The sequence below is a fragment of the Martes martes genome (assembly GCF_963455335.1).
Source record: "Martes martes genome assembly, chromosome: 1".
Taxonomy (NCBI): domain Eukaryota; kingdom Metazoa; phylum Chordata; class Mammalia; order Carnivora; family Mustelidae; genus Martes; species Martes martes.
Window position 1 is genome coordinate 215,689,746 of NC_137888.1, and position 273,949 is coordinate 215,963,694.

The 273,949-nt window shown below is 62.6% G+C and overlaps 9 protein-coding genes and 1 long non-coding RNA gene across 13 annotated transcripts; 6 read left to right on the top strand and 4 right to left on the bottom strand.

Moving 5' to 3' along the window:
• The first annotated feature begins 1,719 nt into the window (after positions 1 to 1,719).
• DIRAS1 (DIRAS family GTPase 1) lies at positions 1,720 to 9,344 on the top strand. The gene is made up of 2 exons (XM_080817629.1): positions 1,720 to 1,839; positions 6,135 to 9,344. The coding sequence occupies exon 2, from the start codon at positions 6,207 to 6,209 to the stop codon at positions 6,801 to 6,803; it is 597 nt and encodes a 198-aa protein (XP_080673755.1). The 5' UTR covers positions 1,720 to 1,839; positions 6,135 to 6,206; the 3' UTR covers positions 6,804 to 9,344.
• Positions 9,345 to 12,382: 3,038 nt separating this feature from the next.
• GNG7 (G protein subunit gamma 7) lies at positions 12,383 to 125,409 on the top strand. 2 transcript variants are annotated; one of them, XM_080802873.1, is made up of 5 exons: positions 12,383 to 12,469; positions 42,521 to 42,600; positions 43,155 to 43,212; positions 122,525 to 122,641; positions 125,269 to 125,409. In XM_080802873.1, exons 4-5 carry the CDS (start codon positions 122,561 to 122,563, stop codon positions 125,392 to 125,394), a joined length of 207 nt encoding a protein of 68 aa, XP_080658999.1. In that variant the 5' UTR covers positions 12,383 to 12,469; positions 42,521 to 42,600; positions 43,155 to 43,212; positions 122,525 to 122,560; the 3' UTR covers positions 125,395 to 125,409. The 2 variants fall into 2 exon arrangements, with proteins under 2 accessions (XP_080658999.1, XP_080658998.1); XM_080802872.1 differs by lacking the exon at positions 42,521 to 42,600 and having other exon boundaries at positions 12,398 to 12,469.
• LOC308354983 (uncharacterized protein) lies at positions 42,319 to 46,594 on the bottom strand (the record flags this gene model as incomplete). The annotated part of the gene is made up of 5 exons (XM_080822907.1): positions 42,319 to 43,749; positions 44,305 to 44,378; positions 45,081 to 46,190; positions 46,389 to 46,447; positions 46,507 to 46,594. 5 exons carry the CDS (start codon positions 46,592 to 46,594, stop codon positions 43,626 to 43,628), a joined length of 1,455 nt encoding a protein of 484 aa, XP_080679033.1. The 3' UTR covers positions 42,319 to 43,625.
• A 26,824-nt stretch (positions 125,410 to 152,233) lies between the features above and the next one.
• Positions 152,234 to 155,788, bottom strand: GADD45B (growth arrest and DNA damage inducible beta). The gene is made up of 4 exons (XM_080821122.1): positions 154,025 to 155,788; positions 153,814 to 153,915; positions 153,215 to 153,437; positions 152,234 to 152,958 (listed from the first exon to the last, which is right to left on the bottom strand). The coding sequence occupies exons 1-4, from the start codon at positions 154,066 to 154,068 to the stop codon at positions 152,845 to 152,847; spliced, it is 483 nt and encodes a 160-aa protein (XP_080677248.1). The 5' UTR covers positions 154,069 to 155,788; the 3' UTR covers positions 152,234 to 152,844.
• Positions 155,789 to 160,459: 4,671 nt separating this feature from the next.
• LOC308348979 lies at positions 160,460 to 163,876 on the top strand. Its single transcript, XR_013967405.1, has 3 exons — positions 160,460 to 161,199; positions 161,370 to 161,449; positions 162,209 to 163,876. It is a non-coding gene; the product is annotated as an uncharacterized lncRNA (long non-coding RNA).
• Positions 163,877 to 170,747: 6,871 nt separating this feature from the next.
• LMNB2 (lamin B2) lies at positions 170,748 to 190,337 on the top strand (the record flags this gene model as incomplete). The annotated part of the gene is made up of 12 exons (XM_080815491.1): positions 170,748 to 171,050; positions 177,571 to 177,707; positions 182,341 to 182,497; positions 182,747 to 182,872; positions 184,906 to 185,076; positions 185,169 to 185,294; positions 185,591 to 185,811; positions 185,936 to 186,230; positions 186,313 to 186,420; positions 186,910 to 187,029; positions 187,284 to 187,397; positions 188,033 to 190,337. 12 exons carry the CDS (start codon positions 170,748 to 170,750, stop codon positions 188,072 to 188,074), a joined length of 1,920 nt encoding a protein of 639 aa, XP_080671617.1. The 3' UTR covers positions 188,075 to 190,337.
• Positions 190,338 to 190,487: 150 nt separating this feature from the next.
• TIMM13 (translocase of inner mitochondrial membrane 13) lies at positions 190,488 to 191,282 on the top strand. Its single transcript, XM_080815504.1, has 3 exons — positions 190,488 to 190,804; positions 190,890 to 190,958; positions 191,106 to 191,282. Exons 1-3 carry the CDS (start codon positions 190,685 to 190,687, stop codon positions 191,202 to 191,204), a joined length of 288 nt encoding a protein of 95 aa, XP_080671630.1. The 5' UTR covers positions 190,488 to 190,684; the 3' UTR covers positions 191,205 to 191,282.
• A 242-nt stretch (positions 191,283 to 191,524) lies between these two features.
• TMPRSS9 (transmembrane serine protease 9) lies at positions 191,525 to 218,990 on the bottom strand (the record flags this gene model as incomplete). The annotated part of the gene is made up of 18 exons (XM_080815480.1): positions 191,525 to 192,138; positions 192,490 to 192,626; positions 192,721 to 192,986; positions 193,487 to 193,658; positions 196,426 to 196,825; positions 199,243 to 199,379; positions 199,812 to 200,083; positions 200,540 to 200,711; positions 202,269 to 202,587; positions 203,207 to 203,343; positions 205,533 to 205,807; positions 208,180 to 208,351; positions 210,541 to 210,654; positions 211,496 to 211,533; positions 212,368 to 212,547; positions 212,654 to 212,721; positions 215,780 to 215,907; positions 218,849 to 218,990. 18 exons carry the CDS (start codon positions 218,988 to 218,990, stop codon positions 191,977 to 191,979), a joined length of 3,291 nt encoding a protein of 1,096 aa, XP_080671606.1. The 3' UTR covers positions 191,525 to 191,976.
• A 20,351-nt stretch (positions 218,991 to 239,341) lies between these two features.
• SPPL2B (signal peptide peptidase like 2B) lies at positions 239,342 to 254,760 on the bottom strand. 3 transcript variants are annotated; one of them, XM_080830301.1, is made up of 15 exons: positions 254,636 to 254,760; positions 249,457 to 249,576; positions 248,658 to 248,840; positions 248,184 to 248,273; positions 247,490 to 247,629; positions 247,090 to 247,232; positions 246,742 to 246,838; positions 245,919 to 246,035; positions 244,734 to 244,815; positions 243,953 to 244,027; positions 243,810 to 243,872; positions 243,619 to 243,718; positions 243,342 to 243,419; positions 242,072 to 242,232; positions 239,342 to 241,045 (listed from the first exon to the last, which is right to left on the bottom strand). In XM_080830301.1, the coding sequence occupies exons 1-15, from the start codon at positions 254,696 to 254,698 to the stop codon at positions 240,800 to 240,802; spliced, it is 1,758 nt and encodes a 585-aa protein (XP_080686427.1). In that variant the 5' UTR covers positions 254,699 to 254,760; the 3' UTR covers positions 239,342 to 240,799. The 3 variants fall into 3 exon arrangements, with proteins under 3 accessions (XP_080686427.1, XP_080686428.1, XP_080686429.1); XM_080830302.1 differs by having other exon boundaries at positions 247,490 to 247,633; XM_080830303.1 differs by having other exon boundaries at positions 239,676 to 241,045; positions 242,038 to 242,232.
• A 76-nt stretch (positions 254,761 to 254,836) lies between these two features.
• Positions 254,837 to 259,694, top strand: LSM7 (LSM7 homolog, U6 small nuclear RNA and mRNA degradation associated). Its single transcript, XM_080816501.1, has 4 exons — positions 254,837 to 254,859; positions 254,943 to 255,033; positions 258,091 to 258,162; positions 259,408 to 259,694. Exons 1-4 carry the CDS (start codon positions 254,854 to 254,856, stop codon positions 259,548 to 259,550), a joined length of 312 nt encoding a protein of 103 aa, XP_080672627.1. The 5' UTR covers positions 254,837 to 254,853; the 3' UTR covers positions 259,551 to 259,694.
• Positions 259,695 to 273,949: the final 14,255 nt, after the last annotated feature.

The following is a 273,949-nucleotide window of genomic DNA, read 5'->3' on the forward strand; positions in this document are numbered from 1 at the left end:
TAAACAGCCACCACAGTTGGCAGGCCCCTCCCTGCAGGGACCAGCTGGGCCTCGATCTGAGCACGGTCAGGCCCACACGGCGGCTGACAAGCTGGAACAGGGTCTCCATCTCGGCGCCATAGACAGCTTGGGCTGTCTCTCCCGGTGCAGGCTGGGAGCCGCGTTCCGGCTGGGGGCGGGGCTGCAGGATCTGCAGTGCCCCCCCCCCCAGCCCCCAAGCGGTGCTGATGCTGCCTGCCGGTCTGGGGACACGTTTGAGATCCACGGCCTGGCTCCGGGTCTTTCCTCCCAGCACCACCGACACCAGACTGACCCGGGCACGGTGCCAGTGGGGAGGGGGTTGGGGGAGGTGAGCGGCATCCCTGGACCCTGCCCCCGGGATGCCAGGAGCACCCCGGTCTTGGCCACCACAAGTATCCGCTGACAAATGTCCCAGAGTCACCCAAGGGTGAGGCCCACTGCCCTAGGATGCATGGCAGCTCGCCTGGTGAGGGGAGAGAGACGACCTGTCAGCGTGAAATGCGGTGTCAGCGGACAGCAAATGCCCCAAAGACAGAAGAAGCAAAGCGAAGGGACAGAGCCAAGGAAAATGCAAACGGTTTTCAGCGGCCCCTGGGGGCCACACTGGAGTCCCACGAAGATGGGGAAAGAGCTTTTCTGGTGGGGCGGGGGGGGGGGCAGCCGGGGCAAAGGCCGTGAGTCTTCCTGCAAGTCGTGGTCCTTTTTTTCCTGACCGCTCACCGCCGCCCTGACAGTCTGCGAAGATGCCCAAGCATCATAGATAGGGCTTTGTCCTGCCCGCGGTGAAGACTTCAGTGAGCCCCTCCTCGAGAGGCGATGGTAACAGCAGCACCTTGTACTTAGGGACGAACCCCAGGCTGCCTCCATCTGGCTCAGCAGGTGGCTTCAGTGAAGGGCTCACGTCTTTCCCCCAGGGCTGGGGGCCGGCTCCTGCAGAGGCCGGCAGGCAAAACTCAGGCTTGGGAATGCCAGCCTATTCATTTTCCAAGGCAAACTGGGTCTGGACAAATGATTTTCTTATTTTCAAATGTTGGAGCCAAACTTAAAAACAAAGTGGCCCACATCTGCTAGAGACCATGACCCTTGGCCTCTGCTTTGCCCAAATGGTCGCATTAATCCTGGGAGCACGGAGAGGGAGCAGAGAATGCAACCCAGCCGTCTTCCTACCCCCACAGCACCGCCGGGAGTGTGTGTGGGGGGGGGGGGTAAGCAAGGCCAGCGTGGTTCCCCCATCCCAGAGCTTTGGGGCAGGGAGAAGTCCCAAAGGCTGCCAGGCCAGATGAAGACTTGGGACTTTGCCCACAAACAGTTGTCCCTTGTAGCAGAGGTGACTTCTGCAGGACATGATAGTCGGCCAGGGTTAGGCAGAAGGCTGGGTGGTGGCTTCAGACCCCATGGACCTGAGTTCCAGCCCCAACGAGCTATAGGCAAGGGTCACCTGCTATCCTACTTTGGGGTGCTCCAGTGGGGGCTTGGGTCCCTGGACAGAGTGCAGAGGGGACTCAGGCCTGTCCTCCTCCGGCTCACAAGGCCAAGAGCCTGGCCCAGGAGCTATAAATAGCAGCCGCAGAGTGGAGCTGCCGCCTGTGCCCACGCTCCTACGCATGAGTCAGCCTGGCCTGGCCTGGGCAGGCGCCTGGAGGAGCCGGAGAGCTGGCCAGAGGCTGGGGGCCCGGCCCAAGTGCAGCCTGGCCACTCAGACCAAGGCAGGCAGGCCACTGGAATGGGAGGGAGTGGGGCTGTTGCCTCAGGGCACCTGTGTGCCTCGCAGCCCCTCGAAGATGGACGACACCCTGATTGCTCCCTGCAACCCGAAAGGTGAGGCGACATTCACAGATGGGGAAACTGAGGCTCAGAAGGGCACTTGGCTGGGACTTGGCAACCCAGACCAGAAGTTATTATCTATCGATCGAGCTGTCTCTGTGTCTGGTTGAGGGCACCCCGAGATGAGGGGCTGGGGCCAGACCGTCCTCTGAGGTGCCCCCATGGGACCAGTGACAGGACAGAGCAGGAGGGACGTGTGCCCAGGGAATAGTTCCAAGCAGCCTGCAGGGACCAGGAGGAGAGCTCGGGTGAGAAGCTGGATTTGACCCGGAGGCGAAAGGGAGCCAAGGCAGCATTAGATGCCCATGGCGGAGGCTGGGCACTGGGTGCTGGGGGGCAGGAGGGCTGGAGGGGTGGCCCTGGGAGACCAGGAAGGAGGCAGGCGGGGCTGTCTAGGTGGGAGAGGCCCGTGGGTGAAGTGCAGGGCTGGGTCGGGGAGAAATGGGGACCACCAAGCCCCGGAAGCAGGACTAAGCTCAGGGCCCAGCTCCGGGGGAGGCAGGGGGTCTTGGGGGCAGTGCCCGGGTGTCCAAGGGAACAGGAGGCGGCCACCTCAGTCAGAGACATGGAGGTGGGGGGCTGGTGAGAATCGAGACGCTAAGGGCCGACCCTCTGCTCACACATGACGGGGAGCTCACCACCTAACAAAGACCGTTTATCCTCCGATTGCTCTGACCCCAGAAAGTCCCTTCTTGCGGGACCTTGTGCCAGCCTACCCCCATCAAGGAGCGTCTTATTCCAACAGGCTTTCGGGAGCCTGGGGCTGTCTCACGCCCACCCCTAATCCCACTGATGCGCCAAAAGTCCAGTCTCCTCCGAGATGAGCCTCTGCCTCCCTCTAGTCCTTCAAGAGGGAGTGGCGGTATCTTGTAGCCTTAAACGTGGGCACGCAGACACTTCAAACAAACAGGCACTTCCCAAAGGCAAACATCCATTCTCAGAGACAACTCCTATCGGGGGAAGATAGATATTTTCCTACCCCAAACCCCAAACCCAGCCCCCCGGCCGCATTGTTCACCCCCACCTTCAAATGCTGGCCCAGACTTAGAACTGTGCTCTCCCCCTGCGGCGGCTGCCTTGGGGGCACCAACCCATTCCTAGTGCTGTCCTCTCCCACCCTTGCCAAGGGTGAGCGTCTAGGATGGGGGAGTGGTGGCCGGCCGCACTCCCGTGGCCTGCGAGGCCCCGGGGCCACCGCTGCGTCTCTTCATCCATTGATCATGTCTTCATCCCAGCAAAGCCCCCGCGCCACTGGGGGACCCTGGCTGGCCCAGACCCCACCAGCGCCCGGGCCCTCAGCTGCAGTCCCGCCAGCAGAGCCTTCCCTTTGCTCCCCAGGGTGACCCTGGGGCGCGGGGCTCCCCAAGAGGCAGTCAGACCCCACCCCGTCCCCCGCCCCCGTCCTGGCGACCCCCTGGGGCGCGGGCAGGAGCGCGTGTGCGCGGGGCGGGGGTCGACGCGGGGGTGACCTTGGCCGGGCGCGGGTCCCCCGGGAGGGGCGGAGCGCGGCGCCCGGCGGGCGGGGACGGGCGGGGACGGGCGCGGGCGCGGCGGCGGCGGCGGCGGCGGCTCGGGCGGGCGGGCGGCGGGCGCGCGGGGGGCGGCGGCGCCCGAGCGGACACGAGCCGGCCAGCAAGCAGCCGCGGCGGCGCCGCAGGACGAGCGCCCAGGTAGGCGGCCGGGGCGGGGGACGGGGCTCCGGGCCCTGCCGCACCCCACCCGCGAGGCCCGCGGGGCCCTCTCCCCGCGCGCCCCTCCTTTGTCCGAGCCCCACCCTCGCGGCCGCGGGGCCAGGCCCTCCCGCTCCCGGCGCCCCCCGCCCCGCCCCGCCCCGCCCGCCCGGACCCCCTCCCCAGTCCGCGGAGCCCCGGCCGCGCCGCGCTCGGCGCGCCCACCTTGGACAGCTCCCCCCGGGCGCCCTCCCGCCCCCGCGGTCCCGGCTGCGCGCCCCTCCGCCAAGCCAGCCCCTCCCCCAGGCCCGCCGCAGCCCCCTCCGGGTGGGTCGGTCCCGCTCAGTCGGAGCCCCCTCCGTGAGGGGTCAGGGGGGTCCTGGGCCCGTCTTCCCGCCGAGCACCCGCTCAGCCTCCTGCCTCTGGGCCGAGCCGAGCCCCTCACCCAGGAACCCCTCCCTTGGCCCTTCCCCCACCGCTGAGAGCCTCCGCTGGCCCAGGGGAGCCGGGGGCCGGTCCCCTGAGTGTGCCTCCCCTCCCTCAGGCCCCCTGCCACCCAGCCCCTCATTAGGCGGGTAGTCCCTAGGTCAGACCCCTCCCCCACTCAGTTAAGCAGCGTGTGAGTGTGTGCGTGTGTGTCCTGTGCCCTCCCCTGGGTGGAGGCCTGCTCTCCAGGCCCGGGGAGGGTCAGGTTGGGCTACCTTGCGTAGGAGGAGGACCCTGGGCTGTGTAGCCAGCCGGGGCCCAAGTCAAGTCCTCTGCTCTGCCACCTCCCTGCTCCGTGACCTTGAGCTGAGGCCTCCCCCCTCGGAGCCTCAGAGCCTGCGACCCCCTACCCCCACCCCGCAGGAAGTGAGGGTGGGAGTCAAGCAGCACCAGGTAGGTGCCTGGCATGGACCTGGGGGTTAGGGAATGGGGGCTCCTAGTCCAGGGACTGACGCCCCAGCAGGGCCCCTCCTGGAGGACGTCCTGATGGGCCTGGAGTCCTGCCTGGGGGTCTGGGTCCCCGGCCAGCCGTGGTGGTGCCTGGCTGCCCACCCTTGTGCCCCCTCTCAGGGTGCCCACCCAGGGAAGGGCGGTGCCTGCGGAGGGGGCCGGCACCCCTCCCCACCCCCCCACCCCAGCTTCCTCCCAGTGCTGAGAGTTGCCATGCGTGTCACCAAGGTGCCTAGTGATGTACAAGGAGTCGGTACTGGTAAGCGTGGCCGCGTGTGCCTGGCGCTCAAGTGGGGGTGAGTCCGCTGTTCCTTGGATCGTCCTGTCTGCCTCTGGGAAACCTGGTGCTTTGGTCGCTTCAGAACCTGCCTTCACACCCCACGGCCAGCCAAGTGCTTATACCCTGAGCCCTCGTGATGATGGTCACGATGGTCCCTCTTTACTGAGGGCCCCCGGGTGCCAGGAGCCCAGCTCTGGGCTTTCTCCGGCTTCTACATCGCTTGTCCCAGCTACTTGTGGAGCAGGCGCTGTGCCAAAACCCAGGCTCGGGGACCCCGACCCACCTGCCCTGGTTCTCACCTTCAGCTTCACACCGCCGAGTCTTATACCCCACACAAACCCGAGGGAGGCGACCTAGTCCAGGCGCAACCTCCTGTCTCCTCCCTCCCACTGTGGACCTACCTCCATAGAGGTGGCCAGGAAGGACACAGATGCTGGAGACAGGCCTTCTGCTGTCCCACCCCAAGCCCAGGCCTCTTCCCCCACCTGCAGCGTTTCAGGAACTGCTATGCTGTGTGACCTCGGGAGGCCACCGGACCTCTCTGAGTACAGGTGCAGAGAGAGAGGCTAGGAGGGTGTCCTTTAGGAAGGTTTGTTCCTCCAGAAACTAGCAGACCTTGAACCAGAGCCGTGGCAGGACAGACTGGTTTGGGGGCACAGTGCAGGAAGTGGGGACCTTTCTCGTTGGGTCCAGCCTTCATTGTCTCACCTCTGACCTGGGCTGCTGTCAGAAATCAGTACCCTGATGTGCAAATTATGGCTTTTGGACTTCCAGTATCACGATCGCACTTATGGGGTGAGAGAGGGGAGGAGGCATATGTACGGTGCGAGTTCCCAGGGCCGTGGCTTGTCCCTTCTGGGCCCAAGAGGACAGGCATGCTAAAGACGCCCCACCACGTGGCCCCCGTGAGGTTCAAGAACCTCTGGGCTGAGGGAAAAACAGGAAACCTGGGGTTGCTGGAGAGAGGCACCATTTCACAGAGGAGAACGCTGAGGCTCAGGGTGGCAATGCCTAGTCTTGCCCAGGTCACAGACCAGGTCCGCTGGCTTCCAAGAGCCCATGGGCACAGTGGGAAGAGAAGGAGAAGGCAGTGCAGCCTGGGAGGGAGGCATGCAGGTGAGGAAAGGAGTTAGTGCCCTGCACAATGGCATCTCTACTCCCCTTCCAGCCCAGAGCCCCCGGGGAACGAGCCTGGGCCCCAGATTCTGTCGGGGCAGGGAAGCAAGCAAAGGGGGCTGGCTCCAGGGCAGAATTGCGAAGTCAGCCAGATCAACCAGAGGGTTCTCCACAGGACGCAGGAGAGATGCCTTGTCCCCTGAGAAGCTGCACCCCTGCCCCGCTGGGGCCCAGAGCTGTCCCCTCTTGCCTGTGGCCTTTTGTGCCTGACACTCCTCTCTGTACAGGGTCGGTCTGGGGTTCTAGCAGCTGGCACGAGCCCTCCCGGCCCTGCCTGACCCCCTGCCACCGCGTGGAAGATGCCTGAACAGAGCAACGACTACCGAGTGGTGGTGTTCGGGGCGGGCGGCGTGGGCAAGAGCTCGCTGGTGCTGCGCTTCGTGAAGGGCACCTTCCGGGACACCTACATCCCCACCATCGAGGACACCTACCGGCAGGTGATCAGCTGCGACAAGAGCGTGTGCACGCTGCAGATCACCGACACCACGGGCAGCCACCAGTTCCCGGCCATGCAGCGGCTGTCCATCTCCAAGGGCCACGCCTTCATCCTGGTCTACTCCATCACCAGCAAACAGTCGCTGGAGGAGCTGGGGCCCATCTACAAGCTCATCGTGCAGATCAAGGGCAGCGTCGAGGACATCCCCGTCATGCTGGTGGGCAACAAGTGCGACGAGACGCAGCGGGAGGTGGACACCCGCGAGGCGCAGGCCGTGGCCCAGGAGTGGAAGTGCGCCTTCATGGAGACGTCGGCCAAGATGAACTACAACGTCAAGGAGCTTTTCCAGGAGCTGCTCACGCTGGAGACTCGCCGGAACATGAGCCTGAACATCGACGGCAAGCGCTCCAGCAAACAGAAGAGGACAGACCGCGTCAAGGGCAAATGCGTCCTCATGTGAGCCCAGAACGCCCGCCACCAGCCGGCCCATGCCTCCCCCACCGCCCCTGCTCCTCCTCCTCCCCCTCCCCCTCCGCTCCGGCCTCCCTCCGGTCCTCCCGGCCTCCTCCCCACCTTCTCTCTCCCTCTCATCTCTTCCACTTCTCTTCCTTCACCCAACACCTCCGTGGGGGAAACCGAGGCCCCGGTGAGCCCGCGGCAGGTCTGGGGCTCCAACCTGGCCCTGCCGCATGGCTCTGCCTCCCACCCCCGCCCCCCCAGGCCTGTCTGCACCCCTCAAAGCCAAGTGCTGGAGGTGGCCCCCTGGATCCGCACATGAGAAAATGGGGAAGCTGCCTGTCCCCGCTGGGGCCGAGGATGCCGGGTGTCCCCTGTCTCTGCCCGTCTCTGTCTCTTTCCCGTGGGTGCCCCGAGCCAGACCTGTGTCTCCCCCATCAGATCACTGTGACCTTGCTGGGGAGGGGAATGCACATGAACCTAAGAGTTTGCTCTCCCCTTTTTGGTGTTTGACACACGCTGCCCCTGCTCCACTCCCCGTGACCTCTGGCCTGTGCCCCCACCCCAGGTCCCGGATCAGTCCTCACCCCTGTCCCCACAGCCTCGGTGAGGGGGAGAGGCTTGCGGGATGGGTCTCAGGCCACCAGGCAATAACCACAGAGCCTGCCACGGTGCCGGGCCAGCCTGGAACCCCACTCCTTGCCCTGCCTGGGGGGACCCGGGGTGCAGGCAGGGGAGCCTGGGACTGGCCCATGGCCACAACACAACTCAAGGGGACCATCCAGCGTGAACATGGGGGCCTCCCCAGAGATTGGCACAGCCTGTCACCTACGAGCCTCAGGCAGGGGTGCTGGGGAGTGCTGGGGAGGGGTCCCCAGGACGCCATCCAGGGTCAGGCAGCTGGACCCAGCACCAGCAGGGTCAGAGGGAATCCAGGCAGAGCTCTGCCCAGCCCACTGCCTCCCGCCAACTGTGCCCCAGAGAGGGGGGCTCTGCCCGGGAAGGTGTGTGTCTATGAGATTCTGAGTGCTCTCTGAGAGTGTCCGGATAACCACGCGCGTGGGACCCTGATGTGTGGGGCCAGCGTGAAGGGGAGCTGCAGGCCTGGGGTGCGGAGGTGACCACGGGCTGGTGTGTTTGTGCCACGTGGTATGCACAGGGAGATGGCTTGTGTCTAAGATGTGTCTAAGTGTGCACGTGTGTGTGTGTGTGTGTGTGTGTCTGTCATTTGGATGGTACGTCTATGTCCCGGTCTCTATGTGATAGTGGTGTAGGCTCTATGTAGGGGTGGGCAGTGTGGTGTGGACAGGACTTGTGTCGACTTTGTGTCGATGCGAACCTTCGTACCAGCATTCAGTGGGATTGTAAGTGGTCGTACTTCGGGAGTGGGTGACGTGATTTCTAGGACCACATCTGTAAGCCTGTTTGTTCCGTCTGAGGAACGCTAAGCACGTTCGACTTGGTAGCGAGGTTGCTCTCAGCTCCAACTCTGTATCGTCAGCTGGTGGCGCCTACCAAGACATCACAACACCCACCGCCAGGAACTGCACGCGTCGGTCGTCTCTGCTCCTGTGGGTCGGGAGCGCAGGCACGGCTTCCCTGAGACTTCCGCTTGGATCTCCGCGGCTGCGATCCCCGTGCGGGCTGGCCGCGGTCTCATCGGAAGGCCTGACCGGGGACCGGTCTGCTCCCAAGCTCTTGCGGCTGTCAGCGGCATTCCGTTTCCTGCAGTTTCAGGCCCGAGGGGCTCTGCTGCTCACTAGACGCCCCCGAGCGCCACCCGCGGCCCCTTGCCACCTGGGTCTCTCCCGGGGGTTGCTCACAGCGCTGGACGTCCTGGGGTGTGACGGGGCTGCGTGTGCTTGCTTGTGTGTTCTTAGGCGGGTGGGGACTGCCCTGCGTGTGTGCATGTGCGAGAAAGGCCATGTCGCAGTACGGTGACCACACAGGGACTGTTTGTGGGTCCATTTTAGTAGCTGTGCGTTTGGTCCTGTCTGTGTTTGTGTGACCCCGCAAATGTTTACTGGGCACGCTGTGTAGAGAGGGAGGGAGTGTGTGTGTGCAAGTGTGTGTGTCACCGCCTGGCACGGGGACGGCTCCGTGGAAGAGCTGGCAGCAACCTGCCTGAGCACAGCTGAGCCCCCCACCCTGCGGCGGGTCCAGGGCCCACCAGCAACTGGTGTTGCTCCCTTCCCCACCCTGGGAGCGTTTCCTGGGCCTTGCTGGGCAGGGGTCTGCAGCCCTTTCTCAGGGACACACCCTGATAGCACAATCTCCCTGGGGCCCCGCCCACCTCCAGGCCTCTCCCCCCGCCCCAGGCCATGGTCCCCTGGGGAGAAGGGGCTCCTGCAGCAGGAGGGGCCTAAGAGCCCGTCCTGCCTGGGCATCCCTGGTTCTGGGGACCCTGCCAGGCCATGCTTGCTGTGACTCCACCCCTGCCCCTTCCCCCCCCCCCCGCATGTGGGTGCCCCCTGCCCCCCATTGTGGGGTCTGTGTAGCATTTGCTCTAGAAATAGTCTTCCTGCAATAAAGAAGTGGATCCTGCATCTCCTGTCAGTGCCCTTTCTTTGGCTTCAGGGAGGGCAGCCCACCAGCTGCAGAAGAGAAACACGAAGGAGAGGGAGGTGAGGGGCGGGGGTGGGAGTAAGGGATGGGGGTGGGGAGGAGGTGGGGGTGGGAGTAAGGGATGGGGGTGGGGGAAGGGGACAAAAAGCTGCTATGGGAAGAGGCTGAACAGATCAGCACTTCTGGTGGCCCCCGCGACAGGCGAGCTCACGGGCCCTGCTGGATCCCATTAGCACAGTCAGATGCCAGATGCCAGGAATGAACAGGAGCTGCGAGCCTCCTTTAACTTGGGGAGGAACCTGTAGGGCCTCAGCTTCCCCATGGGCTAAATGGTGGCTTGGGGCAGAGTTTGCAAACTTAAAAGCAGGGGCAGGATGAGGGTGAGGAGAGTGAGGCACTCACCAAGGGCACAAAACTTAAATGGGGGACACCGAAAACTCAGCCATCGAGACATATTTTAAAGCAATAATTAGTGCAAAGGAAAACATGGTGAAAAAATATATATATATTTTAAGATTTTATTTATTTCTTTGAGAGAGAGGGAGAAACTGACTTGCTGCTGAGCAGGGAGCCCGATGCGGGACTCGGTCCCAGGCCCCTGAGATCATGACCTGAGCCGAAGGCAGATGCTTCACCAACTGAGCCACGCAGGCGCCCCCCAAATACTAGTATTTTATTTATTTATTTATTTTTTAAAGATTTTATTTATTTGACATGGAGAGAGAGATCACAAGTAGGCAGAGAGGCAGGCGGAGAGAAAGGAAGGGAAGCAGGCTCCCCACTGAGCAGAGAGCCTGATGCAGCTCGATCCCAGGACCCTGAGATCATGACCTGAGCTGAAGGCAGAGGCTTAACCCACTGAGCCACCCAGGCGCCCCAATATACTAGTATTTTAAATAAAGAGGATCTGACAAGGCCTGGGGGAGGCGAAGGAGGCAGTCGGCCTGAGTACAGCCCTGGGTCTAGTCTTCCTGTCGCATTTTGGTATTTTGTTCATCCTCGATTATTTCTGTATTTATCTTGAATTTTTTAAATATTGTATTCACATAGTATTTACCTTGATAGCAAGGTTTTCTGGGTTTTTTGGTTTCGTTTCGTTTTGTTTTTTTATTGGGGCCCCTTTAGGTTTGGGATTTGAGAAAAGTACCCTTCTTGTCTCACCACAGTCCTGGTTCTGGTCTGTCTTTGGGGCCACACGAGGATGTCCTTGGTGACCTATGCTCAGTCACTTGGCCCAGCCAGCCCAGGTATGGCCAGACCTTCTGAGTTTTCAAGAGGGCCTGGAAATCTAGATTCTTTTTTGGTGAAATGTCCTTATTTTTATTTTATTTTTTTTTAAGATTTTTATTTATTTATTTGACAGAGATCACAGGTAGGCAGAGAGGCAGAGAGAGAGGAAGGGAAGCAGGGTCCCCACTGAGCAGAGAGCCCGATGCGGGGCTCAATCCCAAGACCCTGGGATCATTATGACCTGAGCCGAAGGCAGAGGCTTTAACCCACTGAGCCACCCAGGTGCCCCGGAATGTCCTTATTTTTATTTATTTATTTATTTATTTATTTTTTTAAAGATTTTATTTATTTATTTGACAGGCAGAGATCACAAGCAGGCAGAGAGGCAGGCAGAGAGAGAGGAAGGGAAGCAGGCTCCCTGCTGAGCAGAGAGCCCGATGCGGGGCTCGATCCCAGGACCCTGGGATCATGACCTGAGCCGAAGGCAGAGGCTTTAACCCACTGAGCCACCCAGGTGCCCCGGAATGTCCTTATTTTTAAATGGTAGCAATGGATTTACATTTCTAAAGGATTTGGGGGCCATATCCCACCTGTGGACCAGCAGTTTCTGACCCTTATTTAGGTAACAATTCCATCTTTATGAAAAGATGGGGGCTGGGGAGTGAGATGCTGGCTCCCAGGCTCCTGGTTCTCTCTGTGCACTGCAGGGGATTACAGGGATGATGGGAGCCCTGGGGCTGCTCAGCTGGGAGGCCAGAGGCTCAGATCACAGAGTATCAGTACACTGCACGAAGTTCTAGGAGTCCCGGCATCTGGTGGCTTCATCTTCTTATAAGAAATCCTCCCCTCCCTGACTGTCTGTGCTCTTGGAGACATACCATACATTTTCCAACATCACCAGGGGAGCTTTTTAAAGATATGCATTCCAGGGCTCCATGGGATTCTGGATCATTCAGTCTGGGTGGGGGCCAAGGAACATGCTTTTTCACTTTTCTAAATCATTTTTTAAAAGATTTTATTTATTCATGAGAGAGAGCATGAGCAGAGGCGGGAGACAGAGAGTGGAAGTAGCAGACTCCCCACTGAGCAAGGAGCCAGATATGGGGCAGATCCCAAGACCCTGAGATCATGACCTAAGCCAAAGGCAGAGGCTTAACCCACTGAGCCACCCAGGCGCCCCATGAACCTGGTTTTCTTAGATCCAGGCCCAGGAATTAGGAAATTGAGAAACGCTGGAAATTATGAGACAGGCTTGGGCAAATGACCTTGGTTTTAACCTCTCTGAGACTCAATTACCACCTCTGTAAAATGGGGACAATGTAATTTCACCTCTTAGCCTTATGCAGAAGGTTCAAAATAATGGGGAAGTTATTACCGCCCCGCAGGTCAAGCGATCTATGAGGAAAGGATATAAATCTCCCGAAAGTGAGGCCCAGGAGCCAGGCTTTTGGATTCCAATCGCGAATCGCCTCACACCCCACTGACGTCACCGAGTCACCTCTGGAAATCCGCTCGTCACTGGCGGCGGAGTCCACCACAGAGGGCCTATTTGCATATCAGCATAGCTCCGCCCCCCCTCAACGCGGTCCTCGCTCGCGGGTGGCTAGCGGCGCTGCCACTCATCGCTCCGCCCCCTGGCCCCGCCCACGCCGCGAGCCCCGCCCCCTCGCCTGGGTGCAGCCTACCCCGCTGCCTGCCCCATGCCCCGCCCCGGCCGGAGCCTCCCGCCGCCGGGGCTCCTGATTGGCCGCGCTGGCTGCCAGTGCCCGTCCCCCGCGCTCCGGCCCCGCCCCGCGGAGGAGAGGGCGCTTGCCGGCGAGGCTGCGGGTTCGGCTGCGCGGCGGGGCTGAGGCGGCCGCGGCGGCCGGAGTGCAGGTGAGGGCGCGTGCAGCCGTGGGCCGGGCCGGGGTCGGCCGCCCCCGCCTCGGGCCGGGGGAGCGGGGGCGCGGCCCGGGAGGAGAGCAGGCCGGGGCGGCCGGGGGAAGGCGCCCCGGGAGGGCTCCGATTTGGCTGCGGACCGAGTTGGGGGTCGGAGTCAGTGAGGAAGGGGCTGGGGCCGGGAGTCCGGTCCAGTGTTGGGGGTCGCGGTCAGTGAGGAAGGGGCTGTGGGGGGTCCGGTCCAGAGTTGGGGGTCGCGGTCAGCGAGGAAGGGGCTGTGGGGGGTCCGGTCCAGAGTTGGGGGTCGCGGTCAGCGAGGAAGGGGCTGTGGGGGGTCCGGCCCAGAGTTGGGGGTCGCGGTCAGCGAGGAAGGGGCTGTGGGGGGTCCGCCGGAGTTGGGGGTCGCGGTCAGCGAGGAAGGGGCTGTGGGGGGGTCCGTCGGAGTTGGGGGTCGGAGTCAGCGAGGAAGGGGCTGTGGGGGCGTCCGGTCCAGAGTTGGGGGTCGTGGTCAGCGAGGAAGGGGCTGTGGGGGGTCCGCCGGAGTTGGGGGTCGCGGTCAGTAAGGAAAGGGCTGTGGCCCGCAGGTCCGCTGGAGTTGGGGTTCCCGGTCAGCGAGGAAGGGGCTGTGGGGGGGTCCGCCAGAGTTAGGGGTCGCCATCAGTGAGGAAGGCTGTGGCCCGCGGGTCCGTTGGTGTTGGGGGTCCTGGTCAGTGAGGAAGAGGCTGGGTCCAGGGTCTGGTCTAGAGTTGGGGGTCGCCATCAGTGAGGAAGGGGCTGTGGCTGCAGGTCTGGTCCAGAGTTGAGGGTCACGGTCAGTGAAGGAGGGGCTGTGGCGGGGGTGGGGGGTGCCAGGGATCGGGGCAGGGGGAGGGGGTCCGCTGGAGTTGTGGATCGTGGTCAGCGAGGAAGGGGCTGAGTCCAGGGTCGGGTCCAGAGTTGGGGGTCGCCGTCAGTGAAGGAGGGGCTGTGGCGGGGGGAGGATGGTGGGGGAGGGGTTCCGCTGGAGTTGGGCACCCCCGTCAGTGAGGAAGGGGCCCGGGCTGGGGATCCAGACTGGAGTTGGGGGTCAGAGTCAGGGAGGAGGGGGCTGGGACTGTAGTTGGGGTCTGAGTCAGATTGGGGTGAAGGTCCGGGGAGGGTGGGGGTGAGTTGAAAGTGGAGGTTAGCTGGGAAGGGAGCTGCGTTGGGAGTTGGGGGTCACGGGCGGGTGGGGAGGAGAGAGGTGTGCAGCCAGGGGTGGAGCTGGGGACCCCAGGGGAGTGACTGAGGCCACCCCAGGGAGGGGGAGCAGAGAAAGGGGGCACAGTGCTTGGGAGGGCCAGGCCCCTCTCCGCCGGGGTCTCAGGGCCACGGAGATGGAGGGCTCTGAAACCTGGTGCTGGGGTTTTGGGGGAGGACGACAAGTCAGGAGGAAGTGCGGGGTCTTGGTTAGAAGTCAGTTACGAGGATTGTGGAGGCTTTGGGGGCCTAACCATTTGGTGCAGGACGGGGTTAGGCAGAAACCCCTGGGCGCCCGTGAGCTGGAGGACAGGGGGGTCCGACATACTTTGGGAGGTCAGCTTCTAGGTCGCAGGGTGTAAGCAGAACGGGTCGTGGCGGTGACTGAGTTTTTCAGGGATTTCTGGGCTCAGGAACGAGGAACCAAGGTGGGAGTTTTGGGGATGATGGTATTGAGGGGTGTGGGTGGCACTTTATGTTTTGGGGCGAGCAGGGGCTGCTGGGGGCTGGAAGGTGGGCGGGAGACGACGGGCATGATGAACAGCAGCTCGAGGGCCACGACTGTTACTAGGTGTCCAGATGCAGGGATGCCCAGTTCACAGACTTGCAGGGTCACGGGCTGAGGTCTTGCGGAAACAAAGGGTGTGGTGGCCTGCGCACGGCCGGCTGGAGCCTCCGGCCCCCTGGGAGTTTACTTTGCTGCCCCGCGAAACGGAGCCGGGCGGGAGTCGGAAGGCAGTAGCAGGCCCCTCACAGGACTGCTGGGGGTCAGACGAGGGAATGCACGCACCCAGCGCCCTCCTGGCACATGGCAGGGGGACGTGAGACGCTGATAATAATGTTCTATATTAAGGGGTTTTTTGGGAGGGGGAAGGTGGGTGGGTAGAATTACTGGGTTGTCACAGAGGGAGGGGCAGGGGAGGGAAGGCATCAGCCGGAGCTTGACTGCAGTGCTTTAGCCTTGGGGTACGCAGAGCACCCCTGGGGCTTTAAAAAAGAATCTCTGGGGGGGAGAAAGTCCCTATCATTAAAAGTAAGGAAAATGTAGAAAGGAGGAAGGGTCTGAAACTAGGAGATTCTGAAGGTTTGTCCAGAAACGGCACATCTGCTTAAGAGAAGGTTGCATGCACGGGTCATTGTGATTTCGGTGTACCCCCGGAGCCATTCCAGCGTGTGCCCCAAAGGGGACCACCGGGCCGCAGTTACATGCTTGTTGCATGTATGTGCTCCGACAGCCGGTGCTCACATGACGGACCCGGGTCTCCACCCGGCGCTGCTGACGTTGGGGTCGGGTCACAGTCTGTGGGGCGTCCTGGGCACTGGGGCAGGCTGAGCAGCCTCCCTGGCCTCACCCACTCCGTGCCAGCAGCCCCCAAATTCATGACGGCCACAGCCGTCCGCGGACACTGCCCGGCGCCTCCTCGGTGCAGAGTCATCCCCGGAGAGACCCCCTGTTCTAGGCAAAACGAGGTTATGTTCCCTTTCGCAGACCACATCTCCCCTTTGATCCTTAGAAATGCGGCCGCTTATACCTGGGGTGGCTCTGTAAGTCATCGGGCGCCCGGGATCTGAGAGGAAAAATGCTTTCCGAGGATCTCAGCAGCGCTGGCTTCTCTCTCGGTGGGTCTCCCGTGTGGCTTCTGAACTCGCATGACGGGGGTCGCACGCACGGGATGAACCGCTAAGTCACAAGCCCTGGGAGATGCCGAGGTTTCGGGGTTGTTTCCCCGTTTTTAACCCATCGCGCGAGGCTTGCAGAGATGCCGAGGTCGTGTGGGCGATTCCTGGTCTTACTTAGAAAGGGTCCTGTGACCGATGCCGTTCTCTGCCCTCGTCTGCTGCCCGGGGCCTGGGTTTGCAGGGAAGGACGACGGAGTATGAATTACCCAACACGGGCTCAGCTTCGCGTTTACTGAATGGGCGCGTTGTTTTTGTACGCCGTGTAGTAGAGTAAAAAGCTGCTTCTTCTGTTCAAGGTGTTGTTACAAATGTTCTCATTTGCATCTGGAAACCAAGAAGAGTCCTTAACATGGCACTTACTAGGTCATTCCCGTTCTCGAAGCCCTTTGTAGTTTCCTACAAAAGGGCGGTTGTGTGTGGCCTCCAGGACTCTGGAAGTTTCTGGAGCTTTCTAGAGAGGACGGTTACCAGGACAGTTGCACGATTGCTGGGTACTGATACAGAGTTACCCCCGCCCTCCTCTGTGCCCCACAGTAGTGGCCAGCAGGTGACTGCCCACCGGGACCTCTGTTCAGGAAGGTTTCTCTGGCGCCCACCGGACGCCCGCGTGCCCGGGTCCGTCGTGGCTGGCGTCTGCGGTTCCGGGGGCCTCCCCGCGCTTCCCGCTGTCCTGGTCCACAGTTCGGGACCTGGCCTTTCATTGCTTCTCTCTCGTGCCGCCTTCAGCCTGGCCTCTCTCTCTCCAGGCTCCAGAGGAAAGCCATGGCGTATGTCACCCAGCACACCTTGGGGACCAGTTGGGGGAGCTGCAAAGGCGGAGTGGCCTGTCCTCGGGGGCTGGGGGGGTGGTGGCGGCCCCCACCCTCCTCGTCCACCCTGCCAGCTGGCACGCAGGGCGGCTTTGGGCAGCTCTGAGACTCTTCCAGAAACGGCTACTACTTTTCCTTGAGAACCTTGCAGAGGGGAGGATCTTACTGCTTTTCATTCTTTTCAATAGAAGTGCAATTTCCGTGTCGTAAGATTCAGCCATTTTAAGCATAGAGTTCAGTTTTGGGGGGAAGTCACAGAGTTCAGTTTTGGGGGGCAGGTTACGGAGCTGTGCAGCCAACCGCATGAACCTTTGGAGCCTTCCATCACTCATACAGGATCCCTATAACCATTAACCATCACTCCCTGATCTCCCCTCCCTGGGCCCCTTCTCATCCACAGAGGGCCCTGGTCTGGGCGTGTCACACGCGTGGACTCACACCCCGTGTGGCCTTCTATGTCTGGGTCCCTCCCTGAGCGCCGTGGGCTTGGGGTCAGCTCCCGGGGCCGCGCGTGGGGGCCTCGCTCCTGTTCCTGGGTGAGTAATAGCCCGCCCTGCGAATGGACACACTTGCTGTCCTGCTCCCCCTGGCTGGACTCTGGGTTGCCCCCCCCCCATTTTGGCAGTGGACAATCGAGCTGCTATTTAAGTGGCTCTTTCCCGGCACTTGGTGCCCTGTTGAACTGAAGCTTGGAGGCAGCCTGGGGGCAGCCCTCCAGGTCCTGCCCGTCTCTTTTCCACTTGAGTTAAGTGCTTCGTGGTCTCCGGCTGCCACGCATCCTAGCAGGTGGGTGGCCTTGCGGCCGGCCCAGGTGGGCAGCTCCATCCGCCAGAACCCGCTCCGTGAGGCACGGTGTGTACGTCATGGCCCTGCCTCCTCTTCCAACTCATCACCCACTTGACAGAATCGAAATGCCCCAAGCGGCCTGGGTGGCGCCACGGGAGTTGGTCCCCCCTCACCTTTCCCCAGTGACCTTCACTTCGCCTGCAGAAACCCGCCCCTCCTGCCCCTCCCTGTCCCCCGCTCAGCACAGGCCCCCTTTCCTGGATGGTGCGGTTTGCTGTCTCCTTTGTCTGAAGCCTGCCTTCCTTCCTTCCTCTCCCCAACAAAGGCTGCTTGTGTGCCTATTTTAAGCGTCAGAGCGGGTGCCAGGCGCCGGGAGTGCCACGTGAATGAGATGCTTGTGTGCATGCGTGGGGAGGCGTGGAGACGGGGGACCCAGGGCCATTCTGTCCCTGGCCTGGCTCTCTGAGTGGGGGTCCCTGGGGATGGTGGAGACAGGCCCAGGCCTGGGTATCCTGTGAGATCCGCAGGTGCTGCGAGAAGGGAAGCCTTCCGGGGGTGGAGAGGTGGGGACCCTGTGTGTAGGACTGGCCAGGGATGAGCTTCGCGCCGACAGGTTTGCTGGGGGACAGGTAGGGGTGCAGAGTACCCCTCGTGCAAACCCCAAGGCGGGGCGGAATCTTCGATGTCGTTTCACTCGGGGTCTCCCCTGTGGCACTGCTAACACTTGGGTCGGCTTCCTCCCTATGCGGCCATCCTAGGCACTGCTGGGGGCCGAGCAGCCTCCCTGAACCCACCCCCTCCATGCCAGGAGCACCCCCAGTCATGACAGACACAGGTGTCCCCAGACGCTGCCCAGTGTCCCCTGGGGACACAACCACCCCCAGTTGGGAATATTTCAAATAAGATTTTATGAATCTGTGATTGCATTAAAGTGAAAAGGTATGCTTGGGTTTTTTTTTCATAGACTGTTTTTAAGAGCAGTTTCGGGTTCATAACAACATTGAGCAGAAGGGATTTCGCTTATTCCCCGGGTCCCCCCTGCCAGGCTCCTGCATTATCAACGTCCGCATGAAAGCGGGACATTTGTGACAGTCAGTGAACCTACACAGACACGTCATGACCCCCAGTGTCTGTAGGTGACATTGAGACTCGCTGTTGGTATGGTCTGCGGGTTTGGGCAGATGTATCAAGTCACGTGTCCACCATTATGGTGTCACACAGGGTAGTTTCACGGCCCTAAACAATCTTCTGTGCCCCAGCAACTCGTCCCTCCCACGTCGGCCCTTCTCTTTTTCTGGCAAAGTGGTAAGAGCGGCTTCATAACCCTGAGTACCTGCTGGGAAAGACGTGACTCTAGGCCGTGGCGTTTTCCGTGAATTAGTCGTCCCTGTTCTCCCTCCAAGAAATTGTACTGTGGGAGGGAAATGGGGTTCGAGCCTCATATGTCATTGTACACGTCCGACTAGCCACATTCCAAAAAACAAAATAGGTGAAACCAATTTTAATGAGACACTTTACATAACCTGTTATATCCAAAATACTGGCGTTTGTGTGTGTTGTCGGTGTGACGAAGGTGTGGGTGAGCTCTAACCCCTTTCTTTCATGTGAAGTCTTCAAGATCCGGTGTGCACTTTGCACCTCCGGAGTTGGACATCTCATGACGAGCCCCATTTCCGGTGCTCAGGGCCCCATACTGGACCTCACAGGTGTCGGAAGTGACTCGGGAAGTTTTAGGAGAAGACCTCTAAAGGCATATGAGTGTAGCTTAGCATTTGGACGTGTGGGTGGTTTTTAGAGCTGCTGAGTGTGTGCGGTTGAGAATACGGATTGAAAGTCTCAGAAAGTCTCAGAAGGCTCAGAAGAGCCCCCTAGACGGTCCAGTTCGGGAGATGGCAAACCATGGCCCTCGGGCCAAAGCCAGCTCACTGTCTGTTTCCATGCGGTTTTTACACTTGAAGTGGTTTCAAAAAAAAAAAAGAAACTCAAAGGAAGCGTACTGTATCACGATGTTTGAAAATCATAGGATTCGGGTTTTACTGTCTACCGATAAAGTTTTATTGTCACGGAGGCACACACGTTCATTGACATGTTGCCTACAGTGACTTTCAGGCTACAGCATCGGAGACCGTGTAGCTTGCAAAGCCAAGAATACCGGTGCTCCGGCCCCTCCAGAAGAAGTCAGTCCGCCTTGCTGGTCTAACGGGCGGACTATAGATGAGGAAATGGGCCTGGTTTTGTGGGTTCGTGGCGGTGCTGGGACTTGAACTTGGGATCTCATAGTTCAGCTTTATCCTTTCCTTTTAGCCCCAGTCTTGGGAGAGCAGATGACGCTTCACACCAGAGAGTTGCCTCTGATGCGGTCTTGCTGGGAGCTCGTACCCCCGTAGCCTCCTGGTTGAGCAGAGGTTAATGATTTGGGGACAGACGCGTAGGGTGATTTTTTCCCCATAACAGCGTGCCATACTTAGTGAGACTGATTATTTATTTTCTTTAGTGTCACGAGACATAACAGCCAATCTTAGAAATAACGGCCTCTTGGATTTGATGAACCGTGGCGTCCGAGAGCTCCAAATAGAACCCATTTGAAAATACCGGTTATGTTTATTATCACGTTGCTTAAAGACGCACGAGCGTAAAACTGCATATAGATGTCCCGTGCTCAGGGCTTTTAGCTATAAACCGAAAAAGCGTATCGAGTGCGTGAAACAGCGCAGCGAAGCAGTGGTCTTCCAAACACGCATTCAGACGGACAGTTTTGACGTCAGGCAGGGGGCGGTTGTTTTAGAACGATGTCCAGGAGTGACAGTTTGCCCGGAGCCAGGCTTGAACACCCAGCCGGTCACAGTGAATTTCGTCATCTGGAGCCAAGGACGGGTCTCTGTTCCACGCCCGCCGAACTCAGAAACGCCTGGGTCTTCCGGCTGGACACTGCCAAGCGTTCCTTCTTCAGGTAGGCTGAGTTTTAAATATTCGAGGCCAGGGGGAGAGACGGAGGTTTGTTTTGTTTTCTTTCCCTTTGTCTCTTGCTGTTCTGGGAAAGCGCGGGTGTTTCGGTTGGCAGCGAGAGGCCGCCGGGAGGAAATGGGGCTGGGGGGGCTTTGTGGGTGGCCGGACGTTCCCTGTTGTTGGAGGAACAGATTGGTGCCCCATCTTCTCTCTCTCTCTGCGTCTCACGGAAGGGTTCCAGGGGCCCCTCAGCTCTGCGTAAAGGAAACAAAGGCAAGCCCACAGCCTTCACGGGCCTCTGACCACTGTCTGTGGGTTTGGGGCTCAGGAGGACAGGGGACCTTGGCCCCAGCCTTGTCCGGTCCCCGCCCCTCTCAGCGGCCAGTCCCCTCCCGAGAAGTGGGCCAGGTGAGGGTCCGAGGGGGCCTCTGAGAGAGATCGCACGCTGAGTTCTGAGACTTGGTTTTTTTTCCTTCGATAACATTTTCACTCTGGGCTAATTTTAGGTGTCAGAAAAGTCGCGAAGGCGGTGCGGTGAGTTCCCACGTGCCCCTCAGACCGCCGCGCTAGCTAGCGTCCTGTCTTCCCCTGGCACCTGCGCTGCCCGCGGAAGTTAACCTGTGCTCGTTGCTGTTCGCCGAAGCCCACGCTTTGTCCGGATTTCACCGCATTCCCTCTCACGTCCTTCCCTGCCCTGGGACCCCACGTGGCACTCGGCCCTCGGGGCTGAGACAGCCTCTCTGACCTTCCTTGCCTCTCATGCCTGGACAGTCTTGAGGACACCTGGTTAGGAATTTTGCACAGCGACCCCCAGTCTGGGTTTGTCTGATGTGTCCTCGTGGTCAGACCAGGGTTATGGGTTTTGGGGCGGAGCGCACAGTGGTGAGGACCCCCTCGGCACATCACACCAGTGGTCCCTGATGCCCGCAGAACATCATTGACGGTGTTGACCTTGGCCCCCAGTCACAGGTCGTGTCTGCCCACCTACCAGGTGCTCAGAGGCCTGGATGCACATCCTTCTACCCTCCCTTCCTCGTGCTGAGGGAACCCCGGGGTCTGAGACACCTCGCTCTCCCATACTGGGTTCCCTGCCCTCTGTCCTGCCAGCTGTGCCGTCCGTCCTCACCGCCTGGCCTCAAGTGCCTCCGGGGCCCTCCCGCACCCACTGCAGGCTGTGCCAGAGATCATCTGGGGGAGTTAGAAATCATCGTCTCACGTCTGTGGCCATGGACGCTGCAGGGAGCTGGGGAGAGCCCTCCCCCTTCTGATCTGAGACTCGTGGGTCCCACCTGCCCCAGACCCGTGCATTGGGTCCCACTGCCCGTGAATGAGACAGGTGTAAGCGGGCCCTGAGCGTTTGTCGCAGCTCTGCGCGAGTGCCCCGTTTTAGTAAAAGGAAGGGGAGCTTTAGATCTGGGGGCAGAGTTGGGACCCATGCGGCCCAAGGCCAGAAACTGCCTTGTGGCCCTGGTTCTCCCACCTTCCCAGCTGGTCAGCCTGCGCCCAAAGGGACACCGTGGGTCTCATTCACATGTTGATGCGGCTTCTGGGGAAGCCAAGGATTGCTGGAAAGCAGGCTCTTTTGTGGGGAGGTGTTCGGGTGTCCTTTGAAAGTGGAGCTGGGCAGCGGCGGGGGGAGCTGCCCTGCAGGGAGGATGGGGTTCCCTCCAGCCACCCGTGCAGCCGCCCGAGGCAGTGAGCTGCCCGGCTGCACCGAGGCCTTTGGCTCAGCGGCCCCGTGATGCTCAGCCACCGACCACAGGACGGTGCCAGGTGCTGGGGGTGTGGCCGTCCCCTGCCGTGCCCCCTGCCTCCAGGGGAGGGGACCTGTCAGCTGTGGAGCATCTGTCACACACCAGACATCGTCCCCATTTACTTCTCCCTCCACCTCTGCTCAGTGCAGCTGCAGACTCCCACCTCGCTCCCCGTACCCATTTCTTTCTTTCTTTTTTTTTAGGATCTTTTTTTCTTTGTTTGTTTTTAAAGATTTTATTTATTTATTTGACAGAGATCACAAGTAGGCAGAGAGGCAGGCGGAGAGAAAGGGGGAAGCAGGCTCGCCGCTGAGCAGAGAGCCCGATGCGGGGCTCGATCCCAGGACCCTGGGATCATGACCTGAGCCGAAGGCAGAGGCTTAACCCACTGAGCCACCCACGCGCTCCCTCGCACCCATTTCTACCCGAATTACCCATAACATCAAATTCACCATCTTAACCATTTCTTTCTCTCTTTTTAAAAACATATTTATTTATTTATTTTAGAGAGAAAGCACTGGGAGCTGAGGGCAGGAGAAGGGCAGAGGGAGGGAAACTCAAGGAGACACCCCCGCCCTCCCAGGAGCCCGACACACAGCGCTCAGTCCCACAGCCCTGAGGTCATGACCTGAGCTGAAAGCAAGAGTCGGACACTTAACCGGCCGAGTCAGCCACGCGTCCCCTTAACCGTCTCTAAGCGCACTGCTCCACGGCGTGAAGCACACTCACCCCGCCTACAGCCACCCCCACCCTCCGTCTCCAGAACCTTCCATCTCCCCACGCGGAGGCTCTGTCCCCACGAAGCACGGACCCCCCAGCCCCGCCCCGGGCTCCCAGCGCCCACGAGCCCCCTTCCCATCCGCGGAGGTGCTCGTGCAGACCCGCAGAATCGCGCGCCCCGCGGGCTTCCGTGTCTGGGCCGTCCCTGAGCGTCGTCGTGGGCTCGGGGTCGGTCCACGTTCGTATCTTCTGGCCCAGCGGCCTTCCGTTGTCTGAATACATCGCGTTGTCTGTCCTGGGCTGGCGTCTGCTTCGGGCTGTGGCGCGTGGGATGCCGTGGACGTGTTCGGGCTTCGGTGCGGACAGACCCTTCCAGCTGCTGCGCAGACGCGGGAGCGGCATCCCGGGCCGGGCCGTCCCCTGTCAGGAAGCCGGTCCAGGGCGCTTCTGTGCCTGCTGGGGCTTCTGTCCCTTCGCGGCTGCTCTCCCCGCTCAGCCCTGGGGCAGGATTCGAGTTCCTCTGGCCGATTCCATTCAGCGGCTCCCCTCCCCCATCCTCGTTTCTGCCTCGGAGCCTCGGTTGGCGGGTCCCCGCCCAGCCCGCCCGGGGCAGCCTTCTCGGCGCGGCTGAATTTTCTCCCCGGCGCCCCCGGGGTCTCGGCCCCGTTTCCCTGGCCTGGAATGCCCTGGACAGCCGGCCCCACCGTCGCTGTCCGCCTGCCCCTCATGGGGCCGCCTCTCTGCCTCGCCCCTGCTCTCACCTACCCACCCTGCGTCCAGTGTTCTCCAGAGCCCGACACTCGGAGCCTGCTGGACTCCCAGCCACCCCTGTCTGCAGTCACCAGGGGGCCCGGCCCCGTGTCCTTTACACCGCGCTTCCGTTTTGTTGGTTGGTTTTGTTGGCTGGCGTCTCCCTCCGTCCCCCCTTCTCCTGCTCCGGGTCAAGGTGACTTGTGGGCTGTTCTCGTCTCGCTCCCCGCCGTATGTAGCGATTTCCGTCCTGGGCTGCACTGACCCCCAGAGCAACTCCCCAAGGTGCCCGTCTGGGGTCCTGTCTTCCGAGGAGTATGCCGAGGTTCAGAATGGGGGACCCCAGCCCCAGGGCTCCCCCACTTCGTAGCTCTTCCTGATTGCCCCGCCTGCATCTTGAGTAGGATTTTCGTGTCTCGGGGATGGACTGCCACACTTTCCGCTGGTGTGGAGCCGGCTCCCGGGTACCGGGTTCCTGGTAGCAAAAATAATTGGTCATCTCGGTGTTCGGCCAACTCTCGATCTCAGGATCTTGAGTTCAAGCCCCATATTGAGCATGGAGCCTACTTAAAATAAACATTGTAAACAGATTTAAAAATTACTGGTCTCACGTGAGAAGTGCTCACTGTGGTTTAGCCCTCAGGGAAATGCAGATCAGAACCACAGCGAGACAGCACGTCACCCCACCAGGACGGCCAGAATCCAACAGAGGGTACTGGCGAGCGTTGTCAAGGACGGGGAGAACTTGGGGCCCCCACAGGGCTGGGGAAGCACGAGGGGGCGGCTGCTCCAAGACGTTTGGGTGGTTCCTGAGAAAAGTTAAACGTGGGGCGTCCATCGGACGCAGCGAATCCACTCCCGGGTGTCCACCCGAGAGAAATGGCAGCCTGTGTCCACCCCAGAACCAGGCCACCGCGTTCATAGCAGCCGGACTCACAACAGCCTCCGAGTGGAAACAACCCAAGGGTCCGTTGACAGACAAAGGGATACACACAGTGGTTCCCCCGCACATGGGAGCGTCCCCCGGCCACGGGCAGGAGCAAGGCACCCCGGGGACGGACCCCGAGCCCACGACGCTCAGGGAGGGAACCAGACGTAGAAGGCCACACGGGGTGTGAGTCCACGCGTGTGTCACGTCCAGACCAGGCTCCTCCACAGACGAGAAGGGGGCTCAGGGGGCCGGGGGCTGGGAAGGGGTGGGGAGTGACACTGATGGGGACAAGGTTTCCTTTTGGGGTGATGGAATGTTCTGGAACTAGCTAGAGGTGATGGTTGCACAACTCTGTGAATATACCAGATACCACAGAAACGTACACTTTGGTTAACATCATAAATTTTCTATCGTGTGTATTTTATCAACCCCTCCCAAAACACCTCTTGGTCTAAGTGGTCATATTTCAGAGTAGGTGACCATCGAGGCCTGGAGGGGAATGGCCCTGTGTTCTTCCGAGAGCCCCTCCCCTCCCTCCGCCTTAGGTCGCGCACGGTGGAGCTGTGAGCCCAGACACATTCTCATTTCAAGTTCCTTGTGAGTCTGGCACAAGGACGTGAATTCCTCTGTGTCTGGGGCTGCTGAGCCATCACACCCTTGACTTTGGTCTTGTCAACCCTGGGCCTGAAGCAGCCGCGTGTGCAGCTCAGGTTGGGGGGGCAGGAAGGCGCTCTCGGGTCTCTGGGAGAAGGCGGTGAATAAGGTTGAGGTGTGGCCCCGCTGAGGAAGAGGTGAAAGTCTGGGAATTATGAGACTTTCTGGAACCTTCCGGAACGTGGAGGGCATTATGGCATCCTGAGGCTTCGGGGTTGGTGTCGCTGTTCGGCCCTGGGTGCCTCTGTCCCCGTGTGATTGGAATCTCTCTGTTTCTGATTCCACGCAGGCACAAAGGAGTCACCCCCAGGATGGTCCGCAGGGCTGGGCGGGTGTGGTGGTCACCGTTCTGTTCACATCCCGACTACGCATCTTTGATACTAACAACCGCACTGCAGGCATCAGGCCCGTTCCTGGTGGCCAGGGGGCAGAAGCCACCGTGGCTGGACTCATTTGGGAACAGACAGACTGTCTTGGGAAGCCTGGTTGTTGAAGAAGGTGTGGCCGAGGCTGGGTAGCCCCGGGCCAAATACAGGATTGGGATTCTGTTGTGGCGGGTGTGGACCTGACACCAGAGGCCACTCTGGGAGCTGAGGCTCCTAGCAGGGAGCCCCCACGAAACCGGGTGGGGTCAGAGGGTAAGTGCGGAGGGAGCTACTTGCTGTCGTGGCCCCTGCCAGGCTGGATTCCTCTCTCTCTGTGTTGCAGAAGGGGAAACTGAGGCACAGGCATTTCATCCTCCACCCCCCACCCCAGGTCAGGGCTCTGGTGGGAGCAGAGGAAGGAGTTGGTCTCGCTTCCGCACGACAGGTGATGTGGGGTGTGCCGAGTGTGGCCAGGTTGCCGGAGGCCCCCAATGGACAGCCCACCAGGCGGTGACCGTGCCATGCCCGGGTGGGTGCGTTCCATGGTTTCTCCATTATCACGGTTCCGCCTCCGTGCCTGAGCCCAGCAGGGGATGGAGCACGGCTGAGACACGCACGGCCACGGGCCCACCAGGGCCCGGCCCTCTGGTGCCTCACATCCAGTGCACATGTGCGTTTTGCTGTGACCACGTTGGGGTCAGCCGCAGCCACCACCCCCTCTCCACACAGAGCCACACACAAGGGACTGGACCCCAGGCTCCCTGTTTTCCAAGGGCTGCTGACCCTGCCACCAGCACCCTCACAGAGGCCCTGGTGGTCAGATGCTAGAGGCCGAGAATTAGGAATTCGGGATGCGACAAGGGGGTCGTGGTGTCCTGGAGATGGTTTGTGGACAGTGGCACCAGCAGGCCACACTGGGTTGTGTGGCGGGTGGCGTACTGTCTCCACTCTTGCTCTAGGAGCAGGCCGCCAGGCTGTCCCTCACCATGGACACTTTGCGGGACTCGGGGCTAAGCCAGCGGGGCTAACCCCATGCTGGGGCCCCTTATACCCCCAGCCCCCAGAAAAATTAGAAAGAGCCGAAGCATTCGTTGAGTTTCTCCTCCATGCCGGACGCCCTCATGGCCACCGAGGTTGTCGATCTAACCCTTAAACCGGGACGGCCCCTCCCAGAGGACGATCCAGCCCCGAGTACCCACAGTACTGGGGCGACAGACCCTGCGTCACACCTTCCAGGTGTGTGCCCTCGTCCCCAGCACCCCGGATCGGAAAGCAGGCATACGGCCTGCCATCGGTCATAGGACGAGGACACAGGGACTGCAGTGTCGAAGAAAAACCCAACCAACTCCCAAGCCCTCGCCAGCTTTCTGGGGGCTCTCCCTCTGCGATTCCTCGCCTGCCAATGGGAGAGCGAGAACACAGCTGCCCATGGTGGCCATGAGACGAGATGGCTGCGAGCGCCGCTGTGTGCCCCCCGGCTCTGCAGGGTTTGAGGCGGCTTGTTAACCTTACGGATGGGATCCCCTCTCTGCACTCCGGCCCTCCGCCCGGTCCTTCTCCAGATGTGCTGCCCGGGGCCAGGGTCTCCCCTCAGCGCTGCTGACGCTGGGGGGTCTCAAGCTGAGCAGCATCCCTAGCCCCCACCCACTCGATGCTCGTAGCCCCCGCCCCGGGTGTGACCACCCTGGCTGTGCGGGGACACCGCTCACAGTGTCCCCTGGGGGCAGGACTGCCCCTCGTTGTCTGGAAAGGGATCAAAGCCAGAGGAAACCTGTTTGAGATTCGGGGGCTGCCGTGGGCTGTGTGGTTGACAGAGGGACCCTCGGGGCTCGCAGCCGGGCCTAGACTGCTCGGAGCCTCAAGGCGAGTCCTGTCTCCAGGCAATCCTCCCGGCCGTTCCCTAGGGAAACTCTCTGTAGCGCCCATGCAAATGTAATTAAGCGCCGGTTTTCCCTCTGTGGTGATGACACAGATTTGGCGCTGTAATAAAGATGAAGGGGTCCCTTTAGATCTGAGGGCCAGACCGAGCAGCGGCGCCCCATCCCTCTCCCCGCACTGCTGAATCAGGGCAGGTCACTCTGGGGGGTATCCTGGGCACTGGGGGAGCCGAGCAGCATCCCTGGTCCCCCCCCTTCGATGACAGGAGCATCGCATCGTGACAACCGCAGACGTCCCCGGACATGGCCTAATGTCCCCTGGGGGCAGAATTGTCCCACTTCTGCCACTGAGAGCTGTGTGCAAGGAATACGTGTTTTTCCTGTTTGTCTCATGCCCTGTAGGACCCTGGGGAAGCACTTCTCCAGGGGTTCTTCACACATCGAGACCCGCGCAGGAACCCGTTCAGGTCACGGCTGTCCTTCAGAGCTGTCCTCGGGAGTGGGGCCGTGCACTCTGTGTTTTCTGGTCTCTAAGCAGCCTGGTCTGGGACGTAATGCTCCCCCCTTCTTCACCTCTGAGCAACCTCTCCTCCTCCTCCTCCTTGCCCGCCAGCGTTTCCTGGTCTTTGCAGTTACCGGTTTTCACTGGGCAGCGCTGAACAGGACATATTCCTCCCTTCCTCGGGGTCCCTGAGCCCTGGCATTCCATGAAAGCCACACTCGGTTTTCTGTGACGGCTCAGGGGTTTAATTACCGCCCCCCACCCCCGGAGCGGAGAGAACCTTTAGTTTCCACAGTGCATCTTTCCCCGAGAATGTGATCTGTTTTGGTTCATTTACGAACACATCCAACTGTTAGGGTGGTTGGCACAGTTGGAAATATGTTTGAAGAATATAAAGCAGTTTGCAACCCCATCGCCTTTCCCATGTGTTAAAACATTACCAATCCCAAGTGTGTCAAAATCTGGATTTTTTTGTCTATTCTAGTCTCTGCCGGAGCGGGAGGCGTTGCAGCAGTTCCGTTTTAAGAAAAGTAGTACGATATATATAATGTATAGTGTTATTTCCTGAATCAGTTTTTCTCTTTGGTGGGATACAACAGAACGGCTTTCCGACTCCGTAATGTGCAAAAGCCGCCTGATGGCGTATGGGCTGCTGAGCGCACAACTCCGGGTTAGGGGCGTCAGCGGAGGAAATCTGTTTTCTTCACCACCCCCGGATTTCACGTCGAAGCAGGTGTCCTCCGCGTGACCATCACCTTGGGAGAATTTGTAGTTCTAGCTGCTGCCGCTGCGAGCGCTTCCGAGAGTGGGCCGCGCTGCCCTGGTGCTTGCAGATACACAAATTTGTAGGTTTCAGATAAATGTCAGATTTTTAAAAAAAAAAAAATTTTTTAAATTTCAGATTTTTATCCTTTGTTCCCCCGAAGGTTTTGTTTTAGAGAGAGAGTGTGTGCCTGTGTGGCTGGCGGGAGGAGGGGCAGAGGACGAGAAGGTCAAGCAGACGCCCCACTGAGCGTGCAGCCTGACTTGGAGCTCAGTGCCGCCCCCCGTGAGAGCGTGACCAGAGCCAAAATCACGGGTCGGACACCCAACTGACAGAGCCACCCGGGCGCCCCCGCGTTTTTATCTTTTGAGGGTAGATCTGAATCTGGCAGACAGCCCGTATTTATCTGCTACTGCTGTGTGAGAAGTCACTCCAGGCTCAGCGGCCGAAATGTTCACCGTCTCCCCGTTTCCGTGGGTCAGGGATCCCAGTGCGGCGCAGCTGGCTCTCCGTTCAGGGTCTCTCAGGCCACAATCAGACTGTCGGCCTGGGCCGTGGACTTGTCTCTGCTGGGACAGGCTCTGTCTCCAGGGCCACGCATGGGGCTGCTGACGTGGTGACGTTTCTTGTCGGCCGCTCCCTGGAGGCCACTCCACGTTTTTTCGGCTGCTGGAGGTTGGAAGCGAGCCACAGGTCCCGCCTCCACTCAGGGGCAGGAGCCAGGAGTTGGGGGTCACCGGGAGACCGCCCGAGAGCCTTCCGCCCAGCCGGAGGTCCCTCAGGGGTGGGTACGGTGGACGGCCCGGCAGGAACAGGCTGATCTGGGTGGAGTGGGAGATGTCATTGCTAAGTTGTGGGACCGTACTTCCCAGGTACGAGACTTTCGCTCTCTCCGGAGGTGATTTCCGAGGATACTTGCGGGAATGTCATGAGATGGCATATCGCTTTGGAATAGCTTCCCAGGGTGGCTGTTTGAAGGGAAGAACCAATGACTTAATTCTGTCACGTGGGTTAATTACCCACCGTATATCACCTTGCTGGGATCACCTCGTTTGTTAGTGGGGAATTAGAGACCAGCCTTTGTGCACAAAGGAGGTGAGGACGGAACGAGAGAGAGGGAGCCATATTCCTGGATCTGGAGTCCCTCAGGTATGGCCTGCATCGGGGCATGCTGCTCACCAGCTGTGTGACTTTGACAAGTCACTTAACCTCTCTGAGCCCTCATCTTGTCAGCAACATGGAGATGTTAAACCTTAGGTTACAGGGTTGTTCTAAGGATTAGGGACTATGTATAGAAAGTCTGATAAAGGGCCGCCTGGGTGGCTCAGTGGGTTAAAGCCTCTGCCTTCGGCTCAGGTCATGATCTCAGGGTCCTGGGATCAAGTCCCGCATCAGGCTCTCTGCTCAGCAGGGAGCCTGCCTCCCCCTCTCTCTGTGCCTGCCTCTCTGCCTACTTGTGATTTCTGTCAAATAAATAAATAAAATCTTAAAAAAAAAAAGAAATTCTGATAAATGCAATATGGTATCCTAGGTGGGCTTCTAGAACAGATAAGAGACATCAGTGGAAAAACTCGTGACATCTGAGTAAACCGTGGGCTGGTTGATAGTAGCGCAGCGGTGCTGTTGTCCTGATTGTAACACGTGTGCCTTGGTTGTATGAGTTGTTAGCACTGAGGGAAGCCGGTGAGGGACGCAGGAACCATCTGTACTGTCTTGACAACTCCCTGCAAATCTGAACATGTTCCAAAGTTGAAAAGTTTATTGAAAAACACAGTTAAGATTTTATTTTTCACCTTTATTATAGGTGAGCAGAAATACAAAATAATACCAGCGTTGACGAGGATGTGGACAGGAGGGTGGTATAAACACGCAGTTGTCTCTGTCACAATAACTTAGTAGCGTATTTTCAAGAACCTTAAAAATATTTAATGCTCTCTGATTCCATAATGCCCTCTCTAGAAATGTAGACTAAGAAAGTAATTAGAGATGGGCATAACGAGGTTCCCTTTAGCGTTACTTGTAAAGCAGAAATTGGGAACAGTGTAAATGCCCAAGTAGTAAGGAACTTGGTTCATCAGTAAATGATACTAACTTGATGTAAATATAGGACAGTCATTTAAAAAAACCCTGTTTTTAAAGAACACTTAGGAAGTGGCAGTGATTGGGTCCTGTGGGTGGCTCAGTCAGTTGGGTGTCGGACCTTAGCTCCCGTCACGATCCTGGGGCTTGGGATTGAGCTCCCCGCGGCCTGCTCCGTGGGGAGCCTGGTTCCCCTCTCCCTCTGCTCCTCCTCCCCTCTCGTCCCGCTTTCTTGCTCTTTATCTCTCAAATAAATAAATAAAACCTTTTTTAAAAAAGGAAGAAAAGAAAAGGCCTATGATAGAATGTAAAATAAAAGTAGCAGAGAAAAAAATTCCTTTTTTTTTTTTTTTAAATTAAGAAGCTACTTACTGAGGCCAAAAGCTCAGAGTTAAAAGCTTCAGGTTTGCTTTTCTAGAAAGTTTGTGGCCAGTACGCGGCAAGTTATGTGTGCAGCTGTTGTGTGTAGTGCCGGCTTTTGCGGGGGGCACTCGGCTCTTGTGTGGTGGCCGGTGGGACCGCCTGCTCACCGACCGCCTGTGGTTGTACCACTGGGTAGCGGATTCCTGGAGCTGAACTTCACACAGACTCCGTCTCCACATGGACTCGATTTCCACGGAACAGTCTTTTTTTTTTTTTTTTAAGATTTTATTTATGTATTTGACAGACAGAGATCACAAGGAGGCAGAGAGGCAGGCGGAGAGAGAGGAGGAAGCAGGCTCCCTGCTGAGTGGGGAGCCCAACATGAGGCTTGATCCCAAGAGCCTGGAATCATGACCTGAGGCCCCCAGGCGCCCCTGGGACGGACTTGAAAACGTGGGTTGGGCTGTGCCCTTGAATGGAAATCTGTCCTCATGTTTCCTGTGGAGGAGTCCGTAGGTGCCAGTTCGTTTCATTTCATGGCTTGGGTGCCATCTCCTATCCCCAGCTGTACCTCTTCCTGTCTTACGTATTGGCCCGCGTTGATGGTTGCCTTTGTTTTTCCTCCTTATCGTGAGGCTTTCTCAGGGTTCTCCTTTCTCTGGGGAAGTGATCTTTAACCTATCACTTCCTCGGTGGGAGTTTCTTTAAATTATATTTTCCGCGCATCTGGGTTTCTCGACCTGGGCACTATTGACCTCTTGGTCTAGATAATTAATGTAATCAAATCCCCAGTTAGTAGAAGTAATTTTTGAATGATCAATTATGCTCGTGGTAAATAAAATTTCAAATTATAGGTAAGGGCATAAAACAAAGAATAAACCTCCCACCCCTCAGTCCTACTCACCGTTTAACTACTAACAGTTCTGGTGTTTTCTTCTAGAATATTTTTCCCTTTGCATCTCCAAGTACATGTACAAATGTATGTTTTCAAGAAAATGTAGCTCAGATGGCTTGTGCTGGCTGATGTACTGGTCTGCAGTGCTTGGTGCCCACCAGTGTCTTGGGGCTCTTACAGAGTTAGCGTGTATAGGTCTGGGTGTCTGATGAGCATTACTCCCTCCCTGTCCATCAGGGGCTCACCCCTTTGGCACTGTGGACGTTGGGGCTGAGTCATTGTTTGTGGGCCATCCTGGGCTCTGTGGAGGTTGAGCAACATCCCTGGCCTTACCCTTTCCCTGCCATGAGCACTGCCAGTGTCTCCAATGGGGAGATCCACGGGGTTACACCAGACCTCTCCCTTCGTGAACTTTAGAGTTAAACCTGAGTTTGAATTCTTCCTTTTCCTCTTACTGGCTTTTGGCAACATTCTGTGTTTTGTTTAACTTAAAAGAAAAACCCCAAACAAACAACATTTTCCTAAACAAACTAGAAAAGGAGTCATCCCGGACCTTGCGGCCTTATTGGTGTGAGGGTAAAGTGACATCACGATCCCCAGGGCCCCAGCTCAGAGGGCGGCTGCAGGCACTGTTACCACTCGGGCGTGGTGCCCACCAGTGCAGTTTCAAGGCCCTCCTTGGCTGGGAGGCTGCTGGGGGCTGGGATCTTGGTGCCCCTCTGTGCCACAAAGAGCTGGTCTCATGTCCCCCAAGAGCTCCCTGCCTTCTAACCATTTTTGCCTTTGCTCTCCTACTTGGGTCTGCTGGTTCACAGACTAAACCCTGTCCTCACGCTTGGGAGCTTGACCATTCCAGCACTTTCTGAGGACAGGTCTACTGGGTTTGGAAGACATGTTGAGCCTTTAACAGCAAGTTATAAGGCAGTCGTGAACATTCTGCTGTGTGTTACAGCAACGCACCTAGTTTGCACTTTGCAAACCTTTCTTTAAAATAAACTTCCCTGGAGTAGTTTTGAATTTACAGAAAAGTTGCAAAAATAACAGAGTTCCATGTAGCCCACACCCAGGGTCCCCTGATATTAGCATCGTGCATCAGTGCGGTGCATTCGGCACAATTATTGAACCAATATCAACACATTATGATTAACCAAAGTCCATGCTTAGATTTCCTTATTTTTTCCCATCTCCCAGAAAATGTCCCCTTTCTGCCCCAGGACCCCACATGACATTTAGTTGTCACATTTTCTTAGGCCCTTTTGGGCTGAGACAGTTTCTCTGACTTTCCTTGTCTGTCTGGTGTTCACTCGCAGTCCGACTCGGGTTGTGGTTTTGGGTAAGAATGCACAGAGGGGCTCGTGCCGTCCGTGGTGTTGACCTCGATTCTCTGGCTGAGCCAGACCCCAGAGGCTTTAACCTTTGGATTACTGCCAACATTTAAAAATCAGGAGATTTTGTAATGAAAGACCCCCCAGCTCTTCAGGGCGCTCGGAAGAGCCGACGACATCCGGCCGCTTCCCACGTGGTGACAGAGCGAACCAGGTGTCGTCCCCGCAAGACCCCACGCTGTCAGCACCTGCCTGCCCTGGGGCCCGTCTCACACGTGTGACCCCAGGATGGGCCGCTGGAGCACGGCACACTCCACCCCCCACCCCCGCCGTGGCCCTCCTCCCTTGGGGGGGACGTCCCCGTGACAGCTCACTCCCACACACAGCCCCGCGGAGGCAGCTGTAAGTCGGAAAAGCGTGGTGGAACGCAGGGGAGGGAAAGTCACCCGGGAGCGCTTTGTGGTCCGCGTGAAGGACACGGCTGGCCGCTGCTGGCCCTGTGGGGCTCAGAGCTGCTGGCATCTGGGGCAGATGCAGAGGTGGCCTCGGGCTTCAGGGTCGACCACGCCTGGGTCTCTGGGTCAGGGTTGCTGCACTGGAGTTCTGGTTTTCTGGCCCCCCCGAGCCCCCCTGGTTCATTCAGCCTCCGAGTGTTGGCTGGAGTCAGGTCCAGTGCGTCCGTGACTTGACTTTCAGAGACCAAGCAGTTGAATCTGGGGACACTTTTCATGCTCACGGCGTTGAGTGGGTGGGGCCAGGGATGGCGCCCAGCCCTCCAGAGTGCCCACCCCCCAGAGTGACCTGCCCTCAGTGCCCACAGTGCTGGAGGGGGGAAAGCGTGGAGCAAGGTGACCTTCAGATTCCAGAACATTCAGTGGGTCTCAGCCCCGGGACGCAGAGCCGTGCTGAGGCAGCTGGTGCTCCAGGAAGATGAGCTTATCCTCACTCAGCACGTTTTACCCTCTGGAGGCCGCAGGGCTGACCTGCAGAGTTAGGCGAGCAGCAGAGCTCAGAGCAGAAGCCTCCCCTGCGTCCCATGTGACAGCAGGGCCGAGGTGACAGCACCACCCACACAATGCGGCCTCGAAGGCAGACGGGCTGGCGTGCTGCCCGCGGCCACTCACCCGACAGTCCCCGCACACCTACGATGACGCGCACTCCCGGGAAGGTGGATCGGGAGGGGCAGGCCCTCTTCTGGCCTCCGAGGGGAGCACGGGGCAGGCCCCCCAGGCCGGAACCAAGCAGAAGCAGGCCGGGTTTGCTCCACTTCCCGGGAGGCTGCCTGTGTTGCGTGCGTTCCTTCCGCGGAACATTCCCTGCGCACGTAGACTGACAGTCTGCACGGGAAGCCGTGCGGGGCCTTGAAGCCGTGAGGTAGGGTCTCTCCGTGTCTGCAGACTCTCTGGGGCCCGAGGGTAGGTATTTTCAGCTTTGCAGGCCAGCGGTCTTGCTTGCAGTTACCGGGTTCTGCCTTCGTAGGTACGGGTGTGCCATAGATGGTGTATAAGTGAATGGACATGGCTGTGTTTGAATAAAACTTTATTGACAGAGCACGCGGTGGGCCGGATTTGGCCTCCCATCCCTGATAGAGCAGCATGGCCTCCTTCCCAGCTCAGAGACCTCTCTTTATTAAAAGTGGTATTTGACACGTGACTCCCTTTCTTCTTCTCAGGCAGGTTTCATCTCCTCTCCGAGCCTCTGTTTCCCCATCTGTAGAATGGGGATAATTACACTCCTTATGGGTTGTGTGTAGGTTGTTAGGTATTGTAGGATGGTGGTTCTCATCTGGGGTGATTCTGCTGATGGGGGACGCCAGGTGATGTCTGGGGACGTCTGTGGTCGTCACGACTGGGGGTGCTCCTGGCATGGAGGGGGTGGGGCCAGGGCTGTTGCTTGGCCCCCACAGCACCTGGGACGCCCCTGCAGAGAATGAACCAGCCCTGAATGTCTGTGGGCCCAAGAAGGGAGAGACCCTGGTGCAGAGGGAAGTGTCTAATAAGGTCACTTGCGAAGACCAGGACGCCACGATCTCTTAGTTCTCTTTCTTCTGGTCAGGCACCACTTTCTTCACAGGCTCCCTCTGATTTTCCAGAATTCTCCATCCGTAAAACCTTTGCCCTCCTCCAGGCCCCGGGCGCTGGGTGCACACTCAGCAGGCCTCCTGAGTGAACGTGGCACGGGGCCCGGGTCGGCCGCGATGATGTCGATGATGTCGCAGAGACTTGCTCCAGCCAGGCCCTGTGGTGTCTCTGCTGTGGCTGCCCCAGGGCGGCGGGGGCGGGGCGGGGGTAGGGGGACGGGGGCGGGGACCGCTCAGCCACCTGTCTTCCGCCGCCCCCTGTTCCTGTCATCAGAGCACGCTTCCCCTGTTGATTAGCATATCCTGTTTTTAGCGTCTTTCTCTTGTAGGTTTTATATAATCGTGTCATTATTAGGTGCTGTCACAGGGAGTTCATGTGCCCTCAGTCCCACTCCGAAGCATTCCCGGCAGCAGCAGCTAATTGCCCGTTGTCACTCACTTCTGTTCTCTCTTTCAGTAAACTTTCGTTTTAGAAGAGTTTGAGATCCCCAGAGCGATGGGGCAGGCAGCGCAGAGTTCCCGCAGGCCCGCACCCAGGTTCCCCTCGGCGCCGTCCTCCCCCCGGTGCGGGACGTTTGTCACAGGTAGAGACCCAGGTGTGGCGTTGCTAACTGAACTCCATACCTCCGATTGCTCGACTTTCCCCCTAATTCTCTTCTTCTGCCCCAGAACCTCATCCAGGACCCCACGTGACGCTCCCGTGTCAAGTCTCAGGCCCCGCTGGGCTGTGGCAGTTTCTCAGACCTTCCATGCACACGAACCGTGTCCCGCTCCGGGGTGGGGGACGGGGGTGGCGTCCTGCGCACTGTTACCATTGACGATTTTGCTCACCAGGTCTGGACGCTCTGGGTGCCCTTTGCAGCCAAGGCTTAGCCAGTCGATAAAAGTGAGGTACTTACGACCAGGTCGGGGGATGGATTTTTCTCAAGGTGATGGGAAAGCAACCGCCCTCTTAGGAACTTAAAAGGGGCAGCTCTGCATCTGTGAGTGCTCTGTGTTGAGGGACGGTCCGAGACCATTTTCTGGGTGACGGTCTGGGGCGGCGTGGAGCTTCTCCGTGTGACCCACGCAGGGTCTAGTTTCGGGGTGAGATCGGGACCCTCTCCACAGTGGTGCCTGACCATGAGTATCCATGGCTGAAGTAGTGCCGTGTTTTAACAGACCGTCTTCTGTGCCGGGGGTCGCAAGCGGCAGCCTATGGGCTGGACCCAGGCCTCCTGCTTTTGTAAATAAAGTTTTATTGGCACACGGCCGCACCTGTTTGTCTACTGGGGCCAGGTCAAGTCGATAGAGAATGACAGAGAACACCTGCCTCCCAACGCCAAAAGTACTGACCATCTGGCCCTTTGCGGGAGTGCTTTGCTGGGCCCTGGTCTTGTCAACAAAGCTGGCACCTCAAGTTCTGAGTGATGAAGAAGTTGTGGCGTGTGACTTCTCTGCCACGTCTTACGGAACGCACAAGCTCCCATGAGAGCACAGTTGTGCGCTACTAACAGTGTTGGATGCTGATGGAAACATCTTATAGATGTTCAGCTGTTTATTTTTTTAAAGGATTTTATTCATTTATTTGAGAGAGAAAGAGCACAAGCAGGGGGGGCTGCAGGCAGAGGGAACAGGAGAATCAGGCTCCCCACAGAGCAGGGAACCTGATGCGGGGCTCGATCCCAGGACCCTGGGATCATGACCTGAGCCGAAGGCAGACACTTCACCGACGGAGCCCCCCGGGCACCCCCAGATTTTCTGCTGTTTAATCTGGAAAGCGCTCGTGGAGTAGGTGCTCCCATCATCTCTGTGTCACAGATTTGGAAACTGAGGCACAGGGGAGGCCATGAGCTGGGAGTCAGGGCAGACAGTGCACCAGAGCGCTGCCTCTTGGATGTGAGAATATGTGTCCCCACCCACCCCCTTCCATGGGACTGTCAGCATTTTAATTCCGAGAGGAAAAAGAAATCTGTTTCTACATATTGTCTTTTCTCTCTCTTTTTTGGTCAGACATTGGTCCTCTCCCAAATCAACCGCCTGTCTCTCCGTATTACAATTCCAGATGGGGGTTTGATGACCTCGCACAGGGGAGCAGTCCCGCCCCCTGTCCGGGGACATCTGCGGCATCATATCCGGGGGCTCCTGGCATCGAGGGAGTGGGGGACAGGGACGCTGCTCGACCCCCACTGCACCCAGGACACCCCTGCAGAGAATGACCCGGCCGTGGCAGCTGTGCCAGATTCTGGGGGGAGAAGACCTTGTATTAATTACTTGGGAAAAAAATTGACTCCGATTCCTGCCCACATATGAGAGCAGAGTAGACCCCGATGGTCCCAGTGGGAACCAGGTGACCCCCAGCCTGGGCCATGTGGGGGAGGCGGAGAGGACCTCCCAGTCGCCATGGACCCGAGATCACAAGGCAGAAGCACTCCCTGTGCCTTCTGCCTTCTCGTACTTGGCTCCTGGAGACCTTTAGCCCTGGGGCCAAGCAAACTGGACCGCGAGCCCTGTCTGGTCAGGGGTGCGACAGCGCCTGCCCAGGGTCTGTCCTGGTGGAGCCTGCCATCAGCCGTGTCACCTCCCCTCTGGGTGCCTCCCCACCGTTCGGGCCCCCAGGCTTCTCCTCCCCCTTCATTTGCAATCAGAGCCTCGTCAGGGTGACAAATTTAGATGGTTGCTGTGGTGACGGGAGAAGGCTGGGCTGATCGCTGCGGTGCCTGAAGGACAGCCCGGCATTGGCACGTGCAGCCTCCGGGCAGGCAAGCAGGCCGGCGCTCCTGCCGCACCCCCGGGGTCATCAGTGGGGGGCGTCCGTGTGGGGTGTCGAGGGCCCGATGCCCCGGTCCCACCCACTCATTTCCCAGACAAGTGAACTGTATCCCAGGCAGGGGGAGATCTGTCCTCCGCCCTCTGCCTCTGCAGGGTTGGGGCAGCCCATCTCGACAGGGGGCTTGGGGGCCGCCTGGGGATATGGAGCTCCTCAGGACTGGGGTGCTCTCGGCCTTGAGCCGGCGGGCTCGTGGGGTGCTGCTTGATGCCCCCGCACAGCGCCTGGGAGGCCCCACAGGGAGTCAGCCTTGCCGCGGGGAGACGGAGAGACCCTGCTTCCGAGGGGAGGAGGTAAAGGCGGTGGCTTTGTTCCGTTCCAGAAACTTGATGCCGCCATTTACATTGTGATAATTCGTGAAGTCCCAAGGATTTCATTTTCTCAGCCCTGTTGTTAGGCGGCTTTCCCCTCGCTGAAGTTGTCGTGTCCCACTGGGGTCCTGTGTCTCCCCAGGTGACCGGGCCGATAGATGCTGGGGGAACAAGAAAATGAAAAGTCGCGTGCTGCTCAGCGCTTAGAAACCTGTGACGGGGCGCCTGGGTGGCCCAGTGGGTTAAAGCCTCTGCCTTCGGCTCAGGTCATGGTCTCAGGGTCCTGGGATCGAGCCCCGCATCGGGCTCTCTGCTCGGCGGGGAGCCTGCTTCCCCCTCTCTCTCTGCCTGCCTCTCTGCCTACTTGTGACCTCTGTCTGTCAGATAAATAAATAAAATCTTTAAAAAAAAAAAGAAAAGAAAAGAAACCTGCGACGGCTGACTGGACGTCTGGGTGAAGACGTCCGGTGAGTCGGTGCTGACGGCGGGGCCCGTTGGTGTCACGGCCCTGGCATTAGACCCTGAGGGTGTCAGGGCCGCTGGGTGTGCTGGGCAGCGATGTCTGCTTGGTGCGTCTTATAGAAATCAGCTCATCGCCGGCCACAATATGCTCTCGGTTGGCCAAACGGGATTTGGGGGTAATCCGAGGGAGGTGCCGCGGGACTGATTGTATTAGGGCTCTGATCCGCTCTGGTCCCCCTCCTGGGGCGCGGGCGCAGGTGGAGGTTAATCCCGGCTGATCCTCCCGGAACTGAATCGTTAACACCCCTCGAAAGAGCTTTGGGGGAAAAAGTAGGAAATGTGTTTGGCCGGGACTGACCCACCTTCTCTCCGGGTCTGGTTCTAAGGGCTTGTCGGAGGGATCCCTGGGGACGTGTGAGCACTCAGCATCCATCTGGTCTGAGATGGGCTCCCTCTCCCCTCCCGGAATTCTAATTTGTGTCTTCAAGACCCTCTCTTAAAAGACTGCCTTTTAGTGTAGCATTAGGTTTATGGAAAAACCGAGCGGAAAACGGAGTTCCCGCACAGCCCGCGCGCCCTCCTCTTCTCCCCATGGCCGACTTGCGTGGTGTGGCCGCTTTGTTGTCATCGATGAGCCAATGTTGATACGTGACCGTGACCGTTAACCCAAGTCCTAGGTGACCTTCCTGCACGGTCTTTGCCTCACCCCGCCCTCCCCGGGACACAGAACAGGGTTCTACCCAAAAAGGGATTTACCCCCCAAGGGGGGACGGGGCCCTCGGGGGGGCAGCGGCTCAGGAGCTACTGTGTCCAGCTGGGCACAGAACCTCACATAGAAGCTTCTGGAAGCTGTGGTGCAGGCTGTTGAGCAGAGCTCCTCCTCCTTCCCTGCAGGGGCTCTGTGGTCGTGTCCCGGGTTGTCCCGGCATCGAGCGGGTGGGACAGGCTGCTCAGTACCCCCACAGCGCCCAGGATGCCCCTCCCCCCCAGAGAATGACCCGCCAGGGCAGGGGGGGGACCCTGAATTCTAGAGGGAGGGACAGTAGCGTTTGCACACAGCAGGGCTGTGCCAGCGCTCTGGAGAAGTCCCTCTGGTCGAGCTCTGATGGAGCGAAGTGGGTTGCGACGGGCCTTCCTCCCAGAGCAGCCGTCCTGTGCCGGCTGGGACTGGGTCCTCGGTCCCATAACCCGGAGATGCTGATGATGGGCTCTGAGGGGTGCAGCCCACCACGACTCCTTGCTCAGGGGCCGCCGTGTCATCCCCCCTCGCATCCGGTTCTCGGCCCTGCTTCTGACAGTTTCAAATCTCCAGAGTTGGCAGCTAAGGGTCCCCCTGCCCGTGTCCCCCACTCACCGTTTGGAGGCTCCAGAACAACAGAGGCCGTAGGAACCACCGGGAAAGTACTGGTGGGAGCTCTGGGAGCACCCTGGGCTCGTGACCCGCGTGCTTCGTTTTCCCTCTGCCATTGACAAAGGGTGTCACCGAGAGCGAGGCTGCACGACGAGACTCACTCCAGCCACGCCTGCGCTCACCGGCCCCTGTGCGGGTCCCACAGCCCGCGGCGGGGTTCCGGCCTCTCCCATGTCATAGGCGAGCCCAGGGGGGACCTGGCCCATGTCACCGGGCTCTCTGGCGGCCACCTGGTCTCCCCCGGCTCCCTGGGCTCTGCAGGCCTTCCCTCAGCACCGACTGGGGGTCAGGAAACCCTGGGGTCATGGCACACGTGCTGTGTTCAAGGCGTGCGGCGAAGCGCGGTGGCCGGCAGAACAGGTGCGGCCCCTGCATGGCGGGGTCTGGCCTCTCCCGGACGCTGGACCGGACCCTGCGATGCTGGCGATGCTAGCGGGCCTGGGGGCTCCTCAGGGGCTGGGGACGGTGTCCTGGGGTTAGTGCGTAACCGGCTGCACCATCCGCCACACGACCTTGCAGATATCCTAAGCCACTGAAATGGACACTTGAAAAGGGTGAATGAAGGTCACGGTCGGTGAGTTCGATCTCCACGGAAAAGAGAGGAAAAGAGAAAGGAAGGGTGTGGACAAGAGGAAGGTCCCAGGTCGTAGAGCGCTGTCCAGGACAAATGTCCTCCCGACGCGGCCACCCCGACGGCCACGGCCACCGTTGGAAACTGCCTGTTTCCAGGTGTGACTTCTCTCTCCCTCGGCACCGGGCCCTTTCCTCTAGAGCTTCCTCTGTGTGTCTGAGGTCTGCATCCTGCACCTGCCCGGCCGTGCCTCGGGCTGGGGTCTGCGTGGGGTCGGCAGGCTCTGCCGTCATTCTCTTCACGTTTGGCATTAACTTTTGAGCGAGGGATCTCCGTTTCCCTTGGCTGCCAGCCCTGCACATTCCGAAGCCGGTCCTGCTGCTGGGTCCCAGCTCCTCGTCCCACTGCTGGCCGACCTGGAGGGCTTGTGGTTCCCTCTGGTGGGAGAGTGAAAGTCCAGCACTTTGGCCTGGGTGAAGGTCACGGGCACGGCCAGGCGCCAGCGGCTGCATCTCGCAGCCTGCGGTTTCGTGGGCCCTGGGTCAGAGCTGCAGGGGTGCGTTGCTCAAGCTGGCCAGGGCCAAGCGCAGCCAAGGTGGGGACATCTGTGTGGCAGATGTTCAAGTGCGGGGCTGGTGTTCCGGGGCTGAGGGTGGGGAGGTTTGCAGGGGGGTATATGAGAAGGCTTAGGATTCAGGCCACCATGTTCACAGCGCCAGGAGGTGGGGACACCCAAGTGTCCCGTCAGTAATGTGTCCCCCATGCACTGCCCCGGGTTGGACCCCGAGCCCACGACGGTCAGGGAGGGAACCAGATACAGGAGGCCCCACGGGGTGTGAGTCCACGTGTGTGACACGTCCAGACCAGGCCCCTCCACCGACGGGAAGGGGGCTCGCGGGGGCCGGGGGCTGGGGGGGCTGGGGGGTGACGGCTGACGGGGACGGGGCTGCTTTGGGGATGATGGAAAGCCCTGAAGTGGCTAGTGGTGATGGTTGCACAACTCTGAAAATATTAAGAAGCACTTTATTGTGCAGCCTCTGTGCAGGGGGAGAAGCCTGTCTCAGAAAGACAGTCTAGAAAATGATGCTTGCCTATCCCTTGGCCGGTCGCGTCAGCGTCCCCTGGTTGTGCAAGGAGTCACCCTGGGCGCAGCTGGGCACAGGGTGCCCGGCACCCCTTCTGCACTAGGTCTGCAACTTCTTGTGTCTTTAATTGATTCAGAAATGAAACCTTGAAGGATCACGTGCATAGATGGCCCCTGCAGGGCTGAGGCAAGTCTCAGCCTCCGGGTCGGGGGCACTGGCCATGCAGGACACCCTCTGGCACGGCCTCCAGGCGGCAGCAGCCTTCCCGCCCCACGAGCTTAGGGTTGCAGCCGCGCCCGCGGGCCGAGGTGTTTCTGAGCCCATGGCGCCACCTGCAGGCGACGGTGGGGATCTCAGTTCTCCATCCCAGCCCCTGGTTGACAACAAAGTGGCCGGGACTCCTGGAAAGGGAACCAGCCTTTAAATCTTTGCATTGAGTCGTTTTTAAAAAAATATTTATTTATGTGAGAGAGAGAAAGAGCATGAGGGGAAGGGGCAGAGGGAGAGAGAGAGTTCCAAGCCGACTCCTCTCTCAGTGCAGAGCCTGACACGGGACTCAGTCCCACCACCCCAAAGTCATGACCTGATCTGAAACTGAGTCGGATGCTTAACCAGCTGAGCCACCCAGGTGCCCCAGAATTGAGTTATTTTTAAATAACATTTTAATTTCATTTAATTTTATTTTATTTTTAAGGTTTTATTTGTTTATTTGACAGAGAGATCACAAGTAGGCAGAGAGGCAGGCAGAGAGAGAGGGGGAAGCAGGCTCCCTGCTGAGCAGAGAGCCCGACGCGGGGCTTGATCCCAGGACCCTGGGATCATGACCTGAGCCAAAGGCAGAGGCTCAACCCACTGAGCCACCCAGGCGCCTCAATAACATTTTAATTTTAAAATGATTTTAGATTTTCGGGAGAGTTTCAACGAGAGCTCCTGTGTGCCCACTGCCCAGTCTCCCCAATGTGGCCGCGCCTTCCGATCCACGGTGCGTTTGTGGCGACTGCGCACCCACAGACCCAGCTCCACTCCACTCACTTTCAGCAGTTTGCTCCCAGTGTCTGTCTCCTGCCCTGGGACCCCGTCCCGGACCCCACCTTGCATTGGCTCCGTGTATCTCCTTAGGCCGACCCCAGTGAGTTAGGGGGTGCCCAGGGGCGGGGCTTGACTCCCTTCCCACCTCTTCCTCGCAGAGTGACCGTGAGGGTCAAGCGATGTGGCCGAACATCTTTACAGAGCACGAAAGGTCACGCGATCACCCGACCCTTCCGTCCACTGAGTTTGGGAGCCTTTGGAAAATTCAGCAGGGACGACCTTGCAAACTTCTCTCAGACCTTTCTGGCAAATTGCCTTCTTACGTCCCACTTCTACACCGGGAGGCCTGGCCCTGAGGCTGGCAGGGCAGCCGAAAGACAGGCCCCCCAGAGGGGTCTTCAGGGCGGTCTGACCTTGAGCGCGAGACCCTTCTCCATTGCTGCCCCCGGGGGGACACCTGTGTCAGAGCAAATGTTGCCCCACTGAAGGGCTCTGTTTTTCTTCCAGGGAGCGGACGTGCGGTTCCTGAGCCTCGGCGGTGAAGACAGCTCAGCCCCGGGCACAGGTCAGTGTGCGATGTTTCCTTCTCCGCCATCGGCGTGAACACGGGTTCAGTTGGCCGTTCTGGGCCTGGGCAAGAGGGAGGGGCTTGGCTTGGTGTGGAAGGTGGCGTGTCCCGAGCCACTGCCAGGAGCAGAGCCGAGTCCCCGGACGTAACGGGGCCCTCAAACCTGGCGCCCGTCCTGGCGACTGGGAGGCACTGCGCGGCCTCAGGAGGCCTCTGTGCTGAGATCCTGCTGTCTGAGCTCGGGCCCGCCGGCTGCTGGTCTCATTCCCCACGGGTGTTGAGTGGCTTTTACCCTTCACTGAGCCGAGGGAGGCTACAGCGGCCTGCGGTGGCCCCAGGCTCCCCTTCCGCCCGCCCACGAAGGGCTCTGCTGCTGCCGTGCGGTGTTCTCCGTCCGGTGGTCTTCAGAGTCAACTTGGGTGTCCAGCAGGAATTCTGACGGAGCTTTGATCGCTGTTGTGTTTCATTCGCCGGCACGTTTGAGGGCCGTTGGAACGTTGGATGGGTATCTTTATAATGCTGGACGTTCCCAAACTGTGTGCGCGCGTGTTTAAATGAGAAAACGTTAGAAGAGGAGGCAGACCCTGGAGAAGCACATCCCATAGGTCTGTCTCCGTGCAGTTTCTAGAAAAAGCCCATCTGCAGGGACAGGAAGGTGCTTGCTGGCCACCAGGGCCTGAGGTGGAAATAGGGACTTGCTGTGGGTGTGCGCCGGGAACTGCGTGGGGGTGGTGGGGCGGCTGGTGCCCTCGCCAGGGACTCCTGGCCTTGTGTGCTCCCAGCGGGCAGGTTCTAGGGCCTGTAACGTGCACCTCAGTAAGGCACAGGGAATGTGGTTTGGCTTTGCTCAGGAGAGACGCCGTCCTTGGGGACAGAGGCCGGGAGCCCTGATGGGAGCCCCGGGCCGGGTGTGACGTGCGGGTACCCAGCGGGTCCCCTACAGATGATCTTCCGTGTGGCGCCCGTGTCAGAGTTGCCAGACAGAGGGGTGTCTGGAGACCGCCAGCAGCCGGCTGGGTGGAGGTGGACGGACGTCCCGTAGAAGGGACAATGCAGGCAAAGGAGAAGCAAGGCCGCTAGAGCCCCCACCTGGTGACGGCGTGCCGGCGTCTCGGTGAGCTTTCTCCCCCGTCCTTCTGTGAGTTCCGTCCACACGCGTGATTCTGGATAAATAGGATTTGCTCTTTAACGTGCTCCTTCTGCCTGATGGGCCGCTTTCCTTGTCAGGAAGCCTGCGTTTCCCTAACCTCTCCTGACACCGGCTCAGCATCTCACATCACAGGCAAATGGTTAGTCACTCCTTTTAAAATAACTTTACAGTTATTACAGTTACTTAATTGGTTTGTGGGGGTATTTATTTTCCTCTTTTTTTCTCTCTCTCTTTTTACATTCTGCGATGAATGTGTTCGCGCAAACGTTGTGCGTCCTGGGCCGGCTGTCGTCGGGGGGTGAACTCCCGCACGTGCGTGTGAGAGAGGGAGAGGATCGGGGTGCCCTGGTTTCCCCTTCCGACGGCCGCTTGCCCTCCGCCAGTGCCCGGTCTCCAGGGCCGTCTCCCCGGCCGTCTGAGCAGCCAGGCGGTGCTGCTGGTCAGGCTGCGGGATTTCTGCATTCCCCCAGCCGTGCGGGTCTGTCCCCATCATTGGTGACGTTCTTCAGCTCTTCCCACAGGGTGTTTGAGCTCTCTGTCTTTCTCTGCATGGACACGGGCTGGTGTCCGTCACCCCCGCTGTGAATACTTCTCTGAGCCGGTCATTCCCCTGTCCTCGCCGTGGGCTTTCTCCTACTGACCGAGGACACTGGCGCTCGCCTTTGGGCTTTCTTTGGTGTTCCCCCAAATTTCAAGATGCTAGAGAGCGACTCACCTGCGTTTTGTTCCGATGGCATCTCTTACACTTCAGTCCCCGAACCGGACTCACTGATGGGTCTGACCCCCGCCGTGCGGGCTGGGGTGGGGGACGCTGCGCAGCGTGGCGAGGGGCGGGCGCTGGTGGAGGGGCGCCGGGTGGCTCGGTGAGCCGGTGCACGGTGGGCGGGCCTGGCAGGGGGTCTCCGGCAGGGACTCCTCGGAGGGGGAATACCAGGCTTTTCCTGGCTCGGCTGTAACTCACTGGTCCCTCGCGGACCACCTCCTGCTTGTCAGGCGCCGCAGGAGGTGTCTGTGGCAGACAGACGAGCAGAGCCCGGCCAGGGCTTCCCACCTCCAAGCAGCCGGGTGTCGCTGAGCGAAGGCCACCGCCGTCTTCCCTGGTGGCAGAACCAGCCGACCGGCACGTGCCAGAGCCATTTGGTGAGCAGGAGTTTGGGGGCGTTGGCTCCTGGGGTGCCGGGCAGGGGTTTCGGCCGAGCTGCTGCAGTTCCCCCTGGCGGCCACGAGGGGGCAGAGAAGGCCCGCGGGCCGGGCTTGAGCCCGGTGTGCGTGGAGGTGGGGCAGGTGCTGCAGGGAGAGGCGGGGCCCGCGGGCGCCTGGGGTGTTTCCAGCCCTCTGCTCCTCCGTCCTGGAGTGCCGCGACCACCCTGCCCCGTCCTCCAGGATGTTTCAGCCCCGAGAGTCCCCTGGTCACCCTGTCCCAGGCCCCTTCACCCCCCCCCCCACAGATCCCAAACCTCCCGGATTGGGACCAGCATCTGATGGCCCCTTCCACTGGGGGGAGGGAAGCGCTGACTTTGCGACCTTGGGGGGGCGCAGGGGGCCTGGACCTGGGCGCGACCCTGGGGTCAGAGCAGAGGCCGTGGCACCAAGGCGAAGGCCCGGGATGGGGGTGGGCAGCCCGGCCGCAGCAGCCCCACTCGGAGACTGAGTCTTGCTTCTGGATCCGTCCCTCCTCCCTCTTCTGGAGCGGGGGCTGCTGGCTCCCGCCCCCGCAGCCCTTCCTTCGGGCTTTACCTGGACAGCGCCAGTCCTCAGAAGCCCCCAGGGTCTCCAGGGCGTGGACTCTGGCCGTGTCGCCCTGCAGCCCTGCAGCCCGTGTGGCCTAGCATCGGTCCCTGTCACACCTTCTCGCGCAGTCACCTGGGAGCTTGCTGCCTGGGTACAGGGAAGCCCTCCCACAGGCGTCGTCCCCCCCTCAGCAGGGGTTTCTGGGTGAGTGCCTGGGCCAGGCCCGTGGCCCAGGCAGTGACCAGAACAGGCGAAAGCCTTGGCTCCCGCAGAGCTGACGTCCTAGCAGGACCTGGGGGCCCACTGCGAGTTCCCCCGCCTCAGCTCTGCTGACATCAGGCCGGTCACTCTCTGGGGTCAGTGTCCCACGCGTTGTGGCGGGGGCGGTCCCGTCGGCCCCACCTACTCACCGCCAGGAGCTCCTCCCTCCACGGTGAAAGCAACCACAGATGTCCCCAGAGTTGGCCCGGGGTCCCCTGGGGGCAGGACGAGGACCATGTCCTAATGGCTTCTGTCACACTGTGTCTGTAACGGGGATCCTGGCCACTGGGTGGATGTTCCGGCTGCCTGGATGCTCCGGGGGCTGATGCTCGCCTCCCGGAACAGCCAGCCAGCGCTCCTCCAGCCTGGCAGCTGCCCGGCACAACTCAGACGCCCCGTCCCCCGAGGGCACTGGCCTTTCACCCTGGGAGTCACCTGGGCTCCGGCGTTCCAGCCCTCACGGTGCTAGCCACGTGGATGAGACGTCGTCTTTGAGCTGAATCCGGTGCCCAGGGCTGCGATTTCCAGCACGGTGGGCACGAACTCCCGGCAGCCCTGAGCCCCTGAAATGGGGTCACCGGGGAAATGAGATTCCGGGTATGTTAGGTTACATCTATGATTCTTCACTAAGGGCGATGCTGCCCCCCGGGGACACTGGGCAGTGTCTGGGGACATCTGTGGTCGTCATACGGCAGGTGCAGCTCCGAGCCGGTGGGGCCAGGGATGCTGCCCAGCCCCCACCGTGCCTGGTGCTGGGGGAGGGGGAGGACATGCACTTTCCAGGCGTCTTGCTCCCGGCAGAGCGTGCAGAAGAGCTCCGTGACCTTCAACAGCGGAGTGCTGTTCTGAGGGCTCCTTGCTCTCCTGGGAGCTGCGCAGCGCCTGCTGAAAGCTCGGCCGAGCCTTTTGTCTCCGGATCGGCCCTCATGTGGAGCAAAGTCCGGCCCGGCCCACCCGGCAGAGCGCGCTGCTCTCCCCCGGCTCAGCTCCCCGCTTCAGGTCTGTCCCGGGCATGTGGAAATGCTCGGCATTATCGGTTTTTCTGTGGACAAGCTGTTCTCCTGCAGGAACTGCCAAGATCAACAGTCAGAACCTTCAGACCTTCTGCTTGGGAAAGGTCACGGGGCTGCCGCCGCCTTCCCGACAGAAAACACGTACAGAACACCCGTGACCGGGGGCCCCCGCGGCAGCCCACAGTGCCCGAAACCCTCTCCCTGCAGGCGCTCACCCAGGGGCCACGTGGCCACATCGTAGAAGGTCTGTGGCCGTCATGACCAGGTGGGTGGGGCCAGGGAGGCTGCTTGGCCCCCCCCACAGCACCCAGGATGTCCTCCCGAGAGTGACCTGCCTCACAGTCCACCAGGATGAGAGGAGGAATCCCCGCTGCCTGAGAGTCTAGTTCCCGAGGGGGAGTCAAGGTCACACCGTCTTGTCCACATGCACCACTGCCTGGTTTCCACCCACGCCGTCTCCTGGACCCTGTGGGCCAGGGTGTGCTGGAAAGTTCTGTCTCACGGGCTGGCTAGTGCTACCGCCACCTGAATTTACCGCTGGACAGTCAGGACCCCGGCGGGTTCATGTGTAGGATTGCTGGAGCAGGGGCCCCCTCACTGGGGCCGCTAGAACTGGAGCAGTCTGGTGGCCACACAGGGGCGGAGACCACACCTCTGTGGGCGCAGGGATGTTGCTGGGCAACTGCTCACACAGTCAGCCTCCCTCGGGCAGGGCATGGCGCACGTGCGCCTGTCGTGGTCACCCAGCCGCAGCCTCTTGACTCAAAACACAGGGTGACCGTCACGTATGACAGGAAGGTGGGGGCGGGCAGGACAGGAGCCGTGTGGTGGGCAGCGGGGTCCCTGCGTCTTTCCAGGGCCCACTCTCCGCCTGATTCCCTTGGCGCTGGTGGATGGGAACCTCCTCATTTCCTTCCCCCCTCTTCATGCTTTTAGTCCACAAACATCTGTGTGCCAGGGCCCCTCCAGGCGGACCTGCTTGTAGCTGCTTGCAGAAGCCCCGGTGCAGGAAAGAGAACACAGCGTCCACGGGACAGAGCGGGTACGCAGGACAGGGCTCAGGCATCGCCTGGAGAGGGCCTGCTGGGGTGTGCTCAGCAGCGGGAGGCAGGGAGAGGGACTCGGGGCGCCCGAGAGCTCCTGACGGGGCACCCAGTGCAGGTCCGTGGTCGTTGGGGGCCTGCCTCTAACGGTCACAGACGGAATCACCGGTGGTCTCTAATCGTCATCGGTGCCCCCGTGTGCCGATAACCGGAGGGGAGGCCTTTGGAGGGTGATGCTGTGGTCTCTAGTAGGGACCCGTCTTGGTCTTCGGGCGCGATTCCTGGCTCGCCGCTCCCCAGACTTGTGACTGTCTGAGTGAGAGGAGTGTCCCCTGTATGTGACTGACCGTGACAGTGACCAGGAAACCCCGGGACGCTCTGTCCCCCTGTTTCACAGAGCGTGTGACGGGCGACCGCACTCACACAGCACAGGCCGATCGGCTCCTGATCCTGCAGGTCAGCGGTGTAGACACTATTGCAGCTGCCGTATCCAGAGCCTCACCAGGCTCGGCCAGAGCCAAGCGCTCATCGAGGCGCAGCGGAAAAAGAAGCCGCCTCCACCATCACTCCGGCTGTCGGCAGGATTCAGCTTCTTCGTGTCGCTGGTGGCCAGCCAGGGGCCACCCTGAGCTCTTAGAGGCCGCTCTCGGGTCCTGTCCTAGCCGTGTGGTCTCCTCCACTGGCCTCCTCACACTCCCAGCCTCTCGCTTCAGGGAGGTCCCTGACCCTTTGACGGGCTCGCCCGATGAGGTCAGGCCCACCCAGGTGCGTCCCTTTTTGATTAACTCGGAGTCGACCGATGTGGAGGCTTAATTCTGTCGTTCAGACTCCTTCTTCCACACAAATCGTCTACACAAGGCATGGCATCTCATCCTGTTCCCAGGCCCCGTCCACATCCAGGGTTAGTCCACATGGCGCACTCAGCAAGGAGCAGGGGTCCTGTCGGCCACAAAGGGGAGGCAGGGAGCAGAGTCCCTCGAGACACAGCCAGGCCTGAGCCCCGCCAGGCGGTGTCTTCATCCTCCTCCTCCCACTTCCAGCCCCTCCTTGCCGGGGGTGTGGCCGGGACTCCAGAGGGTCAGGGCTGGGGGGAGCGGAGGGGTTTGGGGAACGCACGGCCCATCTTGTCCCAGTTACACCTAAATGGACGCAGGACTCCACCCAGTTTTTTAAAAACCTGTATTTTGAAATAATTACAGATTTCTAGGAAGTTGCAAGCTCTCCCACGGCACGGTCCCGTGTGCCCTCTGTCCCGTTGCCCCGGTGGGGCAGCTCTGGTCACTAGAGTGCAAAACCAGGCATTCAGCACAGGGACCGTGTGGGCCGCGGTTCCCTAACGTTTGCCGCACGTGCAAATTCAGCCCCGCCCCGCTGAGGAGCGTGCAGGACCATCAGGCCCGTACGGTGGATGGAGCTCCTCTCGCGCGTGTGCAGACGGTGGGGGGGGGGGTGTGCCTCAGTGGCACCGCGTGCCCCGCCCAGTGTTCCAGGCCGTGCCCTCCTCCCCCCTCCCACTCTGGGGGGCCTCGTCTGCCCCTCTTCAGGCAGCCGGCCCCTGCGGTGGGTCCGTTTGCAGAAGGGGAGAAGCCCTCGTGGGTCAGGGGGCTCAGGTTCGAATCCAGGTGCGCCTCCCGGAGGCACGCACAGCCCGGCAGCTCCCCGGACCTTTCTGAGCGTGGAGGCCTGGCCCCGAGCCCGCTGCCGGCCCGGCATCCTCAGGACGGCCGCAAGTGACTGCGAGAGACTCTAGGTCCTTCCAGGGGATTGACCCTGTCATCCCCCCCGTCTGTCCTGCCCAACCGCCGGTGACCGACGACGATAGCCCGGCTTGAACGAAGCCTTCCTCCGCCTCCCCCGGAGTCCTCAGCTGTGTGCTCCACGCCTCGCAGAGTCTGCCGCGTAGGAGCTGCTCCGTGGTGCGGGGCTGGGTTTCTCCCTCCTCCCAGTACCGACCGTGGCCGTGTGGGCCTCGTCTTCCAGGATGGTGCCCCAGCTGGGTGCCCGCTGCTGTCCGTGCCCCGTCTGATCCCTGCTCCTTGGGTGCAGGGAACCTGGGAATAGACTGGATGCCACTCTCACCGTTAGGCTGATGTGAAACGGCAAAAGGGATTTTGCAGATACGGGAAGACCCCTAATCGGTTGACTCTGGGTTCATCAGAAGAGATGGTACCTGGGTGGGCCTGGCCTAATCAGGCCAGCTCTTTTTTTTTTTTTCTAAAGATTTTATTTATTAATTTGACAGACAGAGATCACAAGTAGGCAGAGAGGCAGGCAGAGAGAGAGGAGGAAGCAGGCTCCCCGCTGAGCAGAAAGCCCGACGCAGGGCTCGATCCCAGGACCCTGGGATCACGACCTGAGCCGAAGGCAGAGGCTTTAACCCACTGAGCCACCCAGGTGCCCCAGGCCAGCTCTTGAAAGAGACCAGAAGCTTATCCTGAGTACTGAGGTTCATGGGTGCGGGGGGCTGAAGGACGGGGACGGGGAGTTCGTGTTGACCAGGGGTTCGGGTGTGCAAAATGAGAAAGTTGTAGACGTCCATGGCACATGGACACAGATATCTTAATGCTAATGAGCGCTACTTGTAGAAACGGGTGAGATGGTTGTGTGCTTGTTACCAGAAGAGAGAGACAGACAGAGCAGCGGCAGGAGCAGACACTGTCGCCTCGGAGCGAGCATTCGTGTCGTGAGTGCTTGGAGCAGTGCCCGTCCGGGAGCCAGCTCGGGGGCGGGGGGGGCGCATCCCGCCGCGGCACGTGCGAGCTCAGCCCCGCCAGCAAGCCCATGAGTGGAGGGCCCCGTGGTGTCCGTGTCTCAGATGACAAAACGGTGGCAGAGGGGCTGAGTGACTTGCCCAGGGCCACGTGGTCGTGTTCAGGTCCACTGCGTCCATCCCCGGGGCTGGATCAGAGGCTCCTGCGGGTCAGGCATCTTGGTGGACCGCTCGCGGGTTCTTAGTGCGTGAGCGGACGAAGGAGGGAAGGCTCTGGCCTGGTCCTCACCTGACCCAGCCCCGAGAGGGGAGTCAGACCGGGTCTGGTGACATGTCGGGGACAGTGGACAGAGCCGGGGAGGAGTAATGATCACATGCGGCTTCCTCGGCAGAGTCGTCACCGGAGCTGAGCTCTGAGCTCATTAGCTTCCTGGAGCGCAACATGCTGTCCCCGGCTCCTGACTCATGTTCCCGCTCGTCCAGACCTCTGCTCCTGGCCGAGGCGGGCTCTCAGAGCTGGGCGCCCTCCGGCCCACGTGAGGCTCACAGAGCCAGAAGCAGCTGAGGGACAGAGACCGAGGCCTGGCAGTGCTCCCGGTGGATGTTTCTGGCACCGGGCTGCCTGCTGTGGGCATGAGGACAGGCACACGGAGTTCGCGGGCAGCACCCGGGGTGCGGGCTGGGGTCACACCGGCTGGTCCCCCTGGCAAACCATTAACCAGGCCTCCTGGGTCCCGGTGCCATGGGGTGGAGCCAGCTGGCTCCCTGGGCACTGCGGACACCGGCCCGCGCCTTGGGCACTATGGGTGGGGATCAGGCAGGATCCTGGCCCCACCCACTTGCTGCCAGGAGCTCCCCCCACCCCAGTCATGACAGCCACAGATGTCCCTATGTCACCCAGTGTCCCCTGGGGTAGGACTGCCCTGGGCGAGACCCTAATTGAGCAAACTGATGGTGACAGTCCTGCTAGAGAGTGAGAGCAGGTGCTCAGGGAGGCCTTCCTGGAGGAGGTGGTGATGTCTGAGTTGAGGTAGGTGATGCCCTGGAGCTGACTGGGGGCGGGAGACCTTCCAGGTGCACAGCAGTGGGTGCTGGTGCCGGGACTGGGGGCACCAGCTGAGGGAGGGGAGGCAAGGGGGCCAGCAGCAGAGCCCGCGCGTCATCCCGAGGGTTCCAGGCCCTCCCGTGGCAGCGACGAGCTGCCCTTGTTTTCCAGATTAGGAAACCAGAGAAGGCGAGGGTGCCCGGTCCCCCCGACCCAGCGGTGGTGGGTAGAGTCCCCGTGGGCTTCAGGCCGGCCGGGGGCTGGGGGTGGGGTGGGTGCTAGAGCCAGGCCCAGGAAGCTCAGCCCCTCCCAGCTCCGAGACCCTCAGTCAGGCAGGCATCTGCCCCCACCCTGTTTCCCTTTGGTGCAGCTGGGTGACAACCGCCCTGACACCCAGGGTCGTTGCTAGGAGTCGAGGGAACCAGCTCCCCAGGCCGGGGCTCTGGGTGAATGGGCAACAGCACGTCCCTTAGCCTGTGGTCAGCAGACGTGACCTCCCCAGGCCCTTCCTCTTTGGACTCTGCCTCCCGAGTTCGTCCGGCTTCTCAGGATCCGAGGAGACGTGGGCACTGAGGGAGAGGCCCCAGGCCCTTCGGCAGGTGGGTGGTGCGAGCCCTGGACCCGGTTCCCATCCTCGTGCTCTTCCCTCTAACGGAGGATGAGAAAGAAGGGGCGGAACCACGTGCACAGAGTGCGCCCCTGCCCGAGAGCCGCGCCCCTGCCTGAGGGCTGCGCCCCCACCAGAGTAACGAGCAGGGTCCACCCTCAGGGGGCCCGGCCTGTGTCCACGAGGGAGGACTGCAGCCGGGCAGTCGTCCGTGTCCCCAACTGACCTTGTTTTCCTGTGCTCAGGGCAGGAACGGCCCGGCCCACGGAGTGGACCTCTCCAGGCCTGGGAACACCTGGGACACGGGCGGGCCGGGCCGGGCTGGCGGAAGGGGGCTCTGGGTTCCCTGGCCCGCCGCCTGCGTTCCCCTTCCTGGCTCCTGCAGGGAAGGCTGGCAGAGGTGGCCTCCGCACCCTTCAGGAAGACCAGCCGCTCTGCCGCCTCCGGGAGGGAGCCCAGCGGAGATGGCGGCTGGGATAGTCACCTGCACCACGAGGCCGCCAGGGCCACGGCGTCTATGCACCGGCCGTGTGGCACCGCGCGCGCCAAAACCTGGACAGAGACGGCCTCCTGAGCGTTTGGAGCACCTTCTTTCTTTCTTTGGTAGTAAAATACACATAAAATTCATGACCTTAACCTTTTCTAAGCACACAGCTCGGTGGCAGGACACACACTCACACCCCCAACCTCCGTCTCCAGAACTTTCCATCCCCCACACGGAGACTCCCTCCCCACGACGCACGGACTCCCCACCCCTGCCCCAGCCCCGGCTCCCACCCCCTCCTCTCTGTCAGTGGGGTCCTGTGGGATGTGTCCTTCTGGGTCTGGCTGCTCTCCCTGAGCCTGGTGTCCTCAGGGTCCCTCCACGTGGTGGCAGGGTCAGGGTCCCCCCCTCTTGCTGAGGCTGCACCGTGTTCCCGCACATGGACCAACCACACTCACCTGTCAGTGGACACATGAGTCGTTTCCACCTTTTTATTGGCTGTTGTGAATTGTGCTGCTGGGAACCCGGGGGTGCGAATGCCTGTTTGAGTCCCCGCTTTCACTTCTTTTTTTTTTTTAAGATTTTATTTATTAATTTGACAGAGAGAGACACAGCGAGCGAGGGAACACAAGCAGGGGGAGTGGGAGAGGGAGAAGCAGGCTCCCCGCTGAGCAGGGAGCCCGATGTGGGGCTCGATCCCAGAACCCTGAGACCATGACCTGAGCTAAAGGCAGATGCTTAATGACTGAGCCACCCAGGTGTCCCCCCGCTTTCACTTTTTTTTGGGGAAAAATGATCCTGTTTGTCTTGGTTTGACAGCCCACCCTAGCCAGCAGCTCCCCTGCCCGCCCCTCGAGACGCAGGGAAGCCCAGTCAGAGCTGCCGAAACCAAGATGTGGCTTCTCCTTCCCCGACCCTCGTTTGCACTCCCACACCCCTAGGAAGGAAAATAGACATTTTGCCCAAATAAAGATGCCCTGGGGTGCAGGTTCCCAAGGTGCATGTGGTGTAGAACGAGAATGACGTCTCCCTCCCCTGTGCTCTCGGCCTCCCTGCCTGGAAGCAACCATTGCCGAGTTCTGGGTCTTCTCTGGACGTGCTCTGCCTCCCAGGCACCTTTTCTGACCCTGAGTTTTGCAGGGTGAAGTCACGCACCCCTCAGGAGCACTAACGTGAAGCTACTAAAAGGCGTGGCTCCAGTGGGGGGGAGGAGGGGCTGTCCGGTGGCCGGGCCTGTGTCGGGCCTGTGTCGCGCCTGTGTCGGGCCTGTGTCGGGCCTGTGTCGCGCCTGTGTCGGGCCCGTGTCGGCCGGGCTCCGGGTGCGCTCTCCTGCCAGGTGCCGGAGCCGCCGAGGGCCCGCCCATCAGCGCCCAGGCCGGGCCTCTGCACGGTGGGCGTTTGATGAGATGACGCGCTCCCGCGTCAGGGGCTGGATGTTTGGGTCCCCCAAATTCCTGCCGTACCAGCGGGCTGGTCTGGGAGGGGATCGGTGTTAGGCGAGGTCACGAGGGTGGGGCCCCGCGGGGGCTTCAGCCTCCTGGTAAGGGGAAGGGGAGCCATCAGGGCGCTCTGTCCCAGACACAGCAAGGGGGGGTGCGTCCCCACCAGGGCCCGACCTGCGGCCCCATGATCTCAGACTTCCCGCCTCCCGAACCCTGAGAAGTGATGCCTGCGCGCTAGGGTGCCCTGTCTGTGCGATTCTGGCAGAGCGGCCAGAGTGCACTAATACAGCCCATCAGAATATTTTTCTAAAAAAAAGAAAAGAAAGAGAAAGACAGCCTGCAAAAGGCACCACTGGCGGTCACCTGAGGCAGGGGTCCCCTTCAGATCCTCACAGCGCCGGGGCCTCCTCCTAGGGAGACCCGACCGCCCCTTGCCTCCCGCACAGCCTCCCTGATGGAGGCTGGTTTCAGTGGTCTCTGGTGCCAGCGGTTTCTGGCACGCGGGGCCAGTGGAGCTGCCTCCTGTGGGCAAAAGGGGAGATCAGAGAGGCACGTGCCGGTGTCCTGGGGTCACTGTAACTAGACTAGAGACCAGGGGCCTGAGAACCACGGGACCTCTTTCTCCCACATTCTGGGGTCAGAAGTCTGAGGTCGAGGTGTGGCGGGGCCCTGCTCCCGCCAGTCTCCAGGGGGGCGTCCTTCCTGCCTCTCCCAGCTCCGGGGTGGGGGTGGGGGCAGCACCGTGGGGCTTGTGGCCGTGCCCCTGCAGCCTTGGCCTCTCCCTGTGCGTCTCTCCTCTTTTGATAAGGACGCCACTGCTCGGGTCAGGGCCCCCCCAATCCTGCATGGTCTCATTTTAACATAACCAGTCAGACCCACAGAGACTGTCTGTCTCTTCCAATAAGGTCACTACAGAGCCTGCTCCCACGGACGGGGCCGCCTGAACCACGACTGTGATCTCAGGGTCCTGGAGCCGGGAGGTCTGAGATCAGGGTGTCTCCCGAGGCTGCTCTCCTGGCCTCCCTTCCCCGTGTCCTCACCGGGCTGTCCCTCTGTGCGCGTCTGTGTCTCACCCTGCCCTTCTACAAGAGTCCAGTCAGCCTGGACTCGGGCCACCCTTGTGACCTCATTTAAATTAATCACATCTTTAAAGGCCGCGTCTCCAAGTACGGTCCCAGTGGGGGTTCGGGCTTCAACGTGGGAATCTGGGGACACCGGGGACATGCTGTTCAATCCACCGTGGGAGGTGGGGGCTGACTGAGCTCAGGCCTCCATCAGGGAGGCTGTGCGGGAGGCAAGGGGGGGTCGGGTCTCCCTAGGAGGAGGCCCCGGCGCTCGGCAGAGCGGCACAGAGGGGTGTCTGTGTGCGAGTCACTTAGCCGAGCTGTGGTCTGACCTTCGGGGCACCCTGCCAGGAGTGGAGGCTCCACCCCCATCCTTCACCCCCTTTTTTTAAAAAAAGATTTTACTTATTTATTTGACAGAGAGAGAGATTGCAAGCAGGCAGAGAGGCAGGCAGAGAGGGAGGGGGAAGCAGGCTCCCGGCCGAGCAGGGAGCCCGATGTGGGGCTTGATCCCAGGACCCTGAGACCATGACCCGAGCCAAAGGCAGAGGCTTTAACCCACAGAGCCCCCCAGGCACCCCTTCATCACGATCCCTTTTATAAACGAAGGTGGGCACAGCAGGGAGAGGTTGCCCAGGGGTGCAGAGCACCCCGAGCGCGGCCCACGACCTCCACCCCGCAGGTGGGTTCTGTGCCCAGCGCCGGCTTCCCAGCCGGGGGTGCCAACAGCCTGAGGAAGTCCCCAGGGCCCCCGAGGTGGTAGGCACCAAGGGCCTGGGAGCCCTCCGACCCCTGGGACGTCCCCTCGAAATCTCTGCTTTTGCTTTCATTTATTTTTTGTTAAAAGGTTTTTCTTTTTAAGCAGCTTCTGCACACAGCACGGGCTCTAAACCGCAGCCCCGAGATCCAGACTGCGCGCTCTCCCAACCCAGCTGGCCAGGTGCCCCTTTTTGTTTGCTTTTAACGGCTCAAAAGTGTCGCGTTCTTGCTTGCGAGCTCTCTCATCTGATTGGACGGAAAACGATTTGGACTTTTCCCTTCTGTGGATCATGTTGATCTGGTGGCTCAGAGGCCCCTTGGGGTGGGCCCGGCTCTGGGGTGCCGGAGGGGGGCGGGGGAGCCTCGTAACTGTCTGTGGCCGGATCACAGGGCGGGGCAGCGAGAGCGAGACCCAGCGTGTGTGGATGAAACGGGGCAGCGTCCAGGAGCCAAAGTACAGGCCTGTGAGCTCTGTGTTCTTAATTCTACCGGCTTAAAAAGAATGTTTTTATAACAGCTTTGTTGAGACATAATTCACTCACTGTTCGGGTCACCCTTTTCAAGTGTATGATTGGGTGGGTTTTAGTACATTTACATGGTTGTGCAACCATTTCATTATCTCATTCCAGAACATTCCATCACGGCAGAGGGAAACCCTGCCCCCATCAGCAGTCCTTCCCCCTCTGTCCCCAGCCCCCAGCCCCCACGAGTCCCTTCCCATCCGTGGAGGGGCCTGGTCTGGACGTGTCGAACGCGTGAACTCACATCCCACGTGGCCTCCTGTGTCTGGTCCCTTCCCTGAGCGTCCTGGGCTCGGGGCCGTCCCGGGGCGGCGCGTGGTTCTCTGCCCCGGCTTCAGGACGGAGATTCTCAAACTCTCACGTCCTGAGGGCTCCAAGGAGGTTTGTTTTATGCAGGTTTTGTTCGTTGGAAGTCACTGGACAAGGAATCAAAGCTGAGAAGTGATTTAAATATTTATTAATTCACTTAGAATAAGAAAGTGCTAAGTGACTATTTTTCAAACAAAAAGTAACTGTGGTTTGCAAAACAAGCAGATTTGGTGTGAAAGTGGCAAGGGGAACCCCAGAGTTGGGCCTGACCTGGGAGGAGACCACGGAGCAGGACGGCCACACCCAGTGCGGTCCTGGCGGCAAAGGGCACGGGGGGGGGGGGGGGGACCCAGTGGCTCCTGCGTCAAGCGTGGCCAAGCTGCTCCCTGGGAGAGAAGATGCTCCCGTGGGGGGCACCCCGGGGGGGGGGGTGGACGGGACTCTTGCTACTGTCTTTGCAACTTCTCTGCAAATCCCAAATTATTCCAGACGGAAACTTTGTTTGAAAACATGGGGCAAACACAAAGAAACAAACATGGGACAGAATGAGGGGAAGTGGGGTTGAGGGCTGTGGCCTCAGTGAGGGGAGGGTGGGGGACGTCCGCCCCGGGACCGGGCGTCCCCACAGGAGGACCCGGAGGGCAGAAGAGGGAACCAGAGGCCATGCAAGTCGGCGAGTCCTGACCCAACGCCAGCCACATACCAGAGACAGTCGTGGTTGCTGGACCTGGGATGGCGGGGGTGGGGGGGGCGGGGGCGGGGATCCAGGGAGGTCTCTAAGGAGGGGACGTCCATGCAGACCCCGAGGGACAGGGAGGAGCACTGGAGGCAGAAGGGGGACTGAGCCGGGTCTGGCTGGGCGGGAACGGTCATGAGACTCACAGCCAGGTGCCCTGGGGATGGCCCTCCGCTGGGGCTGGTCCCTGCTTTTGACAGGCTGACGGGGGGCCAAGGCTCCCAGCCCCCAAGACAGGGTCAGGGCCGCCACGCGGGGGGTCAGCTCTGCCTCCCTGGAGGAGCCCAGTTCCTGGTCTAGGCCAGCGGCTCTCAGCGAAAGTCATTTCTGCCCGGGGGACACACTGCTGAGGGAGACCCTGTGTTAATTATCTAGAAAAAACTTGAGTCCAGTCCCTGCCCACTCTGGACACGGGTGTAGCGCTGGGCTTGGGCTCAGGTGGGACTCCAGGTCGCTTTTTGCCGGGAAGTTCAGGTGTCCCCCTCACAGGTGTCCATCTGCCCAAGCCAGCACGCGGAGTGTCCCAGGAGCACCCCAGAAACTCCCTCACCTACCAGCCGTGCTACCGGTCACAGACCCTACCACGGGGAATGCGGACTGTTAGACGGGGTGGCCCTCCGCGCGCAGGGGTCCGGCCCGCCGGGTCAGCCACGTGGTGGCAGTCAGGAGAGGGGTGGGCTCCCCGCGCAGGGCCCTCTGGCCATCTGTGAGCACCCGCCTCCGGTCCTCCCCCTGGGGCGAGACCCTGCTGCCGGCCTTGGCCACTGTCCGCTTTACTTCCCAGGCTTCTGTGTGTGTGTGCTGCCCTGGGCTGACCAGAAGGAGGTTGGGAATACTGTCCCGTCACAGGTCATGGCTCTGGGGCTCGGCTTCACGCCACTGGCTGTGAGAGAACCCTGGGGCCGATGTCAGCAGAGCCCTGTCCCCCCAGACAGGCCCTGTCCCCCGGGAGCCTCTGCCCGGCCGCTGTGGGCTTGCCCCTTCTCTCCCCTTCCCAGCCAGGATGGTCCTGATGTGTAGGTGGCACACATGATCTGAGTTTAGGGGAGAGACGCTGGGCTCACCCTGGTTTGTACCCTCTGACCTCTGGGCCTTTGCCCTGGTGTGTAGTGTGAGCAGGGATCAGACTCAATTCTTCCCAAACACTGAATGCAGGGCGTCTGCCTCTCAGCACCGTGGACGTCCAGGGCCGTCCTGGATACTATCCCCAACTCCACCCACTGGATCCCAGGGGCACCCCCAGTGTGACAACCACCGATGTCCCCTGGGGATCGTTAGTCCAGATGAGAGCTGCCCCTGGTCCCGGCCCTTTGACAAGGGGAGTCAGGGAGCCCCGCCCTCGGGGCCCGGCTGGGTCGCTTTCCCAGCACCGGCCGCAATGCCAGGAAGGCTGCTGGACCCAGGAGCCTCTGCGGGCTCTTGGCCGGGGCGCAGGGGGCTGGGAGCTCTGCTTTCCAGGGACCGGGCAGCCAGAAACGTGTCTGTGTCGAGAGCTCCGCGCACTCCAGCCTAGGACCCGGGACGTCCCCTGGCTCCTCGCTGTGCTCCTCAACCACGTCCCCTTCCGTGCAGGGCCCTGAAGGTGGTTCTGACCGGCCACTCCCAAAGTCGTGTCCAACACCAGATGGACCCAGGGGGTCTCGTGGGGGTGGTTCTGCCTCCAGGACACAGGGTGATGGAGGGACATCTGGGGCCATCACATCTGGGAACCGGGGGTGGTCCTGGCATTGAGGGGTGGGGCCACGGGAGCTGCTCAGCCCCCACAGTGCCCAGGACGCCCCCCAGAGAACGCCCCCGCGCAGGGGCCTTCTGCCAGCCCGTCACGGGGTGATGCTGGGATGTCGGCGGAGGCCCCCTCCGCTCTGGGGTGGGTGGGGAGTCACGGGGACACGGGTTCACTTGCTGTCCGCAGGAATACCCTCTGGTCTGGTGTGGGCCGGAGCTCCTGCACCACCTGTGTGAGCAGGGACCCCCGGTGAGCAGTGGGGGGGGGGCAGGCCAGTGTGAGCAGGGAGCCTGTGGGAGCGGGGGTGGGGGCGGGGGGCGTGTGAGCGGGGGAGGGGCTTGTGAGCAGCGGCCCCAGGCGAATGGGGAGCCCGTGAGAGTGGGAAGCAGCTGTCCTCTGCAGGAGTGGGGTGGGGGGCATGGCGCTGACACCTGTGACGTTTTCTCGGGGCCCTCCCACAGCAGCCGAGGAACCTGTTGGCATCCGTCTGGCAGGATGTCAGCAGGCTGCGCTCTGGCCCTGGCCTCCGTGGCCGCGTGCCTGGGGCTTCCAGGAAGCTCGCCTACACCCAGGAGGGAGCGGGGCGGGGGTGGGGGGAGGGCGCCCTTTCCAGCAAGCTCCGGGCGGGGCTGGGGACAGGCTGGGAGGTCAGCTCCTGCCCATCTGTCCCAGTACCCAGAAGCGGCCGTAGGTCCCACTTCCCGGCCACCATCTAGGCCGGCTGAGTCAGGGCCGTGTCACATGGAGGAAAGAAAGGCCGGCTCCGCGGCAGCCCCAGAAGCTTCGTCAGGTCACGTGACTCCCCCGGCAGCGTGCCCCCCTCCCGATCTCCTGAGGACGAGAGCCAGACGCCTCACAGTGTCCGCTCACCCCCCTGCCTTCCCAGACATTTGCAAGAGCAAGCCCCGTGGGCCACCCTCCTTCCAAATACCCACACCCCTGCCCCTCGTCTTTAGGATCTGTGGTCTGAGGCATGTCCCTTTCCAGCCAGACCTCTTTTCTTCGGCTCATCTCAGAAGCCCCCCTCCCCTCTGCGCCCGGTCCTTCTGAGCTGCCCTGCTTCTCCCCCGGTGCCACCAGGTGAAACCGTCTGTTTTCCGTGATGACTTGTGCGTGTGTCTGCCCTGTCTAGGACGTCAGGTCCGTTCAGCTTTGCGTAGATCGGGGATACGAACCTTATCCGTAAAGGGCCCGCTAGTGAATATTTTCAGCTCTGTGGGCCAGACCGTCTCTGTCGAGACTACTCAGTTGTGCCCTTGGAAATGAACGGGCCGTGTGCCAAATAAAACTTTATTTACAAAGACACGCGGTTTGCCTCCCTCTGAGTCAGAGGGTTTCCCGCAGGGACCCGTCGTGATCCCACCACATGCGACGCTGAGTTGTCTTCGAGGCAAACTTTCAAACTTGAGGATTTCTGTCAGATGATTCTGGAACGTAAAGTCCTTGGGGGTCAATGGGATCCCTTCACGCAGGGGGCTCCCCCGGGGCCATGTTTGATGACGTGTGTGGCTGTCACGACGGGGGACATTGAAGGAGTGGGGGCCAGGGCTGCTGCTCGGCACCCCCCAGTGCCCGGGACGCCCCGCAGGGAACAGCTGCCCCCACGTCAGCGGAGCCGGTGGGGGGGAGCCCTGCGTTCACGCACCCTGGGCTGAAGCGCGCGGCGGCTTCCGTGGTGCTCACGTGTGGGGCGGCCCACCTGCGGCACGGTCTCGCCCGCCAGCACCTTCCGGGTTCTCTTACAACGACCCCCAGCCCGTCACAGCCACCAGACTGTGCGTGATGCCGTGACAACAGCGGGGGAAACCGAGGCTCAGAGCCAGGCCCGCAGCCCCGTGCTCTCTCCGGCTCCTTTTCCTCAGCGTGGGGGTCCGCTCACGGGTCTTCGCCCCCAGAACGCTCCTGTCACGTTGTGTCCACTCAGGGCAGCCCCTGAGCTGGCGCCGGTGACCCCGCCGCGCAGACCTCAGCAGGGCCCTGCCTGCCTGGCGTAACCACATTCCAGGGTGCCCTGTAAGGGTGGGGGGCAGGAGGCACCCATCTCTCGAGGGTCTGCGTGCGGCCAGGCCCGTGCCGCCATGAGGCAAGGCGGTGCGCCTCGGCTCACGGGCCACAGGAGAGGGCTGGCCGCCGTGGAGGCCGGTTTGCGGGTAAGCACGGGGTTACCCGCTGACCCAGCAGGTCCGGTCCTGCGTCCACACCCAAGGGGAAAAAACAGGTGCACAGATGGAAGCCTGCACACGCGTGTGCAACAGCAGCACAGGGCCCTGGCCCTACCCCCTTGAGGCCAGGGACAGCCGTGAGGCGGGAATGACCCCAGTGTCCCCTACGTGCGGCTCCAGGGACGGACCCCGAGCCCACGACACGCAGGGAGGGAACCAGACACAGGAGGCCCCACGGGGTGTGAGTCCACGCGTGTGACACACCCAGACCAGGCTCCTCCACGGACGGGAAGGGGGCTCGTGGGGGCTGGGGAGGGGGTGGGGAGTGATGGCGGATGGGGACGAGTTTCCTTTTGGGGAGATGGAATGTTCGGGAACTAGATAGAGATGTGGGTTGCACAGATACCACAGCGTACGATGGTAGCTTTTCTGTTACGTGTGTTTTAACCCCCCCAGAACCTTGTGCAGGGGCCCCCAGAACCATCTGGTGCCGTGTGACCCGGCTTGTGTGCAATCCTTCCCACCTCCCTGGCTCTCGCCGGCTCCCAGTCTCCCAGGCCTGGTTCTCTCACCTCCCGGGGGGCCCTGGGGTGTGCCCGGGGGGACATGGCTCCGCAGGTGGTCTTTGTGCCACTGCTTTAGAAGTCACTGCGCCCACAGCCTTCTGCCCGCCCGGCGGTGCCCTTGGCGGGAGTCTCAGTCCAGTAGCGGAACCCCCTCCCCCCGCCCAGATCTGCGATCTGAGTTCACCGGCCTAGCCCAGGGTCTCAGCACTACAGGGCAGCTCATTCACTCTCTGGGGGGCATCCTGGGCACTGTGGGGGTTCAGCAGCATCCCTGGCCCCACCCCCTCGAGGCCAGGAACAGCCCCGGGTTTCCACAGACATTGTCCCATGTCCCCAGGGGGCAGGAGCACCCCAGACTGGGCCCAGGCTTCGAAGCAGACCCAACCTGGGGGAGGGGAGGCCCCGTACCCACAGCCCACAGATGGGGTCCATGGCCTACCAAAGGGTGCTGATTTTAATTTCTTTTAAAATCAGTGAACAGGGGGGCACCTGGGTGGGTCGGCCAGTTGGGCGTCTGCCTTTGGCTCAGGTCATGATCTCAGGGTCTCGGGATGGAGCCCCACATCGGGTCCCTGCTCGGCGGGGAGCCTGCTTCTCCCTCTGTGCCACCCCACCCCCGGCTCATGCTCTCTCTTGCTCTCAAATAAATAAAATCTTTAAAAATATAATAAAATCAGTGAACGGAAGGTGACTAACGTATTAGTAAACGTTTAGTAACAAACGCAGCCTGGTTTACATTCACCTTTACACAGCTGGAGTTCTAGAACATCAAGTACTCTATCGCCATGTGGTAGGAGGGGCTACAAAGGCAAGCGTGACACCCCCCGCCAAAGCTCCCACATGTTTCTGCGTCCATGTGCAGGTGGGAGGGGGAGGAGCCCGCTTAAGGACCTTGAAAACAAAATCCAGAAGCGGACTTTTGGGGCAACAGGTGAGCCCTCCTGGTGGGCTGTCCCTCCTGGGAGAAACCCGCCTCCACGCCTTTCCCCGTGGACCTAGCGAGTGCCTGTGCTCCTGTCCCAGGCACAGAGGCCTCTGCCCGGGCCTCGCCTTGCCGGGGGGCCAAGCAGGAGGGGTCCCCTCTGGCCCTCATTCCTGTGCTCTCCCAACACCACCCAGTCCTGATGGGGGGCTCCTCACAGCGGGGAGGACAGGGGGCTGCCTGGATAGTTACTGCTTCAAAGAAGGGACGTTTGGTTCCAATCAAAAAACCAGCAATCACCTATCCCAGAATTTCGGACCGAGATGACTGCACCCGGGGGGTCACGGGGCCCCGTGTGGAGGCATCTGTGGTCGTCACGATCGGGGTGCTCCTGGCATCCAGGGGCTGTGGACCAGGGATGCTCCGCCGCCCACAGTGCCCGGGACGCCCCCGGAAGAGAGTCACTCGCCCTAATGTCAGCAGTGCCAGGATGGGGAGACCCTGCATTCCTTATTTTGGGAAAATAAGTCCCTGCTCACACTAGACACGTAACAAACCCGAGGGGTCCCACCGTAGAAACCAGAGTCCGAGTCACCCCCACCGAGCGTACACAGCGTCCTGGGACCTCAGGAGTCCGATGGTCACAGAGCGCAGTCTCCTGGGGTCCGCGGAAGCCCTGACCCGGGGGTCTCCCCCTGCCGCAAACAAGTGCAGGCTTTGTGTGGCCTCCCCCTTCATTCAGTGGCCCCAGGAGGCCCTGGACCCCCACACCTGGGTCCCTTGACACGCTACGGTCCTGTGCCGCCGTGGCCGCCAGGTGGCAGCACAGCCCACCCCACCGCTCGTGCTTCTGGCTCCGGGTTCCTGCAGCCCAGAAACACCGCAGTCTAGACACCCGCCGGCGGAATTCCTGTCCCCTTGAGTCAGTCTGTGCAGAGACGTGCGTGATCCCGATTCCCAGTCATCATCTCCCACGGCATTGTCGGGGCTCCCGCCAGGGGCCAGCTCACTGGACGGAGTGGCTTCCTCTGGGACTGGGCGGGGGGCCGGCAGGGAAAGGGGACCCGCCCTGCGTTGCTTTCACACCAGCATGAAATGCCACCAGAGCCTGGGATGTCTTGGGCCGGCCGCCTGCCTGGCTCTGGCTTTGAGCGTCTGTCTTCTGCTGCCTTTTGGGAACGAGAGTCTGGCCGAGCGCTCAGGAGACAGGTGTGCACACCCTGGGCCCCCTGTCTCGGTCTCCTGGGGTGGCTGTCACCAGTGCTAATGCTGAAACAATGGAAACGTATTCTCTCCCAGCTCTGGGGCCAGAGGTGTCGCACGGCTGGTTCCTGCTGAGGGAGAGCCTTTCCCGGCCTCCCCCGCCTCACACCAGCGTGCCACTGGTCATCTCGGCATGCCCTGGCCCATAGAAGCATCCCCCCGTCTTGGCCCCGTCTTCACAGGGCTTCTCCCTGCCTGTCTGGGTCCACATGTCCCCTTTTTATAAGGGCACCCGGCATTGCTTTGGATGCACCCGACTCCAGAGTGACCTCACCTTAACTAAGTATGCCTGTGACCACCCCATTTCCAGATAATTCCCCATTCAGGGCTGGGAAGGAGCACCGTGGCACCTCCGGCTTGCTGTCTGGGGGCCGGAAGCCCACCGGGGCCGAGCAGCGGGAGAGGGCCGGGTGCAGGGCGGACGCAGACCTGGCTGGCGACGGGGACTGAGCCAGGCGGGGCCCGGGGGACAGTCCCGCCCGTGCCATCTGCAGAACAAATCCTTTTCTACGAAAGTGCTGACCTGCGTCCCTGAAGCCCCACCGGTGGCAGCGCGGCCAAAAGCTCCCCGAGGGGGCCCTGCCGAGTCGTGGGCCGGCCCGTGGCCTCCTCCCCTCCCCTCCCCTCGCAGCAGGGCCGTTCCCGCACGTGTCCAGAGGGACGCGGACCCGCACCAGCACAGCGCCTCCTGCTGCACGTGTTTGGGGGGCCTAAGGCTGAGCGGAGGTGGACATTCACTGAAAACCTGCCCTCCCGGCAGCAGAGGCTTTGTCACGAGCTCGTGTCATCGTCAGGGAAACGGGCTGAGAAGAGTAACGCAGGGGCCCCCCACCCACTCCCCTCCACCTCGGGACCAACAGACAACGCCTCATTTCCTTCCGGGTTGTGCCGGCCCTTTCCTGGTCCGGGGCCGGGGCCGCGTGTGGCCGGTGGGCCCTTGCCCCGGCGCACAGCCTGAGGCCACAGTGAGAACCTCAGGGATCAAGTAAATAGCAATTTAACGTGAAAGAGAACTTTCGTGTTAACGTCAACTCACTCATTCCAGCTTGTCCGAACGTGATTTTTTTTAAAGATTTTATTTATTTATTTCGCAGACAGAGATCATAAGCAGGCAGAGAGGCAGGCAGAGAGAGAGGAGGAAGCAGGCTCCCCACTGAGCAGAGAGCCCGATGCGGGGCTTGATCCCAGGACCCTGAGATCGTGACCTAAGCCGAAGTCAGAGGCTTAACCCACTGAGCCACCCAGGCGCCCCTCGAATGTGATTTTATGTGAAAGTAGACGTTTTAACAGAACACTGTCGGTTATTTGCATTAATAATTCAACGTCCTCGCCAACATCCAGGACGAACCCGATCAGAGTGAGGACCAAGTGTGGGTGGGAGCGGGCGGCCTGGCCCTCCCTCGCGGCTCAGGCTTCAGCGTGGCTCTCAGCCCACGGTGACCGTCCTGCCGGGATGCCGAATGCCAGCATTTCATTCGTGCTGGATTTGGTGCATTCACTCTTATCTTTTGCAGCAGAGCATTAAAACACACGCTCCCTCCACGGCTGGGTCTTGGCGTCCCTCTAGTTTCACGGCCGGGTCTCATCGCTGCCTGCAGGATCCGCACGGCCGTCACCCGAGGGTGGGCAGACGCCTGTCGGACACACGCGCACCTCCACGCCGAGCGGCTGCACCTCAGGGACGCCGGGTGGGCGCGGGGCGCAACTCCAGGCCTGCTCAGGGCCCTGGTGGGACGGCGGAGCCACAGACAGAGCCCGCTGGCCCTGCAGCTCGGGGCCTAGGAGGTCCCCAGAGAAGCTGCAGGTCTCCGCAAGGAAGGACGCACACACGTGTGTTCCCAGCGGCACAGCTCACAAGAGCCGGAACGGGGAGACAGTCACCGTACCACCACGCACGACACGTGCACCTGCACACGGGAGCGTCCCGGCCGCCACCAGCAGGAGCGAGGCCCACACGCGCGGCCCTGAGGACGGCCCCTGAGGCCACGATGCACAGGGAGGGAACCAGACACGGGAGGCCCCACGGGGTGTGAGTCCATGCGTGTGACACACCCAGACCAGGCCCCTCCACGGACGCGAAGGGGGCTCGTGGGGCTGGGGAAGGGAATGCAGGTGGGGACGGGGCTGCTTTTGGGGCGATGGAATGTTCTGGAACTGGTAGAGGTGTTGGTTGCACAACTCTGTGAATGTAGTCAGTGCCACTGAGATGTTCCCTGTAAAATGGCTCGTTTTATTTCATGCGACTCTCATCTGAATTTCTTTAAAAATCAGGCTGGGGCGCCTGGGTGGATGTTAGCATCTGACTCGTGATCTCGGCATAGGTCTTGATCTCAGGGTCGTGAGTTCGATCCCCATGTTGGGCTCCACACTGGGTGTGGAGCTTACTTAAAAAAATAAATAAATAAAAATTTAAAAAGTTCTTACGTCGGGAGAACGAAGTGTGGCTTTCGATCAGGCACGCGGATTTCGGTGTGTTCACAGGCCTGCGGGCATCTGACGGCGGCCTTGGTGCTGGCCGAGACCGTGCCCCAAACCGCAGACCCAGGGCCGCCATGGGCTGCACTTTTGCTCACCCCAGGAGGGACTGTGGGGCTCCCCATCACGGCTCTCTGCAGGAGAAGGAGATGCTGGGGGCGGCCTGGAGCTCCTGGGCCGGGAAGGCAGATGGAAACGCGGGGAGCTCTGCCAGGGTCCCGGCCCTGGGATTCTGGGGTGTGTGCAAGACAGCACAGGTGTGCCTGCCCCTGGGGACACCCGAGCCTGCTGCCTGTCTCGCATCACAGACCGAGATCTCGTGCTGTACCCTTGGCTCCCACGGCGCCCGCCCGTCCGTGCGCCTCTGCCAGGATCTCCATCTCCGTGCCCCTGTGTGCATGCGTGTGCGTGCGTGTGTGTGCGTGCGCGTGCGAGTGTGTGCGTGTGTGCACCTGCAGAAAGCCTGCCCGGCCTCGTCTGCCGTCCCAGCCTCGCGCCCTCCGTGCCGGCGTCGGGGTTTCTGTTTCTCCCAGGCAGCCCGTGTGTGGGCGGGGCCTGAGCCGAATCTCATTAGGCTCCTGTTTCAGTTTTCCTCCCCCTTAGCAGCCGTCCTCAGCCCCACCCACCCGCCACCTGCAGATCGCTCTGACTCCCTGCGGTTTGCTCTGTGTCACGGAGCGCCCTCCGCCAGGCTGTGCCTGACCTTTCTTCTCAAATGCCATCGGAGCTGTAAGCCCCCTCCGGGAGGCGTCCCACACCCCCCCACCAGCTTTCCGGGTGCTCTCTGGCCACTCGCTCTGAGGGAGCTGGTCGTGCTGCTGTCGGCCACGGCTCTGGGTTTTGCTAACCCTGGGGCTGCTCCCCAGAAAGCCGGTCACGTGTGTTTGATGGTGACACTCACGGTGCCGGCTCTGCTGTTTCAGTGCGACAGGAAGGGGGCGCTCCCAGCGGGGTCCTGAGCCTCCACGGGAACCGGACTCCAGGCGGATTTTATTTCCCAAATTCATTTTAACAAATGCTGCTGCCTTTGACTGTTTTTAACACAGAGGACACACGGGCCTGCGCACACGGAGAGTGTGGGGCCGCGACCGCTGTCACGGGGTTGTTCAGTCCGGGCTTCCTCACCCGCCAGATGGGGCTCCCCATCTTTGCCCGAGGATGTCCGCAGCTGCCTTCCCGGCTCCTCACCCAGGTGTGCCCGGCTGCGGGGCTCAGGACGTCTTCCTGTGTGTGCGCGCCGGGCCCTGGAAAGACTTTGTGCTTGGGGAAGAAAGGCCCCCAGAGATAGCAGGTCTTGAATCCGTGGAACCTAGGGATGTGGCACCTGATAGGACTACGTTTTGCAGGTGTGATTTTGCGATGGAGGGATTTTTCCAGTGTGCCCTAAATGCCGTCAACAAGTGTGCTTACGAGGCGGAGGCAGGAGGAGATTCGACACAGGGGAGGCCACGTGACCACAGGCAGTGGCCGGGGATGTGGCCACAAGCCACGGGCGCCTGGGCCCCCAGGAGCTGGCGGACACAGGAAGGACCCTCCCCTGAAGGGAGCGCGGCCCTGCCACACCTTGACCTCAGCCCCTGCCTGGGCTCTGGCCGTGAGAACTGCAGAGATGAACGTCCGCTGCTCTAAGCCACCGGGCCCATGTGATTTGTTACCGGAGCTGCAGGAGTGAGTCTGGGCTGCACAAGGGGTTTGCATTTCTGTAGCTGTACCTCATGCACCCCTAGAATTCAGCTGCTCTCCCAGGACCCTGTGGCCCACTGTTTCTGGGGCGCAGGGACCCACCGCGAATGGTGCTCTCCCCCCGTTGTCCTGTGTCTCTGGAAAAAGCATCCCGACAGGCCACACTTCGTCCCTGAATGCAGGGTACCCCTCGGGTGCGACATGGGGGGCTTGTGGAAAGGTTTCCACGCCATGGCTCGGAGGCACGGGGCCAAAAACTTGCAGCCGCTCAAAACAGGGGCCTCTGACTGTTGTGTTCAGTTCCTGCACCTGTGAAACGGAGCAGCCGAGACAGTCTGAGCTCCCCCGAGCCCGTGCCCTGTGCAGAACTCAGAACCCTGTGCACAGGGAGGACAGGCAAACCGACATCACCCTCCCAAACACCGCAGCTGCTCCTGCCCGGTTTTGTTCTGTCCCCGCTCTGGGCTCCGGAAACACGGCTCTGGGCTTGTGTTTCCGAGCCCGGGACTGTCCGGCATTCGCAGCCCAGGCAGCCACCAGCATCCCCATCCAGCCCCTCGGAGTGGGAAGAACAGAGGACGCCTTCCAACCTCACCTCTGCCCTTTGGTGCCCGGCTGCTCCCTTTTCGGAAGCGAGGAGGGTGGGCAGTGCACCGACCCTCCTGCAGCGTGTGGCCGGCCCTGTGCCTTCACCCCTGCAGGTACCCCGGGCCCTCGCCGTCCCGGCTGTGCCGCACCCAGCACCCGCCCCAGAGCCCAGGGCCCGGGCTCCACCTCGGTCCGGTCGCTCCCTGCGTGCCCTGCATCTGGCTCTGGCTTCTCTGGCCTCGACCCCTCCCAGTTGTTCCACGCCACGCTAGCTATAAAAGGCAGTTCTGATCGAGGGAAAAGGAGGACGCGGGTGGCCGGCTGCCCAGACCGAGACCAGCCTCTGCTTCTGCCTCTCAGCCCAGCGTCTGGGATTAATTTAGATTCCCAGAATACCGTCGGAGGCGGCGCATGCTGTTACGATCGCGTAGTGGTCCTGGCTCAGAGGCTCCGGGCGGGCTCAGGGTGTCCCCACGCCCGCCCGCCCGCCCGCTCGCCTGCTTGCCCACTCTGTGGGCTCCTTGCAGAGTGTGCTTTCCTGCCAGCAGCGTCTCCCCCTGCAGAAGGGAGGCAGCATCTGCGCGAGGGAGTCTAGGGCGCAGGTGGCTTGAAGCCAGGGCGTGGGAAATTTAACCCCCGGTCAGACGCGAGTCGTGTCTCGGCCCAGCAGGCTTCCTTTCCGGCAGGTCTCCAAGATGCTCCCTGCAGCTCCTGGAGGCAGCGCTAGGGCCAGGGGGCTTCCCCGTGCCCTTTCTCTTCCTGGACAGAATCTTGCACTGGGATGGTGCCGCCGGCTGCCCTGGCTGCCTGTCCCCAGCCCCAGTGAGCAGGCGGCCGAGCAGGGGCGGCAGACGGGCCAGGCGCCCATGCGTGCGTCTGCGGCTGGCGTGGTCTGATCACACAGGTCACCACGATCGTTTTTAAGGGTGGAAACAGGTCCTGGGGCCAGACCGTTTAGCAGTCACTGGAATCACGGATGCAGGAGCTCTGGCTGCGGCTCGCCCTGTCCTCTAGGTGAGGAACCAGGAAATCCACCCGGATTGGGTTTGCCCGGATCCCACCGCCCGTGAGCAGCGGGGACTCGGTGGCCCGACCTGCCGGCGGGAGCACGCGCTCTCAGCGGCTGGGCGACTGCTCCTCTAATTAAGGCTTTGAAAAGATGAACACTGAGATAAGGCGGGACGCGGGGGTGGGTGGGCTGCGGTCGGGCCCCCTCACCCTGTGAGCCCAACGCCCCCGGCACCGGCTTGCCCTCCCGGGAGGGGACTGTCTGCTCTCCCTCCCTCTGCTCACGGAAGCAGATGGCTGGAGAGAGGGTCCCGTTATTACAAGTAGTAAGACCGGGGACACTAGCCACACCCTGCAAGGCTCCTCACCGCGACAGGCTCTGCAGTGGGGCTGGATGGGGGGCTGCCGTCCACGCTGCCCGTCTGGCTCTGGCTGCAGACCCGCCCCTGCGGTCACGGATTGGTGGGGTGGCGTCAGACCCTGCTCTGTGTACAAACTGGTCTCGTGGTTGGTTTTTGGGGGGCGTGGGTTTTTTAAAAAGGATTTTGCTTATAAATGAGAGTGCATGTACACACGCCGGCGCGTGCACGCCAGTGGGGGGCGGGGCAGACGCCGAGGGAGAAGCAGGCTCCCCGCCGAGCAGGGAGCCCGACGTGGGACCCCATCCCAGCACTCTGGGATCACGACCTGAGCCAAAGGCAGACGCTGAATGACCGAGCCCCCCAGGCGCCCCCCATGTTCTATGTTTAGCCCCAGCTCGCCATCCCTGATTCTGTGACGCCCCACGTACCAGTGATGACACTCATCTTCCCCCCCAGGACACCACGGGCTGGCCCTGGTGGCAGCCACCTGCGTTTCTGTGACTCGGAGCGTTCCTTAAGGGTGAGCCCAGCCGCAGCTCATGAGCACAGAAGACGGCTTTGGAAGGCCCGGGACCCCAAGAGCAGGGCCTGGGTTCCGCTCAGGCCCCGCCGCGCTCCTGTCCCTCTGGTTCTTGCTGACGTTTTTCCAGCTGTGGGGCCCGACCAAGGGGGACGCGGACGGAGAAGGACACATTTACTGCTGCTGTGAGCGTCAGCAGGACTTCCCCGCAGGGCCATGTCTCATGTCCGCCGCCGTCTGTGCGTCCGTCCCTCGCCCGGTGTCCTGCAGCGTGGGGCTCTCCGGGAGCAGTCACGGTGGGGGGGCTCTGACCTGGCTGGGGGCCGCGAAGCTGGGGAGGGGGCCCCCGAGCGACCTCTCAGGAGATGCAGTATATGCTTCTCGGATTGAAACAAACGAGAGTTGCTTGCTCTGAGGTCGTGAGTTCTAGGCCAGGGCTCTCACCGAGGGGACACGGGTGGCATCCGGGCTTGTGTGGGGTCGTCACGCCTGGGGTGCTCCTGGCACCGAGAGCATGGGGCCCGGAATGCCGCCAACCCCCACGGCACCTGGGATGCCCCACCGCGGAGAATGACCCAGCGCCAGAGGCCCACAGTGCCTGGGGGAGAGGCGTATTCTAGCAAGTTCCTTCCCCATGGGGTCTGAGATCCGCAGGGGAGCCTGGTGGTCCCACTGCCACTCAGCCTGGGAGTCCTTGCGTCTTGGTCTTTCAGGCAGGGAGTTCCTTGTTGTTCGGGGCTCCCAGGAGCCCCCCCCTTGGTGGCAGACCCTTCGTGCCAGGATACCCATGTTGCCTTCCAACTTGGACGTGTTATGGGCCTCAGCCAAGTTCAGAGAGGTGCCCAACCTTCCCCGACTTTGGGGAACCTGGGGAGACGGGACAGCTACACGCGGCGCTGCCGTGGGGGCCGTCCACTCAGCTCCCACCTTCTGCGTCCTGGAGGCCGGCAGGGCCACGCTTTCTCCCCTGGAAACCCCCGAAACGCCCCCAGAGACCAGCCTGCTTTGTTGGATTCGTCGAGGAGGGGGTGGGCCACGGCTGTATTTATTTTGTTGAAACTGAAACCTCAGATCTCAGTGTGAATGTTCATGAAGACAGACATTCCCCGGGTCCGCGAGGGAGAGTGCAGCGCTCCCCGAGGTCAGCCCGGGACAGCAGGCCAAGCAGGCCAGCGGCGGCCGTCCCGCAAGGCGCCACGTGGTGGTTCTGCCCCGGAGCGACACCCGGAAGGCGCGCTCCGCCGCACAGCCGGGGCACCCCACTTCCTGCCGCGCCCCCTCCCTCCCTGCAGCCCCTTCCCCACCCGCACCCGGTGGAAACTACGCTGGAAACCCGGCTTCCCGTTTCTGGAGAGGTTTCTAGAAACTAGACTTCTTTCCAGCTTGGAGTGATGTGACCTTTTAGTTAACTTCGATTTTGTCCCCCTTCACCATAAGGAGAGAACACAGAAGTGATACCAACTCTGGGTGAGGCCCGGCTTTCTCAGCCTTGTTCTCTTTCTCCTGACCGCCCCCCCGCAGGGACTTTCTTCTCATCGGAAAACACACAGCCGGCAGCGGGGGGAAACGCATCGCGTACCCAGACGCCCCGAGTTCGTGCGGCATTTCTGAAACCTCAGCTGTAGCCCGTCGGAGGCTGCTCATGACTGGGGAGAAGTGAGGTCCCAGAAATCAAAAAGCCGAGCAAAAGAGGCTGTGTGCGGGAGAGCCGTGGGAGGTGAGGGGCGCAGGCATGCCGCGGGTGCATCCACAGGTGTCTGGACCCGCGGCCCCTGTCACTCTGGAAGAGGAAGGCCGTCGTCGCCTCCCCGAGAGTCAGATCTGGGATCTTGCCCCAGCCGGGGATGTGTTTATAAATGCACATAACAGTGTGGGCGTGGGGAAACGGAAGTCTCCCCCTGCACACCCCTCTCCCCAGATCCAGCCCGCACCGAGGTGTGGGCGAGGTGGACAACCGTCCAGTCCAACGCGGGCCACAAGCTGGCGTGATGAGTCTGAGGTTAGTTTCTTGGTTTTCCTGCGTCCCAGCTTCCCCGTTCATGCGAAGGAATGACAGGCGTGTTTGGGTGCTGGGCCCGTCTGTGGCCAGTCGTGAGCATTACATTGGGGAACTTAACGGAAATGCTAAATCAGAGGCCCGGCGAGAGTGTGTGCTTGGCACGGGCCAGTCTTCCCGCTGTCCTCACTTCTGTTCCCGCCCCGAGACTTTCTTGCAGGCTTTCCCCAGGCACATGCCGCCACGCAGAGGTGGGTGTGTGACAGCGCCCCATGCACTGCACAGCTGCCGTCCTACGCTTCAGCTACGTGGCCCCGGGTGGCCTGGCTTGAGAGCATGGCCCTTCACGGAGGCTCAGCTTCTGGTAGGTTCCCCAGATGTGCGGGGCCACATTTTATGCTGACTCCTTAGCTCCGGGTTTTGAGCCACTTAGGGTGAGAATAGGGCTCTGGCTACCGTGTTCCGAGAAGCCCCAAAGACCCAGACGGAGGCAGACCTGAGATGTTTCTACACCCCTGCACGGCTGGGCCGGTGTCCATCTAGCCTGGCCTTTTAAACAATACATGTAGTTTTTTTTACTGTAAGATACACACAACATGACATTCAGCATCGTAACCATCTCTAAGCGCACGGCTCAGCGGCGTGAAGCACCCTCACCCTGTCCTGCAGCCACCCCCACCCTACATCTCCAGAACTTTCCATCCCCCCACACGGAGACTCCGTCTCCACAAAGCACTGATTCCCCACCCCTGCCCCAGCCCCGGCTCCCACCCTCTCCTCTCTGTCTGTGTGGACGGGACTCCTCTGGGGCCCTCCTGGAAGTGGGGTCCTGCGGGACGTGTCCTTCTGGGTCTGGCCCCTCTCACTGATCCGGGTGTCCTCGGGGTCCCTCTGCATAGTGGCAGGGGTCAGGGTCCCTTCCTTTCGGAGGCTGGACCGTAGTCTAGAGCGTGGGTGGGCCACACGGTGTTTACTCATTCATCTGTCAATACACCCTTGGCTGTTTCCACCTTTTGGCTGCCATGAACGTGGGTGTATTAGGACATGTTCAAGTTCCTGCTTTCCTTTCTTTCAGTGTGTGCCCACCCAGAAGTGGGATTTCTGGACCCTATGGTAATTTCATGTTTAAATTTTTGAGGACACTCCATAGTGTTTTCCGCAGCGGCTGCATCGTTTTCTGTTCCCACCTGCCACACACGAGGCTTCCAGGGCCTCCAGGCCCTCACCGGTTTCGTTATCTCCGCTCCCGGCTTTGTGTTTTTATACGAGGCATCCTGATGGGTGTGACTGGTCCCCCCTGTGGTCCCGACTTGCATTCTCACATGAGTAGTGACATGAGCGTCTTTTCTTGCGCTTCCTGGCCAGTCGTAGGTCTTCCTTGGAGAAACGTCTGTGTGGTGCTCATTTTTAATCAGACTGTTGCTCGTTTAATAGTAGGAATTCTTTATGTATTGTACGTATTAATCCCTTACCAGATACATGATTTGTAAACCATTTCTCCCGTTCCTTGGGCTGCCTTTTGCTCTATTGAAAATGCCCACTGATGCACAGACCTTTTTAATTTGGGGGCGCCTGCGTGGCGCAGTCTGTTAAGTGTCCAACTCTTGATTTTGGCTCAGGTCGTGATCTCAGGGTTGTGGGATTGAGCCCCGCATGAGGCTCTCTGCTGGGCGTGGAGCCTGCTTAGGATTCTCGCTCTCCTCCCTCTGCCCTCCCCCACCCCCCGCTCACTCTCTCACTCTCTCTTAAAAAAAAAAAAAAAGTTTTTAATTTTAATGAAGTTCAATTTATTTTTTCTTCTGTTTCCTATCCTTCTGGTGTCATATCCATGAAGTACATACTCTTCATGTACTGGGGGGAAAAGAGCACTTTGTGTCTGCGGTTTTTCTCCCCAGAGTCCATCACCCAAGTCTAATTATGTGAGAAAAGCATCAGACAGACCCTACTTGAGGGACTGCCTACAGAATTCCCAGCCAGGCCTCCTCGAAACTGTCCAGGCCGTGAAACCAGGAAAATCTGAGAAACTGTCTCAGCCCCGAGAGACCCAAGGGGGCACAACAGCTGTACGATCTGGGTTCTCCCGAGAAGCAGAACCAACGGGGTATGGAAATAAGGGATTGGCCCAGGCCGTTAGGGAGGCTGAGAAGGTCCAGGAAGGCAGTTGGCCGCCTGGAGGTCCTACTGGGCGGATGGAGTGAGTCCCAGTCTGAGTCCGAGTCCGAAATGCAGGACAAGGCCGATGTCCCAGCTGGACGGTCGGATAGAGACATGTTCTCACGGACTCCGCCTCTGCCGTGTTTGGGCCCTCGGCGGGGTGGAGAAGCCCAGCTTCACGGGAAGGGTGGCCTGTGTGCCTCGGGCCGCGGACTCACGGGGGTGCCTCATGGACACGCCGCTCAGGCGGACGCATAGGACCAGCCATCGCCACACGAGCATGCGGAGGGGGGTCCTGTGTGCGGTCCTGCGGGAGACGAGGACCTTGGGGAAGTGGTAAGGAAATCCGGACAGAGTGTGGGTTTTCCGTGTCCGTGCCGGCCCAGTGGGGACAGCTCTAGCCCGCAGCGCCAGTACTCGGCAGCAGGAGCCACGAGACGTGGGGGGCTCCGTGCCGGCCTCACCGTCCTTCCTCCAGCCTGAGAGGATTCTGAACACCAGAACTTGTGTTTTGTTTCTTAACGAATAATTGACAGAGAGGGGGCGCGAAGAGACACGCCAAGCAAATGCCACACACGGGCCTTGGTGGCTCCCGGTTTCGACACACAAGCCTGAAAAGGCATGTTCGACCCTCAGGGCCCACTGCTCGCAGGCTGGGGAGCGGATGACGATACTCTTGTGAATTTGGGGTGTACGAGGGGTGTTGTGGTTCCAAGTGGGGGTGAAAAGCGCACACGGAGGAGAGAAGCGTGACAGGGTCCCGGGGTGCCGGGCCGGCTCGGTCGGGGCGGGCGTGGGTGTGCGGCTCCCGGTCTCGGGGTGGTGAGCTCCGGGAGAAACCCACGAGTCAGAAAGAGGCAGCAGAGACGACGTTTCTCCCTTCAGTGCCGGCGCTGCTCTCCAGCCCGGGCTGCTGCAGAGCGAGGTTCGCCGCGGGCCTTGCAGGCGGTGTTGGAGCGCGGGGCGGAGGCCCGGCTCCTGGATGTGCCCCGGGGTGTGCAGAGCGCCCCGCCGCACCCCGCGTGCATCGCTGGCCGCTCCCGGGAAAGGAAGCGGGGCGGGATGGAGGCGGGGAGGCATGCCGGCGGACGGCCGAGGCACGGAGGAGTGCGCCTGACGAATGCAGGAGGAGCGGCAGAGGCTTGGTTATTTCTGACTTGTGCACCAGCCGCTCCCACAGGCTCCCCGAGCGAGGGAGCGAGCGTGGAGAGGCAGAGTGCCGGGCGGGGCGCTCCCGCGGGCTCCAGGGACGAGGGTTGCTAGGTTACCCGGGGCATCGGGAAGGCAGGAGCCGTGTGCTTATCGCTGTGTCCAGCTTTGCAAACGTAAATGGGTATTGACATTTACGAAGGATAAGAATAGTGTGGGACGGCGGTTTGCAAGCCCTGGATTCTATTTGCCTTTCTGCTGGCGGTCCTGCGTGTGTGTCTGCGGATGGGGGTGGGCGGACGGGCGGGTGGGTGGATGCAGACAGGACGGGTGGACGGATGGATGGACAGGACGGCGGGTGGATGGACGGACAGGACAGGTGGATGGATGGATGGATGGATGGATGGATGGATGGATGGAAGCAGACAGACAGAAAGTGGATGGATGGACGGATGCAGACAGACAGGGCAGGTGGATGGAGGGACGGACAGGACAGGTGGGTGGACGGACGATGCAGACAGGGCGGCTCTGTGGGCCTGCGGGTCACGTAACCCCCTTTGCTAAGCCTGTTTCCTCACCCTTGAAATACGTGGAAATGGTTTTGTGCTGGACAGAGTGGACCTGAGTGCTGACGTCCTCTCCTTCCCCTGGTCTGTTTGTCCCGCAGAGCTTCGAATCTTTCTATTTTCCTGAAGCATTTAAACACCGACACACTCGGAAAGTCCATTTCGATAAACGGCCCAACCTCTTGATAATGCTGTTGCCTCTCGTTTATTTTCTAACACCTTATTGAGACAAAATTTACACATTATATGCTTCACCTATTCTCAGTGTAGAATTGAACAGTTTTTAGTGTATTTGCAGAGATTGCAACCATCACCCACATCTAATTCCAGAACATTCCAACACCCCAAAGGGCACCTTGCCCCCATCAGCAGTCACTCCCCTACCCTCCCCCCATCCCCAGCCCCCGTGAGTCCGTGGAGGAGCCTGGTCCGGGCGTGTCACATGCGTGGACTCACCCCCCGTGTGGCCTCCTGTGTCTGGTTCCCTCCCTGAGCACTGTGGCCTCGGGGTCTGTCCCTGGGGCAGCGCGTATGAAGTGGTGTTTTAAATGACACAGACATCATACAGCCATGGCACAGGCCCAGGGGCACCAGATCCATGGCCTGGCCCCAGGAGGAGGGAGTAGTTCAAGAAATAGAGCTGGGGTCGGTGTGGGAAGGTCAGGAGCAGGCCCGAGACTTAAGGAGCCATGAGGAAGGGGACCCGGGAGCCGGCTGGGCCCTGCGGACAGCACGAGGCCCCCAGTGTCAGAACGCAGCAACCAGGCAGAAGAATGGTACCGGGAAGCCAAGGGGGCTTGGAGGGAAGCACGCCCACTGCAGCCGTCGGGGGTGACCGGCCTCCGAGAGCACTAGACCCCGAGTCGGGTTCCCACGACACGGCCGCCGAGGATGGGTCCACCAGCAGGCCGTTTGGAACGAAGGTCAGAGGAGGCCGGAGGAGAAGTACAGCCCCAGACAGGACAGGGCTCCCAGGCGCCCTCTGTGCCCACCCCGTTCCCAGGAGGAACAGGCCCTCTGACCGTCCTGGGCAGCTGTTGACTTTTAAAAAAAAGAAAGAAAAGGGCAAAAAATGAGTCTTGATGTGCTTCGTGAGGTCTGCCTACTACCCGTCCCTGTGCCGAGAGCCCGTGTGGCATGATCTCGGTGCCGCTATCCAGTCCGATGCCGGACACTCATCACTCGCGCATCCCCGTCACGCTGGGGGGAAGGCTGGGGCCCTGCACACCTGCTTGGTTCCCGGGCAGCCTGCTGGGCGCCGTGTGCTGCTGTGCGTCTGTGCCCGTGCCACCCCGGGTGATGGCGTGTGCCGTGCAGACGTGGTTCTCCGGCCTCCTCTCCCATCTGGACCCCGCTGACGTCCCCCCCGGCCCAGCCGCCCCAGCCAGGACATCTGGCAGGACGCCGAGCGCCGGGCACCCCTGCCCTCCCTGGCTCTGCAGGCTGTCGTCGTGGGCACCCGTCGTGGGCACCCATGTAGCTGTGGCTTCTGGGGAGGCACTCGGTTGGGTGGTGGAAGTTTCCTTCTGTCCTCAGCTTGTGACGGGGGTGTAGAGGTTGGTCAAGTCTTTGCTGTATCCGTGGGCTTTGTCCGCTGTCCCGCTCACGCGATGTGGTGTGGCGTGTGGACCCAACGCACGTGTTAAACCAGCCGTGCGCTCCCGGGACACACCGCGGGTGCCCGTGGACACCCCTGCAGGGGCCGCGGGCCCGGCTTGCCGTGCCTTGTGGAGGAGCGGGGATGCGGGGTCAGTGCCGTGGGGAAGGGCTAGCCGCGAGGAGGAGGGGCGCTGCGGGGACGGCGGCCGTGGGACGCGAACCCACTCGCCCACTCGGGTTGCCTGAGACACGCACAGATGGTCCGCTAAGCTCTGGGCGTCGCAGCAGCGGCGTGTTCCTGCGCGTGTGTTCAGCGGCGATGTTAACTACGCGCACGTCCTTCCCGTCGGGGGAGGCCGGGCGAGGGCCCTGTACGGTTGTTCTTTTGTTTGCAACCTCTTAGGAATCGATAATGGTTTCAAAATGTGAAAAAAAAATTTTTTTAATAGAAATTAGAAGCAAAAGGAGCTGAGTGGAAGAGTCTGGCCACCCCCAGACGGCCTGAGCGGACCCCGGGGGGGTCCGTGGCGAGGCGGGAGGCAGACCTCCCCGTGGTGGGCCCTGGGCCTGGCGCAGGGTCCTGTGGACAGTGCTGGGGGGGGGGGCGGAGCGTGGGGCAGAGCCCCGGAGCCTCCTTCCTCTGGGCGCCTATAGGACTGGAGAGACGATGATCGCGCCAACGATCCTGCGTCATGTCTGGTCACTTACCAGAGGGCGGGTGGCCCCTTCATAACGTCCAGAGCCCTGGAGAGCCCCCCACCCCCAGGGGGGCTGCAGCCCCCCGCTTCTCAACGCGAGTCCAAAAAGGGAGGAGGCATCGGTGGGTTTGTGGGCTAATGTGTCTGTCCCTTCCTCACCCCTGCACCTCCTAAGCCCCGTTCGCCTTTTATTTTTTTATTTTTTATTTTAAAAGATTTTATTTATTTATTTGACAGACAGAGATCACAAGTAGGCAGAGAGGCAGAGACAGGGGGCGAGGCAGGCTCCCCGCTGAGCAGAGAGCCCGATGCGGGGCTCGATCCCAGGACCCCGGGATCATGACCCGAGCCGAAGGCAGAGGCTTTAACCCACGGAGCCCCCCAGGTGCGCCCCCCACCCCGTTCTCCTTTTAAAAGTCATCTCCTAAAAAAAAAGTCACCTCCTGACCCTCCCAAAGGGAAATCAGGACCCCCGTAGGCTCGTTCATGACTTTCTGCACTTTTGATTCCAACCTGTTATCCTGGTATCTAATTCTGTTTGCAGGATCACACACTCCCCTCCAGGGCTGTGAGCGTCACGGGAAGGGGCGGGGCTGTTCCTCCCGCCCCGTCCGTGCCGCCGCTCTGTGAACGTGTCTGAGGGGCGAGGCCTTGCCGGCGTCCTCTTCACCAGGGTCTGGCGGTCCCTGTCCCCCGCGGCCTCTTGCTTCAGAGGCTGGAGAGGACGTGAATCCTGATTCCCCAGGCAGGGTATGGCCCGCCCCCCCGAGCCGGGGGGATGCCTCAGCTCATCCTGGTTGTTGCTACTTGAGGCTTAAGGCAGGCTCACCCCCCGCCCCACCCCTGCGCTGCTGTCACGGGGCCGTCGTTGTCTGGGGGCATCCGGGGTGCTGGGGGGAGGAGCAGCATCCCAAACCGTCATCCTCGGGGCCAGGAGCCTGCCAGTCGTGGCCACCACTGACGTCCCCAGATACCACCTGTGTCCCTGGGGGAGGAAGGAATTGTCTCCGGTTGAGAATCACTAACCCACAGCAAGGAAATCCTCCCGGTGGACGATGTCTTGTTTAAAGGACAACGGGGCGGAGCAGGACGGGCTGACCCTCGGGTCAGGAGGCTGAAGGCACTGCTCCGCGAGAGGAAGGAGACCAGAGGACACGGCCGCTTGAAGGCCAGCGGCGGCAGGGAGCACGGTGGTCCCCGCCGAAAGCGCGCCTCAGAAGTGCCTCAAGTCTTTAGACAAGAGGGACGGTGCCGTCTGGCGCCATCGAGAGCCGACATCCACCCTGGGGTCCGCTCCCTCCGGGAGGGGGGGCTTCTGGGAAGGGCCGGGCGGACAGCAAGTATCTCTTCGGGGACGGGCCTCTCTGTTGCAAAGATTCAGCCCAGCCGTGGCCTCTGGTTATCTGTAAATGCGTGTGTGCCCGTGTCCCCGTAAACAAAACTGTGTTTACGAAAGCGAGCCGTGGGCCGGATCTGGCCCGCGCCCGTTGCCGACCTCAGCGGGATCTGTAGCCGGCCTTGTCGGTCCTGGGAACGAGCACTTTGAGGAGAACCGTCTGAGTCTCTCCTTTTGCCAAGTGTGGGTGAACGCGCAGTGAGACTGGCGGCTTCCAGAAGCTCCAGCCGGCGGCCCGTGCGGGGACCGTCCGGAGGGCGTCAGGGACTCGCCGGCGTGTTGCCCGCCAGCGGCCGGCGTGGCGGTGGGGGCCTGTTGCGTGATGCGAAATACGCTCACGGCGGCCGTTGACTGCCCTGCGGGGCATCACCGCGTGGGTGTCCTCCGCGGGCAGAGCCAGGGAGGCCCCACGTGGACCGGCTCGCGGGCACCACGGCGCACGTGCCTGCGCCCGAGACCACTTCTCGCGGCTTCTGTCTGTCTGTCTGCCGTCTCAGCTCTGTCTCCCGGGTACGTGCATACGTGTCCCCCGTGCCCCGGTCCGTCTGCCTCCCGCCGAGAGAGCGGCCCGGCCCGGCCCGGCCCGCCGGTGCTGCCTTCCCTCCTCGCGCGCACCCGTCCCCCGCCGCTGAACACCCCTGGCTTCCTGTTCTGTTTGCCCCACGACACCCGCGCCCGGGTCACGTCGGCCGCCCCCGCTGCCCGCCGCCTCTGCCCCCTTCGCTGTGGGGTGGGGGGACCCCACCCTGGCCCCGTGCCAGGATTCGGAAATGGGGGGCTGTTGCCTGGACGTGTCTTCCCTCCTAAACGTACACGCAGCAAACGGAGCTGCCGAAGAAGCAAGGGGTTCGTGGGCCAAGTGCGTACTGGCCCGGGGGCAGCTGCCCGGCTCACCACGGTGGAGGGGGGTCACTGGGAGGAGGGACGAGGGGCAACCCGCTTCCCTTCCGCGGGTCCCTGTCCTTATCTGGGGGGTGGGATCTGCACTCTGAGCTCTCTGGGAGGGAACAGCTCCCCAGAGACCAGCTCCGCGGCAGCCCGCCCCTCCCTGCCTCCAAGTCTCCTCGTGACCTCGGTTCGCTCCGAGGCCGGAGCCCGGGCAGAGAGCCCGGCAGCAGCCCCCACGCCGACGTGGTTCATCCCGACAGTGACCCTGTTCGCGGGGGCGAGGACTGGCCATCACCTAGCAGCCCCCGGGGCACTGGGCTACACCTGGGGACCCGGGGTTGTCAGGACTGGGGAGCTCCTGGCATCAAGGGGCGGAGCCAGGAATGCTGCTCTGCCACCACAGCGCCCGGGACGCCCCCGGAGAACGGCCCTGCCCTGTGTCCCTATTGCGGGGGGAGCCCGGACTACCGCAGGGACTTGGGGGCCAGGCTCAGGTCTCGGGGAGGTGGCGGTGTGGGAGGAGGCCCGAGGCGGGACCCCTCCAGAGGGGTGATGGGAAGTGGGGAGCGGGGCCGGGAGGATGGGCGAGGGGCACGCGGGAGGGAAGCTTGGGGGGCGTGTGTCGGAGAACTTGGCCCAGGAGCGCAACGGCGGTATCTGGAGGGGCCGTGTGGGAGCCTGTGCGTGCGCGTGCACAGACGTGCGTGGCTGCAGCGGCTCTCTCCATCGTCAGTCACCCGTCAGTCACCTGTGTCACCTGTGGACACGGCCTCTCCCCGTCACCTGCCCGCTCACCTCCGCGCGCGCACCTTACCTTTGCAAGTGACTCGCGGGCGTCGCGCCCCTGCCCCTGAGCACCCCTGGGTGAGAAGGGGGACGCTGCCGCTCGCCCACACGGCACTGGGGCCCTCATGTCATCTCATGCCCAGCGCGAATCCACGGCCGCCACGCTGTCCCTCGGTTGCGCTGTCAGAGCTGGCTGCTGCCGTGTGCTCCCAACCCAGAGCCTGGCGGGCTGTGGGGCTGTACGCGCGCGTGTCCTTGGCCGCCGTTCTCGCCTCGCGGAGTGTCCCCCTCTGGACAGGTTGCTCTGCCCGTGGCCCGGAGAGGCCGGGACTCTCCTGCGTAGAGGACAGCTGATCACTGCAGAGAGGACCACGTGAGGCAGAGCTCACCACCGTCTGCTGTGTCTGCATCCCCGGGACCGCCGTGGCAGAGCCGCCACGCACGGGGCGGCCAGAACCACGCAGATCTGTCTTCCCTTGGCCCCAGGGGCCAGCCGTCCGACTCCCAGGGCCGTGCTCCCTCCCGAGCCTCCCACAGAGGGTCGGTGCCTTGGCTGGTGAGAACGCCCCTCCCGTCTGTCTCCATGCCCCCATGGCCTTCTTGTCTGCGCGTCTCCGTGTCCGAACTCCCCTCTTCTTCTAAAGACACTGTCACACTGGATTAGATGCTCTGCTTGCACAGTCTCTCACTAACTTGATTACATCCGCAACGACCCTCTTTCCGAGGAAGGTCACGTCGTGTGTTCGGAGGCGCGCTTTAACCCACGGCAGATCTGGTACCATCAGGGGACCCTTTTGGGGGCACAGGACACTCACCCTGAAGATGAGGACCTATCGGTGCCCAGAGGGATGGGCGTGTAGGAAGAGGCAGTGTCCTCCCCATGGGGCCCGTCCTGAGCAGGGTACATGAGGCACAAGCCAGGAACCCCCTGCCCAGAATGGCCCACTGGCCACGCTCCGGCTCTCAGACCCCCTTCCCCACGGGAAGCAGGGGACGCGCCGCACTGACCCCGCAGGAAGCACTCGGCCAATCAGGTTATCTTAGAGTGAACCCTCTTGTTCTGGATGGTTTGGGGTTTACGGAGCAGTTGCAAAGCCAGCTGCAGTGCCGTCCGCCGCCCGGCAGCCCCCCACCCCCGGGGTTGGCCTGGACCTGACCAGGGCACAGCATTACAGCCACGAAACCCACGTCGGTACATCAGCCTCCACGGTAATTCCCGTGTGGCCAGCCCTGCCCTCACGCCTGCCCCTTGCGCCCGGGTCCCGCTGGCCATTCACTTCTCTGCCACGTCTCTGTAGGGGCCCTCTGGGTTGTGACAGGTTCTGACTTTCCTCGCTTCTTGACCCAGACGATTTTGGGGAGAACTGGCCAGAAATTTTGTAGAATATCTCCCCGCTGGGGTTTGTCTGGTGTTTTTCTCTCGGTCAGACTGGGGCGATGGGTTTGGGGGAGGAAGACCCCCAAGGGAAGTGCCCTTCTCCTGACGCTGTGTCGGGTTGTGCCGTCACTGTGTCTCGTCACCGTGCTTGACCTTGGTGCCCAGGCTGACACGACGTTGAGGTCATGCTCTGTTGGATCCAAATATAGGACTTAGTCTGAGCTCCCGCTGAGGGCTGTGTGCGTCCTGTCTGTGTCTTTTTCCCATTTGAGGAAATTGAGTCTCAGAGACCAAGGCCCTCGGCCGGCGGATGTCTGGACTGGGATGCATGCCCGGGCCGGCCCGTCTCCTCCCTGCCGTGCCCCGTCGCTCTGCCTCCGCTGGGCTCATGGACCCGCGGTCACTGGAAGCACATGGTGCACCCTGGCCCACGGCTTCCCGGACCAGACCGGCCGCCCGAGGCGGCTCCCGTGTGCGGCCCTTGCTTTTAGATTTATGGGCGCTCTGGAAGGTGGAGATGCCAGCCGCCCACCGGCTGCACCCACGGGGGGCCTGGCCGCTGCAGCGTGGGCCCCGCTCGGCTCCGGCTCCCACCCCGCCCCGCCCTCTGGACCCTGGCCAGCCCCCCGCCCCCGTCCACAGTCTGCGTAGGGGGCAAAAGGTCGGGGCTTTTCAAAAATAGCTCTTGTTTCCTATTTATAAAACGGACACATACTCGTCTTCAGTTTGTTTTTCCAGGAAGCACAGCAGGTTTAAAGAAAGGGTGGGCTGCGTTGTTCGCTCTTAGAGGACGAATTTCGTGGCCTGTGTCCACTGTTCCCGTTTTTTCCAAAACGAGGGCCGTTCACCTGGAGACGGCCCCTGGGGGAGCTCCCAGACGGAGTCCCATGTTTGCTCTGGTCGCAAACTTACCGGAAAGTGGCAGAAACAGCGTGAGGAACCCCATGTGCCCTTTGCACGCCGGGCTGCGGGCGTTTCCAGCTGACCTGTTTGCTCTCTCTCCCCCCGTGTGTGTCCATGTGCATGTGTGTGTGCGCTCCTGTTGTGTGTGCACGGGGTGTGTACGTGCCGGTGCAGAGAGCGATGCTTGTAGCAGACGTAGGAACAGAGTCGCCCGCACACACGTGACCGCGCGTGTGTGCACGTTCTTTTTCTCTGAGCCGTTGGAGATTAGCTTGGAGACATTGGGGCCCCCCACCCCCGCCCCGTAAGTCTTCCAACAGGAATTTACTGAGAACAAGGGCAGTCTCCCGCATCACCACAGGGCAGTTAGCGGAATCGGGAAGGTCCACGTCCAAGTTCTGTCACTTGGCGCGCCACGTTCCCGGGCATACCCCCTCCTGGGCCCCTCATTGCGTCCGGGGGCCTGGCTTGTTGGTGTCCTTGGATCAGAGGCTGAAAGGACCCTTTCCTTGAGTCATCGATAATGTTTGGATTACTGCTGAGTGTGCACTTTTCACTCACGGTCATTTGTCATGCTTTTTGTGGGTCGCTGACGTCCGTCGCGAACTGTTCATTTTTAAAATCTTGAGATGCTTTTCTGCTTGCAGAAGAAGTGCAGAAACGGGGCGCCCAGGTGGCTCAGTGGGTTAAGCGTCTGCCTTCAGCTTGAGTCATGATCCTGGGGTCCTGGGATCGAGTCCCACGTCAGGCTCCCTGCTCAGCAGGTGCCTGCCTCTCCCTCTCCCACTCCCCCTGCTTGTGCTCTCTCTCTCGCTCTCTGCCAAATAAATAAAGAAAATCTATAAAAGTTTTTTTTTTTAAGTGCAGAAACAATGCAAAGAATTCCCGTGCGCCCTCCCCCTAGCTTCCTCTTGCTCGGCCGGCGTCTCCCACAATCACCGATCAGGTATCAGGAATCAACCTTCCTGCAATAACCGATCAGGTCTCAGGAATCAACCTTCCTGCAACGCTGTTGACCAAAGCCCAGAACTGATGCAAATGTCACCAGGTACACCACCAGCGAGCTTTTTCTGTCATCCACACTATTCAGGATCTCACATTCATTAAGTGGTTTGTGGACCTCATATTGATTTACTGGAGATCTTTCTATATGAAGGACCTCCACATTTTGGCACTTGTTCCTGCGGTGAAGCATTTCTCATTTTGCCTTTTCACTTTGTTATGGTCAATGACGAATCCTATAGACCAAAGTCCTAACCCCCCACAGGAGACTGTAGACGAGTCTCCTAGAACGATACTGCGGGCCTGTTTTCCGTAGAGAGTCACAGAGCCAACATCAGGCACCCAGCAGGGCACAGGCCACCTACAGGGCCCTCCCCCCCTGCTCCCACACATCCGCGGGTCCCCAGCACAGGCTGTGTAACCGGCCACGTGGCGCCTTTGAAAACCTCAGGTCCCCCCCACAGAGTTGTGGCCGCCGTGGGCAGAGCTGCTGCTTGTACCAAACCATGCTTCGCTCTGACCCCACTTCTGCCGAGTGGCGAGGAGCGAGTGCGACTCTGCCAGGCAATGGGGGTGGGGGGACGTCTCCTGGTTTCTACCCTCCGCAGCGGGTGCCCTGGGAATGCGGAGCAGGAAACCTCGTTCGCACAGGGTGGGGCGCCCAGCCACGCAGGCAGCCGGGGAGCGTGGCCGCCGTGTTTGGGGAACTCGGGACGAGTGAGGCGGCCTCCCCCCCGCCCCCCCGCCGTCCTGGGGGATTTGCACGTGCGGACATTGACACCTGGCCCCCAGGCCCGCCCTGCCACCAAGACTGTCCTTTTGTTGTTTTTCCTCTTGTCTCCTAACTGGGGACTTTATGTCCTTCAGAAAACCTCTTTTGGGGGCAGGTTGGAGCCAAACCGCAGATTAACGACTTGTCAGGCTGGGATTGCCCAAGACAGCACCCTGTGTGGGCCACGGAGACCCAGCCTGTGTCGGGTCGTCCTTTTGCCCGGAGAGGGGACCAGAGGGGCGAGAAGACAGGTGAGCCCCAAGAGGCTCAGGGATGTGCCCTGCCTGGTCCCTCCACCCAACAAGGGGCCCGAGGGGTCATGGGCACAGGACCAGAGGCGGGGGTGGTGGGGAAGGGACATTTGGCCCTGATCTCCTGCACACATAACCCCCCGCCACGAACCCTTTGTGGCTCATTTATTGCGTGTCTGCTCAGGGTGGGCGCTGGGCTCTGCAGGTTGCTTAAAGCCTGATACAGCCTAGTGGAGTGGCCAAGGAGGAAATGGCGCTGAGGCAGCCTGTCCAGGGAAAAGCAAGGCCAGGAAGGCTACCTGGAGGAGGCAGTGGCTGAACTGAGTTTGAAAGACAGGCAGCCTGGAGACTGTCAGCAGCAGGCTGCTGGATGGGCTTGGGGCAGGGCGGGGGATCCAAGAATATGAGGAGTTACCAAAACCTCGGGCGTGGGTCACACGAGTGGTTACAACATCCTGATTTTAAACACAGGCAGTCATTTTAAAAGATCCTTCTTAGAATGGTGTGTGTGCATCCACTCTGGTCCCCAAAGACATCCTTGTCCTGGAAAGACCTGTGGATGTGTCCCCTCACACGACAGAGGGGACCTTGTCTAGACCCCCCTGGGTCAGGGGGACCAGCCCTGCCCACGAGGGGTTTGGTCCCGGGAGGCCCATTTTGGATTCCTGGCCTCCAGCGTGGTACAGAGCAGCTTGGTGCGGAGTGAAGCCGCTGAGCGGGTGTTTTGTTCTGACAGTTCCTGGAGAGGAGGGATTTATACCCCTGTTGTTTGCCTCTTTGATGCCTAGAAAAGTATCCTTTGTCCTCCCGTCTCACTCCTCCGATGGGTGGCTTATCCTCCAGTGTCCCGAGGAGGTGACCAGAGGCAGACCCGCCTGTGTCCCCACCTTGGTACCCTGAACACTTCCAGACTTGAGGCCACCGGTCCCAGCACTTTCCAGCTAAAGCCGCTCTGTGCTCGGGTCTCAGAGGCCCTGAGCCCTGCTGTCTCACTCCCGCCAGCCAGTCAGCCCGTCCCCCTGCCCACCTTCCCGACATCCATTCTCTGACTATCCCACTGTCCCTTTTCTCCCGGCCCACCCAGCTCCTGGAGCCAGCCCGATGGCCGGTGCGGGGGAGCCGGGGCCCTTTGGGGTCCCGGGTGAGCCACTGGCCAGAGCTCTGAGGGCCTGTCCAGCCAGCTGCTGTGCAGGACAGGGTGCCGCACGGCCGGAGATGGTGGCCAGCACAGCTGCGAGGGGGCCCCCTTGCTCTCGCTAACTCCCTGAAGACGTGTCACGTGTGTGTGGGTGGCCACCACCCAGGCCTGTGCACCTAGACCCGTGCAGGCGGGAGCAGGAACCCGGAGTCCACCATGGTGGGCGGGCGAGGGCCGCAGCTGGGGAGGGGACAGTCCGCATTCTCAGGATGTTTTCCCTTTTAGCCTCTCTCCGGCCATTTCCTGGCCCCTCGCAAACCAGGGATGCTGGCCCCTGGCCAGGGCCGGTTGTTTTCCACAGCGGGGGCGGGGAGGAGAGGGTCAGTCCGGGATCCGCACCCCACGACCCGGGAAGCAGGAGACACGGGTTGCAGCCCCACTCCACCCCTTTCCAGCCGTGTGACTTGGAAATCCTTTCCGGCGGTGTTTCTGCACCTGACTCTGTTGGCGTTGGGGCCGGCTGATTCTGGGACCCAGGAGGCTTCCGCACACCTCCCAGTGCCCAGGACGCCCCCCAGAATGAGCTGGCCTGATGTCAGCCATGCTGACGTGGCCTGTAGGTTCAGCAAGCAATGCTTCTTTGCTGGGTCCTGCGGCTTCTGCAGTAAGGGGCCTGGGGCCTCCAGCAGTGGGCCGAGCCCTGGGGCGGCTCGCCAGCCCCGTGGCCCCGCAAGGTGACTGGCTTGGGGCACGCGCCCCAGCACAGCTAGGTGTCGACAGCTCATCTAGCTGTCCTCTCTCGGAGACTTGAACTAAGAGTCAGGAAGAGATTCAGTCCAATAGGAAAAACACAAATCGTTTTATAAAGCTGAGTCTGGGCCAAGTGCAGGGGGCTGCCTCTCCGAGGGCCCGCTTGGCCTCCAGCGCGTCCCGGCAAATCTCTGAGCCCCTCGTTGAAAACTCACGTCTTGCCACCACGTCATGGTGCTGCGTGCAGACCCCGTGACGCTTCCTGTAGGAAACCTTTGCCTTTCTTTCCAGATTTATTCGTAACAACAGGGGCACAGTGTACGTAATACCTGTGTGTGTGAATTCTACATGTCGATGACACACGTACTGGCCCGTGATGCCATCGGAAGGGCCTCCCCACTTTCGGGACGCGCGGGCAGGCGTCTCCCCACTGAGAGCCCCGGCACCCCAGCAAACCGTCCTCGGGGCCCAGGGCCATGGGCTCAGGCACCTTGGAGACTTGATTCCACGGTCTGCACCCTCACTGCGGGCTCCGGGCCTCGGGTAACCTCCTCTCGCTGCATGTGGGCAAGACCGCCTCCGGCCTGGGGAGCGTGGTAAAGGTCACAGACGCGCTGTGAGCACGTTAGGTCACATAACTCCCGCTCGTCGGCCCCTTAGTCACACTCTCTCCCCTGCTGGCTGTGAGGAAGCAAGCTGCCGCGTCAGGAGGGGTCCTGCAGGGGGCCACGTGGCTAGGACCCCAGGGTGGTCGCTGGGCCCTGAGCCAGCATCAGGCGGGGACCCCACTCCTGCAGCCACGAGGAGGCGACTGTACCAGCAACCTGCCCGAGCAGAGACGGGCCGTCCTCCTCGGGCTCCTGGTGAGACAGCAGCCCCGGCCCGCACTCGGGGGCCTCGGGGCAGGGACCCCCCGTACGGAGACACTCGGTGGGTAGTGTGTGAGCAGCATAGACAACACAGCCGCTGACCGGGGCCCAGCCTGCAGGCCCTGGCGGCTGGAGTCGGTGAGCTCAGACCAAACCCAGTGCCGGGCGGGTGAGGCTCGCCGGCCGCCGCTGTTAGCCTGTCCCCCTCCCTGGCGGCCCCGTCCTCCGGGGGCTCTGCACGTGTCCGGAAGCCACGGCCGCCCTGCAGGAAGGAGCAGACCCCGCCCGGCGCGGACTCCGCGCGCCCCACGGGCAGGCCGGCCGAGCGCGCTGCCGGCACTGACCCCGCGTGTTTGTTTTTGCTGCCGGCCTCCCGGGCCGCCCGCGCTGCGTGCCTGCACGTCACCCGGGGCTGCCCAGCCTCGGGTGGGAGACTCAGCCGCCGGGGCCAGCAGCCCCGCGACCCCTGCTCTGGGAACATGTACGCGTGCGTGCGTGCGTCCCCGTTTGTGCGTGTGTGCACTCACGAGGGTGGCGTCCCTCCTCCTGGTCCGTTCAGCTCCTAGCGGCTTTCCAGAGCGGCCAAGCGTGGCCCGAACACACGCGCACACACGACAGAGTCCAGCTGGGGTCTCTGCTCTGGTTCCCGGCACTCAGGGACACCCTTCCCCCGCGACCGAACGAAGCCCGACACAGATGCTGTCCTTTCTCAGGGGGCCTCCCGGCAGGCCCGTGGGGAAACCGCGAGCCCGTCATGCGGGGCAGATGAGAATGGGGCTTAGGGCGGGTATTGTATGGAGAAGTTGAAACCTTGTGCACGGCTGGTGGGACTGTGAGATGGGGCAGCTGCTGTGGAAAGCCGCCCGGCGGGGTCTGGATCTTCTTCAGACAATTAGAAGTAGACCTACTGTGTGCTCCAGCGGCTGCGTCTGCGGGTCTGCGGAGCGAACGGCACGTGGAGACTCGGGGAGGTGTCCGCACACGCTCTGTTCACAGCAGCAGGGTCACGGCAGCTGACAGTGTGTCCGTCGACGTAGATGGACACTCACAGCGCGGTCCGTCCCCACGCGGGAACACGGTCCAGCCTCAGGAAGGGAGGGACCCTGACCCCTGCCACGATGTGGACGGACCCCGAGGACACGGGGCTCCGTGAGAGCGGCCAGACCCAGAAGGACCCGTCCCGCAGGACCCCACTCCCGGGAGGGCCCCAGAGGAGTCCCGTCCACACGGACAGAGAGGAGGGGGTGGGAGTTGGGGCTGGGGCAGGGGTGGGGAGTCCGTGCTTCGTGGGGACAGAGTCTCCGTGTGGAGAGATGGAAAGTTCTGGAGATGGAGGGCGGGGGTGTGAGTGTGCTTCACGCTGCTGAGCTGTGCACTGAAAGTGGTTAGAGTGGTACATTTTATGTTATGTACATTTTATGAAAATTTTCATTTTTTAAATTTAAAACGTGGGCTCGCTCAGGCTGCAGCCCAGCGTCCACCAACAATGCACGTGGCCGGCGTGCGGTCTGGTGTCAGGCAGCCGGGGGGGTGCAGGGTACAGCTGGGACTCGCAGAGAGGCCATGGGAGAGGCCCGTGGGCTCGGACTCCACCCAACAGAGGGGAGTGACGGCTCCTGGCTCCCTGGGGCTGCCAAGCTCGAGCCGTGGCCCCGGCAGCCTGTCACAGTCGGGCCCTGCTCTCCAGCATCTCCAGACCAAGAACCCCAGGAGGTGAGCATCAGTTTCACGCTGAGATGGTTTGCGGAGAACAGAGAAGCAGCTGGGCCAAGGACACGGAGGACACACTGACGTGGGGGCAGGGCTGTGTCTTCTGGTCGTGCCCCTGGGATCAGCCCCGCCCCCGGTATTAGTTGCTGACACCCAGTGGGAGCCAGGTGCTGAGAGCCGTGATCCCAGTGGTCCCCTGAAAGTCAGGGAGCCCGTCCCTCGTGACCCACTGTGCCCCCCCGGGCACCTTTGCCCCGGTCTGCGGGGTCCCGCTCATTCTGCACAGCGGTGGGATGCCCGCAACTCAGAAGAGCTGAGTGTAGAGATCTTTGAGGGATTCTCAGAGACAGTGGAGAGTCTGTGTCTGACTGATAGCTGATTGGCTTAAAGCCGGCCCGCAGAAATCCCCAGAAAGGGGGTTAGTGGTCACCAGGGGCTGAGGGAGGGAGTTGGGGGTAACAGCCAAGGGTAGGGGTTTCTTTGTGGGATGATGGAAGTGTTCTGACATTAAATAAACGTGGGGATGGCTGGGCAGACATTTCAGATGGGCCACGTGTGGGGTGTGTGAATTGCGGCTCCGTGAAGCCATGTCAGAGCCCCCCCAACAGCGCAGGTAAGCGCCTGGTCTCCGTACTTGCGCGGTGAGGGCTTGAGCTGTCTTGAGGAGGGGAGTGAGCTCCCCAGCGCTGGAGAGATGCAAGAGGCCGTTGTGAGCAGCGGCTGCACTCGCCCCAGGAGGGGGGGCAGGAAGGAAGCAAGGGTCACGTGGGGGGCGGCGAGCCGGCTTCCCGCCCGTTGGCTGAACTGCCAGCCCCCGCCCCGGGGCCCCCCTGTCCCCAGAAGCTCACGGGGCCAGGCGGCAAGGCTGCTGCATGTCGGCCCGTGAGGGGCACCCCACCTCCGCCCTCTGACCCTGGACCTCAGACAGGGGTCAGCTTCCCCACAGACAACAAGCCCGGAGTGGGCCAAATAGTGTCCCTGCAAAATTCCCGTCCACCGGGAACCTCTGAATGTGACCTTGTTGGAAAAGAGAGTCTTTGCAGATGTGTTGGAGGGAAGGACGGAGATGAGCTCATCCTGGGGAAGGCATTCCTGTTAGAAGCGGTCAGTTTGGACAGACAGATGTGCAGGGTAGGGAAGACCAGGGGGCACCTGGAGCCTCGGGAGGGAGGGGGGCCGGGGGAGGGTGGGAGAGCCGGGCTAGCCGCCGAGTGTGGCCGCAGGGAGCCCAGCAGGAGGCTGACACTGCCCGGCTTCAGGCCTTGTGCGCAGCTGCCACCGTGGTTTGGCGAAGGACAGACCTTGTCCAGAAACAGAGCCCATACGCAGTGTCCGCTGACCTCTGACAAAGGAGCAGAGACAGCTCAGGCGGTGTGGGCATGGCCTGACCTCCACGTGCCAGGAGGCGGGTCCAGAGAGGACTCGGTCCGGAGTCTGCCCTCCAGGACCGTGAGAGTGAGTGTCCGCTCTCCGGAGCTCTGGCCTGTGGTCCTGGGTGAGGGCTGCCCCGGGAGCGCACAGAAGGGGCCCCTGTGTGTGAGGTGCGGGGACCCCCCCCGCTGGCCCGGCCGCTGAGCAGGACACAGGGCTCTGGCAGGGATGTCCCCCGGACCAGGGAAGCCCCCCTTAGGGGTCGGAGGCCTCGCCCTGGGAGCAGGAAGTCGGTGGCATGCCTCCAGCCCGCCCTTGCACTCAGCAGACCCTGGGCCATGGTGGCCGTTATCCTGGGGTGTGGGCGAGACCAGGTCTAACCAGGCGTCTGCTGGCAGGTTCTGGACGGCTCTGCCGTCTTCAGGTTTCCTTCCAGAAGGCGGGCTGATGGTTCCAGGCTCCCAGCACAGGAGAGGGCCCCATGCGGCGGGCCCCTGCAGGTGCGGGCGCTGGCGGTCTCAGACCCTGGGCAGTGCGGGCCGGACGAGGCCTCGCTGTGTACCGTTGTCCCGTTGTTTGTCAAAGCTGGGCACCTCTTTAGAGGTTTGGGGCTTAGTGTGTGGATTGCTTGTTCACTGCCTTGGCCGTTTTTGTACTGAGGTCGGGGGTCGTTTATTCCTAAAAATCGTTTTAGTGCATTCCGCCTGCCGCTGAGACTTTTCTCAGGGGCCGTCTCTGTCCATGGCTCCTGGCAGGGCCCGTGGGGTTCCAAGAGCTTATGGTGTGAGCGTCTCCTTCTCCACGCCTAAGTTCCGACAGGTGCCGAGAACCCATCGTGCAGATAGAAAAGCCGAGGCTCCAAGGGCTTTTCCAGGCAATGCTGGCCTGCCCGGGGGTGGCTGGTGGGGGACAAACTTCCATCCCAACTGGAGGCCCGGTCAGGCTCTGCGTGGCCCCCGTGGACACTGCTCCAAGTTCCTGAGGGGGTGGTTCTAGTATCGGTTCTCAATAGGGGGTGGCCTGGTCCCAGGGGCGCTGGATGGTGTCGGGGATGGCTGTGGGCATGGACGGGGAGGGGCCGGGGACACTTTGCCCCGCACCATGCCCAGGACCTCCCAGGTGTCAGCAGCGGTCTGTATCAGCAGAGTACCCGTCACTTTACAGATGTTCGTTCAAGAGTCAGGACAATGACGAGCCGTTACTGCCCCTGCTCAGACTTAGCTTTGTTTAGTGGGATCCACGAGGCTCTCCGTGCCACGGTTCTCCCGTTGATGAGCTGTGCTTTCGTGTGGATTAGCTGTAGTGTGTGTGTGTGTGTGTGTGTGTGTGTGTGCGCGCGCGCACACGCGCACATGTGTGAAAATGGGTAAGTATACGTGTGCATACGCACGCGTGCTCACGCTGTGTGTGTGTCCGAGTACCTGGGTGTGATTCATCTTCGGAGGCCTGGACGGCATCGTGAAGGACGGTTTCCAGAAAGGCTTGTAAACGCTCGCTTGCGGGATCCTCGTGAGCCGAGGCCGCCCTTCCTTCGCCGCTGCACGTCGGGGCAGCGCGCTCACGCCTTCAGGGAGCCCCACCACGCGGCTCTCGGAGCTCTCGGAGGCTCTCGGGAGCCGGACCCCAAGCACCAGAGGCCACAAGGGGAGAAGGTACCTCTGTGTCTGGCCTCGGCCTTTCTGCCGCTTGAGAGAGCCGACACCCCCCACTCACCCGATCTCGGGTCCTGCTCTTGCCCCCACAGCCCTGCTCTTTGGTTTGCGTGCGGAGGGGCTGCCCGGAACCTCCATCGCCCTGACCCCAGCCACGCAGATTCCTCCCCTCCCGTCACGGCCGAGGCCCACGCGCATCAGGGTGTCTCCTTGGGGCGTGGAGGCCCCTCGTCCCGCCTGCTCTGCGGCTCCGCCTCGCCGTGAAGCCCACAGGCTGTATCAGTCTCCTTTGAAGTCAGAAGACCGCGTGCATGGAACGTTCCAGACTGATCGCACCGATCTTTACCCCAGCGCGGTCGTGAAGTGTGCCGGGCGTCTTTACGGGGAGGGACCGCCCAAGTCCAAACGAGGCCCTTCAACCCCGGACACACCACTGCCGGCCTGGAAACTTCCTTGCACGCCCCAGTAAGGGGCCCGGACTCTCCACACAGCGGACTCGCCTGCTTTCAGCACACCTGCCTGGCTTCGGCCCCGGACCCCCATCGACTCCACCCTGACCACCCGCGTCCCGGCCCAGACCCCAGGCACCGGCCCCACGTGGGCCTCCCACAGGCCTCCAGCCCCACCCTGTGCCCTGTCCTGGGCACCATCTACTCAAGCAGGCCTCCCTACTTAATTCCTTTCATTAAGAAAAGTGAGCTATCGCTCACAGGCCAGAAACTCACGCATTTGAAGTATCCATTTCAGTGTTTTGGGTCCATTTGCAAGGTTGTGCAATTATATCGCCATTATTTGATTCCAGAATACTTTCATCATCCCCCAAATAACCCCATGCCCCATTCCTCCCTCCCCCGGCCCCCACGAACCCCCTTCCCATCCGTGGAGGAGCCTGGTCTGGGCGTGTCACATGCATGGACTCACACCCATGTGGCCGTCTGTGCCTGGTTCCCTCTCTGCACGTTGTGGGCTCGGGGTCTGTCCCTGGGGTAGCCTGTGGGGGCCTCACTCCTGCTGGTGGCCAAGTGATGTTCCATTGGGTGTGCACACGCGTGTGTGTAATCTGTCCATTCACTGGGTGGTGGACGTTAGGTTGTGTTTGTGCTTGGTCTATCATGCATAATGTTCCTGTGGACACTCATGCACACGTTTTTGTGTGGACGCGTGTTTAAATTTCTTTGGGGTAGATGCCTAGAAATAGAACTTCTGGGTGATAGAAACTGCATTTTAACCTTACAAGGAGCTGTCATTTCTTTACTTCAGAGTCTGTTCATCCCTCCGGGTCAGGACTCTGCAAACTGCCGCTGGCAAACCAACCTGGCCCTCTGCCTGTCATTGCAAATAAAGTTTTATTGGAACACGGCACACCCATTATGTGTTGTTTACGGCAGCAACTGGGTTGAGTCGTTGGAACGGTGATTATGTGTCCCACAAAACCAAAAATATTTACTATTTGGCCTTTTACAGAAAAAAAATAAGTTTATAACTTAGCACTTTATCCATACATTGTAATCAGCTGTTTGTATACCTCTCATCTCCCCCGCCCCCCAACACACACACAGCTCCCCTAGGGCAGGAATTTGATTTTTTGTTTCTTTATTTCTGTTTCTTGCCGTCATTAAACACTTGCGCATAATCCCCACCCTCACCATCGGGGGGCACTAAACACGTCAGACCTCAAGGTCCCCACTTTCCTGCAGGGACTGGGACACAGCACTGGCCTCACTCGGGGGTCCCGCCCTCCGCTGAGCTGGGGAGTCAGCTGGGACCCCTTGGGCGGGATACATCTGGACCATCCACCTGGGGCGGGATGCGGCATCTGTGTACCTTGAAGCCCCCGGGTGATGCCGAGGTCTGGGATCCTGGCTTTCCTGGTTCCTGATCCTAGATGTCTGCACTTTGCATGGATTTCGTCCTGAGGGAAGGAACCACCAGACCCTTCCTCCTGTGCAAACCGCCCAGAGGTGGGGGCGTTGTGCTGGGGCAGGGGGTGAGGTGTACGTTTCCTGCATTTCCCCAAGTGCCAGGAGTCTGTCAGTCCAGTGAGAGGGGGACCCTTCTCTCTTGGGGTCCTGGCATGTCACAGCTCCAGAGAGACAGAACACCTACAGCCAAGTCCTTTTTTCTTTTTTTAATGACCAAGGTGTCCTTTCCTTGGGGCGACTGTAACAAATGACCCAGACTTGGTGCTTAGAACAGAAATTGACGCTCTCACCTTCTAAAGGCTAGAAGTCCCCAAGCGAGGTGTCGCAGAGCCCTGCTCCCTGTGGAGGGTCCGTCCTGCCTCCTCCACTCCTCGGGGCTCCAGCCCCCCCGCCCTGCAGTGTGTGCCTCCATGGCCCCATGGCCTCCCCCTGTGTGTTTGAGAATCAGACCCCCCTCCACTCTTGGAGAAAGACACCTGGTGTGGGATTTGAGGCCGGCCCTCAATCCAGGATGACCTTTCATGTCCTTGTCCACAAAGATCCTTTTTCCAAATAAGGCCACGTGGTGAGCTTCCAGGAGAACGTGAATTTGGGGGACAGTCTCCACCCCATTACAAGCAGCAGACATTATTTTCGTCTTGCTGAGAACTGCCCGTCCTTTAGATGAGCCGGAACAGTCCGTGCACAGAACTGCCCTCCCTACTCCGTGACCCGTCCTTTGGTTTCGTCCTGCCACCCCCCACCCTGGCACCGCCTGCCTATGTTCCTCCGTGACCGGTGCCGTGCGTGCGTGTGTGTGTGTGTGTGTGAGCGCACACTTGCATAAGCGCCTCTCATCCTTCTCAGACCAGGGAAGGTGGGGGGGAGGGTAGAAATGTCCAGATCAGCTGACGGTTGCCTTGGTGATGGTCTTGCTGAATTTGCGGTACCATATGTCCATTATCTCAGGGCAGATAAATATTTAAAAAGTAAGGTCGACGGTTATGTTAAAAATTCCTCCTCAGGATGAAGACGGTAGAGTGATTCAGAGACACGCACTCAGTAATGCCAGCACGGTGGTTCTGGGGGGGACGTGGGTGGAGGCAACCCTGCCCCCAGGGGACGCAGAGCCGGGTCTGGGGACATCGGTGACTGTCTGTCGGGACTCGTGCTCCTGGCGTGGTGGCATGGAGGGGGTGAGGCCGGGGATGCTCCTGGGGATAGCCCCCCAGAGAGTGACTGTGCTGTGTCAGCAGGCGGGGGTGGGGAGGACCCCGTCTTCGATACTGAAAGTAAGCATCGCTTTCAACTGAACATACATGAGGTTTACTTATTGGTCACGTTAAAACAAAGAAAAGGCAGTGGGTGTGCCTCCCTGCACTGTGACAGGTAGGGACCCTGCTGCCGGACGGAAGGACAGACCGAGACCCCAGGGGCACGAGGGCAGCTGCTGTGGGGTGTCTGGTGCCCGACGGTCACGGTCAACTCCCGTGTGAGCCCTCTGAACCCGCTGGATTTTACGGCCAGCCCCCGAGCGGGCGGAGGCCGTGGATGGTAGCCGTGAGCCTGGTTTCGTTCCGAGAAGCAGAACCCAGAGACACTTCTGAGAGGTGCCCAGGTGGGGGCTTGCCCGCCGGCTCCCCAGAAGAGCTGTCACAGTCAAGAAGCAGCACTTCCCGTTCGTTTCGCTGTCCGGGGCAGCTTCCTGTGCGGGGCGGTTTGCTCAGCGTTTCCGAGACCTACCGAGGAGAGGGGCAGACAGATGACCTGTCTGTGGTCCTTCCAGGAGAGGCCCCGGCGTCGGGAGCTAGAAGGACCAGGGAGAGGCAGCGGTGCCCGGAGGCGAAGCCGCAGACCGGGGCCAGGGTCCACGTGGGCACGGAGGGCAGCAGGGCCCGCTTGCATCGTGGCTGCAAAGTGACCGAGACCAGTGGCCCCTGCACCCACCGGGTCATTCTCTGGCCGGGGAGGGGGGATGTTCCAGGCACAGTGGGGGCCAAGCAGCATCCCGGGGCCCCGCATGCTTTGTGCCCAGACTTCCCGCTCGTGACAGACGCAGACGTCCCCAGACACGGCCCGCTGTGCCAGAGGGCAGGATCGCCCCAGGGGAGACCCCCTGCCCCGCAACCCCCTCCACACACGCACACACACACGCGTGCACACGTGCTGGCGTGTGAAAGCCTCCAGCCACTCCGGCATATAAAGAAGGGCCTTGCTCGTGGAAAAGCACGGAGTCAGTTAGCCAGGCATTCTGGAATGTTCTTCCCTCCCGGCCACCAGGTGAGCCACAGGCAGCACGTGTCCGCAAGGGCGTCGGGGGCCCGCGCTGCAGATGCAGTCCTGACATCTTTCTCAGGAGTGTGGAAGAAAGAAGAGAAAATCAACTTATGACACGTTGTGAGCAATGGGGAGACGAGTCGTGCCCACCCCAACCCCGCACGGCCCCTCAGCGGCCGCTGCCACAGCCCCGTGACCTGTCAGCTTGACCCAGGCGAGTTGGCCCCGACCCTGCGAGCCCCCGCCCCCACCTCCACGCGGCTCTCTGTAGCATACGCGGTACGTGATTCCTTCCGGCGTTGCTGTGGTAAGCGCCCAGGGCCTGCCTGGTGCCGTCCTGACAGCCACCTGAGAGCGATGCCGCGGGGCCCCCGTGTCTCACACAGGCCATCGAGGCTCCCACAGCGAGTGAGCGGGCAGGTGTCCGGAGCTGGGACGTGCTCAAACCCCCCTCGCTGCCCCTCAGGTCAGACAGAATGACCTCTCAAAGCTTCGGAGCAGATGCTGGCTGGCTGTTCTCTAGAACCTTCCAGAATCTTCCAGGCCATTCTTCCTTCTCCCTTCCACATCTCATCCTGCCGTCAGAATCGACCCTCTTTTCTGTCTTCGGGGGTGAGAGTCAGGCTGGTAATGAGGAAAATCGCAGTGATAACGGAAGCGAGGATAGTGATGCCCTCTGGGGGGCGGCGCTGGGATGTCGCCTGGGGACCTGGGAATGCCGATGCCGGTGTTGGTGACACAGGTGTCCCACTTCACATGCACGGAGCTGTGAGGAATGCTCCGTCCGTGCTTCTGCACACACTCAACAAGGGAGCGTGGGAAAACACGAGCGGCTGAGCCGACGCCCCGTGGCTTCCTGGCCGTGTCGCGGGGTGACGGCTAAGAGCACCCGCGGCTCTGAGGGGACCTTCTCGCAGCCTTTCTGGAGGGCGAGTCAGCCCCCTGTGCCTCTGAACTCAGGGTTTACGCCAGGAATTTGTCTCCAGGGGAAAGCAGAGGCGGACCCAGCCTTGATGTGGACATCCGCGTCCGGTGCGTGGATTTTCCTGGTAAACGTCTTTGAAAAGAGACGTCGGTCGGAAGCGAGGGAAGCATCCGGGGGCGGGCAGCTCCGCACGGCGCGTGTGTGTGTGTTCACGTGCGCGTCTGCAGAGCTTCTCGGTGGGGGGCAGTTTTGTCCCGGGAAGTCGCCGTGGACGCTGAATTGGCGGGCATGCCGAGCGGCGCCAGGGGCCTCACCCGGCTCGGTTCCCGCGAGCGCCGGTCACGTCTTCGTCAGCCGATCCATACGTGACCTTGACCTCGTGGCCCTCCAGCGACTGTTTAAAGACCTCAGTTAAGGGGCGGTCGGCTCGTTAACGCCGCGCTCACAGCCAGCGGCGCGGTAAGTGCTGCCAAACGCGGCGTGTCTGACGCGGCCTTTCTCCGCGAGCCGCGTCGTGGCCTTCCGCGTTCAGGATCACCAGCCAGCCCCGCCGCTGTGCCCTCGGACGGACGCAGCCGGCCACCGGCAGCCCAAAATGCAGACACCGCCGTGCTCGGGACGGAGAGGGACCTCAGGGGTCGTGGCCCGAGCTGAGCGCCTCGTCCCACCGTCCCACCTCGGCTGGGAACGGGTCAGCGACGGATCTGTCACTGCCCTGCATGCGTCCGAGGATGACTGAGAACCGCGCCCCGCCCCCGCCCCCGCCGAGAATCACTGTGGTTACGCAGGGATTTTAGCAGTTAGGCAAAGCCGAGAAAGGACTGTGCGGACAGTGCGGTGCTCAGCGCAGACGTGCCAAGGCCTGGCCCGCCGGGAGGGCCCCACCCCTAGTGCTGCCTCCCACCCCACCCTGTCCAGCCCGGCCCGCGGAGGCTCCGTCTCCCCACACGGCTCTCACTCAGACCCTCCCTTAAGCCAGGGGTCTCACCGGGGCTGGTTCTGCCCCCGCGGGCACGGGGCCTGGGGCCATGTCTGGGGACGTCTGTGGTCATCGCACCAGGGGCCGTTCTTGGCATCGAGGGGGTGGGGCCGCGACGTTGCTCAGCACCCGCGGTACCCGGGACACCCCTGCCGAGAGTGACCCGGCTCCAAATGTTGGGCCACGAGGGAAACCCCGCATTATCTGAAAAAGCAGTGAAGTCTGGTCCCCGCTCACGCTGGACACTGGAGTAAATCCCCAGGGTCAGGAGGGTACAAACCAGGGCGACCCCATCGTCTGTGAGTCACCCCCACTCAGCGTGTGTCGTGAAGCGTGTGCCGTGCCCCAGGACCTCAGGAGCCCGATGGCTGCAGAACACAGTCCTGGGGGTCAGTGGGACCTCCTGACCCAGGGGGTCTCACCTGGGAGTGAGTCTGCTCCCCAGGGAACACAGGTGACACCTGGGGACATTTTCGGTGTTTCAGCTCCAGCGAGTGCTCCTGGTGTGGAGTGGGTGGGGGCCAGGGATGCCGCCCAGGACCCCCCAGTGCTCAGGAGTCCCGGTAGAGAGTGGTCTGCCCCGGGAGGCCCTGGGAGAGCCCTGCTTTAGAGAAAATCACCCAGCTGCCTCCTCCCTGCGTCTGAGACGCTGGGGCCTCCCCCGCCGGGCCGTGGGGAAGGAGGTTCCCACCCGATGTCAGCTCCCCACCCCCAGCCTGCGGTGCCAGCCCCCGGAGCCCCCAGGGGGTGGAGAAAGGCTCGTGTGGCCGGGAGTGGCAGCGGCGGCGCGACCCTTTGTGTAAGTGGAAAAAACCCTGTTGGTTTGTGGAAAGAGCTAATATTTGCACAGGAAGGAGCCGGCTCTCAAGAGCATGGGAGATGGTGGGAGCTGGAGGGAAAGAGCGTGGCCTGCGGTAGCCCAGGGACAGGGGCTTCTGCTGACCCCCCAGGGCAAGCCCACAGCAGAATCAGCCCCAAGGACCAGCGCCACGCCCCTCACCCCAAACTTGAGGGTCTAGCTGCCGGCTTTTCCAGTTGTGGTGGTCCCAGCCGCTGCAGGGTCCCCTGGGGGACCCAGACCAAGGCATCTGCCCGGCCTCTGGAGCCTGGAGCTTCCTCAGACACACACGGGAGGCCGGTGCTGGCCACAGCCATGCAGCTGGGCGGGACACTCGCCTCTCCCTCGTGGCCGTGCTTTCCGGGAAGCAGGAAAGGGGGGGCCCCCCAGCGGTGCATTCTCGGGGAAGCTGGGGCAACATGGGGTGTAGCTTGGCTCTCAGTCTCGGGCTCACCCTGACAGCTGGACACGGTGGCCCCCAGGGACGGTCCTGCTGTGGATGTCCAGTACCAGAGGGAGACTGAGCTCTGTCCAGGGCTCCACCCGGAGCAGGGGTCCCGCTCCCTGGAAAACAACCGCTCCGGAGCGCGCCCCTCCCCAGCGTGATCCCGGGCCTTCCGGGCCTTCCTGTGGGCCCGCTGGCCCTCGGCGGCCAGCCTCAGACCCCGCGCCTTCCTGTGCCCCGGTACCTGTCACCTCCTCCGCCCGGGGTTCATCGGTTCGTCCGGAGTCTGCGTTTTCCACCTCTCCCTCTTTGGTCCCGGCACGTGGCTTCCGGCAAAGTAGAAAACCAGACATGGAAAAACACCGAGCGTGACGTTTCAAGGCTCGGTTCCTGAGCGTTTTGTTTTTCTGGTGCTGGTACATCTGTCGTGCTCCGGAATGGAGTAGTGCGGGGCCCAGAGGAACGCCCGGTGCCCCCGCCCGGCCCCGGGGCCCAGAGGAACGCCCGGTGCCCCCGCCCGGCCCCGGGGCCCAGAGGAACGCTCGGTGCCCCCGCCCGGCCCCGGGAGACACGGGTGTCTCTCCCCACGGGCTGGGCTGTGGAGAGTAAAGCAGACTCTTTGGAACCCCAGCCCGGGCTCTCCGGGGGCCACGGCCCCTTCCCTTCACACGCCACATTTTTGGCGACAGCAAAGTATTTCCCCAAGAAAAGCAGGAGACGGTTAAGTCAAAACCACTGAACCGGGCTCCTCTCTCTCTGTCTCTCCCTTCTCTTCTGGGGGAAAGCGGTGCTCTTTGGAAAAACTGGAGAAGGTAGGTAGCGTTCTACCTTACTTCGTGAGTTAGGAATCTGTTGTTTTTTAGAAAAAGACGAAGCACCCCACGGTGCTTGGTGCGCGCAGGACACACGGGGCGTCGCGCCGCCGTGGAAAGAGCTCTGGGCCCGCAGCCAGGAAACCCGCGTGCGGACCCCAGGCCGGCCTCTCCGGCTCCGTCCCACTCGGCGGATTCCTTTCATCTCTGCCACGGGAATGACATCCCCACGTTCCCAAGAGTGTTGCAGAGACGCAGCGAGGCCTGGGTCTAAGCACACACGACCCCGGGGCTGAAGCCGGTCTCTGGCAGGTGCGAGGGGGCCCACGTGTGCGCTTCCCGCGGGCTCGGCGGCTGCCTGTGCTGGCCTTGGTCGTTCTCGGTGTCCCCCCCTCGGCCCCCCTGAGCCCCTCCCAGCTCTAGGCGACTGGTGGTGACATGGCCCTCGCTCCCCCTCCTGTGATGTGCGCCTCGTCTCTGCTGTTCCGCGTCGGGCCGCGGACGGGTCACAGCGCCCTCCGTCTCTTCAGAGAATCGGCTTCGGCTCTCGTGGGCGCTCGCGCGGTGCTTCTAGTCTGTCCCGTTTATCTCCGCTCCGTGTTTGTCACTCCCCCCCTCCTGCCAGCTTTGGGTTTCCCTTGTGTTTCCCGTCCTCGGTCCTCAAAGTGGGAAGTCAGGTCGTGGACCGGAGAGCGTCCTCCTGTTTAGAGGTCAGTCTCATCCAGAAAGAGCCTCCTGGAATCATCCAGAATAATGCTTGACCACACGTCTGGGCGTCCCGTGGCCCAGCCTTGCAGACGTGGAAAGTTCACCGGCTCCTGGCCTCCCAGGCTGCACGGCCACTTGCCCAGCTGCATGGCCTCTCAGAGCCCTCGGGGCTGTCAGCTGGTGAACGGATGAACAAAACATGTCACGTCCCTCGGCCCTGAGCAGGAGCGAGGCCCCCACGCGCTGCCCCGGGGACAGACCCTGAGCCCATGACACTCAGGGAGGGAACCAGACACGGAAGGCCCCACGAGGTGTGAGTCCACGCGTGTGACACGCCCAAAACAGGCCCCTCCACGGACGGGAAGGGGGCTCGTGGGGGCCGGGGGAGGACAAGTGTCAGGGACAGGGTTGCTTTTGTGGTGATGGAATGTTCTGGAACTAGATGGAGTGCGGTGGTTACACAACACTGTGAATATATTTAATCCCACTGAACTGCACACTTGAAAATGGTCAAAACTGGGGCGCCCGGCCAGCTCGGTCAGTAGAGCACACGACTCTTGATCTCAGGGTCGTGAGTTCGAGCCCCACATTGGGTGTGGAGCCTACTTAATTTTTTAAAAAATGGCTAAAACAAGTGTTCTGTTAATGTATACATTTTACCATACATTTGCGCTTTAAAAACCAACAATGTAATACACCAAAAAGCACAGAATTGTATATTTTAAATGGCGAGTGGTGTGGTTTCTGGGGGGTGTGGGGAGCAGACGGGGAAGACCCAGCAGGCCCAGTGTGCTGTAGAGGGTGTCCTGGTGCAGAAAGCGCAGGCTCTCTCGCGCTCCGACACCCGGTGCCTAGGCCAAGGGCACGGCGGACAGGTCTTCCCAGATACCCGAAGCCGCAGGTGTGAGCGCTGAGACACAGAACGGGATCCTGGCTCCACGCCTCGGCGTGGTGGGCGTGAAAGAGACTGTGTCCCTCCCGGTGCAGGCAGGGGACCCGTGTGGGCGCAGGCAGGAGCCCCCGGGCCCGTGTGCAGCAGGGGACGAGGCCGGACTGGGGCCGGCGAGCTGTCTGACAGGCCGGGGAGTCCCGGACCGCTGGGCACCTCCGCAGCTCACAGGGAGGTCCGATGTCGTTCCAGGCAGCGAAGAGCCGGGCCCGGTGACCAATGTTCGTTTCAGGTGGGTCTTTGGCCTGGAATTGACCGGCGGACCTCCGCGTTGGCTGGCGTGGTTCCTCCTCGAACTCGGCGGGGCTCCCTCCTGACTCCGTCCCTCGCCTGCTGGGTGGCCCCGGGTTTGCTCTCCCGAACAGGACGCAGAGCCGTTCCTTCCGGGAGCAGTGATTTTCGTCAAGGATCTTGGGGTCAGGAGGGCAACATTATGATTATTTGGCATTCTTCTTGTATTCTGTGTAGATATTTGTGTAGTCAGGTAGGTTCGTTTTAGGAGCAGAAGGCGCAGTTGGCGTGACATCCTGGGACCGAGTGGGGGGACATCCTGGCAGGCACATCACGCTGTCTTCCCGCCGCCTCCTGCGGGCCTGGGTTGTCTCCGGGATCTCTAGTCACCCCTCTGCCGTCTTGGTTAGTGATGCTGCGGGACAGATGACCCTGTCTCCACCCGTGTGTTCTCCCGCGGTCTCTGGGGGTCAGGAATCTGGGTGCAGCCTGACCAGGCTGTCTGCCCCGGGTACCCCAGACCCACCGTGCAGGTGTCAGCTTGCAGCCTCACTGGAGACGGGGAGACCCTGCCCTGAGGCCCCCTGGGGTGCTGGCGAGCTCATTCCCCTGCAGCTGTGGGGCTGTGTGCTGGGGTGCCTGCTGCCTGTCACCAGGGCTGTCGTTGGCTCCGGGGGCTCGTCCACCGCTCCGTCCATCCTGGGCTTCCTAAACATAGCCACACCTGGCCACGCCAGCAAGGAAGAGCTCACGGGGGTGGGGCAGGACCGACGTGCTGGAGTCTCCACCGGAGAACACGCTGGCCGCCGTGCAGAGGTCCCCCGCAGATCCTGCGAGGTCACGCTCCCGCATCCTGGGCCTTCTCCACGTCCTGTGCGCCGTCCGTCCCGGGTCCTGCGGAGACCCTGCCCGCGGCAGCCATAGTTCCCCTTCCAGCCGGAGTCCCAGGAGACTCGGCACGGCCCGGGCGGCCCCGGGCTTGGCTGCCTTCCTACAGTAACAAGAAAAGGCGTCATGGAATTTGGACGGTTGAGAAAGGGGATGTCAGCGTGAGCAGAACCAGACACTTGATCTCATTGTTAGAAATTCCGCACGGGTCATCGAAACCTCATCTTGGGGCAGAGGCCACTGGGAGTGGAGATTAACTCACTCCCAGAAGAGGTTTCCCACAAACCCGGCACTGGCACCCGGCACCCCATGGCCAGCCACGGCCACCCGTGGGCACCCAGGCCCTCCGATCCCTCCCTCCAGTCTCTGGGTCCCAGGGCTGCTGTGGTGGTGTCCCCCTCTGGGAGGTTTCCTACGCAACGCCAAAACCCCGCTCCTAGCACCACAGGCCTGATGCGGCTCCGTGCTCCCGGTCCGTGACCCCCACCCCCCGATGAGCCTGTGGTCCAGCAGCCCCGTGGCGGAGGCTTCTCGAAGCCCTCCCCTGTGCCCGCACGGGCTGGAAATGGCATTCCGGGCTGGGCCTCTTGCTTCTCTGTCCCTTTACTCTGTTTGGGGTCACGTATCCATCCAGACCCACGTGGGTTAGCACTCAGCGGGGTGGGGTGGGGGGCTCTACGCAGACATCCCAGTGCTTTCCTGTGGTGCAGAGAGAGCCCCCCAGGCCCTCCTGTCTGCACCATGTGGACATCTGGGGCCCCTCCGGAGTTCTGGCCTGTCTGGACACTGAGCGTTCATGGTGTGCACCGGGAACACGTGCCGGGAGCCACGCTCCTCCTTTGACTCCGTTGGGCCCAGCTCAGCACACGGGTTTCATGGGAGAGCTGCCTTGTGGGGCTGAATATCCCCAGGCCAGGCTCTCCTCGCCGGCACAGTGGCCCCAGGGCTGGGGCCCTCCCTGCAGGGACTTCCAGGCACTGGGGGTGCTGAGCAGCGTCCCTGGCCCCACCCCTCCACGCCAGGAGCCCCCCACTTGTGATGACCACAGACAGAGTCACCGCAGCGACAACCCAGTGCAGACCCGCGTGCCCCATACTCTCCGGTCTCACCGTTTGAGGGCCGCTCGTCCATGTTGTTATTCACCGTTAACGTGAAAAATGTCCCTCGTGACAGCTTAGGAAGAGGCCCCCTAGGTCTGCTTTGTCCCGGACTTCCCAGCCACACCAAGAGTTGGGGTGGGACATCCCCAGGGACTTCACAGATGCTGTGTGACACGGTGTGCTGGCCAGCGGCCAAGAGCAAGGGGCCGCCACAGACGGCCCAGGTCCGAGGCCCGTCCTCCTCCGCGTGTGCCTGGACAGGCCGCCCTCTTCTGCAGAGGGAAGAGGAGTTGAGGTGCCCAGGAGCCCCCATCTTGGTCCCTGGAACCTATGAATATGACGTCTGCCATGGCAGAGGGCACCTTGAAGCGGGGAGCAAGTCACAGCCCCCAAGGTGGGGGTGACCCTCGGTTCCTGGGAGGCCCGGCATTCCCACGAGGTCGTCACGAGAAGGACGTGGGGGTGGGGGTCTCAGAGACGGGCAGACCCCGCGCTGCCGGCGGGGAGGACGGAGGGGGCCTGTGGGGCAGGCAAGGGCAGGAGCCGGGCCTCCCTGGGGCCCTGGAGGGACCAGCCCTGCCCGTGCCAGGGTTGTAGCCCTGGGAGGCTCATGTCCAATTTCTCCAAAATCGTCAGATAATATATGTGTGTGGTTTTAAGCCACCAGGTTGGTGGTGGTTTGTCACAGTGACCACAGGGGACGCATAAAGGGCCCACGGAACGTCCACAGGGCTGTGGATGCCCCGAGAAGGGGTCTGGGCGAGACTGGCTGTGCCCCTTCTCAGAGGGGATGATGTTCCCAGGGCTTTGTTGGGCACGTAGGAGCTCCTCGGGCGCAGGGGGAGAAGGACCTGCCTGAACCAAGGTGGGAAGGCTGGGTCTGCCCGACCCGCCTCCCCGGGCTTCCCGCCCCTCACGGGGCCTGGGTGACGGCATTTCCTCGGTGCTCGGAAGCCAAGAGCAGGAGCGCTCGGCGTCCCGGCCCAGCCCTCCCGGCTTGCAAACCCTCACATGACTGCAGTCATCCCCCCGGTGACAGAGGGAGCCTTCTCCTCTGCTCCCGCATCAGCCACAGCGTCAGCCTTGGTCACCGCCCGCGCCCACGAGCCGGCTCATTCTTGGGCTCCGCGCCCGCAGCCCCCGGCGGCACCGGCGTGCCCTGCAGCGCTGTTTTTCCCCTCGCTTGTGGGGACCTCATTCATTCCCGAGTCCCCAGCCCTTTCTAAATATAGCTGCCCCGGGGACCGATTTAGCCCACACACAAAAGGACCAGGCTGACAGGGAGAGTCACGAGACGCTGTTTTCCAAGGGGTCCGTGGCTTCTCTTGGGAAACGTCTACCTAGCGAAATCCCGGCTGCAGCTTCCCCGCCCCCCACCCCACCGAAAGGTCACGGATGCGCAAAGGCTCAGAGGAGGCCCTCACGTGGCCGGCCTGCCCCACACCAGGCCAGGGTTACCGTGACCCTGGAGAAGCCGCGGGCAGGGGTGGGGGGACCCAGTGCTTGGAGCCTCAGAGGGGCCTCAGAGGTGGGCGGCGGAGGCCGGGGTCGGGGGTCAGAGAGGCTCTGCGTCTGCCCAGTACTGAAGTGCAAATGCCAACACGGCTCCCGGGGCTCTCCGGAGATCCCCGCGGTGGTATGACCCTGCTGGGGGCCAGGGGCTGACCCCAGCCCAGCATCTGGGGACTCCTGGAGGCACCTGCCCCTCCCTCTGAGTTTCTCACCTGATGTCCAGACCGTGCTGTCCTCTCTGTGGGCACGTTTCTCCAGAGTCCTGCAGAGGGTCTCTCCCGCCTGCCCCCGACGCTGCTGACAATCTGGGCAGGTCCCTCTGTGGGGGCGTCCTGAGCACTGGGGGTAGGGGGGTCAGCAGCAACCCTACCCCCACCCCCTCGGTGCCAGGAGCACCCCCGTTGTGAGAACCACAGACGTCCCCGGACACCACCCCATGGCCCCTGGGGTCACGGTCACGTCTGGCTGGGGGTCCCCGTTCTAGGCCTCATGCCGCGTGGGCCTTGACCAAGGGCAATGTGCCGCCCTCTCCCCCTCTTCTGTCTCCCTCTGTTTTGGTTTGGGATTTCTTCCCTCGCCGAAATCAATACCCTGTCTCTCCTTCTGCACACGGTGTGCCCAGGAACAGTCCTCTCCTGGCACGGGGGTGCGGGGCTGCGAGCCCCCTCCCAGCATCGTTCCCCCACCCCACTTCCCCCAGAATCTGGCTGCAGGTTCGTGTCTCCTGGGTTTGGGTTTTTTCTTCCCATTTAACGGTTGGCAGGGGCGGGAGTCTCCCTGTCGGTCCCCGGGAGAGACAAGTTCAGAAACTGTGAGCTGTAAAATTGCTGGTTCCGGAGGTTTTAAAGCTGTTTCTGTTCTCCCTGAAGATGAGCGGTCGCTGTGCCCCCTGCCCCCTCCCAGCCTCTGCAGCCCCACGGGCCCCCACCCCATCCCAGCCGGCCTTCCGGGGGCTCTGACTCCCCCGCCCCGGGCTCTCCGACCTGGTTGTCTCCAGGCCTGGCCGTCCGGGGATGGGAGGAGGGCGCGCCCGTGCCCCTGTGTACCAGAGCCGCGCGGGAGGCTGGGGCCGCTGCCGGACGCTGTGGGAAGCCGCTCCGGGCCTGCATCTCCCGGCGGGGAAGGAGACCGGCAGGAGTCACGACCGCAGCGCGCCCAGCTTGCGTCCTCGCTCAGCGGTCGGTAGCGGATGCCCGCTGGGACCGTCCCGGCCCACGTGGTGCCCAGAGCGTGCTAGAACGAAGCCAGCCCCCCAGCCGGGGGACCCTGTTCCGGCCTCGCCCCGGCCTGTGGACCAGCTCTGCGCTGCGGGACAGACGGTCCCCAACAAGCTGGCTCCCAGGTCTGGAAGTCAGAGATGGGGCACAGTGTGGCTGGTTTCCCGGCTCAGGGTGTCCCCGGGCCGAAGTCAGAATGCCTCCTCTGGAGCTCGGGGTCGTCTGTGCCCAGTCACAGTGCTCCGGAATTCAGGCCTGTGCGCCTGTAGGACTGGGGTCCCCGCTTCTTACTGGCTGTCAGCTCCTAGCGGCCACCCCCATGCCGTGCCCCGGGGTCTCCGTCTTCGAAGCCGGCAACACGGATCTCCCTGCGCCACGGCCCTTTCAAGCTTCAGATAGTTTCTCCTCCTTGGGACGTCTGGGTGGCTCCGTGCGTGAAGCTTCTGCCTTCGGCTGAGCTCATGATCCCAGGCTTCTGGGATCGAGCCCTACATGGGGCTCCCTGCTTCTCCTCTGCCTGCCGCTCCCCGCGACGTGAGCTCTTTCGCGCGCGCACGCTGTCTCGCTCTTTCTCACAAATAAATAAATAAAATCTTAAAAAGGAAATAGTTTCTCCTCCCTTTTAAGGGCTCCCCTAATTAAATCAGGCCCACCAAGGGCGATCTCCCTCTCTTGAAGCCGCGGCTGCCACGTGGCAGGGCCTCTCCCCGGAGCGAGACTGGGTCATCTGCTCGGGTCGCAGCCACCCTGGAGGCCCAGGGCTCCTGCGCGGTCACTGGGGCATCACGGAGGGACGCCCCCACTCTGTTTCACCTCTCCAGCGGGCACACACAGCCCCTGGCTGTGAGGAGGGCTGCCCAGAGCTGCTGTGACGGAAGCTGCCCCGGGGTGAGCACTCCCTGTCTGAGGTCGGGCTTGTTGACGCGTCTTGTCCCGGGTCTGTGGCCCCTGCTGCTTACAGAAGGTGTGTCTGTGCGGGAGGCACGGGAGGGTTGAGCGGTGGGTTCCTGGGAGGACGGACCCCTGAGCCCCGCTCACCTCGCCTTCCGGTGCCATCGGCTTGTTTCCCCAGCGTGGGAGTTAGCCCCGGGCCCGCTGCCATCCTGGGTACCCGCCTTGCAGGGGAGGTGTGAGCAGGCCACCCTGAGGGGCCCCAGGGCGGTCAGGGAAACTTCAGAGCCTGGAATTGCCCCCCGAGACCCCGCCAGCGGCCTCCCACCGGCCAGCCAGCCCCGTGTGCCCTGTGTCGGCCTGCAGGCGGCTCTCGGAAGCCCGAGCTCCCTGGGCGCAGAAACACGGTTCCCCACAGCCCAGACCTTCTCCCTGACCTCCCTCCTTTTAAACAGGGTGGGGGGGGCGGCCAGGAAGGGTCCTTCAGGCCACCAGAACCCAGAGCCCAGGAGCCTCTCCTCGAAGGCCCTTCCCTCCCGCCGCTGCCCCGCCAGGCGCATTTTTCACATTCTTTTCCTGCTACGCAGCCGAGCCCGCCAACTTTCAGAAGCCTCCACGGGCATCGAATTCTTCCTCTTCTGGTAAGGAGCCGGCCGGGCCGCTGGGGTGCGGGCTCCCGAGCAGGCTGGGAGTGGCGCGCTCCCCAGCTATGAGAGCTATGCGTGGAATTCGGGGGATCGCAGGCATTTTTGTCTGGCCGCCTTTGCTTCCTGTGCAGCGGGAAAACACCTCCAAGGGCGGAGTCAGCACCCGGGCGGAGCCAGGGGGCTGCACCCGCTCCCTGGAGGGGACTGCGGCCCGGGGCGCGTGCCCGGAAGGCAGGGAGCCCCGCGGGACCCCCGTCTGCGCCTTGGCTCTGCACGCCACCGCTCCGGGGTCCGGCCTGTGCACCCTCGTGGGGGCCGGGGGCCCTCAGGGCCCTGCTTGCCGTGCGTCCCCCTGTGGGCGGTCCAGACGCAGTCCTGCCGAGCACCCTGGCGCGACGCAGGGCCCCAGTGACCTCTCAGAGCACCCGCTCCTCCGTCTGACTCACCGAGGCGGAAGCCGCAGCCCACCCAGCCGCGTCGGGGAGCCGGGGAGACAGAAATCCGATCCTGGGAAGCCCTCTCAGGGGTCCTCCCCGGGGTGCCGAGGCGACAGGCCTTCCAAGGACCACAGGGATTTCCCCAACTCCCCCGGCGGCAGCGCTGTGGGAAGCTGGCAGGGGAGCGCGTTCTCGTCCGTGGGAAAACATTCCCAGGACTCAAGAGTCCCGGCTTCGCCTACACGCCGCTGGACGGGGAGCACAAAGCTAAGACATTTTGTCATTAACGCCCACTCGGGGTTCTCTCGGAGCCCCCCGGCACCCCAGGGCCCCCGACATCTGCAGTGTTCTGTAGCACAGACAGCGGCCTGTCCTTCCGCAAAGGAAGAAGCAGTCTGGAGGCTCCTGGACCAGTCTGGGTGCCGAGCACCCCGACCTGTAGACCCTCAGACCCAGGAGCGCCGTAGGTCCTACTCCCCAAGCCGTCCGCCAAGTACACGGGGCCATGGAGGAGTCATGGCCTCTGGCCCCAGCCTTGAAGCTTGGCTCTGGGGGCAGGGGGAGCAGGCACGGCGGGGGACAGGGCAGTGCGGCCGGGTAGCCCCTGGGGCTCGTCTCCCCGTGAGTCCTAGTTTGGGAATTGCATTCGAACCCTGGTCCAACCTCCACCGGCCACGTAGTCTCGGGACGGCTATTAAAGTGCAAACATCTTCGAGCCTCCAGAAACACGAATCTTCTAGTCGTGCTGGAGGTCTGGCAAGCCGTTGATTGGTTTTAGCTCTGATTAGGGACACAGCACGGGCTTGGGTTTCGACAGCAGCAAGATGAGGTCTTTTCTTTTTCTTCTTTTCCTTGTAAAAAATATTTGCTTAAAAACGTGACCCCGCACACATGATGCAACGTCCCTCAGCCGCCGGCAGGAGCGAGGGGCCCCCATGCGCCGCCCCAGAGACGGACCCCGAGCCCACGACGCTCAGGGAGGGAACCAGACACAGAAGGCCACGCAGGGTGTGAGTCCACGTGTGAAACCTCCCGTTTCCCTAAAATGTTGCGTGGGGATGGTTTTCGGCCGAGAAGTCGTATGGCGAGATTTCTCCTAGATGGCTGATTCAGGGGCCACGGCAGAGGGTGTTTTGGAGGAAGACACGCACCCCGTGCCCAAGGAACTGGCAGCCCTCGGGACAGACAGGCAGGCGGGAGTACGGATCCCCCCGGGCACACGGCACCCACACCCAGGGAGTGGGGTCAGATGGCGGAAGAAGAGAACTCAGTGGGTCTCTCGCTCTGGCCCTGGGCAAGACGCAAGTGCATGTGTGTGTAGCTTCCAAACTATAGAAGTGACCCCTGGAACAGAATAGCGGAACACAAGGGGGCACCCTGAAACGTTTAAGGTCGAGGTGCGGAACAGCGGCTGAAAACCTGGCTGGAGGGGAAGGGAGCTGGCAGCTGGTGAGCGGCGCCGGGGCCTTTCCGGGGGCTTCGGCTCCCTGTCGAGTTTTCCACGAGAACTCGCGAGTTACTTCGTCAAGTTCCGCCCCGGGTTTTTCTCTCCTTCACACGTTCCCTCCGTCCCGTCTGGGCTCCTGTTTCCCCAACGTCCTCTCACTCTCCCGAAACGAGGCGGGTCTGCCGGGGAGGCTGTCTGTTCTGTCGGTCCGGAAGCGTCTGAATTTCACCCTTAAGTCCTGCACGCGCTGTCCACCGGGTCTGGAGTCTCCCCGGAGCCCGCCTGGTTGTTGGTCCTTTTCCGTCCAGCACTGTGTGTTTTCTTGCCTGCTCTGTGATTAACCGGTTTTGTTGAGGCGTGATTCACCGTCAGCGAGAGGAACAGACCTTCAGTACACAGCGGGGCGAGTTTTGACAGACGTACACCTGCGAACGCCAACGCCTCGCTCAGGCCGTAGAGCGTTTCGGCTCTCCGGCTCCTGATGGGCCGAATCCTTCTGAGCCTCACGCACGCGGCTGCCCTCCCCCGTAGGCCGTTTCTGTCATCGTGCCATCCTGTCTCACGGCACGAGTTAGCGCGGTCTGCTTAGTCACGGTCCCGCCGGCGACGTTCGGGCTCCTTCCAGCGCTGCTGTCAGGAGTCGAGGCGTGTGAACATCCCGCCCGAGTCCTTCGCTGGAAGTCTGCGTCGGTTTGTCTTGGGGAGGGCCCTGGGAGCGGAACGGCCGGGTCCCAGGTGAGGCAAGTCGTTAACCTTTTAAGAAACCGCCAACCCTTTTCCCAAAGTGGTCGTAGGGTTGGACGCTCCCTTCAGGGGCGTGTGAAACTCCCAGCATTTCGGCGCCGTCCGCAGTATTTAGAGTTGCCGGTCTTTTCCGCTGTCGTCCCCTGAGCGCTCGGGACGCGGCCGCCCGTTCCAGTGTCCATGCGTGTCTCCCCGACGACTCATCAGGGAGCACCTTTTCCTGGGCTTCCTGGCTGTTTCTCGGCCAGTGCCTGAGACGTTTATCCTGCCCGAGGTTCTAGGACCTCTTGAATCTGTGGCTGAAAGTATTTTGTTGAATCCTCAGTTTGGAGAAACGGTCTCTTGCTACCACTCCAGGGACGACTCCTGCTCCGTCCTCCCTCTTCCCCTTCCCGGGCCCCCGGCGCGCGCTACTCCTTCTCTTACCTTTTCTGCCGTCTTTCTTCTCCCTCTGCGTCTCCGGGCTTCGCCCTGGGCGTTCTCCCCCGAGCCGGCCTCCAGCTCACCAACTCTCTCCGTAGTTGTCTCTAATGATGCCATTCTCTCCACTGAGTTCTTGGGCTTTAGACGTTGGCGTTACGCTTACGTCCGCCGGTTCTTCTGTAGGGTCCAGGGCTGCTGCACTTCCAGTCTCGCCTGTTTATCTCCTCGGACGTAGTTAACACAATTATTGTAAAGCGTCTGCCGGCTCCGGGGTCGGGAGCCCCTGTGAGCGGTCCGTCTTGCCTGTTATTCCTCTTGGGTTTTGTTTGTGGGCTCCTACCTCCTTGTACACCTGGTTATTACTAGTTGTGAGCTAGACACTGTGCTTGCCGACTTGTTTGTGGAGATAATTTGAATCCTAAGATGATGTTGTTTTCCAGCAGAGAATCTGTCCATTTACTCATGCCCGGCGTTTAGGGCTGCCCGCAACCGGGGTCACCTCCGTCCGGTTCGAGGTCTGACTTTATGTGGCTCTCCGCTGCGGTCGCTTTAAGGGTGTACCCATATCCCTCTGTGTGTGTGATAATCACGGGGACCCCATCACTTTGCATGATTATTTGGGAAAAGCTAAGGTAATGTCACCCATGGTAAAAGGGGCAGTAAAATTAAATTCCATCTGAAAAGCAGTCCAGTCAGATGCTGCCATTCGTTCAAGAAGACCTCACGCGGCGTCTGCCGTGTCGCCCCACATCGCCACGTCCGAGTTCTTCTGCTTGGACCGCACTGCTCTGCTCTCCCAGTTTGTACCAGGGGGAGTTCACCCAGCGCTCGCCCTTCGGAGGGCCCCGGATGCCAGTCTCTGCATCGCCAGCCTTGCAAGCTGATAGAAGCACCACTCGGCCTCTTAGCAAACCTTCCATCCTGGGAAAGTTACCCCAAAAGCCAGACTCCCGGGCTTCCCTCCTTCCCCAGACCTTAGCTATAAATTCTTCGCTAATAACCCTCCGGCGCCCTCAAGCACGAGCGCCCGGGTTCTACCCAGCTTCCTGGTTGCCCTCAGCCAGGCGAGCCTGTCCACGTTAGCGTCCCACTGTGGTGTAAGCCAGAATTGGCAGACAGAGGACTTTATTCAAAGGCCAAGAGACTTAGTCGGCAGAAGCCATGAACGTGGATCATCTGGACCTTAGAACCAGTGGGTGACAAACAGGGATTCCCTTCTCAGCTTTTAACAGCTGTCTTATTCGCCGGTGGAGGAAGCCAAGACCCAGGTCAGGGCAGAGCTGGCACGTGAACCCACTTCGAGACACGCCTGTTGCACCTTCGGGAGCTGGCGGCTGCCTTTGTCCTTGGAACGAGGTGCCCAGAAATCAGTCCCATTTCTCCCCATTTCTCCCTGAGACCTGACAGCTCTGGGGGCTCAGCAGGGGGGCTTTGCAGCTTAGGGTCCCCAGAGGCCAGAGTGCCTCTGATCACGCTCACACCTGTCCCACCCGGCCCCTGGGCATCTGAGGGGCGTGACCACCGCGGGGCAGCAGCTCTGTGGGGAGCGGGATTTCTCAAGAGCTTGCAGCAAACCGGCCCTGCCACCTCCGCTGGGCACGGGCTGTGCAGGACGCCCTGTCTTTGCTTCCATCTCTAGCAGCTGTGTTTACAGTTAGCAGTTGTCACAGGTGCCTCTGAGAGGGTCTCCTCCGTGGCTGCCGGCCTCTGGGCACCCCTGTTCCTTGGCACTGGAACTTGGGGACCTGGAGGTATGCCGGGCCCACCCCGGGAAGGGCCTGACACTCTGAGCACTGCAGAGTTCGCTGGAGCTCAGAGAGGGGAGGTAACTTTCCCAAAGCCACACAGCTTTGAGGTCTGTGCAGAATTCAGGTCCGCCACCTTCCGCTCGGCTCCTGCTTCCACTTTGCTCCTCTCCGGCACCGCAGCCTCACCGCCCTGGAAAGTGGTTGGATGAGTTCAAGGGGCAGCTCGCCCTGGGAGACTTGCAGTCACAGAAGGTCGTTGGATGCTAAGAAAATTAAACCCCTTTTGAAACAAGCTTCTATTTTCATTTATTACATTTCAGTCCCAAAGAAACTTTACATTTTGCCCAAATGAACCTCTCTTAGCTACAGTTTCTTCAGATAAAGGACTTAGATCCTGGCCCCAGGGGACATGGGGCAGTCTCTGGGGATGTCTGCGGTCGTCACAATGGGGGTGCTCTTGGCACTGAGCAGGTGGGGCAGGGGAATGATCTCAGAGAACAGTCTGGCCCCCGGGGTCCACGGCACGGAGCGGGAAGAGACTGTGCTCCCCCGCAACGCTGCTGGCAGAGCGTGTTTACGACGTGATGAACACAAGGGCTCAGCCGCCTCGTAGCTTTGCAGACCGGAGCCCGGACTGGTCGCACTTTTTCACCTGCATCTGCCCATCCACCCGCTCAGCAAACATTTATTCCAAACCTCGTGTGCCCCGTGGGGCTCACGGCAGCGTGGGGCAGGCGTGCAGGTGGGCAGGCGGCCCGGCTCCCTGAGGAGATCGGGAGGAAGGGGCTCGACCTTGGGTCAGGGATGGAGGCCAGACCCTCCCGGAGAGAAGGACGGGGGCAAAAATCCGTTCTGCAGAGAAAGGAGCTGTGGGAGGGCTGGGGACACCTGAGCGGGCATCGGGCAGCCTCAGCATCTCGACCTCGTGATGTCCCGTGGTCTCGTAGGACACGTCACCGTCAGGGGAGAAGGGCACATGGGGCTATACTATTTTTGCAATCCCTGTCGGATTATTTCAAAGTGCAAACGAGTGCAGTGACTTTGGAAACTGGAAAATATTTAACTTGTAAAGTTAAACAGACACCTGCCGGAGCAGCTCGAAGTCCCACACCCGGGCGTCCCCCAGGAGGACCGGGAGCGCGGGCTCCCACAGACCCCGGGCACGAGCGTGTCGTGCATTCTTCACGGTCTCCCGCGCCCTGACGTGGCCGGTTGGCGAAAGGGCCAGCAGGCCCTGCTGGGTCCCGGGTGGGCTGTGGGCTACTACACAGCCCCGAACAGGAGCCGCGCGCCCGTGGGCCCCACGACACGGCGACCCACCGGGCCATCGGCCGAGGGAGCAAGGCCAGACCCGCTCTCGGGCCTGTGTCTGCAGACTCCCGGACCGGGGCCGCAGGGGCTGGTGCAAACGCAGCGGCACGGGGCGCGTCCCAGGGGGACAGAGTCTGGATCTGGAGGGTGGTGTCGGCTGCCTGACGGGATGTGTGTGAAACCTCATTGACTGTGTGCCCAAAAGGACAAATTTCACTGTATGCAGATTGTCCCTGAACGGGAAACTCTTCACTGAAGGAAGTCGTGAAAATAATCGATGACGAAATTGTCACTCAGGGGTGCCCGGCGGGCTCGGTGGGTGGAGCGTGTGACTCTCCATCTCAGGGTCATGAGTTCGAGTCCCATGTTGGGCACAGAGCCTACTTAAAATTGTCACTTTGAGGTTCCCTGTCTGCCTTTACCCACGTGTATCTTTTTTTTTTTTTTAAGATTTTATTTATTTGACAAAGAGAGATTCCCAAGCAGGCAGAGAGGCAGCAGAGAGAGAGGAGGACGCAGGCTCCCTGCCCAGCAGAGAGCCCGATGCAGGACTTGATCCCAGGACCCTGAGATCATGACCCGAGCTGAAGGCAGAGGCTTTAACCCACTGAGCCACCCAGGTGCCCCTTCACTTTGGTTTTTACCGGTTAAATCACTTCTTACCTGAATTGCGTCCGTGAGTCCTTGTGCCGCACCTCCGGGGGGCCCGGCCCGCGTGTGATGAACGCCTCACGGGGCTGCCCGTCAGCTTCTGCGTTGCCGTGGCCTTTGCCGGGTCGGTGGTGGCCTTGGTTTCCAGTCCGGTTAGCACTTGTCCTGAAGTTCTGCCCGTTTCCAGAAGATCAGAGCTGCTGACCTTCTCCGTTCTTTCTGTTGACACCGTCGCTAGACCCTAACTTCCCCGTGACTGAGAATAAGCACCCAGTACAGCTTCACGGGTCTGTGTGTATTTTCTTCCCGGTTCTGCAGCTCTTTATAAGGAATCTCTTTGGTGTGAAGTAGAATCTGAGCCGGTCGGTGGTTCTCACTCGGGGCCGGCTCTGCTCCCTGGGGACACGGGATGACGTCTGGGGATGTCTGCGGCCGTCTGGACCCAGGGTGCTCCTGGCACGGAGGGGTGGGGGTCAGGGACGCCCCATTAGACGCCGTTCTGTTTCCCTGTGTGGCCGCGTCCGCGGCCCACCGTGGAAGACACGCTGCCCCTCCCCGTGATTTGTTTGACCCTATGTGCACTGGGGCCTGGTGTGTAAGGGCAGACCTGTTCCTTCCAGGGGTGACTGCCCCCCCGATCATGATGCCGCAGCCTCCCAACGTACCTCAGGGCGGGAGGCCTCCGCTGTCCTTCCTGTCACACATGCCCACGGGAGATTCTCACGCAGGAGCCCCTGGGCTCGGCATGGCTCCCCAGCGGGGGTGGGGCATCCCCCGAGCTGTGCCCTGGGCACCTTGCAGGGGCAGGACCGGGAGTCAGGGCCGGGACAGACAGCCCAGCCCGCTCCCTCCTGTCCCCCGGCTGGGCTCCCTCCTGTCCCCCGGCTGGGCTCCCTCCTGTCCCCCAGGGCCCGAGCAGGTCCGGCCAGGTTGGGCGCTGTCACGTGCTGCTTGTGGACCAGCACTGAGCAAGGAATGTGCCGGGGCTGACTCAGCGCCACCGCCTGTTGTGTCGGGGCTTCGGCTGGGCCGTGAGTCAGTGACTGGCTATGACCCCCGCCGGGACAAGGCTGAGTCCGCCGCATGCACGGCGGTGACGCCACCAGCGTCTGGTCCCAGCGTCTCAGCACGCTCGGGCACACATGTACGGGTGCGGTGCACATGCAAGCCCATATGCACACGCATGCACACACACCTGTACACAGACACGCGTGTGCACGCTCACGGACACACACGCACATCCACTGCACGCGCACATGCGTGCACACAGTTGTGGGCATGCACATCCCCCAGCCAGCCTCCGGGGGCCGTGCGAACCCATCCCGGAGGGAGCCTTTCGGGACGTGCGTCCGCAACAGCAAGCCAGCCACACTGAGGGGCTCCGTGCTTCAGAGGGAGGCCAGGTTGGGGGTGGCCTCAGGGATGCGGGGGTGCTGGGATCCCGGGGGACGCTTCTGAGTGTGGATACCCAGCAGGCGTCCCGGGCCCTCCAAGGAAAACACGCCACGGGGCCAGCCCGTTTCTTCTGCGAACGCGTCTATATTTAGCGCTGAGTAATTTAGGTATTTGTAAGCCCAACCAAGGGCAGTTTTCCCTGAGCTGGATGTTTTGTGGCTGCTTTGAAGCTCTCTGCTGAATCAGAGCCTTCTGGAAACCCACACGTGGGCTCTGTGCTCCCAGAACAGACACACTCAGGCTCTTTCTGGCCCAGAAGGGGGCTGGATGTCGGCCGGGAGGGCGGGGCCGGGCGGCGTGGAGGCGCCTTTCTCCCGAGACTTCTGCGGAGGCCACTTTGGGTTCACACGCGGCTGTAACAAATCAGAGACCGTCCGCGCATCACTCGCTCAGTGTCTGCAACGGTAGCATCTTGTGGACGTACGGCCGGTATCACAACCAGAATGTCCCCACGACACCGTCCACCGCCTTACTCTGTTGCTGCGGTCCCGCGTGCGTGCGTGCGTGTGGAGCTGTGCAAGGTTGTCACACGTGCGGGCCGTGAGCCCCCCGCCCCCCTCAAGGAGTCCACGTTTCCAGTGCCACGAGGAGCCCCCTCCTGCCCAGGCCCACCCCCCCCCGCCCCCCAGAACCGTGAATCTGTCCTCCGTCCCGACAATTCTCTCATCTCAGATCTGTTCTGTAAATGGAACCGCACGTCACATAGCCTTTGGGGATTGGCGCCTGGAGACCCACCCAAGGTATTGTGTGTATCGGTGGCCCTTTTTTTTTTTTATTGCTAAATAGAAAACGTTTTGAAAATCTGAAATCCGGGTCGCCTGGCCGGCTCCGTCGAAGAGCGTGTGACTCTTGATCTCAGGGCCGTGAGTTCGAGCCCCACAACGGGTGTGGAGACGACTTAAATAAATAATTAAACTGGAAGGAAGGAGGGAGGAAGGAAGGAAGGACGGAAAAGGATGGACAGAGGGAGGGACGGAGGGACGGAGGCTGAAAGCTGCCTTTACTTGTGTGCGGCCCCCTGGCTCTGGTGACCCCGAGCAGACCGTGCCCGCTGCGTCGTGACAGACACAGGCTGCTGCTCGTTACCGACTGAGTGTCTCCCCAGACTCCTGACCCTGGGCTCTGTGTCTGCACAGACACCCGTGCGGGTCCTCCGGGAGCCTCCTCAGCCTGGACGCTGAAGACGCTGAGCGGGTCGTCCTCGGGGGGGGGGGGGTGTCCCGGGCATGGTGGGGTCTGAGCAGGATCCTGCCCCGCCCCAGTTCGAGGAGCTCCCCTGGGCGTGGGATCCCCAGAGATCCCGACGCGCTCGGCCCGCTGTCCTTGGAGGACGCGATCAGCCGTTAGAACCGCCCTGCCAGAGCCCCCAAATGAAGACTGCGGGGAAAGTCGCATCTTCGCCGCCCAAGCGACGGGGAAAGCGTGCACAGCTGAATTGTGAAACTAAGCTGACGCCGGTCGTACGGTGCTGGTGTGAACGCGGGTGGCCCGGCCACTCTGGAAGACAGCTTGGCGTCTTCTCTGAAAATTGAACCCGCAGTCCCATCCCTCAGCGTTTATCTCAGAGACAAACCCTCGTGTTTGCACAAAACCTGCGCACAATTTGGGGCAGCTGCGTCGTGAGGGCCCAAAACGGGAATTGGGCCAGATTAACCTTCTGCCGGCGAACTGCGGGGCCGCCGCCGCTCTGGGCGGGGAACCTTGACCTTCCGCAGGTGAGCTGCGGCCGCCCCGGGGGGGACCGCCGCTCTGCAGGGAGCTGCCACGCGCACGGCAGTCTGGGTGCCTCTCCTGGGTGCCCCACGGTGATCGGCCCCGTCGGGGAAAGCCAGTCCGTGAAGCTTATGGTCGTACGGTTCTACTTACGCACCGTTCTGGAAATGATGGAAGTTTGGAGAAGGAAACCACATCGGTGGTCGCTGGAGCCAGGTTGGGGGGGGAGGGGGCGTGGGGGCCGGAGGGATGCCCCGTGTCCTCTGTGCCTGCGCCCCTGTGCCTTGCGGTTTTGTAAGACGTCTTCGTGAGGGAACCGGGCCCAGGAATCTGTCATTCCCTGCCACTGCGTGTGAGTCAACAGGCACCTCCAGATTTTAAAGTCATGAAAAAATAGATCCATAAAAATACTTGGGAAGGAAAATCGGTCACCCTCAAACACTAGCAAAGCCGGAATCATTGGTGCGGCAAAAGGTCGGTCTTCTCGCTGGGCAAGCAGGTGGGGAGGCCCCCGACCGGCCCTGAACCCCTGAGACGTGACAGCCACTTCCGGAAGGTGTGGGGGTGCGAGCAGACCGCTGGGTGCCATCTGGTCATTAAAGCAGCAGGCACCCCCCAGCCGCTGAGCAGCGGTCCTCGGGGAGTTCATGCAAGGGCTGCTCCGGGTTCGAGAAGACGGTTTCTCCGCAGTCACTTACCTGCACCGAGTGGGGGCTGTGAGCCACCCTCAAGGAAGGCGTCGCGGGGTGAATAGTGTCCCCCCAAATTCACGTCCACCAGAACCTCAGAATGGGTTTTTCAGATGCAAGAAGTTAGGAAGAGGAGGTCATGGCTGAGGGTGTCTTGGTGAGAAGGTCACGTGAGGACCGGGCAGAGGTCGAGTGATGTGGCCGCACCAGCTGCTGGAGGAAGAGCCTCCCCAGACCCTCGCGGTGGGAGGGGGGTGCCCAGCCCTGCCCCCGCCTGGACCTCAGCCCTCTGAGCTCCAGAATGTGGGAGAGCGGATTCCTGCTGTGCTCAGCTCCCTAGTCTGTGGCGTTTGTCCTGGCCTTTCCGGGACATCAGAACGCTCGGGGAAACCCCGCAAAACCAAGTGAGCTCCCTTGTCAACGGGTGACATGAATCCCCCCTCCCGCCCCCAGAAGCCTCTCCCGTGCCGGGAGCAGGAGCCCGCGCTCCCGCCCCGGTGGCCTCCCGTGGGGGCCCCGGTCACGGCCGGACCTGGCGAGGGAAGTCGGAGGCAGGCAGCCTCGCAGACAGGAGCCACGGGCCCCCCCCGCGCTCAGCCACGCTGAGCGGGGTTCTCACAGGGCGGGCCATCCTCCGGGCAAACGAGCCTCGGGATGAAGGAAGGGAAGCCAGACCCAGGACCCACAGCACACGGGGCCTCCCGGGTGACCCGCCGTGGTGCAGAGCCGGGGTCCCACCCAGATGACTCTGAGTCCCCCGGGGGACTTGGGCCATGTCCAGATACATCTGTGGCTGTCACAACGGGGACATCGTGGCATCGACAGGTGGGGGCCGAAGATGTGCCTGGGACGCCCCCAGACCGCGACCCTGCCCAGGGTCCGTGGTGCTGGGGGTCACGGAGCAGGGCAGGGATCAGAGAACGTGCCCCATGAGTCCCTCATTCTGAGTCATCCCCGTGTCAATGCTGTGGTTTGGTGAACGGCCCTGAAAGGCTTGGTGGCCACGTCTGGGGAGCACTTACCCCACTAGCACAGGGGGACCGTGGAGATGCCTCAGCTGGGCCCCCCACCGCCCCCACCCCAGGCACATGGGTACGGGGGCTCAGGTGGAGGCTTCTGGGGGGGGCGTCCTCTGGCCACGGGGCCGGGGCTTCGCGAGCCAACTCACATCCGTCTGCTCCCCTCCCCCACAGCTCTCCGGACAGCGGGGCCGGCGCTGATGGCAGACAATGTCAGCCACTAACAACGTAGCCCAGGCCCGGAAGCTGGTGGAGCAGCTGCGCATCGAAGCCGGCATCGAGCGCATCAAGGTGAGCTCGGCGGGCGGGCGGAGGGCGAGGAGACCCCTTGCCCGGGCCCTGCCCCAGACCGGGAGCCGCATCCCCGCTGTGCCCCTCGCTGGGCGGCCTCGGGCCACCCCCTAACCTCTCTGAGCCTCCGTTTCCTCAGTGGAAGGACCCGGATGATACAAAGCCTGTGCGGGGGGGTGGGGGGGCCGAGGCAGGGCCGAGCCCACCCCCAGCCCTGGGGGTCCTTCCCTCGAGAGCCAAGGCCCAGAGAAGGGAGGACCCAGGGCTCCGTGCCGGCTTCTTTCTTCACTTCTGCGTTGTTTGGATTTTTTGAAATAAGTGTGTTTGCTTTTTATGCTAAAAAAAGAAAAAGGACAAGCAGTTCCTGCTCACAGACACTTAACCCTTCAGGCACCAGGGAGCCAAACCAGAGCTCGTTCTCGCTGGGCTCCGGCTCGGCAGACTCAGTGTCCCCAGAAAGGGCCGGCGGCCCAGGTGTGGCCTCTCCGGTGAGAAAGACGCTGCCTCTTCATCACACCCGAGTGCACAGGCCGGGAGGACAAGTGTCGAGAGAGCCAGGGTTTTTTTAAGGAACTGGGAACTGGCTCACAGACCAGGGGGCCCAGCAAGTCCAAAATCTGCAGGGCAGACGGGAGATCCAGGCCAGGGTTGACGCGGCCGCTCGAGTCCCCAAGGCCACCCGGAGGCAGACTTTGTCACCTCTGGAGGCCTTCGACTGATGGCACGTGGCCCACCCACATTGAGGGGCCCGTCTCCCTACCCTATGTCAACCCATTTACGTGTTAATCTCCTCTAAGAATGACCTTCCCGGTGACATCTCCACTTGGGTCCTGTGACCTGGCCAAGTGGACGCCTAAAACCGGACATCAGCGCGCGGGGCTGTTCAGACCAATTCTCCAAGCACCTGCCGCTCCACCGAGTGAACTTCCTGCTGCCGTAGAAGTTCAGCAGCAGGGGCGACCCGGCCCCCGGACAGACTGACACCTGCCGGTCAGCCCCACGGGGCGGGCAGCGGGGCTCCTGCAGCCCCCTGGGTTGGGAGGCAGCTCCCGGGAGGGTCTGAGCGTCCCAGAGCCCTGAGCATTCAAAGCATTCCTTCGGGCTGAAGAAAGAGAAGGGCTTGAAAGCCTCGGCTGCCGCGGTTTTGCCGGCGGAGAGCGCGATTCAGTCCGGGCCGTTTGATGTGCTGGAGGAGTCCTGCCACCCCCTTGAACGGTCGGGAGGACGGGAGCAGGACGGGGCCCACCCTCCCCACTGCAGTCCTGCCTGAGGCTTTCCATCCCCAAACCGGTGACCAGAACCGCAAACATGGGCACATCTGAAAAGCCGGCAGGGCCAGGGCCTGGCAAGGCGGGCATGGGGGGCCCGGCCCTCTGGGCAGAGCTTTCCTGTTGACGCGGGGGTGTGAGCGGGGGGCCACACACCCGAGCCACCGCATTGGTTATTTCCAGGGTCCGGAGGCTATTTTTGTCGTTTTGGAGGGTTGCTTTCCAAATACAGCTCTAGAAACCAAGCTCATCCACGGCGGCGGCCCTGGGAGCGCCAGCGGGCTCGGGACAGTGGCAATTGTCAGTGTCTGTGGGTAGGAGTGTCCCCAGGATGAACCTAGAGGCCAGCCTGCAGACTGGGCAGCCCTGGGGACGAGGGCGGCAGCCCTGGCTTTCAGGGGTGCAGGGCCCCAGACCACAGAGCCCAAGGAGAGTTCTCACTCCTGCCTGTCCTACCCGGTCACACCCGCTCCTGGCAGGGGGGGAACCAGGCTCCCCTGACAGTTCCCACCACGGGGAGGAGACCCAGGGGCCCAGGATCCCTGAACCCCAGTGCCCAGCCCCCAGCCCTGCTGGGGGGAGTGGAGTGCGACGGTGCCCACCACAGCCCCAGATGCACACCCTAGAAGGTGGGGTGCAGGGCTGGGCTGTGCCCTCTGCTGTGATGAAGCACCCCTTTCCCCCATCAGCTTTCCCAGGGGCTGAGTGGCCCTCCCTGCACCTGCCCCCTCCTCTTCTGGGGACCCTGAGGCAAGTGCCCCAGGTGTCACCTCCTTCGCCCAGGTCACTGGACCCAGCCAGCTCAGGGGCCCAGCAAAGAAATGCCCAGGAACTGGTGTTGGGGTCCCTCCGATGCTGGGATGGCTCCTCCTGTGCCGTCCCGTCTTGGGTGGGAATGGAGTTTTGGTCTGAATCCTGAAGAGGGCTCCGTCTCTCCCTTGCCAACGGTGATAACACACTCGTTTGTGCAACCACCGCCTGCCTCACCCTGTTCCAGAACATTCCATTTCCCCAAAAGGAACCCATCCCCATCAACAGTCCCCTCCCCAGCCCCCATGAGCCCCCTTCCCATCCGGGGAGGAGCCTGGTCTGGACGTGTCACAGGCGTGGACTCACACCCCGTGGGGCCTCCTGTGTCTGGTTCCCTCCCTGCGTGTCGTGGGATCGGGGTCCATCCCCGGGGCAACGCGGGGGGGCCTCGCTCCTGCTGGGGCCAGGGATGCTCCCGTGTGCGGGCGGACAGGTCGGGTGTATCTGTCCCGGTGGGTGGACACTGGGCCGTTCCCGCCTCGGCTGCGGTGGACGTGCACGGGGCAGCCCGTCTGACCTGTCCTCTCTGGTCCTTGTGCCCACGTGCAGGTGTCCAAAGCCTCGTCGGAACTCATGAGCTACTGTGAGCAGCACGCCCGGAGCGACCCCCTGCTGGTGGGAGTCCCCGCCTCTGAGAACCCCTTTAAGGACAAGAAGCCTTGTATTATCCTGTAGCCGGGCGTCCCTCCCTCCGGCTCCCTCGGCTCGGGCGTCGCTCACTGCGCCGGCAAGCGAGCCATCTCCAGTCCAAACGCTCAGTCCCCAAGAGAGGCGAGCAGCCGCCACCATGGACGCGGCAAAATGCGTCCTCCGGGTCTAGCTGGAGCTTCGAGCCCAGCAGCGCTGTCCTGTCCGGGCCCCGCGGGGAGACGCCAGGGGGCCGTGGCCCGTGGGGAGCCGCAGAAATGCCCGAGTGACACACTGACGGCGTCTGGAGGCTCTGGGCTGCCGTCGGGGTAGCGGCCGGGCCGGGCGGGGGAAGGAGACGGGGGACCTGGCGGTGGCCCCGGGCACCCAGCGCCGCGTGGCGATCCTCGCACCATTGTCTGTTTGTGGAAACGCGGGCGCCGGGCGACGCTGCCGCGTTTGCGCTGCTTCTTCCCGAGCCGCCCGAGGTCGGGGGTGCGCGGAGGGCCCAGCGCACGGCTCGGGAACCGCATCTCCTCTCCGCTGAGCCCAGAGCCCGCAGCTGCGCGTCGCGGGGATCGCGCCCCTAGATGGTAGGGGCCAGGAGAGGGGCTCTGTCCGTGCAGCGCGCCCCGCGTGGCCTCATGTCGCCCTGCACCGCGGCACCGGCACCGGCGTGGCATCGGTGTGGCACATGGCCCCCGACAGCCCCGCCGCGGCCCCCGGCCCTTTGTGGGGACCCCAGCCCTCAGGGAGGCGGGTCTCTAGGCCCCTGCTTGGCTCCCGGGAGCGGCCGCCTGCGTCGCGGCCCGTTTTGAGCGCCCGAGGCGAGGTGGGCAGCGGGGACCGTCCGTGCTCGGCCCTTCCAGGCAGTTGTGTTGTGTTCTGTCGTGTTTTCCGCTTCTGCGTGTCGCCGTGGCCACTCTGCAGACGGGAGGGCGGCCTGGGGAGGCCCTGCCTCACAGGTCAGAAGGCGTCCGGTCCCGGAAGCAGCTGCGGGGCCCCGGGGGTGAGATGCCTAACCCGCTCGCCTTCCCTCCCGCAGCTTCTCTTCAGTCGCTTGGCCCCTGTGACCACCTGGACGGTTCCAGGAGCAGGAGGCGGAGGGAGGGCCCTGAGCACACCCGTCCCCCACCTGCCCCGCCCTTGCACCCCTGCGCAACAGCCCCCAGGAGGGCCCTCCCCTTACAGGCCAGGGCCAGGGCCTCGTGCCAACCTCAAGGCTCCTGCTCCCCACCCCGCAGCCCCTGCAAGTGCCGAGGCCCAGACCCCAGCAGCGCTAAGGTTTGGGGATGGGGGGGATGCATCCCCATGCGGGCTGGCTCCCCAGGGCGCTGGCTGTAGGGTCCAGCCTTGCTCCCCGGCTCCCAGCTCTCTCCGGCCGGTCCGGGAGCACCAGGGGTTTGGGGGAGCCCAGCGTCTCCAAACCTGCCGTTGGACAGGGGAGCCGCGAGGGCCCGATGCCCTGGCCACCTTTCACTGGGCGGGAGCCAACCTCTCACCGTCCCCAGCTGAGCAACAAGACAGAGTAGAAGCTGTCCGCAGGGGGGAGGCCAGGGCCCGGGGGGATCTGCCCCGAGACACCAGACTGGGGAGGTGGTTGGCCGAGCAAAGCCTGTCCAGGCCCCTTCTGTGAAAGCCTTAATCCCTGGAGCCCGTCCTTCCCCTGCGTCCCCAGCACCCCAGGCTGGTCCTCGGGCCGCGGGTCCCCAGCAAGGACGGGAGGCCCTGGCCTCAGTCCACACCCTCCCTACCGGCCTTGTCCCGCTCAGCCTCACCGCGTGTCCCCAGACCGCGGCCCAGGTGCGGTTGAACGGAGTCAGGGAGCCCCACAGCCAGCGGCACCCCCAGCCCTGGAGTGAACCCCAACTCAAGTCAGAGCCCCCAGGGCTGAGGGGTGGGGGTAAACTAACCCCAGAGAGGGTGAGGACGGGCGCGCCCCCAGCCCCTGCCATCACACCCGCCCAGCTGCCTCCCCCAGGGGCCGCCCGGGACCTCGACCCGGGGAGGCGGCCGTCCCCACCGTGGGTGTCCTTCTAGCTCCTGTTTTCCTTCTAGAGTAAGTCTCCGTGTCCCTAGTGTAGACCCCGAGCGCCCGAGCCTTCCCTGGGCGCGTCCCGCATGACCACATCGCGTGCACGGTGTCAGCGGGAGCCGGCGGAGCTGGTGCCACAGGCCTGGGGGAGACCCGCGTCTCCAGCCACGTCATGGGGGGGACGTGAAGGGCACCGTCCCCAACACACCGAGTCTGGGGGTCCCCAGGGGGCTGGCAGGTGGGGCGCCGCCCCTCCCCTCCCCCACGCCAGGAAGGAGTTAGAATGTGCACCCCTCCCCACAGGTGACCCCGAGGCCAAGATTTAAGTGACTGGGGGCGTGACCCCCGGCCTGGGGGATGTGAGTCGCGGGCCCCGGCGTCCGTTTCCGAGCGCTGGGCCTCCGGGCAGCTCCCCCGGCTCTGCACGGCCCCGCCGAGCGCGGGGGGCCGGGAAAGGCCGTCAGCCTGCCCCCAGGGCGAGGGACCAGGGGCAGTTTCCCGGCCAAGGTGAGGCCACCAAAGGTCGCGCTGGTCCTCCAAGAACACCTACAAAATGCCAGCCTGCCACGGAGTCCCGGAGAAGCAGCCATATGTCGGGCTCTCGCCCTCTTCCTTCTCGGTCCGTGGAAACCATCGCCGGACGTTGCAAAGACCGGTTCCGGTTCGCAGAAGCCGTCTGTGGCTCTAGCAGGTTCTAACCCATCTCCTTTGGGATGTTCAGTGGCTTTTATTTCTGATTTTTTTTTTAAAGAGAAAAAAATTCCAGGTGCGCCACACCCACTTTCTTGCAGTGTTTTAATATTGTGTGGAATCGTTAATACAGAGTGACTAATCCCCAGCACAAAGGCTCCCTGGTCCTCTCTCCGTGCCACCGCCTGCGGGGGCTGGGGTCGGGCGGGAGGGCGGGCCGGGCACGGGGGTGACGGGCTGCCCCCCACGCGCGCACCCCTTGCCGCTAGGAGGGGGCTGCGTGGATGGAGCGTGGCTTCGGGCAGCCCCGCGAGGCCTCCGCCGCCACAGGCCTTCCAGTTTGCAGCGAGAAAACCTCGGAGGGGGGCTCCTGGGGGCTCCGTCAGTGAAGCGTCTGCCTCCGGCTCAGGTCATGATCTCGGGGTCCTGGGATCGAGCCCCTCATCGGGCTCTCTGTTTGGCGGGGAGCCTGCTTCCTCCTCTCTCTCTGCCCCTGCTTCCTGCTCGTTCTCTCTCTCTCTCTCAAATAAATTTAAAACGAAAACTTCAGGCTGCCCTGCGTGAGGTTCAGCATACCCGAGCCCCGTGCCCCTGGCTCGGGGTGGCCTCCGTCCAGCATGGGCCGCTCTCGTCGGGAAAGTGCTTCGCTCTCCTGAGAGCTCGGAGCGCCCCAGGCCCGGTGCCCCCGCCGTCCAGTCACCCAGCAGCCACGCTCGGCCCCCAGAGACCCCAGGGGAAAAGGCGAGCGAGTGGTGGTCCCGACTCACACCGGACTGTGGGGAGAGTTCAAGTTTAGTAACAAATCTGTCCACGAAAGATGCTGACCTCCCAGCAGAGAACTTTGTGTAAAAATTTACAGATTCAACTTCATAAAAATTATCCTCTTTGCGTCCAAGAGCATAAGATCAGAAGTGAGTTCAAAAACCCAAACACAGGGGGCGCCTGGGGGGCTCAGAGGGTTAAAGCCTCCGCCTTCAGCTCAGGTCATGGTCCCAGGGTCCTGGGATCGAGCCCCACGTCGGGTTCTCTGCTCAGCGGGGAGCCTGCTTCGTCCTCTCTCTGCCTGCCTCTCCGCCTACTTGTGATCTCTGTCTGTCAAATAAATAAATAAAATCTTAAAAAAAAAAAAATCCAAACACAGAATGGCCCCTGATGCACCATCCCCATGTGTGGTGCCCACAGCAGCCGCTCACAGCACGGGGAAGGGGCCACTAGCCGATGAAGGACACACACGGCGCGGCCCGTCCCCACTATGGGAACACGATCCAGCCCCAGCGAGAGCGGCCGGACCCAGAAGGACCCGTCCCGCAGGTCCCCACTCCCAGGAGGGCCCCAGAGGAGTCCCGTCCACACGGACGGAGAGGAGAGGGTGGGAGCCAGGGCTGGGGTGGGGGGTGGGGAGTCCGTGCTTCATGGGGACGGAGTCTCCGTGTGAGGGATGGAAAGTTCTGGAGACGGGGGGTGGGGTGGCTGCAGGACGGGCCGAGTGTGCGGGCGGCCTGGCCTCAGAGCGGCTGCTGGCGGCGGCAGGCGAGGGCCAGCCCGGGACGAGGCCCGGCGGCTCTGCTCCGGGCCCTCACTTGAGGGATCCGACACGCGTCCACAGAAGGCCTCGGGGGTGTTCAGCGCTGCCTCTGTCATGACACCCCAAACCCGAAGCCTCCCGGGCGTTCCACGGTGGCTGCAGAACACGCGGGAGCCGTTCGTGCCTGGAATCCACTCAGCAGGTTAGAGACCCGCTGCCCCCAGGCGGGTGGCCCGGCAGCCTGCCTGGGAGCCCCCGGCACGTGAGGGCATCCTGGGCGGCCCGTCCTGGGCGGCCCGGGCACCGGGCACCGGCCACCAGCTCAGAAGCAGGACCCGAGGACGCGCACACCCCCCTCCCCAGAGCCCGTGGCTGCGTCAGCTCCCGGGGGGTCAGGAGTCCCGCAGGGACTCGGAGTCAAATACCTGCAGATGGGGGGGCCTGGGCTCCCCAGGGCGCGGCGGCTTCACAGGCCCCCCCAGCGGCGTCCCCGAAGCCATGAGCAGGAGTCACACGGCAGAGGCCGGGGTGAAAAGGCCACGCGGGGCCCCAGCCCTGGGACCTTCTGGAAGACGCACCACCACGAGACCGCGAACGGACCGGGGGGCCGGGGGAGGGCGGAAGCACAGGCGACCCTAGGGCAGGGACGCGACCCCGCAGGACACGGACACGGTGCATACACAGCAGGACCCGTTTGCCGAGACCCACACACCACGTTCGCCCCCAGAGCAAACCGGGCCGCGGAGCAGGGGCTGCGCCCGATGCAGGGCTGGGGTCACCGGCGGGCAGTGGCGCCCCCAAGTCAGGCCCACTTTGTCCCCCAAGTCAGAGGCCCAGCAGTCACTGCGCCTCCAAAAAGGTGGAAGGAGAGCCGGAGGCCACCCCGAGCCCCCACCGGGAGTGGAGGCCCCCGCCACGGGCTTCTGGTCTTCACTGAGCGCCGCCCCCCGTGGGCTCATTTCCCACCGTCAGGCTCGCAAACACCCCTAGGTGTCAGCGGGGTGGGGCGGGCAGGGGAGAGTGAGGCAGTTCAGGAGGCAGCCACGGGTGACCCGCACAGGTGGGGAGGATGGGGGGCTCCCCACACACAGGGGAAGGGTCTCCTCCCTCCAGCACAGGCACCCCAGGGCCCTCCCCGTTTCCTGAGCCTCAGGCTTGCACACTCCCACCCGGGGGCCCCTCCTTCCCAGAGAGAGTGGGTGCTGGGGCTTCGGGGGGGCCGCTGTGGCGAAGGATCAGGCCCCGGGTGGCTTGAACCCACAGGATTTACGCTCTCGCCCTCGGGAGGCTCCAGGGGAGGCCCCTCCCCACCTCCTGCAGCTCCGGGGGCTCTTGGTGGTCCTTGGGGTCTCTAGGCTGTGAGCATCACTCCTATCTCCACCTCGTGGCCCCCTGTGTCTCTCCCGGTGTCCCTCTCCCTGGAGGGAGCCCCAGCACCCCCACTCCAGCAGGACCGCATCCTAACGAACATCATCAGCAAAGACCCCATCTCCAAGGACAGTCAAACGGCAGGGGTCCAGGTGGACAGGAATTTGGGGAGGGGACTCTGGTCAACCCAGTGCAACAGATTCTTCTAGATGATTGCGTGTGGCTGCGGAAACATCTCCTGTGTTCCCAGCAAGCGCACTTCACTGATTCACTTACTACAGTCCCGGGGCCCAGAGTGAGGCCAGGGGACCCACGAGTCATCACGGCACAAAGGAGGGGACAGGGCTCCAGTGGGGGTGGGTGGGAAACGCGTCAGGAAAGGCTTTGGAGAGGGGCTCCAGCTAGGCTGCCGTAGTGGGCTGAACTGTGTCCCCCCGCAAACTCTATGTTCAAGCCCTGCCCCCCGTGAGCCCCCCGCCTCCGAATGTGCCCTTTTTTGGAAATAGGCCATTTGCAAGGGAGCCGGGGCTGGACTGGGCCCTGGGCCCTACATCCAGTGACCAGGTCTGCGCAGCAGAAAGGAGGGAGGTTGGGGTCCCTAAGCCCAGGGAGACCGGCGAGAGGCTGGAGCTGGACACTGAGTCAGAGCCAGAAATCCGCGCTGTCCACGGAGGCAGCAAGTTCACAACGACACTCAGCGTGGTCGCTCCACGAGCCCCAGCACCATGTCCAACCCATGACGGGAGAGATGGCAGATTCGGGGTCATGGAGCCTCTCAGCGCGGCCAGCTGAATGATTTGGTGCAACATGAAGAATTTCAAGATGGTGATAGGAGAGCATTGGACCACGCGCCGGCGCTCCCGAGCTCCGGCCCCAGGGACGCGCAGGACCCCCGGGCACGGCCAGCCCCCCTCCCAGTCCCGGAGCTCCAGAGAGCACCTGTCCAGAGCAAGGGGGCCTTGGACCCTCCTGGCACCCCCAACCGACTTCTCGAGAAATGCACAAAATACACGGTGCTCCCGATTCTACTTCTCAAAATCTCTGCTCCAGAGAATAAGAAATCCTGTGTCCCGTTCAAAGCCAACGGACATTTTATTTATGAAATTAAGAGGCTAATCTTGAATTCGGGATCACGTCTTAGCGATGTCTGTGTGCATCTCCGAAACTGACCTCAGAGCCTCTTCCGGGCTTCGATGGTCGCCCCAAGAGCAGGTGTAAGGGGGAGGCACAGACGGATGGGGTTGAAAGGCCGCTGTTGCTTTGCAAATAGCGACTGTATGTTTTCTTCTACGATGGCTTTATCCTGTTTCGGTATTTCCTCCTCCTCTTCTTTTAAATTTTTTTATTGATTTTAAGTCATCTCTACGCCCAGCATGGGGCTCGAACTCAACGCCCCTGAGATCCACACGCTCTCCCAACTGCGCCAGCCGGGTGCCCCCCACTTCTTCTTCTAAATACATATTTTTAAAAATCTCAACAAGTGGTGACGGCCCAGCTTCCCCGTGCCCTTGAGCAGGTCACTCTAACCACCAGCGTTGGGTTTCAGGGTCGAAAGCGAGGCCAGAAGCGCCACATGAGACCTTCGGGGAGGTCCTTCATAATCGCCAAAGGCTCAGCGCACCTCGAAGACAGAAGCCTTCGCACCGGTGACGCCGCGTCAAAGTACCAGAAGCGAGAACTGCGGGAGCCGTGAGGGCCGTGTAGCGGTTCTGGAACGTTCTTTCATTTCCGTGACTTCCAGTTCCTTGCTCTGCCAAAGGCAGCGAGGGACACAAGTGCACAGGCACAGTCGCCCCTGCTGGACCCCAGGTTGGGGTCTCTGGGAAGCGGACTGAGCCGTGTTCGGGAGCTTTCCCGGAGAGGACTCCCGGGATCAGAGTGTCACGGAGGGCCGGGAGGGGCCTCGCGCTGCCCCAGCGGGGCTCTGCAGCCCAACCAGCCTGTCCGGACGGTCTCTCGTTGGGTCCATGTCCATTAGGACCTGCCGCTGCCCCAGGCGGCCTGCGGATTGCCGTGACCTTGGGCAGGGCAGCTGTGACCCCTGGCGGCGCTGGCAGCCTGGCGATCCCTGCCAACGCCCCGGGGAGCCAGCTCGTCCCTCCTCATGCCCACCAGCCTCGTCCGTCTTTCCTCGAACTCTAACGTTCTTCCCCACGTACACCTTTGCCACCAACAGAGAAACCTCCGAAGCAAATGAGAGGAGGACGAGAGCCGCACGCAGCCTTCCCGCGGCGCGCAGCTTGCTCCCGAATGTTTCTTTCCGTCCCAAATTAAGGGGTGAGTGACAACGCTAACCCCAGCGGTCAGGACCTGGGCCACAAAGCCTGACCCGCCGGCCTGCCCGCCCTCCCGCCCCCATGAGGTCCAATCAGGGGGCGCTGAGGAGCCAGGCTCCCCCGCCCCCCGGAGATCCAGAGTTGGGGGAAACCCCCGCGGAGGGCCCGGGAGGCAGCGGGGAGGGCTCCGGGTGGGGCTCCCCCTGGGTGGCCGCGGCGGGCCCAGCGCTCCCGGCAGCGCACGTGTGGCGGCTGCGCAGAGGCAGCTCGAGGCCCCCGGTGGAAAGGGTGACACGCGAGGCCTCGCTGGCGGGCCCGCCCGAAAAATGTGGCCCTCTTTCTGGCCAGAATGTCTCCCTCCAGGAAGCGCTCTAAGCCCACGGTTGAGAAAGGCGCACAGTCTGTCGGTGCCCAGGAGCGGGCCGGGCGGGCGAGGAGGAGCCCGGGCTAGCCGGCAGGTGTCGGCGTCTCAGTCCCCACCAGCACCCCCATCCCTCCTGTGCCCCCGGTTCCCACAGGGGGTCTCATCCCTGTGTCCTCCCTCCACTCCTCTGTGAGCAGAACAGGTAGTCCTGGATGAAGCCGCGTGCGGATCCTGGGGCAGCAAGCGGGGACACGCGCCCCCTCTAGAGTCTCCCGGCCCGGGCAGAAGGTGGGTTCCTACTCTAGGGGACACCCAGGAAAAGCTCTGCGTGTCCTGCCCCCTGGGTCAGCTTGTCTGCAACCCGGTCCCGAGTTTGCAAACACTCGTGGCCCCGCCGTCCGGGCCAGGTGGAGGTGTGTCCGCAAGGGAGGGACGCTCAGACCGAGACCATCTGGGCGGGAGCACAGGGTCAGAGCTCACGGTCGCCCACCCGCTGGACAGGGAACACGGCTGCGGGGTGCACTGAAGCCAAACCCAACCCTCGGGTCACGGAACTGCTCCACCGGCAACACCTGCCCCCACCCCGGAGCGCCCCCCCATCCCCGCGGCCCGACTGTCCGCCAGACTGGTCCTGGCCGCTCCTGCAACGGAGGGAGAGGAAACGCCCCGCGCGTCTGCTCTTTCCCGGCCGGCACACCGGGACGCGCGCTCCCCGGGTTCTCTGAGGCGGTTTTCAGAACACACCCCCGGGTCAGGAGGGCTGCGGTGGACTCGGGCCCGGGGCTGTGGCACCCACGGTGTCCCCTTGACTGTTTCCGGAGGGGATCCCGGGCCATTCCGAGGACAGGCACCCGGGCGGGACGGGCAAGGAAGGCCCGGCGGCCTGGCGGAGAGAGCCGGCCCGCCGCGCGCGGCCCCGGAGCTCCGGTTCCCCCTCGGTAAAACGAGCACAGTTAGGGGCCCCGGGGTCCTTGTGAAGCTACGCGATGGGCGTAAACGACAGTCAGCGAGGGACACCGGCCGCCGGCCTCCAGATGCTGCAGTGCCCTGCACGGCACAAGCGACAACCGTCTCTCCTGACTCCTGCGAGCATTTGCTGCTGCAGGCGGACGCCGCGCTCGGGGTCCCGTCCCGGGCCTTCTCTCCGCAGGCAGCAGGCAGACCGCCCTGCTCGGACAGACGCCGGGGGCTCCCAAAAGTGAGCTGCAGCGCGGGAAAATAAGCAAGAAACGGAAAGACCGGACCGGCCGTCGAGGCTGCCGAAGTTCAAGGCGACGCAAAGGGAATGGGGTCCCCGAGGGCGGGTCCTCGCAGGGTGGGGCTGCGGAGACTGAGGGGCGCGCCTCCTCCGCGGACCCCCAAGAGCCGGTGGGGGTCGGGGTCCAGTGCGTGTGTGAGGGGTGTCCAGGGGGACCCATGTCCCTGGGGGATGGTGTTGGGGGACAGGGGACAGTGTCCCAGGAGGGCCAGTGTCTTGGGGGAAGCAGGGGCAGTGTCTTGGGGGAACCTATAACTCCAGAGGGGGATGTCAGGGGAAGAGGGACAGGTATGTGGGTGTGGTATAGGGTGTCCTAGGGGACCCTATGGGGCGCAGTGTTATGGGGTGTGGTGTCCCAGGAGAACCCATGTCTCAGGGTGGGGGGCGTGGTGTCTTGGGGGGTGGTTTCTGGGGGGCGGTGTCCCCAGGTGACCCTGTGTCCCGAGGAGGGGGGCAGTGTCTGGGGGACAGTGTCCCTGGGTGCTCCATGTTGCAGGGTGGGGGGACCATGTCCAGGGACACTGTCCCTGGGGGTTCTGTGTCTGAAGTGAGAGGGGGCACTGGGGGGGTGCAAGGGAGGCGTGTGGGGGGAGCGTGGTGTGGGGGGGGTGTTGTCTGGGTGATGATGTCCCTGGGGGGACCCCATGTCCCTGAGTGAGGGGGACGCTGTCCCAGGGATCCCTATGTCCGGGGTGAGAGGGGCACTGTCTGGGAGTCCCCGTGTCCCGGGGTGACTAGAGTGAGAGGGGGACGCTGTCCAGGGGGTATCCATGTCCCAGGGTAAGGGGGTTGCTGTCCGGGGGGTCCCTGTGTCCGGGGTGAGGGGGCACTGTCTGGGGGGGTCCCGTGTCTGGGGTGAGGGGGCGCTGTGGGGGGGGGAAGGGGGTCCCGTGTCCAGGTCGGGGGGCGCTGTGCGGGGGTCCCCATGTCCGGGATGAGGGGTCGCTGTCCGGGGGGGGCCCGTGTCTGGGGTGAGGGGGCGCTGTGGGGGGGGCGTGTCCAGGGGTGAGGCGGAGCTGTGCGGGGGATCCCCGTGTCCGGGGTGAGGGGGCGCTGTCCCGGGGGTCCCCGTGTCCTGGGTGAAGGGGCGCTGTCCCGGGGGTCCAGTGTCGGGGGTTAGGGGGCGCTGTCCTGGGGGTCCCCGTGTCCGGGGTGAGGGGGCGCTGTCCCGGGGGTCCAGTGTCCGGGGTGAGGGGGCGCTGTCCCGGGGGTCCAGTGTCCGGGATGAGGGGGCGCTGTCCCGGGGGTCCAGTGTCCGGGGTGAGGGGGCGCTGTCCCGGGGGTCCCCGTGTCCGGGGTGAGGGGGCGCTGTCCCGGGGGTCCCCGTGTCCGGGGTGAGGGGGCGCTGTCCCGGGGGTCCAGTGTCGGGGGTGAGGGGGCGCTGTCCTGGGGGTCCCCGTGTCCGGGGTGAGGGGGCGCTGTCCCGGGGGTCCAGTGTCGGGGGTAAGGGGGCGCTGTCCCGGGGGTCCAGTGTCGGGGGTTAGGGGGCGCTGTCCCGGGGGTCCCCGTGTCCGGGGTGAGGGGGCGCTGTCCCGGGGGTCCCCGTGTCCGGGATGAGGGGGCGCTGTCCCGGGGGTCCAGTGTCCGGGATGAGGGGGCGCTGTCCCGGGGGTCCAGTGTCCGGGGTGGGGGGCGCTGTCCCGGGGGTCCCGTGTCCGGGGTGAGGGGGCGCTGTCCCGGAGGTCCAGTGTCCGGGGTGGGGGGCGCTGTCCTGGGGGTCCCCGTGTCCGGGGTGAGGGGGCGCTGTCCCGGGGGTCCCCGTGTCCGGGGTGAGGGGGCGCTGTCCCGGGGGTCCAGTGTCCGGGATGAGGGGGCGCTGTCCCGGGGGTCCAGTGTCCGGGGTGGGGGGCGCTGTCCCGGGGGTCCCGTGTCCGGGGTGAGGGGGCGCTGTCCCGGAGGTCCAGTGTCCGGGGTGGGGGGCGCTGTCCTGGGGGTCCCCGTGTCCGGGGTGAGGGGGCGCTGTCCTGGGGGTCCCCGTGTCCGGGGTGAGGGGGCGCTGTCCCGGGGGTCCAGTGTCCGGGATGAGGGGGCGCTGTCCCGGGGGTCCAGTGTCCGGGGTGGGGGGCGCTGTCCCGGGGGTCCCGTGTCCGGGGTGAGGGGGCGCTGTCCCGGAGGTCCAGTGTCCGGGGTGGGGGGCGCTGTCCCGGGCGCCGGCCAGGCCTCAGGAGCCCGCTAGCGAGCGGAGCTGCCGTCCCCTGGGCCCGCGCGGCCCGTCCGGCCTCAGGTCTGCGCGCCCGCGAGGCCCAGGGAGGAAGGACCCTTTCTCCGAAGAGGCGCCGCTACCTTCTCCCGCTGCTGCCGGGCCGGGGTCGGGCGGGTCCTGCGCGGGGTCCCGGCGGGCGAGCGGCCACCCTCCCGGCCTCGCGTTCCTCGACGCTTCTCTCCCTTGAGGCTGCGCAGAAGGCGCCACCGGGACGCGCCCCCCCCCCCCCCCCGCACAGGCGCGGACTCTGATTGGCCGAACCTCTCTCCATGAGGGCAGGATGCGCATGTGCAGGCCTGGGGGCGGAGCTTCCCGCATGGGCACGCCCACCCCCGCGGCTATAAAAGCCCAGCTTCAGCGCGAGAGTGTCCTGGACCCACGCCCGCTCTCCACACCGCGGCGTGGGTGGTCTTAACACGTTGCGGCCTATTTGTCGCCTCTGATGAATCCGTCCGTGACAAACTGTAACTTGTAGCCTAACCACATACACAAATCCCTTACAGCTTTTTTAACTTATTCTTTTAGTGTCAGGATGACAACTTTTCAGTGAGACGTATTATTACACGGGACGTATTTATACCAAAAAGTTACTTGTTTATCTAAAATTCAAATTTGGGACGCCTGGGTGGCTCAGCCGGTGAGACGTGTCTGCCTTCGGCTCAGGTCGTGATCCCAGGGTCCTGGGATGGAGCCCGCGTCGGCCTCCCTGCTCAGTGGGGAGCCCGCTTCTCCCTCTCCCCCTGCTAGTGCTCATGCGCCCTCTCTCTCTGTCATAAAAATAAAATCTTTTAAAAAACTAAGTTCAAATTTAAGTTGGCATCTTATATTTTATCTATAACCCTATTCATAATTATTTGCTCATCATTGTGACCATCTGATCAATGTGGCCATGGACCCCAGACTGTGGACCCCAGGTCAGGCACCGGTCAGCTTTTGTCCCTGTCCGTCCTTGCCAAACAAAGCCTGACCAAAGTTGCTGCCTGCACGGTTTCCCCAAAGATAGCCACATCCTAACGCCCAGCACCTGTGTACGTTTTCCAGACCTGGCGGATGGAATTACATTAATGATCTTTGGATGGGAGAATATCCTGGATTGGGGGGGGGGTATTGCTGGCAATGCCACCACAGGGCTCCTTATCAGAGGGAGGCAGGAGGGTCTGAGGCAGAGAGAGGAGGTGATGGGACGCTGGGAGCCCAGAGAAGGTCCTCGTAACGCAGGACTATGAACCAAGGGATGGCAGGGTACCCTCGGATTCTTGCCTGGAGCCTCCGGAAGGATCGCAGGCTTGCGGAAACCTGGACCCCAGGAAGACTGGTTTCTGACTTCTGACCCCCAGAACTGGAAGAGAAGAAATCTGTGTTGCCTCCGTGTTTGCGGTGACTTACTACAGCAGCCGTAGGAAATTCACTCAATGCCCAACAAATATTTGCTGAATGAGCAAAAGAACGCCAGAAAGCATGCAGAAGGCAGCTGTGGAATATGCTATGGGTCAGAGCCGGGAGAGTCAGGAGACCACGCTGGCCTCCGTGTGTCACCAGGCATGAGACCCTTGGCCATGATATCATGCCAGAGCCTTGGTTTCCCTGTCTGTAGCCTGGGGTCCCTCCCGCCAGCATCAAGGACGTGAGGAGTCAGGAGATAGCCGGAGAGTGGTCTCAAAGTATGGAGCCAGCTAGAGCCCAAAACTTCCGTCTCGTCTCCAGCCAGGCTCAGCTGCGGGTCCCTTCTGGAGCCACCTGTTCCATCCCCTGCCAGGTCGAGTTCTAGGATTCCATTTCCATTATTCCTCCATTTCCCTGGGGTGGCAGCTGAGGTACAGAGCGGGGAGGTCACCGTCCCAAGGTTGCCCAGCTCTTAAGGAGTGAAGTGTGGATGGAGATGAAAACATCAGGGAGGAGCCTAAGACGTGGCCCTCCCCGTGTCGTCTCTGTGCCTCAGTTTACCCTCACCAAGCAGACCTTCCTCTGGGGGACACCGGAGCCCCCAGGCGGGGCAGACCTGTCACACACTGAAAGGAGGTGAAAGGTCAGAGACTGGGGAGCCCCGCCCTGCCCTGGAGATGGAATTCAGCTGCGGCCTGTCATGGATTCCTGGAGGCCAGAAGGTCTGGCTCACCTGGAACGTGGAAACGCCCTCGAGAGCTCCCCCTCCCTCCCCAGCCAGGAAATATGGGGGGAGGGGGCTCTCCCCGGCCCAGGTGTGGGGGCCGGGGGCTGTGTGTCCTTGTGTGCCCTTTACGGTTGACGCAGGCCTTGGGTCAGCAGGGAGGAGGAGGAGGGCCCCAGGGAGGAGGAGAGGCGGGTGGCCAGTCTGGGTGGAGGAATCCCCAAACCGGCTAAAAATAGCCAGGGAAATTATTCCAACACCTTCTCAAAATAGAAAGTAGCCTCCCCGCCCAACAAAAGGCAGGGGCAGCTGGGGGGATGGGGGTTGTGTTGAGGAAAGGTGGCCTCGGGCAGCCCTTCCCCCACCCCCAAGGCTATCTATCCCCCTCAGGCTCTTTCTCCCCGGCTGCCCTCCCCAGCGCCGGCTGTGCGCTGACCCCGGGGTCTGGAAGGTGGGGACGCCCAGGAGGGGTGGGGACCCTGCAAAGGGGATCCTCCCATCCCCAAGCCCCCACTCCCGTCCTGGCCCCGTGGCCGCTGACCCGGGAACTGGGAGGGCCCGCACTCGGGCTAAAAATAGCCCTCCTCGCCGCCCAAGATATTTTTAGTCCCTTGGCCCAGGCCTCAGCACAAAGGCAGCCACCGGTGGGCACACCCCGCCGGGCAGCCCGGGGGCGAGGCTGGGGGGAGCCCTGGCTCGGACGCGGGCACCGCCTCTGGCCACCGCCGCGGCCAGAGCTGGGGAGAGACCAGCAGTGCGGACAGGTCTGGCCCGAGCGGCCGACTGGCCGGGTGGCGCCGGGGCGCCCGCAGACCCTCCGCGGGCCCTCTCGCTGCGGGAGAGCCAGGCCGCCGCGCCGGTGCGGGTCCGGAGCCCCGAAGGCGCTGGGCCCTCTCTGGAGGGGGCAGGGGGCTCTCGGGTCCCCGAGGGGGCACTGCGACAGCGGCCGCGCTGAGCGCCTGACGGAAGCGGCACCGGCGGCCGCCCGCGGGCCTCAGGGTCCGCATCTGCGAAACGGGGGCCGCGCCGCGCCCGGACTCTCTTTCCCCCGCGCGCCCGCCCGCCCGCGCGGCTCCAGAAGCGCAGGCGCTGATGTCATCCCCGGCCAGGCCGGCTCCCGGCGCCGCCGCCGTCACGGGCGCTCCTGCGCCAGGGAATCCCGGCCCCCGCGCGGGGCCCCCGTGGAAACCCGTGACGCCGGGGCCGCCGCCGCAGCTCTTCCGGCGGCGCCCGGGCAGGGGCGGGGCGGGGCGGGGCGGGGCGTGCTCGGGCGCAGGGCCCACCCCCACGCGGCCCGGGACACGCGCGCGCGCACACGCTCCACCGGCGCGCAGGGCCCGGGCGCCCGCAGGGACGGCGGCTCCCCGCGGGGCACGATCGCGCGTGGAAGGCGCGGCGGGCGAGCGCGCACCGCCCCGGCGGGAGGGGGTGGGAAGCCAGGCCACACTCTGCAGGGCCTGTCTGCGACGCCAGGGCTGGAGGAGAGGGGCGGGGCGCGCGCCCTGGACACAGGCACACACACGGACACACACACACGCACACACACACACGCACACACGGTGCCGGGGGGCCCTGGCCTGTGGGCGTGGGGCCGCAGCGATGACTCCGAGCCTGTTCCCTGTCTCCCCGCCAGTCTGGGAGCTAATTACTGTCAGGACGAGACGGGCCGGCTGGAAAGATGAACAAACCCCAGTGTGTCTGCGGCACGTCTGGGTCTGCGGGCCCCACCAGCGTCTGTACCCGGGTGCCGGGCGTGGCAGGCGAGCGGCCCTGCGTGCGTGGGGGAGCCCTGGGCGTCCGCGCGGGCCCCGCAGGGCCTCTGCTGGGTGGTGGGCGCGGCATCCCTGCTGTCTGCGGGGGGGGGGGGGGCGGTGAGACAGATCAGTGGGAGCGTCTACTCCCCTTATGCATAAAGTGGATCTAATCATAGTGCTCGCTCCGAGATTATGAGGAGTCCGTGAGTTCATGGACTAAGGTGCGTGCTCATCACAGGGCCCAGGAACCCCACCCCCACCCCGGTACCCGGGAGAAACGAAAACTTAGGTCCACACCACAACCCGGGGTGAGCGTTCCCAGCGGCTTTATTCCTAATTACCAAAGCCTGAGAACTACCCCGCCGTCCATGCCCAGCGGAAGGGTAGACCGAGCGCCGCCGCCCCCACAATGGAGCAGGAGTGGGCAGTACACAGGGACTGACCTTGACAAGCCTAGAGGGAGGGAGGGGACCGACATCGAAGGCCGCCGAGTGTGAGTGCACCTGCCTGAGCCGCCCAGGGTGGGCACAGCCACCAACGGGAAGGGAGCTGGTGGGTTAGGGAGGGGGTGGGGAGTGACCGCGGATGGAGACAAAGCTTCTTTTGGAGGAGACACAAATATTTTGTAATCAGATAGAGGGCATGGCTGCGCAACTCCGTGAAAACACTAAAAACCCCAGAATTATACACTTCCGGGTGAATTTTGTAGTATGTGCATTGCAGCTTTTTTTTTCTTTTTAAGGAACAAACTGTTTACATATGCAACACCGTATGCAACACGGTAGAAGCCCATCTCACAGTCCAAGGGGCAGCCTGGGAAAGCTGCAGGTGGGGTGATCCTGTCTTTACGATTTTCTGGAAAAGGCAGAACTGGGAGCACAGAGCAGCCCCCTGGGTGCAGGGGTGGTGCAGAGGAGAGCGGGCTGACCAGGGGAAGCAGGCGGCTTGGGGGGGGGGCGCCTATTGTAAATCTTGACCGCATGAGGACCCACAATCGTGTTTGTTTGTTGGGACTTACGGGATTGTACACCTAAAAGGTATGACTGTACTATTTGTGAAAGATACCTCAGTGAACCCGGCGTTAAAAACACGCATGTGAGGTGTTTAGAAAAAACACTCGGCGTGTAGTAGACCCAACAGACCACGGCTTGTTACTACAGTTGCGGGGCCGAGCTTGCAGGCGCCTGGATCTGGAGCTTCGAGGCTCGGACACCTAGAGCGCACGGCAGTACCTCTCCAACACACACACACACACAGACCATCCAAAAGCACCCACATGGGTACGCACGAACGTGTGTGAGCACACCCAAGCACACGTGTGTACACGCATACAAAACACACATGTATAGAAACACTCGTGTGCCCGTGCACATACGACATTCGCATATGCGCACACACTTACACATGTGTGTGCAAACACACACGTATGTGTACACATACACAACCACATTCCATGCACACAGACACAAATACCCACATACAGCCATGCACACCGACACACACGCACATACACCCCGATACGCCCAGAAATATGTGCAGGGGCACACACCAAACACATGTGGGCTCACGCCTACGCACATTCACTCACACTCTCTCAGGCAGGGCAGGGGCCCCAGGCGCCCCATCTGAAGGCTGGGAAGAGGGCATCTGCGCCGGGAAGGAGCCAACTCATGTCTGCGCGTCCCAGATTGGGTCTCTGTGAGCTGCGTGTGGGTGTTTCGGGGCCTCCCGCCTCTCTGTCTCCAGGACACAGACAGGCCCCCCCCACCCCTCACAAGCCTCCTCCTCCCTGTGCAGTCCCCCACCTTCCTGTCCCCACCCCAGCAGGCAGCCGTGGGAATCTCCTGGTTTTGGCTGCAAGAGAATGAGAAGAAAAGGGCCCCCCCACCCCCCCCAGGCCAAGCATCTGCTTCTCATCATCTGCCCCTCCCCTCCCCCACTCCACAGTAACGCCCTCCCATCTCTGGGCCTCAGTCTCCCGGGATGTGAAATGAAAAGATCGTTTCTGGGAATATCCAGGAGCCCCTCGGCAAGTCCCCCAGCCTGCACGGCTCTGGCCTTGCCAACTCGGGCTGCATGTTTTCTGGAACCTTCTGCAGACAACACCCTAAGCCCTTAGGAGAACCTCAGATGGTGGGAACTGCAGGCCCCGGGACCACCTGATAGCACGGATGTTTGGGGAGTGGGGCGCGAGGCTCACCATGGCCTGAGGAATCCCTTGAAACCAAGGGGTGGACACCCGGTGGCCTCGGGAGGGGAGGTCAGGAGCCCCGGGCGGCTGGGATGGATAGTGCAGACAGACTGTAGGGAGAGAAGACGGCTAATCCTGGGCTCAAAACTGCGTGCATATCCGCGAGGCCTGCGCGTGTCCCCCTGGCTCTGGTTTGTGCGGTGAATGAATGGAAGCGGACCCCACGGTTTCGTGATCAACCGGCATGGCCATGGCCCGCAAGTGTGAGCTTAACTCATCCCGGCTGCGGGTCTGGAATGTCTAACATCTTTTTGTTGCTGCTGGATGTACAGGCACCCAGTGCACCTAGACACTCGGTACATAGTTGCAAAGTGATGTTTCCCTTCATCTGGTGGAATATCCGCCGAGCGCCAGCCAGCTGTCAGGTGCAACAAGGAGCGGTGAGTGAATCAGAAAAATATCTCTGTCCTGTGGAGCCTAAGGGTGAAAACGGATCCCCAGAGCCATTGCTGTGTTCTGTGGCTCCCGTGTCGCCTACAAGTGCAAGCTGGTGTGCGTGCACAACCACACGCCTTTGTATACGGGGTGCAGAATTAGCACGGGCCTGGCCCACACATGCAGGAGTGTGTGCACAGGCGGGCATGCGCCGTCCGGGGCCCGGCTCCTCCTTGGCATTGCCTGCCCGCCCCGCCCATCTGCCGAGAGTGCCCGGGGCCAGGTGGGGCCGGGTGCGCCGGAAACCTCTCCCAGCTGCTGTGCCCAGTTTCAGGGAAGCCACCCGCTGGCAGCCTGCCACAGAGCCCGCCTGCCCTTGCACCTGCCCCCTGGGCTTCCAGGAAGGTCCCAGGAGGCCCTGCCTCCAACCCTGCATGACCGAGTCCTCCCCGCAGACCCACGCAGAGCAGGGGGGTGTCCAGCCCACTTCCTCCCACAGGGTCAGAGCCCCTTGCAGTCAAAGCCAGAAGAGACTCAAACAGCAGAGCCTGTGCGGATGGGGTGAACTGAAGCGTATACCCCAAGGACCCCTGGAGAGGGTCTCAGCTCTCGGTGGGCGCCCCGAATGCTGCTCGCCCTAAATCCACTGGTGTAGGTGGTCTGCACAGGGAGCATTTGAACTTGGAACAGGTTGCACGCTTGTGATGACCACACGGGGTGCACCCGAATGCAGGTGTGCATGCATTAGGATTCTGTACTCACATGTGGGTACCTGCACAGATGAGAGTATTTGAAAATAGGGGACTTCTTCACAAATGGGTATCCGCGAGCATGTCTGTGCCTGCGCACGGTGGGTTCGTGCACACACCCTGGTGCCACGCACAGTAGGTATTTGCACGCATGAAGACATCCGCTCGCTGTGGGTGTCTGCATGCAGACGGGGGTCTGCACACGTGGGAATTTTCACGTAGGAGAGGGACTGCACACCGTGGGTCTTGCACACAGTAGGTCCTGCCCGGGTGGAAGTCTGCGCGTGCGCGTTGGCATGTAGGTGCGAGTCCGCACACGGTGGGCTGTTCAGTGTTCTGCACACGGTAGGGCCCCCCCCCCCGCCCCGGTAAGGGACCTGAACACAGTAGGCCTTACTGCTCGGGGGTCGGTGGCGGTGCGGCCCGTGCCGCTGAGCACGCACCCGGTCTCTGCGCCGCCGCGGCCCGGCCTGCCCACTCCCGCGCCCGGCCGGGCAGGTCAGGCGGCTCCGGCGGGGCGTGGGGCGGCCAGCGGGGCAGGGAGGCTATTCCGGGCGCTGGCGCGGTGCCCGGGCCCTGCGCGCCAGGCCGCCCGGGGAAGGCGCCGCTCACAAAAGGAGGGTCTGTGCAGACGCCCCGCCCTCGGCCCGGCCGCCCGCCGCCAGGGGCTGGGGGAGGGAGACGCCGCCGGGACGGCCGCCGGCGCAGACCCCCCCCTACCCCCACCCCCGGGGCGGCCGCAGACACCGCGCCTGGCGGGCACCAGCGGGAGGCTGGCACCGCCGGGCGCGGGAGGGGGTCGGCGGCAAGCGCGGGGTCTCCCGTGCGCACCGGCAGCGCGCCCAGGGCGCGCACGAAGGGGGCTCTGGAGAGGGTCCGGGCCCCTGACGTAGGGAAACTAGAGGGACAGGCCCCGGCACTTCGCCCACTCGGGGATTTCTCTGGCTCTCGCACACCCGCCTCTGTCTCCAATTATCCAGTTTTAAGTACCGAGGAAGCCGGGACTCCTGCCTGCTGGGTCGGGAGGGGCGTCTGGGGCCAGGGTCAGCGCCCCTCTCCACCCCCAGAGTGTCTGGCGGGAGGGTGGGGTGGAGGGAAGGCGTGGTCAGGGTTCTCAAGGCCGAGCTTTTTACAAAGCGCTTCCGCGCATTAAATGGTTTCACCTCGCCACGTGGGAGGGCGGTTAGACTTTCCCTTTTATGGATGGGGAAACTGAGTCACGCTCGCTGCGCGCCCCGCGGGTAGACGGGAAGCCGCCGATAGCCCACTCGAATCCAAAGTTGTGTGGCTGCCCCTCTCCTTCTTCCCTCTCGCAGCCGCCCAAGGGGAATTTATGGCGCGCCTGCTGTGTACGCCGTCGCACGAACGTCGCCCCACGCGTGCACGCAGGCTCCCGCTCCGACACGTGTGTGCTCACGCACGAGGGGAGAGCAGCCCCGTGTGCACGAGGGTCTTCTGCTGGGCCTGCGCCGCCCCCAGACACCCCTCATCCCACCCACCCCACCCCAGCCCCAGAGCCTGGGAAACTCCGGCGCCTGGAAGGAGGGGGTAGGGTGGGAAAGAGGAGGCAGGAACAATGCAGGGAAGGGGCAGGGAGGGGCTCCTCCAGATGGAGCTTCTGTGTGTCTGTAAGTGTGTCTGCCGTGGGTCCTTGGGGGAGGGGGTGGCACTGGGGCTGTGCATCAAGCTGGTGGTTCCGGGTCTCCCGAGGCCACCGCCAGGAACCGTGGGTCCCTGGCACACGACCTTCACCAGCCGGGACTGGTGGCACTCAGGTCTCTCCGGGTCTGTCATTCCCAGATTGTCCCCTTCCAACAGATAAAGCCTCCCCACCCTCCCGTGTGCCCAGCCGCGAGTTTGGCGGCACCGGGACTTTGAAAAATCTAGGAGAAAGGCCAGCCCCTTGCTGGGCATCGGGGTCAGGAGGGAACCTTTGGGAAGGAAGAGGCACCAGGCAGGACGCCCCAGGCCGGTGGGGACTGTGGGGCTGGGAAACCCATGCAGCGGCTCCGGAGGGCAGGGAAAAGGTAAGGGAGGGTGGCACGGGCCAGAGTCCTGTCCTGACCCCTGGGAGGAAACAGGGAAGTATTTCAGAAGCCAGGAAGGCCCTGGCTTCCTTCTGGTGCTTTCCTAGAAGAGGGGTGTCATCTCAGGAAGAACGCGCCCCCGGCCCTCCCCGCGCCACCCTACCTACTGGTGGAAGGGACCAGAGGGAAGCTGCACCCATGAAACGCGGGGCACCTCGCTGGGGGAGAACCGCTCTGCAGGGAGGCTACCTGAGTGCCCGTGAGCTCCCCAGCGGTCACCTGGGGTGACTCTCAGCACCCCACAGCCTTGCCGCAGGGCGCCCGCGGGGGAGGCAGGAGGGACCCTGGGCTGCATTTGGTGTCTGTGTAAAGAACTCCCCTCCGCTCCCTGCTCCGCTGTGAAGACCTGAAAGCCAGCTAAAGAGGGGGGCGTGCCGGCGTGTGTGCCTGTGTACACGCGTCTGTGAACGGGAGACCCGGGTCGCAAGGGTCTGCGTGTGTGACCGGGAGGACGTCATGGGTATGTCTGTGCAGGGATCGGGGTGGGTGATGGGGTGAACTGTGTCCGCTCACGGGAGGTTGAAGCCCTGACCCCTGGCACCTGGCGATGGGATCTTATCTGCAGGCAAGTTGTTTGCAGATGGTGGAGGGGGTTCGTGAAGGCGGGTCTAACCCCGCACAGCTGGCGTCCTCCAAGAAGGTGTCCCTGGGACACAGAGCTGCACATACATGGAGGCGGCCACGAGGGCTGGGGTGGGGGGAGGGGACACACCGCAATCCCAGGTACACCCGAGGCCACCAGGAGCAAGAGGCCTGGAAAGATCCTCCCTCAGAGCCGCAGAAGGACGCCGTCCGCTCACACCGGCAGCCTCACCTCCGGACGCAGAAGCCGGGCCATTTCTGCCGTGGAGCCCCCATGCCCACCCCCACCCACTTCGTACCAGCAACCCCAGCGCACTCCTGCAGTGGGCTAGCCCGAGGTCGAGAACAGTGCATGTGTGTGTGTGCGTGGCCACGCCCGTCTGCCGGTCTGAGGATCCCAGTGCGTGCTGTTTGCATGTGCAAGCACACACGTGTGCGTGTGCACACACCTGTGGCCATCCGCAGCCCCAGTGGAGCACAGACAGTCCCCCGGCCGCCCGCCACATCGGCTGCCTCCCCCCAGAGCTCACGCCCTGAGCCCCCTTCTCAGCCCGAGGCAGAGCCATGTGGCAGAATCAGCAGCTCCCGGAGTTGGGGGTGCGTCTGGGCCTAACGGCGAGACCCCAGATGGTCAGGAGTTCTGGGCGCCCACGACCCACAGGACAGACACCTCATTCAGGTAGAAAGACTCCCGTAAACAGTGGCCTACGACTCACCGACTCACTCACGTAACAATAGCTGCCTCTTCTGGAAGGCTCCCTGCTGCTCTAAATGCCCCGCATACTTCACTAGCTAATGCTCACCACAGCCCCAGAGGTGGGCGCTCCTATTAGTGTCCCCATTGCGCAGATAAGGAGACTGAGCCCGCAGAGATGAAGCAAGCCGCCCCGGGGAACACAGCCGGCCGCCCCCACAGGGCCGGCTTCCAGCTTCCCTGCCGCAGGCGGTGTCCCTGGATCCGGCCGGGACCTAGCACCTGGCAGGCCGGCCTGTGTCCCTCAGGAACAAAACAGTCTGTCCCAGAGAAGGAGGTCACCATCAGTGGGTCAATCTCGGCACACAACTCAGGAGTCTTTGTGCCGAGGATTTCTGAAGTGCCAGGGTCCCAAGCAGGATGAAATGTGTCCTTACATGAAGGCGGGTGCTGGGAAGTCGGAGGGCTGAGTTGGAGAGGGGAGACAGGGTCTCGGGGGTCCTGTGTGGCGAGATTCCCCAAAGATGGGGCATGCCACACGGAAGCAAACAAGGCTGACTCAGCGTCCGCTGGGGGAGGGGCACAGGAAGGGCTCCGGACAGAGCGGTCCCCGCGCGTGGCGCGTGCACGAGGCAGAGCTTGGAGGACAGGTGCGTGAGCAGGGCCTGGGCAGAGGCGTGGTGCAAAGCCCCAGCGGGGTGCTTGGCGACGTCAGGGCCCTCCCGTGTCCTTGTCTACACCGAAGGGTGCACACGTGGGACAACAGATGTGGGGCAAGCGACCCGAGTTTGATGGTGACACACACACCACGGATGAACCCCCAAATATCATGCAAGGATCACGCACCGTCGGGAGCGTGGCCCTGTTTCTGCGGGATGTGCCAAACCAGGCAGAGCCACAGAGAAACACAGTGGATTCATGGGTGCCGGGAGCTGGGGGGAGGGGCTGGGGAGGGACCACTCACAAGGACAGAGCTGCTTCTGGAGTGATGGAATGTTCTGGAACTAGACAGGGGTGATAACTGCCGAAATCCATGGAGTGTGCTAAAAAAAACACTAAATCACACTGTAAAGGGGGGTACATTTTATGGTCTGTAAACTATATCTCAATTACATTAAAATAAAAATATAAACAGATATAAAAGCCTAGCTCTGCATCACACAGGCCTTGGCTTGGTCCCTGGTCGGACCGTCATCCAGCTGTGTGACCCCAGCAGTCTGACCCCAGCTGTGCGACCTCGGGCAAGTGGCTGCACTTCTCTGAGCCCTTGTGCCCCTTCCTGTGAAAAGCAGATGAAGGTCGGAGCTGCCGGCAGAGTTGTTTTGAGGAGATAACGGGGCCGAAGCTGCCCTGGCCGTGTCGGCTGTTCTCAACCTTGCGGCCGGGTCTGGCCATCTTCCGCGTAGGCCCCTGCTCATCTTCAAGTCCAGGGCTATGTTATGTGTTTCAGGACATGCCCCCCCAGGCCAGCCCCCTTCTCCGGGCATGGAGGATGCAGGAACTAGCTTGACTCCTACAAACTGTTAAGGCCCCGGGCCAGAGATGACATCTGTGTTTACACAGCTATCAACATGCATGTAACCCGTGCCCGGGTCCACTGGGCGGGTGTGCGAACACACGCAAACTGTCTTGTGGACACACGTGGACGTGGGGCTCAGAGAAGCTAAGCGACTTGCCCAAGGGGGTGGGGTAAAGCCGGACCTCCAGCCCCAGGCCCGGGAGTGCCTGGGTGGGCCTGAGCGGGTGACAGCGTGTCTGGGGTCTGGGGAGATGGGTGCACGCGTAGCCGCATGGGGGGGTGCGTGTGTGCGTGTGTGCGTGTCTCAGGGCCACGGGTGAAGGCATGCACAGAGGTGAGCGTGGGTACCCCGAGGTGAACCTGCACCCCATCACCTGGGTCCGCCCGCACCTTCCTGCTGATGCCGTGGCATCTCTGGCCCCCCCGGCCCCCAGCGGTGGGAGCCCAGGGGGTCACCTGCAGAGGTGACCTGGGCAGCTTCTCTCTGGTGTGGACCGTGCAGGAGAGGTGTCCTGGGGACGGTGCCATCTGTCTCCTCAGCCTGCGTTTTCCCCAGCGGCTGACTAGCCTGTCGGTGACAAGTCAAGACGGTGGCCAGTCTGTGGCTCCCCCTCGCTGGGCCTCATCTCTCCTGGAAACTGGACTCCGTGCTCCTGTTAAAGCACCACCACCACCACCACAGCAGCCGGGGCAGGAGCAGGCCAACCGTTGCCTCCACCCTGCGCTCGCACAGGGCAGTGCCCAGAGAGCTGGGGTCTGAATCCCAGGCCTTGGGTTCATTTCTCTCTCCCCCTCCCGGGAGGTCACGCCCCTCCCAGCCTTCATTCTTCACCTGCAAAGCAAAGGAACCAAATATCTGAGGTTGAAGTCAAACCCAGAGTGGGGAAAGGAGAGGCGCTCGAGCCCAAGACAGAAGCAAAAATCCGCCATGCCAGCCCTACCGCGATCCACAATTCCGTTCCCAAGCAAAACCGTCCTGCCCTTTCCTTGCATTGAGCTCCGAAAATATTGCTTGAAAATCGTCTTCAGTTTGCTGAGTTTGGAGCACCCGCTTTCTTAAATTTTGCGTGCAAGTCGCCCTCCTCTGAGCTGTGGTAACTCACAGGGTGGAGTAAAGAGATGATTCTAGAAAGGCATGGGGCATAGGAATAGTGCTGGGACAGCAGCGATAATGGCCAATCCTGCTATGTTCCACATGGGAAGACCTAATCTAAAAAATATTAACCTTGTCAACAGTCTAGGAGGTAGACAGCATTCTTACCCCAATTTTCGGGCAGTGGGTCGGAGGCACAGAGAGGTTAGGGGACCAGCTAAACATTACACAGTTGGGGTCCCCCCCATGCCTTGTATGTCCTCGGGGCTCAGGAGCTGGGGTCTTCCCCTACTGGACGGAGGACCTACAGACGTCACAAGCCCCTCTGGATGGCCAGAATCAAGATAAGGACAGAGAGGCCCCTGCGCACAGCGGAGCCACTAGGTTGGGGGTAAGCCTCCCCCCAGAGGAGCCAAGGCAACACCAAAAGCTGACCCTTGTCCTGGCTAGTCCTTCCCCATTAAGCCCCTCGCCCTGAGGTGGGGGGTTCCTTCAGCCTCGGCTCTCCTCCCCAGGTTCCCTCCCTCCTGGGCTCTATCTCAGGGATTCATGCTCCCCATCTCCCCTCACCCCACCTCCCACTCCGAGTCCCCTACCTCCCTCCTCACCTCCCCCTTTCCCACCCCTGCCCCACCCCGTGCAGGGGTCCTTTCCGAGACCTGGTTCTGCCTGGGTTCCTCCACACCTCGAACCCCCACACCCCAAACCCTCTCCTCTTCAAACTACCCCCTCCCTCCACTTAGCATCTCCCCCACCCTAACCTCTACGGGATCCCTTCCGTCGCTCCCCGACGCGGGTCCCCACTGAGGGCTCCATCTCGGGGTCCCCTTCCCCCCTCGGGGATCCCGTCTCCCCACTTCGTCTCTCCCCTTACTCGCACTCCCCAGGAGGAATCCCCGCCCCTCCCTCTCCTCTCCCTCTGGGACTCCCCCCTCCACCTCTCCCTCCCTCCCATCCTCCCCGGCGGGGCTCTCCCCAGCCCCGTGACTCCCGGGGGACCGCCGGGGTTTTCCTCCGGCGCCCACGTAGGGCTCCGTGGAAAGGTCACGGCCTGCGGCGCAGCCCGCCCCGTCCCCCTCCTCGCGGGGCGCAGGGACACGCTGCCGCCCAGGCGCCGCAAGCCCACCCCGCAGACCTGGGGCGGGAAGACTGAGGCGGGGCGGGGCGGGGCGGGCAGGCGCGAGCCCCGGCTCCCAGCCCCGGGGGCGGGGGAGTCACCGCGCCTGCAGCTTGGGAGAACCGGGAGGTGGCGGGTCCTGGCCGTGGCCGTACAGTTTCGGTTTAGAGGCAAAGCACAGCCCCCGGCCAAGCCCAGCTGGGCTGGGAGCACGACTTCCTTGGGTTTTTTGCTTGTCGATCTTAGTTTGGGGAAAGAAAAAATTTTTTCCTGTAGTGCAGTGAGGAAGCCTGTCCTGGGAGGGAGAACGCGAGGGTGCGGTAGAAGGCCCCTCCCTGGGGGTGTCCGGAGGAGCTCTCCCTGCAAGCCCAGCCCTGACCGGGCAGCTGCGAGCCCTGAGCCCGCCGCCGGCCGGGTACCCTCCTGACCTCCCGGGACCCGGGGCTGGTGGCGGCTGGGAGGCCGGGGGCTGCAGCCTGCTTCCCAGCGGTGCGTCTCTCTAGGCCCGGAGCTTGGGGCCGGCTCCAGCACAGCCTGAAACAGCTGTGGCACAGCAGCCAGGTTTCGTAATAAACCGGTCTTTTAATTGCTATGGGGCAGGAGGAGGGAGGATTAAAAAAAAAAAAAAAAAAAAGAGGCCAAGGTTTGTTGGCGAGGTTGGCGCCGGCTGCAGAGAGAAGAGGCACTGTTTCTGCAGGGGAAGCCGGGCTGCTGGCAGCGACTTAGGTAACACTTCCTGGTGAGCCGGCAGAGGAGGCTTGGGGGGCAGTGCTGCTGGGGCGCAGCGGGGGGCTTAGAGGTCCTGGCCTCTCTCGGAGGTGGCAAAAACACAAGAACCCAGAAACTTTAGAAGTTTATTACAAGGTCATCGTAGAAGTAAAAATATATGTATCTGTAAGCTTCCCAGCTCTCTCAGTGGTTCAAGTTAACAAGTGCAAGTAACAAAACAGATGGTCCTTGATGTTTGCAAACTGGGAGTTCACGGGCACAGAACAAGGTCAGCCCCAGCTCCCAAGTCCCGGAGTCTCGTCCTGGCAAGAGTGCAGACCCTCGCGCCCGCGAGTCCCATGCAGATGGCAGCGCCGGTCTCAAGAAGGGTGGGGACGCCGTCGGTCTCACCCCACCCCGAGTGTGGAGTCCGGGCCCTCCACTGTGGGGGAGGCCGCGGCTCCCCCACTCCAGCTGCTCTGTCGCAGAGCCTGAGCTCCAGCTTCCCCTCTCCTGCTGGCCCGGGTCCCCCTCTTCTCCTCTCACGGGGGCCGCAGCGGGCGCTGCTCCCGGCTCGCCGCCCTGGGGGCGGCTGCGTGCTCCCCTCTTCTCCGATGATTCTGCCCCCACGGTCTCACAGGTTGGGTTGTTTTGGGGGGTTGTTCTTGGGGGGGAGGGATCAAATATTTATTTTATTTTTATTTTTGGTAGCAACCCAGCAGGTTCCGATGCTGGGAAGGGTCTCAGCGCTCCTGGAGGGAGATGTAGGGGACCCACTGGTTGTTCCCTCGGCTCTCTTCGCAGTAACTGGCGACCTCCACCAGGCCGTGGCTTTTCCAGGCATCTGTGTGAGGGTTCTGCGGCGGGGGGGAAAGAGGGGTTCAGTGGGAGCCCCAGGAGTGGGCAGGGAGCATCCCTCTCCCAGGGCCCCTCTGGGGAAAACAGGCCAGCTCAAAATAGCTCCCCCCGGGAAGGAGGGCCGGCTGGGGCTGCCCACGGGACGTTCCGATCGTGGCTGAGCGCTGAGCTGGTGCGAGGCCGGCCAGCTCAACTTTGTTGACAAACAGACCCAGGTGCCTGGGCAGGGTGGGGCAGGTCCCAGGCCCGACTCACCGTGACCAGCAGGCAGTGCAGGTCTCGGGGCTCGGTGGTGCCCTGGGTCTCCGCTGGCTCGCCCAGCAGCTGGGCCAAACGCTGCATGCCTGACACCCGGACGATGTTAATGTCGTTGTCACAGCAAAAGGACTGGATGAGCGTGAAGTGGATCTGCAGGGCGATGTCATCCTCCTCCTCCTCATCAATGGCCAGAAGGCACAGGACCACACTGTCAGGGTCCCTAAGGGGCCAGAGGAAGGAGACGGGTCAGCTGGGGGCTGAGGAAAGGCCACTGTGCGCAAGGGAGTTTCGAAAAGCAAAGAGAAACCGAAGACGCCTAAGGGATCGCGTGTGCATGCACGGGAAGGCGAGGGGGGGAGATGCACGTTTCGGGATATCTGGTGGGGGGAGCGCAGGAGCAAATCTGGTGGTGGGCACTTGCAAACGCTGCAGTCAGGATACTGCAGCCCACCTCTCAAAGCAAGCGCAGAGGACCTCGCTCCACAGCGGGTCGCGTGGGGAAATCCTAGCCCTGCGCGAGAGAGGGGTGCAGCAGGGGAGTGCAGAGCGGAGGGGGTCCCCACCCGCGCCCAGTCCGCGGACGGTGTGTGACTCACACATTCATCAACTTGGCTGACTCGTACACCCCCACGGTGAGGCGGTCCTGGCACTGCGCGGCCACCAGCAGCTCCTCCACCGCGGCGCTCACGGTCTGCATCCTGGGGTCAGGAGAGAAGGGGGGTCAGCGCTCCGCCGGGCCGGCCACCGATCGATCGGGACCCCGCCCGGCCTGGCTGACCTCAGGGGGCCACAGCCCGGGCTACTTACTTCTGCGCCGCGTTGTCGCACGCCACGAGCTCTTCCAACGTCATGTTGCAGTTATAATCCACAGTGGAAAGCAGCTCAGACAGTCCCAAGCGAGAAAATGCAAAATCCGAGGCCGCAAAGCCCAAAACCTTCCCACGGAGCCCGCGCGCTCGTTCAAGACCCTCGGAAGGCAGCGAAATCCTCCCCCAAAGAAGGGGGCGAAAAAGGCAAAATCCTCAGCAAGAGTAATCCGCACGGCCGCGGGGAGACGGATCGCGTCCACGGCTTCAGCGATCTGAGCCTGCGGCCGCCGGCGCGCACTTTTATGGACTCGTGGCCAGAGGCGTGGCCTCGGCGGCGCGTCCGCCCCTCCTATTGGCGAGCCAACAAAGGCGAGAGAAAGGCCCGCTGCGGTTGGCCGACGCGCGGAGGGGGCGGAGCGCCGCGCGGGGGGCGCCCACGTGGGGGCGAGAGCCAGGAGGAGGGCGCGGGGGGGCGGCGGGGAGCGTGAGTGCCAGAAAAGAAAAAAAAAAAGCAGAAGTTTTCCTCCTGATTTCCCGGCAGCTGCACCGCGTTTCGGGGCGCGCGCGGGATTTCCAGCGCGCAAGGCCGGCGCAGACTCTCGGGGGAGGGGTGCCTGGAATCCCCTCCTGGTCCCGGGAGAGTCCCCGGCCCGCGCCTTTCCCAAGTTCTGCTGAGGGCCTGCAGGAGGAGGCGGCCCAGGGTGCAGTCCGATCCCTCCCAGGCGGTGTGTGTGCGGGGGAGGGGGTGGCTGACTGCGGGGACCCCAGACCCTGAGTGACTTAACCTCTCAGGCACCCTGTGTCCCAACCTAATGGCCCCGCAACGCCGGCCTCACCGGTTTGGAGGGAGCGTTAAGTGCAGTAAAAGGAACCCAGTAAGTGATCGATAGACGGCGGCGGTCGCAGGAGGCCGCTTCGAGGCCCCCCAAAACTGCGAGCTGCGAAGGCGGCCTCTGTGTCACCTGCCCCATGAGAATGCATCCCGGCCGCATGGCGTTGCAGGAAGCATGAAATAAAATGAGGGGTACACAGTAAGCGTTCAATAAATGTCGGCCGGCGGTAGCGGCTGCCGCGTCGAGCTCCGCAGAAGTAAGGGCTGCACAGCCCCAGGCGCTCTAGGGACCAGACGGTCGCCCCCTCCTCACCCCCCGCGAGTTTCAGGGTGGGGCGCGCGTGGGAGGCGCAGGTGGCCGGGCCGCGGCCGGCCCCGCGCCCCCTGGCGGCGACTCGCGCTTCACCCTCGGACCGGCCTCCGCACCTGACCGCGCAGAGACGCCGGCGGCGGAGGAGGCCCGGGCCGGACGGTTCGTGCGGGCGCTGCACGCGGCCACATGGCGTCCGCTGGCAGGGACGGTGGCCGCTCTTACCCCTCCTTCCGGAGTGGACGCTGGTATGCACCGAGCCGGTGCCGCGCACCGGGCTCCCGGCATCACGGTTCGTTTCTTTGTCAAACACCCGAGAAGCAGGGTCCATACTTATCCGCATTAGACAAAAGGGGAAACTGAGGCTTCGGAGACCACCACGCCCCCAAGCCACTGGCCAGTTGGCGTTGAAGCCGCACGTGTGCGACAAGCACGGCCGCACTCAGGGGCCGCCGGCCTCCCGGTCTCCCCGGGAAGGCAGTTCACGAGCCCGGCGGGCAGGACAGCGTGGGACTGCCTCCCACGGGCGATCGGGGGCTCCCGGGTGACTCACCGCTGCGCCCCCTCCCCCGCCAGCCTGGGGTCTGGCCTCAGCCCCGCGGCTCGGTTCCCCCGACTCCCCGGCCCGCGGTCCGGCTGACGCATCGCGCCGCCTCCGCGCCGCCCACCGTGGGGGCGCGAAATGTCCCGGGCGCCGAGAGGCGTTCCGGCGCCACCTGGTGGCCACACGCGGTCTCTGCGCCCGGCGCGCCGGAAGGGACGGACGGGGGAGGGGGGAGGGGAGGGGAGGAGCGGGAGAAGAATCAGGAGTGACAGCTGCAGGATTTTGGATACACAGTATCTTCCACGTGCAACACCTGACTTCGCAGACGCCGTGTCTTCTAAAACGGAAAAGACCGACTACCGCTCGGGGGCGTCTGGCTTAGCGTTCACTGCGGTTGTTCGCACACGTGCCATTCGGCGGCGATCAGTCTGTCCTCCCCGCGGCGAAACCGTCATCGCTGGGTCACCCCAGACCCTGTACCCACTCAGCAGGAACCCAGACCCTGGCACCCACCACTCCGTGGGCTTGCCTGTTTTAGGGGCCTCCTGTAAATGGAATCGGACCGTGTGTCCTTCTGTGTCTGGCTCGTTTCACGGAGCACGAGTCCTCAAGGTTCATCTACGTTGTAGCAGGTGTCAGGATTTCCTTCCTTTTTTCTTTTTCTTTTCTTTTTAGTAAGCTCTAGCCCCAGGTGGGGTTGGACTCACCACCCCAAGATCAAGAGTCATATGTTCTATGAACTGAGCCATCCAGGTGCCCCAGGATATCCTTACTTTCTTTTTTAAGACTTTATTTATTTACTTATTTATTAGAATGAGAGAGAGAGCAAGCACAAGCAGGGGGACGATCAGAGGGAGAGGGACGAGGAGACCCCACACTCAGGGAGACTCTGACAGGGGGGTTAATCCAATGAGCATCAGTGAAATCAAGAGTTGGCCGCTGGACCAGCTGAGCCTCCCAGGCGCCCCTGAACGCTGGGTGATATTGCAGGGTCTGGTCCGACCACGGTTTGCTTATCCATTCATCCACGGATGGACACTTGAGTTGCTTCCGCCTTTTGGCTGTTCTGGATGCCTGATGTCATCAGTAAAGTCTTTTTTTTTTTTTTAAGATTTTATTTATTTATTTGACAGACAGAGGTCACAAGGAGGCAGAGAGGCAGACAGAGAGAGGAGGAAGCAGGCTCCCCGCGGAGCAGAGAGCCCGATGCGGAACTTGATCCCAGGACCCCGCGATCATGACCTGAGCCGAAGGCAGAGGCTTTAACCCACCGAGGCACCCAGGCGCCCCTGCCATCAGTAAAATCTTAATGGAACCAGGACATGGGATTGGGGTAAGGAAACTGGGGCACTTGCCTCAGGCACAACTTTTAAGGGAATGACACAAAACTCAGTCATCAAGATCAACAGTATTCTAAAGCAGTATTCTTTAGAAAATCAAAAGAGGTGCAAAATAAAACCCCCACCTGTGGGAGACAGAATATCAAGATTTTAAATATCCAGTAGGGCAGGGACTGGGGGCAGGGCAGGGAAGTGAGCTGTGCAAGTACAACGTCAGATCCTCTGTTTATTTATAATTTTCCTTTTTTTGTTTACCATAGTTTTTTTGGCACTGATTTTGATTTTTTTAAATATGTATCTTGGGGGCGCCTGGGTGGCTCAGTGGGTTAAAGCCTCTGCCTTCGGCTCAGGTCGTGATCCCAGGGTCCTGGGGTCGAGCCCCGCATCAGGCTCTCTGCTCAGCGGGGAGCCTGCTTCCTCCTCTCTCTCTGCCTGCCTCTCTGCCTACTTGTGATTTCTCTGTCTGTCAAATAAATAAATAAAATCTTAAAAAAAAAAAAAAAGAATCAGTGGCCAGGGCGCCTGCGTGGCTCAGCGGGTTAAAGCCTCTGCCTTCCGCCTGGGTCATGATCTCAGGGTCCTGGGATCGAGCCCCGCATCGGGCTCTCTGCTCAGCGGGGAGCCTGCTTCCTCCTCTCTCTCTGCCTGCCTCTCTGCCTACTTCTGCCTACTTGTGATTTCTCTCTCTGTCAAATAAATAAATAATCTTTAAAATATGTATCTTGGGGCACCTGGGTGGCTCAGTGGGTTAAAACCTCTGCCTTCAGCTCAGGTCGTGATCCCAGGGTCCTGGGATCGAGCCCCGAGTTGGGCTCCCTGCTCAGCGGGGAGCCTGCTTCCTCCTCTCTCTCTGCCTACTTGTGATCTCTGTCTGTCAAATAAATAAATAAAATCTTTAAAAAATAAAAAAAATAAAATATGTATCTTGATGATGGAGTTTTGGGTGCCCCCTTAAATTTTGTTCCCAAGACAAGTGGCTCACTCACTGTACCTTAGACCCAGGCCTTGAAGACGTCCCTCTCTGCACCAAGAAGAGCTGACTGCGTCTGTTGGGGGTGAGACCACAGCACCCCCGTGGGGGAATACGTGAGCCCGGGGACTTCCCCAGCAAGGGAAATGGGCATGTCCATTCCCACCTCAAAAATGAGACCCTTTGGGGTGCCTGGGTGGCTCAGTGGTTGGGCATCTGCCTTGAACTCAGGTCATGATCCCAGGGTCCTGGGATCGAGCCCCATGTCAGGCTCCCTGCTTGGCAGGAAGCCCACTTCTCCCTCTGGCGCTCCCCCTGCTTGTGTGCTCTCTCTCTCTGTGTCTTTCCCTGTCAAATAAATAAATAAAATCTTTATTTATTTATTTATTTTAAAAAAAAACTTATTTATTTATTTGACAGACAGGGATCACAAGCAGGCAGAGAGGCAGCCAGAGAGAGAGAGAGAAGGAAGCAGGCTCCCCGCCGAGCAGAGAGCCCGATGCGGGGCTCGATCCCAGGACCCTAAGGTCATGACCTGAGCTGAAGGCAGAGGCTTAACCCACGGAGCCACCCAGGCGCCCAATAAAATCTTTTTTTTTTTAAAGTGAGACCCTTAAAAAAAATGAGACTCTTTGTCTCAAGAATCAATAAATGCAACCACATTTTTTTAAAGCAGTTAATTCTTTTTTTTTTTTTAAGATTTTATCCATTTATTTGACACAGAGAGAGAGATCACAAGTAGGCAGAGAGGCAGGCAGAGAGAGGGGGGGAAGCAAGCTCCCTGTTGAGCAGAGAGCCTGATGTGGGGCTCGATCCCAGGACCCTGAGATCATGACCCTAGCCGAAGGGTCAGGGGCCGAAGCCCTCTGAGCCACCCAGGTGCCCTTGCAACCACATTTTTAAAAGATTTTATGTATTTACTTGACAGAGAGAGAGAGAGAGCACAAGCAGAGGGAGCAGCAGGCAGAGGGAGAAGCAGGCTCCCTGCTGAGCTGGGAACCCCAGGACCCTGGGATCACGACCTGAGCCCAAGGCAGATGCTTAACCAACTGAGCCATCCACGCACCCCGGAGCTCCATTTTTTGTAATGTTGCATTGGGTTGAAGGTACTAATAAGACCGAACTTTTATCAGGTGGTTACTACGTGCTGGGCATTTGGTAAGCAGTCTCTCTTCTGGGGGCTCACTCCGAGTTCCCTCCCCGCTAAGTGGCACTTAGCAGCTGGGCCACGTTCACAGAGGAAGGAATAGAGACTTGGGAAGACAGTGTTATTCGTTCAAGGGCACAGAGCTCAGAGTTCCCTGAGGGTATCTCTAGATACTCCAAATATCCCAAGACCCCAGGGGTTAGGACTGGATGTTTGGAGCCTAGAGGGAAAGGACAGGGAGCGGTGGGGGGCACAAGGGAATGGAGGAAACCAGACCGGGAAGGAGACGAAACAACCTGAGTGGGAAGGATGAGTGGGTGTTTTCCTGGTGAGGATACAGCCTGGCCTTTCAGGAAGAGGCTGGTTCCTAGCAAGAGTCTGGACGTGGATTCTTTGAAGCTCTGCTTTGCTCTGGCTAAGAGGGCAGGCCCTAGGGGGGCAGAGAGCGATAACATTCTGGGGTGCAAAATTTAAGGGAGCGACAAAAAGCTCAGTCACCAAGATGGGTCATCTTCTCTTCTCTCATTTTAAAAATTGAGATCGAATTCTCGTACCATCAAACTCGCCCTCTTCCAGCGTCCAGTTCAGTGGGTTTTGCACAGTGAAAAGCTCGAACGGCTGTCACCGCTGGCCCAGAATGAGATAAACGTTTCAATACGATAGTTTGACTCCAACGGCCGCTCCCCGAAGTCCCGGCTGGAGGATGGTAAAATCCCGCGCCAAGGCAGGATCATTTACGGGAGGCCCAGCCAAAAGGGAAAAATCAGTATGATTGATCTGCCCTGATTGAAAATTTTGATTCCATGTATCCATGGATTTCTTTTTTTTTTATTTGCTTTACTTTCTTAAAAGCATCAAAATCTCACTCCTCATCCTGAGTTTCTGCTTCCGCCAGGTCCAGGCCCTGCTTCTTGGGACCCCACCTTTAAACCCTCCCTCACCTCCCCCTACCCCCAACCCCCGCCCCGTGAAAATCTGGGAGCCAGGGGGTTGCTCTTAGTGGATGAAGGAACAAAGCAAGGAGGTTGGGGGAGGGGGGGTCAGCCTGCTGGGGGGGGGGAATCCAGGCTCGAATGCCCCAGGAGGGAAGGCGGGCCTGGGGTGGATGTGGGGACAGGGGTGCCGCCTGGAGGCCCCCATCATTACAGGAGGTGTTAGGGTTCCCTGCACTGAGGCCCAGACCTCCCGTGGGGCGGCACTTGGAGGCGGGGCTTCGGGGGGGCGGTCCTGGGGGTGGAGCCCCGCGGTGGATTAGTGGCCTTATAAGGAGAGGAAGCGAGATCGGCACTTTCCGTACCGTGGGAGGGCGTGGTGAGAAGGTGGGGACTGCAGGGGTGAGCCCTACCCCGCCCGGGGCCTAATGCCCCCACTGCCAACTTCCAGGACCTCGAGCGACTGTGGCTCAAGCCCCCCAGCCTACGGGGTTTGGTTACGGTGTCCTGCGCTGAGCCGGAGGGGGTGTGAGGGGCGTGGGGGATGGACAGAGCCTCCCAGCAGCAGATGCAAGGGGCGGGGCGGCCACGGAGGCTGCTGGTTGCTTGGCCTCGAATCCCAGCCTTCTCCCGTCCAGCTGTGGGAGCCTGGGGCCGCCATTCCCCTGCTCCCCTCCCGTGCCTCGGTTTCCCTCTCTGCTAACGGATATCATAGCATTACCCAGGATTGCTCCGCGCACCGAGCGAGTTCCTTCTGGCCCACACTTAGAAGAAGGCTCTTTGAGCGGCAACTTCCTCTCAGCGGGGTGCTTTCTAACGTTTAGGCACCGATTGGAGGTCCAAGGGATGCTGATATGGTGCTGGGGGTGGGCAGCCCACTTTGGGTGAAGAGGTCAGGGGAGATGACACTTGAGCTGAGACCTGAGTGACGTAAAGAAGCCAGGCTGGGGAAGCATGAAGCAAGAGTGCTCCTGGCACAACACGTGCAAAGGTCCTGAGGTGGGACTGCGCCTGGAATGTTTGAGGAGCCCCCAGGAGGCCCAGGTGGCTGGAGCAGAGTTAGTGAGGAGTGGAGGTGGGGGAGATGCGATCAGAGAGGTGAGCCTTGGGATCTGCAGTGGGGGCGGGGGTGGGGCATCTGGATGAGCCAGGAAGTCTCCGCAAGTTTGAAGGAGAAGAGCCGGCCTCTGACATCATGGGGTTTTGTGTGTCTTTTTGTTGTTGTTTTTTTTGTTTTGTTTTGTTTTGTTTTGTTTTGTTTTTTGCAGAGATGAACAAGACGTGATTCCTGTCCCTAAGGAGAGGCTTCCGGGTGGATGTGAGTCACCCTCTGAAGCTGGAGATGTTGGTAAGACAGGATGGGCTGCAGGGAGGTGGGGTTGATCCCGCAGGTGGTGGAGGTGACAAGAGCAGAGGTCAGGAGGTGAGGAGGCCAGGCAGGTTTGGGGACTGCTGAGGAGGAGGGAGGGCGGGGTGGGGGAGGGGTGGGCTGGCTGGCAGCAGGTGGCCTGGATGCCTGCCAGTGACGACATCCTAGGGAGGGGTGGAGGGGGCTCTGCTCTGAGGTCACACTCACCTGGATCGAACCCCATCTGCACCCCTGTTGTGTCCTTGACTTGAGGACTTAGCCTCTAACTCCTTTTCGGGGAAAGATCCGGCCAGTGAAAGGGTTGCAAGAAAGGACGGCCTAGAAGATGTGTGGCACACGGGAAGCCCTCCTCGTACCCCTGCCCTGCCCTGCCGGGGTGACCTGGCAATCCACCGGCGGCCACCCTCTCCCTCCCCAGACTCCCATGTCCCCCAGCTGGCCCCCTGCTGCTGCGCTCAGGTCCCTCCTCTGGTCGCCCTCCCCAGATGAAGCACCACCGGGAACCCTTCCTGCTGCCCTTTGAATGTGCCCAACGTGGTCTTGCAGCCAGACCTTTGCCTGTTCCTCTCCCTGGAACACCCTTCCAGCCCCGGGTCATCTTTCCCTGCCCCCCTCTCAGCGGGACTTCCCCTGACCCCCCAAGGTGTTTCACACACCCCTCCCCGGCACATTCCATGGCCCCCTTTTCTCTTCGTAGCAGTTAGTGCCCTGGAACACGCTATGTGTCTTCCTTTCCAGACGTCGTTGTTACCGCGCCCTAACGTGGGCTCCGCGCACAGCAGGTGCTCAGTGAAGCTGTGCTGGTTGCACGACTGAAGGGGTCCGGTCACGACTGAAGGGGTCCGGTCACTACTGAAGGGGTCCGGTCACGACTGAAGGGGTCCGGTCACTACTGAAGGGGTCCGGTCACGACTGAAGGGGTCCGGTCACTACTGAAGGGGTCCGGTCACGACTGAAGGGGTCCGGTCACGACTGAAGGGGTCCGGTCACGACTGAAGGGGTCCGGTCACGACTGAAGGGGTCCGGTCACGACTGAAGGGGTCCGGTCACTACTGAAGGGAGCAGTGAGATGTCATGGCCCGCGCAGAGGTCTCACAGGACCGCAGACCAACCGAGACCATCACCGACGTTGCCTCATTGGCTGGACGGCTGGTACTTCCCCGGTGCTTAGCCAATCGCTTGGCTGGAGGGCACAGTCCCCAGAGACCTCCCCCAACTCGGACCCCAGAGGCGAGCGGGGGTGGGGGTGGGGATGGGCCGTGACCCCCAGAACCGCGGGGAGCCTCGGAAGAGTGCCGGATTCACACCCCTAGTGTAGCCGTCTCTGGGGCGCCACGAGCAAATACACTGTCCTGGGCAGCTTCAAAGGACAGGGGTCCACTCTCTCCGCATTGTGGAGAGCAGAGGTCCAAGGTCAAGGTGGCCGCTGGACTGTGGAAGTTCCCAGGGAGAATCTGTCCTGGGCCCCTCTGGTGGTACTGGTTCTCCTTGGCTCACAGACGCCAGGCTCCCACCTGCCTCTGTCTGGACCTGCACTTCTCCCTGAGTGCCTCTGTGTCTTCACAAGGACCCCAGCCGCCGGCCTCGGGGCCCACTCGAATCCCAGTGACCTCCTCTTAATTTAACCAATTGTATCTGCAAAGACCCTATTCCCAAACGAGGTCCCACTCATGCGTTCCGAGTGGGCAGGAGTTTGCGGTGGGGAGACACCATTTGCTCCAACACCCAGCGAAGATTCGGGGCTCGGAGGCTGGAGGAGAGCCAGACGCGCAGACAGGCCGGGTGGGGTGGGGGCCCCTCCGCTCCCGGGCCCGCAGCCGCAGCCGCTACCTCCTCAGCTCCAGCTCCAGGACAGATCTCAAATCCTTCCCTTCCCTCCGGCCTCCGGGGGCACCACCCACGAGCCTGCTCCTAACATTTGTGGGACCCAGAGCAAGAATTCGGGGGAGGGACACCCAAAACCCACCTCTCAGGGTTCAAAAGCCTGTGCGCCAAATAACAAAATGCCACCCGAGCGTGTTCTGTCCTCCCATCGGGACAGACGCTCCTGGGGATGAGAGACGCGTGTCGGGACCGTCAGCTTCACGGTCACGGGGACGGTTACAATAGGAAACACAGGTGATAACCAGTGCTGGTGACGATGTGGAGACATTGGGACCCTCGCACACACATGCGCTGGTAGGAACGTGAAGTAGCGCAGCCACCGTGGAAAAGTCTGGTAGGGACGCCTGGGGGGCTCAGTGGGTTAAGCCTCTACCTTCGGCTCAGGTCATGGTCCCAGGGTCCTGGGATCGAGCCCCGCATCGGGCTCTCTGCTCAGCGGGGAGCCTGCTTCCCCCTCTCTCTCTGCCTGCCTCTCCGCCTGCTTGTGATCGCTCTCTGTCAAATGAATGAATAAAATCCTTTAAAAAAAGAAAAGTAAAGTCTGGTAGCTCCTGCAACGGGTGAGTGTGGAAAGACCATCTGGCCTGACCAGTCCACCCTGGAGAGCTGAGAGCCGTGTCTGCGCAAAAGCCTACTTACGAGTGTTAATAGCAGCGCCGTTTGTGATGTCCAAAACGGGGAATCAACCCAGATGTCCATCAGCTGATGACGGATGAAAACGTCGTCATTCACCCACACCCCAGAATTCAGTCACCTGCGAACAGGGGCGAGGCGTTCATGTGCTGCCCCGAGGACAGACCCCGAGCCCACGATGCTGGGGGAGGGAACTGACAGGAGGCCACACAGGGTGTGAGTCCACGCGTGTGACACGCTCAGACCAGGCTCCTCCACGGATGGGAAGGGGGCTTGTGGGGGCCGGGGGCTGGGGAAAGGGAAGGAATGGGGCCTCTTTTGGGGGTGATGGAATGTTCGAACGTTGATTGTGGTGAATATAGTACAGCTGTGAATATGGGGAAAAAAATCCAACCACTGAACTGTGCCCTTGAGGGTGTGAATTGTATGGTATGTTAATTATATCTCAATAAAGTCGTTAGGAAAAAAGGAAAACCCAGCCACAGTGCCTGGACATTCGTCCCGTTGGCGGACCCCATTTTCCTCTCCCCTTCAGCACATCTGGGCGGCATCTGTGACTCACTGGCCGATGGGGCATGAGCGAAGGGGCCCTGCCCGTGGCAGGCCTAACTTTCAAGAGGCCTGGAGCTCCTGTCCGGTTCTCGGGGAGTCCTGGGATCCCACCTAAGAAGTCCCACTGGCTGCAGCCCCGGGGACGTGTGACCACACAGAAGGGGAGAGAGGCCGCCTGAGGCTCCAGCCCAGCCCGCCTGCGAGTTAGACGCCACCGAGGACTCCCGTCACCCCCGCGTGGGGCAGGAGAACCACTCGGCTGAGCCGCATTCCCGGCTCCCAGAACTGTGAGCGGTAATAAAAGTCTGGGGGCCGCTGGTTACACGGAGACAGCCCAGGACTCACCCTTTCAAACCTTCCTGGCAAGGCTGCTTCACAGTTAAAGCTCTTCATTCCTCGCGGCTCTGCCCGGACCCGGGGGCGTGGAGAGAGCCAGCCCTGGGTCCCCGCCGCCTGCCTCCGTTTCTCTCCCGGCAGTTTGTTCGCTGTGAGAAGGGTCCTCGCCTGCACACGGTGGCAGCTCAGCGCACGCATCCTCTCCCTCTCCCCCAACCAAAAGCCAGCCAGCTGCCCTTTACCACCTGAGTCCGGGGAGTGTGCCCTTGGCAGGCGGCCCGAGAGGGTGAGATCCGCCTGGTGCTGGAAACAGGTGATTCTGAGCCCTGGGTATTGGGGTGAAGTCTAGAAGAAGAGGTGTAGGGAGAGGTCCAGAAAGGGACACAGGCCAGGTCTAACTGCCCCAGCAACCGGGTCGCTGCAGGCCCTTCCCCGGGGGCTTCCCCAACCTCTGCGTCACCTGCGCCGGTGGCGAGTAGCTGTGTGTGGCTACTGAGCCCTTAAAATATGACTGGTGTGACTGAGAAACGTCTTTTTTTTTTTAAGTTTCTTTTTTTTTTTTTTTAAAGAATTTGCTTCTTTTATTTTATTTATTTGACAGAGATCACAAGTAGGCAGAGAGGCAGAGAGAGAGGAGGAAGCAGGCTCCCCACAGAGCAGAGAGCCCGATGCAGGGCTCGATCCCAGGACCCTGGGACCATGACCCGAGCCAAAGGCAGAGGCTTTAACCCACGGAGCCACCCAGGCACCCCTAAGTTTCATTTTTTTAAGTAACTCTACACCCAACATAGCTCAAATGCACTACCCGGAGATCAAGAGTCGCATGTTCTCCCAACTGAGCCGGACAGCCATCCTGAAACCAAATTTTATCTTATTTATTTTAAAATATTTTATTTACTTTTATTTTATTTATTTATTTTTAAAAACATACATCCCAATTTATTTTTAAAGATTTTTGTTTGTTTGTTTGTTTGACAACAGAGATCACAAGGAGGCAGAGAGGCAGACACTTAACCTACTGAGCCACCCAGGTGCCCCTATTCTTTTTTTGTTTTAATTGACATATAATTCACATATAACCATTGTGTAACCTTAAGGTGTACAATGTGTGCTGATTTGATACATTTAAATATCGCCATGTGATTAGCACCGTAGTTTACTTAGCACCTCTGTGAGGTCACGTGATTATCATTTCTCTTTTGTGGTAGGATAGTCTGTTTCTACTGGGACCACATTGCTCTGCATAGCAGTCCCAAGGAGGCTTTTTCTTTTTTATTTATTTATTTTTCATTTTTGAAAGATGAAATCTATCAAACACAGAACCACCATCTATAACTCATATGTTCGGCATATAGAATAGAACCTTCACAACCAGCAGGCTTACAAAATCGAATGTGACCAGAAGCCCCACCATCTCTACCTGTCCACACGGGCCACCAGCTCCGTCACCAGACAAAACCGCTGTGTCCGCTTTTCCTTTCAATTCTACTGCATTTGTAGGACCGCTAAATGACACATCTGCCGGGTCAGCCAGGTTTGGAATTCTTATAAACATGGTAGAGGGGCGCCTGGGTGGCTCAGTGGGTTGGAGCCTCTGCCTTCGGCTCAGGTCATGATCTCAGGGTCCTGGGATCGAGCCCCGCATCGGGCTCTCTGCTCAGTGGGGAGCCTGCTTCCTTCTCTCTCTCTCTCTCTGGCTGCCTCTCTGCCTACCTGTGTTCTCTGTCTGTCAAATAAATAAATAAAATCTTTTAAAAAAAACCACATGGTAGAATAGTGTTGGATTTCTTCTGCACTTTGCTTTCTTTGCACAATCTTACGTCTGGGGGGGTCATTCTGTGGATGGGTGTTCCCCGAGGCACATTCCTCTTCACTGCTGTAGAATATTTCACGGCGTAAAAATACAGAGAGCTGTGGGTCCATTGTTTGATGGATATTTGGGTTGTTTTTGGTTTTTGGTTCCCTATTACGACAAGAAGTGAGGGTTTCAAAACCCAAACGAGATCCTCTGTCATGGGATGAGGACTTGAGACAGCCCTCGGACAATAGCCTGTAAGACCCTGACACTCTTGGGCCTATAGTCTGCAAGGACTCGAATCCTTCCATCAACAGTGTGAACCAGCTGGAAGGGAATTTTTGTGAAGTCCCGGCCAGAGGACCCAGCTAAGCTGCATTCGGATTCCTGAGCCCTGGAAACGGAGAGAAGAATTGGGAGTTGCTTTAAGTGTCTCACTTGGGACTACCTGTTACGCAGCAGTAGCTAGCTACTACGCCAATGTCTGATTACGTGTTCATCTCCCTCTTTAATACCTGTCCCTGAAGCCACTTAAAAGCGTCAAGCTGAACAAAAATAAAATGGCTGCACTACGCGTCGGTGAAGCTTGATTTTAAAGTAAGCTCTTCCTCTCTTCTGCAAACCTCCCCTCCTCCCTTCTTATCCTTCTGTTTCAGGAACCCAGAAGCGCCACGAAAACGGCTGATAGCACAAACCCCATTCCTGCTGCAACGGGCTAGATCCTATGCTTCCCTGCGAAACGCCCCAGCGCCTTCCTTGGGGAGGGCCCAAGGTTTCTGAAGGCTGCCGCCCGCCGTAGCCTCCTTTGCCGGGCACCGCGATAAAGTTATTGTCCCTCTTTATTCCACACTCCTGGCTTAGTATTATTACGGTGGCCCGAAGCCCCGAGGTTGATTTTGGACCTCTCCACCTGCTGGAAGTTCTCCCCGGTGCCCTGACCTGCAGGCCTAGACTCAGGGCTGGCCTGGTCCCTGTCCATGGGAGGCTTTCTCTCCACACGGTCAGACCAGAAGGTTGATCTCCTCCTTCTCTCTGAGTCCTGGCTTAAATGTCAGCTTCTCCAAGACAAAGCCCAGCCTTCTGCAGAGGGACCCACCCCATTTTAAAACGCATCCCCACAGACCGCCCTGGCCCCCAACCCCCTTCACCTGGTTTCCCCCCATTTCCCGTCTTCCCATACTGCACGTCATTTGCTTATTTGTGCTGTGTGTGTCCGTGTCCTGCCTCTCAGCTCCCCCGTGCCCCGTGCCCCCTGCCCCCGAGCAGGGATCTTTGTTGGGGCCGAACTGCCCCAGCGGGAGCAGTGCGCCAGTGTCCGTCCCTGTCTCTGATGCCGGCCGCTCCCTAAACCCACGGCTGCCTGCCGGCCTCAGCGACCCCCTTCCCGCCCGGATTCCACCTGCGATTATGGGTTCCAGCCCCCCAGGTCCCCGAAGCCGGCTCCTAGACTCCAGGGTTAGCGCAGGGCTCTGGAACCAGGGGTCCGGAGCCCCAGTCCCCTCCGGGCTCGGGAATAACCTAACCTAACCTAACCACCTCCGTCCAACGGCGGCCGCTGGCTCCGGCGTCCGGCCCTTCCCCGGGCTCCGGAATCCCGGCCCCACAGATCCAGGCTCCGGAATTCAGGATCCGGGTTCCCGAGCCGGGCCCGCAGCCAGCGGCAGCCGTTGGACGGAGGTTTTTGAAAGATGTGGCGCCAAACCCTGCGCGGGGCGAGCGCGGCGGCGGGAGGGGCGCGGAGCGAACGGCGGGGACGGGGCCTGGCGGGCTGCACGGTGCGGGCGCGGACCCTCCTACCCCGCACCCGCACCGCCGTCCCCAGAGCAGACAGTCATCAACTCTCTTGCGCCCCGGGGCCGGCGGGTAGGGGGTTCGCGTCCCGCCTGCGCCCCGCCCCGCCCCGCCCCGCCGGGGGTCCCGTGCCTTAGTTTCCCCCGCCGGCCTTGCCCCGGAGCGTCCTGCTGCGTGCCTGGCGGGGGCAGCCGGCGCAGGGGACAGCCCAGCCTCGCGGGGCGGCGGGAGGGGGAGCCCGGGCCTCCGGCTCCGCAGAGGAGGGGGGCGGGAGCCTGGCAGCCGCGGTCCCCGCCCCGCCCGTCCAGCGCCAAAATTTGAAAATTGCGGTGACCTCCCAAACCGCGCGGGGAAGGGGGAGCCCAGGGCCCCACCCACGGGAAGCGCAGGGCTTTCTGGGACTTGGAGTCCTGGCCCCGGGGGTCCCGCGTGTGTGGGGGGTGCTCCCGGCACCCGAGCCCAGCCCAGCGCCGAGGGGTCGGGGTGGGGAGTAGGGGCCAGACTCGTTTTACAGACGCGAGGGCTGAGGCCCAGGCCTGTCCGTGCAGCCCGTGCCGCCGGGAGGGGACTGGCCTCCTGGCCCGGGAAAGACCCGGAGGCGAAGTTTCCCTGGAGGCCAAGAGGGGCGACAGCCGTTCGCGGCGGGGTGGGACCCTGCAGGGCCCTGAGCGGGGGTGGGGGTGGGGGTGGGGGGGTGGGGCAGGGCGGCCAGGGCTCTGGGCAGCGGTCAGCGGAGCTCTGGTGAGGAGGGGGCTGCAGCTAGGTCTGGGGCGGGGAGCGTTGGCAAGGTGACCCCATGCCACCCACGAACCTCAGTCACTTTCCTCCTGCTCGGGCCCTGCCCCCTGCTGTATCACGGATTCATTCTCCGCTTTAAATGTCCTCGCGCCCCACATCCTACCCACCGTCTCCTCTGTGTGATGAAGGCACAGGCACCGATACCGGGTTTCAAGCGCAAGGTCACTTTTGAGAAGGCAGCACAGTGACAGTCTAGCTGGGGACCGTTCCTGCCTGGGTTCTAAGGTGGGGCCCTTGGCTTCTGGTGAGAGGGGAATACAGAGTGAGTTTCAGGTGTTGAAGACAGGTGAGCATCCCGGCCCTCCAAAAGCTGGAAGGGCCACTCACGTTCTCCGTGTGACATTTGCAGGAGTCCCCAAGAGAGGCTGTTGAGGGGAAGGAAGTGGTTCTCCACTGGGGGCGATGACAGGGGGAAGTGACTAGACATTTGGTTATTCGGACTGGAGTGGGGCAGTGGTGCTGCTGGCATCAGGTGGAAGGCTGGGGCGCCCAGAGGTGGTCCTCCACATCCTGCCCCGCCGCAGAGAACAACGGGGCCCCAGGGCCGGGCCGAGCGCCGAGACCCGCCCTATAGATTCCCCTCCACCGCCGGACTTCTTAATTAAGTGGGATCGGGTAGTATGTGGCCCTTTGTGCCTGGCTTCTTTCAGTGAGGTGTTTCTTTTCTTTTCTTAAATTGAGGTGTCATTGACATGTAACGTTGTGGAAGTTGCAGGTGTACGACCTACTGATCTGATGTTTGTGTACATTGTTGAAATGATCACAGTAGGTGTGGTTGGTATCCGTCAACACACATAGTTACTTTCCGATCTACAATACAGTGTTATTAACTATAGCCACCGCGCTGTGCATTATATCCCCGGGAATTACTTATTTTATAACTGGAAGTTTGTGTCTTTTGACGGCTTCGCCTGGGTTGCCCACCTCCCACCCCTCCACCGGCAACCTCCCGCAACCTGTTCTCTGCATCTGCGAGCTCAGTTATTTTTTTAAAGTTAATTAATTTTTTTCGTAATCTCTACAGCCAAGCTGGGGCTTGGACTCACAGCGCCGGAGTCGTACGCTCTTCCGGCTGAGCCAGCCCGGCGCCGCTGTGAGCTGTTATTTATCTTACCATTATTTTATTTTGATCGTACGTATAAGTGACATCCCTGAGCGTGTTTGCGAGGTCCCTTCACCTTTAATTTTAATAGGACTCCAAGGAGGGAGGGAGGTCGTACAAGTGGGGAAGGTGGGCATTGGAAAGGAGCCCGCTGTCTCTCGGGGGCGAGCTGGGAGTTGCGGGTCCGGGGGCCTGGCCCTGAACGCTAGCGGTTTCAGGAACAGCAATGGACCGAGCGGGAAGCCGAGCGGGAGGCGAGAGGAGCCTTGCCGGCGCGGGAAACTACAGCTCCCGGCTTGCCCCGCGCGGCCGCGACAGACTACAAGTCCCAGGCTGCTCCGCGGCGGCGGGCGCCGGGCGCCATCTTGGTCGGCGGCGCGGATTGAATGAGCCCGCCGCGCCGCGGCCGCCGTCCCGAGCCGCGCGGGCCCCGAGCCGCCGCCGCCGCCGCCGCCGCCGCCGCCGCCGCCACCGCCGCCGCCGCCATGGCCACGCCGCTGCCCGGCCGCGGGGGCGGGCCCGCCACGCCGCTGTCGCCCACGCGCCTGTCGCGGCTGCAGGAGAAGGAGGAGCTGCGCGAGCTCAATGACCGCCTGGCGCACTACATCGACCGTGTCCGCGCGCTCGAGCTCGAGAACGACCGGCTGCTGCTCAAGATCTCCGAGAGGGAGGAGGTGACCACGCGCGAGGTGGGCGCGCAGCCGGGGCTCCGGCCTCGGAGGGTCCCCGGGGGTTCCCGGGCGCGAGAGGGGACGCCGGGCGGGCCCCGCCCACCGGGGGGTCCCCGGGGGTTCGGGGGGCCCCAGGGGCGCACGCGGGGCTGGGCCTCGGCCTCTGAGGGTACCCGGGGGGTTTCGGGGACCTCTCGTGGGTGAGGCTCGGAGGCCGGGCGGGCCCTGCCCGCAGAGGGGATCCTCGGGGGGTCTCGGGGGGCCCCAGGCGAGTGGTGCAGACTGGCCAGGCCCCGCCCATCGCGGAGTCCGAGGGATTTTTCGCGGACCTCGGAGCGAGGGGCGCACCCTGGAGCAGGCCCCGCCCACCGAAGGTTCCCCGGGGCTTTTCGGGGGACTTGTGAGCGAGGGGTGCGCCCTGGGACAAGCCCCGCCCGCCGAGGGGCCCACAGAGGGGTTCGTGAGCCCACCGAGTGAGGAGCGCAGTCTGGGGTAGACCCGTCCTCCGAGGGATCCCCCAAGGGATCAGGGGTCCCCTGTGCGACTGGTGGGGAGGGGGCACGCCCGAGCCCTGAGCGGTCGGGGGAGATCTGGGGATCCCTTGGCCGAGAGGGTGTGAGCCAGAGAAAGCCCCGCCCCTAAGGGAGAGACGAGAGTCTCGGGGCTGCGTTAGGGTGTCCTGGCGTCCCGGGAGGAAATCTGGTGGGGTTCTGTGTTCTCAGAGGAGCCTGAGTTCAAGCTCTGTGAAGGGGCCCCGAGGAGGGGCGGAGGGCCTCATGGGGGAGGTCTCTGGGGGGAGTCACGGTGCTCTTCTCTGCGCAACTCTCCAAGGGCCCTGGGATGGCTTCTGGGGAGTTGAGGGGCTGGGGAGGTGGTTAGGCTGTAGGCTCCGTCTCCTACTGGCACCTGGGGTGGGTGGGCATGGGAGGGGTGGGGGTCCGATGCCCCGGGGTCCCGTGGGAAATTTGAGAGGTCCTCATTTGGGCCCTGGAGCACCTGCTTGGCCGATGGGCTGGAGCCTGGTGGGGATGGGGAGACGTCTGGTCTTGGGGATCCAGCGGGAAGTTTGGGGTTCCGGGTGGGTCCCAGGGCTTCGCTGCAGACTGAGGGAGAAGGGGCTGGGTAACCCCTGCCCTCTAGGGGCATGGGAGGGCCTGTGTCTGGGGGTCCTGGGTGGGTTCTTTCCTTGCTTGGGGACTGTGGCTCCAACCCAACTCTCCCCCGGTTCCCACGGGCCCCAGGCTCTTTTCTCACTTAGCTGGGCCGCTGCTGGCCCCTTTCCAAACCTAAGTGTGATTGCTCGGAATCAGGATGGAATCAGGATGGCGGGTGGGAGAGTGCTCACCTTGTGCTTCCCCCTGAGGGCCCCCTAGGAGAGCCAGGGCCCCATCCTGATCGTGGGCCATGTGACAGTCTTGTGGGGGTCATTTTGGGGAGCCATTTACTCTTTGGGTGACCCTGGGCAAGTCTTTTAAACTCTCTGGGTCTCAGTGCCTCTTCTGTAAAATGGAGATAGCAGAGCCCCCCTTTTGTTCTAGCTGGTTGGCCGGGCGTGTTAATGCACGTTTTGTAGAATAAAGGACGGGCGCCCCGGGCCCCCTGTTTGTTTAACAGTAGCCAGGATAGGGAATGGCTTCAGAAAGTGGCGTGGGTGACAACGGGGAGGAAGAAGTTTGGCTGGAAGGTGGTGCTGTCGGTGTTGCGGGAGTGGGTGGGGGGACTGGATTCGAACTCTGATGCAAACTCGTGCAAAGTGCTTTCAGTCTGTGTGACCTTGGGCAGGTTTTGTCACCAATCCAATGAGGCTAGAATTGTCAGCACCGCCCCCCCCACCAGGCCACCTGCCTGAGCTGCGCCGGAGTACTCAGGGTGCGGGTCCGGTTCCTGCCTGCTGGGGTGCCTTGTCTTTCTCCTGGCCTGGCTTGTGCCACCTGCAGGTGCCGTGAATGGCAAGCAGCCCTTTGAGGGTGATGGGCCTGGTGGGCCCACGGCGTGGGAGCCCCCAGGGGCTGGGTGGGTGTTGTACCTAGAGCGCCAGCAGGAGGGCCTGGGGAACCGGATCCCGCTGGTCTGGGGAGGGGCCGTTCCCTTCTCAGCTGGTGAGGTCTCCCGGTCCCTGACAGCTCCTGGGAACAAAGTGTGTGTTGCCGCCTGTGGTAAATGTGCCCCACCCTGGGCTTAGGGGCTGGCCAGGGGCTCTGGGTGTCCCCGGGCTGAGGGCCGGGCTACCAGCTGGAGCTGGGGACTTGCCACCAGCAGGTTCTCCAGCAGCCTCCAGCTGCCCCTGCGGCCAGGTGATCAGTGCCCCTGGGATCTGGGCAGTGGAGGGAGCTGGTGCCTGTGGAAGGAGGGGCGCAGGGGCAGTGGGCGCTGGGGTCGGTGAGGGGGGCTGTCACAGACTTTCAGAGAGCGACCTGGTAGTGGCCTTGGCTACAGTGGGGCCCAGGCTGGAGGGGCCCTGAGGGGTGGGTGGGCAGAAGCGGGGCTGGGGCTGGGATGGGATGGTGGCTCCAGGAGGGATGTGGGTGGAGCCGGGTGCCTGGTGCCCCCAGGAGGACGGTGGTCATCACGCTGGGGCGCTCCTGGCATGGAGTGGGTGAGGGAAGGGGTACTGCTCACTCCCATTCCCCCCAGTGCTCGGGATGGCCCCATCCCAGAGATGTTCCAACCCCAAATCCCATTAGAAGAAGCCACTTAAGGAGCCCTTTGAAGATGCCTTTTACGGTGTCATAAGCGTGCCCCAAGCCTGTAACAATATCTGGACAGTGGAGGTGCAGGAGGGAAGACAGAAGCTTCCAAGCCCTTGCCACCCTCTCGCACGTGCCCGCATACGGGTCCCGCCGGCCGCTCTGTGCTAAAGAGCCCCGTGCTCGTGTCACTGGAGGGCTTCTGGAAGGCCTGGGGCCAGGCTCGAGTTCTGTTTGAGCGAGGTCTTGGGCGCCGGCCAGGAGAGGGGCCCGGAGGGAGAGGCAGTTCTCCAAGGAGCCTCTCCACTCGGGTGTTAAGTTCCTCCGACCTTGGGTTTCTTTTCTCTCACCTGCCCAGGTGTCCTGTTGCTGCTGGGGGGTGGGGGCAGGTAGGGGGCCCCCCAGGTGGACTCTGGGAGCAGGGGCGGGGCACGGCGAGCTGGGTGGGAGAAAGTAGCCCTGTGGGCTGTCTGTGTCCGGGGATTGCCTGCAGAGCCGCGGCTCTCGGCTGGGAAGGGTTCGTCCCCCGGAGACGCCGGAACAGGGAAAGGCCACCTCGGGTTATATGGACACCCCCCCCCCCCCGCCATGCTCCCCCTCCCTGGCCAACACATGCTAACACATTTGTTCATTCTTGGCACTGGAAGAATGCCATAAAAGACAGAACAAAAGGCCCCGCCATCGGTCTCTGTCGGCTGTGGCCGGGCTTCGGCAGGGGCCGTCCCAGGAGCAGCTGTTAGGGCTCTGAAGACGCTGTGTGTGTGTGTGTGTGTGTGTGTCCTCCACAAGTTTTCTGACTCGCCCCAGGGCCACAGAGTGGGGTTGGCGGATGTTCTCTGAAGGGGGCCGGAGCCTGCATTTTCAGCTCTGTGGGCTGGAAGTCTCCGCCGTGGCCACTCACCTCAGCAGTTGGAGTGGAAGCCGCCACCGACACCGTATAAAGGAACGGGCCGGGCCGCGCGCCAATAAAACTTTATTTATACACACTGAATTCCTGCCATCGGCCTGTGTCGCAAAATCTCTTTCTCTTTTCTTTCCCCCTCAGCCACGTACTGATGTAGAATCCACTCCGGGCTTGCAGGCCGCCCACGTGCAGAGGGTGGGGTGGGTCTGGCCCAAGTGCGCCGGCCCCGCGCCGAGGGGCGCCTCGTGAAGACAAAGGCACGTGCAGCCGCACGTGTGCGCCGGCCCGCGGGGGCGTGAAACGCTGCGTGAACTTAGTGCCCGTGTCTAGTAATCTCTGTGCCCGTGCGGCTCGAACTTCCTCCCTGAGAGCGAGCGCTGCAGGACAGAGCCAGCCAGGCGGCCCAGAACCTGGGACTTGATCTGGGACGCTTGAGGTGACTGCGAGAGCCCGAGCAGTCAGGACGAGCGAATCCGGGGGGACCCAGAAGTCTCAGTCGCGGAGACAGACACTACGACGTATTTGTACTTACTCGGCCTCGTCAGGCCAGTGTTGGAGTTACAGGAAAATGGCCAAGGACGCGCAGAGTCCCGCGTCCCCCGGCACAGTTCCGCTAGCGCCTCACGCTCGTGTCTCTCACAGTGGTTTTACCAGTGTTGACGCTGTAGCGACATCATGGACTAACACCCATGCTATTTGGATGTCCTCAGTTTCCCCCCACTCCTCTGGCCCGGGACGCCCTCGGGACCTCCCACGGCGTTCAGGTGTCACGTCTCCTTGGGCCCCTCTGGACCGAGAGCGTTTCTGAGATTCCCAGGGGTCGATGTCCCCCGGTAGCCGTGAGGAGCGCTGGTCAGGAGTTTGGGGTCAGTCTGGTGTTTCCTCATGGTCAGGCCAGGCAGTGGGCCCAATAGTATTTTAATGGAATGTTTAAAAAATTAAAATTAGTGGCACACCTGGCTGGCTCGGTCAGTGGAGTGTGTGACTCCTGGTCTCGGAGTTGTGAGTTTGAGCCCCATGTTGGGGGTAGAATTTACTTAAAAAAAAAAAAAAAATTAAAGTTAGTGCAAAACCCCCCTGGGGAATGAAGTATCGAGAACTTACGTACAGTGTCACCACTGCTGGCTTCTCCTGCCCCATGCCCCAACCTGGCTCAGGGCTCGGTGGCCTTAGTGACTGTGGTGTTGGTCACTAGTCATCCGGGGCCCCTGCCTTGGGAGGGGAAGGTGTGAGAGAACGGGTGGGGGTGGGGCAGGGGATCTTGTGCGTGCCCTCCCTGAGGCTCAGGAGAGTTCTGGAAGGTGAGATGGCAGGAGGCAGAACAAGGACACACGGTAAACCCAGGTACGCTTGGAGACAGGAGCGGTCGCTTTTGTGAACTGAGCTTGATTCCAGAATCCAGTTCCCAAAGGTGCAAACATCGGGCGCGGCCACAGGCGACCAGCTCTGTGCGGGGGAGGAGCCTTGCTGTGGGGGTGGGGGGTGGCCGCAGCCAGGGGACGGGAGGGAGCAGGTGGTCTCTGCTCCCCCATCGCGTGTCCTCGTCTTGGAATCGCCCCCAGTGGACATCCTCTGCCCTGCACGGGATGGGTCAGGAGAGACCAGTTTCCTATTCCGTGCCTCAGTTTCCCCATCTGTGAGATAGAGCCAGGAGCCCGCATCCCGGCTCACCTATAGGATGAAGTGACTGGGAGCTGCTGTCTTGAGGCCCAGGATGCCCAGGCCAGTGGGGGGGGCTCAGACTGGCTGTTAGAACCCCAACTCTTCTGAAGCGCCCCCCTCCTGGAGGCCCCTTGGCCCTTGGGCAACGGAATGCTGCTTACCCGACCGTGCAGCAGGTCGTGGGCCGCTCCCGGCAGCCCCCTCTGCTCTGGGGCCTTCCTGCGGGAGGAGGGGTCCCGGCCACCCCTGCACCCCCCTCCCACCTGCTGGCATTGCGTGGTTTCGTGGGAGGGGACGTGGTGCCGCTCTGAGCGGCGGCTCTGTGTCGTCCTCCGTCCGCCTTCTCCGCCTGCAGGTCACTGAGCTGGAGTTCCCAGCGCCTGTGGCTCTGACGCTCCGCAGGTCAGCGGCTGGTGCGTGGGGAGAGGTGCACAGCCAGGACCTCCGAACAGTGCCACTTTCCCAAAAGAAGCCCCGTCCCCATCAGTCGTCACCCCCCAGCCCCCCCCCAGCCCCCATGAGTCCCCTTCCCATCCTTGGAGGAGCCTGGTCTGGACGTGACACACGCGTGGACTCACACCCCACGTGCCCTTCTGTGTCTGGTTCCCTCCCTGAGCGTCGTGGGCTCGCGGTCCGTCCCCGGGGCAGCGTGTGGGGGCCCCACTGCTGCTGGTGGCCGGGGGTGCTCGTGCGTGTGGGGACATGCTGTGTGCATCTGCTGGTCGGCGGGAGGACGTTGGGCTCGTTTATACCTCCGCCTGCGGTGGGCTGAGCCTCGAACACGCAGCTTCGTGTGCACGCGCGTGTTGCTTCTCCGGGCACGGAGGTCCCAGCCGTGGGGTCACTGGGTTCCAGGGTCCGCTGTCCACCTGGCTGCCGGCGCCGGGCCCGTTTTCCACTCCCGCCCACTGCCCGCGGGGGCCCGAGGTCTCCCGGTGCTGCCGCTAGCGCTTGTTACCCTTCGTCTCTTTGACTCTGGCCGCCCTAGGGGGACCGAGGGGCTCTCTCACGGCCTAGTTTGGTTCCAGATGTTTGTAACACCCGTGCCTGGCCCTCTGCATGCAGACACGGGGGAAGGTTGGGAGCGAGAAGGCGGCGAGAAGCTTGAGCTGTGCGCGCAGCTGGCGGGGGACCCGGGAGCCGGACGGCTCGGGCCGGCTGGGGTCCCCCTGGGGTGGGGGTGGGGAGCCAAGGCCTCGGGAGGAGCCGTGTCCAGGCCGGGAGGGCCCGCTGTCGGTGGGGACGGGGGTCCGTCCTTGACCTGGGCCTGGCTGCAACCCCGCAGGTGAGCGGCATCAAGACGCTGTACGAGTCGGAGCTGGCGGACGCCCGCCGGGTGCTGGACGAGACGGCGCGGGAGCGGGCGCGGCTGCAGATCGAGCTGGGGAAGCTGAAGGCGGAGCTGGAGGAGGCCGACAAGGGGTAGGCGTGCGGCCCTCGGGCACCCCGGACACCGTCCGTGCGGGTCGTGGGCGCGGGTCGGGCGGGCTGGCCGCTGGCGGGGGCGTGCTCTCTGGCCTGGGCCTTCCCACCACCTTTGGTCCCCCAGCGTCACTCAGCCCAGGGAAGCTTTTAAACCTGAGCGGCCGGGGTGCCTGGGGGGCTCAGTGGGTTAAGCCTCTGTTTTCGGCTCGGGTCGTGATCTCCGGGTCCTGGAATCGAGCCCCGCATCGGGCTCTCTGCTCCGCGGGGAGCCTGCTTCCCCCCCTTCTCTGCCTGCCTTTCTGTCTCCTTGTGATCTCTCTCGTGTCAAATAAATAAATAAAATCTTTAAAAAATAAAAATAAAAAATAAACCTGAGTGGCTCCCCCTACTCCCTCAGGGAAAGGACGGCCCCGGGCCACGCAGCCCAGCCTCCCTTCTCCGCCCTGAGTTTGGGAGCCACTGGTGTGCTACCGCCTCCCCACCGCCAGGCCGTGGGCCCCCACAGACCTTGGCGCGCTGCCTCACGTGTGGCGTGGGGACCCTCATCCTCCAAGGCTCCTGTGGGGCCGTGGGGCCGCCCGCCTCCGTCCCCGCCCCGCATCCAGGCTGCGGTCCCCGCTGGGCCGGGCTGGCAGCCTTCAGGCCCCGCCTTCTCTCTTCTTCCAAGTGCTTTGTCTTCTCTGGCTGCTCACGAGAGACAGGCCCGTGCACGGCGTGGAGAGCCAGGTGCTGGGCGGGGACGGCACCAGACGAAGTACCGGGTAGAGGACACCATGACACCACGATGACACGAGGCGGCCACACGTGACCAGGGCTGGACTGTCATTGTCCCCGCCTCAGTGTGTGTGCGGGGGTGGCAGACCAGGTCAGGGGCCAGGCTTGTCCAGGGTCCCTCAGGTTGGCAGTGACCTGGACCGAGGCCCGGCTCCCAAGTCCCCGTTCACAGTCCCAGCTGCCAACAGAGTCACCTTCACGTTGGCGAGATGTGTTCCTTCTCCTCCATTTTTGGGTTTAGGCAGTTTTATGTGTCTAGGAAAATAGGGGGAAAGGCCAGGATTTCCAAAGTCTCTACTCTGGTTTCCCCACCCAGTAGCGGGCGAGCTCCGCCGTCGTGACCCACACGCGGCACCCACGTAACGTCACTAACCGGAGCCCGAGTCGACATCAGGCTTCCCTCCCAGCGGGCGGTGCCTTCCGCGAGCTCGGACACCTGCGTCACGAAGACGTGTCCGCCCTTACGGCTTCACTGCCCCAAAAATCCCGTGTTCCCCCGTCCCTCCGTCCCTCCGTCCCGTCCCGGCCACCGCGGTCTTGCCTTTTCCAGAACGTCCCAGACTTGGAGCCCTGTGTGTGGCCTCAGCCCAGCTGCTCTGGCTCAGGGACGCGCCGCAGAGGTCCCTCCGTGGAGAGCCACTGGGGCGGAAGCGCACGTGCGTGGGGCGGCCCCGTGGGGTCCGGAGCCTGGTCCTCGGCCGGGGAGCGATGCTAGACCCAAGGTAGACTGTAGCCCACCGGTTTCATACGATTTTTGTTTTTTTTAAAGATCTTATTTATTTATTTGACAGACAGAGATCACAAGCAGGCAGAGAGGCAGGCAGAGAGAGAGGAGGAAGCAGGCTCCCCGCCGAGCAGAGAGCCCGATGCGGGGCTCGATCCCAGGACCCTGAGATCATGACCTGAGCCGAAGGCAGAGGCTGAACCCCCTGAGCCCCCCAGGCGCCCCATCATAGGTTTTTTAATTAAAAAGGGATTTGTGCTTCTTGGGGAAGATTGAGGGAATTCCAGAGTCAGCACTGCCCGGGACCCCAGCTGCTTTCCCTGTGGCCCCTGAGGATTCCAGAGGCCTCTGCACGCCTGGGACTCCGGGTGTGGCTCCTTGTCTGGGCCGAGAAGTCTTGATTTTTCCTGCTTTGCGGTCCCAGGTGCTCACTGGTGAGAAAGTGGAAAATGCAAGTTTAAAGAGAAAAGTAAAAGTCTGCAGCAGCCTTCCCCCAGACAGACTGCGTGGCCGGTGTGAGCACCCACACGGCTTTCCGTAAACTCACAGTGGATGCCGGAGACACCGGCGGGGGTGGGCTTTGGAGGCCACAAGCCTCTCGTGGATGTCCCCCCGGAGTCATCAGATGTCCTCCCTGCTGGGATTCTGTCCCAGCCACCGGGATGTTCCCGTGCCTGGGACAGGTTCACCAGGGGAGCCGTGGCTGTGAGAGGCTGGTTCCATTGTTCCGTGATGGCTTCTGTGGGTGACAGCTGTGCCCATTGTCCGCCGCTTGCCTCGGCCTGATGCCGGGTGCGGCGGGCGGCAGACAGGACATGGGGAGCGGCCGGTGCAGCGGGGCTGGCGGTAGGGACTCTGCCCGTCAGCGCCGTCACGTTGACCGGAGGCCCCTGCTCCACTGGGAAGGCCTCCTGTCCGGCGGCCGCTCTCTGGCCAGCAGAGGCTGCAGGTGCCACACTCCGTTCCCTCGCTTCCTGTCCCGCCGCAGGAGCCCTTCCCGGGCAGGGAGCTGGCCGTGTGCAGGTCGAGTGGGTTCTCTTCCTAACCCGTTTATCAGCACATCCCGGTGAGGGCAGGAGCGTGGGGACTGCAGGGAGGACCCAACCGATAGGTCAGATGCTCCCACTCAACCCTGCAGGATGGTCCCACAGATGAGGAAGCCACGTTCAGCCTTGATGCTCGGGACACGTGGCCTGTGGGAGCCCCCGGCGCCCCTGCTTTCTGGGCCGTTCTGTGTAGTTTTGCAGAATGCAAATATTGGATAAAGGTGTTTAGAGATTTTCCACATCAAGGCAGCTGGCTGACTCCGGCGGGAGAGCGTGTGCTGGGCTTATCTGTTCAAGCCCCACGATGGGTTTAGAGATTATTTAAATGAACTTAAAAAAAGACATTTTCCACATCACCTGATGCCTCTGTTCCTGTCACCCTGGCTTTATGGCTGATCTTAAACTTGCCGGGTACACCTGACCGCAGGGCCTTTGCACTTCTGCTTCCTCTGCCTGAGTGCTCCTCTCTGGAAAGAATGGATCTGGTTTGTTCTTTTTTTTTTTTTTTCCTTTTAAAGAGTTTATTTATTTATTTGACAGACATATCACAAGCAGGCAGAGAGGCAGGCGGAGAGAGGGGGAAGCAGGCTTCCCGCTGAGCAGGGAGCCCGATGTGGAGCTCGATCCCAGGACCCTGGGATCATGACCTGACCCGAAGGCAGAAGCTTAACCAACTGAGCCACCCAGGCACCCCTTGATCTGGCTCGTTCTTAATGCTCCCCTCATCCAGGTCTGTTTCCAGGGCGACCCCAGGCAGGGCTGTACCCCTTGAAAGTGGGGTTCCCACGTGGCTCGTGCTCCTCCCTCACTTCCCGTCCCGCTTCTCTGCCCTCGTGACGTGGGTTCGTGGGCTTCACTGTCAGCTCCACGCACGAGAAAGTTCCACATCAGGAGAGCCCAGTGCTCCCAGGTGCATCTCTGGTGCGAGGGGGGCCGTTCCCACAAAGCGGGCTCTCAGTGATGGGTTCAGACGAGGCACTCGTTTTCCCGAACCCCTGCAGAAGCTGCTCCAGGGGCTTAGGGTTTCAGTCCCGCCATGGGCAGGAGAGCCAGGACCGTGTGGCGTAAGCTCAGGGGTGAGGACTGCGGGGACCCCGAGACCCTCATGGAGGATGGCGGTCAGAGGTGCGGCTGGAGCTCCGTGTTCCAGGGCTGCTGCTGAGGACACGGCAACTTGGCGGCCGAAGCCACGGGTCCCTATGCCGCCCCCCTCCCGCCCCCGCCTCGTGCAGCCGATGCTGCGTCCCCAGCAGTTCTCACTGGGTGTGAGGTTGGGGGACTGGCCCCAGGGATGCTGCTTGGCCCCCATAGCGCCCCTGTGTGAGCAGCACTTGGGGGAGACTGTCCCCTTGCTGGGGACGCCTCCCTCGGCTCCTGGGTGGGGGGTGGTGTGCATTCACCTCCTGGAATTCCTTTGAGAAACGTCCAAGAGCCCCAGGCCCGTGCTGCAGACAGCTGGGGGTTAAAGAATCTGTTTGCTTCTTTAATGTCGGGGAGATTGTTTCCTGGGGTATCAGCTGAACCTGCCTCGAGGAGCGCATTAAGTTTATAAGCGAGATCGACTTTTCAAAGGGCAGCGTTGTAACCTGCAACTTTACTAAAGTATTGGTTTTTTTAAACATCGTTCTCCCCTACGTGATCCCCCCCATGTCCAAAAATTACACAAAAATGACATTAAAGGGGTGCCTGGGTGGCTCAGTGGGTTAAAGCCTCTGCCATGGTCTCAGGGTCCTGGGATCGAGCCCCGCATCGGGCTCTCTGCCTGCTTCCCCCACTCTCTCTGCATCTCTGCCTACTTGTGATCTCCGTCAAAAAAAAAAAAAAAAAATGACATTAAAGCTCTTTCCTTGAGGTCTTTTTGAGCGCTTGCACTTGTCAGCTGGTGGAGTCCTGATGTGCAGAGCCCGTCTGAGGAAGGGACGCCTTTTGCGCCGACGGCCCAGGCCCTGTTACCTCGGGGGAGGTGCCTGCGGCTCAGAGGCCCGAGGGAGCCGGTCCCGGGGCTTCCTGGCGCTGCCAGAGGGACCCATCGCCCCCGACGGCTCGTCCCGCCTGCTCCTGGCTAACAGCCGCCCTTGACTCGCAGCTCCAAGAAGCGGGAGGCGGAGCTCGCGGTGGCTCAGGGCCGCGTGAAGGATCTGGAGTCCCTGTTCCACCGGAGCGAGGCAGAGCTGGCCGCCGCCCTCAGCGAAAAGCGTGGCCTGGAGAGCGACGTGGCCGAGCTGCGGGCCCAGCTGGCTAAGGTGGGTTTCCAGCGGCCCCGGTGGCGAGTGCCGGGGTCTGGGGTGGCGGCCGGACATCCCGTCGTTGGGGAGCGGCCCAGGGCCAGGATGCTGGTGGCCGCCGGTCCCCAAGCCCTTGACACCCCCTGTTGGGAGTGTGTGTGTGTGTGTGTGTGTGTGTGTGTGTGTGTGTGTGTAAGGGGATCTCTGGGCCCCGAGAGGCCACACAGTGCGGCAGACTGTCGCCTCAGCTTCTGTCCTGTGTCCCAGGCGGAGGACGGTCACGCAGTGGCCAAAAAGCAACTGGAGAAGGAGACGCTGATGCGCGTGGACCTGGAGAACCGCTGCCAGAGCCTGCAGGAGGAGCTCGACTTCCGCAAGAACGTCTTCGAGGAGGTGGGTCTGGGGGCAGCTCGCACCCCGCATGGCGGGGCGGCGTCCCGCCACCTCCTGGAGCGCAGGACCCCGATCCGGGGGAGCGTCCTGCTGCCTCTCCCAGCCCCGGGGGCGGGGGCCTCTAGGTGCCCGCCAGGCTCGTGCCGCATCTCTCCATCTGTGCCTCCGTCTTCACGTGCCTCTCCTGTCTCTCACGAGGATACTTGTCACTGGTTTAGGGCCCACCGGGATGATCCAGAAGGTCTGATTTGGAGACTCGTATAAATCCCATCTCCAAAGCCCCCCTTTCCAAATAAGGTCACACTCCCGCTTCTGGGGATTAGGACGTGGCACATCTTCTGGGGCGCCACCACTGAACACACGGCAGACCCTCTTGAAAGGGCAGGGGAGGGCCCATCGGCGGCCCTTGTTTCCTGGGTCGCCCCCTCCCCAAGCTCGGAATCCCTGGCCCCAGGCTCGGGGGGATGGTGGGCCCACCTGGGAGTGAAGGACGCTCCTGGCAGTGAGAGCTGGGGTTTCTGTGTCTTCCGGGAGGGGATGTGGCATCGGGGCCCCTCCCAGCTGGTCGTCACAGAGCTCATTGTCCTGTCACGGCCCAGAACGGAACCCTGGGGCGGCAGCGTCCTGCACTCAGTGCCCCGGGGGCAGGCGGTGGCGGGGGCTGGCGGGAACGATGCCCATACACCTGAGGAGTGGGCTCCAGCTCCTGCCCGGCCCCGTGAGAGCCAGGGCCAGGACAGCTAGCGGGGAGCCCCTGCGGGAAGCCCTGAAGGCATCCGCCGGAGACCCCGAGCCTTTGAGGGGGTCTGTACTTGTGAGGAAGGATCCGAGGAAGAGAGCCATGCGGGGGCCTGTGAGGGGAGCCCGCAGGACAGCCTGGAAGGGCTCCTGGCGGGGCTCCCTGAGGCTGGTGGCCAGGAGCTCCTGCCGGGGAGCCGCCACGGGGGGCGCCGTGAAGGTGGGTGTCCTGGTCCTGCGTTCCCGGAGATTCACGGGTTCTTTGTGAACAGGACTGGCTTCCTTGAGAAGCATTCCTCTTGGTCTTACAAGCTGATGGCACAGTGTGAGTGACGGCTGGCCGTGCGGAGCGAGTTTCTCCTTCCCTCGGAGCCCAGGGCTGGGGAACGGCGCCCTCGGCCCGCACCTGTGTCTGGGGCAGCTGTGCTCCGGGGCCCAGACCTCCCGCTGGGTTTAGTGTCGCTGTGGTGTCCGGCCGCTGTCCTGAGGCCTGGGTCTCTGTGTCTCTGTCCCCAGGTACCTGAGATGGGCTCAGTAGGAATTCTTACTTTATGATTTTATTCATGGGGTTATTTGAAAGAGTGAGAGGAGGAGCGCCTGAGTGTGCGAGCAGGGGGAGAGGCAGAGGGAAAGGGAGTTGGGAGAGGGTCTCAGGTTGGGTCCCCACCGGGTGCACAGCTGGACGTGGGGCCGGATCCCGCCACCCTGAGGTCATGATGTGAGCTGAAACCAAGAGCTGGATGCCCGACTGAATGAGCCCCCCAAGAGCCCCTTGTCAGGAGTTCTTTTAACAACAGCTTTATTGGAATATTCCTGTTCTATAAAACTTGTAAAGTGTACAGTTTGGCTGGTTTTACTACGTTTGCAGAACTGCGCAACTTCATCTCTAACTCTAGACCGTTCTGTCGGCCCCAAAGCAACCCCCTCCCCCCAGCCCCGGCGGCCCCATCCCCCTTCCCGTCCTGGTCTGGGCGGGTCACGCGCGTGGACTCACACCCCGTGCGGCCTCCTCTGTCTGCTCCCCTCCCTGCGGCCGTGGGCTCGGGGCCGTCCCTGGGGCAGCGCGTGGGGGTGCCTGGCCCCCGGTCGCGGCCGGGTAGAGCCCCTGGGGAGGGGGGGACACGTTTTATTTACCTGCTTGCCAGTGGGGGACGTCGAGGCCGTTTCCGCTCTGGTGGCCGTGAGTCCCCAGCGGTTCGGGGGTTTGGGCGCCCACGTGGACTTGGGGCTCGGGGAGGGGGGAGAATCGGGGATGCGGGGCCCAGGGCGGGGCACTGACCGCGGCCCCCGCGCAGGAGGTGCGGGAGACGCGGCGGCGGCACGAGCGCCGCCTGGTGGAGGTGGACAGCAGCCGGCAGCAGGAGTACGACTTCAAGATGGCCCAGGCGCTGGACGAGCTGCGCAGCCAGCACGACGAGCAGGTGCGCCTGTACAAGCTGGAGCTGGAGCAGACCTACCAGGCCAAGGTGCGGGCCGGCGGGGGCGGCGGGGGCGGCGGGGGCGGCGGGGGGCTCCCTGCCCGCGGCCAGCCCCTCACACCGCTGTCCGGCCCGTCCAGCTCGACAGCGCCAAGCTGAGCTCCGACCAGAACGACAAGGCCGCCAGCGCCGCCCGGGAGGAGCTGAAGGAAGCGCGCATGCGGCTCGAGTCCCTCAGCTACCAGCTGTCCGGCCTCCAGAAGCAGGTGACTCCCGGGCCCGCCGCTGCTGCGGGCCGCCCTCCCTGCGTCGGGCGTACACGAGCCGCGACCGGCAGCGTGGGTGACGCAGCACCCCTTCCCTCCTGGCCCGCGGGGCCGTTGGGCCCACCGGCCTCCGGAGCCCCCGGCCCCACCCCACCAAGGCCTCCCGCCCACTGTCGGGCCCGCCCGCGTCTGCAGGAGGCGGGGAAGAGCCCCGCATCCCGGTGCGCTTCTCTGCGTGACCCGCAGAGGCCGGCCTGACGCGGCTGCCTGGACCCCCCCCACCCCCCGCCCGCCAGGCCAGTGCCGCAGAGGACCGGATTCGCGAGCTCGAGGAGACCATGGCTGGGGAGAGGGACAAGTTCCGCAAGATGCTGGACGCCAAGGAGCAGGAGATGACCGAGATGCGGGACGTGATGCAGCAGCAGCTGGCCGAGTACCAGGAGCTGCTCGACATCAAGCTGGCCCTGGACATGGAGATCAGCGCCTATCGCAAGCTCCTGGAGGGCGAGGAGGAGAGGTGGGCGTGCTCTGGGGAGGGGGCGGGGCCGGGGTGGGAGGGACGGAGGGGCGGGGCCGGGCGGGAAGCCCCCCGCCCCGAGGCTAGCGAGTGTATCCCGCCGGCTGTCCCCTCCGTCCCGCAGGCTGAAGCTGACCCCCAGCCCGTCGTCGCGGGTCGCCGTGTCGCGGGCCACGTCAAGCAGCAGCAGCGTGTCCACGGCCGGGCGCTCGGGCCGCAGCAAGCGCAAGCGGCTGGAGGCAGAGGAGTCGCCGGGGTCGAGCGGCATCGGCACCGGCACCGGCACCGGCACGGGCAGCAGCAGCGGCAGCAGCGGCGGCTTCCACCTGGCGCAGCAGGCCTCGGCCTCGGGCGGCGTCAGCATCGGCGAGGTCGACCTGGAGGGCAGGTTCGTGCAGCTGAAGAACAGCTCGGACAAGGTGAGGGGCCTCCGGGGCCGGGGCGCGGAGCTGGGGGCGCCCTCCCCGGGCTGTGCGTCAGGCGCGGTGTCCCCTGTGCCAGGACCAGTCTCTGGGGAACTGGAGGATCAAGAGGCAGATCCTGGAAGGGGAGGAGATCTCCTACAAGTTCACGCCCAAGTACGTGCTGCGCGCCGGCCAGACGGTCACGGTAAGCGGCTGGGAGGGCCGCGGTGGGGAGAGCGACCACTGGGGGCGGTGGCGCCGGCTGGGATGTGGGGGGTTCTTGGGAAGCAGACAGTGGTTTGGGGTGGGGTGACTTGGCTCTGAGAACAGCTGTGTCCTGTCACTGGTCACCTGTGTGCCGTGGTGCCCTTGGACTGTCCCTGGAGCCCTGTGGAGCCCTGGGGTGACCTGCCAGCCTCCCACAGTGGAGGAGGGTCTGGGCTGTCTGGGCTGGCGGGCGCTGGCAGAGACAGAAGATCACGGGTGTGGACCCCTAAGCCTGATGGGCCTCTGGTCGCCGCTCAGCCTATTTGCTGACACGAGTCCTTGGCCACTGGACCTCAGTGTCCCCTGTATACCCTGTCACCTGTCCTCCGTCAGCGGGACCCAGGGGGCAGGGACCGGGAACTGACTGGTGGCATGTGGTACTGGGCCCAGAGCCAGCACTGATGGGGAGGCCCTCCTGTGTCCCCAGGTGTGGGCAGCTGGTGCGGGAGTGGCCCACAGCCCCCCCTCGACGCTCGTGTGGAAGAGCCAGGACAGCTGGGGCACGGGCGAGAGCTTCCGGACCGTCCTGGTCAACGCCGACGGGGAGGTAGGTGCCCGAGCCTTGCTGGGGGCCACCGTCTCCTTGCCCCGGGGTCCCTCCTGGAGGCTCCCTGCCTCACCCTCACTGCACCACAGGCCGGGCAGGAGCTCTGGGGTGCAGCTTTGGCCCACAGGCCAGGGAGCGCACGACCCGGGGTTCGGGATGTGGCTCTTGGCCGGAGCGTCCCAGCTGCCCGTCACCGAGACAGGTGGCCCCCGCTCCCCAAGGGATCAAGCATTCGGGGCCTTTCTCTTGCGCAGGAGGTGGCCATGAGAACTGTGAAGCAGTCCTCGGTGGTGCGGGAGACGGAGAACGGGGAGGAGGGAGAAGAGGAGGCCGCGGACTTCGGCGAGGAGGATCTTTTCCATCAACAGGTAGAGGCCCCCGGGTGGCTCACGTGGACGCACGCTCGGCGCACACGTGCACGCCTGCCCGCCAGTTGCTCGGCCGCCACCCAGGCCTCCCCCGCCACCCGACCCCAGGCCGCACCGCCCGCCACCAGAGATGGCCTGTGGGGGGACTACCCTCGCCTCCTGGCTCTTGCCCCTGTGTGGACCTCAGGGTTGTGGCCCGGGGCCCCCAGGAGTGGGGTGTTGAACCCCAAGCACCTCCAGGCGGCACCGGTGTAGCCCCGAGGGTCCCCGGTGAGCGGGCTCTGAGACCACTGCCCACTTGCCTGGGATCCCCGGGCTTCAGTGATGGTTTTCGGGGTGGGGGGTGCCCCTGAGGCCTGGGGCCGAGCTGCAGCCCCTCTGCACGGTACGACTGGTGTCTGACCTTTAAGTCATGACGGCCTGTGTGCTTGGAACAGAAGCAAGGCAGACGTGGAAGGTTCTGGAACAGGGACAGTTGAGGCTGACGCTGCTGGCCCCATCAACTTGCTGGGAGCTGGTGTCCCGGGGGCGGGGGGTGCAGGCCCTGGTCCCCTCCCTCCCCGGCCGGGATTGGGGGAGCTGTGTGGCCCAGTGGGCCTGCGCGTTCCTCTTAGGCTGCCGGCCTTTCTTTCCAGGGGGACCCCAGGACCACCTCGAGAGGCTGCCGCGTGATGTGAACGGAACGCGCCTCATCACTTGTCTTTACCCAGAGCCACTGAAAACTATTTTTCTATCATTGGCTGTCTTTACTCCTTGATACATTTCTAGAGGATTTTTAAGCATACTGCCAGGACGCGGGCCGGGCCTCTGGGGTCTTTCCTGCGGGTGGGCTTCCTCGGACACTTTATTCATCGCCACTGGCCAGACATTTATCTGGTGCCCCATTTCACCATTTGGTTGAATTCGAGGCCGAGGGCGGGACGGCTGACGGGGGGGTTGGGTGTGGAGGCTGGAAGGCCGGGCCGGGCTCAGGGACTACTGTCCCTCTGCCTCCCCCGCACAGCGGCTGCTGGGGGCCGCCCTGTGGGCCTCGAGTGCACGGAGAGCGGGGCTGCTGTGTCCAATGAAGCTCCTTAAGAGCCCAGTCCAGAAGCCAGGTTCTGACCTGGGGGGCGGCAGGCGCATCTCCTGTGGCATTTTGGTGGCCTGGCCGCAGGTGTGGCAGGGGCCTGGGTGCGGGTTTTGGCTGCTCGGCCTGGGCTCTGGGGCTCCGGTGTCCTTCCTCGTGTGATGGAGAGCTGCCGCCGCCGGCGACACTGGGGCACTCGGCCGTGGGCCGCCTTTTCCCTTCCTGGCTGTCCGGCCCTTGGGTTTCTGGAGCTTTCTGTAGTCCAGTTCCTAAGCTTGCAGGACCACGAGGCAGGTGAGAGAGCTGGAAACCCAGGGAACAGGGACAGCTCCGTTTGGAGACTTGTCACCAGGTAATCGGCCAGGGGACAGGTGGAAGGGGAAGTGGGATCACCTGGGAAGCAAGTGTCCCCCGGTCTCAAAGCCACTGTCCACGGGGCACAGCCACTTCCTGCCCTCCCTTGGTGAAGAGGGGGACTTGGTGAGCCACTGGGTCACCCACAAGCTGTCCTCCCCACTCTGTGCCTTGTGCATGGGGCTGAGTCCTGACCCCCACGGTGTCCCGTATGCTCTGTGCGTGTCTCACTGTCTGTCCTAGCTTCCGTGGCGACCTCCTCGCTGAAATGCTGTTTCTCAGAAGCCGGTGCCGGCTGATTCCACAGGACGGCTCCACGTCCCCCCACCCAGCTCCCGGCTGCCGTGCCCCCCCCCCCGCGGTCCGTCACCGTGTGTACCCCTCCCACACAGATACACAGAAGTTATTTTTTTAATGGATATTTATTTTTTTACATCGGTCAGTACTCAGATTGCCGGATCCCGCTTCAAGCCTCATGCCAGCGTCCCTGGGACAGCCCCCCCCAAGGGGCTGGAGTTGAGGGGGGCCATCTCGGTGACCTCTGAGGCCCCGGACGGCAAATTCCTTCAGAAAGCGCAGCTCAAGTCTTAAAGACGTCATACTGAGCCACGGAGGCCGCTGCCCCCAGAAGGCAGCCCGTTTACAAGCAGCGCGCGTCGGGCCCTTCCCAGCTCGCCCGACGCCGCCCTAGGTCCGCAGCTCGCCTGCCTCCCACCTGCCTCCCGCCTCGGGCGGTCCCCCGTCTCCCGTCCCTCGGAACCTGCTTGTGGGCGGAGGGTCGGAGGCTTCTGCACCGAGAATCTGCCCGCAGCCCCTTGCTTGAGGTCTAGTTCTTTACACGGCCGCCCGGTCCTCCGGCCGCGAAGTCGGTTCTTCTCGTGGACGGAAACGGCTCGCCACCATTCCCCGCCTTTGTGGGGGGCCCTGGGGAGCTCGCCCCGCCCCACGCAGGACCTTTCCCAGGAGAGCCGGAGGCGGTGCGTCCCCCACCCCCATCCCGCCTCGCACACTGCGGGCCTGGACTGCAGAGGCCGAGGCGCGGAGCGTGGGGCCGGGGTCGTTCAGACAGTGCGCCCTGGCCTCGGCCGCGTCCTGCGCGGGGAGTGGGCCCCGGCGCATGGGTAGGGCTCGCTCCCAGCGGGTGATTCATGTGCTCTCCCGGCCGGCTCCCCGCCTTACGCCCGCCCCGTGGTGGGCCTGACGGGCGGGGTTGGGGGGGGTGCGCGCCGGTCAGCCGGGCGGGGTCCCGTGCTCCGTGCCGGCCTGGGAAGCAGCTCGTAGTTGCCAGCATTCTTCGCTTTAAGCCGCTTTAAAGGACGCGGGCACCGTTCCCGCGGCCTGCCCCGGGCGCGCCCCGCCGGAGCACCAGCACGACCTGCCGGGGTGGGCAGGGGCCGGCCGGCGTCCGCGAACTTGCATGCCAAACGTGTGGTCTTTCCTCCCCCCGTGTTTGTAATACGCGTTTTACGACTGGACACTTTTGTACAACACGCCAATAAACATTTGGTTTTACTGCTGCCCCCGCGTCCACTCTGACCAACTGCCCCGGCCCCGCAAGGGACGGGTGTCGGACACCACAGCGGGTCGGCCCGGTCACGTGGCGCGCTTGCCGGCCCGCGCGCATGCGCGGCACCCCCTGCAGGGCGAGCGGGGGACGACCTACCGGCTCGCGTGAATATCCCGCTCTGCGGGGCTCCCCGCGCTTGCGCGCACGGGGGGAAGGCGCACGGCCTTGTGGTAGTGGTAGTCCGGCTCCTCTACCAGCACACCTGGACTCCACTTCCCGTGGTGCCCTGGGCGGCCGACTTCCGGCGTGGGTACGGGTCGGCGCACGCGGTCACGGTTCGGTTGACTTTGCGGAGCCATGGAAGGTGGCTTCGGCTCCGATTTCGGGAGCTCCGGCGGCGGCAAGCTGGACCCGGGGCTCATCATGGAGCAGGTGAAGGTGCAGATCGCCGTGGCTAACGCGCAGGAGCTGCTGCAGGTCCGGGGTCGGGCCGGGGCGGGCGCCCAGGGCGGTGGGGTCCGCTGGGGGCGGCTGTCGCGGCTGAGCTCGCGTGTCCCCACAGAGGATGACGGACAAGTGCTTCCGGAAGTGCATCGGGAAGCCCGGGGGCTCCCTAGACAACTCGGAACAGGTGAGACCGGCGGGGCCGCGGGGAGGCCGCTGCGCGTGCGCGGGCCGTCGCGCGGGGACCTCTGCGCGTGCGCAGCCCGCTGTCCTGGGGTGGGGCGCGGGCCGGGGCCGGAGCCGGAGCTCAGCCGCGCGCCCTCCCCGCCTGCAGAAGTGCATCGCCATGTGCATGGACCGCTACATGGATGCCTGGAACACCGTGTCCCGCGCCTACAACTCGCGGCTGCAGCGAGAACGAGCCAACATGTGACCCCGGCGCGCCGCGCCCGCCCTCACCCCCCCGTTCCGTTTCCATAAATGCCCTTTGCGAAGCGGGGCCGCTCGTGCATCCTTCCTGCCCGTGCTTCTGCGGAGGAGACCGGCGCCGCGGCGCTCGGGACGCTGCTCCCCTCCCGCCTGCCAGCGAGCGCGGCGTGGGTCGGGGGGGCCTGGGACTGCGCCAAGTGCCGGCAGCCCGCCTTGTGCCTTGGGCGGAGAATCCGCATATGGACCTGGGGCGGGGGGTGCGGGGAGAACCCGGGCGGTCTGCCCTGCAGGGGGTCTCTGCGGGAGGGGGTGGCGCGTGTTCCTGGGCGCCCCGCCGGCCTGAGCCCTGTCCTCCCGTCCCCCCACCCCGCTTCCGCTCTGCGCTCTGCGCGGCTGGGCTTCCGCGATGACCGGGAACACGGTGCTTGCGCCAAGGGGACCTTGGAAGACGAGGCTGGCCAGCTCCCTCCCCAGCTGCGGCGCCGCCAAAGCCTTGGAGGGTGGTCCTCGCCCCAGGAGGCCTCGCTGGCCCTCCTGGCATCCTCCCTCCCACCCCGGGCCCGGGCTGAGGGGCGGGCAGGGGTTCCTTGCTGGGACATGGAGGTGCTGAGCCGGCAGGCTTGGGACGAGGGGCTGTTTATTGCAACAAAATAGGCGGTAAGACTGCACCCGATTATCCGCAGCCCCTCACCTCCCGCTCGTGCCCCAGACTCCCCTCCTCGGGCAGAGGGGTCAGCCGCTGCCTGCTGCCTTCACCTCTCTTGTCCACCGGCCGGTCACTCCTGGATGTTCTGCCTGATCCAGCCTCTCACGGCGGCAACCCGGGTGTAGACACCAGGGAAGTGGGGCCGTCCGCAGCCGTAACCCCAGCTGGTGACCCCAGTTAGCACCCACCTGCCAGAGGGCTCCCTGCAGGCCAGGGGTCCCCCAGCGTCACCCTGGAGGAGAGGAAAGGCCTTACAGCAGCCCAGCACCTCCCCCACCACAGCGCTTGGGCCAGGGCCCCTTGCCCCGGGAGCCTCCTAGTTCCCGGGAAGTGGGTTGTTAGGACCACCCGCTCCGTTGGGTGGCAGACCGTTCTGGACGCTGGGCCTTGGTCCCGGGCTGCCCCTGCAGGGCCCAGGGGCAGGATGCCCAATAAACGGTGGTGGACTGAGAATTCGAGGCCGGGATCGGTGCCCTACTTGGGGGCTGCAGAAGCGGGCGCCGGAGGGTGGCACCTGGCTAGTAGGGCCCGCGGCGGTGAGAACTGCGCCTCCCCGCCCTCCGCTTTGGCCCCGAGCGCTCACCGAGCAGCTGTCCACGCCGCCCTGCGGGAAGCCGGCGCACAGCATGCGGCTGCTGATCTGCACCGGGTAGAAGCGGCGGCACGTCTGCTCGCTGAGGAGGCGCACGGCCGCCTTCTGCAGCTGCCGCGCCATCGAGCCTGCGGGCGACAGGGGCGACACGGAGCCGCATGGGCTGGGGGCGCGCTCGACGCCGCCCAGGGCGCGGGGTTGGCGGGGGGCGGCCGCGCCTACCTCCCTCGCGCACGGAGCCCCAGCCGGTGATGACGCAGCGCGCGCCGTCAGGGGGCCGCGGCGTGGCCTCGGGCAGGCAGATGGGCCGCACCAGGCGGCTGCGGCGCACCGGCCCCGCCAGCTCCAGCAGCGCCACGTCGTAGTCGAGCGTGTAGAGGTTGTAGAAGGGGTGCTTGAAGATGCGCGCCACGCGCTCCAGCTGCCCCTCGGCGCCGCTCAGGAACGGCGTGCCCAGGAAGGCCGCCCACTGCTTGGGGTCCCCGTAGCTGCGGGGCGCACAGGACAGGCGTTGGCCGGAGCCCCCGCCCACTCCCACGCACCGACGGGACCCCACAAGCTGTATCTGGGGGTCTTACATGCCCACCCCCTTGGACCCTGACCCCCGGAGGTGACCGGTGCTCCCTTCTGCTGGCCATTCCCCTGGAGGATGGGGGCCCTAGCCCTGTCCACCCTACAGAGTGCCCTGCCCCTTTGGGTGCCTGGTGCCAAGTCCCAGTGGGGTGAGCCAGGGATGGGAGGGCCCAACAATTCCCCAGAGACGCCCCCGCCCCACCGTGTCCCCCCAGGCCTGACCCCGTTGGAGAGAGGCTGTGCCCAGGGTCTGGTGGGGGTCTGGCTTGAGGTGGCTCCTGAGCAGGGAGGGCTGTATGAAGGGGGGACGGCCCGGGGCCGTGGGTGCCAGGGGCGGGGGGTGCTTCATGGCCAAGGCATGGAGCGGTGACTCAGAAAGTCGGCCCAGTGAACCCCAAGGGCTGGCCGGACTCACACATCAAAGCAGTGGGCCGCGGACAGCAGCCACCTCTCCGCCACCAGGACGGCCCCGCAGCGGTGCTCCCGGCGCCACAGCCACAGGCTCACCTGCCACGGCCACTCCCCCCGGCCCGCGGCACTGCCGCCCACGATCCTGGTCATCGCGGACATGGGTGCCAGGCCGCAGTCTGGGGGGAGTCGGGGGACTGCTCAGGGGGGCTCAGACCCCGCCTCCCATCCCCCACCTCCCACAGTGCACGTGCCTAGGGCAGGCCTGGCCGGCAAAGGGTTGGGGGTCCTGCCCTGGGTAAACCCCCCAGGCGCTTGGTCCTGTGAATGAGCCCTCTCTGGGCGCTTCTGCAGGAACATGTGGACTGCACTTAAACCGGCTCCTTCCTGGCTGAAGGTCCGGCCCGCGCTCCTCTCATCTCCCTCTCCACCCCACGCATCTCCACGAGCTAGGAGCCAAGTTCCCTGCGCCTCTGCACACCCTCGGCTGCTGCCCAGCAGATCCTGCCCTGTCCCTGCAGCCCCCGCGCTGCCCGGTCTCCCGGGATGCCCTCCCCGGTTCTCCCTCCCAGGGTATGGACACCCGCCCCGACCCAGAACAAGGCGCGCTCAGAGCACAGCAGCAGAGAGAACAAAGCGGTGGTTCCAGCAGGTGCCGCAGGAACCCGTCACCACCCATGGGGGCTCGCGGGGACCTGCCTGGTCATCCCCACACAGAACCCTCCTCCTCCAGAATGGCCCCCCTTCCCCAGCCTGCTTTCCCACTCCCCACGTGCCTTCCCTGCCCCCCAGCCTGCGCCAGAAGGGAAGAAGGGGGAGACGAGAGGACACCCTCCCCGTTCCCTAGGGCTCAGTCCCGAGGGCCAGGGCCAAAAAGCCCGGAGGATCGAATGGAAACGGCTCCTTTGTGGAAATACTGCCCCCCGCGGAACACGGCAGCCACGTGTGCCATTTCCAGGGGCTTCCTTCCCTCTTCTGGACCCCAGGCTAAGGACTCGCGGGCTGCAGCTATGGGAACGGTAAGTCACCGAGACGGGAGACCAGACGCAGAGAAAGCCGGCTGCCGAGCCAGAGACACGCCTGCCTGCTCTCGGGGCGGCTCGGCTGGAGAATGCGCTGCCCTCGGACCCGCAGCACCTGCCGCGGGGAGAGGGTGGGGGGAGCTGCCCCTCTGGCCGGGACGCTGGTCCCGGGGATGCTAGTTTTCCAGCCCAGGTGCAGAGCCTCAGGGGGCTCTGGACCGGACGCTCTGCCTTCACTGTGCGGCTCCCCGGGAAACCCATCGCAGACCCTCGGCCACGGTCGACTTTACCCCTAGCCAAGCAAGACACTTCCCTCCAACCTCCTCTGTGCACCCGGACCCCACAGCGGCCCACCTCTTCCTGTGGCCCTGATGGCACGTGGGCTGCCCCGAGCAGGAGCCCATCACCCTGACCTCATGGGGACTGCAGGCCCGGGCCACTCCAGCTCCTCAGGCCTGGACACGGGACACGTGCGCCAGGGGAAAGGAGGAGGACAGCCTTGGGGACGCATCCTCATGGTTGGGACGGGCCAGAGGACTACGAGCACTTACCCCCGTGTGTCACGGGTTCGATCACACACACACCCTGACCACAAGGACGACGGGGCCCTAGGGAGGCTCGGGAGGGGACACTGATGGAGGAGGAGAGCAGGGGATCGGAGTCCCTGGAGGGGAGGCGGTGAGAGTGCTGGGGATGGGGGCGTGGAACAGCTGGGGATTCTGGGAAACTCATCAGCAAGAAGGGAACTGGGGGCAGCGACAGACCAGCGGCCCCGCGGGCTGAGCACCTGCCTCTGGGGGCGGCTCCCAGAAGCCCGTCTGGTCCCTGCCGACCCGCCTCCCCACCTGAACGGCGCCAGACCAGACGCTGTCCCTCAGCCTCCGGGCGTGAGCGGAGAGCTCCTGTCTGCCGGCGCGGGGAGGGGCCGTGTGCTCGGAGGAGCCGGGCCAAGGGGCTCTGGCTGGGGCCTTCCTGCAGCCCCGCCCCCGGCCCCTGGTCCCCGCCCCACGCCGCCTCCCCTTTCTCTAGAGAGCCCCCTGTCTAGCAAAAACACTTGCCTCCCCCTGAGTTCTGCTCGGGTGACCATCCCCTCTCTCAGAACCGAGGCTGGGTGGGAGGAGCGGGCTGGTCGCTAACACGGGGGTCCACCTACGTGTTCCGCAGAAGCCGGGCCCGGTTCTCCCCTTAGTTCCCCCGCAGCCGGCGCCAGGTCTCGGCCTGACCTCTGTGAAACGGGCTGTATCTGATGGGTTTTAACCGGGGCCCGCAAACACGTTTCGTGCACTTCTGCTTAATACTCAATAAAACCTAACTCGGCACTTGAGAAGCTGAGATCTCCCGGGCGCAGGGTCGGTCGGCGTCCTGCGGGCCAGCTGGGCCGAGCACGGCTGCGCCTCAGCCAGGGCGTCCCCCGAGGCCCCGCGTGGGAGCCTGTGGGCTCGGCTCGCCCTCCTCACCGCTGCTGCCCTCTTCCTGCGCGTCTGGTTCCCCACTGCACCCCAGACTTAGCACGGGGCCGCACACGGGAGGGTTTTGGGAACGCTGGTCGGACGGGCAGCGCGGTGGGGACCCTCCGACCAAGGCTGTCTGACCAGGGCCTGGGCGCCCGGCTTTCAGGGCCTGTCGTGGGCTGACTCATGTCCTCCAGAATCCTACAGCGAAGTCCGAGCCCCCAGGAGCTCAGGATGGGACATGGGGACGCAAGTGTTTAAAGAGATCCTGAACTTAGAACAAGGGCCCAGGCGGGCCGTGACATAGTGAGGACACGAGACAGACACAGAGGGACAAGCCTGTGAGGACACGGAGAGAGGACAGCGTCTACGCAGACTTCTGACCTCCAGCACCGGGAGAGAATAAATGTCTGCTGTTGTCACAACGGACGCAGGACCCTGCCACCCACACGTCCCTCCGTCCCTCCCGCTACCTGGTGGCTGGAAGCCCACGGTGGTGCCAGGGGCACTTGGAAGCGGTGTCTGTCTCCCTGCGGTGGCGCTTGTGGTGGTGGCAGTCCTGCTGGTAGGTTGGCTGATTGCCGGGCCGGTGGCCCCAGGGGTGGCTCTGCTGGCCAGGACCCCTGGGACCGTGGGGCCAGCCACCGTCCTGGAGGAAGGTCTGGTGGCGGGCGGGGGACCCGTGGTGGGCGGGCGAGGGCTGGGCGGGGGGCCCGAGGACATGGTGTCCAGGATCCAGCCCTTCAGCCTGGTGATGCGCGTGTACACGCCCGGCCTCCTGGCCTGAGCGCAGCCGACCCCCCAGCTCACGATCCCTGCCAGGTAAAACACGCCGGGGGCCTCCTCGCAGGCCAGGGGTCCTCCTGAGTCGCCCTGCAAGGGAAGGGAGGAGGGGGAGGGTGGGAGCCCGCCCGGCGCAGACTCGGCGACGGAGGTGGGGAAACCGAGGGGAGGGCTGGCTGGGACCGCGGACCGCGGGCGCCCTCTCCGCTCCGGGCTCTGCCAGGCGCTCCTGTTCCCGCATCCCCGTGGTGGGGGCCCAGGCCACCCGGCTTCAGCCCCACGCCCGCCTGGGTGACCCTGCGTGACCCTGATCCAGTCACTTCTCTCCGAGTTTCAGTTGTTCTTGCTTTTGTTTTGGAGACATAAAGAAAAATGCAGAGAACTCTAAAGACAATCACAGTCACGGGTACTCCCACCGCCTGGAATTAACCGCTGCTCATTCCTGCTAGCCTCGCTCCTGACAGCGGTGACGGAGGCACACCAGTGACACAGGGCTTTTCTCTAAGAATCTGGACCCTTGCGGCAAGGCTCAGGCCGCATCTGCCCAGAGCTGTCAGGAGGGCCTCTCCCGGCCCACCTCCCACTCCGCCCGCAGCCCCGGGCGGGCCTCCGCGACTGCCTCAGCCCCAGACCGCGGGGACAGCGACGCCGGGTGACTTCCAAAGTAAGGTCGGGCAAATGCGGGCCCCAGGAGCTACTTGCTCTTGGAAGCCCACCGACGCCTTTGGAAGGTTCCGGGCGGAGACCCCCGTGGGGAGGCCGCATGCAGGGTGCCGCGGAGACCCTCGCCCACTGCGGGTGCCCGCAGCCCCAGGGGACACGCCTTCCAAGGCTCCCGGCCCACCAGCCTCGGAGCCGCCCCCGGCTGAGGCCGCCCTGTGTGGATGCCGCGCTCAGAAGCCGGTGCCGGGTGGGGAGGAAGCCGGGGATCCACAGCCCCCACCGCATGAGTGCACGCCCGGAGGTGGACCTTCCGGCCCGAGTCCCGAGCGACAGCTGGGAGAGCCTGAAACCGGCAGACCCGGGAGCCCGACAGCCCGCGCTGGGGCTGTCCACACTGCCCGTTCCCTCCTGGGTGCTCCTCCGTCGCTGTTCCTGGCGGTGCACGCGTGCCCCCCACTCTCCTTTATCAGAAGCCTCCCGCCCCGCCGTGCGCGTAACTCGGCCGAGGCGGGAAATGGGGAGAAGCGGGTCTTCCTGACGCAGGGTCCCCCCGCCGTCTGCGCTGTGTTTCTATCCGTTCGGACCTTTTAATTTTCTTCCGAGTTCCGTGATTTTCTCCGTGAAAACCCTGAACACCTTTTAGAGTTTACTTCTGGACACCAGACAGATGCTGTTCGCGCGGTCAGCGGGACCCCTCGTACAGGACGCTGACGTTTGCTGGAAGAACCGCTCTGGACCCCGTGTGACGCCCTCGTTCAAGCCGGGCGGCTACACTCGCGAGTCGCCATTTCTCCGCCGGTTCCGTGTGTTTCTAGCGTGGTTACGGTCTTGTTCGGGTGGTCCGTTACGTTCCCGCGGGTCACATTTCTGCCTACCGATGCCGTCTCTCCTTCCTTTCCTCCTGACTTCCTGCGTGAGTCCAGACGCGCCTGGCAACAGCAGGCGGCCGCGTCCGAGGAAGGCTGCTTCGCCACCAAGCTTGGTGTCTGCGGTAGGTTCCTGCTCTCCGGTTCTCATCGGGCTACGACTGTTTGAGATGTGATTAGAGGTGGTTGCTAAACACTACCGAGTGCTGGGGCACCGGGGTGGCTCCAGCTCGGTGCGGCTTGGGGCCAGCTGTCCGTGCTGCGGGTGGGAGCCCTGTGTGGGGCTCCGCGTTCAGCAGTCTGCGTGAGATTCTCCGTCTGTGCCCCCCAAACATGTACATCTTTTAAGTAGTCAATAAATTATTTTTAATTTATTAGATAAGTCTCTCTAAAATAAGTCCTTTTAAAAATTATTGAATGCCTTTCTCTGGGGCTGTGGAGACGCCGCCGTTTCTCCCTGTCGGTCCACTGGTGTGATGACTGGCGGTACTGGGTTCTCCCGCGTCCGACCAGTCTTCTTGGGAGACAGACGCACCACGGAAGATTTGTTTTCCTCCTAGCGCATTCCTAGAGTTAACCTGCCAACGTCTACCGAGGGCCTTGCACGGGCATTTCTAGGTAAGACTGGTCTGTAATCTCTAGCCGTGGATTTCCCCGGCTCTCACGGCCGCCCTGCGGACGAGGGCCGGCCCACGCCGCAGCCTGCACCGGCTTCGCCCCCAGGGAGCACACGATCGGGGCGTCTGAACTTCCTGTGCCTCGAGCACGCACTCGGAAAGTGCTTGGAAAGGACATTTCTCTGAACCAACGTTAAGGACATCTGGGTTCTCAGCAGGGTTTCCCTGTTCGCTGTGTCCCCTGACGGTTCCTTTCCTGCTGTCTCTGGGTCCCCCGACGAGCGCTGTGGAAACCTGGATCGGAGCGAGGAGGAGGGGGCCGGCCGGGCGGAAGGGAGTGGGCACCCGGTTGGCCGCTCACCTGGCAGGAGTCGACCTTGCCCTCCAGGAAGCCTGCGCAGAGCATCCGGTCCGTGAGGGAGAAGTTGTAGAGGGCGCTGCACGCCTTCTGGTCTATGATGCCCACGGACGCTCTCTGCAGAATGTCGGGCTTGGTAGCTGCGGGGAGAGGAGAGCCCCCCAGACGTGGTTCAGCCGGCAGCACCCCCGAGAGGGGGCGCCATGCCCGGCCCGTGGACGAACCCGTGTCCGGCAGGGCTGCAGGGATCCCTGCCAAGTCACAGGGTGAGAAGGAAGCTGACCCAGGCCCTCCTCATGCCCGAGACCCTCCCCGCCGCCCCCTGCACTCTCCCTAGCGCCGCAGGTGACCTGCAGGGAGGCCGTTCTGAGGCTGCAAAGCTCGCACAAACTGGGGGAGCTCGGGGCGCTCGGAAGGGCCCGGCACCAGTAAGCCCAGGCTCTTGCGGCAGGAAAGCCCCGGGACGGCCATAAGCGAGTGGGCAGGGCCGTGGGCGGGCGTCCCTGGGCCCCGGAGGAGGAGGGAGGCGAGGGGTCTGCAGAAGGGGGACCGGGCACGCGGCCGGAGCTCACCGTTGCCCTCCTGCGTGCTGCCCCAGCCGGAGACCACGCAGCGGCGGCCCACCGGGAACTTCTGGATGGCCAGCGGCAGGCACACCGGCTGGATGAACGGGTTGAAACCCAGGGGCTTGGCCAGCTCCAGCACGGCCACGTCGAAGTCCAGGGTGCCGGGGTTGTACTGGGGGTGCGGCACCGCCCTCCTGAGCCGCACCTCCACCGGGGTGCCGCCGACGCCCGCGAGGGACGCGGTGCCCAGCTGGGCCCGCACCAGCTCCACCCTCGTGCTGCCAACAGGGGCCGCTCAGACACCCGCCGGCACCCCCACCGCCCCCGGGGAGCTGGGCAGCACCCCGGGCTCTGGGCAGGGCACCGGGAGGACAGAGGGCCCACGCGGCTGCTCCCCCAAAGCGCCCGGGCTGGGGGCCACGCGAGGCAGGAAGCCCTTCCCTTGGGCTGTGACGAGAGTGAGCGGCTCCTGGCGCTCTAGGGGCGTCAAGCACGGATGCCGGGAGCCCGCGCGGAGGCGCCCTCGTCCCCTCCTCTACTTAGCCCCCCTCTGGCCCCAGAGGCCGGTTCCACAGACTCTCCTCCTGAGATGGCCCCCAGAACCCCTCCTTCTCCTGCCTGCTCCCCGTGTTGCGGCTGGAGAGTCAGACCTCCGTCCTCGAGCCCAGGGCCACCCCAGTGCACAGGGGCAGGAGCTGCTGGGGACACCTGGCCGTGGAGGGGGCGGGCCTTACTGGTTGAAGCAGTGGGCGGCCGACAGCAGCCAGCGGTCGCCCACCACGGTGGCGCCGCAGAAATGCCGGGAACCTTCCTTCAGGCTGACCTGCCAGGGCACCTCCCCAGAGGCGGCCCCCAGCCCACCCACGATCCGCGTGGGCTTCTCCATGGCCGGCCTGGCCCCACACTCTGCGAGGGACGAGAGAAGAGGGTCTTGGCATCGCGGCCTGCCCAGAGTGGGAGCACGGGGGCTCGGACACCAGAGCGCTGCCTTCCCATTATACGGATGAAGAAACTGAGGCCTAAAGGTGGGCTCAGGAGAAGATACAGTCATAGAGCATCTTGGGTCCGAGGGCCCAAGCCCACCAGACACAGACCTGCGGCCCACGAGGTCGGGCTGACGGGCTCGCTGCGAGGAGGGAGTGAGCGTGGGAGGACCCGGGGGAACTGGGAGCTTCGGGATCTGGGGACAGGGTGGGGGTAGCTGACGTTTAAATGAAGCGGGGCTCTAACAGGCTCCGCATCGCGGGTCTGGGGACCATGAAGGTGGACTGGCATCTCATCTGGGTCCTCGGAGACCAGAGAAGACAGACACAGACCACCATGTCCAGAAACCACATCCCTGCAGCTCGGCCCCTGGTCGTAACGGAGGCAGCTTCCCGGGGCCGAAGACACAGGGGCCCCGGGTGAGAATGCGTGTGTGACCGTCACTGAGGTTGCTGGAAGAGGCCACAGGAGAGCTTGCGGTGGGGAAGAAAGCAGGAGGGGCCCCTGCAGTGCCCCACGGAGCGTCCTCGGGGGCCGGCGCCTGCCCACCCCGCTGCTGGCCTCACCCAAGTCTGTGGTCTTTCGGGAATAGTTCAGGGGATGCCGCTCTGTGAGCGGTTGGGCTGCAAACCAGCGGAGAACACGGCAGAAATCTCCCATCAGCCCCGACGCCGCCACCGTTAGCGAGCACCGGGCCTGTTCCAGCGCAAACACCCTGCAGAGGGGCACCGGCGAAGGCGGAGGTCCCTGCACAGGGAGATCCGCCGGGGGGAGACGTGACAACACGGGTTCTCCCTGGGCCTGGCCGTAAAACCAGGAGCATGGAGTGAACCGAGCCCATCACAAAAGGACCGACGTGCCGCGGCTCCTGGGAGGGAGCGGACGGCTGGGCACCAGGCACCGGTGCGGAGGCGGCCGAGCGCTGGGGGCAGGGCGGGGCGGGCTGCTGTGTGGAGGGCTCGGAGCTTCAGGTGGAAAGTTCTGGAGACTCGCCGCACAAGGCGAAGGTACGTAACGCTACCGACCTAGACGTGCAAGCAGCTCAGGACGGCCCATTTTTGGTGTTTGACGTGGCAATTAAAGATCAAATGAAAATCAAAACCCAGAGAAGCTGACGTTGCACTTCTCCTGGAAAAGGAGCGCACAAACGTGTGCAGGAAAATTTGAGGGAAAAAAAGAGAAACGCAGGTTCTCGGACGTTAAAATGTCCGTGTGTGTGCACGTGTACGTGTGGGGTGTGTCTGGAAGGGCCCCCGAGGGCACAGCTCCAAGTCACCAACCCCCGGCTGCCCCGGGAGGACATGCCATGGGCGTCCCCGTGCACTGCCTGACTTGGCCGCGCAGTCGGAAGGAGCCGGCACGCCTTCGCCTGTGCCCGCGCCAGATGTCACTAGCCCATCCCCCTCTGCTCCCCAGTACCGATCGATCCACCCCTGCAGGGAGTGGATGCCGACGGCCGCCTGTGTCCCCAGCAAATACCTTGTGGCTTAGAAGCGGTCACCGGATCAGGAGGCGCCGTGCTGGGACCCCGTGTGGGTCTGGCGGGGGTGTGGACCACCGGGCTCTCAGGACTGGTGGGCCAGGCCGTGCTGGGGGTGGCAGAGGCAGGAGCCACGGTGGGGGCCGGAGGCTGGCTCGCCATGGTGATGGCCTCCAGGATCCAGTCCCGCAGCCTGGTCACACGGGCGTAGACCCCGGGACGCCGGGCTTCCGCACAGCCAATGCCCCAGCTTACGATGCCGGCCAGGAAGAACCTGCCGGAGGGCTCCTCGCAGACCAGGGGGCCTCCTGAGTCACCCTAGGAGACAAAGGGACGCCTTCAGGGGGGGCGGGCTCCGGGCCGCAGCCAGCCCCAGTCCCAGGCCTGCAGAGTCGGACTTCTGAGAGCTGCTGCACACGAGCTCACGGAGCAGGGGTGGCCCGGCCGTCCACGAATCAGAACCTGCTTTCTCTTCTGTAAACATTCAGTGGGCTAAGATTGCTTCCAGTTCCACCGCAGGCCGTTAAAGACCCACCCCAGATAAACACCCGTCCGCTCCTTAGCCCACCAGATGCGTGGGGCTGTGAGCGCCTGCTCGACGGACAGGAGGACAGGATGGCCGCTGCGCTTCTCCAAGGGCCTGCTCCGCGCTCGTGCCCCTGTCCTGCTGTCCTTCCCCTTCTCCGCACACACGGCTCACCGGGACACAAGCTCCCCTCCCTCTTCCCCAGCGCTTTCTCCGGGCTCGGTCCGGCTGTGGCTTCCTGGCCACCTGCGGCGATCTCCCCCACCTTCTCCCCGTCTGGGTGCTGAGACGAGACCAAGGGCATGAGCTAAAACGAAGGCCGTCCGCGGCCGCGCTCAGAGTGCGGCAGGGGACGTCTGGGCGGTGGACGGGGCCTGGGGCAGGCGGGGCAGGTGTGGGCCGCAGGCTCACCTGGCAGGAGTCCACCTTCCCGTCCAGGTAGCCGGCACACACCATCCTGTCGGTGAGCGAGTGGCCGTACAGGCTGGCACACAGGCCCTGGTCCAGCAGCTCCACAGTGGCTTTCTGCAGCGTTTCTGGCTTCACCACTGCCCGGGACAGGGGGAGACCGGCAGCATGAGCCTGGGGGCCGCGGGACGTGTCCGCGCCGACCCCGCGTCCCCCGCTGGAGGGGACTTGCTGCAGCACCCGCTCAGAAACCGGCGGAGGCCACGCTCTACAGGCGCTCAGCGGTAACCTCCGCGCCCAGACGGCAAAGAGGCATCCGACTGGACACCTCATCTCCCTCCGAAGACCCCTCTGCCCGAGCCTCCCCTCACCCACCTCTGCAGCTCTTCTTGTGTTACTTTGCAGAAAGCTTTCCTCAGCCCGACCCTGGCTGATTTACGGTCCATCTCTGCTAAATGTGAAATCGTTACGTTGCCCCTCCTCAAATCTTCCGGGGTGCCCTCCCCTCCCCAGCTCAAATGAAAAGTCCAAGTCTGACCACCGACCCCAGGGCCTTTGCATATGCCACTCCAGCTGCCTGGAATGTTGTCTCTACAGAATCTGCCTGTCTTCCTTCCTCATCGCCTTCCTCAAGAGGCCCTCCTGATTGCTGTTTACCCCCACCCCACCCCTACCTTACTTTCCTCTGCTGTCTTTGTTCCTATCCACCGTCTTTTTTTTTTTTTAAGATTTTATTTTATTTATTTGACAGACAGAGATGACAAGTAGGCAGAGCAGCAGGCAGAGAGAGAGGGGGAAGCAGGTTCCCCACGGAGCAGAGAGCCCGACGTGGGGCTCAATCCCAGGACCCCGGGATCATGACCTGAGCAGAAGGCAGAGGCTTTAACCCACTGAGCCACCCAGGCACCCCCCTATCTGCCGTCTTTACAACCTACTTCCCTCTAGAGCTGTGCTCTCCAGAACGGTAGCCGCCTGCACATGGCTACTTAAACACAGATCTAAATGCGTTCAAAGGAAATAAAACGTACAGCCGCGTTTCTGAGCCGCACAGGCCACGCTGCAGGGGCTGGTGCTTCCTGCAGCAGGCGACACAAGCTTAGGAAAGCACGGCCGCCCCAAGGCAAGCGCTCTTGCATGGTGCTGGTCTGGGCTGAGCCCCACGCAGGGACGCTCTCTGCTCTGTTCCCAGCTGGGGCCCCGGACCAGTGCTCGGTGAGCCGGGGAGGCCCGAATGCGTCTGGATCGTCTCCCTCCTCACGGGGTCCACGTGGCCAACACCTTTCCTTCCCAGAAGGTGTAAGAATCGCCCAGCACTTTTCCTTCCTTTTACGTCAGGTAGAAAAGGACCTGGGAAGGCCCCAGAACGCAGGCAGGGGGCCGTGCGAGGGAGGTCAGCCACGCTGGGTCCCCAGAACCTTCACATAGGGCAGAGCTGCCCCGAACATCGGGGGCCCCAGGGAGCCCCCACTCCCGTGCGCTGTCCATGAAAACCCACATGGCCGCTGAGCCGGCCCGTGGCTCGTGGCTACTGTGTTGGCCAGTTTGCCCTGGAACGCTCTAGACAGCATCGGCCCGTAGCACGTTCCACGACGATGGGCGTGTTCGCTGCAGGACGCCCTCCCGTCCCGCCGCTCTGCCTCCTCCACCCAGCTTGGAGCTGGGGCGTCTGTCCGGGGGCCTTCCCTACAGCGGTCCCCCAGCCCATCTCGGGTTCCCCGCGACATCCCACCACGACACGCGGCTCTCTCCCAAGGCCGTTCCGTTCTGCGCAGCCACTGCAAAGCCTGGTTCGGTGAGCAGGAAGCAAGACTCAAGGGGCTCACGGAACAGGTTCCTACGAGCCTCCGGTCCCCACATTTTCATGAACCAATATGGAACCTCGTGTTACACGACTTCTGCCTAAACACACCCTTGTTGACGCACACCATGGAGTCGCCCACCCGCACGCGGGCCCCCACTCGGCCACTCACGCTGAAGGCGGCTGACACACCGCACGTTTCCGCACAGACGCACCCCAGCCTCCTCGCACTTCCAGACACCGGCAAGCACCCACCTCTACTCTAGGGGCCCTTTCAGAAATCACCCTCCGAAAGCATGAGAATGCAAAGGGCGTCGCTCTCTGGTCTGAGCTGGAACGGTGAGGTGGCACGATGCCCGGTCAGCCTCAGCCACCAGCACGCTCCCTGTGCATGCCAGTGACCCCAAGGGCGCCGCGAGGACCCATCTGGGGCTGTGAATGCACCTCACCGAGCAGGGCGCTCGGAGCACAGAAGCCCGGGACCCCGGAGGGGGCCGGGTGCTGGCCCGGCCGTGGGAGCACGGCACTTACGGAAGTCCTCCCGGAGGTAGCCCCAGCCGGAGATCAGGCACTTCCTCCGGGGCGGGAAGACATGCGTGGCGGCGGGCAGGCACACGGGTTGGACGTGCCTGCCGAAGGCCAGGGGCCCATCCAGCTGCAGCACCGCCACGTCAAAGTCAGCCGTGTCCGGGTTGTACAGCGGGTGCGGGGTGATGCGGGCCACGCGCGCCCGCACCGTGCTGGGCTCTGCGCCGCTCAGGTACGTCGTGCCCGCGTAGGCCACCCACTCTCTCGGGTCTTGGAATCTGCAGGACAGACAGACCACAGCTCAAGGGCCCACCCACGGGACAGGTGGCAGCGGGAGGTGCGGGAGGCACTCACCCGGGAGGGCCCCCAAAACCCAGTCATCACCACCGATGTTTCCATGCAAGCTTGTCAAGAACAAACAGACGCAGAAGAAATCCAGCCGGCGCCGACGGTCGACACCCCGGCAAGCACAGATCTGGGGACGAAATGCTAAGGGGGCACCAAGACCACAGACCGGCTGGAAAACAACCAAAGGGACGCTGAAGCCCCCGGTGAACAAAGCAGGGACATCCGACGTAAGCCGGGTGGGCCCGGCCTGGCTCCACTCACCGCCTCGGCCTCCCCGAGCCCCAGCCTGCCGGGTCGGCGCTCGATTTCACAACTGGATATTCCGTTCACTGATTTTCGTCTTTGCACTCATTTTGGTATTTTTTGCCACATGACATAAAATGTTACTTGTCACCGTGGCGGTTTCTGGCGACGCCGTACGTTTGCCCTCCCTGGCGAGTGCCTTGCTCTCCTCACCCTAATCCCGGCCCCCTGAGGCACCTTTTGGGCCCCACGGCCGGTCGCCGGAACAGCACACCCGCCGGCAGAAACCCGGGGCAAGGCTGGGTTCCGCGTCACAGAGCCCGCCCCGCTCTGCCCACCCTCGCTCAGTATCTCTACGAATGTTCTGCTCAGCTCAAGGCCAAAACTCTCCCTGCCTTAAAAATGGCTCAAATGGTAAATTTCATGTTATCTGTATTAGAGTAAAAAAGCAAAAACAATGATAGCTGGGACAGGCCCTCGGGACAACTGGGGCGAGTCGGATGTGGACGGGACGCTGGCGGACGGCTGCGGGCGTGTGACCGCGTCACGGGCGTGCGGGGCCCGTCCCTCATCCGTGCAGACACGAGCAGCAGAGTCGGAGGGGACGCCTCGTGGTCAGAGGGGACAGTGTCAAATGGTTTGGCCAAGAAAGGCGCCCACACGTCTGTGCGCACAGGTCCGGCTCCAGCCCAGGGCGCAGGAGCAAGCGCTGACCCAGCAGAGCGAGGCCACTCGCCGAGGGCGGGAGGAGGAACACAGGTGTTCCCGGTACCATTTCCTTCTTGTCTGTTTGCCTTGATAGTGTTGCAACAACACACGGGAGGAAGGAGACTTCAAGGGGAAAGCTCCCAGCTCCTACCGTCCCGAGCTGTCCCTGTCTCTGGCCTCTCTCCCCCGGACCGTCACCCCGAGGCAGACAGCAGGGCACACTCGGGGCTCTCCAGCACCCCACGGGAGAGGCCACGGTCCCTGGGAGGAGCTGGGCTGCCGCCGCCCTGCCCTCTCCCCAGGACTCCCCAGATCGCAGCTACCAAACAGCAATGCCTGGGGCAGAGACTTCTAGAACCTTCTCCCACCTCTGACCAGCTCCTTAAAGATTCTGACCATTCCCAACAACAACAAACCACAGCCCAGTTCAAAAACGGGCAAAGGACACAAACAGACATTTCTCTGAAGGAGACCTACAGAAGGACGCTCAGTGTCACTCGGTGTCAGGGCAGGCGAATCATGACCATGGTGCCACCCCGCTGGACGGCTCAAGTCAAAATGGCAGGCGGTGACAAGTGCTGGCGGGGGCGTGAAGCCAGAGCCTCCCACACAGCTGGCCGCGCGGGGAAATGGTGCGGCCCCCAGGGGTAGAGGGTCCTCAAGGGTTAAACACGGAATTACCCGATGACCCAGCAACCCCACTTCTTGGTCTATACCCGGGGGATCTGAAAGTGGGCACCTGAAGACAGACTTGCATGCCCCTGCCCGCAGCCGCAGGACTCACAGGAGCCAGCAGCCGGGAACAACCCACGTCTGCCGCCAGAAGAGAGGACACCATGTGCTGTGTCCACGTAATGGAGTGTCATCGCTCAGACGGAAGAAGAAAGGAGGAACCCAGGCCCCTGCCACACGCAGAGGGACCCCAAGGACATGGGGCTCCGCGAGAGCGGCCAGACCCAGGACACATCCCGCAGGACCTGACTCCCGGGAGGACCCCAGGGGAGTCCCGTCTGCACAGAGAGGAGGGGATGGGAGCCGGAGCAAGGGTGGGGAGTCCGTGCTTCGGGACAGAGTCGCCACATGGGGAGAGGGAAGGTTCTGGAGACCGAGGGCGGGGATGGCCGCAAGACGGCCTGAGTGTGCTTTGTGCCACTGAACTGTACTGGATAAAGTGGTAGATTCATGTTATGTACGTTTTACCATGACTTCAGAAATTAAATAACAAGAACACATTCAGATTCAACAACAAAAAGTAAAGGAAAAGAGGAGAGCTCCAGAGGCTCTGAGAATGCCAGGACAGGTGGTGCCCCCAAGTGGGAAGGAAGACGGGACCGAGGGGTGCGGGGCTCACTCGCTGAAGCAGTGCGCCGCGGACACCAGCCACCGGGCCCCGACGACAGCAGCCCCACAGAAGTGTTCGTTGTTTTCTCGAAGGCTGACTTGCCACGGGAACTCGCCGGGGGACGCTTCCGTGCCGCCCACGATCCGGCCGGCCGTCTTCCAGCCAGGCTGCAGCCCGCAGTCTGCAAGACAGAGGTCACCAACCAGGAGCCGCAGAAGGCACGGCTGTGACCGTGCTCCCAGCATGCCCATGCGGAACCTCTCGTTCAAAGACACGTCCTAGATTCCTTGCACTCGGCTTTGCTGACTCCTTCGGGGTCTCCCCACCCCTCCTCTACCCCATCTCCAGCTGCCCGACAGAGGTCGGACACCCAAAGGCTGCACGAACCAGGGAGTGGCAGAGAATGCCTCCGACCAGGACCCCGTTCTCCGCCTCGCGCGCAGATGGCCTCCCGGCAGCTGTCACTCTGCCACGTTCCGTGTCGCATGGCTCACGGCCACAGCCAGGTCAGGTGGGGACTCACACTTCTGAGTAGATTCGGGGATGTGCTAACTCATAAACCAAAGGGTCAACTCCTTGCTTTCTTGTGTTCCTCGCTGCCTGGTGGGCGTTTCCTCCTTTTCCTCCCGCCAGGGGCCCCTGCTTCAAGGTCTCTCATGCGGCCACGCAGTAACCCTGAACTCAGCAGCCCCGGCCTGTCCGAACAAAGTCTGGCCCTTGACCACCTCCTAGGGGGGCACCTCTACGCCCTTGGAATGCTGAGTGCTAAGAGCGGCTTTGTCCTGGGACATTAGGTCCCGCAGGAAGTTTATGCTACAGCGGGACTGACTGATGGATGGCCTGGGGCGGCGGCCGCCTGGTGTCTGGAGCGGCTGCGAACGGTTACGGGCTGAGCTCTGATCTGCGAAAGATGAAGCTTTAACACCCGGTGCGGTGAATGTGATTTATTTGGAAACAGGGCCTTCGCAGATGACCCAGGTGAGGTCAAGTCATGAGTGAAGGCCCAAGTCCAGTGACTAGTGTCCTCAGAAAAAGGGGAAATTTGGACTCGGGCACCCGGGGAGAACGCCGTGGGAACATGACGACAGAGACTGGATGACCCTTCTACAAGCCAGCAAGTGCCAGGCATCCCACAAACCCCAGAAGCCGGGCGAGAAGCAGGACCCCGATTCTCCACCAGCTCAGGAGGAACCAGACCCTCGGACACCTTGAACTCGGGCCTCCAGCCTCCCGCATCGGGACAGGTGACATTTCCACTGTTTCGGCCAATCTGTGTATGGCACTTGGTCCTGCCAGCTCTGGGACTCTCCTCCATAAAGCGGGCTGTGCCGGGGCTCCGTGGCCGTGGGAGCAACCCCCAGGACAGACCCTGGACACCAAGGCTCTGCGAGCCGCCCTGCTCGGAAACACTGTGTGTGTGAGGTCAGGTGCTGCCGCTGCGACAGCTCAGGACGGTCCACACCGCGCCACTGGGAGAGGACAGCTGGACGCTGGCTCACTCCTGCTCTCGCCCACACTCTGCCTGTGCACCTTTTCCTTTGAGGACCTTTTCACAGGAAGACGCTGTCACCGTCATCGAGCACCCGAGTTCTGTGACAGCTTTCAGTGACCACGGCCCCCGGGGGAGCCTGGTGGAGCCCGACCACAGCCCCCACAGACCACCCTCACAGCCAGAGGCCACACGCAGCCAGTGTCCCCTTCGTGGGTTTCGCCAGTTCCAAATTTCTCATACGTCCCTCTCTTCGGGAAACCTCGGTCTCAGCTGGTTTCGCCCACGTCTACATCCTTCGTTGGAATTTTATCACTCTATGACGTCACAGGCTTGACACGGTCACTTCCTGTTGCTACCGGTCACGAGTGGGGTTTCTGCCTTTTCTCTTCTAACCTGTTGTTACTTGCATCAAGCAAGGCAGCGGCTTTCGTGCGCTGGTGTCGGTCTCGCTGCCTCTCGGGGGACTCACCTTCTGGCAGCCGCTCAGTCGACGTATCCGCTCACGCACACGGTCAAGCCCGCTGTGGGGCCGGCTGTCCCCCGTCCTCTCCACGCTTGCACTGCTGCTCTCACCCCAGCGCGTGGGCTAGCGCTGCTAGAGAGTGTGGCGTACCCTTGCCGCGCTCCGACCGTCAGACCCCTTGCTCGGATCCCACTGCCTGTCGGACACGGCTCCAGCCCCTGCGGCTTCCGCAGTTCGGGGAGCACCTGACTGCCGCCGTGTCACGGGTGCCCCCCTGCGCGTTTCTCAGCGAACTCCAGGGACTCCCGCGCCCGGGGGGCCCACAGGTAACGTGCGCAGCGGGCCAGAGAGCAGAGCCAGCCGCTGACCCTGGAAAGGGGACACAGCCCAGAGACCGGCCAGACCGGACACTGACCACACTGAGCCTCGTCGGATCCGTCCAAGCAGTCCGTTCTGTCGTCGCACTCCGGGTTCGCTTTGGTCACACACTGGCTGTTCTGGCAGGAGAAGGTGTTCCCAGGACAATGACCTGAGGGCAGAGAAGAGCCAGGTTCTGCTCCCCACTCTGTCTCTCCTGGCTGCAGCAAGAGGTCTACTCAGAGCCTCTAGAGCATGGAAAACATCTCTTTTTTGCTTTTTCAGCCCTGAACATCCCCAAAATAATTTTCTCAGCATCGGTACAGAGACGTTACACGAGAATGCTGGCCAGCGCGAAGGCGAGGACTATGCAGCAGAAACACGGGTGCACCGCCTGTGTTCCCACGTTTTCCAGCGCCCTCGCTTTTCTAAAGCAAAATACAGACGAAACTGAACTTCTCAAGTGGCAGTAAAATACGTACAACATAAAATTTGCCGTGCTGACCATCTCAAGTTTCCAGTTTACACCTCGGGGCTGTTCCTTGGGGGGGCTGAGTAGCACTCCTGGTCCTACCCACTCGGAGCCAGGAGGCCCCAATCCTTACAACCACAGCGTCCCTGGACGCTGCCCAGCATCCCCTGGGACCTGGATCACCCCTAGTTGAGGACTCTGTGCGGCGAGTGCCACTCTTCTTTTTTTTCCAAACTGTCTGTTTTTGTCTTTTAACAGTAGATTTCCACCGCTTTTCAAAAAAAAAATTGTTCATGTTTTCTCTCCCTCGTGTCTGGCCATATGTCATTCAAAGTGTCTCCTCTTTAAACCCTTTGCCCACACAGGACTATGAACCTGTCCCCTCCGGCCCCCTGGAGGAGACTGGGGCACAAAAGCAGCATTTACTGCGTTTAAGGGACTCCTCTGGGTACTGGAAAGCAGCCTGGGAAACCTTTCCGCAAGCCTGCAATGAGACAAACTGCAGAGGGCAGGGAGCTCCTTGGGAAAGACGAAAACGTACCTGACTTCAAGTCTCTTTCTGTCAGTGGCTCTTTCCGGCTCCCTGCAGGGAAACAGACAAGAGCCGTGAGCGCATTCAGGGAGCTCCGTAGCTCTTTGAAAACGTCGGACTGCAAAGCTGAGAGCTGCACTGCCTACCACGGGAGCCACCTAAATTGTAAGTTAAATCAATTTAAGTTAAATCCAATGAAACAATCTCTTGCCTCGCCTCACTGGCTGCATGACGCGCGCTCAAGAGCCACCTGGGGCTGGTGGTCCCCTTCGTGGGCCACGCAGGCAGGAAACCGAGGAGAATTCGGTCAGCATTGGTGGAGAGGCTACCGGGACTCAGCTAGGATGTCACAGTTGGTGGGGAAGGACCGTCCTGTCCTGCAGGGCAGGCACGGTCAGTGCAATTGGTGTTTAACCGGACGACACACCGAGCTCGTGTCTGGCTCTCAGATCGCGATGCACGCGTCTTCAGGTTTTATGCGGTTCTGGTACATGACGGGAATCTGCATCATCAGGTTTTGGGGCGTAATAGCGTTTACTCTCATACCTACACCAGGGTTGCCAAACAGTGGCTACAGGCCAAACGCAGCCCATTTGATTCTGTAGATACAGTTTTACCAATACACAGCTGTGCCCGTCTGTTTACGCACCATCTGGAACCTTCCTATTACAGCGGAGCCGACTGGTCTCAACAGAGGTCCAGAGGGCGGCAAAGGCAGAAGCATTCACACTCCGGCTGGCTCTGTGTCGCTGGGAGTAAAGCGCCCTGGGGGCGTCCACTTGTCATCGGAGGGAGCTACCCTTGAAAGCCTGAAGTTTAATGCAACTCTCAGCTTCCTCTCCCACAGCCGCCTCCTAATCCTTCCAGTGTCCGCCGCCTACTTGCCTGTGAGCTCGGCGGACAGGATGGCGCCGTGGGCGGCCAGGGGGATGGCCCGGCCCTGCAGCCGTGCCCGGAGTCCCTGCTGCAACAGCTCCTCCTCCAGGCCCAGACTCAGGGACCGCAAGCCTCGCAGCAGGAAGTGCAGCCGGAAATGCACGAAGACACTGGAATTCCCATCCCTGCAGGGAGATGAGAAGCCCTTGGAGGGGGGGCTCCTGCTGGAATCTTCTGGAATCTCTCGGGAGCCCACCCGAGTCCCTTCCCCCAGAGGAGGCCCTGACTCACCTGTAACCCAGCACAGTGCAGCCCACACAGCTGGCCTCCAGCTCCGTCTCCCGAAAGCTGCTTGCGAACTGCGACAGAAACGAGAGCGGCACCCGCTGAGGCCGCGGGGCAGACGTGCCCCACGGGGACCCACCGCGTGCGCAGAGCCAGAGGGCGCGGGAGAGCGCCCCCTTCTCACGGCACACGCATCGGTCACAGAGCTGCAGACTTTGAAACTATCTGGATGAGAATACCGGGCCACCCGCAGATGCACGGACAAGATATGGTCCGTCCACACCAAGAGCGAGGCCCCCTGTGCTGCCCCTGGGATGGACCCCGAGACCATGACGCGCAGGGAGGGAACCAGACACAGGAGGCCAAACGGGGTGTGAGTCCACACGTGTGACACGTCCAGACCAGGCCCCTCTCCGCACGGAAAGGGGGCTCATGGGGGCTGAGGGCGGGGAGGGGGGTGATGGCCAACAGGGACCGGGTTGCTTTTGGAGTGATGGAATGTCCTGGAACTAGACAGAGGTAATGGTTGCACGATTTTGTGACTACACTAAGTGCCACTGAATTGTTCACTTTAAAGATGGTTAATTTGGGGGCTCCTGGCTGGCTCAGTCAGTAGAGCATCTGACTTTTATTTTTGAAGATTTACTTATTAATTTGGCAGAGGGAGCAAGCATAAGCAGGAGGAGTGGCAGAGGGAGAAGCAGGCTCCCCGGTGAGCAGGGAGCCCCAGGACCCCGCGATCATGACCCGAGCCAAAGCAGCTGCTTAACCAGCTGAGCCACCCAGGGGCCCCGAGCATCTGACTCTTGATTTCGGGGTTCTGAGTTCGAACCCCACATTGGGCGCAGAGATCACTTAAATAAAGAAACTTTACGAGTGGTTAATTTATGTGAATTTTACAACAAGTAAATCCTACTTTGTGCAAACAGATGCTACTGGAACTTACTTATCCTTCGTGTGCTGTTCGAGTGACCACTGTCCACTCCTCTGGGGACTGTATCAGGCTTAGCAGCGAGGGGCTCCCGCCCTGGGAGCCGGTGTGGCTGTTGCTCCAGGTGCTGCCCCAGCAGCGCCAAGGCCAGGGGTTCCTACAGTCCCCCTGGCACCTCATGTGACCTCCACCAAGGGCGACCAGACATCACAATTTAGCTGCTCTCCCAGTGGAGTTATTAACAGCGGCCCCGTGCGCAGTCAGTGTTCCGGCGTGGCTGTTAAACCTGGCCGCCGATCTGCTCCTGAAGACCGCAGTACACGGTTCTCCCTCCTAAAACTCCCTCCAACCTCTTTCTCTTACTTCCGCTCTCCAGTCCGTGTCCCTGCAGCCCGCACTCAGACCGGCCCGCACGCAGCCCACGGACTTCAGCGGGTGCTCTCTGCTGCCCTGGCCACGGGCCCGCCACTGGCCACACTGGCTATGGCGCTTCTAAAACACGGCTGGTACCACAGAGGAACTGGTTTTTACATTTTCATTACTTCATGCTTAAACTCTACAACAGAGGGGCGCCTGGAGTGCTCAGCGGGTTGAGCCTCTGCCTTTGGCTCAGGTCATGGTCTCAGGGTCCTGGGACCGAGCACCGTGGCGGGCTCTCTGCTCAGCGGGGAGCCTGCTTCCCCCTCTCTCTGCCTGCCTCTCTGCCTACTTGTGATCTCTGTCAAATAAATAAATAAAATCTTAAAAAAAAAAAGAATATAATTTTCCCTTTAATCCCCACTTTACCAATGTCGGTGACACGGAACGATAATATTTCAGATGTTCTGAGAGTTACATAAAAAAATTGTTATAATTAAATTTACCTTTTTCCCTTAACGTAGCTGCTAGAAAATTTTAAATTATGCATGGGGCTTACGTTCTATTTCTTTTGGACACTGCTTCAGGGTGTGGGGCTGACATCGGCAACCCGACACCCATGGGCCAAACTCGCATCATCGCCTGTGTGTGTACGGCTCACAGACTTGGAATGGTGTTCCCATCCTCAAAGGGTTGGAGAAAAATCAAAAGAAAAGGAAGATCTGGGGTCACGTGGAGGCTAGCTGAAGGGTGTGCCCCAGGGCCCACAGATCAGGCGTCAGCCGTCCCTGGCACTTCTCCAGCTGCCTCAGGCCAAGCCGAGTCGCCCAGTCATTGGGCCGGAGGGTCTGGCCCCACGAAGCCCACGACCGTGCCCATCTGGCCTTGGAGGAAAAGCGCGCCGGCCCGGGTGTGGACGGTGGGACTCGGCAACGCCGCCCTGCTTCCTCAGCCCGCCTCCCAGCCCTGGCGGAGGGGCTCCTTTCACACCGCGACTGCTCACCCAGTGACCCTCGAAGTCCCGTGGAGATGTAACCCCCCCCCCCCCCGCTGTACAGCGCACCGGACGGGTCTCAGGGCCTTCCCGGGGTTGTGCCGCCATCACCGCAGCCCAGTTTTGAACAATCCATCGGCCTGAAAGCAGCCCCGTCTCCCCCAGCAGTCTCCCCCTCCCCAGCCCCGGCCCCTCGAGCCTCCTTCCCGTCCGCGGACAAGCCTGCTTGGGACGTGTCACACGCACGGACTCACACCCCGTGGGGCCTTCTGTGTCTGGGTCTCTCCCCGAGTGCCATGGGCTCGGGGTCTGTCCCCAGGGCCACGCATGGGGGCCTCAGCCCTGCTGGCAGCTGGGGACACTCCCGTGCGTGGGGACCTCCCTGTGCTTATGCAGTCACCTGCCGATGGGCATTTGGGCGTTTCCACTTTTTGGCTCTTGTGAGTGCTGCTGCGTGGGTGTGGACGTGGGTGTGCGGGCTTTCTGTGTGGACGTGAACTCTCACTTCTCTCGGGTGGACACTACACACAGCATGGCTGGGTCCCGCAGAAACCCTGTTTGACCGACCGACCGCCTGCCTCCCTCTGCAGCGGCTGCCCTCTTTCAGGATCCCACCAGCCCCGTGTGCGGCTTCTGATCCCGCCACTGGACCACCACTTACAACCTTTCAGCGCGGCTCCGGGCCCAGCAGGGGCCAGTCCCCACCGATGCTGCACTCCCCTGCGTGCCGGAGCCCACCAGCGCCGGGGACACCGGCCTCATCCTCTTCGTCCCACGTGCCCTCATCCCTGCCCAGGCATCCTCCCTGCTCAGCTCTACTGGTGCAGTCACAGCCCCCGGCCGCCCTCACCAGCCTCTCCAGCGTGGGCGTCAGCGTGCGGTAGTAGTCGGAGGTGGTCTGCTGCAAGCTGCCGGCATACCGGACCCCTCGGAGCTCGGCCGTGTGCTCCACGTCCACACCCTGTGTAGAGAGGGAGGCTGCGGGCGAGACCAGGGCCCCGTGAGAGAGCCCCACGTCGGGGTCAGGGTGCAGTTAAGTCAGCCTCCCAGGCCCCCTGCCACCCAGGGGCCATCACCCCAACAGCTGGTGGGCCGACCCACAGCGTCCCCTTCCACTCCCAACATGTGTTCCGAGTTGGATGACGGACTCTACGGTCGCCCACCTGAAGGCGCCTGGTGTCCCCCAGTTTTTTGAGGCCAGGACTAGCTCCTTCTCACCCCTGTCTCACCAGGTGTGCCTGGCTCAGGGCCTGAAGCTGGCTTCAGCCAAAAGTGGCCGAGATGGCCTCAGGACACCCTACCTCCTGTCTGGAGCAATTCCCATCCGATGCCACAGGGGCCTGACCACAGCCACAGCCCCACGATGCCACCCTGCGAGAGAACACGGGTTTCCAACCGTCGGAAACACCGTGTCAAAAGTACGCAGCAGCGAAGACTCAGACCCACGAGCCCTGGTGGGGGGGGGGGGGCGGAGCGGCTGCAGAGGACCCGGCCCGCGGCGGGGATCCCGGGGGAGGGCTGCGTGGCACGGGCGGGGAGCCCGGCACCAGCAAGGACGTGTCCAACAGCAGGCCACACGCCTGCAGACGTCCCGCCCCGCGCCCGTGCTGCCCGTCACAAGGAGTACACGACAGCCAAGACTAAGAGCCACGCGAAGTTTAAAAATAAAGAACACGGTAGCAACCACGGAAAACGTGCCGAAAATATGTTAGAACTCAAAGAAAGACACGCTAACCGAAAAAATGACCATAATCAGGATATTAAAACAGTAAAAGTAGTGGCCACCTTAACCCTTCAAGCTAGGTCCCAATTCTATGTGTCGCGACTGCACGTCCATCCGGCGGTAGGTATTTGGGTCCCCGTTTACTTAAACATGCGTTCGGAGCCAATCCCGAACGCAGTTTGTTTTCTCACTGGGGACACCAACGAAAGAAACGAGCACCCCGCTGTGTGGACCGGAGTGTTTGTGCCCCACACCCCACCTCAGCCTCTCCTTCCTCCCTCTCGTTTCACTACACCCGACGTGGTTCTGGAATTCACAGCCCAGGGTCAAGAGTCGCTCGCTCGCCTGACCGAGCCCGCTGGGCGCCCGCGCACGAGCCCGTTTTCCCTCTGAAATGATGACTGACCCACGGGAAACTCAGACGCGTGCCCGACGCCCAGCTTCCCCCAAGGCTGACGTCCCCAGCTCAAATCGTGAACTGGGTGGGAAGGGGATACGTTTTCATTTTAATTAAAGAAAAATTTAAAAAGTGTGTGTTTCTTAAAACCTTCCTCAGTTTCAGGGGCCCCAGGGGCCTGTGTTTATGCTGTCATTAACGTGAGCGTGCTCCCAGGATGCCCGCGCCTCCCCCTTACGAGGACACGCACACTGGCTCACATGTGCACACGCGCGCGTTCGCGCACACCCGCAGCGCTGACCTTCCTGCACCTGCACCCGCGGCCACTAGAGGGCTCTGCCAGGCACGCCCGGCGGCAGGGCACTCCGGACACGGGGCCGTCGGGACGCTACAGTAACACACGCCTCCAACTCGAAACGAAGATCACAGAAACCCACGGGGGGTTCCCAGCTTACTGTTTCGCCACAGGAGAACCTTTTCTCCCAAACTGCCACTTCCTATCACTATTTCGAGGCGGCAAGGTGACCTTCACACCCCAGGGGAAGCTGCAGGAAGCCCACCAGCCCAGAACAGGCTCTGGGGCAGGGCTGCCCGGCGAGCTTCCTGTGATGACAGAATGTTCTAGACACGCACCATCCAGGCGGCGTCCTCCATGAGCTGCCCATGCAGGTGGCCGGTGGGGACGGGGAACTGACTCTGTTTTTAAGGAGGCTGCACGCTGGACGCAGAGTAACTCGCCACCCAGAGACAATCCCCGCCAGGAACTGACTCGTAAACACTATGTAGTGCTCACGGCTTTCACTGCAACCGGCCCCCGGGGCTCGGCGCTGCCATTCCCGGCCACATGGCGGCAGACACCACGGGAAGAGCTGCCCTTTGTGGTGGGGACGAATGACAATGGCTCGCGGTCTCACAGGGACCGTCCATAGAAACATGCCGGGGGACCCCTGGGCGGCTCAGTCGTTAAGCGTCTGCCTTCGCTCAGGTCATGATCCCGGGGTTCGGGGATCGAGCCCCGCATCGGGCTCCCTGCTCCGCGGGGAGCCTGCTTCCCCCTCTGCCTGCCGCCCTCCCTGCTTGCGCCCTCGTATTCTCTCTCTCTCTCTCACTTGCTCTCTGGTAAATAAGTAAATAAAATCTTAAAAAGAGAGAGAGAAGCATGCGGGGGAATCTAGAACACTCGGTGGGAGGAGCGGGCCCCGCTGTCCCCTCACGAGTTCTCACAAGACAGCAGGAGAGCCCAACCCCGGAAGCGCGTGAGTGTGGAGACCTGCGGGGCCGTGAACCACAGAGACGTCGCAGGAAGACCCAGGGACGCCGTGGCCAGCCGCGGGGATCTGTTTTGTGCTTTACAACAAGACGACATCGTGGGTGGATCCACAGGTTCAAAATCAGAAGCCGCCGAAGGGCATCTGGTGACAGACTGCCCCCTGTGCTGGCCCGTGGGCTGTACCTCCTCGGAGGTGACCCGGGTCCGGACCCCCCACCCCCAGAAAAACTGGCGCACACAGGCAGACGGGTTTTCCTTTCGTGCTATTCGGCACCTCTCCCTTCTGTTTCTAACGTGGGCATCTCTAGATCATTCTGCTCGGTGAACCGTACAAAATCACGGCCTCTCTATACCGTGCATCTCAAGCTGCCGCCACACCCAGCGCACAGCCTGATGCAGGACTTGATCTCCAAACCCTGACGTCGAGACCTGAGCTGAAATCAAGAGTCGGACGCTTACCACTGAGCCACTCAACATCTTTGTGCAAATCGCCCAGTGTGTGAACCCGTGCAAGTTCACAGCCACTTACCCACGAGGACTGCCAGGGTGACCATGACAATGCTAGTGGCCACCACAGTGGAGAGCGCCACACGGCAGCACGTGGCACCGGGAGCTGAGACTTCCTTTGCTGGCCCAGGCACAAGCTGTAGGTCACCAGCGGTGGGTTCCATGGCTCCTGGACACGGGGAAGGCGACCTGGATCCCAGCAGGAAAGGATGGAAACACAGGGTCAGAGCTGGAGGACGCTTCTTAGCCCCTAAGCAAGGCGTGGCAGCCTTCCACAGTGCCCTAGGTGCCCGTCTCCCTGGTGACACATGGGTTCGGGAACGCCTGGGCGGCTCAGTCGGTTAAGCCTGTGCCGTCAGCTCGGGTGGGATCCAGCCCCGCACGCAGCCTGCTTCTCCCTCTGCCTACGGCCCCTGCTTGAGCTCTCTCCGTCTCTGCCTCTCTGACAAATAAACAAATAAATAAAATCTTTTTTAAAAATCAAGAACCAAAAAAGCAGAGCGTGGGTACCACGGGAGCGGCCGGGACTGTGCATGTGGGCTCTGCGGGGGCCCCTGGGGTGGCAGCCACGGAGGGAGGCGCGGCTTTCCTGCGACCCTTGTAACAAATCGCCACACACCCGGGCTGAGAAGGAACCAGATTTATTGCTGAGCAGTTCGGGGCTCGAAGTCCTAAAACCCCGGGGCGGGCAGGGCTGGTCCCCCCGGGCCCCAGGGAGACCCGGCTCCCGCCCTTTCCTGGCCCGCGGCCCCCTCCATCCTCCCCGCCGGCAGCGCGGGGTCCGCCCGTCTCCGGGACCCCCGCCCTCTGCCTCCCTCTCGTGAGGACTGGTGAGGACGCCGGGCGCCCCGGGAACCCAGGGTCACCCCCAGCTCGCGGCCCTGACAAGGCCCCGTCCGCCGCGGGAGGGGACACGTCCGCAGGTCGAGGACGGGGACGGGCACGTCGTGGGCCGCCGCTCGGCCTGACCACACAGAAGCCGCGGGCACCGAGCGAACAAGACGGAGCCCGGCCCTGCGCTAGCTCGGGGGCCCGCCTCGTCCTTCGTGGCCCTGCGTGGCCACCCGCGGCCGCCAGCATCCCCTCCGGCGGGACAGGCCGCTGCCTCCTCCGCTGCCCGCTTGCCGGGCACTGGGCCTCGCTAGGGCCTCGGCACCTAAGGGCCCGAAGGCAGCCACGTGCTCCTCGCGCCCCCTCACGAAAGTCTCGCGGGAGACCTGAGATGGGGCCTCCCTAGGCCGGGCCTCGACCGTAGTCTCGCGAGAGACTCCGCGGAGGCCGCCCCTGGATCACGGTCCCGCGAGACACCTCGCCAGGCCCCCGCTAGGCTGGGCCTGAGGCCGTCTCGCGAGAGACCCAAGCTGAGGTGGGGGGTGTCTCATTAGGCCAGACCCCGGTCGCAGTCTCGCGAGAGGCGCCGCGAGGACCCAGGAGGCCTTGCCGCAGGCCTGCGCCCCGGCCTCCGAGGCGGTGTGCGTCGCGAGCAGCTCCTGCGCCTGCGCCTGCGCCCGCGGGGGAAGGCTCACGGCGTCGGCGTGTCAGGGGCGCAGAGTGCGGCCCGCCGCCCACCTTCCCTCCGGGGACGCGCCAGCCGGATCCCCCCCCCCGGCTGCGGCTCTCCTGCCACCCCCCTCCCTGCGCGGGCCTCGCGGGTCGCAGAGCGGCTCCGGGGGCGCCCGGGGACGCTCAGGTTCCCGAGGAGCAGAGCATCCTTCTGGGGTAAGTGTGTCCCCGGCCTGTCACTTTCACGCGTCGCCCGGCTGCGGCCCAGCGCTCTTCTAGGTGTTGCTCTGACGCTGGTTTTTAGACGGGACTAGCCTCCTGTTTCCTTCCTTGCTAAGATCTTCCTTAGCTGAGGGGGCGGGGAGAGCACAGAGCGGGACAGGGGAGGCAGGCTCCCCGCTGGGAAGGGACACCCCCCCCCAAGACGGGGCTCGATCCCAGGACCCGAGCCAAGGCAGACGCTTCCCCGACTGAGCCCCCCAGGCGTCCCCAGATGTGATTAACTTTCAAGCTAGTAGAGGTCGAGTCAGCGGATGACCGTCGGGGGCGGCGGGTGGGCCGCATGCCATCCGTTGAAGGCCGTCAGAGGAGAGCAGGGGGCTGGCGCTGCAGCATCCGCTCCGCCCTGGGTCGCTAGTCCGCGTGCGGGTTTCCGACTCCCCGCCCCGTGGTCTGTGAGCCGGTTCCTTAAACGCGTCTCCCTCCCTGCTGGCTGTGTCTGTAGAGAACCCCACTAACACAGCCCTTCATGGGTCTTGTGCAACATCTGGGACGTCCTCACACTAAGAAAAAAAGCATTTGCTGTTCATTTGAAATTCAGATTTACGTGCCTGTGCTGTGTGTTCATTGTTAAGTCTGGAGCCCTGTGCAGGGGCCCAGTCGAGGTATCCGCTCCTCAAGGGAGCGTGACCCTGCTGGGAATGGCCAGTCCGTGCCTCACCGCCACCCTCCCGAGCTGATGAGAAAGGGGAGATGCGCGGGGGTGGCGGGGAGTGGAGCTGTGTAACACTTACCCCTTTATTCTTACACTTGAGCTGCAAGGCCCTCTGAGGAGCCAGGGAATCTCCAAGAATCGCTTGATGAAATGTTTTAGGGACAAAGACACCAAGATTCACCTCTGCGATTAGGGCTGGAAACTCAACTCTAGTGTGTGAGCTCATTGACACGCCCCCGGCCAGACACACACACACTATATTCATTCAGCCCAGCTGCCCCTGCTACCGGTGCCCCCCCCCCAAGCCCGTGGGTTTTCTAAGGATGCCTGTGTTCTCCGAATTGTCCTGTCATCACTGTCATTACGCCACAGAAGGGGCCCAGTGCTGTTTAGTATCGAATATAGAAGCACTATTCATTCAGCTTCCCGCCCGTCTGATGTTTATGACAGGCCAGGCCTAGATGCTCTGTCCTGAGTACCCAGCCCTGAATGAGGTAGATGAGATTCTCTGCACTCAGAGAGCTTAAACCTCAGTGGCAGGGACCCAGATAAATTAAAATTACAGCTGCAATTAAGGCTTGAAAATAAAGATGTGTCCATGGGGCTTTGAGTCTATAAAAAGGAGCTTTGATCTAGCCGGGGGCAGGGGGGGTGCGGAGGCAGTCAGGAAGGGCTTCCTGGGGGAGGGATGTGTTATCTGAGTTCTGAAGGATAAGCAGGAACTCAGTAAGTGCTCATGGAAGGAGCAGATTTCCACACAGCAAGGACAGAATGCATAAAGCCCTGTAGCAGGAGGAGGGAAAGTGGGGGCCAGCGCAGAGAGAGTGAGTCCGTCAGCTGTGGCTGCCACACATTACCACAGACAAAGCAGCTTACAACAGTACACGATCTCTTGCACTTTCTGTGTGCAGGATCCTGGCGCATCTCAGCTGGGTCCTCACGGTCTCACTAGGCAGCAAGTTAGGTATTGCTCGGGCCGCATTCTCATCCGCAGGCTCAGCTGGGGAAGGACCCACTGCTGAACTCCCTATTGTTGTCAGAATTTGTGTCCCTGCAGTTATGGGGCTGAGGCCCCCCACGTCCTTGCTGCCTTTTGGCCAGGGGCGGGTCTTAGCTCACAGGACCCTGACAACACAGCAGCCACTCTGTCCAGGCCAGCGGAGGAAACTCACTGCAGTGCGCTGGGATGGAGTTATACAGAATGTCAGGCCACAGTGGGAGCCACGTCTGCTCTAACGCGGCCTAATCGAGGGAGTGACCATGGCATCATCTTCAGCGGTTCTTCTCACTCGGGAGGAAGGGTAATACAGGTCATGTGTGCCAGGGCACAGATCTTAGGAACCTCTTGGAATTCTGCCTACCACAGTAATCACAAGGAGGGGCAGTCTGAGATGTGCACGGAGGTAAGCAGGGTGCATAGCTCCCTGGAGTTTGAGAAGGAGAGACTAGACAAAAGAAGTCAGTCTTAGAAATTATCTGGGAACCTTCCAGAACTGCCCTAAGACCTGAATCTTCAGATTTGAAAGGCACAGTGCCAAGCATTACAGATAAATCTTCAGAGTAAATCTACAGAATAAAAACAGCAACAAGATTATAGAAGTAACTAGGTACTAAAGACAGGCCACCCACAAAGGAATGCTGGTTAAGAGCACCAGTGGAGGGGCGCCTGGGTGGCTCAGTGGGTTAAAGCCTCTGCCTTCGGCTCAGGTCATGATTCCAGAGTCCTGGGATCAAGCCCCGCGTCGGGCTTTCTGCTCAGCAGGGAGCCTGCTTCCTCCTCTCTCTGCCTGCCTGTCTGCCTACTTGTGACCTCTGTGTGTCAAATAAATAAATAAATAAATCTTTAAAAAAAAAAAAAAAAAAAAAAAAGAACACCAGCGGATGTCGGAACAGAAACCAGAGGTGAGGAATACCGTCTTCAAAGTGCTAGGTGGAAATAGGGGTCCATCAACAATTGTCTATCTATCGGGAAAAAGACCAAAATGCAGACATTTGCAGGAAGACTGAGAAACTTGGCACTAACAGACCTGCACTGAAAACGCTACTAAAGGGTGTGCTGAGGAAGAATAAAATCGGATTCGGAAGGAAGAAGAGAGACACGAGCAGCACCGTGAGCCCAGAGACTGGCAAGCATGGAGAAACATCTGAAAAGCACTGTCTGTAAAATAACAATCATGACAACTTGAGGTGCATGGATCCCAAGGCTGAACCAGCAAGAAGACGGAGGGATGAGTACAGTTGAAAGACCCTAAGGCTCGGAGGGAACAGGCGAGATTAGTGATGAATTTCAGCCTTCCTTAAATGAAGCACGAGCACGTGTGATAAAATTTTAAGAGCAACTTCAGTAATAGAACTGAAATCGACAGCTTCCAAAAAGTAGAGCGAGAAAGATACAAAATGCAGGAGAAGGGGAGGAAAGTACAGATATTCTAAACTTAAAAGAATTGTGAGCTTAGGTTCGTTGTTGTTGTTTTAAGCCAGGTAGGTGTTTTTAGTGGTTTTTTGTAAAAAACGAAAGGCACAAAATGGAAGAGAGAAAAATCCTAAACTCTTGTGTACCCGGTTCCAAAACTCAGCACTAGACAGGTTGACTGAATGGATCTATATTCCCTATTTTAGGAGATAAACTTACTTTCTTAGGCACACACGAAATATTTACAAAAGTTAACCACACACCTAACCACAAAGCAAATATCAATGAAACCCACAAATTCTACCCTCAGTGCACATGTCTTACAGCAGTACAGTTTAATTACATAACTGGAACTAATGAAATTGTAATTGAAAATCTGAAATTACTTCTAGCATATTAATGATTCCAAGAAGAAATCATAGCCAATTAAATAAAATATTTTGCCGAGATCAAGAGTCAGACACTTAACTGATGAGCCACCCAAATGCCCCTAAATAAACTATGTAGAACTGAACAATAGGGACTGCTTCGTCACAAAATACTGGATGCAGCCAAAGCTGTCCTTAGTGGTCACTGTCAGTGTTACATCAAGCCACGTGTTGGACAGGTGCCAGCTAAAACGTTATGGTCCCCAGCATCCGACTGACCCTACCTGGAAAACACAGATTGCCGGCCTCAGCCCACACACAGCATCCACCGCATGGAGGTCAGCGGCTGGAGTCCTGGTGTCCTTGGAAGAGAAGGCCACATTTTGGGTTTTACTGTCCCAAGCAAGACCCCTTCTATGTTCCCATGGCCCATGGGGTACTCATGGGGCCAGCGTGCTAGCTTTCTTTTTAAAATTTTTCTTGAAGAAGTCTCGAGGAGGCCAGTCTTGCCAGAAGAGAGCCGAGGGGGAATTCAAGGGGACAAAGAGCTTGTTAAAAGGATGTGTAGGCAAAATTTAGGATTGCTCAAAAAGAAAGGCCAGACTTTGCCCTCAGTTCCTGGGAGGTGAGCTCTTGGAGGCTGAAATCAGCCACGTGGGCAATCAGCGAATCCGTCAACGAATCAGTCACGACTATGCAGTGGAGCCCCAGTAAAAACCATGAGCCCCAAAACTGGAAGTTAGGGGGGCCATCTGGATTGGTGATACTGCATGTGTGTCGTCCCACATGTCCCAAGAACAGCACCCCCTCACTGCCCAGGGGGAGGGTGGTGGGAGCACCATGTTGGTGTTCTCCTGGGGCCGTGGGCTAATGTCTGTGTGCCCCCAAAATCCGTATGCTGAAACCCTACTTCCCAAGGTGATGGTATTAGGAGGTAGGGGCTCCGGGGGGGATTAGGTCATAGGGTGCAGCCCCCATGAATGGGAAGAGCGCGCTTGCGAGAGTGGCTCCAGAGAGCTCCCGGCTCCACATGAGGACATGGTGAGAATACGGCCACCTGTTAACTAGGAAGCAGGTTCTCACCAGACATGGAAGCTGCCGGTGCCTCGAACTTGGACTTCCAGCCTCCAGAACCATGAGAAATAAATAGGTGTTGTTCATCAGCTACTGGGGCAGTGGTGTCCTGCTAGAGCCGCCTGCGTGGCCTGAGACAGCCACCTTCTGCCCGTGTGTTCCTCTCTCTGGTCTTAATCTGCCGTGTTAATCCCTGTGAACCGCGACTGCAACTGTAACAGCTTTTAGTGAGTTCTGAGTTGTTCTAGGGAATTGTCACGGCCAAGAGTGGTGTGGGGATCTCCCTGCGAGTCTCCTGGGGCTGCCGGAATGGGGCTCTACAAACCGACGGGCACGAACAGCAGGGACTGATTGTCTCCCGGCTCTGGAGGTCGGAATCCCAAATCAAGGTGGCAGCAGGGCTGGTTCCTTCCGGGGCCGAGAAGGGGAACCTGCCCCCGGCTCTCTCCTAGATCCTGCGGGTCACAGCAATCGTGGTGACCCTTGGCCTGTAGAAGCGTCATCTCAGCTCTGCCTCCGTCTTCACAGGACATACTCCCTGTGCGTGTCTGTCCAAGTGTCCCATTTTATAAGGATACCAGTCATCTAGGACTAGGACCCACCCTCATGACCTCATTTTAATTTGATCACTTCTGTAAAGGCCGTATTTCCAAATAACAGTTCTGGGATATTGGGGGTGCGGGCTTCAGCATGAAGTTTGAGGGGACACAGTTCAGTGCAGAACACGCCAGCACTTGCGCACGGCATCAGACGTGGGGGCAGTCTTAGTCTCTGACTTCACAGTTGGCTGTACACTCCTCACAAAGGAGGAATTAAAGAGGGAGAGCTTTCACACCCATCAGGAGGGCTGTTGTCCAGAACCAGACACTGACAAGAGTTGATGAGGATGTGGAATCAGAAGTCTTGTGGGCGGACGCCTGGGTGGCTCAGTCGGTTAAGCCGCTGCCTTCGGCTCAGGTCATGATCCCAGGGTCTTGGGATCGAGTCCCGCATCGGGCTCCTTGCTGGGCAGGGAACCTGCTTCTCTCACTGTCTCTGCCTGCCTCTCTGCCTGCTTGTGTGTACTCTCTCTCTCTTTCTCCCTGACAAATAAATAAATAAAATCTTTAAAAAAAAAAAAAAAAGTCTTGTGGGAACAGAAAATGGGGCTGTCGCAGGGGAAAATGGGTTTGGTGGCTCCTCAAACAGTGAAATACAATTACCACGTGAGTTCCATAGAACTATCCACTATATGGGAACCGGAAGCAGGGTCGTGAGGCTCTCGCACACCTGTGTTCACGCCAGCAGCATCCACAACGGCCAGGAGGCGGAAACACCCCAAGTGTCTATCAGTGGGTGGAGGATAAACACACCGTGGTCCATCGCCACGCGGAACACAGTCCAGCCTGACCCCTGCCACGATGCGGGGGGACCCCGAGGACACGGAGCTTAGTGAGAGGAGCCAGACCCAGAAGGACCTGTCCCGCAGGACCCCACTCCCAGGAGGTCCCCAGAGGAGTCCCGTCCGCACAGAGAGGAGGGGGTGGGGAGTCCGTGCTTCGTGGGGACAGAGTCTCCGTGCGGGGAGTTGGAACTTTCTGGAGATGGAGGGTGGGGGTGGTCGCAGGACGGGGTGAACGAGCTTCACGCCGCTGAGCCGTGCTCTTAAAATGATTGAGACGGTGAATTTTATGTCTTGTGTGTTTTACCACAGGGAAGGAAGGAAAAAAGTAGAAACAGAAGGAGGACTCGGGGGAGAGAGAAAGAGAGGAGGCATGTATGCCGCAAACTGGAGGAGGTGAGGAGGAAGCCAAGAACCGTGGGGAGCAGCAGGACGCGCTCGAGCTGTTTCCATGCAGAAGCGTCCAGAACGCGCAGAGCCAGGGGCCCGCCTCTGAGCACACAGGGAGACGGGCTGAGCCGCCTGCTGGCTGCTCCTCCGAGTCCCGATGAACCCTGGGCTGGACTCGCACCAGCGCATTCGCGCCCCGGCACGACCCCCACGCGGCCTCCTCCAAGGGCAGGGAAACTTCATCCAGCAGCTGGCAGGCACGGTGAAGGGCAGATAAAAATCAGGCTACAAAATCTGCCTTTGAACCAAGCAAGGCCCCGAAAAGGCAGTGACTGTTTGGTCCAAACAATCTGACTGTGTCCCGGGGCACTTCACAGAAACGGCATTTTGCTTAGACCCTGTGGCAGGCGGAATAATGTCCCAAAGATGTCCATGTCCTCGTCCCGTGGACCTTGGATGTCACCTCACATTAAAGGGACCTTGTAGGTGGGACCTTGTCAAGGCCCCCGAGGTGGGGGTGACCCTGGGTTCCTGGGAGGCCCGGCATCCCCACGAGGTCCTCACAAGAGGGAGGCAGAGGGTGGGGGTCCCACAGATGGCCAGCCCCTGCACTGCGGGCAGAGGGGATGGGGGGGGCCACCGGCCAAGAAAAGGCAGGAGCTGGGTGTCCTTGGGGCCCCAGTGGCGACCAGTCCCGCCCACACCTGGTAGACCTGTGTTGTTACAGCAGCAGCAGGAAGCTAATACGGGCTTTTTGTGGGCGATGCTGACCCAGGAGAGAGTCGTTGATTCAGGACATTGGGCATCTTTGTAGGAAAAAACCCTGGAGTCAGGACCCGCCCTTCCCCCAGAGTGCTCTCTAGCCAGCCGGAAGGAGTGCTGGTCATTGGAAGACTGTAATGCACGTGCCAGCTCTAGCCAGACTGGTTCTGTGACCCCCAGGAAGCTAGTTCACCTCTTCAGGCCTAGTTATGGCCCGTGATCGGCTTTATCCCTTGAATTCTCAGTTCAGTGTCACGTGGGGTGGCAACATCATTTTTGTCTTCCCAGATCCCTTTCTTTGGGGAGGGCTCACCCCACTCATGTTGCCCACCCACCTGGCCACCAGACCCAGCAATCACGGCTCTCATGCCCGCCTCCATCAGTGCCGGGCCACACTGAACCCGGCCTGTCAGTCACAGGGCCCACCCCCTCGCTCCAGTCAGCGGTTGGTCCAAGGGGTCAAACGGGCCAGAAGCAAGCCAACTTTCTTCCCTGAGTTTCAGCTATATGAAGCTGCCCGTTTTCTACAAAAACAAAGGGATGTGATCAGTTTCATACAGTTCAGCTAATAATCTGAGGGAACAAGCATCCTTCACAGTGGCCGCCATTGGCCGCCATCTTGACCGCCAGCAGGAAGGAGGATGAGATCAACGCCCCGAAGGAAGAGACCGGGTGGATGTGAGGGGCACGGGCAGGGAACAATTTCAGAGGACAGGACACACTGACCCAGCTCTGCCAGAGACCAGGCCTTCCGCACTGCCCAGGCGAGGGAGGCGGTCTTTGCTTGAACGGGTGCAGGGTGGGGTTGTCGGCCTTCCGAGATCAAGATCTGTGGCTCACCGACAGACCAAAACTGCTCAGTGACTTCTACAAGGACACAAGAAAACGCTCCTCACCCGCCTCTTCAGCTGTGGCTCAGTGAGACAAGAACACTAGAGCCAACACTACGTCAGGGGTGTTGGAGTTCCAGCTGTTTCCAGCTCCCCCCACGTCGGGGCGCCCATCCCGCACGGCCTTCGCTGACTCACGGACACGCGGCCTCACCCAGCTGGTGGCCAGGAGACGAAACGCCATCTAAGCTCCTCTTCCGATCTGACGAGGGGATCCCTGGAGGCCGCAGGAGTGATAGAACGGCCTCCTGGGAGGTCTTTGTGGTCTCACTAGCTGGCTCCCTTGCTGGGCAGATCTCGTCGGGACCGAGGCAGTAGCCACAAAGCAAAGCACATCGAGGCATTTGTCATGCCCGTGCCAGAGTCCGTGCGGAAGCTCCTTGTCACCACTATCTGTACACCCTCTCCCGCCCCATTCTCCGCGGCTCCTTTCTCTGCTGCGGCCCCCAGGGGGGTCCACAGCACCAGTGATCACTTATCCACCAGGAACCCCTACATGGAAGTTTCCAGTTCGTGTCTGTCCTGGAGCTTCAGGTGGGAACAGACACGGGGATCTCCTTCCCCGCACCTCCGCGTGTCCCACGTGGGATGTGTCTTCTCCCAGCAAAGCTGCTCACTCCTCCCTCCCCTGAGTTCTGGGACCCCCTCTCCCAAAGCAGCTCTAGACCACCCCCCCAGCCCACCTTCCGTCACTTCCTCTTCCTTCCCCCCCTTGCTGTCACCTCCAACTCTGGCCGCTCACCTTCGTCCTCCTCTCCTGCGGTCCCACTCAGCCGCTCCTGCTTCCCTGGGCTAGCGATGTTCTTGCTGACTCCAGGCCTGCCCCGGTCTACTCCTCTCTCATGCAGTTAGAGCGATCTGCCTAGACCAGGGGATCTCACCGGGTGATTCTGCCTCCAGGGCACGCTGAGCAGATGTTGGGGGATGTTTGTGGCTGTCACAGCTGAGGGTGCTCTCGGCATTGAAGGGGTGGGAGTCAGAGGTGCTGCTCACCGCCCCATCGCACACAGTGCCCAGGAGGCCCCCACAGAGAGGGACCAGATGTCTGCAGTGGCCAGGGGAAGAGACGCTGGTCTGTACAAATAGGATGGCGCTACTCCCTTGCCTTGCAGTAGCTCCTTACCTCCCTCAGCACCAAGTTCAAGGTCTTGGCCCTGACTCTCCTCCCCAACTCATCACTCGCTACCCCTTTCTCCCACCTCTAGCCATTCCATGTTTGTTCTGCTCCCAAAGGAATCCTGACACTTGATACAACATGGAGGGACCCTGAGGACACGGGGCTCAGGGAAAGGAGCCAGACCCAGGACGACACATCCCACAGGACCCCACTCTCAGGAGGGCCCCAGAGGAGCCCCATCCCTGCAGAGAGGAGATGGCAGGAGCCGGGGCTGGCACAGGAGGTGGGGTGTCTTTGCAAACAGTTGACACAGACAAGACATTTGTTGCTTGAGTGAAAAGCTGGCAATTTTGGCAACGAATACATTGTCGTTGCACTTATATTAAGTTTGCAAAAAGCTGCCTGCAGACCCCCAGTAGCGGCCTCTCCGGATTGCTTCATCTTCCACTGAATGTTGAGAGACAACAGCGGAAGGCGGATGGGTCACGGGCTAATAAGTAGTCACAAAGCCAAGTCACTTGAAAACCCAGCTTTCCCCCAAACACCCATATTCCTAAATAGAAGTTACCTTCTGACCGAGATACAAAGTTCATTTAGGACTTAGAAAAAATGTCAGCCAAAACCAAAGTCTGCCCGTTTCGATGTATCTTTCCCTTTTCACTAAGATGGAATGGAGACAACCTGTCTCAGACCAGTGGGCAGTTTACTTGAGAGAGAGCGAGAGTGAAGGTATGGAAGGTTCCAGAAGACCCTTCATGCCCTGACTCTCAGACTACAAAATGTCTTCTAGAATTTGTTTTATTTTGTGTTTTGCAAAGATTGGGGGCGGGAGAGAATGGACGACAAAAGCTGAGTGCAGAGAGGGAAGAGAGCTGATTAAGAGAAGATAAGAGCGAACACAAGACGGCGATTGCTGGCTCTCACGGTGACCTCGAGCTAAGAGAAACCCCTTGACAGGATGAGGCAGAGCTTATTTTTCTGAAAGAAATGTGGGAGGATAAGTTACCACCTGTGCTCAAGAGATACATGAGAACACCCCAGACAAATCTAGAGAATGAGTGTGCAGTTATAAAATAAGAGAAATGAGCACGCAAGAGACTCGCTGTCCCCAGTTACGGGAACCATCAGTAGAAGGTTCACGAAGAGCTGACACCGGCTGTCAGATCTGCAGCGTGCACCGAGATAGAGGGAAGGGAGAGCCAGAGTCTCCAGAGCACGGGACAAAATCCCAGAGCACGCAGAGCTGAGCTGGGAGCTCTGACCGCCAGCATCTCCCACTAGAGCCTGGGGCTTGACCGGCCTCCAGCTCGGAGGACGTACACCACTGCCCGCACAGCCTCTGGCTCAGGTCGGAGGCGCAAAGCCCGACAGCCCTCCCAGGTCAGCAGTGATGGGGCGACCCTTGAACGAGTGACTCCCGTTTGGGGTGACCAGTCATCTCAGGTCACCTGGGACTGTTGTACTTAGAAGCTGAAATCAGGACACCTGGTCACCCTACCCCCACCCCCACCCCCGCCGTCCTCATCTGCCAGGAAGGGTCTGGAGCCATTCGGGGCTTCCCACGGGAATGCAGAGCAAGAAAAAGATGTGAGCTGAGCCATACTGGGAACAACGCAGGGACAACCACCGCCAGCCTCCCAGTGATGCCACGGAGAGCCTCGGCTTAGGGCCAACGTGTCCTTAATGCCACTCTAACCCTTGCCAGTGACTGCTTCCAAAAGGAGGGCATGAGCTGTGGGTGCACAGCCTTCAGGGCAAAAACCCAGCCCAGGGCCTAGGGTGAAGCGATCCGGGTACTGGCTTCAGGGACAAAGTTTAAGCAGGGGCACCTGGAACTTTAGTTGAGATGAGTATTTTTACCCAACATTTAAAAAATATAAACAACATCAAAAAAATCCACGAACAACGAGATATCGACGTTGCACGCAAAGACAGGACCCGCTTAACACTCACCCGACCATCTCCACCCCACCCGACACCCAGCCCTGGCACGGGCTGTCTTTGTTAAAAGCAAAAAAAATATTTTGCTTGTCGGGAAACCCTCTGCATTCACTTGATCTGTCCAGGATATCATACCACAGCACTGCTTCCCGCCATCACTCAGTGTCCTCTGGCCTGGCCTCAGTCTGGGTTTGGCTTTCTTCCCCTGCATGAATTTACTTATTGACAGTCACCTCTGTTTGTTTTCTTTTTTCTTTTTTTTTTTTTAAGATTTTATTTATTTGACGGAGATCACAAGGAGGCAGAGAGGCAGGCAGAGAGAGAGGGGGAAGCAGGCTGCCCGCTGAGCAGAGAGCCCGATGCAGGGCTCGATCCCAGGACCCTGAGACCATGACCTGAGCCGAAGGCAGAGGCTTAACCCACTGAGCCACCCAGGCGCCCTCCCTTTTGTTTTCTATTTGTGTGTAGCAGTGACTACTTTTTCTTTATTTTTTTAAATTTTAAATAGACCATTTAAAAATTTAATGAGTAGGGATGCCTGGGTGGCGTCCATGAGTATTGGCATCCATGAGTATTTTCATGGCCTGCCTTCAGGTCGTGCCCTCCCCTCTGTGATGCCGTCCGGTCTTGTGGTTTTAATAACCTCCCTGACACGCCCCTGCTCCTGGCCACACGCTTCTGAACTGCACACTCGGGTCCAGCTGGCTACTGGGAGCTCCGGGGTGACCCCATGGGCCCTCACCTCGCGGTGTTCCCAGCCCTGGACGGTCTCATTTCCCCGAGTGTGTGACTTGCTTCTACCTGTTTGAATGCTGCGGAGGTGACGGGCTGTCCTTGTTGTGACTCTATTGTGTGATGTAAGACTGTCTCAGCGGACCGGAGCTAACAATCCCCTCGCTGGTTGGTGAAGTACGTGGCCGTGTAGGACAAGCCTGTGTGGCCTGTGGGAGCTGAGGGTGGCCACCACCTACCAGGCCACCAAAGCCACACCCTCCCTCATCTGCCAACGAATGAGTTTGGAAGTCGGTCCTTCCCCAGTCTGGCTCTCAGTGGAGAATGCAGCCCAGCCAGTGCTCTGATGGCGGCCTCGTGTGACCCTGGGCATGGGGCCCAGCTAAGCTGTCCCCGGACTCCGGACCCTCAGAAACTGGAAGGTGTGAAGTGTGCGCGGTCTCAAGCGACCACATTTGTGATGATTTATGACCACGACCCAGGGGCTGGCAAGCTGCTCAGATCAGATGGGACCCCCATAGCTTTCCCGGCCCCCCCCCAACCTGCTCCTCCTGCGGCCGTGTCTGTGATCACTCGGACCGAAACCCCCGGGGTCCCCATGACCCCGTTCCACAGCGGCCATCAGTCTGCCTGGACATGGTGTCAGCCCCGCCCCCAGAATATATAGAACTGGACGACTTCTGCCATGCTTGCCCTGCGCTCAACAGAGCACCGCTCACGTCTCCTCGCAGAGCTGGCTGCCTCCATCCTCGGCAGCTGAAAGCGGACTCAGGCCATGACCCACCTCTGCTCAGTCCTGCCCGTGGCTTTCCCTGAGGGCAGAAGGCTTGTGAGACCTGATCCCACCCATTCTCTGCGGTCTGTCCTCAGCTCCTCTTCCTTCCTCCCTTGCTCCAGCCACAGGGCCTCCTCACGGCTCCTCAAACAATCCTGCCCCAGGGCCTTTGCATCTGCTGTGCCTGCTGCCTGCCACGCTTATCTGCATCCTCATGGCAGATGCCTCCATCCCCCTCCACATCCCCACTTCATCTGTTTTCTCCGGATTGTGCAAGCTGCGCCCAGGGGAACAGACTGCAGGATGGTTTCCGCCAAGGTGCTGAGCCTGGACTTCCCTGCGTCCCTTTGGGAGAAGTGCAAGCCAGGGAAAGAACAACTGGCTCGTTCTCTTCATTCTTTAACTCAGTCCTGCCCGAGAGGACAGTCCTCTCGCTCCACACTCTGGCCTCACAGCAGCGGCCGGGATGTCGCTCCTCGGGAGAGGGAAAATGGGCTGGGAAAAATGCCACAAATAAGTAAAGAGTAAAAATGCCACAAATAATAAAGAGCATGTGGCAGGCACTGTGCTGAACTGCTGATTTATTACCCCTTCCACCGGGACTGGCTGTGCCTTGGTGGGAGAAGTAGGGAATCGGCCCCAGGCCACAGGACGTGGCAACTTCAACACGGGTCCCCAGTGACTCGCTGCTCCGCTCTGTGGTCAAGCCTGTTCGCCTCCCTGTGGGTGTGAGCCGACCCCCACAACTCGCTCCTCGCAGGGGGAGCATACCTGAGCGAAGGGCGCAGGCTTCAGAGGACAGCCACGAAAGTCATGTGGCTGCCACCCGGCTGTCTCAGAGGCCACCCGCTGAGAGGACGCTCCCGCGATGCTGTGCGGAGGCCTGGAAGCGGCCCCTCCTGCCCGGGCGGGCGGGGGCGCTTTACACGAGGCCCCCTGGGCTGGCATCCCCACCGCCACACACCGGAGACCACGAGCCGGACCACCCGGCTGAACGACCCGCAGAAACCGTGGTATAATAAATATGTGGATGTTTTTAAGTAAACCCCAGCCCCAGCGTGGAGCTCGAACTCATGACTCCGAGGTCAGGAGTCACACGTTCCACGGCCTGAGCCGGCCCGGCAGCCCCGCGACACGCTTCGGTCGGCTAGCTCCTGGAGGACCGGGCCACGCAGCCTCCGAGCCGCACTGCGCAGGCTCCAGGCCTGGCTGGCGAGGCAGCCCCTCGCCCCTTCTCCGCGTGCCCCTCGGCCCCCCAACCGTTTTGCAGGGCCGAGAGCCGCCGCGAATCTTCCAGCGGCCACTTGGCCCAGACGGTTGGAGCGCGGGTCCAGCCTCTCCGAGGGGAAGGGGGCGCCGGGGTCTGCTGTTCCCGAGAGGGGCTAACTGCCCACTTCAGTGAAACCCTGGAGGGCTCCTCACCTTCGACCCCCCCAGGCCTCGCACCCCCCTCGGCTCAAGGAACAGGCGTCCCTTGTCTGCCCCGCAGCCTCTCCTGTTTCTCCCCGGCCGCTCCGGGGGCTCGGTCCTCGCCAGGACACTCCCCCGCCTGCCGCCCCCACTTCGCGGCCTAAATCACTCAGCGACGGGAAATGCAATAAGCTCGGCCTCTTTTCTCCCCTGCTTGTCTGTGGCCTTTTTGTCAGGTTTTCATGGGAAGGGGTGTTTGTGAGAAAACCACCAGCAGCGACGACACCGCGTCCTCCTCTAGCTAGTGACACGTACATAGGAACTGGGAGTCGGGGACCCCACAGGGCCCCGGGCAGGGGAGCTGATAAACACGGCAGATCCGCAGGAAAGTGGATGAAGGCTTGGAGGTGAAAAAGAGAGACTCCCAGCCACTGACGACTTGTATAATTTTAAATGAATGCAGTTCCCGAAACGGCATCCGGGGTCTCAGCCTGGACCGGAACGAGGTCGCCCGGACCGCCGCGCCCGCTCTGGTTCCGCGGGGACGGAAGGCTGTAGCGCCGGGGAAGCTGGGGTGAGTGGGGACCCTCCGCGCCTTCTTTGCAATTAAAATGATTCCAAAATTGTTGTTTTTAATGAACAGAGGTAAAGCGGGAGACACAGCAGAGCCTCATACAGACATGTTCCCCGCATTGACTTTAGAGGCACGTGTGTTAAAATGCATAACTGGGGACAGCCATGTCCCCGTCTCTGCTTCCACAGACGAGGTGTGCTTATGGCAAGAGAGGAGCCGCCACGCGCCGGCAGGTCATGCCCGACACCGACACTGGGGGCGGGGGCAGCCTCTGGTTCGTTCGGCCCTCCCAGGGACCCCGGGGGATGGGGCGGCACGAGCACCCCCCCGCTTACAGATGAAGAAACCGAGGCTTGGAGAGACGCCGGGGCTCGTCTCCGTGTGTCTGTCTCCCTCTCTGCCTCTGTCTCCCCACCTCCCGTCCTCCTCGCACGCTGTTCTTACAGTTACAGGGGTTTCTATCACAATATGGGTCCCTGCTGTCCAGGTGAGGCAGGTGAGCCGCAGAGATGGGGCACCGAGGGTTCTATGCCCACGCTGGGGTGGGGGTCTCAGCTCCTGGGCACCAGCCACACCCGCGTCCTCGTGCACCCGGCCTGTGTCTCCTTCTGGGCCCGCACGGGTGAGCGCGAAGCCCAGGTGGGGGCATCTGCCTCCCCCGCCTTTGTTGTCCTTCTGCAGGATGACCAGGACTCACCTGCGACGGCCAGAGGGGCACCTGCCTCGGCCAGTTTGCTCTGCCTTTCCCGCGTTCCCCCACCCAGGGCTTCGGCTCGGCCACTGTGTCAAGCTGTCCGTGAACGTCAGTGGTCATGAGAAGAGGACTTTCTCTCTTCAGGCCACTGGACACAGGCTGTTCCCAAGAGGAGGCCCAGCTCAAGCCAGAGGCCGCCCAGCACATCGTCCAAAGACCCCCCGCTCTGTACTGCTTGCCCTGAACATTCACAATTCCGCAGACCGAGTGAACCCCGCACAACACACACGCGCTCGTCAAGAGTGAGGCCCGAGGCCAGATGGGACTACGGGGCTCACAGCTCCGGCCACACAAGCCATCAGCTCGGCACTACCGTCCCGACTTTTAGTTTGGTGGAACGAGAGGGCTGTGTGCCACAGCGTCTTTGGGGGACTCCCGTGGTCTGCTGATCAGGTCCACATGAGCGGTGGCGAGCCCCATGTTCCAAGCGAGGAGGAGTTCACACACACGTGCTACCATACCCACAACCTCCCAACAATCACACACGCAATCTCGAGAATACACGTGGTGTGTTCACACGCTAACAACACAGACACACAGCCTCCCCGCAACCGCGCACACAACAAGGCACGCCCTCACACACGGGGTCACACGGTGGCAGATGCGCATTCACACGCACCGCCGCGGGCCAGGGCCGCAGACAGGCAGTGCAGGCTCGGGGTCCACGAGGCCACGTCCTCACGGCTGTGTCCCACCGTGCTGGTGCACAAGACACCAGTCCACATATCTGCCAGGTGCCCAGAGGCTCGCCCTCCGGATCCCAGCAAGTGGACACTAAAGAGGGCCTGTGTTTGATGTGAGCACACGGTCCCCAAAGCTCCGACCACCACCAGGGACCACGCCTTCCCCCGTGGGGTCCAGGGAGTGTGGCGTTGGCCCCTGAGCTGGGCGACAGAGGAGGGCCCTGCCCGGCCATCCTTCGCCGATTCTTGGGCAAAGCCCGTCCTCCTGACCGGACTGCAGAGCCTGATGACAGCTGCCCACGGGTGCCAGGCTGGCTTTCCTGCCACACATTCCCCCCAGCGTCAGGCATTTTCACGGCACCCCCCAGGGTACTCCGGGGCACACAGATGCTGAGGGCCAGGTAGGGGAAGCAGAGCAGCTCCGCGCGGCGGGCCCGGCTGCCCTGCCCGGCTCTGGCCCCAGGTTCCTGCCGCGCCCCGCACCGCCCGGCTCAGTGGGGAGCGAGGGCGGGAAACTGCGCCCTGGGATGGGAGCGCGGGCAGGTGTCTGGCACCGTGGCGCGCCCGGCCTCATCCGCGCACCCCGGCCAACCGCTCCGCCGGTCCAGCCGGCTGCACAGCGGCTCTGCCTGACCCGGGAGCTCGGCGCCCACAGAGGCCGCCCCGGCCCTTTCCGGAGACCCCGACTCACCGCCCTCCGCTGAAGCCGCCGCCGCCTCCGCTCCGGCGGGCCCTGCCACCCGGACCAGGGAGTGGGGGCGGGGCCGGGGGCGGCACCTGTCCGGGGGGCGGGCTCGCTGCGGCCTGCTCGGGTGTCGGGGGGAGGGCAGGACGGTCTGGCAGGTGAGCCAGGACAGGGCCCCGCACGACCCTGGGGAGACAGCCTGGGGAAGGGGCTGTGTGTGAATAACTATGATCGTTTAAAAAATAAACTTGTGGAACAGCTTTGGGTTTACAGAGGCGAGAAGACGGTACTCTGCACTGTTTCCGCCTTCACGTTCTGGCCGTACGTTGTCACAACCCACGAACCAACATCCACACTGTACTCGGACTCCTGGTTCCCCCAACGCACTCACTCTGTGCTCACGGCCCCCCGGCTCGGAGGGTTTCTCAGGCTCCTTGACGCCATGGGCAGTCGGGCGAGGGCCGGCAGGGGAACACAGGATGCCCTTCTGCTGGGGCTGGGTGCGTCTCTCCCGGTCAAGCTGGGGCAGGGGCTTGGCCTCGGTCTTCACGTACCTTCCGCAGCCACGCGGCAGCCCAGCTGTCCGCCCGCCCCCAGCTTCCTCCCGCGGCGCCGGCCCACAAGAACGCAACCTTCGTTAGGACCATCATCGCTGCTCAAGATGCTCTGGGGATGTCGAACTGCCCTCGGGCCCGCCGGCTTACCAACGTTGCTGGCAACGGCTTCCGGCCCCGAGTGGAGACTCACTCTTGTGGGAAGCAGTGGGAGCCAAGTGAGGTGCTGGAGAGGGAGCAGTCCCTCCGGGTCCCAGCTGCCTGCAGTGCGGTCCCATCTCCCACGCACATGCGGGCAGGCCCAGCAGAAGACAGAGGACCTCCAGCCCCAGAGAGAGGGTAGTGACCGACCAAGGTCCCCGGGCTCCAGCAAGCAGCCAGTGGGCTCTTCCCACGGCTGCACCCGGCCCTGAGCAGGGACGCTAGGGGGAGGGGCTGCCTTCCTCTCTCCCCCAGGGCAGCCACCGCTGGGCTCTTTCTAGGACTCTAGTCCCCTCACCTTCAGGCAACATGGGCCATGCCTTCCCCATGTGGCCAGTGACCCCTGCTCGTCCCACCAGCCACACTTATCTCCCTCCTAGAGGCCCTGCCTGCCTCCTCCAAGGTGCCTTCCCTGATACGTGCCCCCAAGACAGAGGCCGGTGCAGGCCCGTGTCCACCTGCGGCAGAGTGGGTCTGAGCCCCACCCAGGCGCCCCAGTGGAGTCAGGGGCCTGGCTCCCAGCCGGCGCTCGGGAAAGGCGGAGGGAATGAACAGTTAATGGAAACCATTAACCAGAGCTCAGTGAAGAACTCTGGTGTCCTCACAGCCCCGTCCCATCTCCGCAGCGCCCCGGTCACGCAGAGCTGTGCCCCCCTCCACCCCCGCCACGGAGCAGGAACACGGTCTCCCCGGCACCGACTTGTGCCTCCCCACCTGTGAAAACAAGCCTGTAGGGCCCTCCCTGCCCAGGCATCGCTGAGCTCGCCGCCCGCCGCCAGTACAGGGTGAGCGGGGCCTGGGGGCGGCCTTCCCAGAGGCTCGCTAAGAAAGGGCCACCGCTTCCTGACTAGTTGAATGCTACCCAGGGGAGGCTGCTTCCTGACCAGGGAAACCATGTGAGACACAATGTGTCCGTGTCCAGCAGTGTCCTGGCCCCGGCCCCACCCATCTGCCATGGGCCGTGAGGCGTGGGCTAGAGCAGCAGGGCCGACTGGTTGTGGCAGTGTGACCGGGTGGCCTGGGAGACCCCAGCCACTGGCCAGCTTGGTCCCCAGGCCCACAACAGGCACTTCCCCTCCACGCATCCTGGATCATCATGGAGAGGCGAGGCATCGCCCGACACTGGGCCGACCGAGCTCCCTCCAGGCCCCCCAGCTCTCCAGTGCCGGCAATCAGGGCCCCAGCCCCACACGGCTGCCAGCCATGCCACAGCAGAGCTCAACCCTCTGCCCGGGCAAGCGGCGGGCTGCGTGGATGGGTGCCCACACCCCCGGGCAGCCGACCCTGCCGGCTCCGGCCACACCTGGGCCCACACCTGCCCCACACCACACTCCACCTGCCGCCAGGCCGCAGAAAAGCTGAGAGCCGGGTGGCAACTCTCAAAAGCTGTGTTTAATCGTAAGATTCAAACAGAAGCGAGGCAAAGACTGCACACAGAAACTTCCGGAACAAACATCCGCCTTCAAATCCCCCGACGTTTGTCAAACACAGAAAACGGAGATTCTGGGTCCTACACCGACGAGCGACACGGCTTAGAGGGATGTGCCAGTTGGGGTGGGGACCGTCCGCGCGGACCCTGCAGCCCGCTCTGGCCTCCCCATCAGGCAGCTCTCAGGGCCGGCAGGTCCAGCTGGTCTCCCTCCCGGGTCACCTGTCGTCTTAAGAGACACAGGGACAGGTGGAAAACGTCTTTTTTTTTTTTTTTTTTGAATCAACGTCATTTCTCCTTGGAGCAGCAGGGCTGGCAAAGGCTGTGTGTGAGTCTGTCTGGCGCTGGTATTTTTTGGAATGGATCATGGTTGACCCCACGCCTGCCATCTGCAACAGGGCAGCGGACAGACCGGGGACAGAGCTGGGACCGCGTGGCTGGGGGTCTGTGCCTTCACGTCACGTCGGTGCAAACAGCTTTCGGGCTCGAGTCTGGAGGCTGTATGGACGGGCGCATGCCATGGCGTGGGGGCCGCCGCCCCGCAGCCAGTCCTACGGCGGCATTTCCGTCGTGACGTTCGGAGAACCCTGTCAGTGAGGTAGAAGACAAAATGCCAATTCCAGAATATTCTCCACATTCCAGAAGCTCCCGGGTGGTTTAAATAGAAAGTGCGCTCGCCTGGCCGGTGTTGTTCCTAGAGGCCGGGCTGGGGTGGGGTTCAGAGCGTGCAGGTGCCGTGGGCAGGATGGGCGGCCCGGGTCCGTCTAAGCTGGAGGGACTGAGCCGAGCGGAGAGACGCAGCCCCGTGGACCGCGCGCCCGGGGCCCGGCTGCCCCGACGAGGCCCGGCCGAGACTCAGACCCAAGAGGCGACGCCACCTGAGTTCGACACGCCGTGGCCGTTTATTCACAGGCGGAGAAGCTGGAGCGCAGGGGCCCGGGCTGACGGAGGCAGGGTAGGGCCCACCGGGCGCCCCCGCCGACGCCGAGGTGCGTCCGACTCCGGCCGCCGGCACGATGGGGCTCTGCGGGCCAGAACCTGAGGGAGCGGCAGCGCGGGAAGCACCAGGTGTGGGCGGATCGGCAGCCGCGGCCCGAGCGCTTCCTGCTCTTGCCCAGGAAACGCCAGGCGGACAGGCAAGACCGTGGAGCTGGGTGCCGCTCCTGTCACGGTGACGTGACCTCGTGGGCCGGAGCGGGGGAGGGGCTCGCGGCAGCCACGGGAGCGGGGAGCAGGGCTGGAGAGGGTCCGGGGCACAGCTGGGCTCGGCTCGAGGAGGAGGAAGAGCGGGGGCGTCGGCCAGACCGGAGCACCAATTTGGGGTGGGGGGGCCGGGCAGGTCCAGTCTCGGGGTCCCTCGGCGTGGCAGGTAGCGACGAGGGCCCGAGAGTCTGTGCCACCTCCTAGGCCGAGGCGCCCACCAGGCTTGCGGGCTCGGGGGTGCAGCCCGCAGGGCTCACGGGTTCCTGTGGGTGCACCCCGGCCCCCGTCTCCCCGGGCGTGGACACCTCCGGGGGCTGCTCTGGGGACACGGGGCACTTGGCCAGTCCTTCGCCCGGAGGTGGCTGCGAGAGGCTGGTGTCGGAGTCCTTCCCGGGCTGTGGGCCAGCAGCGGAAGACGGCGCCCAGGGAGACGGAGGTAGGTCCTTCTGCAAGAGAAGAGGCCGTGTGAGGCCTGGGTGGTGCTGGAAGAGACCGGGGCAGCAGGGGCGGGCAGGCAGACCGGCCGGGGTCCCTGGAGGGTCTGGCTCCAGGCCCAGGAGCCACCTTCCCTCCAGACCACGTACGACCAGCAGCACTGGGACCCCAGGACGGCCACCCGACAGAAACCTTGACTCTGACATCTCTGGCTTGTTCCCCACCACCTGAACCTTCCAGAACTAGGCGCTCACTGGGCCTGAGACCCTTCGAGCACGGCGGGCAGTGAAGCCAGCATGCTTCCCCGAGGGTCCAGGGAAGGGCTAAAGGCCCCAGCATTGGGCTACGGCGTCTGGGTAATTAGTCGAGGTGCCCGGCAGCCCCCCTCCCTCCGCCATGTCTAGGCCAGGACGAGAGGAGTGTTTTGGCTTGCAGGACACGTGACACGGTAACTCAAGGCCGCGGGCCACGCTCGGGAGACACCGAGTGCCCTTCGGAGCTCCCGTCATGGAGGGGGACGCCCTGTGATTCACTGACAGGGCGGCAGGAGGAGGTCAGCTCCGCCCCGGGGACACGGGCACACGAGACCTCATGCTCTCACGTGGAAGGCACGGTGCTCCGGTAAGAGGGGCCTCCCGCCCTGAAACCAGCAGCAGCAAGACAAGTGCCATGGGCCCGCCGTGGGAGGCCAGGGCGGGGCCAGCGCCCACTCTGGAGAGGAGCCTCGGGCCCCCCAGAGCTCGGTGCTGCGTTCCTTATGGTGGAAGTGCCTGGAAACCAATGTCTGATCCAATGGCGTGTGACCACCCCTGGGACTGGCACTTCAGAGCAAGGGCCGTGTCCACAAGCCGCACCCAGAGGGACAGAGCCCCCAGGCTGACGGCAAAGCAAAGGCCTCTGGGAACGGGAAGCGCTGACCAAGGACACAGGCCGTGGGGCTCGGTCATCCAACTGGGAGGTTTTATGCAACTGTAAGTCTAGTTAGGGCTTATTGGGCTCTTACTGCTCGCGGACACTCAGAGCAAACTGGTATTCACCGCAAAGCCGCTGCCCGTCCAGAACGTGCCCAGCTCCCCGCGCCAGAGTGCCAAGGCGCAGCTTGTCACCAGCGTGCAGGGCACCAGGTAGAGGAGGGCGGGCTGGCCGCGCTGCATCAGGGCCAGGGCCATGAACGTCACCAGGAGCCCGATGCCGTAGGCTGTGGGGAGAGACGGGCGACGCGTTACCCCGGCGGGGGGCCCCACAGCCCAGCCCCTGCCTGTCGCGGGCACGTGGAGCAGGACAGACGGGAGCGCACGGGGCGGGCAGGAGACGGGCAAGAGCGACACCGCGGTGGTGGCGAGGCCCAGCTCTGGGCCGAGAGGCCGCCAGACAAAGGCCTGTGACTGCGCCTGAGAGTCCCGTTCCTGCGTCCTCAGTCAGAGATAACTGAACACAAGCAACGCGGGCACACGGTCAGAAGCCCCACGCGGTGCCAGGCGGACCGCGATGGCACAGCCGTGAGGCAGGCGGGGAGGCGGCACGGGGCACAGGGCCGGCTCTCCCACTGCACAGGGCACAGCGGCTCCTCGTCCTGACCGCGACCTGGGGGGGCTTCAGGAAGGAGTGACGAGGAAACAACCCTTTACGGCCTGGTCTTGGGCCCCTCGTCCTGCCCGTGGCTCTGGCCCGACCCTCGCCTGGCGCCCCGGGGCTCTGTTCATCACTTCCCCCGCATCCTAAAGCAGCGGCCCAACAGCAGCCGACCTCGGGGGAACAGCGGCGTCTGCTGCCCATCGTGGGGCGCAGGTCCAGCGACAAGGAGCCACGGACGCCGCCTGACGGACAGCGCTCTGACAACCACCGCCAGGACGCAAGGCCTGGGAGCAGGTTCAGGGACAGCGAGCGGACGAGCGGCCGTGCCCGCGGCTGCACGAGCCGGGCCAGGAAGGGGCAGATGGGGACAACCCCGAAGAGCGCCCGCAAGGTCAGCCTGGGTCATGCCAGGGCCTCCCTCACGGGGCTGTGCTCTGGCCCCGCGCACACGGCCTCCGCGCACGAGGAGGGGCCGCAGTGCCTCCCCCGGGGACGCGTGTGCACCGACGAGTGCTACCGGCGAGGCCTCCCGGAGGGATGACCGGAGGCGGGCAAGCCAACTGGTTTGGAAAATGTTAAGAGCAACCGGGGCTCCCCAGAAAAAGTCGCTTCCGCGTCAATGGCTTTGGTAACCGAAGAAACAAGAGGGAGACAAGAACAAGAAGATGTAACGAAGGAAACGCGGCCTCGAGAGTTGTGGGGATGTGAGAAGCCGGGCGCAAAGGCACTTACCCACGGTGCAGGCCACGAAGTAGACCCGGGACGACTGCACCTGGATGTCGAACCTGTGGCAGTACGCCACGAGCAGCCCTGCGGGGACAAGGCGTGTGGGCCCCCGCCACGAGTGCAGCCACGAGCCGCATCCGTGCCATGTCCACCTGCCACGTGCAGCACGGGAGCCCAAGGGGCCACCGGCCCCCGCCCAGTCCTCACCGTCCACACCTGCCCCCGCCTGCCCATGGCCTGACACTCCCAAGGACGCCCACCCCGGCGTGGCGCGCCCCAGTACCTGGCACCAGGATGTCCCCGAAGCCCAGCAGGGAGAAGGGCCGGTCACACAGGGCCAGCGGCGAGGCGTTCAGTCTGGGCACCTTCAGGACCATGGGGAGCTAGGGGGGCGAGGAGGCGGCCGTCTCCAGGACCCGCCCAAGCCCACCACTCTCCTCCAGGCAGCGCCTCGGCCGCGGGCCCGCTACATACCTTCTCGTGGGTGGCCGAGTCCGAGGGCCCGGTCGCCACCTCCACCATGATGCTGTTCCCGCTCTAACAAAGAGGGGCCCGCGTCAGAGGGGGGGAGCGCGGGGACGGGGACGCGGCAGCAGGGCTCAGGCAGGGGCGCCCACCTTGGTCAGGAAGGGCGTGATGAACACGAAGAAGACGTCATAGACGAACAGCACCAGCAGCAGCAGCGTGCAGGCCTGGGGGGCGACGTCCTGATGGGCGCGCAGCGTGGCCGCAGGCGCGCAGACCCCCGGGACGCGGCCCCCCACCCCCCCCACGAGGCTCAGATGCGCCCACTGGGACAAAGCCGCGAGGGGACAGTCTGAGCAAACCCAGGCCTGTCCCCGGCACCACGAGGTCAGGCTAGCGAGGTTCCTGAGGGACGGAAAAGCCGGGAGGCCTGAGGCTCAAGGGACGCGCTGTGTGATTGGTCACTGAGGGGGTGGGGTGCCGAGCCCTCCTCACGGCGTGCCACGTGCTCCCGCTCGGGGATGACAGCCCGGGGCCCCCGTCCAGGGCCGCCGACCACGCTCGCTTGCCCGTGTGTGCGCCTCAGCCTGGAGCAAGCTCCCCCCGGCACAGCGGCCGCTCCCGGAGGAGCCCCGGCCTGCAGCCCCGCCCGGGGCAGGGTTCCGGGGGTCCTCACGGCTCTGTGGTCGCTGCCGTGGCTGTCACACTAGGAGGCGGGTCTGCGGCGGATCCCTGAGCCCTGTCACCGGGGAGGCGGCAGGAGGGACCGAGGCCCGAAGACCACGCTGCCCACGGAGGGCCACGGACGCCCGAGCACAGGCGGGTGAGGGCAGGCCTGGGGCCGCTCGAGGTACGCGGTGGGCACGGAGGCTCTCGGGACACCGCTGCCCACCCACGCCCTCCCCAGCGGCCCCACGTCCCCGCGGCTCTCACCTTAAAAGTGGGGAGGCGGATGGTTTTCAACATGTAGAGGCAGAAGGCGACGCCCAGCGCATCCTGAAGGATCCAGGCCCACCTGGAAGGCGGAGCGGCGGTCACCGCTGGGGCAGGGGCTATGCGGGAGGCGCGACCCGCCCGTCGCTCCTCCCTCAGCTGCTGAGGCGGCGAGTTTCCCGAGCTGTCCGTGCCCAGCCGGCCCATCACGCTGCGACAACTCGGCTGCCGGCCCCGGGGGGACGGGCAGGGCCGCGGGCTGTGCTGGGCATGGGTGGGGAGTGGCCCTCTGACACCACACTCGCCCTGGGGTCTGTCCCTCTCTGGGGACAGCGTCCACACTCACATCAGGGGCGGGCACAGGGATAGTGCAGCAACTCGAATCTCTCTTCAAAAATACTCTTCCCACAACTTAGAAAAGTCAAACTCTCGCCCAGCCAGGTTCCACACCAGCCTCTCGGCCTGGGAGACGGGGGCTCAGGGACTGGGAGGCGGAGGGGACACAGAGATGCACGTGTGACCCCAGCACCAACAGGGACCTGCCGCCACGGGGCCCCGCCGGCCACGTGCTGGCTCGCCCCCACTGCCCCATCTGTGCGGAGGTCGTCATGGAGCCGGACGGAAGCCTCTCCCGGCTGGGGCGACCAGGGCAGCCGCGAAGAACAAAGAGAAGGTTCGCCGGCGGCCAGTGCGCGCCCAGACGCGGTGGCAACAGGGCCCGTTCTGACTTTCTAGAACGAAGCAAGTCTTCTGGCTTCGATCTAACTGTGAGAGCTTGTGTTCTCTCTGTGTACAAAGGACTCAAAATATTTTCACGTTTTCCTTCTGCCAACTGCATCTGTCACGGCTCCAAGCGGCAGCGCCGCCAAGAGCGGTTAACCGCCTCACAGAGCTCAGAGCAGCGCCAGACGGTGTCGGAGGGAGCGGGGAGGGGGGCCCGCAGGCTCCAGGCCTCCCTACACCCCCCAGCGCCCTGGAGAACACGCGCTCGGGGCGCCCGGGGCCAGGAGGGCTGGCAGCATCTCGGACCCAGATCCCAATCGCTGTCATTCCCGCGGCAGCAGGACAGACGCAGCGACACCGGATGCGGCCGCCACACTGGCTGCCACACGGCCCACGCTCGCGGCTCGGGGAGGCGAGACCCAGGGGCGTCTGAGGACAGGCGGCAGAGGGGGTGGCACTCACTGGTCCTCGTTCCGGAAGACTCCCCACACCACGCTCACGGCCAGGCAGAGCAGCGCCAGGAGCAGCAAGCTGACCGGAGGACGCTTGTGGAAGTAGGGCAGGCTGTTGTCGGGGACCCTGGGGGCGGGCGGGCCGTCAAGGGCAGCTGGCTCCTCGCCGCCGCCCAGCACCCGGGGGGTCAGCTCACCCCCGCCTCACCCCCTCGTCCACTGCACGCTCCCTACGAACATCCCTCTTCACGCCTCATGGCAGCGCCAGGAGGGAGGTCCCCAAGGGTAGAGCAGAACGCAGCAGGGTAGGAGACAGACCTCCGCCCGCGCCCTGCCCCCCAGGAGCCCACGGCCCCACCGCTGCAGGCCCCCGACCTCTGACCTTGGGACGGCAGCCCGGAAAGGCCTCTCCCCACAAGCGGAGCTTTCTGAGCACCTTTTGGCAACGGGCCACTGGGCCCATCAGAACCAGACCAGACCCCCTTCCAGGTCCGGGGCAGCAGCGCTTGCGCCCCTGTGGTCCTGCCCTGCCTGGGACCAACACGCACCCACGCTGTCCCCACAGGGCCTGAGCGGCAACGGGGTGGCGGGGAGGGGGAGGCCGGAGAACTCCCCCCTTCCCCACTCTGCCCTGCTCGGAGGCCAGGAGCCCCAGCCAGCACGGGCTGGGCGCGGGATGCCTGCCCACGGCCACGGGGGAGGGAGGGGATCCTCGGCACCGTCCAAGTAGGGCTCGGAGCTCCACGGGCCAGGAGGCGGGAGTCCAACGGGGCCAGGCCCAGGCACCGGGGCGGGGGGCGCAGGGCCCGGCGGGGGGCGCCCCCGGGGCGTACCTGCACCTGCCGAAGGGCAGCCTCTGGACCAGCGGCGACAGACAGCTGTAGAGGCCGGTGGAGGAGGACAGGCAGAAGATCCCGATGATCACATAGACTGCGGGTGGGGCAGCCAGTGAGGGGCAGGGCTGCCCGGGGCCCCCACCCCACCCCCACCCGCAGGAAGGGCCCCGCGGGGCCGTAAATTCACAGGGTGAATGCGAGGCACAGCTCCTGGCCCCAAGGCCCCCTCCTTGAGGCTGGCGATGGTGGGCTCCATCCACCCCACAACCAAGCAGCGGGGCTCCTCCAGGTGGGCTGGGGACCTGGGCCTCGGTCTCCCCGGGGCACCGGGGGGCGGGGGCGCACCGAGCTGGTCGTAGAAGTAATACAGCAGCACCAGCATGGAGCAGCACATGACCACGAAGACACAGATCATGACAGGGGTCACGTCCACAGCCTCGTCCTCCTGCTTCTCGGGCCCGTCATCCCGCTTGTGTTTCATGTATCTTCTGGGGGAGGCACAGACGTGTCCGGGGGACGCCCTCCAGCTGGCACAGCGCCCAGATGCCGAGGGGCTCCCTCTCCACGCCCACCGTGTGTCCCTGCCGTGCCCTCCACGGGGGCGCCACACTGGTGCCAGGGACCTCGGGAGCCACGCTGTGACAGCCACTTTGATGGCGAGTGACGGGATCCCCTCGTGCGGCGCTGGGACCACCCACAGACCCGTCAAGCGCGGGCCTCGTCACTGGCCTCCCCGGGCACTCACTTCTTCACGTCCCGGCTCCCAGCCCAGTAGCCCCCAAGGGCCACGGTGCCCACGGCCATGACGAAGATGATGACCATGTTGTAGTCCAGCATGGGCTCGTTGGGGGCGTACAGCGCTGCCCTCACCGCTCGGCCGAAGCTCTGCCTCAGAGAATGCACCGGAGCTCAAGGCTGGGGCCACCGTCCCTGTCCCCTCACCCACCCCAGGGGCCCTGTCCCGGAGGGCCCCGAGCCCCATGCCTTCACCCACCACTCCCACCCAAAAAAAATCAACTCTGGCGGCACAAGCTTCCCACGAGGTCAGGGGAAGGGGCCCGTGCGCGTGTGGGGACACGAGCCCTGAACCGGGACATGCGTGTGCGCAGGAGGGGCACGTCGCGTGGGGAGCGTCTAGCAGGCTTTGGGGCGGGGCGGGGGGACATGCAGACGCGTCCACAAACACGGAACATTCCTGTTCTTGTGCCTGGAAGCTCGCCAGTTCTTGAAGGCACCCCGCAAACCGCGGGGGAACACGGGCCCCTGGTCAGACGGGGCCGCGCGGGGGCAGGGTGGCCTGGGGCCCGGGCGCTCTGACCTCGGGGGGGTTCTCCATTCCTGCCCTCTCCCGGGAGCTGGTGATGGGTGCGGCGTGAACCACCCACCCACCAGGCGCGCATGTGCCCGACCAGGCGCGGACGGGAGACAGGAGACCCTACCTTGAAGATGTCCAGCATGTCTTTGTGGCTGAGCAGCGCCACGGGAATGCCAATCTCGTCATACTGTGTCTTGTTGCCTCCTGGGGGGACCTGGGGGCCAAGGTGGGGGATGCGGCAGGGACAGGACGGCTGACCAAGGCCCCCCGGGGCAAGGCAGGCCGCCCCCAACCGCGGGGTGCGCAGAGCCCGCCCTCTTGGAGGCTGCAGAGGCGAACTGTGTGTGTGTGTGTGTGTGTGTCTGTCTGTCTGTCTGTTTCTCTGTCCCTCCCTGTGGGAGAAGCTCTGGCTTCACTTTCGGGCCTCGGGGTCAAGTCGCTTAGGTGCCACCCTACCCTGGGATGCCACCCGCCCTCAGAGGGCACCCCCACGCTCTGCCCTGAGGCCTTGTAGGACAGCCCTACAGGACCCCAGGGCCGCTCTGGGCCGCGCCCCTCCAAGACGCCGTGCGGTGTCCGGCACAGCCCGGGGCCCTACCAGCGCCTCCTTGCTGACGATGAGCAGCCCGCGCGCCCCGCCACCCTGCGCCAGCCGCACTTTCTCGTAGAAGGTGCAGTTGCCGCGCGCCACCAGCGGGATCTGGTTGCTGAAGCCCCTGGCGGGGACGTCGGGCGGGGAGCAGAGCACGGAGGCCGTCCAGTCCCGCAGCTGCAGGAGAGACTGGGGGGGAGGGGCGTTTACACCAGCCGATCCAGGAATGGGGGGGTGGGGGGATGCACACACACGTGCCCGCCCACACATTCACACGCCCACACGCCCACACGCACTCACCCGCACGAGCGCATACGTACACACACCCGAGCGCGAGGCAAACGGGAGGGACGGGGTGAGTGCTCAGGGGACACCGTAGCAAACCGTCCGCGCCTGCCTGGCAGGTGGGAGCGGCGGCCTCGGGCTGAGAACCACGCACCCACGGCAGGGCTGCCGGTCCCGCCCTCACTGCTCTAGGGACCCCTCTGCCAGCCGGCCCCCCGCCAGCGTGTGGGGACGTGGCCAGTGCCCCTAGTGGATATCTTTTGTTCCTGGCCAAGGGCACTGACGCCCAGAGAGGTTATGGGGCCGCTCTGGGGCCACCTGAGACCCCAACAGCCCCGGGAGTGTGCCCAGACCCCCGCCACGGGTTTCACAGCTGAGGCCCTTCCTCTGTCCTCCTGCAGGACAGACCCGACCCCAAGTCCAGCGGGGGCGTCCCACAGCACCTCCAGGCCTGCCAGGCCCACCGGGAAAGACCCCGGCGGGAAGACCATCGTGAGGAAGGGCCTCAGTGGGCACTCACCGCTTTGCCAAGGTCATGTGGCAGGTGGGCCCACTGTGGGTTGTAGAGTATGCAGTAGTCTTTGCCTCTGGGACCCCCCGTCTCGGAGACCACGTGCACCATGCCGTACTCACAGGCCACCTGGGGCGACAAGGCAGGGGTCAGAGTGCTTGGCAGAAGCAGCAGGGTCTGAGCCAGGCAAGGACAGCCCCCACCCAGGGCTCGGGCTGGTTTCCTCCCTCCTACAGGACAGACAGGCACCACCAGACGTCTGATGCTGGAGAAAACAAGGCGGGGCGGCGAGGGTGGGGACGAGTGTCCCCGGGGACACCTGGGTCTGACGGTGGCCCTGTCGGTCGTCTCCCTGTGGCTGCTGCGGAAGGGACAGCACCACCCCACAGGGCCTCGCACGGGATCGATGGGACAGGAAGACGGCAAACCCCGTGCCTCGGTCACAACGGGGACACGCGGGCCCGCAGACCCATCCCCAGGCCCTGGGCGGCGGCTCGAGGCCGGGAGACAGGGCAAGGCCTAGAGGAGCTTCCAGCACACCCGCAGGCGGCGGGAGGGGGGCACCCCTCACCCGCAGGCTCCTGGACGACCTATCTACTGGCCACTGACTGGGAAGGCCAGCCAGCTCCGGCCCTCGTCCCACACCTTACTTTCCAGGGGGACCTCGCAGCCTCGGTCCCATGACTGGCCCCTGCCAGGCACAGGCCAGCAGAAGCCCGGTCGGGACTGGCCGCCCCACTCGGAGGCACGGCAGGAAGCAGGCGGTCTGCAGGCCGGCCGCCCTGGGGCTGGGAGCTGTGAGACTCTGCAGCCCAGGAGAGCCATGCAGACACCCACGGGGCATGGCCGGCTCTCCACGCAGGCCCGGAGCCAGCAGAGCCTGTCTCCCCACCCTGCCCCAGCTTCCCAGAAGGAGGAAGAGGAGCCGGCTAGCGCCACGGTCCTCCTTCCAAGCCCACGGGACAGCTGGCTGCTCGGAGAGGGCCGCGCCAGAGGGTCCTGACGACCCGGCAAGCAAGGCGTGGGGCACAACCCGGAGTCCTCGGACACCAGACACCCCTCGAGGACAGCAGCGTGGCGGGGGGCCTAAACCAGAGGGGCTGACGCTCCTTTTTTCAGTCGAACACCAGCTTACTTACTCTCCATGAAAAACCGCAATTTCGTAAAGGTGTCCCCACTTCCTGCCCACCCACATCCCCTGCCCGGAGCACCGCAGCCCTCCCCGGATTGCCGCCCGGCCGGCTGGCGGGCCGGCGCACAGGGGCCCTCTCCCACCTCCTCCCTGCGCTCTGGCCGGGGCACAGAGCCCCCCACAAGCACAGTCTCTGTCTCTTGGGAGCACTTCGTCAGCAGAGACTCACACAGCACTCGGGGCCCGGGTCTCGGTGGCTCTGCCCCAGGCGGGCTCACCCCGAGTGCGAGCAGGTCCCAGAGGCGTGCTGAGGGAGAAGGGGTCTTAGGAGAGAAGCCCGGTGCTAGAAGCCGAGGGGCTCAGTCCGGCCACCGCACCCCGGGGGGCCCCGCACGCCTGGCCCAGAAGCCTGCTCTGGGCACCTCGGGCTCCCGGGGCCCACGCTTCTGGAGCTTGTGCTCCCTGAAGGCTGCGATCACCCAAGACGGAGATGGAAAACTCCCTCCTTGGACCCCCAAGAATGTGCCAAGGAGTCAAACACCTAGAGCCGCTCGTCTGGACGCGGACACGTGATAGGGTCTGGCCGACACCGCAAGCCACACGCCCCGCCGTCGGGGCAGAGTGCGCGGCGGACCGGGCCGCAGGTCCCGCGGGATCACGGCTCCCGACACCAGGCCTGGGCCACCGACCGGATTCCGCTCAGCCAGACCCACGGTGGAAGCCCAGCGAGGCCCCGGCCGCTCCAGGGCCTTCTCACCCCGGCCCTGGTTACGCTGAGCTGATGGCAGCGTGGAGACCCGGGGGGTCCCGGGAGGGACCCCGACCACCGGCTCTTCCAGCGGGCACCTCTGACCTGACCCCACTGCCTGCTGCCTCGTGCACTGCTGGGGGTGTGCGGAGAGGCCGTGCTGAGGGGATGCTGAGCTCCACGAACCCAGGCTCGTGAGGGGAGGAGCTGGGGGCTGCCTGAGGCCAACCAGGGGTCTCAGAGCACCTCGGAAGGCCGCACCCTTCCCTCATCTGCCCTGGCCAACCTCCGCGCACCTCTCGTGGCCCCTCATTCCCTCCACTGGAGGCAGAATTAGGAGCCCTCCCTTCCACTCTCCCCAGCAGACCACACCCACCAAGGGCACCTGTCCACCCGGCCGTAAGTGCTCTACCTGTCTGTACATGGCTTCCAGAGGGTCACCCCAGGCTCAGAACTGCCGGCTCAGAACCATGGGCCAGTGTGGGGAACAGAGGATCCCCCGACCCCCCGGCCTCCTGCAGCCCTCCTTCTGCACTTCTAAATGAAGTTTTATTGGAGCACAACTGCCCCATTCCCGTATGCAGGGCCTCTGGCTGCTCTCCGTGACCCCGGCAGAGCTGCGAGGTTGCGCCTGAGACCCCGTGGCCCACGAAGCCAGAAACAGTCACTGTCTGGCCCTTTTCAGGACACGTCTGCTGACCCCTGTTCTGTGGGATCTAGACTGTGGGGAAAAGTGTTGTTTGTGTAAAATGGGGACGCACAGAAGCTGCTTCTCTTTACAAAGGTCATTTGCAAGCACAGAAGCGCACCTCACGGACCTTGCTCCCCACAACCCGCACGGCCGGCTGTCCATTAGGAAATGAGCCCGCGCGTAAGTTAGATGCCCGCGTACAGAGTGAGAGGATCCAGACGGTCTCCGGAAGGACCCATCCCAATCCGGAGAGCCGGAAATCGCTGGGACTACCAGACAGACCACCTTCCGACACATCAGTCTCTAAGCGGGTTCGGGAGCTTCTAGGGAAACCACGCTTCGGGGAGACCATGAAGGCATCTGCAGGCGTCTGAGAAAAACTCATGAGTCCAGCCTGGAAGCAGTCATGCTTCTAAGACTCAGTCAGTTCTAGAACAGGGTGGGGACATAAGAGCCCAGGAAGCGCGGAAAGAGACGCTGAGGCAGAGGAGGAGCGGGGACAGGTGGAGGAGTGGGGGGGGGGGGTTGCGGGTGGTAGAGGGGACAGGTGCAGGAGGGGCAGAGGGGAGGAAAGGGGTGGCGAGAGCACTAACCTGACTTCAGATCTGCTGAGTAGCAGACCCCACTACCATCCTTATGTGCACATCTTGTAGCCACTGGGGGACACACGTCTATCTGGGGACTCCCTCACCCAGGGTTACAAAATGGTAGCAGATGAATTCGGGGCTGCCCACAAGCAGCGTCCCAGCCGGTGGAAAGCGGGCCTTATCCTCAGGCGCCAGGACCCAAACTTCCACAAAGAACCACACCCACCCACCAGAGTGCCATCTGTCCTATCCCGGGGCAGACAGACAGACAGACCCGGGCTCTGCGCCCGTAACAACCAGCACAATGCTCTCATCACACGCTCCGACACCGTCCTCTGCTCGCACACAGGACAAAGTCCAAAACCCTCAGCCTGCCCAGGAGCACCACGAGCCTTCACCACCTGCCGGGGACCTGCCCAGGGAGGCCACCGCTGGGCCTGCCCTTCACCCTCGGCCTGGGAGCCACTCCTGCTGCCGCTCCCCCGTGCCCTTCAGCTGAAGGGGCAACCCCAGCTCCCTTCAAGGGCACCTGAGGGCCTCCTCTGGGGTGTCATCTTTCTCGGGGTGTGAGCATGTTACCAACCAGGGTGGACTCCTCACCTGCTCAAAATGAGTCGTCAGCTCTCACACCTTCACCCCTGTTCCAGCCGCTCAGCCCCGCGGCCTCTCCCTCTGCCTTCGAGACCTGGCAAACTCCTGTTCATCCTTCAGAACACCCCTCAGGGGTCCCTGCTTCCACAAAGCCTCCCCAAGCAAACCGGGTCACTCCCTCCGTGGGGCCCCCATTGCCCTGTGTCCACCGCTCATCCGGCTCCCATTCAAAATGTCCCTGCCCCCGACTGACTTAGACTGCTGAGGAAAGTGAGGGAGCAGCGCCGGGGCAGGGACGGGGGCTCAGCCCAGAGCTGGGGAGGGGGCAGCCCAGAGAGCTTCTCGGGGCTGGGGAAAGGGAAGAACAACTCAGCTGAGACCAGAAGCACGACCAGGGGCATTCCAGGGACACGGGGAAGACCAGAGAGCAGAGTGCCCTCAGCGAACTAGGAAAGGACGGGAAGTTTCCCAGGCAGCCAAAGCTCAGAGGCCTCCCACACGCGCTGGCCCCCTCGGGAAGGCTCTCTTCTGGACGCAGGACCTGACACACTTTCAAAGACCTCGCTCCTGCTGGGTCTAGTCTGGGAGGGGACTAGGGATGCGGGAGAGCACCGGCCACCTGAGGCCACCGTGGAGGGGCGGTGGGCTGGGGCGCACCGGTCAAGGGGAATGGCTGCGCTCGCAGGGCGGTTAGGGACACCGCGCCCTGAGCTGCCTGACCCAGGGAGAGCGGGTGAGGACTTGCGCTCACGATGACGTCCATCAGCCGGCGGGCGGCAAGACCCCGCCAGCCAGAGACCCTTAACTTTAAGTGCCCGAGAAGGAGCACATACAGCACCCCGCGTGCACCACCGGGCCGCGTCCTCACTGCACTCTTCTCCTCCTGCCGCAGGTGAGCAACTGACGCCCAAAGGGAGGACCTCCCTTGCCCAAGGTCACCGGACGGAGTCCGGGGCGGCGACGCGACCCCACTTCCAGGGAGGGTCTCCTGGCCGCTCCCCGACAGGGCCAGGCACCGCGCGCCGAGCTTACCGCAACCACGCGGACCCGCGCGAACATCGCGCGAAAGGGGAAACTGAGGCTCGGAGACTGGCAGCCGCCCGGCCAAGGCCACGCAGCTAGGCAGGGGCGTCCCCGGCGGCGGCTGGACACCTCGAAACGGAGCGGGGCCTGGGGAGGTAGGGGGACTCCCAAACTCCGGACCCAGACGCGCTGAGGGACGCTGCAGCTGGGGAGGGCTCCGAGGCGGGGGAGAGAGCGCGGCCGGGGACAGGCCCGCAAGGTCACGGCCCGGCTCCCGGACCGCGGGCCACTCGCGAGGGGGGCGCGCAAACCCGAGGCCGACCCCCAGGCCAGGTCGGGCGGGGCCCGCGCGCGGCCCGGGGCACAGGGGCCGGGTGTCACAGCCGGCGGGGCCGGCGGGGCCGGCGCAGCCTCACCTGGGCCACGAGGAGGAGGAAGGCCGCCGCGAGCCGCGCCAGCACCGCCGCCGCCGCCGCCATGTCGGCCGGTTCCAGCCGCAGGCGTCGCCAGATGTTTCCCAGCAACGCCCCGGTGCGCTCGGCACGCCTGCGCCGTCTGTGCTCCGCGCCTGCGCGCGGGGACAGGGTCAAAGGGCGCGCGGCGGCGCCTGCGCAGAGGGGCGCGGTGCGGCAAGATGGCGGTGAGCGCGCGGCGGGGCCGGCGGGGCGGGCGGCGTGGGACCCGGCCGCGCTCCACGCCTCACGCGCTCTGCTTCCCCTGCAGGACAAAGAGAAGAAGAAGAAAGAGAGCATCTTGGACTTGTCTAAGTACATCGACAAGACGATTCGGGTGAAGTTTCAGGGAGGCCGCGAAGGTGAGACCCCGCCGCCCGCACCCCGCGAGCGGCCTGGGGCGAGCGCCGGCGGAGGAGGGCGCGGAGGATGCCGGCCCCGCCTCGAGCGCTTGGCCCGGAGAAGTCGGGCGGGACTCCGAACCCCGCCGGCGTCGGCGCTGCGCCTCGCGTTCCGCGCGCGGGGAAGCCGAGGCCCGGGCAGGAGCCGGACAGCCCGAGCCGCGGAGGTGCCGTCGGGCCGGGCATCCCCGACTTGCGCGCTGTGCGTCCCTCTCTCCGAGTGCCTCCCGGGCAGCTGCCCCTGCTGGCCCGTGATGCCCCTGCACCCCGCGCTGCCCGGGCTCCGCGCTCGTGACTTTGGGGCCGGGTCGTTCTCGCTCGCGGGGCCTGCCCGGGGCGCTCGGGCATGTTGAGCGACAACCCTGGGTGCCGCTGGGGCCATGTGACAGCCCAGTCGGGCATCTCCCCGCGGAGACCACCTGCCCCTGCAGTCAGCCTCGAGCGCAGACTCGGCTCGGGCGCCGTCACCGCCCGCGGTCCCGGGGAAAGGACAGCGTCGTGGCTCCCAGGAGCCCTGCACTACCGCAGGGCTGCCAAGGGTCTGCGGCGCGGTGGGCCGACAGCTCGGGCTTGTTGCCGGTTGAGATGGAAACCTGTGAGTTTCGTAGCTCTTGCTGGCTTCCTCCCGCAGCACCCCGTGTAGACCCGAGGGAGCCCCGCAGCGGGCCGAAGGGGAGGTCTTGGGGGCAGGAGGCTGCGGGAACAGACCCAGTGGCCCTCCTCGCCCTCCTTCGGGGGGTGGTGGGGATCTCTCAGGAAGACCAGCTCCCTGGAGCCAGCCCGCAAGTTCCAGAGTGACTGGTGGAGGTTGTGTTCCTGGGGGAGCAGAAGCTGTAGTGAGGTTAGGGGCGTGGGCTTGGCGCAGGTCACTCCTTTTGGGGTCTCTTATCTCTTTTTTAACCCCGGGTTAACGCCAGAGCCATTTTCCTGCTCTCAGCTGGAGGTTCTTGTTCTGGGAAGCATTCCTGACCCTCCCTTCGGGGCCACGCCCCTTTGGTGTCAGTGCCGGGTACCACCTGTCGAGGTTCCCCGACGACACTGTCCTGCGCATCTTCCCCTGAAACGCAGTGAGGCGAGGGCAGGAAGGAGGCCCTGTGCTGCTTGTGCATGTGGGCAGTGTGGCCTGGGTATCCCTGAGGCTCCGTTCCTTCCCTTCTTCCCTCCGCCCACCTACCTGACGGGCCGTGGTGAGGGTTGCAGGGCTAGAGGCAGGCTCAGCTCGGTTCCTGACACCAGCAAGCCCTCGAGCGACGTCCTGTTCCTCCGGATGCCTCTGACCTCCAGGGTGTGTCCTGAGACAGCGATCCTGAGGCGTGGGTGTCTGGGTGGCACCGGCGTGGTTCACGGCATGGTGCCTGCAGGTGGGGGCAGCTGGCAGCGGTGAGATAGCTCTCGCTTCCCAGGGTGCTCATATGGGCTTTCCACCCTGCGTAGCAAATCGCCAGCCCTCGAGCAGCTCAAACAGCACGGACTTACCGTCCTGCAGCGTCTGTCAGGAAGGAGTCTGGGTGCTGGGGCTCCCGGTCTCACGGGTTGCGGTAAAGGAGTATCGAGGAGCCTGTTCTCTCCGGCCCGGGCTCTTCCCCCTGCCTTGCTGGTTGTTGGCGGAATTCAGTTTCCTGTGGCTGTAGGACAGGGTCTCCATGTCCTGCTCAGGTGTCTGGGGACATGTGGCTCCCCGAGGTTGCCTGCCAGCCCTTGCCACGGGATGCTGTCCTCAGCATGGCAGTTTGTTCCCTCGGGTCCAGCAGGAAAATCCTTCCCATGCCTCCAGTTCTTCTTTTACAAAATTCCCGTTTCCCTTCACAGCTTATCTGATCAGGTCAGGCTGAGCATAGCCTCTCTTTCCGGGAGCTGAAAGTGTACTGGTTCGGGGACCTCAATCACTTCTGCAGACTCGTTCTTTTTTCTAGTCCTATAACGCCCTTACAGGAATGACATCCCATCATATTCGTGGGTCCCCTCCCACACTTGGCGGGAGGGGTGACACAGGGTCGTCACCAGGGTGGGGGACATGGGCTCGCGCCCCACTGAGGAGAGCAGACCCACAGGTGTGGGCGCAGTGCCCGCTGCTCATAACCCCATCGGGCAGGTGTCCTCATGACCTTTGTTTTGCAGGGTGGGGATTGGGGGCAAGCAGGGAGAGGAAGCCACAGAGCCAGGGGATCCAACCCAGTAAGTCGGAGACTGGCAGACATTTTCCATAAAGGGCCAGACCGTCTCTGTCACAGCTGTCACTCCTGCCCCCTGGAGCAGGAAAGCAGCCACCGACCGTTCGTCAGCAAGTGAACGCGGCCGTGAGCCAGCCCGGCTACTTAGGGAAGCGCAGTGGGCCGGCTTTGGTCTGCGGGTCACACCAGCCGTGCTCGTGGTGCAGACTCCACGGCTCTCCCCCCGTACTGACATGGGGGCACGCCCGCTTCTCCCACTGTGCCTGGAAAGGGGAGGCCTGTGCAGCGGGGTGGGGGGGCTTTCAGACCAGACAGCTGGTCCCCCTCGTCTCCCGCGCATCACACGGCGGCGCGGGTCGTCGCTCCGCTCCTTTCCGTGCGCGTGGCCCGTGGCTGGTGAGGTGGGAACAGTCTTCAACAATCCTAAGTATTTGAAGACAATGAGACGCCTGTCACGCGTTTCTGTATCCGTAAGGGGAGTCTCCGCATGGTGCAGCCACTCCCGAGCGTCTGTGTGTCCCAGGGCTGCTTGGCCCTGGAAGGCCCAGCAGGTGGTTGCTGTGGAGACCACGGGCCCAGACCACGGGCCCACACCGCTGAAACCGCACCCGCAGGCCCTTTGCGAAGACGTTTGCCGGCCCGTCGGGTGGGGGTTGGGCTCGATCTCCTGGCTCCCCGCCTGGAGCCCGCCCTCACCCCCACCCCCGCCGCGCCGGTGTCCCGTCTCTCCCGTCCCTGGAGAGGCTGCTCCCCACATCAGCACCTGGGGGAGCCCAACTGCGCACCGGTCCCAGAACAGCCGCTTACCTGACGCCTTTCTGTTTTTCTTCTCGGTGGTTCCTACAAGCCAGTGGCATCCTGAAGGGGTTCGACCCGCTGCTCAACCTCGTGCTGGACGGCACTGTGGAGTACATGAGAGGTGGGCACGGCCGCGGGGCGCGGGGGCTCCTTGCCGGCCTCGTCCTGCCCCAGACCCTCCCAGCTGCCCCCGCACCGCGGACACGGTGCTTGTGAACCCCATGGCTGGTCTCCCTGGTCTCCTGCCGCCCCCTGGTGGACCCTCCACTGCTAGCAGAGGGTCCTGGTCCCTGTCACCCCAAGTCTCCAGATGCCCCGCAGCAGCGTAGGGCGGTCGGCCGGTGTCTGCCCATCTCCCGACACAACGTGCAGCTCAGCCTGCCTGAGGCCCAGCAGGGCGGCAGTCCTGCCCCTCGGGGACTGCCTGTCTTACTCTGGTGACAGAGTCACAAGACCCCCTCTTTGTGGGGGAAGCTGCAGAGCCGGCGCCCCAGGCCTCTTGCTTTGCCCTCAGTTTCTCCCCTCCCGTCTGGGGCCGCCCCCGTGGGGATCCTGGCCCGGCCTCCGTGGCCAGATGATGTTTTTGTGAGAGGACAGCCTCACCGTGTGGCCTGTCAGGAAAACAAGCTGGCGCTTCAGTGTGCGCCGGGCCGCGAGGCCCCGGGAGCCTCTCTGGGGTGGCCTCACTGTGGTGGGGCCTGTGCCATCTTGTCTCAGCCCCAGAACAGCCCCCCGCGTGGGTTCCTGGAGGGATCAGGCCTAGCCCAGAGGTTATTCCTGTACGATCTGGTCAGGGAGCTCTGTGCCCCAGAGACCTGGTCTCCGGCACGTGGGACCGCCTGGCCCTCCCCCAGCATCCTGCAGAAGAGATCAAGGTTTTCAGCTGCTGTCACTTCCGTGAGGCCTTTCATCCCAGCCCTAGCTGCCCGAGAACCTGGGGCGGGCAGTACCCCCACGGGCCTTCCAGGATTTCCCAGGAGCCGGGAGTCCCAGCCTGATCGTTTTCCCAGCAGCTCCTAACGTGGTCCCTGCTGGCTTAGCCACCAGGGTCCCCACTTAGCGGCCTGCCCCGGAATCCCCCCACGCCGTGTGTGTTTGTGGAAAGAGGGCAGGCGTGGACCGCTGTCGCCAGAGCTCCTCCTGGCCCTCGTGGTCTCAGAGACAAGGGCAGCATGGCTGGGCTTTGGGAGGAGGGCGAGGCACTCGGCCTGTTGCTCAACCCAGCGTGTCCCCTTTGATTTGGCTCCTTAGGGCCACACCCCCTCCCCACCCCATCTGTCCCGCAGTGCTCCCCTCATCCCCATCCCTCGGGTCTAGAAGCCACATGGGGGCCGTCTCACTGCCACTGTTCCCTCTCACTCCACAGACCCTGACGACCAGTACAAGCTCACAGAGGACACCCGCCAGCTGGGCCTGGTGGTGTGCAGGGGCACCTCCGTGGTACTCATCTGCCCGCAGGACGGCATGGAGGCCATCCCCAACCCCTTCATCCAGCAGCAGGACGCCTAGTGGGCACCGTCGGCCGCCCGAGGACTCGGAGCTGCCCTCCCCTGCCGCACGTGCCCCCGCAGGACGGAGCTCTCCTTTTTATATAGGTTATGATTCTGTTTTCGTAATAAAACCACAGACCCCAAGTGTCCCGGACCCCCAGAACCTTGCTCTCAGCCTGGGCTTTCTGGCAGGGCCTTCCTCCGGGGGTCGGGTACAGCCCACTGGTTTGTTGGGCGATGGGCCCAGGCTGTCCGCGCCAGGGGAGAGGGCCGTGTGAGGCTGGAGCCCCCACAGCAAAGTGGCAGGTGTGGACCCCCCAGGCCAGCCTGTGGGTCGGGCTGCATGCGTCAGTGGGAAGGCCCCAGTGGCCCGTTCCTGCTTCTGTTTGTCCTTTCAGTGCGCCCTGATGCCGGCCAGCAGGGTCCCCTGAAACCGGGGCCTCCTAGGTCCACACGAGAGCAAAGCCGGTAGATGTTCATCTCGGCTGGGCCCTGTGGCTTCTGTCGTCCCCTTAGTCCCGTCCCAGCAGCCCCCTGAGGGCCTCTCTACACCCCCACCGTCCCCAAACGGCTCCAGACCACCCTCAGGAGTGACCATCCATGTCCTGTCCTCCAAGTGGGACGTTTTCCCAGACCCTCGTTTTCTAAAGTCCGTGTACTTGTTAGGACTCCCCAGGGGACTGTCCCTGCTCGAGCGCGCTTCCTTTGCCCGATTTGTCACCCAGGAGGCCTGGGAGGATCTGTGGCCCATAACCCCATCACGGCCAGTGAGGCATGTACCAGAGGCTGGCGGCAGTCGGGACGGGGGCCCGGAGGGGCTCAGAACGGGGGCTGGCTGGACGCACGAGCTACCGTTGGGCATTGCCACCAAAGAAACCGAAGCCGGCTGGCTTCCAGCTTATCCCGGGGATCTGGGTTCCGTGGCTTTGGGCAGCGTTCGCTGCTGCTGAGAATTCGTTGTCCGCCACGCGGCCAAGCCCTGTGCACACTCCTCATCCCTCCTGCCTGCCTGCCCTGCGGCCCCCCCAGCCCCGCCTCCTCCAGCTCCCTTATCAGAGGCCTCATCCCAGAGCCAAACCCTCAGCAGCTGGGCAGGTAGGGGGGGACGAGGGGGACAGATGCAGGGCTAGCTGCGGGCGGCAGACTGTGACCTAGAATCGGCGTCCAGCCTGCCCAGCCTCAGTGCTGGGGAGCAACTCCCTGGCGCCTGTTTGACAGGATCAGGGAGGCCACGTGGAGAGGCCGAGCCCCCAGGCGCCGGGGCGTCTGCTTGCTCACACACCGAGCCCACCCAGTGGGGCCGAGACCTTGGGGTCACTACTGAGTCGGCCCAGAAGCCTTGACCCCAAGGTGGGGGGAGTGTGCAGCAAGGTCTTAGAGGTCAGCGAGACATGAGAGTCCCGGGGGCAGCCTGGCTTCCTGTCCCACTGCTGTACCCCCCTATGCTCCAGAGTGCTCCCCACCCTCTGTGTCCCCGCAGCAGAAGCGGCCCTCTACGGCCACAGAGCGCGGGGCTCAAGTCCCCTCCCTCCATGGCTGTGTGGTTTAGAGGATGGGTCCCACCTCTGAGGCCCCACTCCTTCTCAAGTTCAAGGAAAGGCATCACGCCTTGACTCTGAGGCCAGGTGCTGGGCCACGGCTGTGTGGGGAGCAGTGAAGAGCGCAGGGCTTTGTGTCAAGTCCGAAAACGAGAACACGATGCTCTGGGGCCCTTGAGAGAGGGAGACCTCACCCCTGGGGGCTCGGGCAGAATTCCCCCGCAGGGGGTAAAATGGGCCTGTCCCATGTAACCATTTCTGCCCTAGAGAGTCCGCCAGACCTGGTTTGTAGGAGACTGGAAATAACCTCGCTGCCCGTCACTGGGGCGCTGCACGTCAACTCCGCTTCCTCCGACCAAGTGAAAAGTGACTTTGTGTGAAGAGGAAGCTCTCTGCACGTGGGGGCCGATGAGATAGAGCCACTCACTCTCCGCAGCTGTCACCAGCGAAAGGGGGCGTCTGCAGCCCCCAGAACCCGGGCACCTGCTTTGAGCCTTGCAGCGCCCACCTTCCCCGGCGACGTGCGCCACAATGGAAGGAAGCTAGGCCCGCTGCCCGCAGCCCTGAGAGGGTCTCACACCCCCAGCCCAGGTGCCCCCGCAGTGGGGGGAGGCCCCCCAGGGTAAGCCAGGTGACCCGCAGAGTCACGGGGAAAACCAGTCGGAGGCTGCCGAGCCTGGCAGTGTTTGTGACCCAGTGACACGCCCCCGAGACAGTGACAGTGTGACACGGCTGGGCACGCCGATTCCTTTGCTCTGACCCCATTTCCTCAGGAGGAGAGTGGTTGAGAAGGCCTCGTGCTTCTGTGCTTTTGAAGGTCTAGAGAAAGATCTGGAAGGATTGTGCTGACCTGGAAGCGAAGATGGTGCTCGAGGGGGTGTGGGCCTCTTGTTCGTGTTCTGACGTCTCACGAGGGAGAGTGAATATTTAATATCATGTTGAAATTTTAATAGTTCACAAGTTGCCAGGGTAGGAGAAGACCAGACACCGGGAGATGCAGGGGTGGACGTGGGGAGACAGCAGAGGCGGAGCAGGGAGGGGGAAGAAACGAGGGCAAGGCAGCTTGGCAGGCGACACCAGATCCCATCCTCCCGCCTTCCCTGCTGGGGTATAAATCCCCAGCCGCCCCACGCCCCACCAGCCGGCCAGCCGGCGGCCATGCCCTGGGAGGCGTCCCCCTCACCCCTGCCCAGATCCCGCCCTTTGAGCTCCCGGGCCGCGGCCTGCTCCGGCCTCGGCCCACGGGGCGGACGCTACGGCCGCCGGACCAGGGGCCGGGGCTGCTGCACGTGCGCACGGTCACCACGGCCCGCGGCTTCCGGGTGCCGCCGAGAGGCCTCGGGTGTTGTCGGCCGAGGCCCCACGCTGGGAGACGGTGCCAGCAGCCCCCGGCCACGCAGAGGGAGGGGCGGGCCCCAGCTGGAGGCCGGAGCAGCCGGCGGGCCCGGGACCCCACCGCACGGCAGGTTCTGGAGGCTTCCGAAGGCGGACGGGATCCTGAAGTTGCTGCCGGTCAGCCCCGCCCCTCCGCACAGCGGCTGCCCCGTGGCCGCCCCGTGCAACGGCGCACACGCCCCCAGCTGGCACAGGCCTCCCCCGGCCCCGTCACCCCCCCCCCGGCTTCCAGATGAGGACGCTGAGGCTCCGGGGGTGGGCTGCCCCCAGCACCCTCTCCCCGACCCGCCGCCGAGGCGGACCGCCTGTCACCACGGCCCAAAGCGGGGTGGGAGACACACATGTCGGGGGCGGGCGCACGGGGAAGGAAGGTAGCCGCCCGCCCGGCCCGCCCTGGCCCCAGTAGCTCGCGGGGTGCCATCTCCTCCCTCTCGCACCACGGGTGCCTTCCCGCCCCCAACGGCCAGGGAAAGACCTGCCTTCGACCGCCACGTCCCCGCGGAAGGACCCAGACGCTGCCGGGCAGCGTGGGGCCATCTGCTGCCGAGCCCGGAGGCCCCACGGCGTCCGGGTGTCCCTGTGCGTGTCCAGGCCTCCTGCCTGTGAACCCGCACAGGGCTCAGCCGGGGGCCCAGGTGTAAGGGGCTTTGGCCCGCAGGGCGAGTCTGGGGGGGCTCTCACATCCACGGGGTTGCGGCTTGAGCTCGGGGCTGGCCGTCCGGTCCAGCTGCTCCCAGTGCCGAGCCCACCCAGAGCCCCACCGCCCGCAAGAACAGCCCCCCCACGGCCCCCCCGTTAGACCAGGAGCTGTGGCCCGGTGCCCTGGGGAGACCCTGGCCCTGAGGCCTCGACCCGGCCCGTCCCAAAGGCGTCCCTGGAGGCTCCCGGTCTGTCTCCTCCTGAGTAACGTTCGAGGACAAACGCAGAGTTTGAGCTGAGCAGGTGGGGTTCACGGAAGCGCGTGTGCTCCCAGACGTCAGAGTGGGGGTCTCCAGGGACAGTGGGGGTGTGGGTCTATCTGTGACCAGACCCCCAACGAGGGGGGACATTTGTTACTCGGGCGGAATTTGGGGGCAGGTTTTGCATCTTCCCTCCCTCGGCGGGTCAGGGCCTCTGCCTTCTTGGTCTCGGGCCTGTCTGATTTGACCTGACTTCCTGGGGCTTTGTGGGGGGCCGTCAGGACCGGCCTCTGGCTCCCCCTTTGCTGGCTTCCGGACGTCCTCTTAGAACCTGCCTGGCCACCACCTCTGATGTTCCCCTCAAGGACTGGGCGACAGTCCCCCTTCTGTGATGACCTCAGGGCGAGCGGGATGCTGACCTGCCTGGGACCCCAGAGGTCCCCACGCTGTCCAAGTTTTCGGAGCCCTGGAGGGACAGCGGGGAGCAGCCAACGTCTTGGCTCGCTGTGTTTGGGGGTCCCCTTCAGGGTTGCCATCCTCCGGCAGCTAGAGGTTTACCTGGCCCAGGCACGAGATGTGTTTCGTGTGGGACTTGAGGCTCTGGGGAGCGGACATCAGGACCGGGTGCGTGGTCAGGAAGAGGCCAGGGAGAGGTGGTGGGGCTGGGTTTGGCGGCCGCTCCACGGACCTGGAGGCCTCCCTCGACTTCCTCCGTGGGCCGCGGCGACAATGACGGGTCCGCGGCGACAATGACAGGTCCGCTACCCCTGCTGGTTCCGCTTGCAGGAGATGGCGGTTTTGGCAGGGGGATGGCGCAGAGGGAGCTCTTGGCCATTGAAGTCCCCTCACCTGGTGGACGGCAGCGAGGGGCAGAGGAAAGGGGGCACCTGCTGCAAGGCCAGTGGACGTCCACTCTTCAGAGCCTCTCTGGTCCCAAGGCTCGGTCCAGGGAGGGGCCCGGCGTCCGGGCGGAGGGGCTGGTGCAGGGCGCCCGACTGCAGCTGTCGGTCGGCCCCGCGCTGTCCCGGTCCTCGGCCAGCTACCCCCCGGCCGCCTCTTGCCCTTCGGATATGAGTGAGGCAAGGGGCTCTTCAAGGTCAGGCGACCCCTGTGGGGACTGTGGCCCCAGGCACTTCATTGTCTGCCCTTTTGTCCAAGCAGGTCGTGGTCTGGGCCACTTAAAACCTCCTACAGGGCTTTGGCTAGTGCCCGGACCCCGGAGTCCAGACCCTAGAAAAGCCTCCCAGCCGAGGAAACCCCGAAGTGCCCGCCTTCCTGGGCTCGGGACATTGTCCCAGGCGGGTCCCTGCTGGGGACTCCGGGCCTGTGTTGGGGCAGCTCCCCGCCCTGGTTCCGGGGGATGTCGGTTCTTCCCGGGGGCGGGGTGACGGCGGAGCGGGTCACCCACAGGCTGCCGGGGGCTCCCTGAGTTCTCTGGTGAGAGTACAGCCTGGCAGGTGGGGCCTGTCCCTGGAGCCCTGTGGTCCCTGTGGCAGGACCGTGGGGTCACTACTGAGCCACGCTGCCACAGGGACCACCTGAGCCGCCGGCAGGAGTACTGAGACTCCTGGTGTCTGGGCTGACAGCGCCGGGAGGAGGCACGACGGGGTGGAGGGATGGCAGCCCCACAGGGCGCGCGGGGGTCCCGGATCCCCCGGTCCTCCCCGTCAGCTTCCAGAACAGGCAGGATGGGGTCCTGCAGGGAGACCGAGCGGCGCTGGGGGCCGCGCTTCAGGAAGGGTCTGTTACGGGCGGGGTTCAGGCTTCACGGGTGCTGGCCTTTGCCGGGCTAATCACCCTTGTCCTTTAAAGCAGTTTCGGCCGGCGTCACGACTTAGCCTGTCCTGGGGTCCCCTCGTCGCACACTGAGGACTCACCGGATCCCATCCCTGCGGGGAAAGGGCGCGGGCCGGAGCTCCTCGCTCGGAGGCTGGCCCGGAAGAGGCCCCGAGCCCTCGGGGTGGACAGAAAATCTCTTTCCGAGACCGGGCCTGGACGTTCCAACACGAGCCAGGGTCTGGGAGCCGCAAGGTGGTTTCTCCACCAGCGAGACAGAGGTTGGGCGAGGTCATTCGGTTCTGCTCTCCCCTCCCCCGACGATGCGGCAGGCCAGGGTGGAAGTCAGGGAAGGGGCCCCGGCTTGAAGACACGCCCCTTCGTGTCCTCCCAGAGGCCCGGCGCCCTGTGGTCCCCAAGGGCCTGGCCTTGCTGCCCAGGCTGGCGGGCCCACCTGGGGCCCGTCTGAGGTCCTGCTGCCGTCCCCAGCGGGTGTGCATGGGCAGAACGGGATGGACGGCGCCTGCACAAGTCTGCGCCCCCGTCCGGATGTAGAAGTCCCCGGGTTCCAGCAGAGGGTGACAGCCACAACCCAGGGGTCCCAGCCGGTGAGATCGAACCTGGGTCAGGGCCACAAAGTCCTCCTGGAACGACCCAGGCGCTCGGGACGCTGCTCTGACACAGAAGAGGGGACGTACTCTGGTTGTTCCCGGAGGACCCCGCCATGTCGGGAGGCAGGCAAGGGGCTCCTTCTGACTGGGCTCCAGGGACGGGGACAGAGGAGCTGGTAGGGACCCGCGGCTCCGGCTAGAGCTGGAGGCCATGGGGAGTCCCCTTCGGTCTTGGGCTGTCCCCCAAGGGGGTGGGAGAGGAATCCCTCTCTGGGAACTTGCAGCCGTGGGATCGCCCCGGGGGGGCATGGAGGCCAGGACGTAGGGGGTCTCCGTACGCAGTGTGGGGTTCTAAGGAAGACCTCCCTCTTCTGGCCAGACCTCCCCGCCCTCCATGGGGGCCCATTCCATGGGGGCCAAGCAGGGCTACACACGCAGATACACGTCTTCCTTTCCAAGTTGTCCCATCGGAGCTGGTGGTTTCCAGGTACGACCCGGGCCGAGTCCTTGGGAATGGACGCAGAGCCTCCCACGGTCTTCAGGCAGTGGCTTCCAGATCAGCGAAGGTCCCTGTCACCCTCAGGAGGGCCAGCTCTGTCCCGGGAGGTGCCCCGCTGAGCCATCGCGGCGGGAGCTGGCATGCCGCGTGCCACCACAGCCAGCCCCAAGGACGCGGGCCCCATCCTGGCTCCCGGGAGCGCTGGCCTTCCTGCGGCCCCCACAGGAACGATGTCCAGTACTTCCCGGGGCGGACATCCTCGTGACTCCAAGATCTCTGGATATCCCGTTCCCATCGCGCTAGGATGCCTCCCACCAGTTAGGGACACGCGCCGGCCTCCCAGGAAACGGGGTCCCCTGGACCGGTCACGTGGTTCTTGTCTGACAAGCTTCTACCTGGAGCCCATACCACGTGGAACTGACCCATTCCCCGCTTTCCCCGGGGCCCTCACGTGTCCGGGCCAAGCGGCATTCGGTGATGGAGGCGAACCCACAGGGCAAGCTCTCGATGCGGGAGGGCCCTCGCTGCGGAGCTCTGCGGGGACCCCCACGGCAGGGGACCCGCGCTTGCTGCGAAGTGTTTCCGGATCAGGCCTCCGACTTTCTGCCTCACGGGGCCAGCTCCGGCTCTCAGGGAGGCCGTGCAGCCGGGCCTCTGCCTGCCTGTCCCCCTCCGCCAGGACCGGTCAGCGCTCTGGGGCCCCAACCCCCTGCCAGTGCCGCCCACTCTGTGCTGGCCGCTGCCCACCCCAGTAGACCCAGAGGCAGAAAACATTCCTGGCATCCTGGGAGGCCCCCACCCTGTTGCTGAGAATCTGAGCCCCCATCCCTCCCCCCAACAGCAGGGCCACACCCACCCGGGGATCCGCGTGGCCTCCCAAAGTCACACACCCCAAGCTGGCGCTCCACCTTCTTTCTCCCCTGCTGCCACCTCCCCAGCCTCCTGGCCCCGGGATCTAGCCCCACAGTCCCCCCACTTGCTCAGGCCACACACCTCGGGGTCACCCTTGATCCCCCACTCCCTGCACATCCCATCAGCAAGTGTTGACAGGCCTCCCTTCCGAACCTATCCTGAATTCCTTAAGGAACCGGCAACACCAACCCCACCGCTCAGGAAACAGAGGCATAGGGAACACTGCCCGTGTCCCCTCTGCCACGTTCACTCCACTGCACTGTAGTCACCGCAGCCTCCCTGCTGACTCTCCAGTGCATTGCCCTCGCTCCTGCCTCAGGACCTTTGCATGTGCTGTTCGAGCTCCCGAGCATGCTTCCTCCCACATGCTCACAAACCTCATCCCCCACTTCCTTCAGGCTGTCGCTCCGCGGGAGACTCTGCCCGTCCTCCCAAAGCGGCCCCCTTGATGCTCAGCCACCTTGGGCACCTACAGAGCGGGTCCCACTCCCCCGGAGGCTCTGCAAGGCAGGGACTGCATCTGTCTCTGAACGCCGTGATGCGGGGAAGACGCCAGGTTCTCCGGGGTCTGCGGCGAGAGCGGGGTGAACGGGCCGCAGCCTCCGGAGGGACTGGTTTCCTCAACAACTGGGCTGCCAGCGGGGAGACGGAAACTGGGAGGGTCAGACGCGGAGAGACCCTGTCCCTTAATAGAGGTGCATCAGCCACGGCGACAAACAGACCGAATTTGGACCCAACTTGAACAAAGGAAAAGCGTGTCACAGGGCAGGGAAACTGGGCGCCGGCCGGACGTTGGAGAACATTCAACAATGACCGTGAATTTTTTAAAGGATGATAATGGAACTGTTGGATTTGGTTTCTTGTTGTTTTTAAGTCCTTATATTTCAGATGTGGACAGAATCGCACACGCCCGGGACTCCCGCCACGGAGGGGTCTCCACGAAGCCCGAGGGCCACGGCCGATGACGGGGGCACAGGCGCTCGCTGCATGACGCCCTCAGCCTTCGCTTGTGTTCGAAAATTTCCGGGGCCACTGGCCGGCTCAGTCCGTGGAGCCTGCGGCTTGATCTCCAGGTCCCAAGTGGGAGCCCCACACAGGGCGCAGAGCCTGCTTAAAAAAGAAAAACATAAAATTTCTGTAACAAACAGTTATCTGCTCTGCGTATCAGAACACAGTGTGTTTTTAGTGGTGGAGGCTGAATTCGATTCTGAAAGAAGGACTCGCTCTGTGGGGGGTGTCACCTGTTTAGGGGACACTTGTCAAAGCTCGCGGCTTCTGTGCTTAGACGCCTCTCATGTGGCCACACAAAGCCAATCCTCATGCTCCCTGCCTAGGACCTTCTATGGCTCCCAGCGTCCCCTGAGAAAAAGTCTGGATGCCTCCCTTTTTTTTTTTTTTTTTTAGGATTTTATTTCTTTAAGGAATCACCATACCCAACATGGGGATTGAACTCACAACCCCGAGATCCAGAGCCGAACATTCTACCAACTGAGACAGCCGGGCACCCCGAGGGCCTCTTCATACGCATCGTTTGTTGCAATCGAACTGTCCCCTTGTTGTGACTTTGTTAAATCTACGGTTCTTAAACAGAGCCCCGGGGTCCTGGACGGCGATCTCCCCAGAGGGATTGAGACCGAGGAGTTTCTTACTCACAGGACTCGTGGGAGGGAGGCCCGGGCAGGCCTGGAGGCCCCCGGGGAGCAGGACCGGGCCCCGGCCTTTAGTAGGGTTCCTGCTTGGAGTGTTTTGGGGGTCCCTGGACCCAAGCTGGGTTGGTCAGCTCCTTGGGGGGCATAGCTAAGGGGAGGCCCCCGAGGCAGGGAGACCGCTGACCGCAGCGCTGTCGTGGGCGTCACAGCACCCGCTTACACTCGCTGTGCCCAGACGCTGCTGTCCAGGGTGCACTCCTCTGACGGACCAGCGTGGGTTCAAAGGCCCCGCAGGCCATATGGGGAGACAAAGTGGACGCCGATGAGAGGTTCGGTCCCCAGCGTAAGGTCACACGGCAGGGACCCCAGGGATGGTCTCCATCGCTGTACTTCTGCCCCTTGGGAACCGATGACTCCCTCCCAGTCACACAGGGAGGCCTTCGTGCAGGGCCACACCTGCGGTTCCCCGGCCACCTGCCCCCACAGCCTCCCTCCGCGGGCACGCAGCAGAGAGGCCAGAGGAAAAGGGCTTTTAATTTTAGAGATAATTACTGCCCCCTAAGGGCTCCTGCTGGCTTTCTCGGGTGCAAGAGCACAAGGTGGCAGAGCCCGAGACCCAGGCATACCCCCTCCCATGGGGCGCACCAGGGTTCTGAACCCCCCTGGGCAGGGGGCCACCTCCCTGCCCCCCACCCCCTCCCATGGCTTCCCCATCCGGAGCTGTGCTCTCCTCCTGGGTGCTCCGTCTCCATGGCAACATCCCCAGCACAGGTGGTCATAACCTTGGCAACCAGGTACTACCGTCCCCCCAGGCTCCACCCAACTCAGCTGCACCCCCTTTCCAGGTCCCCTCATCCCCCGTCGCCACCCCCCGCAGCATCCTGCCGGGGATGCTGGCGGCCTCCCTCACCCTGCTAGACGCAAGGGAGCGGCGCTGGCCGAGGGGCGCGCTCTAGCTGTTTGCTGAGCACCCACTGTGTGCTCCAGGGGCTCCCTGGGGACAGGGAGTGGGAAGATGCGGGCCCAAGACAGAAAGGAGAAGGCGAGCCGCGGTTTTGGGGTGGGGTGGGTGTGCGGAGGAACGTCAGGGTACCACCTCCCACCCAGAGACCCCACCTCTGGGAGCAGACGCTGTCTGGGGGACGCCTCCTGCGTGCGTCCCCGAGCCACAGCAATAAAGTAGGAGGAACACACGACAAAGAGACCAAGTCAGTAAATCACAACAGGGGGAGACACCTGGGGCGGGGCGGAGTGGAGACGGGAGTCAGGAGGGAGGGAGGAGGGGGCGTCCGGGGAAGGGCGCGGTGGACAGAGGGAACAGCCCCGCATGGGTCCTGAGCTGCACCGGTCCGAGGCCTCCCCCTGCCCTTCCGCCGGCTTCGGAGCCACGACCGCAAGCTGGGCAGAGCGGCCAGTCCCCCGGTGTCCCCTCTGTCATCGGGAGTGGAGTTTGGAGGCCGAGACGATGGGTAGTGTCCGACCCCCACACCGCAGATGCGCTAACAGAAGCTGCAGGGGGGTCTCCTGCGGACCCAGGACCAGGGAGCGGCGGCAGCGTCTGGATTTGAACCCGGGCCACAGCTCCAGCCCGCCCCTCGGCCTGTAGGACTCACCCCCAGCGCCCCTCCTCGGGGAAGCCTCCCTGCCCCCCGCCCGGCTTGGGCCCTGCCCGTCTCTGCTGAGCTCTCCGCCCCGCTTCATGATTATTTCATGTATCTGCTTCCCCCGCCAGCCGCAGCGAGCCCCCTCATTTCCCTGAGAGTCTCCTCCCTCCAGCACCTGGCCTGGTACACAGTAGGCGCTCAATAACTCTTTCCTCCAAGGGCCCCGAGGAGCAGGGATCATGAGAGGCCAGTATCAAAAGAGAGACACAGAAGCTCAGAAAAGGGAAGTGACCACCCTGAGGTCACACAGCAGGTCCCTCGTGACAACCTCTCGGCACAGCGTTCTAGGCTGGGCGCAGGGGTGGGGAGCCACGAGGGAGGGCCGCCCGCATCCTCCTTGTGGACCTCTCTGTGGCCAGGGAGGGGCCACCCCACACCCCCGGCCTGTGGGGGGCCTGGCCTGCAGCCTTCTGAGATGCAGTTTCTGGGCCTCCAGCCAACGCGACAGTCTGGGAACAGAGCCGGCTTGAGTCACAGGTGGCTGAGCGGACGCCAAGCCGCCGGGAAGATGCGGCAGGCTTGGAAGACGGGGGTGGGAGAGTACAAGGTTACACACGGGAGCCGAGGCAGCTCTGCAGGCCCCTCCCTGGGGGCAAGGGCATCTCCCAGCCTCAGTGTGCTCATTTGTGAAATGGGAAGGGGACCTTGAGCACAGCAAGCCGCCAAGGGCCCGAGTCTCAAACAAGCTGAGCACCGGTGGTGGTAGCAGGATGGGGGAGGGGGCGCCCCACCCCATCCTCGCCCCCAGGCCCCCAGCTGTAGTAACGTCCCCCTGCCCTGCCAGACTCCGCAGTGTGCGTCCCCTCCGTGGGTCTGGGCTCACCCCTGGCCGGTGCGGGGCAGGCCCGTCCTGCAGGGTAGAGCACCCCACTCCTAGTCCCACTGCTGCCCCGTCCTGCTTCCGTGCCGGGGCCGGGGCAACCCAGCCTGGGGCTTGGAAGTCGGGAGCCTGCCCGGGGACATTCCGCGATTCTCAGCAGATGGGGTGGCCCCTCCGAACGTGCGCTTCCCGAGCAGAGGGGCACCCGCTGGGCCCCCAAACTAGTCACAGTGTGTAAAAGGAGACCCAGCATTCACTGGGCACGGCGGGCCACCGACCGGCCCTGTCCCTCACGCACATGAGTGATGACAAACCGGCCAAGGAAGGATGAAGGCGGAGGCACTCCGGGCAGAGGCAACAGCAGGTGCAGAGCCCTGAGGCGGGCCCGGGCAGGGGCCCTCCCTGGGGACAGTGCGGGGAGGCTGGGAGGAAGGGGATGTGGCAGAGCCAGAAACACGCTGGCTTTAGACAAGACCCTGAGGGCAATGAGGCGCTATGGTCGGAGCCCAGCGGCTCAGTTTCCTCTGGGCCCCGTGGGGAGCTGGCTGGGGCGGAAGGTGCTGGGGCAGGCGTCCAAGAGCCAGGTCGGGAGGCCGGGCCTGAGGACGAGGCAGGGGCAGGGAGCAGGTCCCGGAGCGCGCAGCCAGGGCGCCCCGGCCTTCCCCGCACCGCGGCGCCCGCAGGCCCACCGAGCCCCGGGCCCGCGGGTCCTCAGACCGGCGCCCACGCGGGCGGGTGCGCACAGACGGCTCCGCTCCCGGGCCTGCTCCGGGCCCTGCCCGCCGCCCTGGCGCGCGGCCCCGCACCTGCGCGCACGTGGCCCCGCGCGCCCCGCACACCTGCGGCCCCGGCGCCGCGCACCCCGCGAGCGGGCGGCGCGCACGGCCCGGCGCAGCCCCGCGCGCCCCCGCCCCGAGAGCCGGGGAGGGCGGCCGGGCACGCGCGGCGGGGGCGCGCACGGCGGCCCGGGAGGCGGCGGCGGCGGTGGCTCGTGTCGGCTCCGGGCGGCCCCCGCGCCGCAGCCCGCGCCGTGTCCGCGGCGGAGCCGCCCAGGTGAGTGGCCGCGAGGGCCGGCGACCCCGCTCCGCCCGCGCCCCGCAGCCCCCACCCGCGCCCCTCTCCTCCCCCGGGGACGCTCGCCCCGCGCACCCCTCCTGGGGGCATGGCTCTCCGCCAGGCCCCCAGCGCTCCCCCTGGAAACTTTGGGGGCCACTCCCCACGCTGGGGTCCCCCTCCCGTCCCCTGGGGCACTGGGGAGCGGGGAGCGGGTTGGGCGGCTCTGTGGGGCAGTGGGGACGGGCCGGAAGGATGCGCCCCCTTCCATGGGGGAAGAAGGGAGCACTGACTGGGTCTGGGGTGGGGGGGGGACCATGAGGATAAAGGCTTCATTCCTGCCGCTGGGTCTGATCCAGCCCGGAGCTGCCGAGATGCGGGGAAGGAGAAGGGGGCCTTTGGGGTCCGCACCAGGACAGGCTCCATCCCGGGGGCTGGGGACTGCTCAGCCTGGTGGGGAGGTATTTGGGGGCATGGGGCTGAGCCCTCTGCACTGTGGGCCTGTGTCCAAGCGACACCAAAGACGTGGTGGGAAGCTTCTCTGCATCCCCTGAGGCTGGGCCTGGGTGCCCCCTGGGCCTCTGGAGCTGGTCCTGAGACCACTGAGCCTCATTCAACAAGTTGGGGGGGCGCAGACAGTGCCTTCTGCCTTGGTCTGGGCCCAAGAAAAGAGCCGGTCCTGACTTTGGAGAGCGCCTTAATAAGTGGTTTCTTTAACATGTGCTCTGGGCACTAAAGACACAGGTACCCCGGCCCCCCAGTTCTGAGGTTTGGGCCCCAGACCTTGCATTATTAACAAGCAGACCCTGGTGATTCCGTGTGTGTCCTGAGGTGGTTGAGAACCTCTTGCAGCTGGCAGAGGGTGGGAGGGAGGGTGTCTTGTGCGACGTGGCAGCAGGCCGAGGGACCATTTGGGACTTGATGGGGGACCTCTGGGCCAGCAGAGCAGTGAGACCTGGAGCAATCCGGGAGGGCTCCCTGGAGGAAGTGTGGAGGCTGGGAAGGGTGTGGCATGTGAGTGACAGAAGGTGGAGGACACGAGGTCTCAGTGTGGACGAGGTGGTGAGCAAGGAAGGGGTCGTCTTTGTCAGGAGTCGCAGCCCAGGCGGGCTCTGGGCCCCTCTGAGGCAAAGCAGCCAGCTGAGGCAGGATCCAGACGGGCAGAGCCCACGGGCAGACCCCTTAGGCATCCCCCACAGACCCTGCTCCTGCACTCCACCCGGACGACATAGGGTGACAGCAAGGGACTGCCCAGCCCTGGGACGGGGGTTCCGAAGGGCTAAACCTGGTGCTCTCATCCTGGCTTTCCTTCCACTCTGTGTCCCAGCTGGTGACGTGAGGCGGCAGAGAGACCCTCGCGGGCCTCCGGGGCCGAGGCCGATGTGATGGCACACGGATGCACGCTGGGCCCTGGTCTGGTGCTCGGTGCCCCCGCTGCCCTCGCAGCAGCCCTGCCCTGTGCCTGCTCGGCCTCAGTGTGCTCTTCTACAGAATGGGGGCGGCTGCTCCTCGCCGCCCCAGCGGAGGCCCGGGATCTGCAGGTGCCTCGCTGAGTGGGCCCAGAAAGCGACGGGAGGCAGCCGCTTGATTGCTCTCCCCCGT

What these genes read in the sequence shown, in the direction of transcription:
- DIRAS1 (XM_080817629.1), top strand. Translation starts at nt 6,207, where the DNA reads ATGCCTGAACAGAGCAACGACTACCGAGTGGTGGTGTTCGGGGCGGGC.
- GNG7 (XM_080802873.1), top strand. Translation starts at nt 122,561, where the DNA reads ATGTCAGCCACTAACAACGTAGCCCAGGCCCGGAAGCTGGTGGAGCAG. An exon ending in CCGGCATCGAGCGCATCAAG is followed by an intron (nt 122,642 to 125,268) that starts GTGAGCTCGGCG and finishes GCCCACGTGCAG; the next exon opens with GTGTCCAAAGCCTCGTCGGA.
- GADD45B (XM_080821122.1), bottom strand. Translation starts at nt 154,068, where the DNA reads ATGACGTTGGAAGAGCTCGTGGCGTGCGACAACGCGGCGCAGAA. An exon ending in TGCGACAACGCGGCGCAGAA is followed by an intron (nt 153,916 to 154,024) that starts GTAAGTAGCCCG and finishes TCCTGACCCCAG; the next exon opens with GATGCAGACCGTGAGCGCCG. An exon ending in TCAGCCAAGTTGATGAATGT is followed by an intron (nt 153,438 to 153,813) that starts GTGAGTCACACA and finishes CTGGCCCCTTAG; the next exon opens with GGACCCTGACAGTGTGGTCC.
- TIMM13 (XM_080815504.1), top strand. Translation starts at nt 190,685, where the DNA reads ATGGAAGGTGGCTTCGGCTCCGATTTCGGGAGCTCCGGCGGCGGCAAG. An exon ending in ACGCGCAGGAGCTGCTGCAG is followed by an intron (nt 190,805 to 190,889) that starts GTCCGGGGTCGG and finishes GTGTCCCCACAG; the next exon opens with AGGATGACGGACAAGTGCTT. An exon ending in CCCTAGACAACTCGGAACAG is followed by an intron (nt 190,959 to 191,105) that starts GTGAGACCGGCG and finishes CCCCGCCTGCAG; the next exon opens with AAGTGCATCGCCATGTGCAT.
- SPPL2B (XM_080830301.1), bottom strand. Translation starts at nt 254,698, where the DNA reads ATGGCGGCGGCGGCGGCGGTGCTGGCGCGGCTCGCGGCGGCCTTCCTC. An exon ending in TCCGCCTCCCCACTTTTAAG is followed by an intron (nt 244,028 to 244,733) that starts GTGAGAGCCGCG and finishes GTCGCCCCCCAG; the next exon opens with GCCTGCACGCTGCTGCTGCT. An exon ending in TCACGCCCTTCCTGACCAAG is followed by an intron (nt 243,873 to 243,952) that starts GTGGGCGCCCCT and finishes CCTCTTTGTTAG; the next exon opens with AGCGGGAACAGCATCATGGT.
- LSM7 (XM_080816501.1), top strand. An exon ending in GTTTCAGGGAGGCCGCGAAG is followed by an intron (nt 255,034 to 258,090) that starts GTGAGACCCCGC and finishes GGTTCCTACAAG; the next exon opens with CCAGTGGCATCCTGAAGGGG. An exon ending in CACTGTGGAGTACATGAGAG is followed by an intron (nt 258,163 to 259,407) that starts GTGGGCACGGCC and finishes CTCACTCCACAG; the next exon opens with ACCCTGACGACCAGTACAAG.